The 288,358-nt window shown below is 37.9% G+C and overlaps 3 protein-coding genes and 1 long non-coding RNA gene across 19 annotated transcripts in view; 1 reads left to right on the forward strand and 3 right to left on the reverse strand.

The window, feature by feature from the left end:
• Positions 1–15,519: 15,519 nt before the first annotated feature.
• On the reverse strand, positions 15,520–142,212 carry DNER (delta/notch like EGF repeat containing). The gene is made up of 13 exons (XM_061365243.1): positions 141,822–142,212; positions 92,620–92,916; positions 83,694–83,788; positions 81,142–81,308; positions 66,379–66,524; positions 59,638–59,791; positions 55,766–55,879; positions 45,824–46,048; positions 33,715–33,837; positions 30,302–30,415; positions 29,078–29,209; positions 23,466–23,712; positions 15,520–16,594 (listed from the first exon to the last, which is right to left on the reverse strand). Exons 1-13 carry the CDS (start codon positions 142,077–142,079, stop codon positions 16,483–16,485), a joined length of 2,184 nt encoding a protein of 727 aa, XP_061221227.1. The 5' UTR covers positions 142,080–142,212; the 3' UTR covers positions 15,520–16,482.
• A 15,656-nt stretch (positions 142,213–157,868) lies between these two features.
• Positions 157,869–239,410, reverse strand: TRIP12 (thyroid hormone receptor interactor 12). Of its 13 annotated transcripts, XM_061365235.1 has the most exons (43): positions 239,158–239,394; positions 211,973–212,119; positions 201,322–201,447; positions 199,723–200,384; positions 199,585–199,644; positions 191,856–191,961; positions 190,498–190,634; positions 189,475–189,558; positions 188,000–188,095; positions 186,847–186,995; positions 186,509–186,544; positions 186,323–186,418; positions 185,816–185,908; positions 185,521–185,682; positions 183,761–183,829; positions 183,494–183,659; positions 182,523–182,640; positions 182,224–182,380; positions 181,760–181,913; positions 181,007–181,235; positions 180,172–180,290; positions 179,155–179,362; positions 177,906–178,006; positions 177,607–177,781; positions 177,024–177,165; positions 175,872–176,063; positions 174,757–174,908; positions 173,232–173,404; positions 172,578–172,651; positions 172,275–172,474; positions 171,270–171,397; positions 170,862–171,013; positions 170,267–170,409; positions 169,538–169,694; positions 168,253–168,351; positions 167,613–167,727; positions 167,282–167,436; positions 166,626–166,790; positions 165,237–165,401; positions 161,570–161,683; positions 160,689–160,783; positions 160,388–160,491; positions 157,869–159,271 (listed from the first exon to the last, which is right to left on the reverse strand). In XM_061365235.1, the coding sequence occupies exons 2-43, from the start codon at positions 212,068–212,070 to the stop codon at positions 159,075–159,077; spliced, it is 6,123 nt and encodes a 2,040-aa protein (XP_061221219.1). In that variant the 5' UTR covers positions 212,071–212,119; positions 239,158–239,394; the 3' UTR covers positions 157,869–159,074. The 13 variants fall into 13 exon arrangements, with proteins under 13 accessions (XP_061221219.1, XP_061221212.1, XP_061221218.1 ...); XM_061365228.1 differs by having other exon boundaries at positions 199,585–200,384; XM_061365234.1 differs by having other exon boundaries at positions 173,232–173,389; positions 199,585–200,384; positions 239,158–239,393.
• Positions 239,411–243,650: 4,240 nt separating this feature from the next.
• LOC133218615 (uncharacterized) lies at positions 243,651–264,931 on the forward strand. 3 transcript variants are annotated; one of them, XR_009727215.1, is made up of 3 exons: positions 243,651–244,369; positions 253,948–254,028; positions 263,943–264,931. It is a non-coding gene; the product is annotated as an uncharacterized LOC133218615 (long non-coding RNA). The 3 variants fall into 3 exon arrangements; XR_009727214.1 differs by lacking the exon at positions 263,943–264,931 and adding an exon at positions 259,213–259,831; XR_009727213.1 differs by lacking the exon at positions 263,943–264,931 and having other exon boundaries at positions 253,948–254,030.
• A 15,737-nt stretch (positions 264,932–280,668) lies between these two features.
• SLC16A14 (solute carrier family 16 member 14) overlaps positions 280,669–288,358 on the reverse strand; it is a 14,592-nt gene continuing 6,902 nt past the window's right edge. For both annotated transcript variants that reach the window (XM_061365216.1, XM_061365217.1), the window contains 2 exons: positions 284,556–285,551; positions 280,669–282,873 (listed from right to left, as the gene is read on the reverse strand). In XM_061365216.1, the coding sequence (XP_061221200.1) occupies positions 282,725–282,873; positions 284,556–285,551 (1,145 nt within the window). In that variant the 3' untranslated portion in view covers positions 280,669–282,724. The remainder of the gene's footprint in view (positions 282,874–284,555; positions 285,552–288,358) is intronic.

Genomic DNA, 288,358 nt, shown 5'->3' on the forward strand with positions numbered 1-288,358 from the left:
TAAAGGCAAAACCTCCAGAAGTACCTAAATTATTTGTGTTGCCTGGGACATATTTTAAGACACGGCAGAGCCACATCCCGACTGCCACACACAATGGAGGGAGCAGTGCCAGAAGCACGGTGCAGCCACTGACCCTGAGGGAAGCAGTGGTGTGAGGGCTCTCCCATGGCTCTGCACCAGCGCCCACAAGGACATGCACATGTTCTGCCCCTAGCTTCTGCAGGGACATGCAGGCATTTCTCTCCCCTGTGGAGATCAAAAATGCCACAGAAAAGAGACAGTCTCTGCAGGCTCCTGAACTGCACCAAAGAACACTTTTCCAGGCACAAAAGCCACCCCAGCCCTCCCTGCTGACCCGGGGCTGCCTGAGCAGAGCCTCACGCCCGGCTGCCAGCAATATCTGTTAAAAAAAACAGAGGAGCATGTGTCATGCTTGTCCTGAGCATTAACCACCACACCCCGCAGCCTGCAAGGCCAGGCTCCCAAACCCGCTGTGGGCGCATAAGGGCAAGTGTGATATCATTTCAGTGTTTTAAATAGCAAAGCAAGGCAATATTTAAGGACATCTTCTCAAAAAGCCAGGCATCACGTGCAAAGAAGCCATGACTATTGCACGGCAGCTCTGCCACGTGGCCAGTCTCAAGGACCAACACCCTGAGAGGCATTGCAGGATCCGTGCAAAGCTGCATCCGGTCAGTGAATATCAACTTTAAAACTGTTTTGAGAGAAATTCACCTGTACATCCCTTAGCAGTGGTGGCCTAATTAGAACACTTCAAGTCTTGCAGCTTCATTACTGATGCAACAGCCTCCTATCTCCTGGAAAGAAAGCACTAATACTGCACCAACTCCTGACCAAGACCCACCAGCGCTCTCCCCTTCCCATTCACTGAGCAAACACCATGTCCTTGTCACCCTCTTTGTTTCTTTGACTGATGCTTATATTCCTGCACAAGGGCATTTTCTAAAACCCTTGCTGTTCCTCAAGTGAACTCAATATGTTCAAGATGAACTAACATGAACTAAGATGAACAAGTTCAAGATGAACTAAGATGTTGGTCTTTCCTGTAAGGATAAATCCACCACCCATCGCTGCTTGAACCAGCTGGGAACAGGCACAACCTGGGCTGTCATCTGCAGCTGGGTACAAAGGAAGTTAAGGATCTGGAATTAGCAAAAGGAGACCAGCTCTACAACTGGAGGCGCCTTCTCTCTTAGTTTACATGACTTTTATACAAACCAAAACAATTGGTGGGAAAATCTGCATTTATGGCAAAATGGGTGGTGTGCTATTAGAACAAACAAGCAGAAACAGTCACTTAGCCAATTTCCAAACAGATAGGAAAATGAAGAAAAGGAATGCTATAAGGCTTCAGGCTGAGGCTGCATGACAGGAAGGTAGGAATATGCTCATAGGTGGAGAGGAGCACCTTGATTGCAAATTTCTGAAATCAAACGTTGATTAAAAAGCTCTATAAGCCCCCAAGTGGGATAATCATCTTCCCCAAGCCTTACCCCTTCCCAAGACAGCAAGCAGTACTGTGAGACAAGATAGCTGTAGAACCACTCTGCTCAGGTTTATTTAGTCTCCAGGCGTACTTGAGCATCACAGGGGTTATGCCCATGCCAGGAAATTCAGCCCTGGTTTTGCTCTTTCATACGTGCCCTGCAACACCTCTGAGGGAATCTCTCTTTTCAGCTGGACCAGGCACTGATGGGGTGGCCAGGGCACCAGCCAGAGCCCAGATCAGGAAATGATCAATTAAACTTGGGTGACTTCATGTCAAAATCTCACTACGATGAGGTAATTTTTACCTAGACTTTCTAATATTTTAATCCAAGCATAATTTTTTATTTGGTATCTAAGATGTTCTGCATTAGGTAAATCCTGTTCCCAGCCAGAGATCTTTTGCTTTTGCTTAAATAAATAGTGTGAACTTGTACTTCCAGGATGTACTGCGTTCCAGAATGTGCCTGTAAGAAGATATGCGGTGGGGGGGGGGGTCTATTAATTTTCCTTTTACTGTGCCAAATTGTGGAGTTTCTCTTCTTGTAATGAGTTCATATTAAGACAATTCTTTCCGAAGACTGCAATACATTATGCAGGTTGGTCCCACTTCTCTCAGTCTCCTTCATTTTTGTGCTCACAGCATGGAAATACTGGACCCAAGGGAGTTCTTGCATTTCAAAAGGGAGTATTTGATGCAATAGGACCAATTTCGCTTTTATTCACATAGTAAATTTGAAGTGTTTCCAGTGACTTCAAGATATTTTCTGTCTTTAGTAGCTCCTAGTTATTGAGTTTGTCTTCCTTTTGCACTATCTCATACCCTAATGTAAGGTGGCATGTAAGCAACATTGCTCCTCTGCATTTGGAAAATAAACTACTTTTTCTAACTGTAGACATTGCCTTTTTAATTAACCAAAATTGTCTAATTGCTGCTTCCAATGAATTATTTGGCTTCAAAAGCTACATTTAGATGTGGGGGCACTGTTACTTCTCACTGAAACAAGACTAAAAGAGTCATTCAGTTATTTAAGTGCTGCTTCCTCAAATATTGTGCAGACTCTGCAAGTCCTGTTTCCAAGATCCTCTTTCTGATTACGCAAGTTTACAAAGCATACACAAGTTATTAAACACATCTTTTTTATTCTGTAAGAACTCAGGTTACCTTGGATTTGCTTTTGCAGAGCAAGTTTGCTTAATTAATAAATTAGATGTTCTGTAAAGTGATGTAATTAATAGCATACTTTCAAAATCTAAATACGGTTGTTACTTTATGTCGTCAACTCACTCCAAGCAAATGTACCATATTTGCTTAGATGAAAGACACCAGGTACCAGGTACACTGTCTGAGTTTTCTGATATCTTTCTGAAAAAATGATTTGTGCCTAAGCAACACAAAATACACTATTCAGGTAATTCAAACTGTTTTATTTGACAACTATTGTATCATTCAAGTTAGCAATAAATATATTTTTATGTAGAACTTCATCTCTTGTGGTTGGCAAAGCTAGATAGGATGGCATGATCTCAACTTTATGTCCTATAAACATGGCAGAGTCAATATACAAGTTAAAGATTTCCAGCTCCCATGGCAGGGTGTGTGCTTTGGAGACTTGTGGGGAAGCTGTGGTGTAGGCATTGCGTGGGGAGGACATGGCCAGGCTGAGCCTCCAGCACCACATCTGGCTATGGGATGCAGGCAAGGGGTAGTTAGGGACAGCGTCAGAGCATTGGCAGTTTGCAAATGCTGACAAAAGAGACCTAGATTTTGAGGGGCCTCAGGGATCTGCCGGGTTCAAGGGTACTGAGAAGCATCTTAAATTACAGTTGCATTTAAATGGCAGATAAACGCCCTTGGATAGGTACGGCAGCAACTAAAGTACTAGGTCTATATTCCTTAGCTGGGAGCTACCTAAAGCATGGTTGTAAAAGTAGAAGCAATGCCTTCATTCAAATACTGGCAAAATGCAGGCCACATATCTCCAAAGGTCCTTAATTTCATTTCAGTGTTGTGTTTTGGTAAATTGAAGGGGAAATTTATTTACATACTTGCTTACTGTATAATCCCAGCAGTGCAGTACTGTTATTTAGGTAGTCATTTTTATTCTGATTATGTAGGTGCACTGAGATGAATCTGCAAACACAGGGGTGCAGCTCCACCAAAGATGGTTCAGCTGAGGCTACTTCTGCTTGCAGTGCAACTGGCTATTATCCCCTTCACAAGTATTTTAAAATGGCATCATGAAATGCAATAAACCTGAAGCAATGCAGTGTTAATGATTTGTGAAATTGAGGCAGCAGTAAATATCCCAGGGAAGAGAGATGAGGTAGGTTTGGATATGCCATATTCTCCCACCCATCCAGGCTGAGCTTGCCAAGTATAAAGTAGTACTGATTTCCCATTTGTTTGAGAAGCTTTTGCTGGGGTTTCCATAGTAACCAGGTGTCTTTTATGAGCTGTGTTGGTGCTTAAAAAGGTTATGTTTATTCAGCCGTAACTAACCCACTGCCTTCCCAAGTACCAGGATAGCTACTTCCTCTACCAAAAATAATGTGGAGGATGATTTTGAAGGTGCTTGGATTAAGTAGTGACCTATTTGGCCATATGCATATGATATCTCTTTTGTCTTCTTGCCTTTTGGCTTCATCTTTAGAAAGGCAGATACTTGGTCTCACTTCTTCACGTTGTCACTGTACCAGTCCTACTCACACCAGCAGTGAAAATAAACTACCAAAGCCATGGTAGGTCAACAAGTGCATAAGAGAAGTTGCTGCAAAGGTCTTACATAGACTTAAAAGTCTGCATCAGTTCTGTGCAGAGCGAAATGTATGATAATGAAGGGGCAAGCAAATTTTACTCTTAGTATTTCCATCACCTCTGCTGGGCAGCACCTCCATCGGAGCTGGCAGGAGCCCCCTCTCAGTAAGCAAAGCAGGGGTGTCTGCCTCCCAGCAAACACAGTCACTCTTTTGGGGCTGCCAACCACCTCAGATTAGTACCGACCATGCTCCTTTTTTCTTAACTAGCATCAGGAAAGAAAGGACAAATCTGTGGATTTTGGCAGCAGCCGTGCTGCGGGGGGAGGGCTTGGGGCAGTGGCTGCACCAGCTACCCTGGCGAAGGAGGCCTCCTGGCTCCGTGCCCCAGCAGCCTCACAGCAGCAGGCAGGAAGCACCGGGCTGCAGGGAATTCAGGCCATCTGAATCTGGGCCACGGGAGCAGTGAGAAAAGTGCCTGGAGAAAGCAGGAGGCGGCGGATGGGGCTTGGAAGCTGCAGGCTGGGCACCAGCCTCCAGGCAGGAGACAAGGGGCACACGAGTGTGGGGACGGGGAAAAGGCAGGTCAGGCACTGGGGGTAATTTTGACAGTTACCAGTCTCTATCTGCACTGCTAGGTAAGGCTGAGATATCCAGGGCACAGGGAGTCCAAGTGAGTGCGGGATATGTTCCAAGGGATCCCCACAGACAAAGTGGGACTGGGAGGAGAGAGACAGCAAGGATGTGAAAGGGGGAAAACCCAAGGCTCAGAGCCTGAGGAAGCTAAAGGACAGAGGGGTTTGGGAGTGGTGATGACACACAGGGGGCAGAATAAAGGCCAGGAAGACAGGGCAGGAAGAGAAGTCTTCACCTCCCCAGGGAGTGCTCCCAAGCAAAACCAGTGACACAGCTGGTGACCAGACACTTCTTTGCAGGGACAATAACGTTTCTCAGACAGCCTCTAGCAGCAAATCTTGTATTAGCGTACCCAAAGAAACTCAAGTCCAGCTGTTAATGCACAAGTTATTTCTGTAAGCAGTAAAAACAGAACAGCATAAAATCTTCATGTTAGGACATGCCAGATACTTACGCCTTCATTCTTTCCTGGACCCAGAAGAACTTGAAACAAGACCTGTTAAGACCACTGTCAGCTCTGTACACCTTTGACTGTATTATTTGTGAATTACCCTGATGATTATTAAACTCTTACTTGTCTGTGATAAACAGAAGTGTGTACATCCACAATTCTGTACAGAGATCACAATCATCCTACACCAGTTTTACAACAAGCTAAATCCATGGCACCTTCATAGCTCTTGTCCTGAGTTGCACAGATGAGACTCTGGTTACTTCTGATTTTTAACAAAATAAGCGAGGGGAAAATCATGTATATATATATATATATAGATATAGATAAGCTGGTTTTAGAGAAAGCACTGAAGTCAATCTAATTATAAAAAAGAATGAGGAATCACAAGTGATAAGTAAATGTTTGGGCAATTTTATATGGACTGGATATTCCCTCAGAATAAGAAAATTTACCAAGAGAGGAGACTTTTGAGAGTCTCCAGTCAAAAGTTTTGTTTGCAAAGCATCCCTATAACAAAAAAAAGGTTTGGCAATCTGTCATCTACATTTCACAATTTCCAACTACTCAAGTTTATCCGTTAAAATAGGAAGTTTGCTAGAAGCCACACTTCCTATTTCAGTGACATGTACCCAGTAGTTATTCATAGGCAAAAGGAGACTGGTCAGCTATGTGGCAATCTGGGAGATATTTCTTCTTTCCCCACTTAAGTATGGGGGTGTAAAGAGCCACTATTATAACAACCCAAATTCTCCTGGAAATGCTTGTGCATATAAAGGCTCTTTCTCCGCTAAACCCAGATAATTTTCACATTACACCACTGAAATGTCCATGGCAGAAAGCGTAACAGGATGTATAATGGTAGGAGTTTATGCAGAAGTTAATGCACTCACTGCAATAAACAGCTGGTACTGATAAAACACTAATATCTGAGTATGTTAAAGCACATAAAGAGGCAGAAAATCAAAAGCACTGTAGGGCATGGGGCACATGTTCCCTCCTCTGCAGTGGTTCTAGGCTACAAAAATTCAAGAGACAGGAAATAGAGCAGAGCTCAGGAATGAAACCATGCTCCAAATCACCCAAGTCCTAATTAAGAAAAGGCTGATGGGTAAGTGGTCTGTGGAGGGCCTCTTCTTGGTTCATAACCTGGGCACTGTACTGATTATTGGGAACAATTTTAACACATGTGCTGCTGAGTGGATGTGGGAGTGATTTGCTGGCAAATCATACAGATTTACAAATCATACAGAGAAGCCAAAGAATCAGCCTCTTGTATACCAGAATTTAATGTGTCTCAAGTCCCTTCTAAGCTTTCAGAAACCAGAGTGAATGGAGAGCCTTCACTGAAGGTATAAGGCTGGTGCTATCAACATTTCACATAAGATTTTACCAAGTTTTGCAGCTTAAAGAAGGATTCTATTAACATAAAATGTCTTCAACCCTAGAAGAGGCAAAAATACATAACAGAAAATTAACAAACCTCAGAAGTCCTTCGTTAAACTCATGCTTAAGTTTTGGGATAAGCAGTCCCCAGTACCTCAATGCAGCTGTACTCATATGCTTTGCTCAGAGCCATGGAAGAACTTGTTTCAAGCTAAAAGGAAGAGATTAGTTAAACAGACTGATCTGTGGCAGTCGGAGGAGCTCTTGATGGATCCATCACATAATGGATGTATGTATGCCATGTAGCCAGATCAGTTTTTTACAAGTAACATGACCATGTATAATTATGAGATGGATTATTATTAGGTGGGATTTGGATTTTTCCATTCAAAAAACTTTTTAAACATTGTCTTTTAAAAGAAATTTAAGGGTTGTGTGCCTCTTCCATGTGTAACAAAGAAGAGCACACCCCCATGCTGAGGGAAGGGATTTGCCAACTATAGCTGCAGAATATTACACAGAAAATTGCACTCATAAATCACCCCTGACACTGAAGTTTGAAGAAGGATGTAAATCAGAGATGACACATAAACGGAAAAGAGAGAGACAATGAATTCTGAGAAATCTCAAGGCTGAGCTGCTTTTGGATGAAAGGCACATTTAACTGTTAATCTGAAGTCTGATATTATTTCTCTGCCTGCAATTTCTGCCCTTCTTGTACTGCCAGATGGAGGAAGAGAAGACAACTATATTGCTTATGCAAAATCAGGGCTTCTTGAAAAGCAATTGAAAAAAACATGGGTAATGCCAACCCTGCTGCCTGGGTAGGATAGCAGCTTTGTTGGAAGATTTCAGTTTTCTCTGCAGACAGGCGTCACCTAAAGTGGAGCAAAATTAGATAATATTAACCGATTTGTACAGAAATTTTGTAACATATTGCATGAAACCTAAAAATGTCATCAAAGCATCACCATGTTTACCATTCAGTAGTCTATTCCAAATGAAATCTTTCTAAACTCAGCAACATATATCACTAAGTAAATCACAGCTGTGAGACATTTTGATTTAAACCCAACATGTCTGTCAATACTGATAGCTTACTACCTTATTTTAAATCTTGCATGTATTAAAATATAGTAACTCTTCAAGGCTATCAGGAATTAATTCCCCATAGAATTGTAAAATATTCTCCCTGTGGAAATTAAATATGTGAAAGACAGAGGAAAACTGATAAACTCTGCACCTCATTCAGCACTCTGAAAATCTCCTCCAGTCTTTGTCCTTATCGCATGCAGGACAACACAGGGCACAGGGAAAGAGGGGAAGCTGTGTGCTGAGTACTGGAGATAAAAATAACTGCTCATCATATTTTATACATAGAACAATCTCAATTTCAAATTTATGGCAAGATGAAAGTGGAATGGCGTAATAGGCACATGCAAAAGCAGATCCTTTCTTATTTACATGGTGTTTTCCCAGTTTTGTTTTGACAGACCATTCTAGCAAATTACATATAAAAGGAGAACAACATTCAAATTAATAGGAGGTACTGGTGTAATGTAAAGATTGCAAATAAGATATTATGGACAGCACATCTTAGGTACAAAATCCTTGAAAGAAATTATTTTGCATCATGACAGTTGTTGCTTGGTTGCCTTCTTCACGTTACAGACAACATAATGAGTCAAACAGCCACAGGCTGCTGTGTAGAATAAATATCAATGCCATACAATGGGGTTTGCAAACACAGAGATTTCAGCAAGTTAATACCAATTTCAGCTCTCTGTAACCTATCTGTGTGTTGCACTGTGTTCTTAGAGAATGAATCAGAACAGGAACTTGTACATGCTCTGTCTGTCTCAATGCAGCACAGGAAATAAGCTGACTTCTAAGAGACCAAAGAAAATGTACACTTGAGTGATTATCTCTCAAAAAAAAGAAGCTAAAAGCCAATCTTCTCGGAGGTGGCTGGGGTAAATAAAACTTTGTCATACACAAAATTACCTTCATGGCCCTCATACTCATTACAAAAGAGCCTATAGTAGTCAGATGTGCAGATGAAAAGGAGGAGGAACTGAGGTTCTATGTCTTTGTTCCATAAGTCAAACCCCTGTGGTCTGATTGTCATCGGAAGCACCTTGTGCTGGTATTTTGACATACACATGTCCTATCTTTATTATTATTAAAAGTTGTAGATACTTTCCTCCCAGGAAGAGTTCCAAGTAATCTTGATTTTATGTTTGTATGCCAAACACCCCAAAAGGGGAAAAAATGAGACTATACCAAAACACTGACACTCTGAAACAAGGAAACAATAGGAAGCCATTTGGTTTACATGTCTTGAGGACAAGCAAGGGCATTTGCATAGACTACAGACTACTATCTTTAATAATGCATCATTTAGGTGCTAAACACTACGTTGCTGATTGAGCAATGTCATGGTGAGATATTGTTGTCCTGATACAAGACCAGATGCAGTCTTTCATCTACCAGTGCATTTATGGGAAGGGAGGAAGAAGAGATATACAGAGAATGATGAGTCAAGAGTGTTGTAAGTTCATCCTGGTCTGGCTCGCCAAAGGGATTCACAGCTGAGAACTCTTCATTGACCAGTTTTCAGGTTTGTTTACTTGCATGTCTACATCTATGATGCCAAAGGCTAAATTTCTCCATAAGATGCTAATGCCCTGGAGTGGCAAGGCAAAAGATACAACATAAGCAAAGGAAGAAAGTAAAGGATGGTAGCATACATTACAGCAATGATCATGCTTCAAGCCACTGCAGTTGGAGGTGAGAACTAAGTCTGCTGATAAACTGATTGGAATTGCTGTTGCTACATGCCAAAAATCATCCAAATTGCCTTAAGGTATTTTCTCTTTCCACAGCAGCTACACACATTTTTGTTAACTTGTACAACTTGTACCTGGTTTATAGGCTCATATTCCAGGCAGATTAATGTCAGATTACTTAAAATCCACATACGTGAATAAAAACCTGTGGTGAAGATAAGGACAATCACGTTTTGATTCCTTTGAGCAAAGGTGGACTGACATCCATGTATGATCACATGGATACACACATGAACTTGATCATATAGAAACATGGAGTGCAAAGTTTAAGCCACTGCAAATTCAGGTTATTGTCCATGTGCATACTACTTCCAGGAGGTAGAAGTAGTCACGGTTAGCTTTTTGAGAGATCTCTGTTCTGTTGCAAGGAGCTACCTCTGAAGGGAAGTAGACAAGTCCACAGGAAAAGAAACAGGTCAAAACTCTAGGCTGAAGGACATTTCCTTGAGAAGATTACATTGCTTCCAGAGTAATAAACATGATCTCTCCTGGTTTGTGGGACAGCAAAAAGTTCAGGGTCAGCAAACTAGATCAGATTGCTTCCCTTAGACTCTTCCTCATCTGTTATTGAAGAAAGCACAGCAGACCAGCTTATTTTCCTAAATGATTAACTTTGCTGCCTTTTCTGCTCAGCACATCAGATAAAGAAGTTTATTCAGTTAGCTTATTTATTTACATTCCTTTGCCAAAGATCTCACCAAACAAAGCCTATTTGATGATTTATTCTTTGCTAAAGGGGAAACTTATTTACCATAATCATCTTATCATAAAAGGAGGATTTGAAACTGGAATTCATCATAACAGAGAAATCTTTTTCAGAGAGGTCATTTTTGTTATCCATTTTGCACTGTAGAAGAAATGAAGCCAGCCGAGCCCAGAGAAGTCTGGATGTGGCATAACCACTCTGAAGTTCTGTTTGTTTTCACTGGTTTACCCACTTTCCCTCAGAAGGAATCACCTTCACCTAATTGGAGCTATTCCAAAATATAAAGGGGGAAAGGATTCAGATGATGGGTCCCACAGAGGGTGCTCTGCAGCACAGAAGTTGCACAAGAGGGATTATCTGTAGTGCAAGCAGAAAAGAAAGAGTTAAGAAGTACAAAAAAAATTTCTAAGCAAGGCCTCTCCAGTGACCAGCACATTAGACTGAGAAAGAGCCAGTGGGAGCTGGGAGCACATTGCACTCTGCCCATATTTGTAACAATCCCCAGCTGTTTCAGGTGGTAGCAGTATTCCAGTTGTTCTGATGTCAGACTTGGGCCAGCCCCATCTTCCTGATGAGAGGTTTAAGACAGACATAAAGGTGGCACAGAGTCAAATTTGCCTTATGCCATCCCTGCTGACCCCACACAACTACAGTATTTTGAGAGATGCTCAGCCAAAGTCTCAGGGAATGGAGGACAACCTTACAAAGAAGAGATAAAGCAGACCAGCTCTATCTCTCTCATTCAGCACTGATTAAGTCTTTTGCCCTTCTCTCACTGCTCAACTGCTTGCACAGAGCATTTCACAGGGGTAATAGGCTCCAACAGATAAACAATATTTTAAACAAACAAACCATCGCCCAAACAAAGCACTTTTTTTGTTATAAAGCAAAAGGTGCTTGAAGACCATAACCCGGTAAATCTCTCTTAGTAGCCAACAGATTTGAAGAAAGGGTTTTGGGCACACATTGGACTGCCCTGACATTCCCAGTTCTCATGTTAGGAGCATGTCTGAACTCACTAGCTCTTGATAATACTCAACACTAATTATTTTAGCAGGGAATGGCTTGAGAGATTAAAGCCTCTCCTGAGTTAAGCTGGTTTTCATCTGCCTTCCATGTCCAAACACAAAGAAGAGGTCCATGGAAGGCCCATACTTCCACACCCCTTCTGAGGTCAGGAATAGGAGAACAGAGTAACATACAAATAGCAATCTCAGCCCAGCCAGTACTGAGCAACACGTGAACCTTAGAAACATGGCACTAGGGAAAGAAAAAGAGGTTCCCAAAGCTGGCCAAACAGCAAACAGCTCACACAGAAACTGGTCTGGAGGCACACAAAGGGAGGATGAGTTTTGTTTCCTCAGCTGTAAGGATAGGGCATGGCTCTGTCTCATGGTTTGCTGGTATGCTCTGCAAAATCTGAGTAGTTGTGGGCAAAATGAGAAGGGAATCTTAGAGAAATTTTGGACACAGAGGGATTTAGCCACATGAAGGGTCAAAGGAGTTCCCTGAAGGCATAACTCTGGCAACACAAGGGAGGAGGGGCTGATTAATTCCTTTTAGCCATCCACACAGAGAATAATATACAGAGCTGTTGAATTTATTCCTCATCAGGTGTCTTTTGCTATCAAAAGAGAAACTATAAATCTTCAGAAATGTCATAACTGCTCAGGCATTTCTCAACAAAGCCCTGCTGGAGAAAAGCCAAACCATTTCCAGAAATGAAGCTGAGATAGGATGAAAACATCAATGCTGTGATTAAAGTTTCACCACATGAGACTTCACTGAAGTAAGCAATGTTTACTGTAGCGCTATACACCTTTGGTCAGATGTTTTATGTTTTTTGATGCAGACAGACACCAAACCAGTTTCCCCCCAAAATCCCAAATATCACCTTCAAACTCCCATTGTTTTCAAAAGGATTAACCACTTAAAGAATTCTGCCACTTGAAGATGCACTTTACTGAGCTTAAATCACTTCTCTGTTCTCATTTCCCTCACACCAGTGTGCAGTTAACTACATTGGCAGTGGAGGGAGCAACAACAAAATCAGACCAATGCTTTTGGTGCAGGTTGTTGCCCAGCCTGGATTGACAGCATGCAGGGTTATTCATAGCAGGGGCTGCCTCAGGTCTCATTGCAACTACTCATAGAATGAGCCCCCATAATGGGACACAAGACTTCATCTCTGGCAGGAAACCTTGTCTCCTTCACAAGCTACCTGCACCCCTCAACATAATTTTTCATCATGTATTTGGAAAAAGATCAAGTGTGTTAGAGTTAGGGAGGGTCAAGAGCCAGCTTCTTCCAAAGTGCAAGGTCTGCTAATGAAAGCTGGTCCTGGTGGGGGACCAAGGATCCTTACCAAAAGGTTCAGATATGTGTCACTTCTGGAGCCCACACAGGTGGCATGCTAATTCCAAAAGCACCTCCATAGTGACAAGATGCAAAGAGAGGTCGACACTGGGGCAATAGCCTAATTTTTCTCAGCTAAACATAGCATTATATCTGTGGGTTTTAGTGGGAATAATTTTTATGGTCTTACTCAGCATATGTTTCGTAGTTGTTGTGCTCAACTCTTCCTTTGGGCCTTGTGTTTATCATACTGTAATTAGCCCAAACACAGGGATAGGATCACTGTCTTCATAATTATAAGCTGAGTCCATCAGAATCCATGCAAATCATAACATTTTCCTGTTAGCACATGTATCACAACTCTGAGCTGTAACCGCAAGTTTCAAACAACCCTAAGAAGCATGCATGAATAGATGTCCATGCTGCTAGGGGAAAACCACTCAGGGATGTTCTCCTATTTCCAGAGAGAAGAGGAATCAAAAAGAACCAAACTTGGAGTGTGCCCTAGTACTGAAGGTTAATGACAAGCCCAGAGACTTGTCCCCATCTGCAGGAGGAGCTGGGGGCTGTTAACCCATTTCAGGGGGGAAAAGCACATACAGTCAGCCCTTTCTGCACCTGGATGATTTACAGAACAAAAAAAAATGAATGTGGAGTAGATTAACAGCAGGTGGTATTTGCTATACATCTATATTTGCACCCTATACAGAACAAACCTTCTTGGGTTTGGCAGAAGGATATAGAATATCCAGTGTCCTTTGTCCATATGTCTGTATACCCTCAGAAGGACATGATCTGGCATATAAAGACAGCAATCAACTTGTTCTAGCTGCTTCAGAGCTGGGCTAAAAACACAGGATGGGTTTGCTGCCCCCAGGTCTGAAGGCTGCTCCATCTGGCAGTCAGTGCAGTGCCTCACAAATATCTCAGAAGCACACAGATTCAGGCATAGTGCATGCATAACGTGCCACCAGAGTTCAATAAAATAAATTGAAAGAAGCAGAAGTAATTTTCAAAGCACAATTCACAGGAAGCCTAGGATGATTTACAGAAGCTAGAGGCTGTAAGCTGACAGGAAAATAGCTCCTCACAAATTACTTATCTTTCAGGTCAGTCACTTGAGAGAAATACAGGTTGGTCAAGAATCAGTACCGAGGTTTGATTTGTATGCAGAAGGGCTGCTGATGATTGCAACAACTCTTGTAAAATATGGGCTATGAATATGTGTGTTCCCTGGAACAATAGAGTTGCTGGTTTCCCTACTTTGTATAAATTTTAAGTTCTTCAAAGATAAACCAATATTTTGCAGCTGAAAAATCAAAAAACCTTGCAGAATTAGTCTTTCATTTCTATCTGTTTAACAGCTCTATTATAACAACACTGTATTTGCCCTTGTTCCATAGAAGTTACAAAAATGGCATAGGGTATTGTTTGTTCTTGACCCCTCTTTCCAAGGGGTTCTTAAAACATTCCTAGAAGTCACCATAAACAAAAGTTTCCATACCTAGCATAAAGCAGCAGCAGCAGCAAACTGTACCAAGAAAAAAGCTAGTCTGACAGCCACCTCTTGCAAATGCACAACCTTTATGATAGAAAACAGTGCTTGAAGAATAAAAGAGAGGCTTTAATTTTGTTCCTTTAGGTCTCTTAGTAATTATTGTTAGGGGCCAACATCATCAAAAGTTCATTGTAGCAGATACAGGATGTCAGGAAAGGTATTCTGGATTACTGAGATGTATTTGGCATTTCCATAATTCAAACACAACACAGTGTTACTAATCTGCATATCCACCATCCAGCCCTTCCAAACAGTAAGACAATCCTCTCAGCTTCACTTTAACAGTTAACAGTTCTACTAAAATATATTTTTGTGTGCTTTCCTTTACATTTCAAAGTTGGCCCATATCTGTTGCATTTACTTTATTTTTTGTTTTTTAGTGGTGAGCTAGAATGTAACCTCACAATAAAAATTGCATTTTAGCAACTCTAACAGCTTTATTTGCAATAATTTGTCTGCCTCTTTTCAGCACTAATTATGCAAGATTCAATTACTATGACTGCAACCAGAAGCTGAAATAATAATGAAGTTCAAAATTAAAAGTAACATACCAGATGTACTTTGCTCACCTAAACAAAAGAATTAAAACCAGTGGCAGCTTTTTTATCTTTACAATTCTTAATTACATTTTTCTTCAGTGGCTGATCTGGGGCCTGGAGATGTCAGCAGTTGCAAGGAAAGGGAATGATTGCCTGAGACAACTGCTGTCCTCATACAGAGATGATCAGAGTTCCTGGCAACATCTGTTTTTTCTGTCTGGTAATGTTATTTATGTGAAATATGAAGATTTTGAATGCATTCAAAGATTTCCTAAGATTAAGAGGCCAAGCAGAACTTGGCCTTTCAGCACTTGTCAGCCTGTAACGTAACAGTACTAACTGGATGCAGTACAGCACCATGCAGCAGGATTTATAGGTAGCTACAGTATTATTTCCCTCCATACCATGCAGCCTTGGCTTCCCTGGTAGCAGGCCTCTTTGAAACACAAAGTCAGATCAAGCCTACTCACATAAACAGGTTGCTCTGTGACATAATATCACTCTTGTTATAACTTAGAGCCCAGATTTGCAGTCAGATCCACTCAGAGAACAGGTTGTAGTGCATATGGCCTGGACTGCCTCTTTACTCTGGTTTTGTATTTGTCTAACTTCTGAGAGATTACCTTGATATAAAGGCCATTTTTTTCCTTTTCAAATTAATAGCTGGAATATCTTCTTTGGCATTATTTATAGTACGCTATATGCTCTATGCTCATGTAATTTCAAATTTATAGATAACACTGCACTTTCAAATGAAGAAAAACAAAGAAACAATCTTCACTTGATAACATTTATTCAATATAAGCAAGAATTTTAAGAAGCCCAGAAGCCATCAATTACAGCCACAAAACCCCCATACTGATCCTAAATAAGAAGCACTGTGAGAAATACACAACATTTCATGAAACAATACTGTACATCAACAACCTTTAGGAAACAAACAATTCAAACCATATGATTATTTTACTCACAATATAAAAAACTTTAACCTTTAAAGAAAAATATAGATTCAGTCCAATTGTAGGATCCAATCCCATGCCCACTGAAGTCAATGGAAGTTCTTTCATTGATTCCAATGTTTAAAGGATCGTACCCTTACTTTGCCTCAAGAGGCACTTTAATTATTATACAAGGCCTAGCCTGAATACTATTACAAAATGTCAGACATCAACTAAAGAGTATGTTTCAGCAACTTTCAGGAAATAATGGAGGAATAGGGTATCTATCCATGCATGGAATAAGGCAAAAGCTAATTCATTCAGATTAGGAATAATAATTTTTACTATTTTCTTTTTCACAACACAAACATTTTAGACTTTTTTAAGTAATGGATATATTATATATCATATTATGCTTCACATTTTTCCTACCTCTACTGAGAAAGCTGGCACTGACATGTCATAAAGAACTCCTCATTAATTACTGTTTTCTGTTCTGTAACAACCACAAGAAACTCATCTGGGTTTAGTAATAGTGTCTACCAAGAAAAAAGCACACACTATCATAAGCTTATAATTTATAGAGCTCAAGGTACATTAAAATGTAATTCATGAAGTTCACAACTTCTTTTTTAAAATATTTTTCCAAACTAAAAGCTGCAGAAAATTGGTTCTTAAATATTCTACAGAAAATTCTGAAGCATCTAATGGTTTAAATTACTTATGCTTTCTTCTTAAAAATATTTAAATTAGGTTAGTAGCCCATCCTTTTGAAAAATAATCCAAAAAAGATACACTAGATTACAAATCTTTTGTCTTAATCAGTGTAACCAAAGGTTTGTCATCTGGGCTGTAATCTTCATAAGCAATGGGGGTTGCATCATACATTGCAGGTCGGGATTTCTTGCCAAACCTGGAAACAAAAGAAAGCTTTTGGTGACAAACAGAAGTATGAATGAGTTAATGACAACAACCCACTGAGTTATGGTATGCAGTTTATCAGAGCGCATAGATAAATTTTTAATTGTATTGCAACATGCCAGTAGTACAGAGGCTTAAATATCTGAACTGTCACCTTTTAAATATATGTGTCAAATAATAAAAAAAAAGAAATCTTCTTGCAAACAAGAAACAGATTCTGTATCAAAGGCTACAGGAATTCTGCTGTGGGGTTCAGCAGTATCAGAATATGGGAAGACTGTGGAAGGCAAGAGTGAAACTGATACAGTTTCAGGAAGGCCAGAATTTTATTTTGAAGTCTGCTCTAACAGGCAATATTAAGGTCAGGTCATACATATTTACATAAAGCAAATAATGGACAACTATGCGGTGTCTGCATCTGGAAATGCATATCTGTGCACTGAATTGAGTTAGAAGCTAGAGCAAAAATTTAAGTCTTTTCTTACCTGACATCCACTTGAAAAGCATATTTATATTATCAACATGCTGCTTTATGCAGCACCGGCGAAGTTAATGGTAATTAGGATACTGCAATGCCATATAAACATACCAGTTTAGTAAAGGTTCACAAGCAACAGAATCACATCAGCAGCATTCTCCTCTGGGCAACCATCATTGCTAACAGCCAGGCTGTATCTGCTCATGCAGAGAACCACTGCAGCTGTATGATTGTAGCTGCAGTGCTGGCATATATGGAATTCCTTTAGGTGCTTTTGCACTGCATAGACAGTCTATCACCCTTCTGATAATTTTTTAAGATACAAAAATAGTGCTAAAAATGCAACTTGAAAGTGGAAAAATGACTAAAGCGTTCTTACTACAATTACAGGAGCTTTTAAATAACAAAAAAGGATCACATGGAAATTAGGTAAAAAATGGTCAAGTCTGCTTTCCTTATGAACCTGATGCAGAGAAAATATTAACACAGAAACAGAAATATTTATTTATGTAGTCATCCACTCTTTATGTACCATACCCCCTTCTTATGTACCATATTAAGTCTATAGTAAAGTTGTGCACAATGGAAGATGAGATTCAGAAAATTTAGATTTTGAGGATATTTAGACCAAACCAAAATTAGCTTGATTTTCTTCCAAGTTTCTTATGCAACTTCCTGATTCTTCCAATTTATTTCTTGGCTTTTTCAGTGATCTAGAATTGCTGACAAAACTAAAATAGCTGAAAGTATTATAATCAATATGGCGGAAATTTCATTTTTCAAAATATTTCAGCTGTCAGTAAGGCCACACTACATATGTTTCTATGATAGAATGTCTGCTTTCTTCTATAGCTCTCTTTAATAAATACAGACAGGCCATGTTTGCTCATCAGCGTCATGATGGATAAACCTGGGTTTCTTTAAATGAAATAAAACTCCAATAATTGAAGGAAGGAATTAAATTATGGTATCTTACTAAATCAGAGACAGCAATGAATTCTGAATCACCCTTTTTTTCCATCACTCTCAGGGGTTTAAAGGAAATAAGAGCTTTGCATAAATGCAAATGATGGTGAATATTCTCCAGTGATTTAAGTAAAATTTCCTCATTTCTGACAGGGAGAGAACACATGGCTTGTTGCACACAGTGAAGGAGTACAAAATCCATTCTCTTGTGTAGGTCAGGGTTAACATGTGGCTCTGATTAGAAAATGCTGAAAAAAGACCACAGCACATGTGCTAGTTGTTTGTGGCCTGGTTGAGCCATCTAGCTGGTAAACCACATTGCTTTGATCAAGCAGTTCAGAAGCCAGTCCCTGCTCGTAACAGTCAACAGAGTTAACACAAACCTCAGAGGTCTCAAAACAGAATTGTTAAATGGGGAGTCTTAGTTCAATGAGCGTGTATCTGGTAGGATTGCACAAGGATGCTATTTTATCGTTTAATTGATGACATAAAAGAAAACATAAAACAATTACCAATACAATCTGCAAGACACAACAATTCAAGGGGTAATAAATAGTGAAAAGATTTAGGGCCCTGCTACAGAGTACTGGATCAATTAATAAGCTGCTTACAACAAAAGCACAAACAAATGAATAAAGATTTCTTCAATGCAACCAAATACAGATTATTCACCTAACAAAGAGCATACAGTCCTGGGAAGCACCAAGTCTGGAAAAAGACTGGAGGGACATGATGGATAATCAGTTTAACATTAGCTTTAATACCATGTTATGATGAAAAATTATGTGCTTAGATCAGTAAACAGAATGTATCAGTAGGTCTAGGGAAGTTTTACAGCCTCTACATTTAGCACTGATGCATCCATTCATGAGTGATGATAGTTTTCCAGTGTGAACTTACCAGTGGCATAGGGATCATCTCAAATTAAGTAAATTACAGCGAGAATTAGAAAGTATATTTTGCAATGAAACACTGAATAAGAGTGACCTGTGTAACCTGACAAAGAGAGACTGAGGGTTGTGTGACTGAGGGTTGCCCCTCCGCTTCCTTAGAAGGACATTTCAAAAGATGAGTAACCATAGAGAGTTATGAATCTCAACAATTGCATTTGCATAGAAGACTTTAAAAAACATTGGATGGCTGAACCCTAAGAAAATCGTATCCTCCAAGTTCTGTGGGATAGGCTGCATTTTCAGAGTTTGCCCAGAAGAAAGAAACCATGTGTTGCTACTCTGTTCAAAACCAGCAACTGGTAAAAGGAGCCCACAGATAATGTTTAAACAAGAGAGACCAGAATTTTCGTTTATTATTTTTTTCTCTTAAAGCCTCCACAGGAGGAGACTGAGAATATTGATTTCCTCTGCATTATTCAGAGAAAAGGCCATGTGCACAAGTGTTATCTTGAGTTCCTTATTATAACTGAACTATGATGCTAGAATTCTCACAAAGTTGAGACTCTGGCAGAGGATGTATATAAGCAACTGGTACATGCTGTGGAGAGCAGAGTACTATGCTTGTGATCATACTTTCACAAAGAGGTAGCAAACAAACTTATCACTGAAATCTCTGTCAGGTAATGGTGAGAATCAAGCATGTGCTGAAGCTCATCAGATTCAGGAAGCTCAGGACACTGCAATGTAACACAGTCAATTTGAACACAGGAACATGGAGAATGTGCAGTGGAAAGAACTGTCACCTGTTGTCACCTGTTGTCACCTGAAAGACCTTCTGTCACTTGTTGTGACAAAAATCAGTCTGATGAACCAGACTCCAACCCTCACACAGACAGATCAAGAGCCAGCACATGAAAGTAAAACTTAAAGAAACTACACTGTAAGTAGTGCCTGAAGTCTACTGCTAACACTATCTAGACACACAAAAAGTTATAGAAGTACAGTTCCTGTAACCAAGTATTTTGGGAACGCAGTGTGGATGCTTTTCTAAAGTGAACAATGCAGTTTCAACAGCAGATCCTGGTACCAATTCAACAAAGTCTTACAGCTGCAGCAGCCAGTGGTCAACTATTTCACTACAGTGTGCTCTGCTGGCTTTAAAATATATAGGTTTTAACATTAAAAGAGTGCTTATTTACTGTCTGCATAATGAATACTAAAGAGACCTGTGATTCACCTGGGTAAAAAACTATTTACTTCTAAACTGCTAATCCTTAAGAACATTCACTAGAAGTAGACATTTATTGGCGGTGATCCTTGAGCATATCCATTTTCTCTCACAGCAAGTACCTTGACTAGTAATGTCAAATTATAAAAAATGATTAAGAAAAAGACCTGCTGAGAAACATGAACAAGTAATTTTAACATAATTCACTGGATATGCAACAGGCTTCCACACTCCCTGGACACCTACTGACTTTAACAGAAAACTACATTTAAAGAAAATAGTCTACTCACTATTACTTAGGCCTCCGTTTTCCAAAATTACTAATAAATTTGGTTATTTAACTGGGAAAGGAAATGATTTTCAGAAAATACCAAGAATCTATTATTTGAAAGCATACCTCTTAGATACAGAAATTCTGAAAATTAAGATCTTAGTATTTTTTATATTCAGATGTAAGAGTTTACTCAAAAAATAACTAAAAAAGTTGTGGTCCTTTTCCTGGATTAAAATGACCAAAGCAGTGTTTGATAGCCTTCTGAAACCAAAATAAACACAGTAATCTTAACAGTAGAACTCTGTGAATTATCTGACTTTGCAGCTCTATCTTGGATTTTTATAAACCATCCATTCTGAGAGCCACAGGGAATTATTTGGAATGAAAACATTTCATTTACATTAAGGAGAAACACCCTTCCCAAGATATGTAAGCCCTTTACTGACTGGATGCAATAATGTAATTTTTAATGAGTAGTATGGATCTGAAAAATCATCATGAATATATCCCATTCTAAGAACGTCCTTGAAATGTTGATGAAAATATGCTTTTCTAAATTCTGCCTTCAGTAATAAACAGAGATTAATTCAGAATAATCCAGATGGTAATGATAAAGGCCTCAACTAGCCCAGCTTCCAAGATTTGAAAGGATTCATACAGGAAATCTTTTACCATTTCTATTATCTGCCAGTGAAAGTGTAAAAACTAGGGAAAGCTCAGATTAAGAAGATCTTGCCTTGCTTATATGCTTTTAGTTGGTACTCTTGGATAGAAAGCTGCCTAATTTGCTTTAAGAAACAATTAAGAAAACCCAGGTGCTCCACACTGATCCTCAGGAGACCAGTTCCAGTCCTTGAGGAAATGCAGAGTACCACTTCAGTGAGTAGTAACTGAGAAGGGTTGACACATTCATCACTGCTGCAGTAGTAGGAGGGAGATGTTTAATTTTAACACTATCATTTTGCACCTTGCTCTCCACCCTTGGAGATATGTAGTAGACATTCAGAAGGCCAAATAATATAAAACTATAAAACTTTTTATGGGCCATAAAGTAACACCCTCCTCTCCCAGTACACTACTAAAGGCAAAAGGAGTTCTTGGGGTGTGTATGATGTAGAGATGCTGAGCTTCTTCTGGAAGAGACGTAATGATAAGTAAGTGGCAAAGGAGAATTCAAAAGCAGGCTTAAAAGAACACTGATTTTATTGCTATGTTAAATCAACTATACACACCTTTCTTTTTTAAATATTTACTAATTTTTTTAATATTTACTAATTTTACTATTTTTAAAATTTACTAATATATTATATTTATTGTCAAAGACAATAAACAAATGTTTTATTGCAAATCTAGTCAAAATACTTTAAAGAGATACAGCTTAAAGCTGCAACATGACTGAGTCTGTGGGAACTCTTCATCCATTTCATATAACTTTGATGACTTCAACAGTGGTACAAATTAACCTATTCAAGCTAAAACAGAACTGGAGCATTTAAAAAAACTACTATCAATCACCAACCAAATGCATGCATTTCTGCATGTCAATGAGGAGGAATGTGTCTTCCTCCATTCTTTCAAAAGCATTTTAATGGTAGCATACATGAACCCTCTTGTTGGAATTTGAAGTGATCTTGACAAATTTAAGATATGGGAAAAAGAAATAACAAAAATGAAAGTTCTATCCTATTAAGAGAGATGTCAAATACAGAGTAAACAATATTGGCTAGGAAACAAAATGGGACAGAGGATCTTGGGATGAGGAAAAGGTCTAACAAGTCACAAAACTGAGTCATCAGTTGCTGGTGTAATACAAATTAAAAAAAAATGAATGAAAGAAAAAAGCAAGCAGGTTTTAATTCCAGGTGTCTGAACAGAAATGCTATAAACAAGATGCAGGAAGTGGTAACTGAAGTCATTTGATACAGGTGAAGATTTACCTGGAGAGCTATTTCCAGCTTTAGGAATCACCCTTCAAAAAGAAAAAGAGAGTGTGTCCCAGGGAGACAATAAAGAAGCTGATATGATATCCCTGTCAGTGCTCAAGGCCAGGTTGGACAGTGCCTTGGATGAGGCTGTCCAGTGTGAGGCGCCCCTACCCATGGCAGGGGGGTTGGAAATAAATGACCTTAAGGTCCTTTCCAACCCAAACCATTCTATGATTTTGTGATTCTATGATTCAGAAGGAGATACTGGAAGAATGCATTAGTTTAGTCTAGGGAAGAAGGAGGTTGTTCTGCTTTGCTTGTTTTTATTATAAAAAAGGGGGGTCAGATATGACACCTGCTGTACATAATTACTGTAAAGGGAACAGTGATAGATTATTCTTTGTGACAACCTGAAAAACAGCAAGAAAGAATCAGCTTAATTCACAGAAAAGAAAATTTAGGTTGGATTTTAGAAAAGCCCTTTCTAACTTTATTCAACCCTTTTGAAGGTTTTTAAACACAGTTGTTGGCAGGAATCTAGGTATAATTAATGCTATATCAGTGCAATAGCTATGCTTGAGCTCTTGAATCCCTTCCAGACCTACTTTGTATTATTCTGACACACAATGCCTTGGCGTGCAAGTGCTCCATTTCTAGGAAAGTAAGAAATTTTGAGGCAAACAGGAGCATAAAAATGAGGATTCAAAGTCTTACTAAATAATCTGGTAAATTAGCCACAAAAATCAATGTGCCTTTGCAATGTAATCAAATTACTTATGTGTATCAGTTAAGGAGTATTTACAACACAAAAAGATCTTACAGGCTAAGAACTCTGTATCTGTCTCTCTTCACCAGTTACATCAAATGAATTCAGAATAACTCCCTCTGTTTTTAAGGAGTTATGCTGGATTATCACACTTCAGATGAGAACTGAATAGGGATGAAAAAAATACAATGAGCAATGCCTCAAAAGACAGTGGTCCTGTCTTTTCACGGTGAAGAAGCTCATTCCCTGCCAATGGCAGTTAGAGGCACTGTGCATGGACTGAAATTACATAGTGTAACAGATTTCCTTTAAATTATCATCCCCAGAACAAACCTGGCATGTCGGATAGAAGCAATTGCACTACTGAATTCACTGTCAATGCTTCTACAGTTGTAAAATTCTTCATAGGCTGGTCTGGAAGAGCCTTGATATTCAATGCGGCTGATACGACATATTCCCACAATCAGAATGATCAGCATCAGGACAAACGCCACACAAAGAGCCCCAATTATGATGTAGAGGGAGTGACGAGGCATATTCGTTAGGCTCTCCGCCATATGCCCGGACTTCCACTGCAGATCTGCCGATAAGAAATAAAAGGTTATCATTAATTAGCAATTTATATCCATCCTGCTGAATAGAATTCTTTTATTATATTCATATATTTTATTATATTTATGATATTTCTGTGGAGACTTTTGAAGCTAGGGAGATATGTAATTTGAACCTTCCCAGGCTCTGTTATGGATATGTCACCATGCAACAAATTTGAATAGCACTATCTTGATCCTTCACCCATCTTTTTTCACAAATTTTTAAGATCTCATAGAAACACTTAGTTTCATCTCCTGTATAATCCAAGTCACAGAAAGTCATGCAGTTTAGTCTTGTTTTATGTTATAATACATTATAGGCTCTCTAAAGGCAGGGAGGTTTTACATAAAGGCTTCCAATAATCCACCAATTCTCTGTGCAGTTTGTTCTAGTAGTTGGTGAACCCTTCCACTAAAATGTGGGATTTAATATGTATCAAGCATGCTTGGTTTTTAATTTGAAGCACAGGCTTTTGTTATGCCTATATCCACCAGAACGCAGAGACTTCAAAACCAGCATTTCAAGAACAAAAAGGGCATCTCATAAAATGCTACAGTTCTGAGCTTACTGGAGTCCTCTCTCAAGCATAATTCCTCTAAGAGGCCTCAAAGCAGACCTTAAAATAAAGCAAATCTGGAAGAGGATTCTTGCATTTATGTATTCCAGACCTTTATAAATATTCTTGATGCCCAAACTATTGTCTATCAATTCCAAACAGATTGTCTATCAATTGCTTATGTCCTCAGATCCATTTTTCTCTAGGATAGGTCAGAGTATTTCTATTAACCTGTACTTCCCTCTAGAGTTCATTTTTGGCAGTCTTTTAAGCCTATGGTCTCATACATTATTTCAAACCAGGAACAAGCTTGAATCATTCTGACTACAGAAATCTGACAGATTGCAAAAGTTATTTCTAGCAGGTGACTGTTCCTTTTTCAAGTGGACTTCTGCTTTGCACTGGTATAGAAACTTCCTTTACCTAATAACAGACATTCTGGGAACAGGCCTATCATGCATGTGCTTTGAGAATGCTAAGATATTCTTAGATGCCACTTCTCGGGGATGCTTGATGATGGCAGAGAACTGATTCAAGCACCTGAGCTGCAATCACAAGTTTAGTGGCATCTGTGGATATAATCTCCATCTATGGTAGAAATACAAGGGAATGTATAAGTACAGAAAACATAAAAACAAAACCCAAACCTAAACAAAAAAATCCATCTTAGAGGAAGGTAGGGAGAAAGATTGCAGCTGTTACATGTGGGATTCAGCTGGGCAGAGTTTGAAGAACTGGTTGCTCTTTGTTTACAATACTAAAGATTGTCTCAGAGCACCTCTGAGCTTGGGCTTGCTTAGTCTTATTGCCCACAGATGTGAACTGAGTTTAAAGGACTGACTATTTGTTGGTGTTATCTTCTATCAGTAGAGATTTGATCATTCGGTGCTTTAATGTTTCTGAAGTGATGTTACTGCAATATGCTCAGTTAGGATGTGGAGGAAAGAATATAGCTGTGCTCTGTTCCATTTTGGGATGGGTTTCTATTTCTGTTCTGCAGCACATTTGTCACACATGGTGATTTCTGTCAAGTTGTCAGACTAGGCCAAATTCAGATGTACTTTGCACAGATATATGGTAAGACAGTTCTTATTTAGATTCTGTGTCTTCCAACTCTGGATGATAAAAGGGTAAGAGAAATGTCCTCCTTTCTTCCTCACTAGATAAAAATATGAAGACTAACAGCTTATACTCCAAAGGTCAGAAATAATACATGACAGCTCAAAATCACAGTATTCTCAGGTGTCATAGTAATGTTTGTAAAATTAATTGCAAAATTAGTTTTCAAGGTAATATACACAGTCTGTACCAGAAATTCTTCATAATGTTGGTTTTCAAGTAACCACATGGTTTGGCCTACCTCGGTAACTACATTAATAATTACAAAATTGGCGAAGTTAATGATACTAGCAAATAACCAGCAGGCATTAGAGAATTCATATGAGACATTTTGTAAACATTTTTACAGTGAATGCTCCATTAACTTTTCAGGCAAATGTATTTCATTTTGAAAGGAATACTATCCTCTTTATAATTAAGACCAATTTAATCCTATATAACTGGAATTGCTAACACTGGTAAGGACCATAAAATGATATATTAAATATCACAGTTCATCCAGGGAACATAAATCTTGCATAGTTTCTTGCATATAGTACATTTGAAAATTAAAGAGTACAGTTTTACAAGATAAACCAGAAATCCTGCTAGGGTAGTCATTGGTGAAAAATATGGGGAACCATTAAAATAGTAAATAGAGAGTTGTTCTACAAAAAAAAGACTAAGTTTTAACAACCTCCTTAATGGCTAGTAATAGAAAATCATGAAAGATAAAATGTGATCTATTTAATCAAAAGACTCCTGAACACCAGTTTGTCTCCTTCTTGAGAAACCTGAAGTCTCACTTCATTATGTCATTTTCTAGCATTCAGAGGAACAGTCGAATACAAAGGAAGTCAGTATGCAGTGTTAAAATTTAATTTCCAATACATTATTAACCATTATGTACAAACTGCTGAAACAACTTGATAAATATGACAAGGAGATACGAAAAGATCAACTGCAGCAGACTCAATCTTTACAACTGAACAGGAATCCACTGCACCATTGACTCAACTCCAGTGAGATCAGAAGTGCTGCACCTATTTATAGAAGAGTTGGGTATTGCCTTTCTAGACATGAATAGAATTGGATTTATGTCAGTTGGTCAACCCGTAGCTTAGGGAAAGTCAGTGAGTGCAAAGATATTCCTATGGATACATAGTTCTGTAGAAAAAGTGTGCAGATCTAAATGCTTTTAAATGCTTTCTGCACTGATTTCTTCAAAACTCAATCCGTCTCTGCATAATCCTTTATATACCTGTTAAGATCCAAGTGATTTAGGAAAGTTTCTACAGCTTTGTGTATACACCCCTGCATCAGTTAGCAAGGCTGCATATCCACACTTATATCTGACTACTGTGAAGTATCATGGTGTCCCATAACAACACATCATTTTACTTTGATGCTGTGTAAAAATGACATTTGCAGATGTTAAGCTTATTGAAGAAACTATTGTTAGCCTCCAAATTTTAAGCTTAATTGTACTTTAAAATGTATCTTTATGTGACTACACAAATATTTTCTTTTTCTGTTTTCATTCAAGACCAATCCAAATCAGAATTTTCTAGATTATTTTTATATCTCTTATGTTATTACATATATGCACTCTAGTAGCTATCCTGATTTGTTGAATAAATAAAACCCCAACACAGTAATTTCAGCCTCTTCAGCTAGGAACAATTGCCATGAACTATACTATTTATTCTTCAGATATTGAGATGGAAAGAAAAGATCTAATATTTCTGGTTTAGAATCAGCCTTGCAGTGTTATCAATGCCAGTTAACACTCAGATAATTCTCTGCTTCCTGTCACAGCAGTCAGAAGACAAAAGAACTAAACAGTCAGTAAAAGCAACAAACAGTTGTCAGTAAAAGAATAAATCAATCAGTAAAAGCAACAAAAAAGTGCTGTTGCTTCTTCCCATCATTTTAACTTACACAGTTTGCAAATGCATACTACAAGCAGAAAATCCAAGTTCTTGAGCAGCAGGCAAGGTCACTGCAGTTCAGCTATAAACAGATGCTATGTGTAGAGAAATAAGCACTAAGCAGAGACAATCCCCTTGCTCAAGAGAACACAGTTTAAGCAGATTTTTATCTCTCTCATACACTTGCAAAAGTATACAAGGTTGAAATAAGTTTATATTGACTAACCACAGATGTTGACAGCTTGAACCTGCCTGTCGTATATAGTGCTTAGGGGCATACATCCCTCATAGGAGGAAACAGGAATAATTGAATAGCTAGACAGTAGAAAAAGGTCCTTCCATTATCTGCTCTGCTTCCCTCATTTTTCCATCTATTTATATGCACCACACTGTGTATCTGTGGTGCAAACAACCAAACTCTAAGTAGAGCGTGCCAGCCAAAGGAGAACTCCAGAACAAGCATCACTGAGCCCTGCAGATGGGCTATATGAAATCAGAAAGCACACAAGCTTGTCTGTTTCCCTCTGGCATCTATTCATTCCATAATATAACAGGAATGTGATAGTTACTACATTGAGGTACCCCAGGAAGTATATTTCCAGGATGATTACTGCTTTCTCCAACAACTATACTCACCTCTCTCATCAGCCCACTACTGATTAACTAAGGCAGAGAGAATTACATTGTCTTGGACATCTATGTTTCAGGTATTGCTAGCAATAGCATTGTCAGTAATCGCTCATCTGAACATCTTTTAGCATGAGCAATATGGCATACAGACAGCACTCAACATCACACTCCCAGCATTCCAATGGCTCTGTACTGCACAGGGAAGCGTGTGTGCCATTCACAGAGACAGCTGAATATCAGAGCTGCCACCATTTTTGGATTAGGTAGCAGTGCTCCTCTACAGTATTTGCTTTCAAAAGAAGGCATTGAAACTGAATTCAAAGCAAACAATTACAGGGGGAGGAGGTCATAAGCCTGTCAAGACAAAACTTTTGCATCAGCCCAGGTATGAGCAGAGTTGTCTCCTGGATTAAAGTTCCACAGTTGGGCTTCATACTTTCTTCCTCTCATGGACCCTCTCTTGCTCCATAAGGGTGAATTAACGCTGAAGCTTTTCTCTATTCTAAGAGGCAAGACAACACTGAAGCTATTCCTTCAATAGCTCAACTACCTCCACCAGTAGAACCTGTTTAAATCTTCATAAATGCTTAGGAAACATTTTGTTTTGGAGACCTTTGCCTTTCTAACAGTTTTGGTGGAAATCAGCCTGTGGTTGGAAAAGTTATTCCTGGAAAAGCTGGTAAATGCACGCACATATACATTACAGAACAGTTACACAGGACTTGTTTCCTTAGGTAAGCAAGTTCAAAATTGTTTTGCTGAAACATCACTAGAAGCACAGGTGCTCAAAAGTCAATACAAGCCTGTTAGGACTGCTCTTGGGGTGCTATGGAAGTACACTTTACCCAAGGTAAGTAAGAAAATAAGCTCAGAAACATAAATGTAACTAGAGGCAGGCAATTTAGAGGTTAAAGACTAGACTGCCTAGTGTCCAGCTGTGAGATAGCATCTCTGACAATCTAGTCCAACGTCTTCCAAAGCTGGGTACACAGAAAAATAATTTTCTAACTTTCATAGCCACTTTTGAAATGTTATGGCCTAAAATAAAATTCATTTAACAGAATTTTGGTATCCTACAGATGATTCAGAGTATTTGTGCAGGCATTTATTCAGAGTCAAATACTATTAAAACTTACGTATTTCGCAGTTTGCACCGACCCATCCATGTGGACAATGGCAGGTGTAACCACCAGGCTGATCTATGCAAGTTCCAGCATGGTGACATGGGTTGCTGTCACAATCATTTACATCAATTTCACAATCTTCACCTTATAACAGAAAGAAAAAAAGAAACAAAACAAAAAAAACAAACTTCCGTATAGTGAGTGCCTCATGTAGCAGGTACATTATCAGTCATTTAATTTCTCTCTGGCTGCAAAACATCTTATAGCTTAATAGTATCTTTATTCTCAGAGCTTTGAGTGTTTTATAACTGTTTCAAGAAAAGAATCTCATATAGCCTCTGAGAAGGAAGCACTAGCCTCATTCTTACAGGTAAGGGCTAAGTGACTGTACTAACCTCACCAAGACTGCATGTCTCATTTCTCTAATATAAGCCCCATTCCAAGAAAATGTGGTATAACAATTTAGCACATATATCCTGAAGTGCTATACAATAATCTATCACACTATACAATAATGTATTGCTGAGAAACATCCACTGTACAGTGGAAAGCTAATTCTTTTTTAAAAAATGACCATTAATTAGCATAGATCAAAAAGCATTATTTGATCTGCAAAACAGCTATGACTGGGTTTATCTTTTGCTGTCACATTTGATATTACCTTACATGACTAACAGAGCATCAGGTTGTAAATTACCTTGACAGCAGATATTTGGATTACACCAACCATGTCAGTTTAAATACAAGGCCAGAGGATGAAATGGGCTGCTTACCATAACTCTGTAAGTGTAAACCTATCCATTACGAGCACATTGGCTTTTTAGCGATTGGATATTGAGGTCATGAGTAAGTAGTTTCTTCAGCTCACAGTAATTAAGGTCAATATGAAAACATTTTCCACTTTGAATAGTGTCCAATTAGTATATTGGCTTACCTGGAAGTCTTCAAAAAGTTACGTTTAAAATGGAACCTAGTCTCAAGCAGTAAGGCCATGAGGTATGTTAAATAGTTGTTAGCTTAATGAATTATCTTTATTTTGCTGCAAATTTTTTCAAGTTCAAAGCAGTTGCAAGTAATATCAAGAGCTTTTCATTCTCACTAGCCTGATTACAATTCAGCAAAGCCCAAATTCATTTCTTTCCTTGAAGAAACACAGTCTTACTTGGTATGCATCTTCTCTTGGACACAGTGAACACTGACAACTAGACATTCTGTGTAACGTAACAAATTACTTGCCTGCATATCCAGGTGCACAAATACACGTAGCATTTAGGCCTTCACTGTCACAAGTGCCACCATTCTGACAGTTGATGTTAAGACAAGGATCTTTGTACAATTCACAGTGCCTTCCTGAAAAGGTGAAATTAGTAATTGCTGTTAACATGACCTACACTGACAGCAAAAAATCAGTACATGTGAAAACTTAATTTCACCTGGATGAGCACAGTGGAGTGCAGCCTCCAAACCTGCCCTATTAGGTGAACGCTATAAGGTTAAAGCCATATATTTTATGGTGCTTAAAATTTTTACATACATGCCTCTGTTCTTCCCACACACTGAGGCTTTGGGATAAGAAAGTTAGGACAATTTCTGCTTATAAGAACTGCAGGAGTGCCTATGAAAAAGCAATGGTATAATAAAACATAATCTGATCAGCTATCTAATATTCTTAAATAAAGTGTGAACGATAATACTCTTCAGTAGGAATTGCATGTAATAACTTATTTAATAATACACATAAGCATTCTGATGTCTCTCACTGACTTTTGCAGGAAACTGAGTATAAGAAAGCAATAAAGAGAGAAATTAATTTGTTCAAATGTATAGCTAAAACTAAATAATTGGATGGCTCAACTTCATGCCACTACATTTGCTCTTTCATTCTTAGGTGTAGTCTATGTGATTTAAGTGGTTTTGCCTTTCAGAAGACAGTGCAAGCCATATGTGGCATGCAGAACATAAAGCACAGGAAACTCCCACCTGGAGATGGGGACAGAGGCTCTACTGCCATTGCTACCTGCATCATTTTCTCTGGAACTACTTTTCAGATAAAACCAGAAAAACAAATGCATGACTGACCTGATCAATGCATGAATGGCATTTCATACACAAAACTAAATATACATATGTGACTAATGAATGATCGGTGGGACTTTGTTTATAATGTATTTAGTACAGTGAAATTAGTTGCATTTAACATACCTGATTAAATTAATCCATTAATGTAAGTTTTAAGTCTAAATCTAAGTCTTACTACAATTCTTTGCTTGGGAATGAATCCAAAATGACCACTTAGCTGAAATCTTAAATTGTCTCCCGAGTTTTCCCATTATACTTTTTACACGAATATCAACAAACAGAAGAGCAGGACAGAATTTTAAATGCTTCCATGTGATAGCACTTAAAAATTACAAACACATTTTTCACCTTTTAAGGTGGCTTACATTTCTAAATCCTTACTGGCCTGAAAACTGTAAAGATGCAGTCAACAGAAGCATAAACTCATATTGTTTATTAAGTGTAAAAACTGCAATGCAGCTTTGGCATCAGGAAAATGTTTCTAATCATGAGGTAGTGAATGACAGTGAAGGAATTAGGTTGCTCGGGGAGGTTACAGAAGCTATAATGACGGAGGATGAGAATAGGTTAGACAAATACATGCAAGAAGTAGACATGCATCTGATCCTGCTGTATTCCTGCCCAAACTCTTTCATGAATACATTGTGTTCCACCGGAATTGGGTATTTTGTGAATTTGCATTTTGAGAGTATGAGACACAGAACTATACAGAGGTAAAATTAATGAGAAAATAGTCTTTAGAGAAAAGAATATGAGAAAGAAAATCAATAACAAAAAAGGAAGAAATTGGACACCTCAGACATATGTGTACAAATAATTTATTTTACGAGTGAATGATTAAAAAGAATTAATTCTCTAGCTTTCAACACTGCAGTTATGTACAGCAATGCAAGCTTACTTGAGTTATATTTTTTAAATTATAATTAAGTTAATTGTAGTAATTTAAAAATATATAAAAGTAATTTATTTAAAATGCATGTAGATTTACATATATATATACACACACACGTACTCAATCACTACAGACCTACTTAAATCATTTGGTCAGTCTGTCAGCAGCAAAAAGGCAGAGCACTCTACTTTGAGTATCCTGCAGCTAAGCAGCAGAAGCCAGCAGAGCCAAAAGCACACAGGTACATGCTGGCATACACTTCAGTCCAGAGAAGTGATAACAGCTCTTGTCTATTTGCCAGCCAGGGGGTATGGAGGCAGAAGGGGGTACTGCAGATTGGGGAGCTGGGCTGGTGGTAGCAAAATTGGGGCTTCTAATGGCCCACATATTATCTTGAGCTGAATACCTCAGGTCTATTAGTGCCACTGAATACCTTAAGTGATGGAATGAAGAAAGTTCAATAATCAGCAAAAACTGCTTATGGGACCAGGTCCCCTGCTTTCATTTAAAGCAAAATGTGCTGCACACAGTGCTTTCAGCTGCATGTACAGGTTAGATGAGAAAAGAACATGAAGTCATACCATTATGGTTAAGTGATCTTTAAACTGCCATGAAAAGCTGAGGGTCATTTCCTCACTAAGCCTCTAAAATTATTAATTCTGTATCCATTGTCAAACATCAGTGAATTCACCAACATGAAATACATATTTAGCCTCAAGCAGCTGTTAAGTGAGCATTATTTATCAACATACATAAGGACTGATACACTTAATGAGAAAATGGGGTAATGTTCCTTAAAACAGTCATTGTATCTAAAATATATATATATATAAATACTAGCACCATATAAAATTACATTCAGTATGCTCTCTCAGCATGATTCAAAACACAATACACAAAAAGTATCAGTTTAGCCCTCCACAGAAGGACATATCACAGACAGCTGGTATGTGCTACTCTGAGTAAAGCTGAAATCCACTGCGAGATAACAGATTTTGTGTATCAAAACACATACTTTTCTCCTCTATTTTATAAATTACTTGAGAAATGCCAGAGACCAGTTCCACTTGGGTGTATCTAGGAATAGCTGTAGGTAACATGGGAAAGCAGTCACAAACCTACTATGGTCTCTTGGCTTTATGATCTTCTAAATGGACAATCAACATAAAGCTTTCATTTTCACTCCTTTGTGCTAATCTGTTTCAAATACTAACATTTTATTACTGAGCTTTTTAATTCACTTCACCAGAGAAAATAAATAAAAATGGAATTTTGAAAGACTTCCATCTAATGGCTCCTAACAATAACTGATAAAAAAATGTATTTACAGTAACTGATGAAAAACCGTATTTACCTATTATGTTTTCTTTTAAAAACTCCTCACTTTCTAACATATCTTAAAAACAGCAGAAAAAACAGTACACATAAGAAGAACAGAGAGAAGCCATTTGTCCCCAGACAAGGACATGGATTCCTCACAGACCTGCTAAATCTGAACTACTCATTTGAATAAAGATTACAGGATCAGGATCTACATTGATGTTTCTTTCTGTTAATTTTAGATATGGGATTTATTTCTGCTCAGTGAAGGATATTATATACCTCTGTCTGTAATGGAACCTACTATGAAAAAAATACATAGAACCATTCGAAGAACAAGACACAAACCCCGTCCTACCTTCATATTCAGCAAGGCATGCACACTCATAGCTGTTGACGAGGTCTCTGCAGGTGGCTCCGTTCTGGCAGGGTGCAGAAAGACATTCATTATATTCCTCTTCACAGTAAAGGCCATGGTAACCTAAATCACATGAAGAGGAAATAAAACAAGCTATGAAACACTTCCTAGTAAAAATTAACAATTAGGCAGCTACAGACTCTGGGCAAATGCTTGCTGATTGAAATACACCCCACAGACAAGTACATGTTAAAATACTGATTTTTTGGGTATCTCCCCAAGTGAAAATTACCAAAAAGAAAAAATCCCTGGAAGCACAATGTTCTGAGATAAGCCCCAGTTGTTGCCTCTGCACTAAACCACAGTGAGGCCATGAGCATGGAGACTGGTGACCAAGGCCACTAGAAACAATGAGAATACCCACTCTCTAATTGTAAAAAGGAATAGACTAATATAGACATACCACCTGGCTTTCCTTGATCCTTGCATCAAAGCTGCTTTTCATCAAAGTGTAGATAATTGTATAACAGTAGGTAGAATGAGAATATGTTTGAACTTTAATGATGTAAAATGTCAAAACACTGTAGAAGCACTATGATACTTATTTTTTTGCAGTATTCCTGAGCCATAGGCAGGTATTATGGCCTGGTTATGCAGACATAGAAAATAGGAACACAGGAAAGCTACAAGACCTGTTAACAGCCACTGAGTAATTTGTATCATTAGGTTAAGAAATAAGGAGTTAATCTGCTTAACATAGCGCTTTTCTCATTATTTAGTCTGTCGTATAATCATTAGTCTTAACAGTAGTTGAATGCTTCTAGACATAGTATATCAGGTTGAAGTAGTACCTACTCATATGAATAACAGCATTAATTAGTATAGCACAACAAAGGAAATAAATAGCTGTAATACTAAAACATGTTTGCCTGATAATATTGGTTATTTGGTATTAAATATGAAGAATCATAAGCCTTGTCATTTTGAAGACTATTATATTTGATACCAAGAAGCTTAAATTCCTCTTCAACAGTCCCAAGTATATACTTTTGTTAATCAAAAGCTCCGTCTTTTTTATTGTTACTTTTTTCTTCTTTTCTTTTTTTTTTCTTTCTTAAGGTATCTTTCCATCTTATCTTTCCATCTCGAGAAACAATGTCTAAATTTATAAGCAATTAATACATCAACAATTAAAAAAAGAAAATAGATTGGTCTTACTGCTTAGTAAGTACAAATAATGCTTTTAAATGCAACATGAACACTGCTTTCTTCCTAACATACAATCACAGAATTGTAAAACTGCTAGTGTGTTTGACCAGTGAAAAGAGTACCAGGCAATTTGCTTCAGTCTTTCTAAGTAGTGGTTTCTCCCTCTTTGGGGATACAGAGTGTGCTTCATAATTAGCCCAATTAAATTCTGAACCTTCCCCTAAAGGCAATAGATTAAACAAAATATGTTCTTATATTTTTGAAAGTAAAAATAGTACAAATATTTCTACTAAACCATGCATCTTTCGAAATGTTTACCCCCTTCCTGGAAATTACAGCAAACAACTCAGTGACCAGACTTTTGCATTTTCTGCATCTCTTCAGCTGTTAGCTACTTGCTGTTATTAACCGCAAATCCTAGAATCAAACTGGGGCATCACGCAGGTTACCTCCCTCCCAAGCAAGTCAAAGACCACACAGTTAACATCACCTGAATTGAGTAGATAACTAGAATCATAGAATCATAGAATAGTTAGGGTTGGAAAGGACCTTAAGATCATCTAGGTCCAACCCCCCTGCCATGGGCAGGGGCACCTCACACTAAACCATGCCACCCAAGGCCTCATCCAACCTGGCCTTGAACACTGCCAAGGATGGAGCATTCACAGCCTCCCTGGGTAACCCATTCCAGTGCTTCACCACCCTAACAGGAAAGGATTTCCTCCTTATATCCAATCTAAACCTCCCCTGTTTAAGTTTGAACCCGTTACCCCTTGTCCTGTCACTAGAGTCCATAATTAAAACAAAATTAGTGATTTAGATGTTTTGGGAACTGGTTTGGTTTCATAAAACCACAGCATCATCTCTTCTTTACCCATCCATGGAAAGGTGAAGATGGAAATTCTAGCACATATAACTTTCCATAGGATAACACCAGAGACACTTAATACAAAGCGGCTACTGTACGCTCTTTCCTATTGGGCTGTTGTTTTATATTTGCATTCTACTGACAAAAAAAACCCACAAACCCATAGACTGGAAATTTTTTTATTTGTTTCAAACATCTTGTCTCTATTTGTCAAATTTGCTCAATGTGCTTGAAATTTCATTCTGATGAACAGTTTCAAATATGCTTTCATATTAAAAATACAGGTTTACGAATAATAGACCAAGAAGATACGTCATGTGTGCTAACAGTAGAGAAGGACATTTGTCCCGCCCATACCATGATTAATTTTCTTTAAATCTGTTAAACATTTAACCTTCTTGACTCATCATAGCCAATATTCCCCTTTACGTCCTGCTATTGTGATACTATACACTTAATATGCACTTTTAATCTGTAATATACAGATTAACACACTGGAAAAATACACTGGAACAGTGTCTATATACTTTTAAAAATCTTAATTTACTCATTGCCTATAGCTATAAAACAAATAGGTAAATGAGCATACAATGAATGAAGATGAAATGGGCATGAATAAAGATGCCAAGGAAAAGGCCTATAACACAGATGTAGATTCTGCAGTGTAATTTTACTACTTCAGACAATCGCCAGTTAGTAGCAAAACTTATAGAAATGAAATTAGGATATCTTACATGAACAAAGAACCAAAGTGAGGTGCAGATTCTCAGTAGTAATCTATATTCACTTTCCTGGTCTAAATTTCCCCCCAAATTCTCACAGAACCATTGGAAATACAACAAATGCCACCTCCAGTCACCATTTTCTTCCCCCTTCCCCTCCATTATGTATAATTTAAAATAAAACTGTATGAAAACACACGTTAGTATTGCACAAGATGTATATGCAATTTTACCCATTTGATTCCCCACAAAATTGTCTTTTCATATGAAATAGTTGAATGTAGCTTATTAAGAAACATATCTGAACCACTTTCTCCAAAGCTGTTAGCCAGGCAACACAGAATTAATTATGCTAAATTTTATGGGTATTTTTATTAGCCTATGATGAAGTTTATCTAGCTTCTGATGAGAGGAATTATCCTTATTTAGTGAGAGCTGTAGCCAACATACAAAATCAGAAAACTTAAAAGAAAAACATATGGGAATTCCCTGTGATGAACAGAGATGAAATTGGATATTTTCAGAAGAAAAGTTTTCCACTTCTCACCTTTCAAAGGGAAGAGGAGGAACCGCGTGACTGAACAGTTGTCTGGTTTCCAAAATCAACGTCAACTACCGTATCACCTCCTAATCCTAAAATTAGGACAGACACTGCGCACAGTGAAGTAAAGATACTTTCTCTCTCCACGAGAGGGCAGATCTCGCCCACACACGATTTCACCCTCGTCGTCCTCACCCTGGTGCCAGCAGCTTCCTTCTGCTGTAACTGCTGCGATGGAGAAAGTTCTGCTGTGGGACCAGGCACCAGAGGGAAAGGCGAGTTTCTTCTCATGGAGCTGAGAGGCACCATATCATTCCTAACAAGCATTTCTTTTTGTATTTCTGCTTTTAAATTGTACTGATATATAAATCCTGTATTATACTGGCTTCATACATTTATATTTAAAAAGACTACATAAATAATGTCTTTATTTTTGTTAAAGGATTTAGATGGTAACAGGAGAATTCTTCACAGACAACTTAAAAATAACACATTCTAGTATAGCATCTTCCTCTCTTTCTAGTAACATTATGATTCTGCTGCTTTTATGTCCACAAGCAATGCCAAATAGCGCTGTTTGCATTTTTTGCAGTGCATAACATTTCTGTGGACATATTCATAAAAAAAAGAAATAATACCTACATTAACAACACTTCTGTCTTGGGTTCCAGCTGCTGTTTCCTAAGCAGGGAAAAAAGGCCACTCCAGGCATTGCAGCTTCAAAAAGCATCAAGTGATATTAACAGACATTTTGTTTTCCAGGTCACTAGACATTGGATACGCCTTCAAAAACAGCACCTTCATGAACTCAGGCAGAACTTGCCAGTGATGCTCCTATTCTGATGTGCTCTCTTCAGAGGCTGGGTAATGGACAGGAAACTTAAACAAAAAATCCTTAAAATAAAAGATGTCCCTATGTTACCTCTTCTCCCTCTACATGACTGTTCCTCTTCTGCTGGTCTTTACAAAGCAGAAGCAGATCTGTTGCCACAGTCCTCTGGATTCCTAAATCCTTATTTCTGTTTCTTAAGCAACAGGAAGGCTGCCCTGAAGAGACCAGAACATTTGCCTGATGCTGCCTGGCATGGTCCTCAGATAGCTACATGCTGAGGCGCACTGTCTTTGTACGTGGCAATGTTAAAAACTGAAAGGGGAGAAAATGTGAAAGGGAGTTTATAATCTGTGTCATACAGGCTGATGAGGAGAAGCTATGGGTTTTCTCAAAGCCTTCAAGAGCAGTTGACAGAGCATATAGCAGTCCAACCTCCTGGGAGTATCTGCACTATCAAATTAATGAAAGAGAAAAGGAGAAACTTACTCTCCCCTTTATAAATCAATAAAGAACAAAGTTGAAAGCTTTCAAGGTTTGCTTAGACATTAGCTCCTCAGCAGTGACACCCTGGCTTATCCACACTTAACACCAGCAAATCAAGACAGCAAGAAAAAAACCCCGTCTTTATGGGGATGAAATTCAACGCAAGAGAACTCTATTTTGAACAGCATCAGTTCATATATATGGCCGCTCGCTAACAGAGAATTGCATGTTATAAAGTCAAGAAATAAATGTGTTCACTTAAACTCTGCTTATACAGCAATTACATAAAAGAAAGAGAGAAAAGTTGCTCCAGATGGCAGGAAGGTAGGAAGGAATGTTTACCAGCCATGGCCAGATTGTATGGAAGGTTGTTTCAATGTAGAAGTGGAAGCAAGATAAGGAAACAGAAACAACAAAGGTCTCACAGACAGTCTTGAACTGGGGTTAACCTAAAGTTCCTTCTGCCAGAGCTTGCATTCCTGCCCCAGTTCCAAACTGTGGGAAGGGAAAACACAGAGAAAAAAAAATGGCTACTGCTGCAGAGAAAAGTTGCACCTGCCTCTGCAAAGGCACCAAGATAGATCTATGATCCTATAACCATCTATTAAGCTGCATGAGCCAAAAAATCTCCATAGCACTACTTCTCAAGTTGGCACCATTCTTAATACCTTGTGGGTTTTTTTCCGACACTCCTCTTTTTTCTTTTTTCTTTTATTTTTCCCCCAAAAATGTCCTCTATGTGTTATCATATATATTTTGAAAGTTGGGGGCAGGTGTTAAATGTCTGTACCTGTGTACTGCAGTTTCAAACTGCATACCCCTTGTCTTTAAGAAAGCCAAATGCAAAACTTTTCTGTCACATTTAGTTATTTAATTTCAGGACATATTTCTTTGCTTTTGGCCAGATAAAATTATAAAGAATACATTAAATATGTGAATTTGAAATTGATAACAGCTACTCTATTAAAATAATGGAGTATAAAGAGAAAAAAGGCTTAAGAGGAAAGGTTTAAGAGAAGGAAGAAATTGCACTGGGATTCAGGGACTAAAGAAACAGACACAATGGAGTCCCATAAGCTAGGTTCGAGATGGGAAATACAGCAAATGAGCACAAGAATTTTTATCAGGATTAGTTCTTTAACATGGGCTCAGCACAAAAACACGATACAAACTATGTGTCACTTTGCTGCCTGTAAAGGGACAGGTGATAATTGGGGTGTGGAAGAATATAGAATCATAGAATAGTTAGGGTTGGAAAGGACCTTAAGATCATCAAGTTCCAACCCCCCTGCCGTCGCCAGGGACACCTCGCTCTAAACCATATCACCCAAGGCCTCGTCCAACCTGGTCTTGAACGCTGCCAGGGATGGAGCATTCACAACCTCCCTAGGCAACCTATTCCAGTGCCTCACCACCCTAACAGGAAAGAATTTCCTCCTTATATCCAGTCTAAACTTCCCCTGTTTAAGTTTTAACCCATTACCCCTTGTCGTACCACTACAGTCCCTAATGAAGAGTCCATCCCCAGCATCCCTATATGCCCCCTTCAGATACTGGAAGGCTGCTATGAGGCCTCCACACAGCCTTCTCCAGGCTGAACAGCCCCAACTTTCTCAGCCGATCTTCGATCTTTGTAAGGGAGGTGCTCCAGTCCCCTGATCATCCTCGTGGCCCTCCTCTGGACTTGTTCCAACAGCTCCATGTCCTTTTTATGTTGAGGACACCAGAACTGCACACCTCCAGGTGAGGTCTCACAAGAGCAGAGTAAAGGGGCAGGATCACCTCCTTGGACCTGCTGGTCACGCTCCTTTTGATGCAGCCCAGGATACGGCTGGATTTCTGGGCTGCAAGCGCACACTGCCGGCTCATGTTCATTTCCTCATTGACCAGCACCCCCAAGTCCTTCTCCGCAGGGCTGCTCTGAATCTCTTCTCTGCCCAGCCATTGTGCAATTTAAAAACCATACACATAATACAAAAGTAGGTGTTTAAGTATAAGGTAATAAGTGTATTCAGCTCGGAAGTAGCTTACACATTTCCCCACCATGCTGGAAATAGGAACATTCAGAAGTATTAGACTGCTTTCCAAATTAACTTATACAAATTAGCTTTTCTATACAAGCTGATGATGCAGGTTACCTATAACAATGTCCACAGCGAAAGCCAACACATGAAAAAATCAGTAGTAAATGTCTGGTTGCACATGTTCTGCAAATTGTGCAGATATGCAAGTTTAACTGCTATCATTTATCTTTTTTTGAATCTTAACACTGGCCAAAAAATCATGGAAACCAAACTGCCTACAGAGCAAGGAGATTTTCATAGCCCTTAGGCTAATTGGAACTGTTTAAAATTCCTCTTTTAATTTTTGAGGCAGAAGTAACACAGACGAAAATCTAGCTGACACTATGCATGATGGTAGAAACAGTGCATAAAGGAAGGATGGCATTCAGGTCACACATATGAACAAAACACTGCAGCACTTTGCTTCTCTAATAAGAAATTATATCCCCTGTGAAATACCAAAAAAAAAAAAAAACAAACCAAAAATTCCCAATAAAACCCAACAACCAAACCATTATGGCATCCTAGAGGTGAACACAAAAATAAGTGGCAGGTTCTAAAGTTTTTAAAACAGTATGTTTTAGGTATACTATATAACCAAGTTAGAAGAAAGTTCTAAAACATCATTTTATAAACTTACTGTTAATATATCTGAAAACCAAATAGGAATTCAGTGACATGTCTGAAAGTGAAAGACTCCTGTACAAAGAAGTCAGTAGTCTACGAGCTGGCCCGCCAATGCTGAGAGCCTGCAAGCCAGAAAGCCGCAGGGTCAAGAGGCAGAAATAATATCTTTCCTCCTTGTGTATAGTAATATCTTTCTGTAGTTCAGCAAGTTTGTTATTAACCTATTAATCTTTGATAATGCTACCAAACTGCACAAAAATTTTATTCATCCGCTTTACAAGTAATATAACAGAGACCATCAAAGTCTCTGCAGGCAAAACCGTAAATAGAATCTATCTTTTATATACCCATACGTAACTCACCTACTTTATCAAATTGCTTTTTGATAGCAATACTAGGAATCCCCGAGTTTAATTTCTCTTGTCCACATTACACACAATAAAACAACACTGGCAAAGTGTGCGTTATGATGCATCCTAAATGCTGATCTACACAGAAGTTGACTCCCATTTATCTATTATCCCTTTAACTCAGGGAAATCTCTGAAGATAATTGGTCCAAATCCTACTGGTATGACTTGAAAAAACTGAAAACAAACATAATGGTAACTTCATAACAATTAAAAGGTATAAAAGAAGGAAACAAACTATTCTGACTGGCCCTATCTTGCTAACACTTAGGTTCAGTTCTTTAACAATATTTTGAAACGTTATCCAAGTTTTTAAATTATTGCAGGTTAATGACAAGCTCACACAATTTGGCTTTTTTGTTTCATCTCTATCTGAAACAAGTAATCATATACGTAGAGGGAATTCTTTCTGAAACAAATTGTCATTATTAAAAGTGAAGTTTTCAAGAGTCTACAAAAGGTTTGGAAAGAAATAATATATATATACATATATATTTCCCATTAAACTTCACACATGGAGCAACACAAAAAAGTTCAACTACAGGTGTGTCATATATGGTCTTGGATGCAACTTCTATGGCTTCTCATCTGGCTAGCTTTTAAATACACAAATATTATTTCCGTAAAGGCAAGTTTCCATAACATGAGAGGTCTGTGACTACTTTTAAGCCCTGAGAGACAGAGAATTAGTTTAAACAAATCTATCAACAACTTATAATCAGGCTTATGTGACAAATTTCAGAAAAGAAACCCCAACTTTTATTCTTCCAAGAATATTTAACTTGCTCTGTTTGATTGTTTGAACCAGAGGCAAAGAACAGGGTGAAGATAAAATCCTCCCTGGCTTACTCAGAAAAAAGAAATACCTAGTTTTTCCTACCATGGATCACTTGGGAAAGGGCACTGGTGCTGGACAGCTCCAAATACTCCAGCTAGAAAATCAAGTCCCTTTTTATAACAGAAAGTTGGAAGAAAAAATTCTTGCACTAATTGGGAGATCCAGGTTTCTGATAACTTGAATTATTTTCCCATCCCAAGGTAGAATATCTCTTCTTGTGTTTTGATTTCTACAATTCAACTCATTTAAATTGTGACAAATCTTTTCAGAGCTTCACAAGAGTATACAGGCACAGCACTGGTAGTCTTAAAAATGTGCTTCTTCAGTCCCAGTGTTTTTTTCAGTCAAATGTTGTTGCATTCATATATTAAAAACCACTTAAATATTAAAACATATTGACACACTTTGATCACTTTCCTTGGTGTCCAGAGTGAGCCAGTTCCTCATCTCAGTAGTTTCTCCACCCTCTGTAGAGATTTTTCTTGGCCATGTCTTAAATACTTGTATCATTCAACAGCTAGAAAAACAGCAGTTTTCTGATATGAATACAAACCAGTTAACAAAATACTTGCTATCTAATCAAGTAATAGCTTGATATTACAAGTCACTTTCATAGCCCTACCTACTGACCTCTTTTTTTCTCCACCTTTATGAACGTTTTTATACTTCAAACATTTTTTTTCCTGTTTACTCCCTCTGCTATTTAGTCCTTCTAGCAGCTGCATGAGAAGAATAATACCCAAAATGAAGGGGAAAACATTAAACTATTAAATTCTCAGTTCTAAAAATGAATTTAGGAAAACAGCACCTGGAAATTCCAGCTACCTACAATCAGAAAGATATTTGATCAGACATAGAACTTATTACCAATTAATGAATTCTAGTTTGTGCTCTCAATAAGACAGGACTTGCTAGCTCTATTTAAATATGATTACGTCTGTTGCTCTTCATCTCAATACCAATTGTTTTCACTAAGCATTTCTCTGTTATGCAAATGAGCAGCAAAACATTTAAACACTTCAAAAAGAAAGGCTGAAAATTTGTAATAAAAGAATTATCATCTTCACCTCCTGAAATATATAAAACTAAATACATGTTAGGAAATACTCTTCTGCATTGCATAATGACATTCTCTGCTCAAATGAAAAGTGTCCACAACATTCACAGAAACATCTGGCCTGAAAACGTTTGAGGTCACTTAACTATCAGGACCTATCTTGCCACAAAAATCTACCTACCCACTGGTTTGCAAAAAGTCACAAGCAGAAGAATTGAGGGTGCTTCCTAAAACATTACATAAAATGGGTTGGTTTTTTTGTTGTTGTTAAATAAGTGAATACATCTCAATGATTAAACCTCTTACATGATATTCTTATAATCCTGTAGGGGTTATACTTCTGTTAGACAACAAACGAATTATGATATAACACTACTATGTATTGCTTCCATTTCACCTTCATAACTTTCTCCTTTATAAAAAAGTAATTTAATTATTAATCTGTCAAATCCAAATTATAAATTTTCATTGGTTTCTGTCCACTTGTGAGTACCTCTCCAAAACCAACTTTTAATGGTCCTTTTCATGTCCCTAAATAGCAGTGTTTAATTCTGACACCTTCAAAAGATGCTGCATTGGTATATTTCATTACAAACTCCACAAATCCATAAATACCCGCAAATATGAGATTGGCAGGGTACCTGCACATCCTGCTAACTGAGAAGGAAGGGAAAAGAGCTGAAGAATTGTGGCTGGTTTCCCGCAAGACAAGACAAAGCAGCAGAGAAAAGGTATTGCTCTGAAAGGACCTTTGTAGAACACGCATGTCAGAACATTATGTATATGTAGAGCTACTAACTATCCAATCCCACTCTCTAGTTTATTCCTGGTAAACTGGGAATTTATTTTCCTCTGAACCTCTGCAGTTTTCAAGTTTACAGCTTAAAAAAAAAAAAGTGCCAAAATGATTACAATTATTCACATGAAAACAAACATCATTGGTTTTCACTCTTTAAGCGCTAAAGCAGTAGTGGATATAGAATCATAGAATCATAGAATAGTTAGGGTTGGAAAGGACCTTAAGATCATCAAGTTCCAACCCCCCTGCCATGGGCAGGGACACCTCGCTCTAAACCGTATCACCCAAGGCCTTGTCCAACCTGGCCTTGAACACTGCCAGGGATGGAGCATTCACAACCTCCCTGGGCAACCTATTCCAGTGCCTCACCACCCTAACAGGAAAGAATTTCCTCCTTATATCCAATCTAAACTTCCCCTGTTTAAGTTTTAACCCATTACCCCTTGTCCTATCACTACAGTCCCTAGTGAAGAGTCCCTCCCCAGCATCCCTATAGGCCCCCTTCAGATACTGAAAGGCTGCTATGAGGTCTCCATGCAGCCTTCTCTTCTCCAGGCTGAACAGCCCCAACTTTCTCAGCCTGTCTTCATATGGGAGGTGCTCCAGTCCCCTGACCATCCTCATGGCCCTCCTCTGGACTTGTTCCAACAGTTCCATGTCCTTTTTATGTTGAGGACACCAGAACTGCACACAATACTCCAAGTGAGGTCCCACGAGAGCAGAATAAAGGGGCAGGATCACCTCCTTTGACCTGCTGGTCACGCTCCTCTTGATGCAGCCCAGGATACGGTTGGCTTTCTGAGCTGCAAGCGCACACTGAAGCCAGCTCATGTTCATTTTCTTATTGACCAACACCCCCAAGTCCTTCTCCGCAGGGCTGCTCTGAATCTCTTCTCTGCCCAGCCCGTATCTGTGCCTGGGATTGATCTGACCCAGGTGTAGGGTACATGGTATCATTCATTCTAACTGCTACTTAACCTATTAATTATCATTTCTAAAATGTATAAGGGAAGCTGTAAGTATCCCAATATTCTGTTAATTTGGTACAATTGAGAAAAAAATCCCAAGAGCTAAGCAAAATGCAACCCAGATGCTATGCAATGCTAGGGTATATTGTCAAACAGTTACTAACTGAATCTAGCTAACTCATCTAGATACTGAATCTGTACTAGCTATACTCATCTAAGCTTTATCACTGAAACTCTGAAGAGAGATAATTTATGTAAATACAGATGGCAGAACTGAACCCTTTGCAGTAGCCAGTTTTTTTCCTTCTCTACCTTTGTTCAACTACCTCATTTCCACTCTTTCCACAATGATCAGTGTCATATTTTCCCTGTGACATGGAAACCATGTTTGTAATTACCAATGGCACTGATACCTCGCTTTAAAAAGGTTTATCCTATAGACTGTGGTTTTATAATACAGCTGTAGATATCAACTAAGCCATATGGATCTCAGTGGGTATTTTCAGTGCTCAGTCTGCAATTTTAAATTTTCCAAATGGAATATGTCGATTTGTAACATTGTTTTAAACAGACAGAACATCTGCTCAATGTATTTTATAGACCAAAAAGAAAGAAGTAATTTTAAATTATATATGGAATATGCATTTAAAAATACTAGAAGTTTTACAAAACAGATAACTGTTTGGTACAAACCAGGGATACAGAGGCATCTATAGCTGGTTCCAACACTGCGACAAATGCCATGTGCACAAGGATTCAGAGCACAGAAGTCGATAAGCTGAGCACACGTAGGTCCTGTAAATCCAGGACTACAACTGCAGGAGAAGGCAAGTCTGTCTGCATAGCAGGTTCCATTGTTCTGGCAGGGAGATGACGCACAAGGGTCTATTTTTTCTTCACACAAGGTTCCTAAAAACCCTAAAAGAAATAAATGGTTTTTATAAGTAAGCATTCTGCTATACATACAATTTTAAAAACCAAAGCAAGTTAAAAGTGATTGATATAGCTATATTTCTACTTTTTTACTGCTGTGAAATTATAAAATTACAGACTTCCTATATATATATTAAATGCTGATTTTACCCATTAACATGGTATGATAAAATACCATTTTATCCATTTATACCATTAACCCAGTATGATAAAATGCTTCAGGTAGAATCATACTATCATATGATTAAGGCAGTGAATTGCAAAAATATATGTTAAATCACACAGTGCTTATCCACTTTACAAAGTACATCTGGCTAGAAAAGCAGAAGAGATTTTCTGAAGATCAGGAACAGGCTAGACTGGAAAAAAAACCCAACAAACCAAAAAACAACAACAACAACAAAAAAAAAGCCAAAACTGATCCCTTTGTTTCATTACTGTTAAAGTGTATGTTAAGAATAACAACCTCTAAAACAGCACATGAATTCACTTGAGCTTCAATAATTTAGAAGAGTACCTTTTACCAAAATATCCTTCTCTTTAACAGGAGAGACAATGATTTATTGAAGCAAAAGCATATAAAAATTAGACCTAAGGAAAAGGATATTCTTGCAAAGGAGTATTTTTTTATCAGATGTAGAAAAGAATAATATTTGAACAAGCAACAGTATACTAACTATAGTTTGTATCTACACATACACATACGTCATATATATACATAGCAACATGATGTGTAGTTATTGTACCCAAAAGCTAGTCAGGAGAAGTATATTAAAATTCCAGAACTCTTCTAAATAAAAGAGAAAATTGTCCTTTCAATTCAATTCTAATTTATTTGTTTATAATTATTTGGTCAATTTGCACAGACCATCAGTTTTCAGGCTTAAAGTTTCCTGGAATGTCTTACATTGTAGAACAGTGTTTAACATTACAATACATTAATCACTGGGAATGAGAAATTAGGAGCAAATCAGGCCAGCCTCCACACAAGACACAGCAAGCTAGCTTGAACCAACACTCTATTAAAGTGTAAACCACAGTGTAAAAGGCAAAGGACAGACTACATTGCCACTGCTACCCAGAAGAGTGTAGCAACATTTCAGACACCAAAGAAAATAGGTAAATGCATTAAAAAGTACTCCAGGATTTAAAAAATATCTAATCAGAAACAGGGAAAAAATAAATTTAAACAATCCACACAAAAAAACCCAAAACAACCTCAAAGCAAAAAACCCACACACAGTTTGTCTGATGGAGAAAGAAAGGAGATGGAGGAGATGACTCTTCTAGAGCATCCTGCCAATGACTCAGAGCATGAAGACCATGACAGGTGACACTTTGGATCAACACTCAGTATTGAAATGTTATCCCTGATGAAACAAAGCAAATTTTTGGCCTTATGTGTATAGTTTTTGCATCTCTACAGACTCAAAGATGGATTAAAAGTAGTTGATGTATTAGAAGTGAACACCTATATTGTATAAAGCTTATGATGAATACCAAAAGTGGAACTGAATATCACATACTCAGTGTCCAGCTGGAGACCTGTAACGAGTGGTGTCCCTCAGGGATCGGTGTTGGGACTGGTCTTGTTTAACATCTTCATCACTGACATGGACAGTGGGATTGAGTGCGCCCTCAGCAAGTTTGCTGGTGACACCAAGCTGTGTGGTTCAGTTGATACGCTGGAGGGAAGGAATGCCATCCAGAGGGACCTTGACACGCTTGTGAGGTGGGCTGATGCCAACCTCATGAAGTTTAACCATGACAAGAGCAAGGTCCTACACCTGGGTCGAAGCAATCCCAGGCACAGCTACAGGCTGAGCAGAGAAGTGATTCAGCGCAGCCCTGCGGAGAAGGACTTGGGGGTGCTGGTCGATGAGAAAATGAACATGAGCTGGGTTCAGTGTGCACTTGCAGCCCAGAAAGCCAACCGTATCCTAGGCTGCATCAAAAGGAGTGTAACCAGCAGGTCGAAGGAGGTGATCCTGCCCCTTTATTCTGCTCTCGTGGGACCTCACTTGGAGTATTGTGTGCAGTTCTGGTGTCCTCAACGTAAAAAGGACATGGAGCTGTTGAAACAAGTCCAGAGGAGGGCCATGAGGATGGTCAGGGGACTGGAGCACCTCCCATATGAAGATAGGCTGAGAAAGTTGGGACTGTTCAGCCTGGAGAAGAGAAGACTGTGTGGAGACCTCATAGCAGCCTTTCAGTATCTGAAGGGGGCCTATAGGGATGCTGGGGAGGGACTCTTCACTAGGGACTGTAGTGATAGGACAGGGGGTAATGGGTAAAAGCTTAAACAAGGGAAGTTTAGATTGGGTATAAGGAGGAAATTCTTTCCTGTTAGGGTGGTGAGGCACTGGAATAGGTTGCCTAAGGAGGTTGTGAATGCTCCATCCCTGGCAGCGTTCAAGACCAGGTTGGATGAGGCCTTGGGTGATATGGTTTAGAGCGAGGTGTCCCTGCCGACGGCAGGGGGGTTGGAACTTGATGATCTTAAGGTCCTTTCCAACCCTAACTATTCTATGATTCTATGACTCTATGATTCAATACATAGTTCACGGCATCTCATTGTCTTTTACTGATTCCGTATATATTTTTGTTTCCACATTTCAAGCAAGGTAAAATTCACCAGGAAATAATTTGCAGTTAATTTTGATAGATGTGTTACTTTCAGGGCATTTTGATTTTTTTTCTTTATTTTCTAATTATTCATTATTCACATTCAAGTGAGTTGAATTTTGTTTAACTATAATTCTAGCACAGTAATCGTGGATAGCAAGTCAGGAGTTGACATTTCTGAAAACAAGCACATAAGAAATTCATTTACATTTTAAAGTGCAACAAAAAATACCCCAAACATTTACTAAGAAATTTGAACTGCATAGTTTGTTCTTTATTGATTAATTTGTTTTTGGCCAGAAAGATCTAGTAAACTGGGCATAATCTCTCAACTTGACGGACCTCCAAGACTTGAAGAGTGATGGAGGGCTCAGATAATAAGCCTAAAGACACTAATTTGCCAGCACACAACATAAAGAAAAAAGGAAGACCGGCAATTAATTTAAAATAGCCTGATGGCTTCCTCAAGGAGACACACTCCATGGCATCACAAAAGCTCAGTGAACTGCATCAGAAAGAGGGGGAAATGGATATTAAGCAAAGGTGAGTAACACACACAGTGTATTACAGGGATCTACTCAGAGAATTAACAAAACTAAGTAAAAGATAGAAAGGCCAGAACACCCTGTGAGCTTCAGACAAAACTAGGAGATTCTTGGGCACTGTTGGCAGCAGGATTTTAGAAGCATCCTCAAAATGTTAACTCCTGGGCAAATGACTGAAAAAGCCACATTTCCCTCATATGTTCATAAAACTTACACCAGAACTATGGAATGAAAAACAAAGAAAAAATAATCCAACTAAACAAACCCCCAAAAAAGAGTAATTAACAAACAAGAAAAAAACAAACCACAAAACACCACAAATAAACAACCCTCAAAGATTGAACCTTTAAGACTTTAGTGGTAACTCATTCAGCAACAGACCAGAAGGTCTGGCAAGGCACAGGCAAAGAACCATCAAGAGCTTTCTGCCCTCTCAATTGCTGTCTTATAGCTCAGATTGCATTATGGGCTTTATCAGGACCACCTGTACAGCAGTGCTGAGGAGGGAGAGCTTAAAAACAGATACTGTGGAATGTTATATTAGAGGTCCCTCTGTAGATGATAACTGCACAACCATCAGAAGCTGAAAAGAATGAAAACCCTAAAATCAAGAATCTAATCACAGTAACACTATGCTGGCATATGTAAAAAAAAAAGAAATCCTGGACAGATTAAAAGAAAACTCCAAGGACTTTAAACTATTACCAGGAAGAGATCAGCCAGCAAGTCCAGTGAAATCTCTGCACTAACTCTGAACCCAGATTAAAAAGGATCAAAGAGATCTGAGGTCACACAATCACATTAATGCTGTTTCACTACAACCTTTGCAATTATTTTTGCTACAAAGAGAAGCTTACTGGCAGATGGCTAATGTTTCAAGTGACAAAGCACTTCAAGAACACAGGCAGGTTTAAAATACACTAAAACATGTTGCCCTGATGCTATCTTTGACTGCACTGTGAAATGTGTTTAGTTGATTCCGGAAGTTTAAATCTTGTGTACGAGTTAAATATCCAAAAATACTCAAAGCAGCATCAATTCTAAATCTGAGTTGAAGATCTATTATTCTGGCATTTCTGAATGCACATTTAAATCCATATCAATAAAACTGTTGAAAACAAATAATGCAAATGATAAATTTGGAAACCAAATTCAGAGGTGTATTGATTGAAAACAATAAAATGCTAAATGAAAAAAATCCCAACCCTGCATCTACATCATTACTGGTGCAAGAGGGACATGACTGAAATATAAAGACTACTCGTGATTTGAAAGATCTGAATGCAAAGTTTACTAGAGGAATAACACAGGTGAAGAGGAAAGGCAATATTTGTGCTTACACAGTTCAGATCATTTGGCTAGTTGTCAAGAATAAAAGTATTAAATCAAGTGATATGCTTTATATATCGCTACAGACCTCCTGGGCAGTGATACAAAATTTTTCAGACATAGAAGACCTCTGGATAAAAGTCACTTTTCTCATCATGATGGGATTTTAATTACTTGGCTATTGAAAGCAAAAGAGCTATATATAAATCAAGGAAGTTAAACATTTTCTGAAGATACCATGCAACTGCTTTTTATACAGTCTAGAGCAACAAGCTTGCCTGATTGTTATGTTAAACCTAATACCAAGAATTACACAAACATGAAAAAAATAAGTTTGTGAATTGCTAGGGCTCAGGATTACAAAACTGTTAAATTTTAAATACAAAGAAATGCAAGCAATATATTATTTTCCCTATAGAAAATTGTTTTGTTAGGAAATACAAGATATTTGGTAGTATTTCACAAGAATTCTGTAAATAAGAAAAAAAATACTCATCATAAGGAAGCAAGAAATCATTAAAATGTAATTGTAAGATTTTGATTAAAATTCACAATAGTTAAGACTTTACAGGTAAAGATGAACAGAAGTTCAGACTGTTAAAGCATTAAGAAGTGTATTAAAAATAAGAGCAATTTGGGAAGATGCCAGGTAAAAACTTTACATTAGCAGAAAGTACCAGAAACTAAACAGCCATAACAAATTTTAATTAACAACAAAATGTTCTTCAGGTAAATTAAACTCTCTTATGGTAATATGAAGAATTCTGCATTCTCTAATGACCAGTAACCTTGGGAAACCTTCCATATGCAACATCTGTGTGACCTAGTTTCCTGAAATCAAGATTATAAATAGGTTTATTGTATGTAAACCTAAAGATGTTAGAATCACATCTGCAAGATATAATATAGAAAAAAGGCTCAACAAAGCTCAGAAAAAGTGAAGACCTTGAAACTTCAACTATTCTTAATCTAGGCAAATAACTTCTATTTCCCAATTAAAATTCATGGTGACAAATGTGCATTTTATAGCTGCTACTGCAAATCAGCACATATGAATCACAACTTAGCATCTTCTATAGCTGTCACCCTCGTTCAAACCACAGAAACCACAATAAGAACATTCATAACTTTGCCGCTTTACAGTATTTGCAGAAATACCTGCAGGTATTCAGGTTTTTTCAGTGTGTTGCCTAGCTGTAATTCAGTAATGTTACTGTCAATACAGTGGGACATTATACATGGAAGAAAATCGGAGGAGATATTTAAAAAGTGGCATAGAGTTTTATGGAATCATTCTGAATATAAATTTCAGACATCTGTGTTCAGGTCAACAGATGTTTACTACATATAGATATTTAAAATTTCTAGAAATTTCTTTGCATAATCATTTGAAGGTAATGCTTGCTAAACGTATGTGTATTATCATGAAACTTTAAAGATGATCAAAGATCCCTACCCCATTTTAAGTACAACATCCCAAACATCCTTTTCACAATAATAAAGACTCAAAATTTTTAACGAATTCTTCAGTCCTTAGTGTTTCTTAAGCATCTTCACTATAAATTTGATTATAAAATCCAATTTTCTCTTCAGTACGGGTGACTCAACAACATTAGATAGCAGTTTATTTCTTGACACATTTTGGACATTAAAATTGACAACGCATCCCACAGAAAACTGAATCTGCAAGCATAAAGAAATATTCCTTTCTAAAGGACTCCTAAAAGAGTAAAATTTTCTAAAGACAAATAAATGTTCATAGCCAATCTAGGCTGCTTTTTCTCAGATTTCACCTTCTGTAAGCTATCACATGCTTCTTTCATGAACACATCTCATTTGTAAAGGAAATGCACACTTTCATGATCATTCCTCATTGTCTCCATCTCATTCCCTTATATGCCGTCTTTTCCGTTTGTTAGATACTTTCCCCATCATCTCTTATAATGTTCTGTCTAACCACATTTTATCTCCAGGAGGGTGTTAATCTGGGAAGTTGGAAGCTAGTAACCAAAAAAAAAAAAAACAACACAAACAAAACAAAAACAACCAACCAAACAAAACCAACAACAACAAAAAAGGAGGAAGAGGACAATTAAAAGCAAGGGGCTTCCTTTAAAATCCGACTGAGGCAGCACTGAAATGGATTAGTATGACTGCCTCCAGGAAAAAGCAGCAGGTCATAGTAGTAGGTGACTACTCTGAAGGACACAGAGGCACCCATATGTCAGCCTGACCCAGTCCCAAGGGAGTTGTGTTGCCTACCAGGGGTTCAGATCAGGGATGTTGCAGAGAGGCTGCCTGGTCTAGTAAGCCCCAGTGACACCCACTCGTGGGTGCCAGTGACATAGCAGTAACCTGGTAATCATTAAGGGCTACAGAGCCCTGTGAGAGGTGGTTAGGGGCTCTAGAGCTCAGATGTTTTTTTCATCAATCCTCCAGGTCAAAGGGGAGGACCAAGTCCAGGAAGATCTGGCAGGTTAATAAATGCTTAGAACAGTGGTGCCATAGTCAGGGTCTGGTTATTTAGAGCATGCGACTAAATTTGGGAGGCCAGGTCTACTGGAGGCTGGTGGAGCCGTTTTAGGTAGGAGGTTTGCCAGACTGGTCAAGAAAGCTTTAAGCTAGATGTGTTGGGGGAGGGGGGCATCATTCCATCCCAACACACCCAGTCAGTTGCCAGCACCTATAATAAATGCTTGGAGCGATGCAGAGATATTTCAGGTGCTCCAGCCAATGACCCAGCTTCATTTGGAGCTCGGCTCAGATGCCTCTATACAAACACCCTCAGTATGGGGAATAAATAAAAGGAATTAGAAATGTGTGCATGTTTACTGAGATATGATATCATTGACGTCACGGAAACCTGGTGGATGGCTCCTATGACTGGAGTGTTGGAATGGAAGGTTACAGGCTCTTTAGAAAAGACAGGCCCAGCAGGTGGGGAGGGGGAGTAGCTATTTATGTTAGGGATAGGCTGGAGAGTATGGATCTCTGTCTGGGGACAGGTGAGCAGTTAACAGAGAGTCTGTGGGTCAGGGTTAAAGGGAAAACAGCGATGGGAGACATTACTGTGAGTATCTGTTACAAGCCACCTGATCAGGAGGACTCTAGATGAAGCGCAAGCAAGAGGGACTCTTCATTAGGGACTGTAGTGATAGGACAAGTGGTAATGGGTTAAAACTTAAAGAGGGGAGGTTTAGGTTAGATCTAAGGAAGAAGTTCTTTACTGTGAGGATAGTGAGGCACCGGAATGGGTTGCCCAGGGAAGTTGGGAATGCTCCATCCCTGGTGGTGTTCAAGGCCAGGCTGGACAGAGCCTTGGGTGACATGGTTTAGTGTGTGGTATCATTGCACATGGCAGAGGGGTTGGAACCTGATGATATTAAGGTCCTTTCCAACCCTAACTATTCTATGATTCTTTAATACAGAGATAGTCAAACAGGAGTAAAACCAGAAAAGAGAAGCACAAGCAAGTAACCGGGTTCTCCTGCAGTGGGAAAGCTGCTATCAAAAAGAACACTACATATCAAGCAGTGGCCCACCAGATAACATCTACATTACTCTCTTTGCAGAGAACAGCTCTGGAGGGAGATGAAGGGAAGGTTTTTCTCTCCTGTGCTCCAGGCCTCCCACATGGCACAGAGGAATGGCACAGGGCCTTTGGCACAGCCAGCTAGTGCACTTGCAGGAGCAGTATTGCTGCCCATGGCTATGTCAGGACCTATGGGCCAGGAGGAGCTGGCATCTTGCCCCACTCCCATTCACAGGCTAATTGCAGCTGGCATGAGCTTCCTGAGCATGAGCAGCCTCAACCCCCCACAGCTATCAAGGCATAAATGCCTTTTAGCAGTGCACTCAAGAGCTATGCTACAAGCACCGTGTCCCAGTCGAAGCACCTCAACACACCCGCAGCAGTGGATAGGCGAGGTGACCACCCAGGGACCTCAACCTACCAGTAGCCATGTCCCATGGTCAGCATATCAAATGGCTATAGGAGGGAAGTTGAGACACAACCAGCACATTCATTGATAGGTCATCAGGAGCAAGCAATTAAGGTATGGCACACACAGAAACAAATACAGCAGTTCTAAACCAACCAAAAATCCCAGTAGCTATTTTTCCAAGCATTTATTATTGGAAAGACCCTTTCCTGCAAAGGATTCTTAAAGATCCTTGAACAGATTTCCTAAGAAAAATGAAAATAAAATATTGACCAAGTCTAACATCTAATAATCTTCTCCTTTTTTGCTACTAGTCATAAGGCAAACAATTTTCAGAAGTCTTCCAAACGCAAGACCTGCACTGTTGTCAAAATGTCAGTGTCTGTGTTTCAACACAGCTGTTAAGTGGGTCATTCATTAAAGGATGACACTTCAGAAAAGCAAGGAATCAGCCTAAAGAAATTACAAATAATCTTCAAGCATATGTTACCAGAGCAGTTATCAAAGAATTGTACCCTTAGAGCATACACAAGGTGCTTGCAGAATAAAAACAACTTCCACAGATCAAGAACAGAAATATAATTAGTTCAAGGTTCTAATCTTAATTATAAATAACTAATAGAAGGCTTTATAATTGAGAGCTTTCACTCCTGATAATTTTTTTGTGAGCAATTTAGGCATCTGCCATTTCAGTCAGCAAACTGTTATGAAAGCACGCATTTTAGCATTATGATGTCCTCATTTCACACAGAGTGTTTACCAATGAGAATCACTGAAAGGCTTTCATGTAGAGAAATTAGAAGCCCAAGTAGAAAGGATAATTAATTAAAAATTTGGGTGATTGAAATCATTCCTTCAGTTTTGAATTACTGATCTTACACATATTTTAGCCAACTGATCCATATGCAGAACTATGCAAAGGGAGGCATCTTTTTCTCACACATTTACTGGAAAACATCAAAATCAGACCACATCCTGGGTCTCCTACGATTCACCTTTCTCACAGTGCTGGAGGCTGATTTCTACTTTAGAGGTGCCAGAGAATGAGAACATCTCTGTGCTACATATACACCAAAACATTAAGCTCCTAACATACTTTATATACTAATGACAATTATAGAGCAATTTCTCATCTTTTTTTCAACTGTGGCCTAAAGCACAATTTTACAAATATTTAAATATTCATAGGTGGAAATTTAGACTAAGCACACCCTGCAAAACACCAGTTCTTATGAGGTATGAGACAAGTCTTTGCTGTTTACCTTCCAGGCAATGACAACTGAATCCATTGATGTTGGATGAGCAGGTGCCTCCATTTTGGCATGGTTCCTGGACGCAATGATCGATCTCTGACTGGCACAGCTCTCCTGTATAACCTACAAAACAGCACAGAACATTCAGAAAATATAGCAAAAAATGAGGCTTTATCACTAAATGGTGATAAAGGTAGGTCATTCAAACAGACCATTAGTTTTCTCAGTGTAAAATTAACCAAAGTAAAAAATAGAATCCAGGTCAGTCTTTTAATTTCTTATAAAATGAGATTTTTTTAATTAAAACTTGTACTTCACTGAAGAAACATAAGTAAGTAGTAAAAATCTAGAGATTATATCAATTGTATTTTACCAGCAGCAATATTCTGACAGCAAAATATAATGGAGGTTGGTGCTGGGTCCTCATTAGCACCCATATAACAAAAAACAAACAAACAAGTCATTTTTGAATGGTTTTCAAACACATCTTAAACATAAAGTCAATAATCTTTATCAAGACTCTAAATAAGACTTGACATTATGAATTATTTGTGCATATGCTGAATGACTGTCATTTGCTCCTACTGCTGGGTTTCAAGCAGAGTGTTTATTTTAAGTGGGAACTGTGAAGAACTGATCAGCACAGTTGCAAACTCTTCCAAATAAGCTCTTTTAAGTTCACAAGCTACAGATTGTGTGTACTGTACTATTTGACCATAAGTTTGCTTTGTTCCATATGTCTGATGTCTCTAACATGTCCCAAAAAAATTAAAAAAACTTATACAATCCAAATGATTAAACACTCCAAACAATTTTCTTAACAAATGCTACACATTGCCCTTTTTAATTGTTATTTACCCCAGAGAAACTATCTTGGATGCATGAGTGAAGAAGAAACTACACACTACACACAGAGGCATTTTATTTCTTAAAAGGAACCCTACATAAAATCATAAATACCTTCCATAGAAGCATGTTTAACACAATGGCTAGTGGTAAAGAACAGTAAGCTATGACTAGGTGACGCTGTTAATACAATATATCACTATAAAGAGGTACCTGAGACAAAGACCCCAAAGTAAGACAGAGGACATGACTGAGCTTTGCTACAGGGGTGGGGGAGAATCTTATTTTGATTAACTATTTTAAGGCAATCAAAATTAACATTTAAGTGTCTTTCAGGCAGCCTAATACCTGTTCAATTCTACTGATGTCACCATAAAATAGCTCTCAACGTAGACTGTTATATTTGGAGTGGCTAAAGCACTACAACAGAAAAGGATTTATAAGAGCTTCTTGTATGTGTACTTTACCGCTTTTATATGCTACAGAGAGCTGAATTATGATCTTATTTTCTGCAATGAAAAACCTGGAAAAAGAAACTGTTGTATGTTGTATCTGGATTAATGCTCATAAAGCACCTAAACTAGAGAAAATTAGTGAGGTTGAAAATCAGAACTGTGCTCTCATGAGGTAGCTCCTCCGGACCAAATTGAGGCATTTGGAGGGATGTCAGCCTCACTCTGGGTAACTAGTGATTTTCTGTAATTGGTCTGAATTAACAAAAAATTTACTAAGATAGCAATGAAGTATTATAGAAGACTACATCAACTGATTTCTTTCATCTATAGTCTTCATAGTTTTTCAAGTTCTCACATTCGGCTGATTAATTTTATGTATCATAACACAGAATTGAATATGCTTAACTCATTTAAACATTTTTCTATCTTCAAACTGTTAGCAAGTTTGTGAAAGCTAAGAATTACCCTGGAATTCAATGCGTATCAAAAAGAATGTTGGCACAGAAAGGCAAAAATTATAGTGTTGCTCTGAAGCTTGCTACAAAAACCTGATCTCCTACAATTGTCATTATAGCTTGTGGGAAAACTCAGCAGAGATAATACTTTATGGCAACCTTATGAAAAGAAGTATGTCCCATCTTATTATTATCCCTAGGGCATATTCTGTCCATCTGAAAGAGTAAACAATTTGGGAATTTCCTAGCAAGCATGTTGCAAGTGCTACATATTAAAAGGTGCTAAGCAACCACCATAGTGAAGAAAAAAGCAGTTTTCTGGTGAGATACACTTTAATAATCATTACACTTATTCATTTTGTGCTGACATTTATCTTCATAACGTTTCCTTCAGTCAAGATTTGGTAAACATGGTCCTATACACATACAAATGTTTCTGAAATTTGTATACGGAGACATTGTAATTAAACTCTTATTTACCAATTTATTTAGTATTTTCCATATGCAATGAATTTTTTTTTATAATTTCATAGTTATATGAAATCAGCTAGGTTTTTCCGGCTATTTTTTATCTGAGGGCACAAATTTGGGGAAAAATATTATGGGTAGAGCACAATCCTCAGAAGTTAACAATGATTAAGCCAACATCCAAACAACATTAGACATAAGCTCTTAAAAAATATCAGAAAAATAATTTTAAAAAACTTAAAACTGAAACCTAGACATAATGTGTGGAGGCAATGGAGCACAGCCTTTCAAGTTCCAGAATGCAATACACAAAGTTAACTATGTTTGCCTTACTGAGGATTTACAGAGGGACTTGATCACACTATCATTCAAAGGGAAGCCTTCACATATGGAAACCGAGTAACTTCATTCTATTTATTGCAAGCTTTGTTTTTTACTGTAAGAAGTAGGAGGGGGTTTGTAGAAAGAAACACTCAGAACTTTGATATTACCTTTTTCTCCAGTAGGAGCTAACAATTTTTCTAGAGACAAGGAGAAGAAACTATTATGAAAATAACAAGGCATAAATTATAGAGAAATGGGATTTAAATAGAAATGATAAAAACCAAACTTAAAAGTAAAGACATCAATGGAAATACATCGTATTTCCAAAATATGTAGTATAAATACATTTTCTTCTCAAAAATTGTCATGGTCTTAGTCATTGTTCTCTGGCATCTCATGGCATCAATTTTTCTACAGTTTTGTTAACGCTATGAAGCAAGCAAATTAAATGCCTCCCCCTAATAGTGATTACATCTTTAACTTATAGAAAGCTTTTAAAATATGGAGAGGCCAAATAAAAAAAAACAAAACCATAAATACTTGATGCATATGTCTACTTATCACAATCCAAAAGAATTCTGAATCAAACATATTCAACATGACAGTAGTGGTAGGAGTTGTTCAAACATTCAAAGTTTGTCTCACTCTGCTCTTCTCATATTTAAATCATTATTCAACTGTATTTACATATCATGTTAAAGTGACAGTTGATCCTCTAGTAAATTTATGAAATAGAACAGAGTACACCTTCATAATAACTTCACATCTTAGTTTCAGAGCAATATAAATCCAAGTCATTAGAAAAAATATACAAATATAGATTTCTTTCTGACTGCACTTCTGCTAGTGACTTTAAGCAAAGCAAGAAAAAGTGGGAGTCCTAGAAGCAGAAAAAGTATGAACTAAAGCAAAACATCTTGGCCTTTGGAGAGAGTATAGAGCCCTTAAAAATTTGCCATTGCTGATTTTCTGAACTGCAAAGTTCACAAAACGGTTTGGAGGATAGTACCCGCAAAGTACACAGTTTAGTTTATAAATTTTTAAAACCTTTTCAGGATTTAAGTTAATTCTGAGGAACAATGCAACAACTGCATAGTTAGGAGAAAACTTTCTTCCATTTGAGTGGTGTAACTGAAGCAAAGAGTTTGCTAGTTGGAATGAAAGGATGTTTATTGAAAGTTTAGTTGTAATGTATAATTAAAATCTATACTGATTTGTTGCTGTTATTTTCCTTCTTTCCTAGTATTTGAAGTTGCAGTTCATTTTTCTGCATAAGAGATGCATTAAATGATAAAACAAAAATGCATTATTCAAAGGGTAATACAAAACCTACCAGCCAGGCAGGTGCAGGTGAAATTATTCCTATCATGTTTCTGTGCTACATCAGTGCAGGTTGCGTTGTTCTGACAGGGCTGGCTCTGACAAGCATCAAATTCTTCACACAGGGAACCCCGATAATCATCCTCACATTCACAGTAAAAGGTTGCCTAAAACCAAACAGAATTTGCACTTTACAATAAATTTTCAAATACTATATTTTCATTGAGTACTCCACTGAACAAGGATACGGCTTCATTTTATTGTTCATAACAAGAGTAGTTGCCATAAACACATCAACTGCACAAAGTTACTTTTTGAAATCCTAAACCTGCACCAATTCTTCAGCTAAAACTTGTAATCATGCCAAGTAATTTCATCTAGACAAGGAGGCTGGGATCAGATCCATCATTTAGAAATCACTAAACTTTTTTTCTTCCAAAAATTACATTTATAGAGAGGAATAACTGTCAGAATAAGTAACTCACAACTTTTTCCTGCAACAAAATCCTACTACAAAGATGCACTCTTTACGCATCTTTGTGCCTGTGAAGGGCAGAGCTGAGGTCTCAGAGGCTCACTTCAATGGTACTTCAGTAGTGACACATCCCTTCAATTCTGTTAAAACAGGTCTTCTTATGAGCGCACTTGTTACTTTTTTCAAACCCTCTTACTTAATAAAAGATCGAAAGCATTACACATGTGCTAAAGTTTTAAAATACCTGTAGTAGGCATGATAGGGCACATCTTTGTGAACAATAAGATAATTAAAATTAGATTTTAAAATTCTTTAGAACACAAAGAAATCTCAAGGAATAGAAGCAAGGAAAGCGCTCTCATCTGTAGCATACATTTAATCAAATCTTACTATTTTTGTTCATCAGACACTAGATGGCAATATCACTTATTCTCATACATTTCAAAGCCAGATCACTGGGGCTGAAAAGAAACTGTCCCATGCACAAAGGTAACGCAAAGTACAGAATGTGCATGAAACAAAGAGACAGGGTTGGTATTTTATATTCTATTTTTACTTGTGTTTACTTCATATGAATAATCATCTGTGACCTAAGTAGAAAATAGTCTTCATGCAAATTAAAAAAAAAACTTTATTCAGTAAAATCCGAACTTAGTTCTTCCTTACAAATATTACACTGGTAGTGTTTAAACAAGGATTAATACTCTATAGCTCTAAAACTCAAAGTCATGGGCATGTTAGTTATCAGGTGTGCTAGAAGTTCTTGCTAAGTGCAGTCTATACATGTTTTGGTATTACCCAAGCCTTTTCATAAACCAGCTCTGAATATCTCACACATTAGCAATGATAAGCTTCCAAATAAAGCTGTAGTTTAACAGAAAGGAGAGGCAAGCAAAACAGTCAAAGTTATTAAAAACACATAGAACAGTAACTTAGTCTGAAGAGAATTCACAAGAGCTACATAGGAAAGGGGCTAACAGTGAAACAGATGATCACTTTTATTTAAGAAGTAAACAATTAATCAAATGCACAGTAAGTATTTCCAGATTTCCGTATAGTATTAGTGGAAAACACATCAGCACAGGGATCACTTTGGTCCTCTGTTTCAAAATTAGTGTTGTCCTCAACATCTCATGTCACTGGCGTCGTGCAATACCATTGTGCATACATAGGATCAGGATTCAGGCTGAGTCAGAACAGAGCTGCATCCTTTACACTTGTTCTGACTCTTACTGGTACTAAATATTGACTTAAAGTGCTTGTTATTGTTATTGGAATGGAGTGTTGAGTTTAGGATTAATAAAAAATCAAGGTTGCTGCCTGTTAAAATAACTCACTTGTTCTGGATGAACAAAGTGAAACACCATACTAGGCAAAAAAATGGCTTTTTTTCTTAAAATTGACATAAGTAGAGCATCTGGAAATATACAGGCACTCCACATTGACTTTGTGCCATTCAAAGAGATCAGATCCTTGATCTCATTTAAATGTTACTGGAAATGAGAACAGGCTTATCTACATCTATCTGAAGCTTAAGACATTCCTAAGTACGAGATCCAAGAAATATATCGAAGTTAAGTGCCTGAACAGAGAGGTACTGTGTTTGTTAGGTAGGTTCAGGTTCACAGTTGCTAAATGCTAGATCCAAGATGCAAAGTACATTATCAGCTGAACCATTCATTGGAGAGGAAGAGAATGTACTGTTCACAGACACAAACAGCACAGCTCTACCTGTACTAAAATCTCATTTCAAAGTAATGGAAGCTGATTGTTATAAGTATTAATTTGTTTAAACAGTGCAACAGTCAGTCATTGCCTAAACAATATTAATGAAATAGGAATTTACAAAAAGCTCAGATAATATTGATATCTAAGAGTACAATATAGAGATCTTTACACATGAAGTGTAGTTAAAAAAATGGGTTTTGAAAGCAGCAATTAAAGCATTGTAACACTTCAGATTGAAATGTCAAATGACAGATAACTGTTCTGTAGACGTCATTCTGTAGAGAAGATTTTATGTCATCTTTGCTTTTCCCAAATTACACTATTAATTTTTATCCCGAACAGATGGCATGTGCTAGCATATTTGAGGAAAACTAAGTTAAGAAGCAGCTACACACTAGCATAATACTAGTATTTAAGTCACTAACTAAATTCCAAAACAAGCTACTATCACTAGATTGTTCATCTGGGTATTTTATTTGGTTATGGGAGTGCAAATCAATCATATGTAATTTTAGTGGCAATAAAATACATTCTTTAGAATAATTTGCTATTATCCAGTCTGCAATTATCATATGATAATTATAGTCGGAATATAGTCCTTTTTCCCTATTTTAGGTAAGCCTAGTAATAAAGTGCTTATAAGATTTTAAACTTCAGACTAGAGATACTATAAATGCCATTTATAGTATAGATGCCATTTATAGTATAGATGCCATTTATATTTTTTTAACTATAGTAAAGAAGCTGTTAAGATGACCAGGGCAAAAAGAATGCCCACTCTTCCTCTTGCTGAGAAAGACTTTCAGTATTTATTGCAACTCACAGTGAGCTGCTATAATATTTGAGTAAAACATTGCTGTATGACAGTTATATATTCTGCATTTAGAAATATATTCTATTTAGGAAACTAAGTCCATATGTAGGAGAGCACGCCTTTAGATATAAAGGGGACTCTTTTATAATTGGACTTTCTACAAATATAATTAAGCGGATCTAACCCAAAGCTTCTAACCCACAGAGGTGGCATGGAAATCATTGCTATTCAATTCAAGACATTATTTCTCAGTGCAGTCAGAGGCCAGTTATTTTTGTGTAAATCTCAAGGGTTCTAAATCAAGCAATAACATTTCGCATATACACAGTCAGCTCTTCAGGAGAACCGAAGTTATGGAACAGAGCAATTTGTGAAATAAATCATTTTATCCCCATATGTCAGCAAAACTGTGGCACTTAAATCTAATGGATGGCCAAGTTGTCTTTAAAATTCTACACAGAATTATAAAATCACACCAAACAAATCTCTTTTGGTTAATACCAAAATTTTTCTCTTCCATTCACAGCAAACTGGTTTGAGGACAACTTATTCTGGTGTAAAGCTGAGTACGTGAATGTGAAAGTGGTATTTATATTTGGATCATGCCAAGACCAGTATTCTCCTTCTGACACATTAACACTTCCATTGTGGAAGAACGGCAAGCATGGCAGCAAAGCAGAGGTACAAACTTTGCACGTAGGAAGGAAAAGGCATCACTTTGACTCAACACCACTTCACAGAACTTTGTTCAAAATATTCCTTTCAAAAGCAACAATAACCAAAAAGAATTCCTCCATTAAAAGCTTTCCTCTCCATATTCACACTCCATAAAAAGCACTAGCTGAATAGAAGCTAAGTTATGTATAAGTAATAAACGAATAAAATCTGGATGAGACTTCCAAGTTAGACCAGAATTTGTTTATAGTTTTATGTACTCTGTAGATAACAGTATGCCACTGCACTTACATCACTGCAGATTGTTAATCACATTTAACTTTCGCATTAAGTAGACGTGCTACTACATTCTTTTACATTAAACTAGATTTAGTATAAAATTATGAAGTACATAAAACCACAAAGACAATAATTAATCTTCTTGGCAGTGGAAGCAATCACCACAGCCAGAAGAGCTCTTAGTTTGTTCATGGTATTAGGCCTTTTATGCATTCTTCTAAGGAATTACTCTGCAATCTGCAAGACTAGATTGCGCAAAACAGAATGAATTATAGATAAAAACAAAGAGCAAATCACAAAGGGCACGGTGTAAACCTAGAGAAGATTAATGTTTCAATTCTGCAAAAAGAAGTGCAGAACATGCGTCTTGTGGGAAACTGACACAGAAGTCAGTGCATGTAAATTTGGCAGTTGTTTGCTCCATCATTAGGGAAATCATCAAGATATTTTAAAGCATATCTTACCTAAGATGAGTTGAACAATAACAAAAATATCCTGCTTAATGAATTATGCACCTTCTATTTTGACCTATGTGGCTTATGCTGGGCCTGAATCAGTTTTATTCTCCCTGGAGTTGCAAACTGGACATAAATTATATATATTTCAAAAAAACTGTGTCGGAGTTTTTAGTGAGCTACCCCAGCCCAGCAGGCTACCTCAACCCACTGTTTGAGGGTCACTGATATGTTTTCCTCATTTGTTCAAGTTCTAGAAAATTCAGGAGTGGTTTGTGACAGTGAAAATAAAATAAATTAAATTTCAGAGGTTTCGTTTGAAGATGAGATATTATTATTATTATTAGAATCCTAATGCTAGTTCTCTGACTACCATGAATTGGTAGATGCCTTTTTGTGATCAGATTTCAGCATGATTTTTATGTCCAACATTTTCAGACACAGGTTTGTCAGCCAACTGCAACCTAGCACATACTACATCAAAAACACTAATTAATAATTTTTTCTCTTATCACTCTTATGTTCAGGGAAAACATAGGAGGAAAAGTATGAAAATCCATCAATCTTTCTTTTTTTTTTTCAGGGAAGGCAACACACTTACCTGTGCATAAGGGCAATTCTTTTATCAGTTCTAGTTTTAACACATAAAACTTCCAATGTCAAGAGTACAGGTGAGGACATAGAGGTCCTGGTTTCTTTCTTTTATTTTTGAGTGACATACTAGCTCCTCTTTCTTGCCATGAAGCAAATTGTCTTTCTTTTCAAAAGTGTATTTTATTTTACTTCCCATGTCACAAAGATTTGGAAAACATGGATAATTATTAAAGGCTATATATGCATTTTCATTAATACAGAAAAACACTGGTTTTTCTGCATAGATACAGGAAGGAATTTATTGTTGTTTGTGAGATATGACATGCAATAAGAGAAAGCAATTAAATTCATGAAAATGGACAAATACCACAAAAACATAGAAAACAACTATTTATGAAAGGCTTTAACTCTTATCTGAGAAAAAAATGAAAAAATTAGACATTTTGATATGCTGTTATATACAGTAAATTTGAATGCAAATAAACATTAACCATATTCAAGATACTGAATTTTTAAACTAGAATTGTGAAATATACTAAAGCAGAAAAACTAAACTGGACTATGAAATAAGACATTGTATCTGAATTAGTGGTTGGTTTGCATACCAGCCAGCTGGTATGGTAGAGTAGCACTTACTTCTAAACACATCTTGCAATAATTGTGTTCACACATTACCTCAAGCATTTTAAATTTTCATTTTTGAGACTTTAGATGCTTAATTATTCCAGCTGTTAGCACTTCCATGCATATATGGATTACAGTATCAGTTTTATTATTATTGCTCAAAAGGTCATTTTTCTATCAAACATGCTTATTGAGAATTTACATCAGAAATTGGTAGCAGATGAACTAACAGTGAATTCCCTAAATATGCCAAATTTTCTGTGCTAACGGCAGGCTCACAGCTGTTAATATTTACTCAACAGTTACTACTGCTTTTATCTCCCAAATGAATATTAATAAAACCAAAGATTAACTGTGCATATTTGTGCTGTAAATTACTTTTAATCCATTAAATAAAACAACACATATAGAAAGTAACAAGAGAATACAGGATCTTATTCACAGAAGGCCAGACTGGTTCTGTAAAAGCAGTAATATGGGCTGCAGATCTGACACGTTTAGTTGTTATGTTCTTATGTTACTAGATAGCACAAAAATATCACAGTGGCCAGTGGAATTTTTGTCACTATTGCAATCTCTCAGCGTAGTATCTTGTAAAGGAGAAAATTACACAGGAAAACTTCCAAACATTACCAAATTACTCCATTTTGTTTCCAAGTGAGAAATTATTGAGACATGGAGAGATAAATACTAGATTAAATCAGACCTAAAACTGAAAGAAGTTTGAAGACTGAACAAACTGGAACACACTGTTCTGGAGATTGAGGATCCCAACTGTCCACCATCTCATAAAGATGCTCTTCCTCTCATAAAGGAATATTCTCATATAGTGACAGTAAGATGCAGTACACATTATCTTATACCCAATTTGAAGAATTGTTTTTATTGCCAGGGCATGAATCTTTTTATCTCATCTTAGTTATTTTCTTGCTTTAAGTGCTAGGGTTTTAGGAATGACAAATAAATATACTGTTATCAATCAGTAACATCTGTGAGATTTAGAAGCCTGGTACACAGCAGCAAGGCATGCACACACTCAGAGGACCAAGGAAAGCTTACCTTGTGTTTATATTATTATGGAATTTCCACACTAGAGGAAATTCACCTTACCTCATCTGGTTTGGTGATACATTTTCCTTTCCCCGAACACTGGAAGTAATCTGAATGGCTTCCCACAGGCATGCAGGTACTGACTTTCACTATCACAGTCAAGCGTAGAGCCACAATGCACTTGGTAACTGAATCATTCAGAAAACCTTCGAAAAAAATAAATGCATGAATAAATCTTACTATAGAAGAATATACACCAATACATATTACTGCTGCATCACGAGACAAACAAATAAAACTGAACTCAAAGAAACTGGCAACTAATAACAACATTGCTCGTTTTTCATACACAACTATCTGAACTTAATGCATGCAAATAAAAACAAGAATATAGTTTGGAAACAAGCACTCATCATATTGATTAACAAAGGGAGGTGGGCTGGTGAAATAGATCTACGTCCAAAGGTTTGTTGTCTTTTTCCAGGTCCCAAATAAGCAGATGTTTTTGCTTGCAGCTTTCTGGTAAGTTAAAATATAGTTCTTTAAGATTTTTAATGACAGGGAATATCAAAATCAAATTCAGTAGAGAAAATGTTTAAATGAATTTCTAAAAGTTATGTCAGAGCTAAAAAGTACAACAGATCGCAAACTGCATTACATGGGTAACAGATGGCTATATTTTTTATGAAGTTTGCAAGAACATATATACACAGCTTGACAGCATTTCTTTTTATGCTTGCAATACAAGTACTATTGAATGTCTGATCTGATTATTGTATAAGGTGATATACCAGGTATAGACAAAACATGAAAATGGGAGCATTTGACAAGGAAGAGGAAAATTCATTAATTTCTGGCTAGCACTTCAAATTGCATGGAGTTCAAATATAGTTGGTTAGAAACTATTAAAACACACTGGAGCATAATGACATTCCTATCACCCATATTTCTAACAGATATACCTAGAAAATAAAATAAAAGCCAGCATAATAGACAAGGCACATACAAAGCCCATGACATACACAATTAAGTCAGAGTTCAAATCAAAATACATATCCTGCTCCTATACTTCATTTGTGCTCAAACTGCATTGTTCCACTCAGGTTACAGCCCTTCCCTGTGTGGCATCAGTTGGCTGTTTTGTTCTAGAGGCTTGTAGCAGAATAAATGTGTTGTGACATAAAAATTGTGGGTTTGACATAGTGCATATACTGCATGCAGAATATATGCATTGGGAAAACAAAACAACCAACAAACGAACAGCAGAACAAAGATTGTTTCATAAATTGTCAAACTTTGACTTCACTTTTCTTAATGTGGATAGACTCCTAAGGGTCTAAGGCTGTTTCTAACATCAGAATGGGAAGTTACAGACACAGGACCATTGCAGGATCATACTTTTCTTATAGAAATTAAGAGAGAGAACTTAGTTAAAAACTGTGGGTTTTTTTTATCTAAATATCCTTAATTTTAAAAATAATGACGGTAAATATATGCAGGAATGAATGACATAGAAAGTTTTCTCTAATATTTTTCACTTTGAATTCTAGAATCTATTTATAGCCTAAACCTCAAAAGAAGTTCAAAGATGCAATCTAGCTTCCTGCATTATAGACTGGAAATAGCAATACTTGAATACTTACATAGTCAAGCAGGAAAAAAAATAGTATGAGATAATATTTATAATGAACAGTAATAAACCTATGTTTCATGAAACTCTCTGAATTTCATGTGAATTCTCTTTCCAGAACAGCTGCTAAACATTACTTTGATTTGGCATATCAGAGCATCAAGCATGACTAATTTTACAAATTCCATTAAGAAAATCATATAGAAGATTTCATTCTTTGTTCCTTTCAACAAATAGTGGTTTATGCTAGAAACAATGATCCCTAAACCATATCTTCAAAGAAGGAAAATCTCATGTCCAGTATAGATGTCATCAGCTTGAATATTGCCTCTACAAGCTAGCTAAGTATTCTAAAAGATCAGATTAAAAAAAATTATATATATATATATATATATATGTGTACTGGGTATAGTTCCAAATGTCTAATGGTCTGTTTTGGCTAGTAAACATTACTGTAATCTGCTGACCTCTTCAATGCAAGCCAATTTATTCTGGCCTTAATACACACCCCATTTTTAACCATCTGTTCCAATATGCAGCCAGAATTATTTCCTTTAACAATTGAATGAGATTGTCACTGGCAACCATGCAATTATATGTGAATGCTTGAAAGAATGTGGTATTTAGAAAATGTCTTTGGGTTCACATTTGCTTGTCTGAAGCAGATCGTTACATATTCTTCAGGACAGTTCCCTAAAGGAGTATTAAATCAACCTTCTTTGTACTTTCAATCTTGTTACTATTTTGGTACCAAAAGCCCTTAGGCTGAACACTGGAAAAAAATCATTATTCACACTGGAATGCCACATATTTTCCTGCAATTCCTAATTATTTTGCCTAATTTCCAAAGACTAGGAAAATAAAAACATGGCTATTTATTTTCACTCTATAGAAGTTGCATACAACTTTCTGAGATCTCCAGCTTTTAAGGCTAGAAGAAGCTTGACTGATCACCTATATATGGCATCCTGCTTAACTCGGGTCATAGCATTTCAATTAATTCCTTCTTCAATTCTCATAACGGCAACTGAACTAAAGTGAGTTTTAAGTTCTATTTTTAACTTCCAGGTAGGAGAATAATTTCAGAAGCATTCTTACAGCTCCCTTCATCTCAGGTCTGGGGAAAATCATTACAGCTGTTTATACCAGAAAGTAATTTTGTTCAGTTTAATCTGCCTGGTTTTCTAGAGCTACTTAAAACATAATGACATCAGAGTATTTTAAGCTGAAGAACTGAGGATAGAGCTATTTATAGTAATACTACGGAAACAATTTTAAAGCCTAATAAATCATAATATGATCTGAGAAGTCATTTGGATTGCAGAGGAGGCATTTTTGAGCTTTGTACACACACATTTGATAGTCTGAGAAATGCCTGCATGATTTCATTGGCAGTATGCTTGGTAACATAAACTGCAGCTCATTCCACTCTGGTCGTCTCACCTGCTTACACCTAGGAGCACAAAGTACATATGCTCGTGTTTCTCTCACATCAAGAAACAATGAAAAATAAGGAATAAAGTCAAGATAAAACATGACAGGTGTCATCATGTCTAGGAGCATTCAGCAAGGTCATATCGTGCCATTAAGATTACCACTACTCAAACATTAATTGATTGATTGTAGACTTTCTAGGATACACAAACTGATCTGGTTCCTTTGCAAGTCCCAATTCTGAACAATACCTTCTTTCTATGCACAGCAGGCTGAGGTCAGCAAGCTGGTCCATGGTAGGCTGCCAAAATAAGGAAGAGGAGCTAATAGGCCACCAACTCCAAACATTATCTGATTGCATATTATGTTAATGGAAAGCACAAATTGAAGCTAGCTCTTGGTATGCACCCAATGCTATTACACACTTTTGCCCATTGCAATTGGCTCAAGAGTATTCTACAGAGTAACTATGTGTATTCCAAGATATATTCACCTATGGCTGAAACAATACTATGAGGGTGGTGAGGCACTGGAACACATTGCTCAGAGAAGTTGTGGATTCTCCATCCCTGGAAGTCTTCAAGACCAGACTGGACAGGGGTTTGAGTAACCTGCTCTAATGGAAGGTGCCCCTGCCTGTGGAACTGTATGATTTTAAGGTTCCTTCCAACCTGTCCTGGGTTCAGCAGTAGCAGTCATTTTTCTCCTTCTTAGTAGCTGGTGCAGTGCTGTGTTTTCAACTTCAATCTGAGAACACCGCTGACAACACAGAAATGTTTTAGTTGTTGCTAACTAATGCTTATGCCAATCAAGGACTTTTCAGTCTGTCATGCTCTACCAGTGAGGAGGGGCACAAGAAGCCAGGAAGGAGCAGAGATAAGGACACCTGACTCAAACTAGGGATATCCCACACCACAGTATGTCATGCCCAGTATCTAAACTGGGGGGAGTTACCCAGAAGGGACTGATCACTGCTCATGTCAGGCTGGTATCAGTGGGAGGTGGTGAGCAATTGTATTGTGCATCAGTTGTGTTTATTGTTGGGGTTTTTTCCCCTTCCCTTTTTAAGTTTTATATTCTCTCCCCTTGTTATTTCCCTTATCATTATTGTTAGTAGTAGTTTTGTATTATTCTTTAGTTACTGGACTATTCTTATCTCAACCTCTGAGGCTTACATTCTTTCAATTCTCCTCCCCATTCTGCCAAAAGCAAGGGGGAAGAAAGAGGGAAGTGATTGAGCAGCTGCTTGGTTCTGAGTTACCAGCTGGGCTTAAACTATGACACAACCCAAACCATTTTATGATTCTGTATCTTTACAGCAGAAATACAGTAATAGCTCCCCACATTAAAGTTCCAGTTTATAAAAAATATAACTCTATGAGTCCTCCTAAAGGTTTCTTAGATGAGGGAGTATGACTGCCAAGATGGTTGGACACTCACAATGAAGCATCAGTCCCCAAGTTCTCAACTTATTTTTAGCCTGGTTTCCCAAGGAAATGAGACAGCAGTGAGATGTCTATCAGTTTCCATCTGTTCTGTTTTTCTCTCTTAACACTTTCCCACACCAAAAGCTTTTGGGGTCAGTAGCCAACTTCAACATCTTGCAAAGCAGTGGAGCTCTCAAAGACACTATGTGCCTACAGCTTCCCTGGGATGTATACAGCCTTAGCACTACAGGCGTTTCTAAGTCAAAGTGGGCAGGAAAAGAGTAAGGTCCCCAGAACAAGGTCATCTCATTTCTCCACTCCATTCCCAGTGTACAGTACTTATTCACAATTTGGAAAAAGGAAAATTGGCGTACATACAGTTGTAAGAAAAACAGTATCAGTCCTTCAGGAGCAAAGCGGTGGTATTGGGTGTGTCTGCACCACATCATCAGTTCATGTCATGTAGTAACTTAATGAAGCTATAATACTTCTAGATCTGATTTCAGCTTCTAGAAACAATATGGCTACTGTCAGAACATACTGAACCATAGTTTAGAAGACTTAGTGATCCAGAATAGAAGCTACATAAGTACATCTGCTAGCTCATCTACAGATAATGGAAAGATACAGAATTAGCCTGAAGTGTAAGAGATCAAAGAGGAATTTGCTGTTTGACCACACCTCTCACATCACAGGAGAAAATGTTATCCAGCATAAATAGGAGTGATCAATATGCTCAACCTTTTCTTTTGTAGCCTTTGAAATTTGCAGGCATAAGAATAATGTAAAGAAAGGAAGCTGGAGGAAGGGGATGGATTATAGTACTCTACAAAAAAACTACAAAGGGAAGGAGACTTAAGTTCTAGTCCTTCCTCCTAAAATTTTATGTCCAAATGTTATTCAACGATTATTCCTGTCCATAAGATTTACACTATCCATATATCATATGATATAGCTAACATTCAAGACTATGAAGCCCACCATACAGGTCTATACTAATCACTGCCATGCTTAAGTACCTTTCTGGATCTAAGCATGAAGTAGTAAATTCAGTTTAACTTGCAAACCAATTTCGCTCTCTTACAGCATTGTATATCACAATCTCAAATAGTAGTTATTCATCTAGCAAATCCAGGAGGGCTCAGTCCTTTTTACTCATTCATGGAAGTGATGTTCAACTCATTTTAGAGACCTAACAAATGAAAAAGTGCAGCAAGATGTCTTCATGATACACTTGATTGTGAAAAATTACCTTTACATGTTGAAATAGCAGAGGCATGCTAGTCATTCATCCTTTTTTTTTCCATGACTCTAATGGTCAAGATTATTAAGGCCTATCAAAACTCTCAGGGCACTGACACTAAGAGTGTTCTACAGATTCTGAAAAAACGGGTCAGGAATCCTTTCCTACTTTGCCTTAGGATTATTTTCATACATAAGCAGAAAACAGTAAGTGAGAAACAGGTAGTCAATGACATTAGCAATCTTTGATGCAGTGCTTCTGTGCCATCAGTGCCTTAGGATATTTGTACAGAACATCTGAGATCACTCTGTAATGATACTGCTAGGCAACATAGCATCTGGGAATACAAAAATACAGCTGCAATCACAAAACTGCTATTTTGCTCAGAAATAGCATTTTTGATAAGTGGTACAGCTCTCCCAAATTTCATACAGATCAGAATGCTTACTGTGCTTTGTCAGAGAAGCCTTGGTCAGATACTACTTTTGAAAGTAGATACAGATTTTAGAGAGAATCAGTTCAAGAACTATTTGAAATACATTCTTTTTCAGAAATTCACATGAAACAACAATTCAAATAGTTTTTTATTGTGCTGGAAAGCAACTGTAAAACTTCTCTTGTTTTTTTTTCCTTCTCTAAACTGATGTCATAGTCACATTTAGTTTAAAAATAGATATACTTGCTTCTTTCATTACCAGTACCAAAAACTCATCCTGGGCTCTGAAAAATCAAACATATGCTTTCTTCTTAGACGTAATCACCATTGCAGTGATAAAGGTAAATGTGCTGCTGGACAAGTTATATTCTCAGTAACATTACTGGAATTCTGTCAGGGACAGATCGACAATTACAGTGTTACACAGGTGTAACAGAGAGCAAAAAAAAAATTGGGTATCAGGAAATTATTACCAAAACTTTGGGAAGAAATAGCACACAGCTTGACTTTCAAGCCAGAGCTCAGTTTTGCAGGACTCGCAGTTAAAATACATTTATGAACTAAGCAAACCGGTTGGATTTACTCAGCATAGAGAAATCCCCAGCCACATGTTCCATTACATTTCCTCTAAAACAAATGCCAACTTCTGAATTTCAATGTTACTAAACAACTATCCAACTTAATAGCTTGACTGGATCAAAACCCATGATAGGATTATGAAATAGTCAACTAACAAGAGTATACTTACACTTATGAAACCGCTTGCATACAGCTTATTAAGGAGATGTGACAGTAGCTTAGTGTGACCTTCTGTCATGGCTTCAACGACTCTGCTTACTGTCCAAAATAATGGTGAAAGCCCAGTGAAGGGTGACAAGACTAATCTAATAGATTTCCTGTATCACAATTCCCCCGTTGTGTGCTTATTTATCAGTATCTCAACAAGGTTGCCAAGCTGGGAGCAAAACATTTTGGGCACAAATGTAGACCACCAGAATCTCTGATACCACACTTTCCCAAAGTAGTAAAGTGTGGTGGAATACAAATGGCACAGCTGATGAGGTGAGCTGCGGTAGATGGGATGGCAAGCTTGGCCAGGATTTATCTATAGTGACTGGTTCACCTTAAAGACTTATGAGTAGCTACCCTACTTTCAAATACACCGTTCAGCATGTTACACTACTAGCTGAAGATCTCAAAGCATATTACAAGCATTATTAAAATGTGCCTCACATTTCCCTTTAAATTATGCATTGCCATCCTTATTTTACAAATCTTTAAGCAGTTTGCCCAAGATCTCACAGTGCAAACAACCATGTGACCGACTGGATGTAAATACCTTGAGTGTGAATTGGTCTGAAAAGTCCCATATGAAGAAAGAGAAATCTTAAATAAACAAACAAAAGGTATTTTCCCAAGCATTACATGTTTGAGCAAATGCATTTCCACAGAAAATAATTTCCCACTGTTACTTGCTAGAAGTGGAAGTGAATAAAATTAATCATAATAACATACTAATTCAAGATTACTCTAAAGAGTAAAAATTATTTAGATGCTAGCTTAAAACTTAATAAAATGTATTAAAAAGTAAATAGTCAGATGTTTACATCTGCTTACATGTGAGATGAGGTCCATGTAATTTGATCATGAAGGACTGCACAGTATATTGATTTTTATCATATTTATAAAGATACCCTTTCTTATATAGCCTAACAGCATTCTTCAGAATGATTTGGATATCAGATGAATGCTTAACTTTTTGCCTTACAGGATGATCTTTTAAAAAAGTAACCGAAATTCACACTTGATTGAACTTTTTATGCTCTTCACACTTCTGCTGCTGCTTTTATCAAACGGCCATTTTCTGCAAGGTTAGCTCTCATGTCCAGAACCCCAGGGAAATGTTCACAGTTGAGCACAATACTCAATACTGCCTATAGCAAGGCCCTTCCAAGTAAATTGCACACATACAAATGAAAACCCCATTAACTGGAGCACTTGCCACGGTATTCCCCCAGCAGCAAGGCTGACTTGCACAGAAGTAACTAGTCATACACACGTGTTACTGCACAACAGCAGAGCAGCAGAACTGCATGAACACTCCAGATATGGCATGTGCAAGGTGTTGTGGTTATTGTGACTGCACATATGCCATGGGCTAAGAGTTCACACAGATGCTCAGCTGACACATGGTAACTTGTTAAAGCTAGAGTAACTTGATTGTGTGGCTTTCAGTGAATTCAATTCACACATCTCCTACTATGAAATAAAATTGTCCTATTTTATTTTTTGCTTAAGCAAAAACAATTTCAACATGCAGCAAACTGCTTTCTTTTGATGAAAATATGTCTCTGTTTTAAAAATGTGTAACAACACAACATACAGCATCCAAAAGACAGTTACAACCTGTTTCCTAATCTGAAATTCTATAGCCAGATAAAAAGAGCAAGATCAGACTCAGTTCTGTCAAAATATCTCTCTACATTGTTTTTAATATAGTTTTTTGGACACTAAGTTTCATTTTGCCTATTCAATATGCCTGCAATCATATTAGTGGTGATCTCTTGTTAATGTACGAAGAGACATTGCAAATAGATTCATTAAATAACCCAAGGAGCATCAAGAGAGCAAATAACTGCTCAGAGCAGAGATAACAAAATACTTTGCTGCATTAGAAAGGACAGCATTTTGGAAAGGGAAATATTATCCTTTCTGATCCCATATGTACATATGGTTCACACACTTTTTAAAATGCAACTGATCTCTTGTGCTTGAAGAGCCAAGCATTAATTTGAAAAGTGAATGAAAAGCAGATTAAAATGAAAGCAAAACTTCAGAAAGTCTGTGGAATTCAAGCAAGCTGATAGGTGCTGACATTTGAATAGCATCAGTATTCTTCATAAAGATTCTACAGCATCCATTTCCAAATGTGTTCATAGAGCTACCAAGTTTACTTAAAGAAATACTTTTAAAATACTTTATAATTATGGTTTAAACTGATTAGTTAAATTGTATTGATCTAAAAGGCCAGGCATCTTGCAGAAAACCATGTTACACACCTGGTTTATACCAGTTTTTCTTTGCTGTGATGAAAACAAAGATATTAAAGATTGTACTGGAGCATTTATTTTCTATTCAGGTAAAAACATTCATTCATATTAAATGTTAAATTTTCTGCTTCATTATCTTATCTGAGATATAGCAGAGAGGTCTTATCTGAGAAATAGCAGATTTCTGTGCATATTTATTCTTTTTATAAGTAGATAAAAAAACCCAAAAGTCTAAATGTAGCAATACCTCAAGAAAGCTGCTTTTCAAGCTGCTTCATAGAAGTAATAAATTAAGCACAAAGTCAAAAAGCAAGTAATTTCAAGACATTTACAAGCATTTTTTCAATGTAGGTATACAGGTTTTTCTATCAAATTACCTATGGAGGCAAAATAACAGCACCCAGCTGTTTGATTTACTATTTTTCTGAAACACCTCCCATTATTGCAGCTTCAACAGCAGGCACACCAATGCAGAAAAGCAATTTTTCCAACATTTTATCATGGAAGCTGATAAGAAGCAGGTTATGTCAAAAGAGTTAATATCCTAATAACCATGAAACAGACCTGAAAACATAATTGCATTTCTTTAGTGTTATTGGGAGAAAGGAAAGAAATAGGTTGCATGCACACAATCAGCACTTCCAACTCCATGCTCTACATTACACCCAAAATCTCTAAATAAAGACTATTGAAGCAATAATCGTACAATGTGTAATTTTATTACCTAATTAAAAAAAAAAAAAAAGTTATAATGATTTTAATTAAAGGTTTTAGTATATGTTGGGTTTGGGATTTTTATTATTTTGACAGCAGACTGTGTTTTAGAATAAATGTTCCAGTTTTCAATCAGAGTGTGATTGCATGTTTTAATAAAAAAAGATGCATGCAACAAATCATAGGAGATTTTTGAGACAGTTGCCATACACGTTGAAAATGTTCTTCAAGATCCTTCATCAAGGCCTTCTTATTTTCTAAAAGAAAATATAAATGCATTTTTTTCTCAAGAGATATTATTTATTCAGTTTTGTAAATATTACACACATGCAACGAGTCTATATAGAAAATTTACATGTTCCTGCATATGTTCCCAAACACAGTATATTATTCCATGAAAGAAGTGCTCAGTGTTGAGCGGATTAGATTCTAACCAAAACACTCTTTAGTAATAAGCAGCACTTTCAACTCACCACAGAGATTCTTAGCTGTGACCTATTAACATTCATGAGTACTTGAGTCTGAAAGATATGCACAAACTGACAGGGTATCAGGGCACTCTTACCTTTGTTTTTCAGACTTGAAAAAAGTGTTTAATCTGATTTCAATTTTTCAAGATATTTTGCAATGAAGAGTAGGTGTGCGTGACAGTAACAGGATAACATTTTACAATTATTTTCAAATATTATAGTATTATTATTGCTAACATGATTGTATGAAAATACTGAATTAAAACACATTGATGAGACATTTTATAAATCTTATAAATAATATATGCAAGAATAACTCATTAACTTCAGAGAATATTGGGACAAAACATGAAGCTATAACTCTATTAAAGGCAGACTTTCCATGAATTAATGTTTTAAGGAAATTCCTTAACTGCCATCTCATTAAAAATATGTTAAATTGCCTCCTGCTTCACTTCCCAACTATCTCTTTGGGAAATCTTGACATCCACCCATAGCAATCCAAAGAATACAAGACTTTTTGACTTCTTAATATCAAATAAAGCATTTTTGTTGCAAACCCTGGGCAGAAATCAGCAACTCATCTGTCTTGTGCTACAGATCAACCTCTTAGTGATTGCCTTTGTCTAGTAGTAACTTGACATTAAAAGCCATTAGCACCTTGAGATATGCTCTGTGCTTCACCCTACACGTAATCAGTGGGCGAATCAGTAATTTCAGGGGCTTTTTTATTTCAAAAACTTGAGCCATATTGGTCCTTTTTTCCATTGGCTAATAAGTATACTTTCTAATAAAACATAGTAATTTATTTTAGAAGACTGACATGTCTGTAGAACAAAATCTTAAAAACTCATTACAGAAGGCACAAGCCAGTCTTCAAGTTAGTACTTTTACCCATCTACTGGGGCTTATTCTAATGGGGTAAATGCTGTAATTAACAACATAATCATGATGCATTAATCACAGCATCATAACTCTTTTTCTGCACTACAAATCCTATTTGCAAAAGCAGCAACCATTTTATAAATCACATTATAGAAAGCAGACTGCTCTTTTTTATTTAGTTGTGTTACACTCTTCTCCTTCCCTTAAATCCTTCATTCTCATACAGTGCAGGTACTGTCTCTGAGGCACTACGATCAAGGTGTCTATTTTTAGATCTTAAAGACAGCATTCTTTCCATCCTCTAGACATTATGCCCTGAATCACATGATCAGCAAATCAGTACATTACTGCTGACTTTTCAATCTTGTCTAAACAACTTTAAACTTGTGTCACCATGAGGCAATACAAAACAAACAGTATTTCCCTAAATATTTTAACTTTGACATAGCCATCTTATTCAGAAAGATTTGCAAGAGGTAATTAAAGTACCTTGCTGAGTAACAAAACATGGAGGCAACACAATGAGAAGTGACCAGGGAATGACAGAGCAGTCAGTCTCACATCTGTGCGTGGCAAAATCTTGGAGCAGATTCTCCTAGAAGGCATGCTAAGGCACATGGAAAACAAGGTGCTTGGTGACAGCCAGCATGGCTTCACAAAGGGAAAATCCTGCCTGACTAATTTGGTGGCCTTCTATGATGGGGCTACAGAACCGATGGACAGTGGTAGAGCAGTTGATGTCATCTACTGGACTTGTGTAAAGCGTTCGACACTGTCCCACATGACATCCTTGTCTCTAAATTGGAGAGACATCAATTTGATGGATGGACCACTCGGTGGATAAGGGACTGGCTTTCCTGTTAGGGTGGTGAGGCACTGGAATAGGTTGCCCAGGGAGGCTGTGAATGCTCCATCCCTGGCAGTGCTCAAGACCAGGCTGGACAAGGCGCTGGGTGAGATGGTTTAGTGTGAGGTGTCCCTGCCCATGGCAGGGGGGTTGGAACTTGATGATCTTAAGGTCCTTTCCAACCCTAGCTATTCTGATTTTATGATTTTATGACTCAAATAAGATGCAGATCAAAAGACACACACACAAAAACAAATTCCCATGCTCAATCTATCTTCCCCATTTTTATTTGAGAGGTCTATTTAGAAATTTTTTTAAACATAAAAGAAATGCATTTTACAGAATTCAAAAATTATGAGGAAAACAATCCTTTAAAAACTCATTTGAATAAACAGAAAAATTGTGAGGGGAGAAAGGAGAAAATATAGAAAGTAAATTTATCAGCTGGCATGGTCCACAGGCTTACTGTGTGATTCTGTGCTTACAGCATCCTACACTATCTTGTGGCCCTGTGATTGTTCTACATTAAGTACCTTCAATAGAAGCACATGCTACATTATTGCTCTTTTATATCATATCATCAAATGTGACTCATCGTACCTTAGAATATGTTTCACACATATATTAAAAAGTCATACAGGAAGTGCTGAAACTGCCAGTTTCCCTATTCCTTTAGTATTTCACCCTTCTTCTACTCAAGTGTTTTAATGAAAGTAATTTATTCTGGGAAAAGCTATAACTAAATTAAGGCCACACAGAATAATTTACTCCAGAAAATTGTTGAGTTATCCCATTACTTTTTTATATCATAGTACAGAGTTGCAATGCCGCAGGAGTAAAAGATATGCAGAGGGAATGTTTCATACTCATTTTTCTATGAAAAGAACTACAGATAATCCATCCATTTGCTAAGATAAATAGGATTTCTAAAAATTCAAATGCACTATATCTGCACTCATCTTTTCTAAGCACTCAAATGCTCCTATTCACTAATGCATCACTGTACTATGGGAGTCTCTCTGCTGCTCCATGCATATGCATTTATGATTCATGTTCTTTACATAAATTACACTACAACTGGAAAATTCTACAGTGAATTTCACTATCAGGAAATTAAGAAGAAAGACCTAAGAAACTAAGAAAAAAAAAAAACCAGATGGAAGTAAAATTAGACGTCTGAGAATATTTGTACTCCATGAAAGAAACAAGATCATTAGTACAATTTTAATGAACTAAACCTGAGTTTGTATTAACCAAGGAAAAGATATATTTTCCCCTCATGTTACTTAGAACACGGTAAATTCAAAGTAAAAATCTCAGTGAAAGACAGCTACAGAGAGACAAGTAGGACAAGAAAAGCTGTGAAAGAGTAAGAAAATATTAATTTTAGTTATCTAAATTAGTAGCTTTTGCTTTATGTCATGTCATGTACAGTCAAGTGGAGCCTCCACAGAGCAACTTAAGCCTTCCATCTGGGAGCTTATAGACCAGTTTATGCCTTTAGGTACTTCATTAGGAGCATAAGTCTTAGAAATTACCCTGTCTTCACTAAGTTGTTACTTCCTTTTATCATACATTAACTATCAGAAGGCAAATGCATAAAACAGGGAGTTTTAATTCTCATAATTTAAACAAAAAAATAAAGAAAAATATCTAAAAGTAACTGTCTTGGAAGGAAGTAAAGAATAAAGAAAATGAAAGGAACTGGAATATTATTTTATAAATAAAGAAAACACCACTGATTATAATTGAATTATTATATCAACAACCTTCAAGCAATATCGTCACTTTGTGACAGCTCAAAAAGGAGAGAGCATGGCATTACTTCTGCATTTGTGGGCTGGATTGTTTCTTTCCTGTATCAGCTATACGCTTTGAATTTGGCCCAATGTTTCTGCATCAGGATGCTTTTAATTTTACATTTGTAAGCATGATAGATTGCTGAATAACAATTTGTGACAGTTTACTCTTCATTATAAGATATACAGAACTCAAGAATATTGTAATAAATGCTGTTATCACAATGACTTTGGTTTTGATGTCATTGGTGTAATAATCTATCTGCCCAGAAAGCTCAATTTAATTAAGTCTGTTGTGTCTATGAATAAATAGTGTATTAAATCAGTGTTATTTCCTATATAGTTAAAAATAACATATTAGCCTATTTTCCGTACATCCCTTCTGCAAATATAATTAACATTTATTTGGCCAATGAAACATATATTTCTAAGATTTCATACTCGGAGACAAAACTAGAAGAGAAAAAGTAATGTGAGTAAACACTGTTAGAAGATCAGATTTTCTGTTATATTTTAATATAATTTTTCAAGGTTACTGTGCACAGACTTAAGGTTCTTTACAAAGTATCCCATGATAAAATACCTGAGAAAGAAACCCTGAAACATTCAGAGCTATTTACTGTAGCATTTACCAAAAGCTTTATGGCTGTTTAAAATACAACATATAAAATACCTTGCATTATCTAAAGGTATCAGGCAAAAATTACCATCTAGTTTTTAAACTGAATTGTGACACTTCTTGTGTGCTTTGAATGAACCAAGATCCCAACATCTGGATCTTTCAGCAGCACTTAAATTAAAGAAATTACCTCTTTGTTTCTCTAAATATTGGGTAAACTATCAGCTGTCACATAAAGGTGATAAACAAAACATCAGCATGTTACTCACCAATAAAGTAATTGTTTCCTAATGCAAGCATTTCTTCAGGAAGAACAAGTCCACCCAGTGCCTGGAGAAGAGTAACACTTCTGCCATCAATAAGTGAACACTGTTTAAATCCAGTGGTTGTGACCTTCCATAGCAGGATAAGAGAAGCAGTAGCATCTTGCCTTATTCTGGCAAAAGAAATTATAAGAATAATTTACACTAAGGGAAATCGGTGTTATTAGGAAGTACATCACTGCAGGACAAAAGTTTATCCATAAAGTAGAAAAACTTACATGTAGCACACATGGGATCAAGAAAAGGCCTGAAGGTTTTTAGCATGTCCACAAAATAAAAAAATGCTTCAAGAGTGATTTTAATATTAGAGTCTCAATTTTTAATACTTGAAGGGCATAATCCTAGTGGCCATGAAGAGTTTTACATAACCATTACATAAAAGCATTCCTTCTCAGTTTTTTCTATTTATCCCTTTTTGAATAGTTCCTCCATTCTGTATCTACGTCATTTTCTGCAGCTGAACTACATCCAGCCCTCTTGTTTACTGAAGTACATTAAATATTCGTTCAATACAGGGAGGCAAATCCTGGTAGAAATCCTCATGTTTGACATACCAGATTGAAGGTTCAGAACAGCTTATTCTTGTAAATCAAATGAGTCATGTAATGGTCCCAAGGTCTCTGAGTACACCGTGTGCTCCTAAATACCAACAGACTGGGGAAGTATTCACAACTGCATATGTACTGTCGGCTCCACTAGGGAGCACTGTATCTATGTCAGTGTTTCCTTCATCACAGGATACTTTTTTCCTTACTCAACTCCACAAACAAGAAATGAAATCCTGTCGTGTTTCTGGCAAGTGCCCAAACATTGGCATTAATTTCCTGCAAAGGAACCCCAATATGTTTGAATGATCCTCCAAAAATTCAAATGCAACTGCATTCAACTTCTGAAAACTGGTAATTCTCTCTTGGTGAAAACAGGCCTAGAAATACCCAGAGATGAAATTCTGGTCCACAGTTTCCTGTACTGAAATTGTTTGAATCCTGCTAAAAACACAAGGCAGTTTTTCTCTTGTTACTTCTTATTTACATCTAAAACAAGAAATGAAAAATTTTGTAATCAAGTTTGATACAAGTTGAAAAAAAAAATTCAACCAGACATCATAAGCAGCAAAATTTTGGGCAGCATTTTGAGTCCTCTTTAAGAACAATAGAACAACCCTCATTGCTGCTCCTAAAGCTGACCATCTCACTATGAGAACAGGACAGCAGCCAGTTTTACAGTTTAGGTCATGCCTGACAATCAAAGCAAAATAAGATTATTAAACTGAAATTATTTTCCTTTCAGAGATAGCAGTTGAACTAGTGATGTTACTTGGACCTGTAAAGGAAATAATAGAATGAGCTAAAGATAGATAGTGACCTGCAGTAATCTACCTAGATATAAATCACTGCTAAAGATGTGATTTCACACATATATAGTGTGAAAAAATTACTGCGCACTCTGCAACCTCCTTTAAGATGAGGTCCCTCCAACAAGGGTCCTAAATACAGCTGTAGCATCCAAAACCACCAGCTTATTCCTGATTTCATGAAAAGACACTTGTTTGCTTACAAATTCCACCCAACCAGAGCATCCGTACTTAGAGATCCCTTCCTGACTTAGGCTTAACACTCATGAATGGGCATGATGTGGGAAGAGTAGGACAGCTCCCACGTTTAACAGTTACTGCTCCAAACTGTCTGCAGCTTGTCTGCTTGCATCAGATTGTTTTTTCCTGTGAGCATGGCCTTTTTTAACTGAAAGCTGGGATTCTGAAAGATTAAATGACAGTATGATAAAAGTAGGCTATTTGGGGAAAATGTGAGTCTAAAATTGCAGCAAAGCTGTGAGCCAGAGAACTACGTTGGCAGATTTTTATTTTAAATAAAGTTTGCTATAAGAAAATGTCTCATCCCAGCTGACAGAATCAGATCTTTCCAGGAAATCATGTTCTGCCAATTAAAATAACAAAACAAGTATTCAGTAGAACACGACTGAGTTTGAAAAGTGAACAATATAGAATCAATTAGAATGTTTGAGAAGTGTGTTTGCAGGATGCACACAAAGATTTCACAGCTGATGATGACACCCAGATCAAATGCAAGTGCAAAAAATACATGCATTTAGATAGTCAATAATAATACTTTCTACCAGCAAGTGCTTTTTAAGATTAAAGGGGGAAATAAGCGTTCACTGCATGAAGGAGAAAGGAAAAGTTGTATCTTCCCCAAACTGACATCTTCAACATATGTGCCCTAATTTCTAATGCATTCTGATAGCCCAGAGACAGTTTACATGCTTACATCTTCTAAAACATTAAATATGTGGGAAAAATTATGTCAAGCAAAGAGCTGACATGGCACTGCTAGATGCCTGAAGTCTGTCTGAAGTTCTTTCATACACTTCTAGTCATTTGACAAACCTGCCTATCTGAATAAGCTTTATCTAAAATATGCAGGCAAATTAAATTAAAGGCATTTTTATATTTTATCACATATGGAAAATATTCTTACTTTATCGATGTATTCTGTGGAACTTCAAAGGAGATCAGCCGGCCTCCAGCAGAGTTATTGGAACTGGCATTTCCACAAGCTACATCTGGGGTTATCTGAAAATGAGAATAGTTTTAAGCAACACTAAACCAGAAAATCTGGCCAAAGAAACCGTGACAGATTTTTCAGAAAGTAACACAAGGAGTCCAGCAGTCTTCTTTCAAAATCATCAGGATAAACCAAAACAGTCACTGAGATTTTTATGCTATCAACACATATTCCGAGAATTCACATAACCTTCCTTTAGTTTTTTGTTTTAACAAAAACATCCTGCACATAATTGTGAACTTCTAAAAGCATCTTCCCTTAAAAGGGATCATGCTTAGTGAACTAACAGGCTTCTGTTCTTTTAAAATAATAAATAAAGCTCTAACGTTTGCAACTTCCAAGAAATGTTGTGTCATTAATGTAGGTGATCTTGGAGGATTCATAAAGCAAATAATGATATTGTCTTTCTACTATATTGAAATATATCTTTTTCCAAGCATAGATTAAAAAAATACTGGCCCACTTGCCAATTTTTATTACTTCCAGGTAAAAGTTACGAACGCAGTTGAAAGTGGAAGGATATATTTGCCAAATCTGTGGTGCTTAGTAGGTATTTCATAAAAGCAGCATGAAAACCATTAGCATTACTAGTGACAATTTTACTTCAAATAAGTAATATTTTATGTGGCATAAATGAGTCTATCATCTAAATTACAAGCAATTTTAATTAAGTAGTTTCCAGGTATTTTCCATCAGCTTGCCTGTAAAATATCACACTGTAAAAAAAAAAAATATCAGTTTAAATTGCTAGGCAGTTTTTGCAATGTTATTTTTTCAGTCCTCTAGAATACTCACTGGCAAAGCAAAAATTCAACCTGACGCACTCCCTGAATTAATCAAAGAAAATCGTAAATTTGCAAAATTAAATAAAATACAAACCCGTATTTCAACTTTACTATGAAACGTCTGTGAAAACAGGAACAACAGAAGTCCAGAACACGATGCAAGTAGTAGTTTTTAGAAGGCTCAAAGATGATTTTGACTTAGGCAAGACAAACTCACATTTCCCAAAAATGTCTAGATTACTTGATTCATTGTTAAATTCTCTGTCACATAGAATACACATATAGTTTCAGAAAACTAAGTGAGATGCAATTTTATTGTATTTGTTCAAATATAATTTGGAAAAAGATTGTGGCCATTGCAAATTTTTCAATTTTGGAAGTCAGAATTATGGAGCTAACATTCAAAGCACAATGAATCCAAAATCATTTTGGCTAACACTCTTCCTTTCATATTTGCCAACATTTAAACTTTCATTTTCTTTGTGAATCTATATTCCTACTGGGCCAAAGACCAAAAAAAAGGAAAGAAATCAATATCTCTATTCTCACACAGTCTTATACTACATCTAAAAATACTTTCACTTTTAAAGTATTTGTATAATTTTACAATTTCATGCATCTATTACCCTGGAACACAAGGGGGAACGAAATGTAATTTAAGCCTTTCATTTACCCTAGTATTCAATATCAGAAGTTTGTAAAAGAAATTGATCTCTTTGAAACTAGAATTAAAAATTGACAAAAAAAAAAAATTAAAGAAGACAGAGATGAACACAGTGTCTTCACAACAAGAGCTGAGATTTAACATTTGAAAATGAAAAAAAACCAAACAAACAACAAAAACCCAAACCAAACCCAAACCAGAAAAGTTTTTGTTTGCAAACACATCAGAATTAAGCATTACTCAGCATGAAAAGCACATATGGGCAATATTTTAATTAGAAGACTGAAATGCAAAGTTCATGATTTTGACTTTTCTGTTAAGACATCTGTAATGTTCGATGTCTTTCTCTAGGAACTCCATTTGTAATTGACCCTGATTTCATGCTTCAAGAGTCAATCATCTTAACCAGTATGACACCAAAATAAAATTTTAGACCAGCTTAATTTTTATTTTTTTTATATTAAAAATCCCAGTAGAAAAAAAGCCAAAAATAAAACTAAAGCATCACAGTAAGAATAAGGAATAAAAACCGGTTCTAGCAGTGTCTTATTTCAGACAAATATTAGGGAGACAAAAATTACAGCTTTGACACCTGAATTAGGAAACAAATTGTACTCAGTTTTTCTAGAACTATGGGAAATAGGAATAAGGATTTTAAGTGTGTCTCTTTCCTGTCTGAACAGAGCTCCCTCCAAAATTGACAGATTGAAGAATGAGGGTAAAAACCACCATAGAATTAAAATAAGAAAGAATACTTAGAAGATGAAAACAATCTGCAAGTCTTACTCCCAAAGAAAAAAATAAAAAAAAAATTAGAAATTAATTAAAAAACAAAACAAAACAAAACAAAACAACCTGCCAGAACTGGTAGGAGATATTTAAAACAGAACTCACTGGGAAAATATACTTAAATAATTTTTAAAAGGTAAAATAAAGAGCGTTTCTATCTTATCCTCATGAAGCGCCTCCCATAGAAACTGTGAGTAGTGAGGCACTGGAATTGCCCAGAGAAGCTGTGGATACCCATAGCTGGAAGTCTTTATGGCCAGGTTGGACCCCTATTGCCTTCAGCAACCTGGTCTAGTAGGAGGTGTCCCTGCCCACAGCAGGGGGGGCTGGAACTAGATGGTCTTGAGGTCCTTTCCAACCCAAACCATTCTAAGATTTTATGATTCTAAAAAAAAGCGATAGCGAAATCTCCATAAGAATAAGCTCCCTGGAGCTTAACAAGACAGCAGTGACTCGACTAGGTTACCTTACCAGGCCATAGCAGTAGTGCAGATGAGATTGCAAAAGAAATCAGGTTTTACCTAAGAAAAGAGCAACAGAGTGTTCTTCCATATTACAACTTGTCTGAAAAAAACTGTGTGAATTGTACAGATACTGTCATGCTCTACACACCAAACAGAAAAATGAGATAGACACTCAATTCAACAAGTGCTGAAATGCATACATAAATCCCAAGGCAATATTTTTACATGAGTGCTTTTACTACTTTGATAAATTAAGTTTACTATCCTTTAATTCAATAACGCTAAGAAAAGTAATGTACAAACGCTAAGTCTATATTTATGCTAGGATACACAAACACAACCTCCCACTACTGAAAGTGGTTCTCTGAAGATTTTTATTGTATATGTATATGAAACTTCATAGTATGTTTCTTGGAAAGCTGACTAGACGTGTAACTCTACAAGGCCTTATCAGCATGGGCAGATTAATCCTGTACAGTGCAAAAAAACATTGTTTATGTTAATAAAAGAGTATGAAAGCTATTTCATTTTGAGGAAAAACAAGGCTATGTTCTGGGTGGTCTCCCATGAAAACTGACATGGTCATTAAGAAAGATACTTCATTTCTTCGGTAGGACAGAAACTGCCATAATGAATGCCTTATGAAGGATGCTCTTGCAAATGCCAATTCTTCCAAATATTCTTCTAAGTATTTATTAACTTTCAATTCAACAACACAAGTTCGTAACATGCAATATTGCCTTTTCTGAATATACAACTACCTTTCCATTAGGTTAAGGCCTGCAGGATTTTTTTCTTTTCCAGCCCTGTAAGGGTAGCAAGAGGTATCTACTATTTTCTAAGAAATAAAATATGTTTGTCAGCCTTCCTTATGCAAGGGAAAAATACTACATGAAAGAAAAAAAAAAAACAGGAGACTATAAGATCTTGAACATCTGTCTGCAAAGAATTAAAAAGTAGGAAAATAAAAAGCAATATAATAGAACCACAAGAGAGGGATCGATTACTATCTTCTTGTAGTCAAGACACCAAGCAATAAACGAGGATCATTTCTGGCACAGAAATGCCATTTAGACAGAACAAAATCCTACAAGAAAAAAAAAAAAAGGCAATTCCCTTGCCCTGAAGCATGGAAAAACTACCTAGAGTCACACAGCTTAGCCTCCACGGGAATGAATTTGTTTCAACCCTCCAGTGTTTCATATGGGACAACATTTGAAAGAAATCCAGAACAGAAAGAAAATAAAGGCTTACTTCTAACATATCTCACCAGCGGGAGAGAAAATCAGAAGTGTTTAGAGTAGGAGTAGTGCCTCTCTGAAGAACACCAAGGGAAGACTGACAGACTGCATCCAAAAACAGTATCAAATGAAGAAAGCTTTCCAGTTATTACACCACTGAAATGTGATCTGAGGAAGGCTGCATATCCACCCAGAGAATTCTATAGCTAGCAGTCTGTTTTTCTTGGCTCATGTTAGCAAAAGACACTTTGTGGAGTCAGCAATCAACTTCCATGAGGATCCAGTGCATTCTAGCATTGGCAGTCCTCTAGATGACACTATTAAAACTGTATTTCTGTCACAGGTTAACAATGCCAATATTACACCAAGAGGTAAATGCTTCATCAGGCACAGTAAGTTACCTAAAACAATGATATTTTTTCAGACAGCCTGGATAATCATATAAGCCAGATGCCTTCCTGTCTAAAGCTGGCCAGAAAAATCAATATTAACTTCCTAAAATCTAACAGTCTATATTGGTTTGGGCGGGGATAGAGTTAATTTCTGCACAGAGGTTTCCACGGTGCTATTTTTTGGATTTATGATTAAAACAATGTTAATAATGACTGTTAATGAAACAGTCAGGGCATGTTTTAGCTTTTACTGAAGAGTGTATCAGTGTGTCTGATACTGAACACAGCATCAAGGCCTTTTCTGCTTCTCAGACTGCCTTGCCAGCAAGTACGCTAGGGGTGCACAAGTTTGGGGAACGCAGTGAGACAGGTGACCCCAGCTGACCAAAGGGACATCCCATACCATATGATGTCATTTGCAGCAAGAAAAATAGGATGGAAGTTGACCAGGGCTGCTGTTGCTCGAAGACCGACTGAGCATCAGCTTTTGTTTTGTTTGGGGTTTTGCTTTGTCATTTTCTTTCTCTTTCTTTTTTAAATTATTAAAATGTCTAGCTCAATCCATGAGTTTTCACCATTTTACCCTTCCAGTTCTCTGCCCCATCCCACTAGGTAGGGGAATGAGTAAGTGGCTGTGTGGGGCTCAGCTCCCTACTCCTTGGTTAAACCTCAACAGTCATTCAATAAATATTGCTTCCTTGAACAAATAAAGGTCTTTTCCTCTTCCAGACTCTATGGAGCGGTTCTAAACAATAAAGGTAAACACTGTAGAAACAAGTTCATTGAGCAAAAATTCCACATAGTCAAATCTTTACAAGCAGCATTTGAGTTCAGGTCACGAGAGAATAAGCTAGGACATAAACTTCAACCAAAGCCCATCAAGTCAGCCATAGATACTTCCACACCAAAACACTGAAAGGCAGTAAAGCCATCAGGGTTTGGTTTGGGTTTTGTTTGTGTGGGGGCTTTTTTTTTTTTATTGTTAGGTACTTTGTATTTTGCTTTGTTGATTTTGTTTCATTGTTTGGGGGGTTTGCTTTTGTTTTTTCTCAGACTTCCAAATACTTCAAGACAGGATGATTCCTCACGGAGCAGTTAAAGAATCCAGATACTTGTAAAAGACAGCAACCAAAAGTCCTGAGCGTACCCACTATAATGGATTCAGACAAGCAGGGCTTCAGTATCGAGATAATTGCACTCACTAAACTTTCTATAGCATAATTCTGTCCCTAAAAAGGATACAAGAGTTTTGATTTTTAAGAAAGCTAATACTTATAACAATTCATTAAACATCTTTTAGCAATGGAACATACTGAACTAAGGTTTATGTGAACTTCACATAAGTTTTGTTTGAGCATATTGAGCTTTTAGAGACATTTTGCTTAGTGCTTTGAAAATAAATATGATAAAGGGTATCACCCATCCAGAGGTGCTTACAAGTTTTCTATCAGAATGGCATTTGCACAGTAAATTTCATACACAAATACTGTAGAGGAGAGATTTATGCTAGAAGAAAGATAAGATTATTCTAGCAAAATCAGTTTTCTTCAGTCTCCCTATTTGACTGTATGGTACCTTTTTTAATAAGCAAATGAAAAATAATAGTTTCCAAAACAAATCTTATACACCATTATTAGAACAGCTGTCCTAAGTCAAACCCAAAGTATATATATTCCATCACTTTATTTAACTCCACCAGCAATCATAAGAGGGAATGCCAAACAAATAACATAAGGGCAAGCCTATTTCCTGCAACCTCCGCTTATTTTCATGACAGCTTAGGAAAATCTTTGTCATTTTGAAGGATAGCATTTCTATGTATTTAGCAATCTCAAATGGATTTCTCCACCATGATTCTGTTCAGCCTCCTTCTGCACCTATAGCATACTTTGACAAAAATGTGTAACCATTTAGCAACACACAAAGCAGTCAAAGATTCAAAGGTCTCTGTTTCAGGCCAAATTATTCCTTAAGCACATGCCATTGCTGCAGAGCAGGAGCACTCTCTTTCAGAATTTTCCACCAGATCCAGCCATTCTCCTTGTAAAAGCTCACAGTTTACTAAGAAAACATAAAACAAATGTTTTTCCCATTGCAAGGGGAATTACAAGTTTATTGTAGCCTTTAATCACTAGTTCCAAAAGCTCAAATCCGAATAGTAGTGTTGCAGTGTAAATAAAAGGTTAGACTAGGACTCACATGCTTAGCATTCTAATTCCTGACTGTACACCTGGTAAATCACCTTGCTGCTCTGTACTTCAGCATCTCCATTTGTAAAATGTGAATAATGCTACAGATTTTCTTTGGAAAAAAAAAAAAGAAAAAGAGCTATTAGGCAAAAGTATTATATAAGAGTTCACTACTGCTATTCTTACAGTTAATTTTGTACACAGAAACTTTTGTTTGTTCTGTTAGTTGAGCAGGATTAATAAGATGGCTTCTTTTTCTTCTATTATTGGCTATAAGAAATCTTTTCTACACTAAGACAAAAGAACACTGAACTGGGAAAATGCGGATTGCTAATCATATCTCTTGCAAGTGGAACAAGTTAGTTGCCTCAAGTAGGAAGAAAAGTTCTCTTTCAACAGCTGAGCACACAGATAAATTCCTTAAAGAAACCAACAGACAATATTTTTCTCTCAGTGATCTGTGTTTGTAGACCTTAATCTGCATATCAGGAAAAAAACTCATTTATAGCAAGTGATCTCCAAGTAATGAAACTATCTAAAGGCTTCTCTATGTTGTCTACTGGTGCAGATATTACTGAGAGCACTCAGTCAAGCAAGCACTGGCAAGTATATCCCTAATATTTAAGAAATACAGAAAAAAAAATGTCTGACTGCAATCATACATCATGTCTCTGTTTGCTTTGCTCAGGTGTTCATTTTTTGAGTTCCCAAAACTTCCTGGAAAAGCTTCTGTGGAAACTCCATCTTTGCAAGATACTGAGAGCTTTCATTTGGAGAGATTCTGCAAAATTTCTCTCTGAGCTGACAGGTTAAAGAATATGAAGAACATCAGTTTACTTGCAGTATCAGCATAGAATAACGTGAAACAGACTGACTTGGAAGATTAATAAAAAAATAATAACAGCAGCCTAATTGTTACCCCCAAATCTCAGGGAAGATCAAAACAGTAGAAGTCTTGTATTATAAAACCTAGATATCTAATTTTTTCCCTTTTAAGAGTGCAAGAAAGGATTAAGCTCTGCAAAGCTTTTAAAGCTATGAGAAAAAGTAGTATTTTCCTGCTTAATACTTTTTTAGTCCTGAAACCTCCACCAAAGAGGCTTTGGAATACAGACATTCAGGCAAATCAATTCTCTTTAGTTTAATACAGATCAGAGAAAATGTCTTGAATTAGCAATTGAAATCTTTCTTTTGGATAAGCATCTCATTGGGAATTCTAAAGAGCAGAAGGTCATTATGCTACACTAGAAAGAGTGTGAAAAAGACCCATCACTATATAGTAAAAACATATCAACACAAGTAATTTCATAACAGGGTAACAAGTAATTTCCACATTTATATTAATAATGCAATTGATAACCTATATCTATTTCTCAGGTAACAGAAGACATGCAGAAGGGTGAGTTTCAGCTATTAAAATACCCACTTGCAAATGATCTGCTTGGCCGAAAGGCTTAGTGAATCTACCTAAAACGTAAACCAGGCAGAAATGTTACTTACACTATACCAGAGCACAGATTGAGAAAGACACAAGGGAAATCCAGTACAGAAAAGAACATACCCTTAATTGATCAGGACATATGGAGCACCCATGCAGAGACAACCCTGAGCTGAAACTAAGTAACAAAAGCAGATCATTGTTTCTGCTTCAGTGCTTTCTCCAAACTCTGTATTTTGTGCCCAACATATGTTCTAATGTAAAATAATATGTTTCAGTAAAAACATGAGCAAATTTGGACTAGCAAAGAATTATGAAAAAATATACGTTTTCCAGGATTAAACTCCTTTCACATTATCTGTTGTGTGCAAACACCTCAGAAGAATCACACTCCTTGAAACACTTCATACACAGATACAGCAGATGTTTTGCCTAATTATTCCTGAATAAACTTAAGTGAAATTACTTTACAATGTGTTTTTCCTTAAGAAAAAGGCATCACAAAGATTTTAATTCTTTGCCTACTGAAATTATATTTCTTCAGAACATTAGTTTGGTACTAACTTGATCCAAACAAAAACAAAGACAAAAAAATTTATTTGATATTTGGAGATATGTTGTCATGCAAATGAATAGAAGAATATTATCCCATTCCCAAAAAAAACACCCAATAAAACATGTTGGCCAACTTCAACCTATTGCTCTTAACAAGTATCAAATTTGTTTGCATTTAATTTTACTAGCATATTAACTCAGGCCATGTATCATATCTTCAGTCTCTCATATAGATATCAGTGAAGTCATGCACAAATGACAACCCAACAATGATAACAAAAGTTATTTCCTGTGTATTTTTATTTAGACAGAATGTTCTCACCTCTGTTTCATCCCATTTCAGGTCTACAACTTTTTGTCCGGCTTTTGGCTGCCACGCAGGTAACGTCACAGTTGCTTTTGAATGAGGAAGAATGATGTCAGGTTCCAGCGTGGATGAGACTACTCTGCTGTGTTCTGGTGATGTCAGCTCTGTCCGTTCAGAGACTGGAAGGCTGTGGATTGAGTGTTCACAGTTTGTTCCCTCATAGCCTTCACTACAGAGACAGAGGTAGCCATCACCGCTACTGCTGCAGTTACCATGGTGACAGGGGTTGCTGGCACAAGGATCTGAAACAAACTGGGAAAAACATATGTAGGTCAATTACTGCATATAAAGGATTTATGTCTAACCTTTACAAAGATAATAAAAAGAAGATTCTTTCCCCTCCTATATTTATCTTCTAAATGTATTTACGAACCAAGCTCATCTTTGATGAATTTTCAAGGAAGCAATTTCAAAGGATTAGAGAAGAATATTAATCCATATTATTCACTTTTCTCAGACCATTTAATGCTAATTCACTGTTGACACATCCAAGCAAAGGGATAAGCACAAAGTAAGAACATGGACACTGTTGATAATCGGGAATTTTCAGAAACAGTCTTAAAAGAGTAACCTATCCAGGGAAAACATAAGCATCTAGAAATATAATGCAGTAACAGAGATAAGGATGGGGCACAGAACACCTACAGATCATCAGGTCATGGAGCAGCTCTGCCTTGTCATCATGCAATCTTATTTGTGGACTCACTGTCCATTTTAAAACAGCTTGGCCTTTCACATGCACTTTGTTCAGTGGACATCAGTTTCAGAATCTGATTCATTCTAATGCTGAAAACTTTCTAGGGGAGTTAGGAAGTTGGGGCAAAAATGTGTTTATTTTTAGAACACCATTTGTAATAGCATAGGACAAGACTGAGCTCACTGATGTAGGAAAAATCCTGTCCTAGGCTTGCTTGCCTTCTTCCAATTTCTAGCTTAAATTATTCTACAGCCAGTTTGTACTCAGTTTCTTATGTTATCATTTACTTTCATATTAAATTTTTCCCTCTTTTGTGCTGATGTCTACATCCATAATGTACTTATAGACTACATCTACAAACTTTTCAAGTTTCTTCTCATAGACTAGATATGTCATGCTTTCTCCTTATAGAGGCTAAGCCCACCATTCATGTGCTCATTTTTGCACCCTGAACTCCAAAGTTTAGTACTTAAGATATGTTTGCCTTAGTCAGAGCTAGATCACACTGCTGACTCACTGTCACTATTTGACCACCAAGACAGCCAGGCAGTTTTCTTGATTTGTCTTCACATCGAAGTGAGAACACATAACTGGAAACAGACTTTTTCTCAGTCTTTAAACATAAATTTGACCCAAGCGCTGCACTCCTAAAGGTTACTAGTTCTCCCCTGTACGATATTCCAGTCCTTCCCTTCTTATTATATTTCTCTGGAAAACACAACAGTTTTTTATTATTAAGCATTTGTTTCAATTATCACAGGAACTACATAAGCAAAGGGTCTACACTATGAATTTTACCTTTCCATCAGTTCAAAAGCCTGGTGCCAGTAATATCCAAATCCTAATATTACACTTTCTTATGTAAAACAGTATCATTATTGACCTCAGCCAAAACTCTTTCTTTGGCTGGAATTTTATACAACCCAACCTCTGTAACATTTTTTGACAGAAACAAAGGAAACAGTATTATGAAAGTTAACTTCGGAGACAGTTAATGCCGAATGTCTCTTCCTCCTGCAAATCAGCAGAATATGTAAGTTCTCTAAGAACAATTTCTAAATTGATTCTCTGCAAAATAATGTTTAAATGACACAAAGGAAAATAACTGTTTCTAGGAAGGAACAAACCCCTGTTCTGTTCTGTGGTTTGTCAGTTACATTTTAAGCTTGCTCCCACTGCCAAGCAGCCAAGATTTTGACAGAAATTCTGCCCCTAAAAGTGTTGAAGATAAAAAGTGTTGATGTGTAAACAAAGCCCAGTTTAAAAAATTTTTGCAACGGCTTTTTCATGTTCTTGTTCCTTGGATTAGATCTAGGTTACAAAGACACGCAACTATCCTATCATTGGATAAGCTCTTCATTCACTCTTTCACAATTAATCCAAATTCACATAACTCATTTCTGTTAATGAATCAGCATTTATTCTATTCAGAGGAAATATAATTGTTCTCATCACACCTAAGATGTGGTTATTCTTTTAAAAAATAAAGAGCATTTTTCCCCTTACTAAATACAACCATTCACTTTACAAGCAAGATAATAAAAAGTGTTCTGTGATAACATGTTACTTGCTGTAAACTGTTTAGAGCTCATTTGACTGGAAAAAGATGTGTTTTGTGAAAAGCACTGCTTACTGCTGCCCATGAATCTCCAGAAACCTTCCACACACAGTGGAAGTGAAAATAATTAAGGTTGTTTGGTTTAGATGAAGAATAAAAAAAGATGAGTGCAGATGCAGAACTTCAGTGATGCACTCAGAATTTTGTTTTACGCAATACTTCACAGGATTTAAATTAACATTCCCTTTTCTTAGTTACTATTAGTTCTAAAGCTCATTTTTCTTTCAGCAAGCCTATCAAAACAATGCAATGCCCTTTGTGCATGTAAGTTTTCTGTTGAACTACGGAAAGTTCATTTTAATTAGCAGCTCAAAAGAGACGACAAAATAAAATTGATTAATCTCTGTTGGTTGTGGTTCTTCCAGTCCTCTCCGAGGTGAGATGGAATGGTTAGCAAGGGCTCTGTGAAACATCTTGACAAACATAGTATGTTCATTACTAAAAAATTCTAGACTATATTTAGGTGTAGAATTTCAATAATCTTGATTAAGAAAATATATATAGTATCTAGGTCTCTTGTTTTCATCACCCTGTCTCCGTTTAATAGAGTGTCAGTTTTCCTAATACATTCAGTGACTAAATAGGTACAGTCAGCAGTTTCAGCTGACAAAGCTGAGCTAAAAATCATAAAATATATTTGCATGCAATTACTATTCCAGATGCCTGGACAGTTGTAATCTTTGGAGCATTTTTCCAATAAAATCCTAAAATAGATTCATTCTAAGGTGCCCTTCATATTGCAGTTAACTTTCCAAAGGCAGACTAAATATGGTATAAACACTAGATTTGTTTAAGAATCACACTCACAAACATGGATTGCTTGCCAGCCAGTCCAAATGTTTTTAAATTTTCAGTTTAAGATAAAATATAACAAGATGTAAATCTGCAAGACTTCTGCAAGCAGAAAGACAATCTTTCTACTGGTACTCCCTGTGGTGACACTAATTTGTCATATTTTATGTTCATTCAGCATCTCTTCAGAGTGGTTCTACTTGTTCTACCTGGAGACAGTCCAAATAGATTCCCCCAGAGAGCTTCAAAAAATAGAATGGTAAGCCTAGAGAGAAGGCTGTAGATAAGCTCTTAAAAACTGTGCAAAACCTGTCATCCACCTATGGCTCTCCTCTTAGGTCTGTTAGTACAAAACTAACTTTTGAGTCAGATTTATTGCTGCTGCCTACAGCCACAGACAGCATTATGCCAGCGCGCAACTTTGTTAAAATACAAAAAAAACCCAAACAGAATGAAGCCAGTCCTCATATTAGGAATTCAGCAGTTTGTTTATATCCATTCTACATAGTGAACATCAACCAGTTAACAAAGTGAAGTTTCCTCAAAAATTCTGAAGGCTGGTATTGTACATATGTATGGTACCACTCAAAACCTCTGAAGTAGCCTTCAGACATTAAAAGATGACATAGTCCAAAAGTTTCAAATGGCTCCTCAATGGCTCCCTGAAATAATTTTTCCAGTTACAAGGATAAAATGTTGTGGTTTTCAAATATAGAATCATAGAATAGTTAGGGTTAGAAAGGACCTTAAGATCATCTGTGAAGTGTCTTTAGCTGATTGCCATTTAGGCAACTAGCTCCTTCATGTGTTGTGATAAAAACAGATCATAGGAGAAATTTTAATCAGTAACACTGGCTTTCCACCTACATTGCTGAAGAAATTTCCCAATACAAAAGCAGACAACTGTGATCAAAAGCGTTATCAACAGCAGAGAGAAAGGAGCAGACACAGCAGTTTCAAGTAATGCACAGTACACTAAAAATTATCAACTTCTGAATACTTTAGAAATAAAATAATTAAAATCTACAGTCTAAAATATTACCAGTTTGGTTTTGATACAGTAAGTAGAAAATAAAGTTTTTTCTTATAAGCACATCTGAAATATATTATCTTTGCACATGCATTACTTTATGAAAAAGAGATAGACTTAAATCTTTTACATAGCAATGGCAATAAAGATTATCTAGAAATGTAAGATGGTTTTAACTGTGTTCAAATTATTAAACTCAGCCTTGTTCAATCCCTCACACTGTGAAATTTTAAATCCGATTCATTCACACACTAAGTAATAATGCAAACTAGGAAAGGAAAGACAGGAAAACAAGATGAATTTAAATAGGAAAAAGCAAACAGATGTTCTATAAAGCATCCACAGAAAAAGCACTGAGATGAGTATATGGAATAAATGCATTTTCTTCTATTTTGGGAAAAGACTGTCTTGTGACGCAGTGGGACTTAAGCAACATATGAGGTCCTGGAAACTATGGCAATCAGGGCTTTCTTTTCCATCCCTCAAAATAATCTAAGCAGGACAAAACATTTTTATATTACACAAAACATTCATATGGCAGCTACACGAGTTTCAGTTCTGAGAAACTAACTACAAGCTGCAACACAGAATTGGAATTAATCAAGGTTCAGAGGGTAATGCCAAGAACTGTATTATACCGAAACTACAATGTAAGCAACTTCTTTCTAGAAGTAAACATCTACTATTTTCCTTTAGCAATTCCACTCAATGCCTCCAACCCATCAAAAATGACATCAATAAATCTAATAAAGAAGTGCAACTTTTATCAGATAATTCAGAGCATGATTCTTTGAAACACCATTAACCACAAGTATTTTGGATTTCTTCCATGCTGCTATTCTCACTGTATGAGTTTTGAATAATCAGAGTGATGAAACTGCCAGTGAATGTAATAAATGGATAGAGAGCATTTTCCTTACTTCAGTGAAGCAGCAAAAAAATGCCTAAAGAAATTGTCTGTTTAATTGAGAACCAAAGCATGGCTGCCCAAATGTACTTGAAAAACCAGCAAAAAGAACAATTCAAATTTTGAAAAGCAGGATAGATTTTAAAAACAGAGCTCTGGCAAATGGCTGTTATCCTTGCATAGTAAGTTACCATACATCTGCTTTGCTCTGCCTATCCTCAGGCACATTCTTACCTCAAGGCATACTGAAATAACTACAAAATAAATAGACATCACTTTTCCTTTCCCTCAACAAGAGTTAAATATCTATTTCACACTAACCACAGATTATTGCTATGTATAAGCATGTACATGAATTATTATTGAGAATCACTTTACAGTTTTCTCAGCTTTTCTCATCAGTTTTAGGGGGGTTTATTATTATTATTATTTTCCTTTATCTTGTTGGGAATGGCCATTTAAACTGCTTGCTATTTCTCTAGATAATAGTGGATTTAATATCACATTTCAAGTAGACAAGTCAACTTACTGTGTTTTTCAGCAATACTCGTACTTAGCAAAAATGCTTTTAAAAAACAAAATGAAGTCAGAATATCCATCCTGAAGACAGGTCAAATACTTACCAGAGAGGATCTAAAGATTAGAATTGAGGTTTTTTACCAGAGCATCATCTTATGTTGCTCTCAGCAAGGGCTGGCAACCAACATCACAACTGTTAAATGGGACCCCAGTGGCACTCTGATTACTGCTGGTAAGCTAGGGGATAATTTTGAAGACAAACTATTAAATTTGTTACAGTAACATAATACATCTGTTCAGATCTTATCCTATTATTTCAGTATGAAAATATCACGCAGAGAAAGAATTGCCAATACTGTCTTTATTCTTAATATTGTTTTCCCTTTTTAGAAGTATTTTTTCTTGAGCAGCAGTAGGGTGCACAAAATATTTTTATGATAGGACATTAAGAAATGTAATGATATGAAAGTTCATAATATTTTTATTTCTAGAATGTACTTTCGCTACTTTCTAATACACACTTTTGCAAAGCTGAAATGAAGTAAATATAGCCCCTTATTTTATTCTAGAAGTCATTACCTGATCTAAAAAAATCACAGGTAGCATTCTATTAAAAAGAAAAAAAAAGGCAAATGTTTCAACTCACATGCAAAGTATTCTAAAACCTTTTTAAACAAAAGATTAAGTAACTTTAATGAATTTAAATTTTAAGTTAAGCATTTGGGTCACATTCTGATCCAAGGCTAAAAATATTACTTCAAGATCTTAAAGTTCTGCCATGAATGCTCGATTCATGCATGCTCGATGTGAGATCACGACTCGCCTAGGGAGAAATACAGTTGAAATATCTTTGATTTGAACAAAAAATCTCAAATAATCCACTACTGGGATTTTCTAAACTGACTAAAGAAATTACTTATTCTACTGAAATTAGGAATATTTTGAATTCCTAAGTTTTTATCTGTTTATAAATCAACAGCACACTGTAGCCTCTATTCATGTATACCAAGTATTACACAGTCTGTGTGTCTGTTCGCCCTTACAAATAATGACTGCAGTGAATGAACCATTTGGTATTTTTCTAGAGATCTCAAAAATAACTAAGCTTCTTTCACTTCCATTGCATGAACAAGCAACCAGATAGAGGATCAAGCCTGTATAACTGCTCTAACTGGCAAAAAGACCACAGCAAAGTTCACGCATTATTATATAGCAAGCTAGTGACAAGACAGAGCACTCTTAGAAAAGTTCAACAGCAACAACAGCAACATTTTCACATTCTTTAGCATCAATATCAATCAACCTCAAGACACAAATTCATATAAAATGAGACTTCATTAGTTCAAGTGCTCATGATATTTCTTCATTTAGAAGTCTGAGGCTTCAGATATTTTCTAGATAAGATACAGCAAAACGGACACATAGATCTTGTAACAAGGACTGAATAACTCAGTGAGTTGTGCAATAAAACTATGCAGTTGAACTATCAACACCAAATGAAAACCTGAAAAACTCGATAGATGTGACAATTGGCTACTCTCCTAGCTGTTTTCCCACAAGAGGCTGTGAAAACAGGAAAAGATAATACACACAACCACAAGGTATCTAGACAATATGATATACTCAGCAGACCACTGATGTCACATCTTCCAAATCAAATACCAAAAAAACCACCAGTTAAAGTTTGGGGGGTTTGGAAAGAAGTCATTATAATTTCAAGCCACAGATCATCAGAAAGGAGACTTTTCACCAGCTGAGACATTCAGGAATCAGTAAAATGCTTATGCACCTGGCCAAATAGACAACCGTTACACAGGTCCTCCAGTACTTTCAAATAGTCAGCATTATAACCAACATCACTGCACTCTGTGCAGTACTACTGACACCACAGTAAACCACAGATATGCATACTCCTGATATTTTCTTATTTCTCATACTTAAACATCCTGCCAGATCAACAGTTAAAATATTGGTTAGTTGGAGAAATATTGAAAGATGAAAAAAACTGTGAACACACGAATGCATTCTCTCAGTAGGTCTTCTCTGTATTGCTGTGCTGGATTAAGCTACACCCCACGATCTCTATTTTAAAAACACTTTCCTGTATTTATTAATATATACTTAATTTTAATAATTTAGTCTCGGGATTAGAATTCCAAGACACCTACATTTTTCATATGGTTATTGGGGGTTGCACATCAGGTACTTAACACACGGAGCAGAACTTGACATTTAAAGAGATTCAGTGAAAAGGGATGCCAGTTTGAAGTAGCTGCCTTCATTTCTCTAGTTGTTACAGCAGACAAGGACTCACAGCCTTCCTGCATGGATTAGGAACCTAAACAGATTTCTTGTCACAAATGATTTTTTCTTTTAAGACACAGTCAGAGACAGTATAGAAGCCTTTATCTCATAACAAAGCACCTGCCTGCACATAAAGAGCAATGTCCAAAGAGTTTCAAATCAACATCCAGTTCCTAATCCTGAAGAATATCATTTTACTGCAAGAAATAATTGGATTAAATATTTGAACAATGCTGGAAACAGAGATAAAAGCCCGAATTTTCTCTGCTTCTCCTTGCTTAAACATCATCACTCACTCGCGTTGACACTCATTCCCGTCGTCACGCTCTCTGCCCCTGTGATTTTTGCTCTGTGAAAGCAGTTCAAGCTACGCGTTATCTCACATTTTATGACAGGCTAAGAGCGAACTCAGTTACTTCATGGCAGCTAACACACTAACTTGTTAAGGTATGACAACAGCAACATATGCGTATAACTTGAGAACGAGCCATTCTTCAGATGCATAAAATAGGTTTTCTTATTCAGTGGTTAGAGGCAATTTTTCTCTTAACCTCATCTGAAATAGCTGGTTTGCCCAGTCAGTAGAAAAACCTATAGGGGGCTATCTTTAAAATTTATCTTGTGGCCCAAAAGACCTTCTAAGATTTGTCTTAAAATAACCTGGATGATCATTTTGTCATGTCAGATACAATAACAGTTGTTCAGGGTTTTATCTTTCTAGCTTCTATAAATACAATATTTCTAATATCAAGTTTTGATAATTTTCTTCTAATTTCAGCTTCTCAATCATTTTCACAACTTCTAGTTATATACAGAAACTTTAAATTTCTTTAGTGCAGAGAACTGTGCCTTCAAGATAGGACAATTCAAACAGGAAGATACCTCGAAAATCTCTAGATCTAAGGAAACAGAAAGGTGGTGTTTAACCCGCCTCTCTGAGACACTGGCATGCAGTCTCAACTCTCCTGCACCAAGTTACAGGGAGCCTGTCATTACAAATAGGAGAATTAGTCCTCAGTATGTTTACTATTTTTTTGTATTCTGTCACATCAAAGATAACAGGCAGAAAGTTGTTTATTGTAAGATCTTCTTACTGATGTCTCCAGGATGCCATGTATACTCATTGTTCAACATGATGAAAGGCACATGTAGAAATAAATGGTAAGATTAGTCAACTTTCAGTAAACTAGTGCCCAGCAATAAACTCATCATCTGTAATTTTAAATCTGCCCTAAAGATCACAATTGTTACCAAATGCATTACAACATTAATGAACAGTTCCTGAAATGCATTACAGGATTTCTGCCAGCTCTAGATGAAAGGGTACAAATGAAGGGGCCCTGATCTTTTAGGGCATAAATGATTATAGTGGTATTGCCTAAGTTTCTCTTTCCATTGGCCTAAACACTGGCATTTACAAAATCAGATACAAAACTTCACAGCCCATTTTTCTAGCACTGTAGAAAGTAGGGCTGTGACCTAAATAAGCAATCCTATTAACTGCATAAGGTCAGAGATCGAATGACCTTATCCCTGTCAAAGTACACTGTATGCATGCTGTCATTTTGCTGTCCCATATAAACTCCAGAAATGAGTATTTTTTGAAGCAATACCATTCTACAATTTCTCTCTATCTTACAAATTTCCCTTTTCATGGTTTACCCTCATGAATCAGTCTGTATCTAGAGAATCTGAAGCTTATGTCAGTGGCCATTGCCCATATTTTTTACTTTTCCAAATGTTTTATTACTCTCTTTGAATGACTTTGAATCCACTGTTTTAGCTAATAATTCCAATACTAATTTATCTTTATTGGCCAGGTCCCTTCATGTTTTGATGCTATGAATTAGAGTTAACATTTTCTGAACTCAGCAATATTTCATGGCATCTAAAAAATTCTGTGACAATAACTAAGCTGTAGAATTTCTATGCTGAATGAGGAAATATTCCTTTAACCTGATTTAAATTTTCTGTTCAGTAATTTTATTATGTCCTTACTCCTTATCCTGTGATATACTGTCTTCTTCACATCATTCATGATAATTGAGACTACTGTCACAGCTGTGTTTGGAAAAGAGGTGAATAAGAAAAGTCCTAGACACTAAGTTCTTACCTATGGCTTGTTGTCATTCAGTAATTTTGAGGTGGAGAGAGAGTACTGGAGATGTGGGAATATCTTGGATTTATACACTGGTATAGTGACAATACATGCTTTTTTCTCTGGTCCTTTTATCACACTGATCAAAATATTAAAACCAATTCTTACAATGATCCTCATTTGTTTTGCCACTATATGGCATTTCCTATCTTTATGACACATTACTTTATTCAAGGACAAAATTGATTGCTTTTATTGGTTTAGAGACAGACCCTCTGAGGTTCTGCACGTCTCCTGCACACATGTACAATACACAATGGCAGTTACCCACACAAAGGAGAAGGGTAAAGATTTGCAGATCTGATCACAGTCATGCTGGGAAGCTTTGTATTGAATACAAAGCAATAGCAGCAGAATTCTATTTCCTGCAGACAGCTTCAGCAGCCTTTCATTAGTTAGAGTCCTGTATGCATCCTTGTATATTAAATAATTTTTTATTTTTTTGTAAGACTCCATTAAGTCTTATAACAAAACATTCTTTTTTGGTGACAAACATCAGGGCTTTTGAAAGGTACTCTCCCATACTGATTAGTGATATCATGGGTGGAAAGACACAAGAGTGATAGCACTCCAGAAGTAAGAAGTGTTTATTTGTGGATATTCTTTTCCTCCAGATTATCAGGGTTTTAGAAGCTGAAGCACTTTCCTTCTTTTGAAACAGCTACAAGAATTCAAGGGAATACTTCCTGCTACTATAAAAAAAATCTAGGTTATTTCTGGGGTTAGCATATTGCCTCAAGTCACACGCATTAGTGAGGCACTTGCACAGTGTAGTTCACGGTGCTTAGCTCAGATAATAAGCTACTTTTCCTATTGAAGCTGTGTTGAAAGATGGTGACGCAGGAAACCTTTGAACAGGCAGCCAAACACTTAGTCTACGAATAACAAAACAGTATAGTCCATTTTGCACACAAGTGTATCTCTGGGGACCCATTGCACTCAACATAAAATTCAATTTGTACATGCAGCTATTTACTCAATGTGATTAGATAGTATCTTTTGATAAAACTCGGATATTTTTTAAATTATTGAAAACCACAAAAACACATCTTGCATCAGTATTTTGTCCTTGACCTTCAGCAAATACGCTTATACTAGAACAAACTTCTAAAATAATATAGGAAAAATGGGAGAATAAATATAAGAAATTTAAACCACTGCTATGGACATGCCTTGCAGGAGGTTTCTGGTGATGGACAAAAAAATGGCTCATTAAATCCCTTCTGTGCCATATCCTACATATCTTATTCTGTCAGGTTACATGATATTTTAAGACACTACACAACTGCCATTCCCTCTGAGGATAGAAAGTGCAAGAGAATAGGATAAGATTCTTAATGCTATGTTTGCAAAATGGTAAAACACAACCTCACCTCACTGTGGTATAAATTCTGTCTTTATTCTCTGTTCCTTCACTGTTAGTTGGTTCAAAAATTGTTTTAATTGAGATAAGTAGTTAAAAAGATAACAAAAATATGGACAGTGAAAAGAAAAATGATAAACAATTTTCTCCTCATTTGTCTTGCTTCCGTTTTTTTCCCCTTGTCCATTTTTCTTTCCTTATTCCCAGGAAACCTTTCAGACATACAGTGTTCCTTCAAGACTCCACTGCAAGTCAAGAAAATTTTAAAACCATGACGTGATTAACCAGAATTCTTGGCAAACCTCTTCCCATTCGTATGCCCTTTGCCTTACAGAACTTATAATTATTTTTTACTTAAAGGCACAATTAAAATATTTTTCTGAGTAATAATATTTTAATTAATTTTGATTATAATATAGGAAATAAATACCAGGGGAGAAAGTCTAGAGCAAGATCAAAAGAAGCCAAGAGAAGTCGACCAGGAGAGACAAAAACATATTTTTACAATACAAGTGAAAGAAGTATTAATTAATCAAAACATCTCTTCACAGAATCAGTCGGATTTTATAATATTAAAGATGATGAACCATGGGTTCACAATTCTTTTCTTTATCATAACAAGACATTGAGTTACAGATAAAATAGAGGGGTCATATGACTAGCGCTATAGTGTTCAAGAAATAGATTTGTATTGCAAGGAGACAAGAATGCAAGTATTTTGCATAAGATTATACAAATATTTCCAAAAAATGAGCACTAACCACTTGCTAAACTTGGTACTGTATCTTTAGCCTGAAATCTCTAACTACAGATGTGTTCTTGCAGCATTCAGCTGCAAAATACTCATTGAATCTCAATTGTTTACATTAAAAACAAGCAAAGTACCACAAGCACTACTTTCCAAAATGTTAGCCCAAAGAGACAAAGAGGAAAAACAATTCTCAAGTATTAAAAAAATGTTATTTACCCACATATGCCATATATGCTTTTCATTATTACTTTTACTTACAAGATAAATATGTAGGAAGAATACAAAAAAAACACCTATTGTAGGGCATAGAGCAGAAAGGTTTTAGAACTGTTAAAAACTACAGTTTGCAATAGAAACAATCTGATAACAATATAGTTCCATCTCTCTCCTGTTCTGAAAAAAAATCAGTCTATTGCTTGCCTTCCAAAAAGCTTTCTTAGAAATTCTCCAGCACTACTACTGCTTCTTATCCAAATCTTCCATAAGTTCTCTATGAATGCTAAAATACATATCATAACTACAGTTCCATCATGGGACATCTACTCCAATTACAACCTTAAAGACTACAGATTTTTTAGACCCTCCTGTTTTTATCATTTTTCATCCAACTGATGATCTGACATACATTGGAACAGAACCACTAATGAGCAATGGGCGTTTACTTATATTTGCATCCCTGAGTAAAGGGGTGTAAGATGCAAAATCAAACTGAGCCTCAGAATCAGAGGATAAATAAATATCCTAGAAAATACTGTTACCCTGCCTAATAACTGGGGATTAATCTGCCAACAACTCTGATATCTTCCATACAATTATGATGGATATTCCCAAACATGTTGAACTGCCTGGTTTTCTGTAGCATTTGATTTGCTAGGTCCAGTTTTGATAATGTCTCTCTGAGTTCAAATCCTTGAACACACATTCAAATGCACCCCAAACCTCTCTTGATTCTCCTATTTGAAGGACACCACCATCCAAATGTCCATGCACTTGTTTTAGGAGAAACTCTCTCAAATGTCCTCACTGCCAGCTTCTTTAACTTATGGTTTATTTCTGACAATGAAAGGACAATGGATCAATTAACACTCAGATGCTGAAATTTCATATGTGCACCCACTTTACTAGGTGTAAAGAAAAGATGTGTAGTTGGTTGGAAATACAACATGTGACCAAAATCGCTTTTCCATTGTGCAGGCTACACTAGGATTCTTAGGTTACAAGTCAGTCCTGAAGCATTCTTACTATATTTAGGTTTGCAAAACCCACTCTCCTCCCTAAAAATGGCTGAAGGTAAAGCATCCCTTCTTTCCAACCTTAAAGTCTGCTTTGCAAGTCTACAAAACCCATATAATTTTCTATCCCTGCTCAAACGATCTGCTGTTTAATTACGAGCTCATCAGGAAGGATCAATATCTCTTGGTTGAAACCAACTCATTATCCCAACATTCTGCATTAGACTAAGAGAAACTCCAGAATTATTTTTTTTTTTTTTATTGGTCATGTTTCAAGCATCCTCTTTAAATACCTCCTGGAATTCCACAACCAAATACACACACATTTAAAAAAGTTAAACTAGAAATTGTGAATTTTTGAAGATGGTATGGAAATGGTGCTTAAAACCTCAAGAATGGAGAAATACAGGAGCACATGAAGTTACTTTTATTCTTATGGTCTCCTCTACCAGAATGCTGACTTTCTGCAACAGCAAAACCAAACAGGAGTAAATGAATCATTAAATTCCCACTTTAATCAGATAGACTATTTTGCTCATTACTGCTTTTGCCATATCAAAGGGAACAAAGGAAAAGATGACTAAAAAGCCTAGCAAAAAGCATGCAGTAAAATGTACTGCTTTGAATCAAAGTGCCAACACCTGCATAAATAATCATAGAATCATAGAATAGTTAGGGTTGGAAAGGACCTTAAGATCATCTAGTTCAAACCCCCCTGCCATGGGTCAGGGACATCTCTCACTAAACCTTATCACCCAAGGCTTCGCCCAAACTGGTCTTGAGCGCTGCCAGGGATGGAGCATTCACAACTTCCCTGGGCAACCTATTCCAGTGCCTCACCACCCTAACAGGAAAGAATTTCCTCCTTATATCCAATCTAAACTTCCCCTGTTTAAGTTTGAACCCGTTACCCCTTGTCTTGTCACTACAGTCCCTAATGAAGAGTCCATCCCCAGCATCCTTATAAGTCCTCTTCAGATACTGGAAGGCTGCTATGAGTTCTCCACACAGCCTTCTCTTCTCCAGGCTGAACAGTACCAACTTTCTCAGCTGGTCTTCATATGGGAGGTGCTCCAGTCCCCTGATCATCCTTGTGGCCCTCCTCTGGACTTGTTCCAACAGATTCATGTCCTTTTCATGTTCAGGACACCAGAACTGCACACAATACTCCAAGTGAGGTCTCACGAGAGCAGAATAAAGGGGCAGGATCACCTCCTTCGACCTGCTGGTCACACTCCTTTTGATGCAGCCCAGGATACAGTTGGCTTTCTGGGCTGCAAGCGCACACTGCTGGCTCATGTTCATTTTCTCATCAACCAGAACAAACGTATTTAAAACATGAATATGCAAAACATACTTAATTACACCCAAAGTTGTAATTTCTCCAACAGAGAGCTAGGCCCTCAATGGATTCAGAGTGAAGAGAAGCCTGCAAACTACAAGTCAGAGAAATGTTAAGGAATCACTGCCCTCCTGGGATTGTAGTTTAGTATTAAATTTGGAAAAAGCAAAAGACTGAAAGGTAAGAAAAAGCAGGTTGTTCTTGCACAAGCTTTGCCACATTGCTTTGCCAATATATTTCCAGCTTGATTTGTCACACTTCTGCTACTTTTCTATTAGCCTTTACTAGAACAGACTGAATATTTTATGAAGACATTCAGGAACAACTTCTTGCACACAAAAATGTCAAGGACAAAATAATTAGTAATTTCATTTTAATATATGATCTCAAACAGGAGTTGAATCTTGATAAAACATGGACTAGTTCTCCTAAGAAGGAAAAGAGCAACCTTTAGACTGCCTGAATGAGGGCTTCCTCACATTATGATGTTAAACGTATGTGGAACGTAATGTTATTTATGTTTAAAATACAACAAAATCTGACTATCAATCAACTGAACAACTAACCATGGAAACCTCCTGCACCATAGGCCACTGGAATTACAGCAAGTAATGCTGTAGGTGTGCCTGGAACTCCTTGCTGTGGCATCTACCACATAAAAAAAATAAATAATAAAACCACCATGCAATATTCCACCACAAACATGTACAGAGATCTGCCAGATAAAGAGTTTGAAACTAGAAGGCCTGCATTACAAGCAGATTGAAACACGGCACTCTCTCATCCTAAACTTCATTATACATTCCTTTTGTCTACACTTAGATTGCAAAGTCAGAAAAATAAAATCAAAGCAAAACAGTTTTTAGATGACAAATGATCTGGCAAAAAGCTTAAAATATTTACTCTGTTTCCTTTAGAATAGCTGTCCATACGTAGGTAACTACCCATATTTTCTTGTCCCATGATACAATCAGCTTGGAACTAGAAATGAACTACAGAGCACTGAAATTAGAATTATATTCACAATTTAGAATATTTCCTACTGCAACTGTATTGTTCTTGCATTTAAAGTAGAAAATTGTGCCTGCTGATTTATTATTGTTTTTAAACACCAATACTGATTACATTTCAAATTGCAATGACCTTGCAAAAGAAAGCACTTATCATCATACTGGGGCTGGATTCATCCTTTTTTTGTTTTTCTTTCCATTACTTTTTTTTATTTATTAATAAAAAATACCAGATCTCTTCCACCTATTTAGCCTGCTCTGCTTATTCTAGAAATATTTCCAAAAATAGAATTATCTTTTCTTTTCCATCCCAGTGGACGCATTCTGTATCTTCATTACTCTTGCTATGGCCAAGCTATATTACCCCAGATTAAAAAATTCAGTAAACTGAATGCTTCTTTACTAAGTTTATAACTCCCTGTTCTGCTCACAAAGATGACTGCAACCTTTTCTTCTTGTATTTTTTATTTGTCATAAAGACCTCTTGCCAAGTAGCAAGGGAGGGGAAAAAAATGTGTATTACTCCATATTACATGTAATGAACTATATAATTTATCCTTTCAATGATAACTATTAGATGCACTAACTAGCTTGCCTGGATTTTCCAACTACATCAATGCACCAATATGTATTATTTTATTTACAAGCCACACCTTATTATAAGTATTTTTATATTGAAGGAATACTGAACTAAAATGACTGGTTAAAAATTATGTAAAAAATAAGTCAAGCCCTGAGACAGTATGAGTTTTTCATTAACAAAAGCAATTAAGAAGATAATTAATGATGTGACATGACAGCAGAGTTTGTATTCTTTAAGGAATACTGACACCCTTCAACTGAAGCATTGCATGACACCTACATTCTTAACATACAAGCATCTGTATAACTAGATAATATAAATTCTCTTGATTTAGCATCAAAAGTCTTTTCTCCACCACTTTTTCGTAAAAAATAACAAGTTTGGGGTGAAAACTTTGAAAAAACTTTAATTAATTACTTTAATTTATTCATACATACGTACACAAGAATGTTCAAACAGCAGCTATTAATTAGATTGCCTAGCTCTTTCTCTCAGTTTTATTACTTTTAATATGGCAGTCTAAACACTTCTGACACGAACAGACCATTAGTACATACTCAGAAATACAGCAGTGTTTCAGAAGCATCAATAACATGATAAGATACACCCCCTAGCAGCTAGCAGTACAGAAATGACATAACGCAAGCACCTCCCCCAAGGCTGTGAAAACTCCTAGTAAATTCATTTCACGTTCTTTAAATACAGTTAACGGTCTCACAGAATTGATATGAAAAAGTCAAACACCTAATAAATCACAGAATCACAGAAATTTTCATTTAAAATGTATTGGTTTACACACTACTTAGCTAATACTATAGATTCTCTAGTCCCTGCAGTGAAAAACTGAATCAAACAGGACATCATCCTCAATTTTTCTTACAATCAATATTTACCCACAGGCAATAGCCAAGCACCAGATGATAGTGTGCATAGGCATCATGAAATAGCATTAGGGATGGAAGGGCTAAGAGTAAGCAAACTGAAAGATGATGGCTATGGGTTTTTTTCAAAAATATAGGAGAGGAAAAAGCAAAATTTGAAACAGCAAAAAATAAGAATTATTTGTATAAATACCAAACACTTGAATAGCCTAGTTAGAACCAAAAAGTTTGCACTTTCTACCAAAGAAACTATTCCATAGATCACTTTGTTCACTGTTTATTACTGTCATCTGCCTTAAAAATTGGAAGCATTTTCAAAATTGCATCAGGAATTTCTCTGCTTTTTCATACACATTTTTGTTATTTCTTATGGCAATGTATTTTAGTCACAGAACCACCATTCCAATTAATTTCTGTCATAATAACACAGGATATAGCAAGTTTGGGTTTTCCTTTTTTAAATTAGAGAATAGCTTATGTTTGTTCAATGGTGCAAGAGCCCCTCTGCTTTATATAACACAAAATAAAAAAATCTTCTCTTTATATACATAGCATTCAAAAAAAGAACTCCTCAACCTGAGACTGTCAGAAATGGACCACATTTCTATGATTTAGAGTGTAGGTGCACTCTATAAAGGCTATCACACACTTACAGTGGAAACCTGTTTAACTGTTTCAGAAATGCAGATTTATCCTCATGCAAGAGGGGAGTGAATCACGTAAATGTCAGATATACTTTCTCTACTGATCCAGGGTCAAGAGTAGGTGAGACTTGTCTTCAGGATGAGGTGCCTCTGTCTTGCAGATGGCCTTTTACTGCATCTGCTCCATTTATTGTTCCAGCACCTCTCTTCTTTAGTTGCATTCACAGTCCTTTCCCACCTTGATCTAATGGGAGAAGGTCACATTTCACTCCCGTGCTTGTTTAACTAACTAGGATTACTCCATTCACAGTCCTTTGATATCAGTGTAATACATTTTAGCGTGCCTTGGTAATGAGGGAACAGGTCACTCTTAGGCAAAGGCTTCTGTAACTCATTCTTAAATTCATAAATTTGCACTTCAGACAGCTTCCACTGGCAGCTCACTGTACAAATGTATTTGAGTCAAAGACAAAAACTCCCCACTTTCCTCCTCCACTGCCACCCAAAGCTAAAATCTTTAAGTAGTAGCAGAAACACGTACTTTTCTACACACTTGCTACACAAACTCCGCAACTAAATATTGACAAATTTTGATTGTGTATAACATCATTTAGACACAATTTTACTTCATCATGTTAATTCTTGAAATGTAAAGCTTACATTCATCTTTTTTCTTTTAAGGAAAATGCAGCCTAAATTTTATGAGCATTATCTTAGAGATAAAATGGAGCAGTAGTATATCCTACTGTTTAAGACAATTATAATCGAGGCTTTACTAATCAAACTTTGGGAATATAAAAGTTTAACACAAGTAGTTCCCTGTTAAAATATATAGTTACTGAATTTTCACATTTTCTTTTATCTGATTTCTTCTCTTGTGTCCTTCTGGTGACCTATATAAAATGGCAAAGTCTCATTAACAGAATTTCGCAGCACCCAGAACTAGCTGTAATTGATGAACTGAAGTCATAGCCATAGCAAGAACCTGTAGTTCTAAAGCCAAGCAGGAAATCTTTACTTTGAAATAAAACAGAAATGGTTGTCCTCACCAGGGCTTTGAAAACAGGGGTTGGTAAAAATGTGAAGTTCTCTTATACAGAAATAAGGAGGATTTGGGGGGACGTGGGAGAAATCTCAAATTGGTGCTTTTATCCTCCTAACCACTGCTGCCCATACAAATGTGGAAAAATCATTAAAATCCCATCAGTCTTTCAAGGGCACCATTCCTCACAGAAGTCACATGCTTACAAAGGAGGGAAGGGGGAGAGGTAACTTCTGTTCACATTGTTTGTGAATACAGAAGGGGATACATCCTACAATATATAAAAACATTAATGAGTAAGTCTAGGCATGGAAAATCCATGGAATTCCCAGAATTCTAGAAAGGACAATGCACAGACATCATCAAAAAAATAGCTAAGAAAGTATCTTACTTCACGTATCCTCTAACAAGATGTTATATTCTAATGGCCCGACATTGATCAGCAGAACAAGGAAAGCACAGCACATGAAAGCACAAAAAAATTGTGAGCATTACTTTCATCTTACTAATGGAATGAAAGGTGGGAGAACAGTAGTTCAGTCATCCTGTCTCATTCTCTTGAAATCTGAAGTACCCTTGGGACCTGCAGTGTGCATAAACCATTTGCTTGGATGCATCTAACACATTGATCTTCAAGAGTTTATGACACCACAACCACCCAGCCTTGGTGCCTACATATTTCTCTCCATCCAGACAGAACTTCTACATAAACAGTTCTCTAACAGGCCACTCTGAAAATAATTTTCCTCCATGTACAATTCAGTGAAGGAAGCTCAACTTCTAGGAAGTTCCTAGAACTTCAAGTTCTTAGGAACTTATTCCACTCTACTCATCACTGGTCCCCATTATACAAAAAAGCTGTGGACAAGCTGGAGATGGTCCAGAGAAGGGCCACATGAAGAAAGGCTTACAGAACTGGATTTGTTCAGCCTTGAGAAAAGGCAGCTCCGGGGAGACCCATTCACTATGTTCCAGTATTTAAAGGGTGACTCCCTTCTTACAGGGAGTCACATGGAAAAGACAAGGGGTAATGGGCATGGTTACTCCCAGGGATATTCCAACTAGACACAAGAGGAAAATTTTTCACAACTAGATCAATCAGCCGTTGGGAATAATCTCCCCACAGAAGTGGTGGATTCCCCAATACTGGAGACTGTAAACATTCAGTTGGACAGGGCACTGGGACGTACTGTCCAAGTCATGCTTTTGCCAAGAAAGGTTGGACCAGGTGATCCTTGAGGTCCCTTCCAACATGCTATTTTATGATTTTATGATTGATTGATTTTGATGAAACCTCTCCAAACTTCTTGTTTTTAAGCATGCCTGAGGCAAAGATAAACGGATCAATACATGTCTTCCTACTCTTATTTCCAATTTATTTGGTTTAGCCCTACCTCAGTTTAAGGAATACTTAGCTTTCAATATTAATTTCTCTTCAAATTTGAAGTTCTAGGCTGAGCTTTGTGTAAAAGACACTATAAATTGCACTTCTCTGACAGCTCTAGGGTAAATGAAACAATATCCCCTACATACTTCCTGGTACTTTTGTGTTAATATGGGAACAGTAACACGACTTTACCACAGAAACAAATATCACAGCTTTAAGATATTTTTTCAGTCTCTTTTTTAACTGATTTTTGCAGTTTTGAAGTCTGTGTACTCCTAGCAATGCTAGTGGACCCCCAGGGCTTTGGTTAGCTACAGCAGTGACCAATTTGTCAGAATTTCTTAGATTACCTACCATTATTTTAACTGTCTACACACATGAGACTTATGCGTGCATCGTATGAATTGACCACACCAGCAAACAAAATCTCCAGCTACATGCATCTTCATGCAGAAATCATCACAAAGCTCTCCCATGTCAAAACACATGGGTTTATCAGTAAGTAAAGTAAAATAGCAGGATTTTTGAGAGGTAGAACTCTTAGCCTTATCTATAATCTATGCTTAAGGACCACATTACAGCTTATAGAAGCATATGAAATATGTGGTTCATATCTTTGCCATTCTTTCTAAATAATATCTAAGAAAATAACAGGCTAAAAGAAACAAAAATTCCTTGAAGGCTATTTTAATATGTTAACTGTTTCAGAACAAAACGTAAGTGACAGCAACACCCTCAAAATATCAAACTTCAGTCAAAACAGGCACATGACATATATTGCTTCATAGCCTTACACCATATAATACAAATGTCATCTACATGTGTGCTGTCGTAAAACATTCAAAATCAAGCTTTTGTGCCTCAAAAAAAATACATCAGATTAATTTTAACTATATTTTACCACTTAAAACCTGTTTTTTTATAAAATATTAATAGACTGACCTACAGAACAAAATGTGATCAGTTCAAATTGCATGTCATGTGGAAGGAAAGGTTTCATAACATGCTCTCTGATTTTTTTCTAGAAAGAAAATCCTAGAATTGTTCTAGATATAAACAACACTTGTAACTGACAGACATAAAAATTTGGTCTAGAAAAATGGCTTTCCAAAGATTTCATCTTAACTACGCAATATAATTTTTACACTGTGATCAAGAAGTGATTTTTTCCTTAATAATGTTCTTCAAAGTATAAAACCCTTCAAACAATTTGGACTACAATGACTCAGGAGTTCCAGAGTAAGAAAAGAAGGCTTAAACAAGACAGTGGTATCTCTGCATCTAATTAGCAAATATCTAAGAGCTATAAATATTCTTAAAGAGCATACCACAATCTACTTGGTCAGCATCCCAGATTTCAGCATTTAACTTTGGCTAATTCATTAACTTGATCCAAAAATCTGTTTATTCCTTACTGTTGCTGCAATCACAACAAAAGCACCAGTCATAACCCTACTGTTTAAAAAAAGATGTAAAATAAATAAATAAATAAATAAATAAATAAATAAATAAATAAATGTAGAAATAAATGGAAATTGTGTAGGAAGAATCTTTCCTTGCTCCTTAGAGCAAATGTATCCATACACTTACAAAACTAATCATAGGACAGGATATGTATGTTTTATAAATACTGTAATTAGAGCTGTGACCCTTCTGTCTCTGTATATAATTCTCAGAAATACGTCATTTCTTGAAGAAAGATACTTGCCAATATATTTATACACCATTGTCTCCAAGTTCATCTGCAGACATAAAAGTATAATATGTAAATGTAATGGAAAAAACTTTTTCAGGACTGGAGCATGCACCACCAGTACACCCACACCACCACCACCTTTTTTTGTTTGTTTTTTTTTTGGGTTGGGGTTTGGGTTGGGGATTTTTTTTCCAATTCAAAATGGCCTGTTTAGCAACAATCATCAAAGCCCTAATTCAGGACAGAAATTGCACGCACCTTCTTTTGATACACGTTCCAGTTACACTGATTTCAATAGTAAATACATTCATGGCTACTTTTTCTAACAAGGCCTAAACCATCTTCCAACAGAAATTGTTGTATCCTTAGAAGTCATTCAAACATATTCTTGTTTTCCAGATATGAACTGCTCATTTCCATGTTGCCTTGTAATATAATATTGAACATGAGGCTATCTTGTATTATAAACATGAACTACTTATAAATGCTTATCATGAGAAATTAATATTCCTAAAATTTAATGAGCAATACTGGTGTTTGCATGCAGTTCATTAGGTTCCCATGTGGAAAGTGGAAAACACAACCACTCAAAATCAAAAACAGTGGTTGTAAATTCGTTCTTTTACTCCTCCTCATCTTTTAACTGACAGTGGGAAACAGATGTGAGACAGCAGATGCTCTAAATTCAGTTCATTTCTGTCAACCATGCTTTATTTCCCAACCTTACTGACAGCATGCTGATTGATTCCTACTCTGTAAGCCATATTCCTCTAGATGCATTTGGATTTGAACAAAGATTTTCTCTGCCATATTTCAAGAATTTTAATATTTTTTATTTTTTCTCCCATTTTCTCGTGTTCGTGGTATAGTTTGGAGATCATTTGTCTCAATATACTCTCATACAGTGATAGAACAAAAATCATTAGTAATCTTAATTGTACTGCGTCTCATCTCCAAAGCAGAAAAAATATATTTCACACTGGAAGAGTGGTGTGCCAAGAGTACTGCACTTCCCAGAAAAGACATACATTAGCTTGAGAACAGCTGCCATAACAAAGGTGCTATCATGATCCAAAACCAGGAATGATTTGCACCAAGAGTGTGTGTAAGGAGTAAAGATGAGAAAAGCACTCAAGTTACAAAAGGTGAGCAGTATGAAAAGAGTTCTACAAACTACAAAATTCAAACTACAGTTGCCCTCTTTAGCAAACAACTTATTTTCCGTAACACGTGAAAGTTTGGGCCATTTAAAAATAATTTCCCTAAAATTTACTGAAAAATTTATGAAAGTTTACCAAGTTAATAACATCTTCTATTACATAGGGAAGTTGGGGGGGGGGGGGGTAAGAATGGATTCCAGGTTTTTATCTTTAAGATTTACACTCCTAGAGCAGAAATAAGTCTGCCTTGGCATATTCTGAGGCTATGTAATTTGCTTCCTTACCTCTTGTCCCCATAAGACTTTACATATATCTGAATCGCTAACTAACCAATGCAGTCGTACCTCTCTACACTTTGTAAAAGCAGAGAAGAAAAATCATACAGGTGTTTTAAAATAACGCAGGTATTTCAACTGAAGTTTTTAATCAGGTGCTTTCAAAAGGTTTCATTTGAGGATACATACTGAAGGGAAGAATGAAGGAAAGAATAAGAAAATAATGAAAGAGGATGCCCATTTACAGTGGGCTGGCTACTTTGCCCTGTATTTTACAAGTCAAAACATGGACAACAATGCCAATAAATGCATTTACATAAAAACTTTGAGGTACACAACTTTTGATGTAGTCACACTTGAAGGAAGCAATTCAAGGGAACTACAAAATAAATGACCAAACAGCAAGAAATGAAACTCTCGTAAACCTTAAGACAAGCGCTCATTTAAAATTTGATTAGTGGTCTATACCAACTTGGATTAACCTTGTCAATTAAGAGGTTATTCTACCTGTAAAAAGTTCTTTTTCCCCATACAATGTCTCCAGTGCTTTAAATAAAGAATTGTGTTCAGTACCAGCTGTATTTCTGCAACCCATTCAGGGCTGCAAATAAGATAGCTCTGCATCATACTCATATTACTAGCTGAAGTACTATGTATTCAGAAAAAGAGACTGCACTCTTCCTGAAGCACAAGATCCCATGACTCTGGGTACAGTATACATACAACGACCCAAAAAATCCTTCCTTGACAGCTGAAAGCAGACTTTTATGTCTTTTTCTCCCTGGATAGCAACAGGTTTTTCCCTTCACAAACTTGGATCAGTCTTCACATCATAACATAAAAAGTGGGATTGTAAGGCTAAATTGCATATAGTTAGAGCAGTATACAGTAGATGAACTTTTAATAACTTTGGCATTAAATAACTTTTAATAATTGTTATTAAGATAGCTAATCTAACGTATTGTATTGTACATGTAAAGTATGGACCAAAAACCTCTCCAACAAGGAAAACAAGTAGAAAATAATGCTGATTGACAATGAAAAGCCTCCCTCTGTCATGCTATCTTAACACACAATCACACATTCACTCTTGCATTTTAGTAATTGTCCTGGGTTCAACAGTAAGAGTCATTTTTCTCCTTTTTAGTAGCTGGTGCAGTGCTGTGTTTCTGACTTTCAGCCTGGGAACAGCACTGATAACACCAATGTTTTTAGTTGTTGCTCAGTAATGTTTAGTCTGACCAAGGACTTTCTGAGTCTCATGCTCTGCCAGGGAGGAGGGGAAGCCAGGAGGAAGCAGAGACAGGACACCTGGCCCAAACTAGCCAAAGAGATATTCCATACCACAGCACATCATGCCCACTATATAAACTGGGGGGGCTAGATCACTGCTTGGGTCAGGCTGGGTATCGATTAGAGGGTGGTGAGCGGTTGTATTCTCTTTCCTTGTTATTTCCCTTATCATTATTATTATTATTAGTGGTCGCAGCAGTGGTCTGTGTTATACCTTAGTTACTGGACTGTTCTTCTCTCAACCCATGGGAATTACATTCTTTCAATTCTCCTCCTCATCACTCCGGGAGCACGGGGTGGGAGGAATGGTGGGGGAGTGAGTGAGCGGATGTGTGGTTCTGGATTGCCGGCTGGGCTTAAACCACAACAGTAATAAATCAGACTGTTATTCTTTTGGAAGAATGCAGATTAAACAGGCCACTTGGGACACTGCATCCTTTGAGTCTTCTTTAGGATAAATTATAGATTCCAAATAAAACCTGGAATATATCAAGTACTATGTATCTGGGAAAATATAGAATCATAGAATCATTAGGTTGGAAAAAAGCCCTAAAGATCAAGTCCAGCCATTTACCTAACACCGCCAAGTCCACCATTAAACCATATCTCTAAGTGCCACGTCTACACATCATCCCCCAGGGATGGTGACTCTACCCCTTCCCTGGGTATCCTGTTCCAATGTTTTTCCAATGCTTGACAACCCTGTCAGTGAAGACATTTTTCCCAATATCCAAACTAAATCTCCCCTGTTGCAGCTTGAGGCTGTTTACTCTCATCCTATCAACCTGGGAGAAGAAAACAACACCCACCTCACAGCAAACCTCTTGGGGTAGTTATTGAAAGGTAGTGTTGTAGGTCAGGCATCAGATAAGGCAATAAAGAGCAGACACGGAGGAAGTAAGAGTCACACTTAAATTAATAAGTGGAATAAATTTAGCAACCAAGTCCTATTTCACTTCAATAAAAGGGTAAGAAGAGAAAGCACCAGCAAAGGGCTCCTGCACACACCTATGTATGTCAGACAGGAATAAACATAAGCCTCAGTGTTTAGCAAGACCAAAACCAGCAACTTGAACTCTAGGAACCTGAGTAACAAAACTACACAAACTACAAAACAATGTTTGGACAGCAACCATGAATCATTGACACAAGATCAGCAGAATGCATTAAATTCTCACGGACTATGGTTATTGGCCATACTCAGAAGTGATGTCAGGTTAACTGAAATAGGTTTTGTTAAACTAATACATCCTTTGTGCATGGACACTTCAAATATTTCAACAGGTTTTCAAATAGCTATTTCCACTTAAATTGCACCTGCAAAGTTGTGCCATTCTCGTTGTACAAGAATTCTACTAAAGCCTACTAAAGAGAACTTTTGGTTTCAAATTCCTATGGTTTTATTACTGGGAGAAGACAGGGAGAGTGAAGATAGTGCAAGAGGATTATTAGACTGGACACAGTTTAATTTTGGAAATCAGCCCAAAATATTTCATGTTCATGTCATGTTAACAAAGCTTTTAATTGTGGTTTTTTCTCCTCTGTCATGATAAACCAGCCTTGAAGCAAACATTGCTAGGTCTCCTTGTCACGCCATTTTTTTCTTTTGTGACAAACTGGAATCACACAAGAATCATTCTTCTGTGTTTATAGAAGTACAGCAAAATCCTTGTTCATGCCTTATTTTCTGGATGCTACAACAACATGTATGACTATTACATGACTATTATATGCAGAATTACCAGCAAATTATGGTTTTGGATGATACCATGGCTACAAGTCAGAATCATTTTGGGGAGGTTATTGCAGTGAGCTTACATGACCCAATTTTGACAGGCTATGCAAACTCCATCCCCCTTCACAATATGAATCAGCTTGAACAACTCTCAACATGAGCATGAGTTTTAGAGCATATTTTATATTGTCTGACTAAAACTATCTGGGCCAAGAAGGATATACTTCACTGATAAGGGTTATCTGGAAGAGAGTCTGCATCCAAAATAAACCGTTTAATAATTCAAAAGTTGTACCTGAAGGTAACTTAGGAAAAATAACATTTTGCTTTTCAGCTATTATACCTGAGAGTATCTACCATTAAAAAGCCTAAATGCAAGAGCTTTTTATGTTACCTCACATGCTTAAAGACTGCTAAAAATTTAACGAGGTGGAATCCAAAACATGTGACCCTAAATCGAGAAGCTGTTAAATAAAACATGTAGGAACAGGCTCAAAGCTTTCATTTGGAATTCTATTGTGGCCATTCTATATTTGGAGCTTAAATGTCTCAAGGAGTACCTCAGGTAACCTATGAAAAATCTGCAGGAGAAAAACAAAATAGTCAGTGGCTTAGGAGGCAAAAGGAAAATAAATCTTATTTTGAAATCATATATTCTTGCAGCCTACATGAAAATGCATGCTTTGATACAGCCAATAGTTTACCTAAATTTATTTTTCTTATTACATCAACGGTGTTTAACTGTTAAATAGATAACCAGAATTAACAGCCAACTGACAGAAAGAGACAGAGATGAATATAAATGTGTAGGGGGAAAAAACATCCAGAAGTTTTGCTATCACATTTAGTTCTTATACATAAAAACTTATGCTTCCCCTTTTAGAGGGATGAAAATTCACAAAATAACCCCTCCTTTTACTACTTTTCAACTACTATGATGTAACAAGACAACTCTAGCCAACATTAGCTAGAGGACTTTGTTTTCCATGATTAGACCATTCAGTTAACTAGTAGATTCAGATATATGAACCCATACATGTAGGAGAAATCAAATCCTGATAGTCTGATAGAGGGAGTAACTGAAGACAGGCTTTTCCTAGTGGAATCTGCAAGCTCTGTGAGCAGGAACAAAACAACACTGCATTTAACAGCCCCTGGCCATGAGCTTACCAGCTCCAGAAACTTCTCATTAACTTTCCCCTCTGGTAAAACTTAGTTCTTCAAAAAATATGCAATGTTACAATTTGCAGAAAATATGCAATGTTTATTCAATTTAGAAAGAAATAAAATGTTCATACACCTTCTGAAGCAATAAAAATGAAAATTAATTCGTTATGACAGCATATAACAAGATTTTGGAAAACAATATCTTCTAGAGATTTTTCATATAAATAATTCCTCTCAGCTTCTTCAGTCCTGTCCCACACTGGTCTGCAGTATCAATACTGTGTTCCACTCCTAGTCTAACATTTGACATTGAAAATCACCACAATGTTGATTACATTTTCTCAGTTTAATTTTCACCAGTCCAAAATCAGTACATTATTTGTAAGCTGCTTGGTGTTTTATAGGGTTTATCCATTAAAGCAAATAATTCTTCTCAGTGCCACTTGCTTGAGTTGGAATCAGGACACTATTTACAGTTCCTACCCCAAAAAAGGTTGCATAAAAGGTTACTTTAGAAGTTGTTTTAACAGTTGTGGAACTATGTGCAAAAAGCAACAAAAGTAATATAAAAATCATTGGGTGAAAGTGGGTTTAGTTTCTTGCTGGGAGATTATGATTTATAGAATAAAAATGTTTGAGAACTATCTTTCTATATGTACTTGTTTTCACACTCTATCAAGCACAGATCTTCTAGTAAACAGAGCAATTCAGAAGGTTGCCTTTTTAAATCATTTATTAAAATTACCATCCCATGAGGTTTTCTTAGAAATATAGGCCCCACACCAAAGATTCAAAAAAATTATACAACTTATGTTATACAGCATTTATTATGAATTCTCCAATAGACCTACACTGAAATTTTCCCATCAATGTAAACCAGTATGTCATCTACAGGATGACAGTCAAATCAAGGAACAAAAAAATGAATCTGAATTTTCTCATTTACATCCTAACAATAAAATTATTTCTCTTTTTGCTAGTTCACACAACTTTGTCTATTCAGCTTCTATTATTTTATGCAAAGTAAACATTTGTTGGTTTTTAAGAGTATGAAAAAATGTATGAAATCTGGATAATTTCAATGACAATGTAAAACAATGCTCATTGGTAAAAAATACCATTGAAGAGGAAAAAAATCATCCAACATGCAATATTTGTGTCAGCACAAAGTTTCTTTTTGGTAATAAGATCTCAATCAGATTGGCATGAAAAAGTAGAGAGTTTTTTCTTCTTTTTTTCTTTAACTACAAATAATTAAGGGTAACTACTTACAGTTTACTGAACAAAGTACAAGCCAGTCATGATTGACATACATTTGGAGTAATTTTCTCCATAATGCATAATGACAGACTTCTCTATTTCTATTCAAATTACAACCCATAACTGAGCATTCATTATCTATTGAATGTTATGTGTAGGATCATTTACTTTTTAATGAAGTACCAAATTACCAAAACAAAATTCCACAACAGAAAATGTTCCCTAGCTTACAAACATACCTTCATTAAGCTTCCACTTTTAATTAGAAATATGATATTAAAATCAGGCAAGATCTGAAATCACATGTAAATATCTTGTTAAAAAGTTATTAATGGCATTTGTTACTATCTTATTAATTTCTGTGCTTGTCAAACTTGTCTATTAAAGAATATTCATATTTATGCCTACCTGTTAAAAAGCAAAAAGAAAAATGTAGGATTAATGTAATTACTAAAAGTCTGAAGCAATCAGGACACTGATAGTCATCCAGAATGGGAGGCAGAGAAAGTGAGAAGATAAGGAGGTAGTAAAAATTGCCTTTTTGAGGCATGTGTTGCAAAATGGAGAGTCTAATACTTCTGTGGGCAGAAAGATGAGTAGAATACTATACTTCCAGAATTACGAGAAGTACCATTATTAATATGAAGCAAGGAATGTTTCTTGGCATTTTTTTATTTGCTACATAACATAGAGTGAGACTGAGAAGTATTATTTAAGTGGATAAGGAAATCCACAAATAAACTGAGATCAAACAGGAATTACCACCAAACAGCATCTTAGACATGGAAAACACAAAATCTCAAATATCATTCAAGGTAGGAGATATCAGAGGTGACAATAACACTCTGCTACCACACTGGCACAAAAGAGACAGAACTTCCTTTGACTTTAACATCTTGAAACAACAACACAACTCCTTCCTGCTCCCCCTTCTCACCCCCCATCTTCCTATGTTTATGTCATTTCTTAATTGATGCTATTTATTATTATTTATTATTAAGAATAATTTCTCATCTGAACTGTGCTTCATCCCACTTCAGAATGCCTCATCCATGTTCAGTGAGTAAAGTTCAAAAAAGTTACTGCTCAGCCTTCCAGTCATGAGGTAAGGGGACCAAAGAGCACATAGCTGCCAGATGGGCAAACAAGAACTCTCCACAGAGCTGATGTTAAAGGAGGTATAAATCATTTAAATTTAAGAAAGAGCACAGTAGTACATACACTTTTGGCAGCAGTTAAAAGTAAAGCTGTAAGTTGCCAACTAAGTAAAGGTTGAAATCCTTAATTAGACTTCAAGATAGAAGAGCACATTTCAGGACTAGAAAAACCTTAACACTAGGTTTCAAAATCAGAAAAATTGGCTTTCCTGTAACTCAGGGAGGGTGGGGGAAAGAGTTATTTGCTTTTAAAAACATAATCCTGTTCCATATAGGTGTAAAACCTTTAAAATACGTATAAACCTGTTTCATATGAAATGGAATGGAATAGGAAAGAAATTGTGTCACTGTGTATGTTGCTGACAATTCCATCTATTATTTTTTTTATCACACAAGTCATTAAGCACTGCAGCTTTCAGGCCAAAAGCAACCTTGAATTTTTACTTACAACTCTGGAAAACTTCAAATGTTTCATATTTTTGGAAATGTCTGGGGAACACATGCTTAGTTTATTACAACATCAATGAACCAATTCACTGACATACCTGTATCTGAGCAAGACCAAGCATTCCTGAAAGAAGTGCAAGCCAGAAAACTTATCTCCTGATAACGGACACTATAACCCAGCATGATTGACAATTTTCAACACAAACTACCACTATTACTTGAAATTGTGCAATCCAGCAAAATATCTCGCACTTATCAGCAGCAGAGAATCCAGGCAACATAGCAGTGACACTGGACAGCTAACCTAGCATTCTAGCCCAAAGCAGACTCTGGTGCCCATTTGCCAAAATTGTTTACTTTATTTCATATTCAAGTCTGAATATAAAGTCATAAACAGCTTTTACCCTGTCTGAAGAAGGATGCAGAGACACATGCAAGCTACTGTTGCATAATTAACGGTTTGAGGTTTAGCATCTAATTTGACTGTTATCATCCATTGCAGTAATACTATGGTAAGTAAAGTAAGCTCTTCATGGAAGCGAACTTCCTTCTCTCTTACTCCTTCCATTTCACCTTCCTTTCTCTATTGCGAGATCACGAGATGCATCAAAGATTGAAACAAACTATCTCTGTGCAGAATTAAGCATAAACCAAGAACTTCTGCCATCGCTGAAATCAGCAGATTGAACATTAAATGGTTAAAGATTTGAAATCTCAATCATTCACCCATTTGTAAAAGGAAATATTTTTTTCTTTCCCTTCATCCAGCAATATCAGAATGGCCTATTGATACTGTTTTTACAACTAAATATATTTGGCAAAACACACTTCTTTCCTCCTACTCATAACCAGACAAGTTAGAAAACCCCCAGGTCTAACTCCGCATTTCCCAAGTTTATATACATTTTTACATTTTAGTATAACATAAGGGGTCACATTAAATTTGCTTTGCTAGTTGTACACACCACAAACCACTGTAAAATACAAATAACATGGCAGGGAGATTTCAAGAGAAAAGAAAGGATGCAGATGGCATTGCTATGAGATGAGAATTTGTGTCTACAGATGAAAATACTTCCTAGAGTGAAACCTTCTGCTAATCATTGAATTATTACAATCAGTGAGGTATTTTTATCTCCACTGATTCTCCAGCTCCCCCGGGACAGTCGCTGTGTAGCAGCAGCAGCAGGCAGCCAAGGTTAGAGGACTTCACCCACCGTAGCTTAGCAACGAGCAGCCTTGCCTGGGCGGAAGGACGCAAGGAGCAGAGCAGGGCAGCCCTGCTGCCCTCAGAACCCACCATAGGTGCAGAATCCAGAGTGCTCTTAATGTCCTAATCCTCTCCTGATGACGGGAAAGGTTCATTTTCCAGCTATTATAGGTGGGATTTTTGTCATGAATCCTCTTTGCTGACACATAACAGATTCAACCATGGAAATGACTTTGCTTTTGAAGCAACTACAGGTCCATTGCTAATCAGCCTGGTAAGTTTTACTTCACAGAGCTTAGGCAGGACTCATGCTCCTGCCATACCACAGGAGCATCAAGGACCACAACCTAACTAAATTTTGAGTAAAGATGATAAAGTGATAGGAGACAGTATTATTAGTAGTACTTAGTACTTAGCGCTTATCTTATGCAATACCAAGAGATCTGTGTACAGTTTGGGAATCCCTCTTTCTAAATTATGTTCCACATTATTGTCTTTTCATTATAGGTTCTCTATTATTAGACTTTACTATTTTAAGTGCTTCTGTGGATCTTACAACAAAGCTGTATAAGCAGACTTCATGCTGATAGCATTTAATTGCTTTGCATGCGCATCAGTTAATGCATGGATGATTCAAACAATTAAGACCTAGAGGTGCTGATTCATTTCCATTCATTCAGAACCCAGGAAAATCTACTGAAATAAAGTAATGGTTCTCAGCTGCACTCATGCGGTTTGAAATCATGCAATCTGTCTTCTGAAATAAAGAAAGCATGTAAAACTTAATTTTTAACATTCCTTTGATCTGAGGTTTAAAATACATTTACAAACAAGGTTTCACATTTATACTTTTGGACTATCAATATGAAATTAATGCTTTTTATAGCATATTCTAATATGGCAAGAACAGTTACTTTATGGATGGCTATATAAGCAGTAATTCTTCCAAATGATGGATTACAACCAAGAAAGTTTATTTCATTCTTAAAAAATAAAAATCAACTAAGCATTCAATCACTCAGTTGAGACAGTGCCAATAATTTCCCCAAAGAAAACCAGTGTAAGTCAAGAAAATACAGTGTCCATTATTTATTTGTCTAGTGCAGACAGATTTCTTTGGAAAAATCCAATCAGCTCTGTCGTTTCTTATCATCAGATAGATCTATTTCAAACAACAAAAGAAATACTTCATTTTCAGAACTACATATACACACAAAATGGATAAAACAGTACACTTATTACAGGAATAAGATGATTCTGAATTTCTAAGAGTTGAAGCATGATTCAAGAAAAACCGAACAATGCTTGTCATTCAGTGTCTTTCACTGTGATGCAAGTACAGTTTTATTTAACACTGTCATTTAAATTTTAGAAGCTAGATAAACAGAAGTACTTGTAAATAAATGTCTACTCATACTCAGAGTGAATCCTGATTTTTTAGATTCATTTTAAGGATACAGAGACTTTTAATAAGTAGGGCATTCTTTAACACAAGCTCACAGACTTAAAGTTACTGAAATGTGAGGGTAATTTTGCAAGATAGACACCTAAAAGTTAAAAGAAAACAACAAAAAAAAGTGACAACAAAATTAAAAAAAATAATAAAATAAGCAAAAAGTGGTTTTACTAGGGACTTTTTTTTACTGAGCACTTTTACGGGCCTTACCAGTGGGACAAAGGACTGAACTCACACAGAAAGTGAAGCAGAACTCACTGTCGAAGTAGTCTAAGACACATTGCCATGACAGTGACTGATGTATAAAAAGACATCAACTGCAAGACTCTACAATTACGAAACCATTTTTGAAATGTGCTGACTTGCATTTTTAACTTCAAGATTCAATATGTTTTCACAAAGAATTTATTACTGCAGTATATACATCAAGTTCGAAACCTTTGTTTATCAAGGCAGGCCCATTATACCTACACAAAGTTGTTTGTCTAAGAAGTTACATCTTACATATCCATATTCTGATTCCTTAAGTCTGCATGTTTTGCTTAAATGTTGTTGACTAATGTTAAGATACACTTTGTGAATCTACATGATAGCATTCATGGATCATTCGAATTTCTTGTTCCAAAATACTTCAACAATCCAGACGCCTGCAGTAAGTTTAATTGCAGAGGAATGGAGAATTGAGCAAAGTCTACTTTTTCCACAAACACTGTGTTTCTCATCCACCAACAGTGAAGCTCTTAGAGCAGACATACACCAACACTGACTTCTTTTCAGAAGATGCACAGGTGACCCCTAAGGAGATTCCCCTAGAGAAGGTTCATTCTGCGTAGCAGACCAGGTTACAGAAGTCAGTGACTACATGGGATCCAGGGGGACAAAAAGACACAAATACGGATTCTTACTTCCAAAAATGCCATTTACCCAACTACAAAGAAAAAATTCCTTACTTCAGCCAAGTCCAGAAATGGTGTTTTGCTAACAATCAAATATTGACTTCAGTAAACAATCAGCTGGGAGAAAGCTGGATGCGCATCAAACTTTATAGTCAGCTGACTTGGCAGGCAGGGTACAATGAGCAGAAAAAGATTTCTGCATCTGTAAGCTACTTTAATTAGGAAAGAGCATTCTGTGAAATATTACAGAACACAAAATTAGAACTGGTTCATATTCATACAAAATACAGTAATTATATGTTGACAATTTGATGACTACATTCAGCTTTCAGTTTTAGCAGATTTTTCATCATGGAAAATAAGCAGACTACAGTTGGGGAAAATACTGGAGCTGGCTCAGCAGGGTTAATTCTGGCATGATGCTGCATTACAAGTCAGCTGCAGTGCCTCAGCACCGCACTCCAGGGACCACAGTAATTGGGTACGGAGCTGGCAGGGAGTCAGAAACATTGTTAGCTCCTGATCAGCATTAACCATTCTAAATAAAGCTCAACTCTACAGACAAATGTAGGTGATTCCACATGATCCTCATCAGTATCCAGGAGTTATCTTCCATGAGAAATATGCTATTTCCCCTATAATAAAAATAATGGAAAGTGATTACTACCAGAAGAAACATTTTCTCCAAAGATGTCCCATTCCAGTTTCATTCCTTCTGTACACACTTCCCTTTTCCCAGAACACATACAAGCAAAGGAGGTTAAACAAAATAACATGCAGAAGAAAGCAGACCCTTTGCATTGTTGCAGGTGCACAAGTAAAAACCCATGATAAAATAAAAATTAAAATGTGCATTTGGTGTGCTTGTTCCTACAGAGAGAAAATGTTTCATTATAATGAGAAGAGCTTTAAACATTACTGAGTATTCCAGAAGTTTCTAGTCTACACAAGAGAATGTTTCCAGAGGCACAGAACCACTCTGCAGAAATTAAGACAAACTAGATGAACAGTTCACTAGACTAACATCCTGCAACAATATAAATTGGGAAAAGCAAAAATAAAAGGGAGATCAAATTAGGACCTAAACTAAATACAAGACCAAAATTGACCAGGTCACTTGAACATATACTAAAAACCTTCAAGAATAAATATGAAGTGAAAGCAAATTGGTTTCAGCAGGTGAAAAACTACAGAACTTATCAGCTCTGAAGAGCATCTCTGAGTTCTAAAAGGCCACCATACTGTTAGACTCTACAAGAAAGTTTGTACTACATTTGAAATAAAAATTTTGTGAAGATTTTGTGAAGATCTACATTTTCCTCATAAAATCAAGAGATTTACAGGGCGAAGAGGGAATGTTTTGGGTTAGGTTGTGGGTTTTTTCCAACATTATAAAAATATATAAACTTTTAGCATTGAAGATATTTTTTTAGAAAATTTCTAGGGACAGATTATAAATCAAGGCCTTTAATACCAAGTTTCTAAACTTTTTAGATCAAAAAGACAATGTTAACAGATCAGGCAGAAGACAAGGAAGAAAAAGAAGGGCAGGGGCATGATTTTTTCCTACATCTATCAATTACTTGTGGCCAGCATTATTTTATATTCATTGACCAATCATGCAGATATTGATCACTACTGCAGACTACTGACCCAGTACACAGTAGCTGAAAGCAGTGGAAAACAGTCTTTATTATGAATTGTCTGCAGAATTATGAATATGTCTGCAGAACAGATTCATTTCTTTCTTCACTCATTCATCTTGACTCATATAAAATCTTCTATCTTCACATAGAATCAGACATAGAACCCACCCTATATGCACAGTGAAAACATAGAAGACAAGGGTATCTAGGACAAACTGTGCTTACCACATTTGTACAGTATGGAAAATGACTCAAGGTTTCAGAGCAAGGCATCTGAGCTGCACTGCTGAAATCACTTAATTTCAGAATACCTGAACAATCTGGACATTAACTGATTGTTAATGAGAAATAAGCTTCTTTTACAATGTCACAGCACCACTACCCACTGTCAAAACAATTAAATTCAGTTCACTCACCATTTTTAGTGCATTTGTATATACAGTATCGTTGTAGATAACTACTTAAAATATTGCTAGGAAAAAAGTTACACTTACACAGCTTCAACAACAGATTATTCAAAATCTATTTCAAAAAACATACAAAAATTGCACCTCAGATTTTACTTGCACTACCAAGGTGCACTGAGGTATCTCATGCAAATAGAAGAAAGTTGCTATATGGTCTAGTTGGTTAAAGCAGAGCAAGAGGCAGAATTGTGACACTAGTAAAAGATGCACAGTACATTTTTCATCTGATTTTTTTCTCTGAACTATCTGCTTCTCATGTATTCCGATTCATATTCTGAAACCAAAAATGAGTTCTTACTATTTCTATTCTCGTGAAATCCTACAGCAGATGTCTAACTATGTCTGCTTCTGTATTATATGGCAATGCTGTTTTAAGAGAAAGTAAAATTTAGAAACCCATACAGATGACTAAAAATAATTTGGGTTGATGAATCCAATTGAACAGTGGTACATAACATAATAGGAATACAGAAACTCGTAATCCTTTCATACCCTGAGTGTCAGAAAGACATCTGGAACACTATGCAGCATCATTAATGCATTTATTCGGACCTGGAATACAGGCAGGTACTGAAGAAAAAGCCAAGTCAAATGCTCTGAGATACATTACATGAATTCACCTATCTGAGACATAGAAAATTCAAACCAGCTATCATTTTGCTTAATCCTAAAGAACTGTCAATAATGAAGTGAAAATTCCACATCCCCATTGAAATGCAATTCAAGAAAGAAAAGAAGCCATCAGGCCTTTTCAGCATCTGAACCCTCTTTTTCTAAAAAGAAAATAAAAATTATATTTAGAAGTTAACTTTATTTATGTAACTCAGAGTTAAAAGGCATCAACAGAAGCTATAGAAATCACACCCCTGCAACTACAGTGAAAAAATCAGAGGCACTGAACAGATGCCTAAGCATCAAATAAACTGGGAATTGAACAGATGTTTTTCTTATAAAAGTGGAACAAAACCAGGAAAACACAGATTGCTTTCTAATGGTCGCTTGTTGTATCCATTTACTCACCTAGCTACTATTTTCAAAATTATTCCAACACTGCAAAGGTTAAAGGCAAGGGCAGCTTGGTGGTTCAGGAGCAGCACTGCTGTAGCTGTGAATGACAGACTAGGACCCCGGCCCAGTTCTTCTTTTCCAAACTAGCAAACACAGCAATGCACACATCCCTTGCCCTGAGTATATTTTGTACATTAAATCAAAGCTTCTATAACTGCCAAATTCCAGAACACAAGCCACAGGTGCTCTGTGATAAAGCCTGAATGTATTGATTTTCTCATTCTATTATGAATATCCATGGTAAATATTTCAGTTTATCTGTTATACAAGCTTAATATTTAACCCATAGTTTAACTTCTGTCCTTTTCTCTTGATGCTGCCTATATTTCTGGCCTTAAGAAACACAAACATACAATATCATGTTCTATACTCTTCATCCCACTTATTTCAGGAGAATTTATTATTCTACTCATCCCACAAGTCAATGACTGCAACCAAACCAGTTTCTGCACTGAAGCGTCCTTACATCAGCTTTTCTTTCCTCTTGGTTTGACATTATTGTCTTTAGAAAGAAAGCAAATTATCCTAAAGTGAGGCATACATGCTCCATCAGCAACTTTCCCATGAGACTTTTCTTGTTAATACACTGGGAAGACTAAAAAAATTGAGAAGAGTGAAGGTCAGTAATGGAAAACCAGCTGAATTACGAAGGTAGCTTGAGATTTATAGGGCAAAGAGTTTGGTGCAACAAAAAGGGGAGATGCTTTGGATACAGAGAAAGTACGGAAAAAGTTAACTAAATATTTTATTTAGCAATGTAAACCACAGGTTGTAGCATGAGAAATGCACAAAATCTACATCATCTCAGCTCTGCCAAAAAGACGATTTTTTTGTTCATACCACTTCCAACTGGCAGAATTTTCAGATCTTAGTTATTAGTTTCATTGATGTTTATTTCCATAAATAAACAGGCAAGTTACTACAAGATAAAACAGGAGATGAGCTTCCCTGCATCAGTTACTTCAAGACAAATACTTATGTGCACATACTTGCGTAGTTGTGGCCTACAGGAAACAAACATACACCATCTCAATCCATCTTTAGTTAGTGTAGCATTAATACTAATAGCATAAACGTAATGATACAGGTAGCAAACTTGCACACAGATCTTTGAAATCTTGCTGTCGTGCATCCATATATTAACGTTTTCCAAAATCAGCCTAACACCTTTAAAATCCCCTTGAAAAACATCAAAAGTCTCATCTGTGTTATTTTAAAAAGAGAAAAATCAACTGTGTGGATCAACAACTGATGCTCTGAAGTTTTACAATTTTCTCAAAAATTAGATTAGGTAATGGCAACTTCAACATCTAAATCAACACACACTCAGGATCTTTTTCCATTAGATACCACTGTACCACACTTCTTACAGTTAGTAGAAACTTCTGGGTGAACACAGAGGTTGTCAGAAAGTGACAACTCATTGAATAAAGAGAGGTTTGTGCTGACATCTCTGATAAGGAGGCCAAATCACAGATATGTCTCTGATGGAAGCTTTCTGGTGAAGCCACACTCTCTGCTGTAGCACTAGTGCTCTGGTCAAAGATCTGGGAACACAGCACCTTGAAGCCCTGAGCTGCAGCCCTGCTCTCAAATCTAAAGAGGAGAAAGTCAAAGCCATAAGATTGCCAAGGTAATTTAAATTCTTAGCTTTACAGAACTTCCCTGCTTACTGTCAGGGAGCTTGGAAGAGCTTCTACCAGCCAGCAGCTCTCACGTCTCAATAGCTGCCTGCATTAAAGGCCCAACCTCTGAGTGGAGTCTACTGTCACTCCCTAACCAAGGAGCTCGGAAAATCTGAGAATACAGAGTAGAAATGGGTGCAAGCCTATTTTGAAAAGAAAAAATTACATTCTTAAAACTAGAAATCCCAAGTTGGAAGCTGCTGCAGTACTGATTACAAAGTGAAAAGCATATACATCATGTAGAAATCAACGAAGATGATTTGTGTTTGTTCTAAGTCATTTACGCAATAAGGTTTGCTAGCATATTTGTCATTCCAGAGTATCCTTCAATTGACTTATATAAACATTACAAAAAAAAACAAGCTTAAGTCTCTCACTAATGTGTTATAGTAACAGAAATTCCCCCGTATTCTCAAACCAAATATAGTGAGGTTTTGGTCCACACCCCAGTTTGCTAAATGCTTCTACTAGCAGGACTTGATGACCAGAGGGTATACCTGTAACTGATACATCTATCATGCTGTTCTTAAGCAGGCCTTTGTGAAAAGGCGTATCTATGGCACAGCTATAAAAGGCATAACTATTATTGTGTCCTTTCTCACTCACCTGCAGAAAGAGTTAAAAATTGGTGTTGCAAGGGAAGTTGTTTAACTGGGGAGAAAGATGTTTTAGAAGCAAGTGGCACAGCTGGCTTTGCTCCCGCATTCATTCATCTTAGAGAGTTTCTTTGCTACATATCAGGAGCACCAAGAAACCCAAGCTCAAATGGTTACTCAAATGTAAGTTCAGGAGTAGTTATTTATTATTTTTAGAAACAAAGAAATGACTGAGTTTACTTCACCTTGAAGAGATATCAGTTTCCCACAGCTCTTTAAAGATATTCAACATATTTGGCATGCTCTATTCAAGCCAGATCCCCCTGACCCTTAGACAGATTATCAAGAATTTCTGTAACATCAACTCAATACCTTTCCATTTCTTTTAAGAGGCAATAGTTCCAAATTTTAACATTAGAATCCTATTACAGTTATGTAAATTAAGTCAATTTGTCCTTCCTTCAATTAAACATGTTAATTTCCCAGAGGACCCAACACCATTTTCTTCAGTTGTCACACATGCCACCAGCACACAGTAGTATGCTGTAGACTTAAAGAGAATTTATCAAGTATCTGATCTTGCAGAACCTACCTAAACCTCATGTAACTCAACTCACTGAGATTGAAAGGTATTCTCAAATGAGAAAGTTGCTCAGATCTGTACATATAAGAACACGACCTTTGTATTCCATAGTGACAGCACACACAAGAAAACAATTCTCCTGCAACCAGACAGCAGAATTAGCACTCTCAACACAAAAAGCACTTTAGCCCATAAATAGTTCAACTTCTGCATGGCCACCTCTGCTTCCGTCTGTTCAACAATGTCATTATATTTGCCTGAAGATTAGATTACAATAGAATTACACTTATATAGTCAATCACAAGTTATTAATGACTGTCCAGTCTATAAGAAAACAAAGCCATATATTTTGGTTTGCCATTAATGAGATTCATTCATTAATTTGATTTTGATAAAAGGTATTTAGCAATTTGCCCAATTTCTTCAGCAGAAGAAACCATATATATGTTAAAAGTTTAAGAACAAAAATACAAATAAAATTCACATGATTTGCTGAATTAAAAGCACAAATCATTAGGGCTGAAAAAGAAGCATAAGAATTGCCATATAATTCATGTTGAGAGTTGTTCTTATTAACAAATGCCCCTACCAAATACTTCAAATGGAGATCAAAACAGCACACCAAGTCTGGAAAATTACAGAAAATTGTCCATATATTTTTTCCTTAGCCACATTGATTGATTATTAGCTGATGTCCACAAGAATTTAGCTGTCTCATTCCTTTTGTTTGTTAGGCTTATTTTAAAACACTGTCCTTCTTACAAGATTACCTTTATTCAGACTCTTCTTGTTTGTCTCTGTGTAAAAGTGAATAAGTTGCTTCTCCCATGTTACTCAAATCTTTCCACATCTGCTAATCACTTCTGATGTCCTTTCTGTAGGCTATATCTAATTTCTGCCCTCACTATCTTGTAAGTAAAGTTACCTCAACTTGATTTCAGTGGATTAGGTACTACTTATTCATAGGTGGGAACAGAATTCTAAAACAGCTTCTGTTCTCTTGTGATATTATCTGCATATCTTTAAATTATTTGCACTTTCAGTACTCAGGCTCAATGAGGATTATTCAACATATTACCACCAGAACATATGGGTCCTCCTCCCAGATAATTACAGCGTACTTAGAATATGCATGGTTAGCTGAAATTATTCCTTCACTTGTGCATTTGTCAACAACAAGCTCCAGTTTTATTAGGTCCAGTACAAAGGACCACGTAAGAGCAACCTAGGCTGAAAATGAGGCTTGTTGTGAAGAAAAGGATTCGTATCTTGTTACTCTTTTTATAGCTACTGTTCCTGAAGATACTCAAACCAACAATATGGTTGCTGTTGTAACTAATACATGAAGTACAACAAAGTTCCTAAAAACATTAACATTGAGTGACATTATCTCAGTATAACAAACCTACTTTCACTGTCAAATTGCATCGTGTTCTTACCTTATTCAAGAGTACCTTGCTCACAAGCACCTTTGTTTCTGAAGTCTTTGAAATACTAAGCATTGATCTATTGCCCCCGCTTTCAGTGGGAAAGAACATTATAAAACTAATCTGTAGACTGCTAGCCTGAATATTTGGCAGACAAAGAAATAGTGTAAATGATTGATCTTTGTGTGTATCTATATTTTTTTTTTATAAGAAGGCTTTTTTCTGTTCAATTTAAATATATTCTGATAGGCCACTGACATATAATTCAGACTCTGCCATTGTAATACTATGCTTCCTTATAAAGTGCTTTTCACTCTACATTCTTAAAGCCTTCATACGCATTTACAAATTAACCTTTTGAACACCCAGAATTACTTGAGTTTATAGAGGAGAAATATAAGGAAGAAAGTGGTAAGAGTTTTGCCCAGAGTGACTCAGCAAAGCAGTGAGAATCCTAAGCACCAAGCCCTGATATTCCTATTCCTAGTCACAATGTATCGCTTTCAGACTTTTCTAGAGAGTTTACAGCTTTTGTTTTTTTCCAGGTTTACAGCAGAATATAATACTAAGTAATACAGGGTAATCGTTACACTCACTACAGCCTGTACAGTTGTAAAACAAACCTAGGCAAACTTGAAAATTAATATAGGATGGCAATATGTGTTACTGAAATCAAACAGGTTACATATGTGGCATACAAATCAGCTTTTGAACACAGGAGTGCTTTTTTCTAAGACAGCACATGCAACCAGGAGAGCAAAGCAGAGTTTTTTTATCAAGCAAACATCATTTTCCTCTACGCGTATCTCCATGTGCATTTCCGCTGTTAAAAAATTGTTGGAAAATTGCAACAATTGTATTGCAGTTCAAGATGCTTTTCCTAATTAACAAAAAACATATAATTTGTTTTGCGTAGCTCACATTGATGATTGACAATTTTCTCTCCAGAGAACATCAATTTCAGCGTTTTAACACTATTCTCCTAAAACATAAATTGACAAAAACCTCCAGAAACAGAGTTAAACAAATAATTTTTATTTAAAAATCAGAGACCTAATTAAAGATTCTTACAAATTATGATCTACATCAAATACATATACTAGACTACTTTTGCCACTAAGAAATTTTTAATTACATTAGCCTTACTCTTGCCAACCACCATGCTTTCAATTGACATGGATGCACTTTAAATATGGATGCTTTCATTTGGGAATCACCGCACCGCAATCAGACACCTCTAGGGAGGTTTCTGAGCTCTGTTCACCAAAATTTACAAACAAAAAAATATAAAAATAAAAATAAATTCCCTCTAATACAGTTGTCAAAAAACAGGTAACCTCTCAATATACATAAAAATTGTGATTTGACACTGGACAAAACAGACTGTGTTATATTAACTAGCAACCAACAGGAATACTGTTATTAGCTCAATCTATTCAGCTCAGAAAGAATGCTGAAGAGAAGAAAAATATTCAGTACATGCACAGGGAGGGAAGACTGGAATAACTCACTTTTAAAAGGGGAAAAAATACAACGGGGAAATTCAATTAAATTGAAAGACAGAAGATAATAACTAATAAAATTGTGTTTTCCATGCAATTAATCTGTTGGATTAATTGGAACACAAATGTATCACAGCCAAAAAGAGCTGATATGAATAAATGAGGGACTTGATATTTAACAAGAACAGAGTGAGCTATGAGAGCAAGTACCAGAAAAAGAAAACCCGCCAACCTATGTTTAGGATCAAGTGGACACTATTTCCAGCAGGCTCATGCCTGCCTATTAAAATGAAATTCCTTGCATCATCTAAGATTTCTGGTCTCATGATCCCACAATTAAGCTGAAATCCTGCTACATGCCACCTCTAAAATTATTGATCTCAAGCAATAATTGCCTTCTCAGAAAGGCAATAAGTTGAACATGCTACGGGAGCCCTCAAAAAGAGGGGAGCATTTTGATCTCTTTTAAGATGGGATAAAGTTATATAACTTCAGTATATGACACATATATCTCTTTTCCCATCCATTTTCTGTTGTTTCTTCTCTTGTGTTCAAAGTAAGGTATTCTCCTAGTATATTGGGAACCTGCTCCAATAAAGAGGATTTCCAAAGCTACATAATATCAAGTTAAATATTTCAAAGGAAAGTAAAACAACATTGTTTTCTAAACAGGTATATTGCTACATGATTTCTTGGATCAAAGAACATATACTGCAATGCAAAATGACTTATGTGAAAGGTGAAGCATCTTAGTATAGCATATCTTCTACTATTATTCAGCTACTTTATACCTGATCCATCTCTCAGCAGTCTTTAACCACACAAAAATATATTAAAACCAACACTTGAAACTTTTGGTTATATGATGGAATTTTTCAGAACCAAATTATTTGCACTATGTAATGACCTGACAAGCATTTAAAAACAACTATTTTGACCAGATTTAAAGGGACTATTTCAAGACATTGAGAGGGAGAATACAAAGATTCACAAAGGTTAGTGTGCAGACAATACCATGATAATAACCACTTACATAACAGAGACAATTTGGGCTATTAAATTATTCCAGTTTTATTCTACAGAAATGTATAATACATTTGTTTAAAGCACATATCAACAATCACAGCACAATTCTTTATTGATTGCTTTGGAAATTGCTTAATTGTAGTTCTCTTGCACACATATTTTCACATGATATGCTTCAAGGCAAGGTGCTAATTTGAAAAGCTTAATTTTCTGACTTGAAATATATTTCTACCACATTTAGAGAAAACAGATGTTATAACAGCTAAAATAAATTGCATGGAGAAATTATTTTTCACATTCATTTATTCTGTCGTAACGTTCCCCATATTCAATACCTTACATCGCCACACTGCAGAACTTCATCAGTTCCATGGCAACCATAGAGATCAAAGTTCATGAGGTACCTGAACAACACTTCACTTACAGATCAGAAGAATTCACAGAAAACAAATAATATCCGTCAGTCCTGTGTGACATACAACTGTTGCTTGAAGAAAAAGCTCAGGAATGATTATGAAACATGAGTATACTCATCTGTGACTAAAGGAGCTTTAAACTAAGTGGCTTGAAATTAACAGTAAAGATTTTTCGTATAGCTAATAGTGAATACTGCCATCTTTGAACTCCTTCTTGAACACAAGTTTGTCACCTTCCAGGTACAGTCTAGACTTGATATAAAACATGTATGTATAACAACATGGAAAAAATTTCAATATCCAGCAAAGGGGAGGCAGGAACAGGACAAAAGTAGTAGGAAAATGTAAAATCAGGAGGGTAAATAGAGGTGTGTACATATACAGAATCACAGAACAGAATCATACAATGGTTTAGGCTGGAAGGGAATTGAGGAAGTTCTCTTGTTTAGCCTGTGCTCAAGCCAAGGCTAATAGGCTGAGGTGCTTGAGACCCAAATCTCCAAGGATGGAGCTACCATAACTGTTGTGCCTGTCCCAGTGTTTCACCACCATTATTTTGAGGAGTGATGGTAGAATTTTTTCCTTAGATTTAATAGGAACTTCACCTACTGTATGTCACCTCTTGTCCTTTCACTGACCATGTCTGAGAAACGTCTTGCTCCGTCTTTATGACCATCCATTAGGTAGCTGAGAATGGCACTTAGTTCCTCCTTAGCCTTCTCTAAGAAAAACAAACCAAGCTCTCCCAACCTCTTCTCACACACAGTATATGCATCAATGCAAATATTTAAATTCTGCAACTTGAAAGCAGTGCAAGGGTTAGCAGAGTTAGTCAGCAAGAAATTACATGGTACGTCAGAAGTCAAGCTAAACTACATTCAAATAATCCAAGAAAACTCCAGGGCATCTAACAACTATGCAATTTACTCATGTCCAAGATAAAAAAGTCAACCAAATGGCCACATAACAAAACACGTGCATCACAATAACCACATTATTTAAGTATATACCCTTCATTAATGAGTTGGGGGGGGAGCATTTTAAATTCAAGGGTTATTTAGAGAACTTTCAGGAGGGATGTCATTACTTAATAAAAAACAGGATCTTGCAAAAAAAAAAAATCAATCAGGATACAGACATGAAGGCAATTTAGCAGTGAGATTAAAGGATATCCTTTTACACAGCACTATCCAATCAACCTGAAATAACCTGGCCAATGAAATTTTGTACCACTTATTCTGAAGTATTAGACCACTAAGTCAAGAAACGATAATCCTTCTTTCTGCAGCAATTTGCTAACCCTGGGTTTCTGCATTCAACATTAAACAGCACATGATCACCAGTGTACTGAGAACAGAAACAAATTCAAAGAAAAATAAACAAAAACCCTACACAGGATAAAAATAGTAGGGGCACAGAGAAGAAAAATAATAAAAATCACTGTAGTGTAGTCTATGAACATTCAAAGACAAGGATAAGTTCACCTGGCATTCAAAAGTATGAAAAAAGGGATAGAATTAAGAAAAACAGAATCAGGAAGAAAGGCAGGAGGGAAAATAAATAAATCAGTTAGCTTTTAAATTTAGTTCTTAGGATGATTTATCTTAAAGTCTCTCAGTGTAAAGCTCAGAATTAGTCAATTTCAAATTCCTGCATAAGGGAAGTTAAATTTACTATAATTTTGTATTGTTTCCGTTGGAATACACATGACTTCTTTGCCCAGATTAAAATTCAAGATACTTCAACACATAGAAATCTGGTAAAGAGAAGTGAGGCAAAAATTCACATCCATGAAAAGAAATTGAGTTAAAGCAATGCCCCACAATGTGAAACAATCCATAACAAAACAAACATGAAGTTTGCAAAAGAAAGTACATTCAAACTATAAGTAATGTGAGAAACATACACATACATAATTCATGGGAATGGCATGGGAATATTAAGAGGACCTGTAATTTCTGTTGTTAAATAAATAATGAGTTACTAGAGCAATTATAAGACCATGCAGTTGGCTTAAGTCCAAGTTAAACTCGTTACTTGGGAATAGGAAAGCTGTGGACTTTTAGAAGCATCTCGTGTATGTGATGTCAATTTCTTTCTTTTCCCACACCAGCACCAGCACCATCGAGTCCATCAAACCCAGTTACACTAAATCTTCAGTAACAAAATCTGTGGGAAACGTCCAACTCTGACTGTTAGCAGTCCTTCTACATTATCAACTTCACTGTGCCCAGCTGACTTGAAGGCACATTTAGTACACATTTTTCTTCATTCTACGTCTCAAAACATCTGAGCAGAATGGGCAAAATGTTGCCTTCACTACAGGAAGTAACCTGAAAGTAGTTCTACATTTTTAGTGAAGTGAGGTTCTCAAACATCTCCAGTCCCATCAAAAATTACAAAAATGCAAACTTACCTTCTATGATTTTGGTATGTAAGCATAATATTCCTGTTCTTTTTCTCCCCCCTCTTGGCATTCCCCTCTGTGAGTCCAAGTGTTCAATAACAACCCCAGCAGCAAGATGAATGTCCCCTGTCTAAATATATCTTAATGGTCCCCTGATTTAGCCCACAGGTGAAAAAATCATCATTATTTTAAAATCCTTATAGCTATTTACTGTCACTGAATTAGCAAACATGACTGAGTTTACATTTCTGTGTAGAAGTTTAAGCTGTTAGGCATCTGTTAAGCTGTTAGGCATCTGAACAAAAAAGCAATACAAGAATTCATTCATTTGTACAATACTTATTTCCTACTACTATAAAATGAGGAAAAAATCAACTGTGGATATATTGTGTTTATATGACCCCTTTAAAAATAAAATAAAAAAAAAAATCCAACCCAACTGTCTGTTTTCTGCTTAATTAAAGTTACATTTCAAAACCATATTAACTTTTTATAGGTAACTGGCACCCATACTTCCACTGCTGACACAGTCGCTCAAAGTAGCATTCATTTGCTTCTCAGTTTTCCTTGTAAGGGTCATTGCTTACTATTTTATGAAAAGAAACACAATGTGCAACACTTTAAGCCTCCTCTTATTAGTTAATAAAAAGCATAACTGCTATGAAAATATTGCCTTTCTATTTTATTAGAAACACAGTTAAATCCAGTTCCCCAGGTGCAACACTTCACAGGAGGTATGGTGCCTCCCGCATTACATTTTACTAAGTCAGTAAAAGGGTCGTCAATCTTTTAGTTATGGATCTCGGACTTTTAAGTCTAACAGCAACAAGCAGAAGCAAACACCCAGCGCTCTCCTGTTGATAGAAAGATAGTAAATGCTTAAAACAACAACACCCACAATTAGCCAGAAAGAAGTCTATTTAATCCACTTTCATCTCTCTGGTTTCACAGAATCTCATTAGAGTAAATATTTTTGCTTTCATTGTTAGGCTGAATCAGCTGAGACATTTCAAGGCAAGCACGGAACTCTGTGCATAGTGCTCCTACTTTACAAAGACTTTTAAACTCACCTACACACTAAGTCTTCAGTGAATGCATTATCCCTTTCATCTATTCAACTGTGCAGCTCGGATACTATGCAACCAAGAAAAATTTAAGAAAGGAAACAAAAATATAAAAACCAGACTGAATTTACTCGAATTCGTTTGCTTCTGTGTCAAATCCACTTAAAACAGAGAGCACTGGTGAGAAATGTTAGCCAGGCCATAGAACCTTTTGTACACTGCTGTCACAGAAAGTAACCCATGATATACATATATGCAGAAAACAAACCTCTTTGTCCCTGCGCCTACTTTCCCTTATCTAAAGATATGAAAGATTATGTTTATGTGAATTTCTGAACATGACAACAAGGATTTCCATCCTTAACACTAAAGACAAGAACAAAAATATCTTCACGTGACAAAAACTAAATTCAATTATATTATTACATCAACTCCCCGTACTACCAAGTATGTTAGAAAGATTCTGCCTACTGCCTCTCCATATTTTAGATCCTTATCCCTACTCTGAGCATTTTGACCTTCCAGAATTCAAAACCAATCCAAGAAGCTTCCAAAACGTGCGAGAAAGCGCTTCTAGCCTATGAAAATGACAACTGGAGCTGCGATTTAACAATTCGTTTTCAGCGCAATACAGTATCCTCTTTCAAAGAGCATACTTTTCACCTTAAAATAAGCCAGTACTAAGTAAATTGCCAGGACCGGACAGCGGGGACTGACAACAGTGTTGAGATTAACCTGGAAGGCGCTGGCCGAGCTCAGCCCCATCCTCATTCACCTCTAACAGAGCCCTACAAGCCGCCTGTCCGGTCCTTGCCCGGGGCAGTTCGCTCGGCTCCGAACGCGCTGCTCGCAGCACCGGCACCAGCTTTACGCGTCCACCTGCACGAAGCGCCGCCGGTCCCCGGAAAGCCCGGGAGAGACCAGGGCTGCCCGCGGCGGCCGTTAACGGCACTGGCGGCTACCGCGCCAGGAGCCAGCGAGAGGGAGCGGCCGCTGGCGGGGAAGGGACCGCGGCCCCAGGGGAACTGGCACCGGCCGCCGTTCCCGGCAAGCAGGTACCGCAACGGGTCAGTGCGGAGCGGAGCGGGGCAAGGACGCCCGCAGACGAGGTAGGGGCGAGGCGGACCGAGAACGGGAGGGAGCCAGCCGCAGACCGAGCGGGGACACCCAAGGGCAGGGACGAGCACAAGGACGCAGGGAGGGAGGAAGGGAGGTGCCGAGGCGGGGGCACGCAGGGCGCTCTGGGCGCGCCCCTTACCTGGCAGAAGGTGCCGGTGACCCCCGAGGGGCAGGCGCAGCTGTAGGCGGCCGGAGGCTGGGGAAGGAGCAGCTGAAGGCGGCGGGTAGCGGCGGGGCTCCGGGCCGGCACCGGCGAGCAGGTGCCGTTGTTGCGGCAGGGCTGGCTGAGGCAGGGGTCCCGGTCGGGGGGCGCGGCGGTGGCTGGCCCGGGAAGGCAGGCACGGCGCTGGGTCAGAGCGAGCAGCAGCAGCAGGAGGAGCGGAGCGGCTCGGGACATGGCGGCGGGGCGTGCTGGTGCGGGTGCCGCTCCGCTGCGGGCACCAGCGGGGAGGGAAGAGAGAGAAGGAGAGGATGGAGGCAGCGGCTGCCCGGCTGCTCCCTACCCCCGTTCCCAGGGCAACGGGCGGGCGGGGACTGGGCGGGGACGAGCCGGCAGCCGCGCCGTCGTGTACCCAGCAGGGGGCAGCAGCGCGCCCGCCCGTAGCGAGTCTGGGCTCCGGCTCCGGCCCCGGCAGGCGGCGGTGAGCGGCGCTGGGCGGCCCTGCCCCGCGTGCGGTACCGGGGCGCACAGCCCGGCGTTATTTCGTCCCTACGGCCAAGGCGGAGCTCGGCTCGGGCCGGACTGGTCTGAGCCCGCGCCCCATGTGCCGTGGGCGGGCTGCGCCAGGCTGCTGGTGCCCGGGTACCGGCGCTGCGCGCCCAGCCCGCTGGTTTACCACGGGATCACCGCGCTAATAAACCGCCCGATAGGAATTGCTGGTCTGCCACTGCCTCCAGTTGGCGTGGCGGGTGTGAACGGTAGCGCACCGGGACCGAGCCCTGTCCCGGGATAGGCAAACCCCTGGAAGGGAAACTCCATGTTCAGGACCATTCACTGTTTGCTTCTCATTTACTGTTTCATAAGTGTAATCTGTGGACAGTTACTTTGAAGTTCCTTTAAAACCCAAGCAGGGGGAGACGGAAAGCATAAAATGAATCCTGTCATTTCCCATACTGCAGAAAAGCTGTGGCTTTCATTCATTTTACAGCTGAATTTTAAAAATCGATTTGTATTTTGCTAGGCATTTGGATTCTTTTTTTTTGCTGCCTCTGGTTATAACCAAGATACATGGTCTGTAAATCAGGTAACAGTAGAAATATAATCCACATTCTGGCCTTCATTTGCTTCTGCTAAAATGAAGTATTTAAATCTCTCATAACTAATGAATTCTTATATATCTGTCATACAAAGCAAGGGGATTGCTGGCAGCAACGTGCTGCAGCTTTCATAAACCCCCACACTTCACATACAGCTGAAATCCATATCCCGTGTAGAAACAACAGGTGATGCTAATTGAACTGAGAGTTCATCAGGGGTTTCATCAGCCTGACTGTGTACTCTGTCCCCATGGGGCTGACTCTGCTGCTGTCCTGCCAGACCCCTTGTCCCTCTGGTTCCTCCCTTCATCCCTCCCGGTGCCACCGCCACCCTCCTGGAACAACTCCTTAGTTCAATCGGATCCAACTGTCTTCCCCCTATTCCCAACACGGGGGGGTTCCAATGTTGACTACAGAGTATAGGCACGGTGGTAATACAAATAAAAACCAGTTATATATGTTGAATTAAGTTGTTTGCTTATTTTACAACCCTCTTCTGCTTAAGGTTGCTTTTTCTACCCCTCCTTGCTCACCAGAGCCCATCACATGCTGTGACCAAACAAACCTGCTGTACCCACCAGACCAGTTCATTTCTTTACTGATCATTATCAAATGGCATACCTCAGTGGAACAGGGGAACATGGAAGACATCCTTAAAATTTGAAACTAGAGTACTACTCCCTGTTCTTCAAACACTTTTTTTCCCCCCAGCCAATAAATATTCTTACTAATTTGCTCAGCTTGTGCCTAAAAATATCGCTGAAAGCAATGCCAAAGGCTTTGGCCCTGTCAAATTATAATAACCATTGTATTCCACTCACAAAATTTGTGGCCTTGCTCTACAAGAAAATAATTTGGTTTGACAGGATCTGTTCTTGATAAGTTCACAGAGGCTGCAACTTGTCTCCCTGTTATCTTCCAAACGTTCTGAAATAACTTGTATATATATCCCAGGGTGCTGTGGCAGCTGCTGTCAAAGCAGCTGGGCTGTAATCCCGTCCCCCTCAATAGAAACGTTTGTCCTTTTCCAATCTCTTAGGGCTTCACCCTTCCACACAGGCTGTCAAAGACAGTCGTTAATAACTAGCTTCAGCCAGTTCGCTAAACATCTTTTAGAGCACATCATTAAAACCAGCCCGTTTGAAAGTTGTTCTACTCCCTAACCTGACCAAGCTCTCCTTTTGCTCAAGCTCTTCTCCTGGCTGATGCTAACCATGCTGACTAGCTGAGAGACCTTCATAAGAAACAGGATGCCTAAAGAGGCTGTAGTGCCCCTATTTTTTAGTTGTTCTTGGTATCTCAAAAGTGTTCAGTAATTCTGGTGAAAGGCTGGTCTGTATCTGAGCCTTTTAGGAGTAAGACAATATAGGTAAGTATTGATAAAGATGTTTTCAAGGCTGAGAGTTGGATAATGAATTCTGTTGATGTAATAGCATGTCATTTGCAGAAGAGAACAACTTTAAAAATAAGCTAGCAAACCAACAGGGCAGTATATAACATGGTGTTCTGAGTCAGACGGGACATAACTGTATAACATGAGTGTCCTTAGCATTTTACAGAATATATAAGCAATGTTTGCGTTACAGTTGCCATTTTTATAAGGCAATATTAAACTATACAACAGAAAATATTATGCTTAGTTAGCAAATGATTTTCCAAAATGTTGTCTTTTCATGCACATTAATGTTCCAATAAGCATAGTTTAAATAGTTTTATAGGCAGCTTTCCATAAACAAACTACTAATCTTAGTATTCAGTAAGGATTCGAGCTGCCTGCCTCAGTTACACTTGCTAGAATTTGAATTGTATTATCAGTCTAATAGCTTGTTAGTGTGGCTTAGATAAGCTACATTACAGCTTAACTCTTTATTTTGATGGAGAAGTACTCATCCTCTAGTGGCTTGGAGATTTTTATTTTTTTATCTCTTCTGATTAAATATTTAGTAAGGAACAAAAATCTCTGTGATTTCCTGAGAGGAATGTGTACACTTTAATGTCTCCCACAACAACAATGATCTTTTTTGATTAATTATTTTAAAATCACAATTAGTTACATTTTTCTTTATTATAGGAGTTAATTTAGATGAGACTGTTACTGTGCTGAGCCTCTTCTGAGCAGTGGTCTGTGATTCTTTTCTGTTTCGTGCTTTGGGTCAATGCAATCATGTCTTTATGATATTGTTTGCAGAGTGCAGAACTGATGTTTTCCTCATCTCTCCCTCAGCTTGTGCCTGCTTTAAAGTACCTCAGGAGTTTCACTGTCTACCAAAAGGACTAGGATCTTGATTTCATTTGAGAAACTTCAGAAGGGTCCCATTCATGCAACTGGAGGCAAATGTCCAAAATTGCTCGTGGTGTTCCTAATCTCATATCCAACATCTGCCAAAACTAAAGTTATAGCCATTTGAAAGTCATTGCTGTAATCACTGGAACTATTACTGTTGAACATTAAAATGCATTTATTCAAAAGGTTTTGTACATGTATTTATCTTTCTTTTTCCAAGCACATAGTTTCTGCTGCAGCAAACTCTGTTAATATAACTGCCTGAACCATCCACATCCGAGTTTATCAAAATATTGAAGTACACTTTTAAACATGTAATTAGCCCACAGAATTCAGTTAGAATACTCACCTCAAAATAAGGATGTTCAGGTGTTTCATATTGGAACTTTTTGCCTGATATTTGTGGGTTTGTGAAGGAAGGTTTTGGCCACAGGAAGTTACTTCAAGGCTCTGGCCAAAGTTTTAAAACTTATAGTTCACTGCTACAGGTGGATGAGAGGGAAATGTTGCTTTATTTTCATACGCACCTGAATAATTGGTATTGTATTTTTGTCTTGACACAGACTGGCAAACATCCTGCTCCCTGACAATGTGCAGGGATTTATCTGCTTTCCTCCCTAGCTCTTGTATTTCTATTAACTTTATTTTTCTCCACTTTATTAAGCTGTTTGAAAATTGCATATTTTCTTCCTTTTGTTCACTGTCTTTGACACAGGAAATTGGTGGCAATCATGCTGATTTTTTTACTGCTGCCAACAGTGAAAGGATATGTTGTTAGTTAATGTCTGCTGTTCAGATGATCTGCAGTACAAGAGGAGGTGCTGATACAGCTAGCATTAAGAGAGAGCTGCCAGCCCGGGTACAGAAACATTCTTCATTGTGCAAATCATAAAATCTTAAGAATCATAAATCATGTTTTAAGACAAAATCCATAGAGAAGTTAAACTCCAGTTAAACATCAGGGAGCACAAAACCAGTTTGCTGTGAAAATTGTGATGCCTGTTTTATCAGTGGCAGACAGACAATGCAGGAGCAGCAGTATTTCCCACATCTCCACCTGCTTGTTTGGCTCACAGGAACTTCTATCAGATTCTTAGAACAATAAAATCAATCCATACCTCTACATAGAATAGATGTTAAACAAACAAAATGACTGCTGCATATTTGAGAAAGATCTTTCTCTGAGAGCTGCCTGAAAATTTGTCTCAATAGCTACTGCACCCGTCAGTAAAGAGCTGTACACATAATTTGAAAAGAGACGCTTCTGCAGCAAAGATGTACTTTCAACACTGATAATGTTTTCTTTCACTATGCCATGTGACACTACAGCAAATATTACTGTACTTCATGAAATGAGAAATCAATCTTATTGAAAGATTGATCAGAACCCACCGTTACACAAATAAAACAATACTGGGTAAAATCCTGCATATCTATGCCAAGGAGCTTGTTTGAAAATCTCTCAGAAAGTAGCACTACAAAACAGATGTTGCAACTGACACAGCTGTAGCTTGAGGTATTTAAATCCTATTTTGTAGATACAATGACATAATTCAGAAATAGCATAGGTTTTGCCATTTGCAATCTTCTGCTCTATTCTTAAGACATAACCTAGATTTTCAAACAACAACCTGATGATCAAATAATGATTATAGTATTTTCTTTTACATTAATACTTTCTAATTCAGTAAAAAAAAAAAAAAAGTAGAATGTGCCATTCATACAGACAGTAATTTTTAGTCAAAGAAACAGAGCAAGTATAAAGCACAGAATCTTCAATAATGTCAGAATTGTCTTTAAACTTTGTCTTAGAATTTACATAGCTATTTTGGTAATTCAAATGATGTGCTTAATACGACAGCTATCAGAACAATTATGTGACAATGAGAACTTGGAGGAAGTACTGTATCTGAAGAAGAGCTATTTTTGTATCCAGTAAGTGACTTCACATGTCTATGAATTTCAAGGTGCAAGCGGCAGAGAACATGATGTCTATATTTTGGTTGGCTGGAAAACCTTACACATTAGAAGCTGTACAGAGGAGAAGGATGAATAAACTTCCGTAATTCTGCAGCAGCCAGCAGTAAAAAAATCCTAAGCAGAGAACTGCATTTATTGTTTTAATTTCAACACAGAATTTCACAGCAAATACAGACCCAATTTTGTTTCGTTTCTGTTGTTGTGCGTTGTCTTTTTCCCCTCATGCCGTTACTCTTTAAAACCTTTTTCAGCTCTTCATTTCTCTTCAAGCTTTTCAATTTACTGTTGCTCAGTGATATCACCCTCCCTAGATTTAAAATTTATAGATAAATGCATCCTTTTTTATATCCGTGTTCTCTTACACCTCCTTCACAAGTAGCAAGTTATGGCTGATATGAAGACGGCAAGCGATGAATGCTCTAGGTATATTTTCCTCAAGAATTTAAATGATAATTTGAATTAATCTGGTTTTATCAGTCACCCACTGGATCTACTTTTACAGTTTTCTCACAGACTAAGAAGCTACATGCTAGCAGAGTCATTTACATAGCATTTTTACTTCTGTAGGTGATTCTACAGGAAGATCAAGCTATTTGTAAACATGTTTTTAGATGAACTGAATATCTTTTGGTCAACTATTTATCAAGACTAAGGTGCTATAGCTCACACGGACATGTAATGGCAATAGAAGTTGAACAATCACCATTTTTCCTTGTATAACCACTGCAAATACACATTCTTCATGCAGTTATCTCCCGTTAACAGCTATTGGCTTCCGAGGAAACAGGCAATATGTTTAGCTTACTGTGGGCCTGTAAATGCTTCATAAGGAATAGGCTAGAAATTACATGGGCTTTTCCTTATACCATAAAAGTCTTCAGAAATCGCTGCCAAATGGCACATGTATACAAGTTACAATAAACAAATACAATACCTGATGTGAAATGTATTATTAATACATAAATTATTAATATAAAGATTTTTAATTGCTCTCAGTAATTGTAGCAGGATGGATACCGTCTGGTAAGTGTTCACTAGGTCAGTGGCAGTATTATGTCAACATGGGTGTATCACTTAAGCTCTGAATGTCTTTTGGAACTTAAAGAACACGAAATATAGACATCCTTAATCTGTCCCTTAGTGCTAGAATTATTTAGTCTTTGAGATGATCAGAAAGAAAGTTATTTAGGTTGCATCATACCTCAGCTCAAAAAAATCTGAGGAAGTGACTTGAATATGCCAACCCAGCTTTGTCAGGCTGATCCTATGTAACACACTAGGGAGTGGAATTTGTACTTTTAGCTCTGGGTGAATTACTATTTTGTTCCTAAAACTACTACAAAATTATAGAAACCTACAGTACTAAAAGCATTAAAGAGTTTACTATCATCTTTATGACTACACCCAGACACAGTGTGTCACCAAGTAGCAACAACTACTTGTGCTATCCCACAGTCTAGTATAAAAACAGAGCAAAAGCAAATTGTTTCTTTTTTCTTAACTTCTTGCTTAGCTCTGTAAGTGGCTACAAAGGTCATGTTCCTGCATGGTTTGACAAGTCAAAATAGGACACACAGGATCGCTTATATTCCAGATTCAGCATGGCCTCCTTTTTCTTTTGATTTAACGTGCTTATGTGTCTCTTACCTTCAAGGAAAGAAAGCATTTTTGCAGGGCTCTCCAGAGTGAACGGGCCTTAGCACAGAGGGGTTTGTACAAGTAATGAGAAACCAAAGTCATAAGGAGTTGGCATGCTACCTCAAAAGATATATATCTAGTTTCCTCAATATCCAGCACACACTCCTTTAGTGTGTGCTACAGTGTTATAAACGACCTTTATCAGACAGGTAGGTCTTTTCACATTGAGTGGTGCCTCTGCAAAATAAGCTCTTGGGACAATGGGATGGCTGATTTTGCAGAAGACAGTGTCAAGGTGTTAATCACTTTAATGCAAACTGTTCTGTGCCTTTCATCAGAGATGATCAATTCTGGGGAAATAAAATGAAAAAACGACAAACAAAACCAGAGGAACAAAGTTACTGATACTAGCAAGTTTACTAAGGATTTTTAAATGAAGATGCATAAACTGTGAATTTGAAAACCAAAGTGCTATCTTTAGCTGCATATAGAGGAAGGGATAAATCTCATGGTGCCTGGTTTTCCACTGTCACATGAATTTTCTTCCACACCCCATAGTGAAAAAAAAAGATACTAAGTGCTTATTACAAAAAAAAGCTTGTGGCAGAAATAATCTGTGTCACCTATATGACAGCTTCAGCTACATGCATAGGTGACATTGCTCAGTCTCTCTGGTAAATGACACAGAAAAAGCAGCAACGCAGCACGCATCCATGCTGTGTACCATCTAGCAACTGGAAAATATTTGATCCCTGTTGCTCTGAAGGGGAAAGTCATACACTCAAACAAAGCTCCATACAAATATGTAAAGGGTGAGTGTCAGGATGATGGAGCTAGGTTTTTTTCAGTGATGTCCAGTGATAGGACAAGGGGCATTGGCTGTAAACTGTGTGAGGTACTCTAGGTTACCCTGCTGTTGCAGGGGGTTGGACCAGATGATCTCTTGAGGTCCCTTCCAACCCTTGGCATTCTTTGATTCTGTGAAATGAAAAAAAAAAAAAAAAAAAAAGTAAACTCTGTAGAAGGGTGCTTAACTTGAATTTTCCAGTAAATTTCATAAATGGCATTGGGCAAGTAAAAAGACTACATTGCACCAAGAGTGATTTTACTGAATGAAAGGTGTGGAATTGCCCTTTCGAAAGCTGTTTTTGCTGATATTGTGTAACACAAAGCAAATATAGTCAAGATTCCTTAACACCTCTTAAAGCTATATGAGGTGTAAAAGACATTGTTACATAAAATATATATTATTCTGATCTCCACATTGATTCAGGTGTGAACAGATGCATTTTCACGATTAAGAATCGAATAGGTAGGATCCCTAGAAGGGATAACAGAAAGAGCCATAATACCTTTGATAAAAATATTTATATTGACCATTGACTAGAACTGCCTAATTCCACTTGGAAATGATTACTATTGCTATTAGAGTATTTCTTTTGGGTAACAATTAAACTGAAGTTCAATAATTAGATTTTTTTTTCTCTCACAAAAGATTAAAAAGGAAATCCTTCGCAGCTGGTAATTTTTTGCTTCTATTTCCAAGTTGAGTAATAGTTCTGAGATACTCCACTTGCAAGCACGTTCTGTTTGATGCTGTAGATAGAAAGGACAAAAAAAGCTTCCCACTGCAGAAAACTTAGCATGAAAGCACAAGACGGGGCAAAGCCAGGCATTACAGAAATACAACGCAGCATGAAGGACACAATGAGACAACACCAACCATCACAACAAGCCATAAACATAAATAGCGATTGTCACTTAGCATGACTGTGGCAAAGAACACATGCAAGATGAAGAACAGGAGAGAGAGCAAAGGTTCTTTTTTTGAGCATTGAAAGACAAGGACTTTATATTTAATGTGGTGGAAAGGACTTATTAAGCAGAAAGCTCCAGCATATTCAGATCCAGTATGGATGCAAGAATTCATTTTTGAGGCCAAACTGACAGGAAGGATTAAGAGTTAAATAAATAAAAGTAAAGATCTTGGAAGGATGATTAAATATATTAAATATGTGGATATCAGTAGTGTTACGTCAAGACTATCAACTGTCAAGACTGGATTTTTTGTCAGAAATAGTCAGCCCCAGCATAGAAGGATAAAACCTTTAAATCACTCGTATGAAGGTAGCAGGTGAACATGTCCGAGTGCAAGATTACTGAAGCAGAAAAAACAAGAAACCAAGAACTGGGACAGTAATTGTAACATACAATGTACGCAGCAACAAGAACAGCAGAAGACACAAATAATGTATCTTACATTTATATATAGAAAGTTGGTACTTTCTATAGTAAGTACAGTCTCCCCCATTTTATTTCTAATGCCACTTCCAGATTCAAGTTGAAGGATTTGTTGTAAAATTTGTTGTAAAGCTGTCTACTCTGCCCACATAATGCAACTTCTCTTGTACATTACTGTAACTTTACTTTTGAAAGAGGCAGATATATCTAACAGATCAATACTGCTGGAGAAGAGGCAGATAGCTATTGAATTAGCATCAACTTTGTCAGGTCATGAAGCACGTATATTCCTCCTGTAGCACGCTGTCTTTCTAGCTTTAACTCCTATTGTTGTTTTTTCATTGTCATTCTTAAGACAAATACTTTTCTATGAAACAGCATTAACAAAGACTGCTTGGTGAATCCAAAAATACCTCTAATCAAATAATTGATACACAAAAAGAGATCCTTTTTGATCTCAACTAATTGGTAGCTTCTTGCTACACCTTTTTCTGTTCACATTGCTATGGATATGCAGGATTTATGACAACTTAAAATCAGGCATCCCACAGGTCTCAAAAGCAGTAACAAATTTTACTGTACAGTAGTCTCAAAACCAGGCATCTGATATCAAGCAGCATCTTATTCTCTGTTCCTTTGCCCATATGTACTGTGTATACTTACACACATATTGTGTGCAGTTCTGATGTCTTCAACATAAAAAGGACATGGAGCTGTTGGAGCAAGTCCAGAGGAGGGCAACAAGAACCGATCAGAGGACTGGAGCACCTCCTGTATGAAGACAGGCTGAGAAAGTTGTGGCTGTTCAGCCTGGAGAAGGCTGCGTGGAGACCTCATAGCAGCCTTGCAGTATCTGAAGGGGCAGATAGCGATGCTGGGGAGGGACTCTTCATTAGGGACTGTAGTGACAGGACAAGGGGTAACGGGTTAAAACTTAAAGAGGGGAAGTTTAGATTGGGTATAAGGAAGAAGTTCTTTACTGTAAGAGTGGTGAGGCACTGGAACAGGCTGCTCAACGAAGCAGTAAATGCTCCATCCTTCATGGTGCTCAAGGCTGGGTTGGACAGAGCCTTGGTCAACATGGTCTAGTGGGAGTCATCGCTACCCATGGCAGAGGGGTTGGAACTAGATGATCTTAAGATCCTTTCTAACCCAAACCATTCTATGATTTCACAGGATCAAGGATAAATTAATCTGTTCGTAAACTGCACAGGGAGCTTTTGGTAGACCACATATCTTGCAGGTATGCATCAGTGAATATTTGCAAGAACAGAATAAGGCAGAATTATATAACATGATCATAAATATCTTGAGCAATTGAGATTTTCCCTGTTTTTTTGCATTTGACATTCCTAATTCTACCTAACCTTTCAATTTTCAGGCAGTTTCCAGGATGTTATAAAAAATAATATCTGCTCTTTCTAGAAAACCCTGTACATGGAATTATGGCATCTCTCCGTAATTCCTGTCAAATCATGTTAACTTCTTACTCTGGAAAAAATCAGAAACAAAAAGCTATCTCCTGGCATAGAAGTGAACACAGAAATATAGCAGCTCCTGAACACAGGGAAATGCTACTTCTCTCAATATTAAAACCAGAAATAGGATGCCAGAAAAACTTTTTAAAGTTGAAACCCTCTTAAGAAAAGCAGAAGTAGTTAAGGCCTGTAATTTTCAGTCAGTTGAAGCAGAGTTCTCTGAAGTGGAGATTACTCACCATCTGCAGCTGCAACAATGGCCCTGGTAATTTCCATTCATTTTGTAGGATGATTTAGAAACCTTTCTCTCTGCATATACATTTCTCCAATTGAATTTAAATTAATAGGACTGATATAGCACAGACCAGTGCAAGACTATTCAAGATGCATACCAACTTTTTTTGATTCCAAGTCATCTGTAAGTGCCTGCATGCAGTTTTGATTTTAAATTCTAAAGATAGCTGATTTTAGAATTGGAACGTATTCTAGTACAACAAACAGATTTAGACAGTTAGGTCTTGAAAAAACCAGAGAGACTGCACCACCTTTCCTCTGGGGAGATGAAGCAAATGGAATTAATGCCTTCCCTCAATCTCCCAGCTCTGCTCCTGGTAATGCAGCATGGGATGCTGTTGCCATCCATTTCTGCCATGCTGCACTGCTGACATGCGCTCAGCCCTTTCCAGCAGAGCTGCTCTCAAAGTCAGTTTCTCCCTTTACCTCCAATTCCTGGTCTAGCAGAAGTAGCTCATACTGCCGGTGTTCAAGACGGAAAACACCAACCTTAGAATGTTATTAAATGTGAAACCATTTTGCTTTTTAGTAACCATTTTAATGAAACTTTTCCCTCCCTTTTTGAATAGCATTTACACATTAAGTGACCCAGAACAAGGCTTGCACCTTTGCTTACCAAAGGTATCAAAACTGTGGGAAACCTTTCTGAGCTATTAGTAACATCAATACTTCCACAGTAAATTAAGCATACCAGGCTACAAGGTCAAGGCATAAAGATTAAATACTGCCATTTGTTTGGGAAGCCTTGCACAGATTGTGGGGAACAGTGGCCTCAAGGGAAAAAAGAAAATACCCAGTAAGAAATTTTCATTGTTTGGCCAATGTCTCAACAACTTCAATAGGTGAAAATAATAACCTGCGAAAAAAGGTTGGAAGAAAAGGCTGGGAGATAAAGCGCCAGCTCCTAGACTAGCGCACTATTTCTGGATCACTTCTTCAATCACCTGCCAGCCAGAGGCCTTTGCATACACAAAGTCCTAAGGACAGAACTGTATACCTCAGATAGTAGCTAAAGTGAGAATAAAGCCACATATGTGATATTTGCCCTAAATAAGCTATTTCCCATCAAGTAGTTTTGGGACTCGTAAACTAGGCAGAATTTCACTAAATTCTGTTTTTAGTCTGATGACCCATTTCACTAACACACTACAAAGCATGAGCTGAGGTTGCTTTCTTCCCTGAAAGCACAGGATCTACTCTAACAAAGATCTATGAAATACACCCCGATTCTATCAGAAATGATTAGACTAAATATTCTCCCTCTCAATATTTAACCTCATCCACCGTATGAAACAGACAAGAGACCATAGGAACAGAGGGAAATCAAGGAATGGGAGGACAGGTACAACAATGAAGCAGGAATCAACCATGCCTAGCTTGAGTTAAATGCCACAAAAACAGCTGAATACAATTAGCCATTTGCCACAACTGCTGCTGCTGTTCTGTTGTAGTTTTTCCTCCTGAGGCAAAGGTCTAAAAAAGTCCTTGGTTTTCTTTTCTTGCAGGATCCCACCATCCTTGATAGTTAAAAGAAGGTAGCAGCTACGAGTACTCTATAGACAGTTCATGAAATTTCACCTTTTCTGTCTACCTTTCAGTTGAATACTTGGGAAATAACGCAGGAAACAGCTATTGAGATATAGTAATTACATTAAGTATCTCCATATATTCACCTGACTTGGCTTTCAGTGTGTAAGAACATATTGTTTCAGCTTACCCTTACAAAAAGAATACTCCTTCCACCTCTTTCTGCTCCCAGACATTTTCTCCTAAGCTTATCTACACCTTTCTTGAATGGGGACTTAGTGACAGCCACAGCCCAAGAGTAAAGGGAGACTGGGGGGGGGTAACAGAACAGAGACAGATGACATAACTAAAAAAAACCCAAACCCCAACCCAAAACCTTACAACACCCTTGTTGCTTCACCCCAACATGCTGTTTATGGACTGAATTGGGCAGTTTCCTTCCTGACTACAGGAAGAAGTCACAGGAGTTAGGAATTCCAGCCTCTGTGTGTGTGAGGGAGGGAGGGAAGTGCACTTTCACCTCTGTTACTCCTTTTAGGGTTCTTCGGGGGTTTTGGGTTTGTTCATGTGATTTTATTTTCCTGTTTGATTCAAGTTTCCAGATGCTGCTGCCAAAACCAAACCTAGAGCTATCAGGAATTTCAATCGAGTGCCTTGAAGATACTGGATCTATCTTCACTGTTTCCCCTCCACTTAGTTCTGTTTACAGGTCAAGATTTCATGATTCCCCTGATATACACAGCAAGGGAAAGAGGCTCATATCCTTGTCCCCCTGGACCTCCAAAGCAACTTGATGACCGATCAATGCAAGCACATTTCAGTACCAGGAAACAAGATTATAATAATCCCATCTTCTACCCCAGTCCACTGAAGCAGTTTTTCCTTGAGCCATTCGCTGTTAGGCTATGATGGAATTTGTTTCCTATCTGCTGTACAAACCCGCGTTAATTTTCTGTTCAAATACATGTGACAGTGCAGTTTATGCTGGTGCCCTAGCGTGGGATGACTCCTACTCCTGGGGCTACCAACTACAGTCATCTGAGAAAAGCTATTAAAAACACAACGCAGTAGGAGAGACACAGCAAGTCAAGAGCACACAGCTGTGAAATTCCTGCAAAAATCACAGGAAGAGATCACATGGCAGAGGTTTTCCAGTTCAAGCTATCAAGAGACTAGGAACATAAAGTACAAGAAAAACAGGACAAGTCCTGAAAAGGCACAACTTCAAGGAAGATTTTGCCCCCCTTCCGAATGTTTTTTTTTGTAATCCATCTTAGCCAAGCTTTTTATTTCTCTCCATTCTGCCAACAGTTTTAGCTATAGAGCAGCATTTTGGCTAGGGGGAGGCAGGTTCACACTAAAGGCATTATCCCTGAGGTCAGGTAGACTAACATCTTGTTAAAGCCCTCTACAGAGGCACAGGTTTATCTTACAATGAGAACTTTAATACCAGTATATTTGAAGACAGGTTGATGAAACAGGTGGGACAGGGCCCAGAAACTCTACAGATGACAGTCCCACCTGCAGCAGTGGCCAGAGGGCACATGTGATACAGGCCTCTGGAATTTCATCTGTCACTGCCCTTAGGCACCCATCTTCTCAGCAGAGGATTGCTCAGTAAGGGAAATGAGAGAGAAAAAAAAAATATCACCACCAAGCCATAACGCTGAAGGGAAAGGAGGAAGAACCTTGGCAATTCAATCATGCAAACAGCCTGCATATGAAAACTGAAATAGCCAGTTAGAAGCATGGCAATGGGTATGGGGATTTCACACAGAATTAATTCTTGGACATCTTCCTACAGAAGAAGCACTACAAATTACTAATTTATGTCAGAAGTGTTCCCGATACAGAAGATTCCTTTATAAAACAAAACCCTAAAAAAATCACTGCACAAATTCAGTAGCAGCTCTCAGTGCTTAGATGGCAGTTCTTTCCACAATTTTCTGCTGCTCTTGTTAATTTAGAAGGACATAAAACCAAAATAGTAACTGATGGCTGGTGTTCTCTAAAACTGGGTGAACTTACCATGTTAAAATAAACCTCTATTTTCAAAAATAGGACTTCCTGTACCTTTGTATACTTTATAAGGTATAATAAAAGTAGTTCAGTGCTAAGACAACTTTACATTCTTCTGAAAGCTACAGAGTCTTGAACAGGCATCTGCACACACCCATGATGGGTTTTAATAAGATTTTCCCTTAATCCAAAGTTTCTGAAAAAGAGGAATTCCCAAGGTCTTGCCCCACCCCTCCACCTGTTCTCAACTACTCTTAGATACCACATTTCTGGTTTTAGTGAAAGTACTGCAGTCATGTGAACTGCAGCTCTTCAATTTATTCTTACTATTACTTTTTAAGACAGACTGCTCTTCTAATACATTAAAAGCTTGGTAAGAAAAAAAAACAAAGTGCCACCTAAAAGGGTTTCACTCACTTTTCAGGCCAACTACATCCTTAGTCTGTGCTTAGTATGACAGCCAGCACAGCAAAAATTGTCACCACACCACAAATTGCTTTTTCCTTCCTTTTTAAACAGGCAACCAGCAACTTAATTTTCCCACTGGACCAGTTACACAATGTCTCTATACCAAATTTGAAAGCTCCTCAAAATTTCAAAGTCGATCAAAGCCAGATTCTAGAGGGAGACAACATGGGTAAAAAAAATATCAATACACGATATTTTAATACAAAATATTAGCTTTTTTCTTTTCTTTTTTTACACAAGTCAGGTTTTCTTTAAAATATAGAACCTTAAAAATGAACAAATTGCTATCCACACACTATAAACACTTTTTTGTGCTCAGTTTGATCAAGTTATCAGAACAATTTAAACACCAGTCCATAGTTTAAACACTGCCTTGAAGTTTTATGAAAACTATGCCGCACTGTGCACTACCATTATTGTATGTACAGTGTGAAGCGCCTTCTTTCAGTTTTAATACGGTAGTAGAGACTGTTCAGTTATCAGATTCTTTGTGCAAGGATTTCACATTCTACTCATGCTCACGACAGGTTTGCATTACATTTCAGTGGCACTGGTACAAGCAACCACATGTAATTCTGTGAACGTTCTCTGGAAGAATGTCCATTACATATTCTGGAAGTTCAAGTTCTTCAGCTAGATAAAAGAAAACTTGTTAGTTTAGGGGAAATACTAGCCTGATTTGCCAGAGTTTAACAATTTCTAAGCACTGACATGAATTTTGATTTCTCAAAGTTGAATAAAAGTAATTAACTATCATATTTTCACAGAGATTAACTAGACACGGTACATCTCAGGAATATTTGTAATAGCCTGTTTTTTGAACCCATAGAAAGGAAAAAATTTCCCTCTGAGTTGGAGGTCTTAAAAGGTTTTGTTTTAGTAGTAAATCATCCACAAGTTGCAGGCTGTTAGCCAAGTAGATTTAGGATGATTTACTTGCATTACAGTAATTTACACAATTGAACTTTATGCATACAGTACAAAACTATGAACAAAAAGGTGAAGCAAACTTTTTTATTTATATTCAGGTAAAAACATTAACCTGATGAAGTAAATTATTGCAGATTTGAGAAATCAGCACATAAAACAATTGGACAGAGAATTGCTTACAGGTGCTTTATCTGTGTCAAAAGACAAAGGCTGAACTGTTTGTTCCAAGCTAGCATGGGGGGGGAAACAAACAAAAAAAAAAAAGGGAAAAAAGAAAGAAAAAAAAAAAACCTACAAAAGTAACCAGGAACTTGGATCAAGAACAAGAAAACTGTTTACTCAAAGGGGGAATGAAACAACTAATCTGTCTTTTAAAAAACTTTACATCAATTCGAAATGCTCTGGCCTTTACCACAATACACACTGTCCAGCCCAAGCTGTTGGACTTAACTACACAAAAGAAATAATTCTTCCTAGCCTCTAGTAAGAGGCTTTTGCTGCCCGAATCACTGTGTAAACAGCTCTAGAGTGTCAACTCATAAAGACTGTTGCCATTATATCCTACCACTACAGTAAAACTATGCTATAAGAAAGGTTCTACCTAGTTACAAAGGCTGAATTATATTGACAATATATATTTGATTTCAGTAAAATTTAAATTATCTTAATCAGAGAAAGAGGCATGGAGCAGTTGAATGCCCATGCTAACCAAAACATAACAATTGTAGAACGTTGCACACAAAAAGAACCAAGTGAATTGCACATCAGACAATACATGAGGATGGGCAAAATTAGAGGCAGGTGAGGATACACAGAACTAGTCTACTAAACTAGATTCATCAAATACATGGTGTTTTTAATTTCTGTACTTATGTACAAAAGTTGTCTTTGGAGAAAAAACTTCAGACTTAGCTAGATGGATACACACAGCCCAGTATTAAACTGCACAGCGACATTTATTGTTCCAGCCTGGAAAAACATCCCTTTTTAAATTTCACACAGCAAAGCAAGTTAAAAACTTCACTCATCAAATAAATGATAATTTAAACAAGAACTTGCTAAAGAAACCTTGTCACAACAACTTTTAGGGCCGGATCACTTTAAGTCCATAGGGGCCTTTAATGAATATCAACCAAGTGTCTTTGCTTATAATCTGCAAGCCGTTTTTCTACAACAAGAAGGCGTAACACGTTTCCTTGACTCAGGTGATATATTTAGAAAAGAATCATGAGTTTTTCTTTTGCTGTAACAGGCAGACATTGTATTTTTATTGTGATCAGGAAAGATGGAATGACTGCTGCCCTTCTCTTGCAGCTATCAAGAGTTTTTCACGCATTATCTCAATAGTTGAATAGTCCGGCAATTTGAGATAGTTCACACAAGTCATTACTGAGGGTAAGAAATCATCTGGATTCTCTGTAGACTCAAATGTCTTGCGTACAATTGTCAATGGAGGATTCAAACTTCGAAAGCCTGTCAATGAGAAAAGACAGTCAGAGTAAGGTTCCTCCTGTTGTATACAGAAACACTGTATACATCTACCAGTGACAGAAGCATGCATCTCATAACTGACAGCTCCATTTTTCAAGTTCAGAATATGGCTTTATGAGGCCATGTAGAAAGGTAAAAAAAATACCTAAAGTCCTGCCTGCAGACTAGTTTTCCAAGATGAATTAAAAATACCCCAAACAAATCAGCGAGGTTTTTACTCTTGTGTTCTGTACGTGTAAAAAACCCTATTCTAAACAGCTGCCTTTTTAAAAGTTTGTTGGATTCAATCTATGACTGGTACCTTATTTATTTTACTCCAGACCCTCAGCTCTGTCTGCACCATGTCTCCCCTACTCCAAAAGAAAAAAAATTTATAATTTTTTTTCAGCTTTTTCTCCCAAACCCCAAGGAACACAAGTAGTGGATCATATGCATAAATTCTGGGTTTACTTGCAAAGTATTTAGCTGAGCTTACAGCAAAATGTGTATTCTATAATGGTCCCTAGCAAAGATAGGAAATTCCTCAGCTTTCCTCACTTCATTTCACCTAATTTCTGAAATTCAAAAGGGAGAGAAATTAGAAGTTTATCATTACACTAGTATAGTCTCCTTTCTAGAAAGGAGCTTGTTTCTGGGTAGCAATGAAACATTTTGTTTGTTGTCATAATTTGATGCACCTCTAGCCAATGAATACCATATTACAACCCCTTGTCTCACAGGGTTGGTTTTTTGTTTGTGGTTTTTGTTTTGTTTAGGTTTTGGGGGGGAAGAGGAGGAAGGGGTTGGGTTTTGTTTTGCTGTTGTTTGGTTGGGTTTTTTTTTAACTTTGAACTATGTTTTGCCCTTCAGTAGGTTATATGGTAACATAAATTAACCTGAACAGTCAAATGAATGAAGCATCATACGAATAATGCAAAGTTGATGAGAATTCTATCTGAATTATACCCAACCACTTCTGAAACTAGAAATGTCAAGCAAATATGAACATCTAGAATATACAAGTAGTTTTTTTCCTATACTAAAATAATCCACTTATTCTGAAATGCATTAATAGTACTTATTTCATATATATAGTAGTATGTAATAAGCAAAACTTACCTCCTACAGGCAGTCTGGGGCTACCTGTCACAAACTGAAGAAACAGTCTCTGCTGCTCACTATCAAAGCTACTCAGAATTTCAAAGAGATACTTCACTGCTCGACTAAAGAGGAGAAAAAAGTAAGCTATTATTATTTTGTTTATGGTGAAGATAATTGCATCAGATTAATATTCATTGCAGAATGAGTATTTTCAAATGAATGTAATTCCTTTAGCCTGAATAACAGTATATCAGTATTATTTAAATATGTATTATCTATTGCTAATACTTCTGTTTTAACAAGATCAACACCATATTACCTGTCATGTGTATAACCGTGATCTGGCCTGCAACATTCCATTAAGGTCTTTGCATCCCAGGTGTCTGTTTTACTGCCACACAGAAGCTGCTCCAACTATAAAGTTAAAAAACATGAAATTAAGTTTTCCTTTTTAGAACTTGAGGCAGAAAAAGTACTGTCTGACTACTAGTACGGCATTCTGCTTTCTGGAATCACCTACTGCAAAATAACCTTAGTCACCCCACCCAATCCTCTCAAATTCTTTTGAATGCAATCGCTTCATCCCAGTAACAACCTCATTTGCTGAATTTCCTTTGCATATACATTTAGCATCTCATGTGGTAGAGCAATGACAAATATTTATCAAGGAAAAGATAAAAATATCTCATGCTGCTCCTATGCCTAAATTCTGATTAACCACATTAGCAGATTAGCAATAGACCAGTGTCCATACTTTTAGATTTCCAAGTAGAAGCAAGCATTAAATCATACCAAACAACGAGTTGACAGAAAAATAGCACCACTGTCCTGGGTTTGTTTGGGTTTGTTTTGTTTTGGATTTTTCAATAGCTATTAAGAAGTACTGCAAAACAAGGAATTAAAGTATCTGTACCAATATGAAGAACCTGAATACATACGTTTCCGCACTTTGCTCAGAAAAGCTGAATACACTCAATTTTAAAGAAAATGGAGCTGTTCATAATAAAAGCATCAGACAAATGACCACCACTGAAAACTTTAAGTATGTGATTTAAAGGACACCAACATTTTGGTAACGTGTATCAGAAATGTTATGTAATCGGACTCTGTCACAAATGCATTGCATCCAGTACACACCTAGGTTCAGACTGTCCATACACATAAGGTTATAAAAGCATCAGTGAAGACACATCTACCAACCTCCTCAGGATAGAAGTACTGAAGATGACTGAGGGGAAAGACTGATTCAAATCCATCTCTGAATGAGTCAAACTGTCTGGCAACACCTTCATTTAGTGCCCAAAATATAACCAACTGCAGGGAAAGGGAAAAAAATAGTCATTTTAATGAAGTGTGTAATGATCACTACTGTTGAAAAGACTACAGCTGCAAAAGTAAACTAGATCTATAGAAGCCCACCCATATGCTCACTGTAGTTATGGAAGAGTTTGAACTTTGATTCATGGAGGTGTTCTATGGCATTGCCTCATTCTGCCTTAATTCATAACCTCATACTACTGTGTGCAAGTGCTGTGCTGCTGCAATGCAACAGACATAGAATTTGCTGAGTTTTTTCTTTTCAAATTTCTCATGTAGTTATTACAACTTTCTCACTGAAAATTAGTACAACATATTTAGAATACCCTAAGCATACAATTAATGAAGAATTTAAACAACATATTTGTCTTGATTTCTGACACACCAAGGTTAATACATGGAGTTCAGAATAGCTGGTTAAACTGAACCTATTTATCAAGATATTTTAAAACAAATCCAAACATTTAATAGATATTTTTAGAAGCCTAAGCTAGATGTTCTTTCTGTACACAGATACTTATTTGAAATTCAGCAACAGAAATCCTTATAGCATCATTGGCAGTATTATTATTAGTTTCCCCCATAGAAACATATAGGTCCCTTTTCTAATATATAGTTACAAAAACTAACTTTAGACTTTTTGCTTTACTAAGCAGCTTAATATAGGGGGGGACTAAATAACTTCATTTCATGTTTCTAGGATTTGGTTAAGAATCCTAATGCAAAACAGTAGTTTAGACTTTCTGTGGGGGACTTCTTGTTTTGGTTTTGTTCTACCCCCTCAGGACCAAATTCACCTTCCAAAGTGGACAGTACACACTGAAACATTAATCGCTGCAGGTGTGAGGAGGGAGGAAGGGGACATGACAAAAACAAGACCAAATTTCTTTTAGAACTCCTGCAGCCAGTATTTCTCCACTAAATTAAGAAATATATTATCTATGGCAAATGCATCTTGTCAGTTAGTGCTACTGATAATTACACGTGGCTTGAATACCCTCAACTCTGGCAAGAAACTAATGCTGATGTATTGTCAACACATGACTAGTAGTTTTTAAATGTATTAAAAGCTCTTTTCAGCATTCCAAGTTAGGATTCTATGATTTCTAAGGAAGCATCTGAGTATGATTAAAAACCTCACTGATGCCAAATTCCTGAAGCAAGTCTTTAACCCTGCCCCAATAACTGAAGGGTTAATTGTTCCAGAAAGCTCTGTGTTTGGAAAGCCTATTAGGATCCGTTGACAACCTTTCCTAGAAAAAGGGTCAGGCACTGAATTTCAGGTAAAGTACATACCCCTACTTTCACACATCAGGTTGTAACACTGAAAAGGAAGCTAGTAAGAACCAGCAGCACAGAAGGCTGTTCTGTAGCATAGAATATTCTATGGCTATTGTAACAGCAGAGTTGCTTACTTCAGATTGTGATTACTTTTTATGACCAGGAGCATGTGCATAATTAAGCTGCACCGTATTCTTGTGGATTCAAAGAGGAGATCAAATTTACTAGGCAAAAAGCTGCACTCCAGAAACTTTTTGTCCACAAATTCAGAACATGCAAGTTGGCCTCTTTCTTTACAGTACAGGGGAAAAACAGCAGGGGGAGATGGTATGTGTGAGGAATAAAGTCTTTCACTATACTGGTAGCTGAAGTAGTTCTACTTTCTGATAAAGGCAGCTCCTGTGGGAACTGTCCTTGGGGCAGTGAGGGGCAGTAAGGGAAGTGGAAGGTAGAATGACACGACTGCAGGAGAGGCATGAAGTACCAGTAGGATATTCTAACTTCTTAAACTACTTTCAGTGGTAACCCACACACAAGAATTTAATGAAAATGGTATTTTCAAGAGCAGGGCAGCTAACCCACAGGGAACTGTACAGGCTAGCTGATACATTAAATACACTGTTTCTAAATCACAATTTATCATACCTATGAGACAGATGACACTTATTTTCTCTCTGAAATCTTTTCTATTTCCTTGACATCAAGTCTGTAGTGCTAATTACTGGGATCTGTATTCCTCTATAAGGTAGAATATAAAGATGAAAAACCTCACAAGTGTCCTTTCAAGCAAATAGCTCCTAAAGTTGTTTAGAAAGAAGCAGAGAGCAAATTTTCTGTAGTGATCTGCTTTTCCTTTAAAATGCTAAAGGTCTGTGATAGGACAACTAAAGGACACCAAAGACGTCTGCAAGCCTTTCCCTGGATATCAGATATGGGATATATGTTACCTAGAAGAAAAAAATGCCCTGATTTTCATACAGCTTGCTCTCAGACCCGAAAGCAACCTTGGTCAGCTTTCCCCAGACTGCAAATGCTGTTTCTAACAAGCTATGGTCATTAGCACTGCCCTTCTGCAAATATGCAAATAGCTTTATACCCAAATATGTTTAATCAAGTAATTCTGGACTAGCAGAATTTGCATTCAACAAATAAAAGATATGAAAACTGAGTATGTGGCGTATGGAAGATCAACTGTAACTGCTGAATTTCCAGTTGTAAGGACTATGGAATAATTTTGCAAAGATCTCAGTTTATATGCAGGAGCATATATGCCCCTTAATGATTCATTTCTACCAAAGCATCAGATCTGTGTCTTATCAGTACTTGAAAATCTTAACAGTCCTCAGAATGACATTGGCAGCAGACTAACTTGTCAGAAAATGCATTACTTAGGATTTGGAATAATGGGTTTTTCATGATGCAATCAATCATTCTTACCTCTACCCCACTCCAACTCCATGTGATAATACTGAATTCTTCCCGACTTTCCCCATCTCTCTTCCAGGCTGTTTTTTTACCTATTCCCTTTAACACTTCATTATGCAGAAACAGTTTCCTACCTCAGTCCAGCAGTATCACCCTTCTCCTTTTCGATGTTTTATGTCCCTTCTAACATCTGAAGATATCAATACGCATGTGTACTGTCAACTTACTATAGCACCGTTTTGTTAACTGCTCCTTTTTTTTTCTTTAATGGTTTGGGGTTTTGTGTGTGGGGTTTGTGTTGTGTTTCGGTTTAAAAAACAAAACAAAACAAGAACAAACAAAAACAAACTACTGCTCTTTGTCTCACAACCAAGCTGATGCTTTCTAGCACCAACAAATTTCAGTATAACAGTTCAAAGCCCACTGAAGCATGAGTAGCAGGTGCTAAATCACTATTGCAAACACATTCATTATCATACCCAGATGTGGCAACTTGTTAAAAGATTCTGAAAGTCCAAAGCACACAGCTCAAATTACTCCAGTTACTACAACGCTTTTTATCCACAATAAACCCCAAAAGCACCATCCAGCCTTCTGATTACTTACTTCATCATGTATATACCAACTTTTTTGTACTATAAAATTTTCAAGTCACATGCACTGACTAGGATTCAAACATTTTTTTCCATAATAATAAACTAGTACAGAAGAGAAGGAGTCAGTAAGAAGACTATTGCTGCACCCAGCTCACGAGAATGAACTGAAATACAGATGGAAACAAACTACTGGGGAGCAGTGCGAGGAAGAATAAAGAAATTTTAGTCCTAGCTTTGCTGTAACGTACTCTGAGATACTCCTCTAAATTGTGGATGGTGACAGGTGTATCTTTTCCCCCTTTCTTCAGTTCTATATTAGGGAACCCAGGTAGTGTGAAGTCCAGCCCTAGATCTTCCACCGAGCAGCCGTTCATAGTCAGAGCCTCCAATGCATACTGTAGACTTTCTTTGGTCTAAGAAATTGGAAATGAAAACCAGTGAGAACAATTCATTCACATTGACTTTTTCAAAAGTTATGACTTTTTAAGCAGTTTGGATTAAGTAAAAATTTCAATTAAAAAAATTACTATTATTTTTTTTTTTACTGTTACAGTACTCCTTGCTTTTCTTCTACGTTTTTCATACCAGTAAACCAAGACAAACTATCTTAATGGATAAAGTTGAAAGAATGTAAGAGTACACATTTTTCCTTTCAGAATTACTTCTTGCATATTGCCGATTTAGAAAACTACTGCAAGAGAAGATGTGTGATACACTAAGGCTTTTGGCTGTGTTTTTAATTTAGAGTAGTTAATTGCATTCATATTTGGCATGCATACTGACATTTTTTAGCTTTCATCCACCGGGTTTCAGGTTTTTCAAACTCTTGTTGGGAAATTAAAAGGGATGACCAACTAGAAAGAGACAGTGAGATAAAGAGGAACAAGGGTCTACACACTTGCAATTGCTTCACTAGTAACAAAGATGTGTTAAGAGTATAAATCAGGTTATTGCTACCTACTGTTTATTAACGGATCACAGCAGGAACATGCATGCCAAAGACCTTTTATCACTACTCTGCAACAGTCAGCAATGTTATTCAAAGCTATGAGTGAAACCTTGAAAAATTAAGACTTCTCTGTATCTATAAAACAACCTGCACGCTCACATATGAAATCAGTTTTGTATCAGTTCTGCATACAGCTCTTCAGTGGGGGTGAAGGTTAGGTGGGTGGGGAAAAAAAAACACAGCACAAAAGCCACTTTTAAGAATACCTGGAAGTTTGTCTAAACCAACTAATAAAAAAGTTAAACCTTTCAAACGTAAAAAAAATAAAAATAAAAAAGAAATCAAGGATAGATTCTTTCCTCTGATCAGTTTGGTTAGCTTTTCAAAGTGAACCAAAAAGAAGTTACCTTCAGCAAACATCTGGCAGTTTTAGACATTTCTAGCCTGTGTTTAATCACACAGAAGAATCTCATAATAAGTTCCCACTGTTAGAGTCTACATTACAAAAAGACAATATTGTAATTACTAACCAATGATTTAATAACATTAAAACTACTCCTTTATTAGAATAAAGTCATTATCACTTATTATCAGTATTAAGCACTATTGCACACTTAATTATGGCTACTTTATAAAATCCAAATGTGTGTGTAGAAATACTCATCCATTTTTAGGGTTACTTTCCCACCTGTGTTTTATCCTGTTCAAGTCTTTTCTTTTGTCTTACTATATCTTCAAGGTGATATATTGATTTGGCTACTACTGGATCAATACTGAACAAGTCATGTGATGTCAACGAAGTTTCCTGTCGTAGCATCCATTTATAAAAAGGGAGTCCGAGAGGAAGGTCCACCTGGAAATTCAAATGTAAACACAGTTTAGAAATGAACTGTTTTCCAAAACTCTGTCTTTAGCTATTTTATCTCTTGACTAGGTCTAGAATTTATTTACCAATTCATAGTTCTGGCACACAACAGAAACACATGTCTGAGTGTTTTTACCCGAGAAATTTGCAGTCGAGAAAACCCTAGTGCATATACCTTAGACCACCAAGTAAGCTAGCAGCCAGAATATTATGTCCAAGACAATCTTGAAAGAAGATTGGAGAAAGATTACAACACATGGCAGGCAATGGTTCTTTCCTTTTTCACTATGGTTTCATAAGCCACTGTAACAAATCTTCAGCATGTACTACCTTTTCCCCTCAAAACTTCAGCTGCATTCCCCCTCTCCCCCAAGCTGCTACAGTCAAAAATAACTCCATGCCCATCTTAATGTTTTTTTTCCTTAGACCTAGCATTTTCATTTAACTCTTCAGAAACACGTTTTCCATTTTATTCTCACCAGTCTAAAATCCATGATTGCCTTGGCCATTAGTTTCCCCAGAAAGCGGAACTTCATTTTAACTTTTGCAATGTGAGCTGGCTTGGCTGTTCTACCAAAAGGAAGCGCAAAAAGGCCTTGAAGGTTATGGATGTACTTGGTACCTTCCTGGCTTCCTGTTGAGGAAGAAATGAAAAAAGTTCAATACATACACAAAGATAATTAAACACTGTCATGAGGTGTATTACCTGACCACAAATTGCTCTTTCAAAGCCATTCACATAATTAAAGTCAACTTAAAATCAGTTCAGTATTAGATCACTATCGATAGTTTTGGTAGTAAAACATTTACCTTTTGGATTGGCTAAAGTCACTTCTTCTCCCCTCCAAAGGCCTAAGTCTGCTCTCTGTAGTTCCTGAGATACAAGTGCATAGAACTCTAGTGTGGGGCCTAGGCCTGTGCCAACCTTCAGGGGGAAGGAGAATGGATGTGGGGAAGAGGAGAGGGAATGAGATAAATAAAGAGTCCATTAGGTCAATTTGAATTATCAAAATCTTTACTCAGTCTGAGAAATACAATACAATATTGGCTATTAAGAAGATCGCTAAAAGCATCTAGAGAACTTAATTATGCCAGCATTTACAATATGACTGAGACAACCTGGAAATACCACATAAGAGAGGGATTAATAGTGGAATAAAAAGTATTAACCACCTAATGATCGTATTATAGAGGAAATGCACAAAAAAAAAAGGAAAAAAAATCTCTTCTGCAGAATAAGACAGACTGTGAAATTTAGATCAAAAAGAGCTTCTCCTATCAACTAAAAATCACAACCAAGTGAATTAGGGGTAATTAATAGACAAAACTTTGTGGCACCAGAAATTTGAAGAACCAAGTGTCTGACCAAGACATCCTAGGAAAGATGTAGCATTTTTCTATTAATCTTCAGCAAAAGGGACTTAAATTAGACTGCACTGATATTACTTACTTCATTCTCATACTGGATTTCCAACATGGCTCTTGAACTGCCCAGATCTTGCATCACAGATTCTGCCTGTTTCAACAGCTCATCTCTGTTCACAGTGCGCTACACATTAGAAAAGTTTTAAGTAGTGAAATTATGTCTGTAAGCTCCCAAGGCAGTTACAACAGGAAAAAAAATCAGTTATGCAAGTTTCTCCACCTGTGCTAACAGTTCCACAAACTGCAAGCTTATACTTTGATAAAATAATTCTTGCTTCTGTATGAAAACATGATAGAATTAGAATGTTCAATACAAAAAAAAAACCCCAATGCTTTATATTTGTATAACTATTAGGTACTACTCTTGCCAAGAATCTGGCAGTAGGACTGTAACACATAGCACATAACAGATTAGTGTTACCATGTGATGTTACATACTGTACATGGAAATGAAAACACAGATTAAAGATGCCAAACTTCAGCAACCTAAAGGAATATTCTTATACCCTGCCCTTGCAGATTCTCTAGTAGGGAAAATGGCAGGTTTCAAAAACACCAAAACAAATACCCCCCAATGCACCCAAAAGAAAAAAAACCTGCAGACCAAACCTAAACACACACATGCAAAAAACTCACAGTAGCACTGGGATTCCTTCATGTTGGAAGCTATATTCTAGCTGAATTAGATTCTCATGTCTCCTGTCTTCCCCTATCTCCCCCCAAGGTATTCAAGACTATGCAGCAGATTTTAGTTTAAGGTAACATCTCTCCAAATTCCAAGCAGACACCCGAGACTCCCTCAATTTAAAACAGTCACAGCTTAGTTTTATTATGTTGTGTCAGGAGGTTTAATACTCTTCCAGAAGACAAGAACAATGGTTTTGTTTATTCAGGTAACACTTAATGGTATAAATCCTATTACTTCAATTCCTCTGAAACTCTAAAAGCAAAACACATTTACAAGAAAATATGTGGATATTTTATTAATATTACCTAAAGCTTAGAAGTTCATTCTCTGAATATAGTTTCAGAAATTATGTAAAGACTCCAATCCAAAATTAAGCAGACTATGAGAAAGCAGTGTAGTACATTCTTTAGCCCCTTCTGCCACCTTGTGGCAGACACCTAGAAGACAACGTGCTTTCTACTCCCAGGCTTTTAAATAAAAACAAACCTCCATCAGTATACTACCAAAACCTGAGTATTCATTATGTTCAAGTTTCACATGAATCTTCCTCACAGTTATATTCTTAAAGACAAAACAAAAATAAACAGATCATTCATTCAGTTTTTAAACAAGATATACCTACTTTTTTCCTGTCCAGTCGCGGTGCCACTCTGCTATCCTGAGAATCTGATTGATTGATTTCTGGATTAGTATCCAGTAGTCTTTGCATGGCTCGATCACGATCAAAAGCAGTTACATAAAACAGCATTTGACGGGTATCAAATGGAAAGAAAAATGGGCTGTAAAGACCATTGGATTAGTTAGCTAGGTTCCAACTTCCATCTGTGACTATAGTTTAGCTTAAACAAAGCAGAAATGTAGTATGCCCAAAATTAATGTTTTATTAAACAGTGGTGAAAGCAGCCTCCAAAGTAAGACTTTCAGAACACATTTTCATTTAGTTACAATGCTTATAAGCAGAGTCTAGAGATGAAATTTAAGGTAAGAAGAAACCACAAAAAAAAATCCAGACCAAAATGCCATTAAGAAGTTTAAGGGGGGGGGGGGATATAAAAAATTGAGTAATCAAGTAGGATTTCAATGAGGAAACCTCAAATTTCTCAGAAACTCCTTTAAGAAGCAAACCAAACTTTGTATCTAGTCTATCCCTTCATATTTTGCTTAGGGTATGCAATATATGTGTAAACATTCATTCAGGTGTTACTATGTAACTTACCAAGACTTCTGCGACTACATTTTAATCTTCCCCTAGCGCTTTCAAAAGCCTGAGAGCCTATGATGCACCTGAGCTGCATAGCCAGGAGGCCCACTGAACTCAAATTAGAAATACCATACAGTAAGCCATTCATACCATGTTTTCCCAAGTTCTGTCAGCCACGTTGGTATGTTTCCTGTCATAATTACCAAAGGATCCTGAAGCTGCCTGTTTGCTTTTGCTGTCAGTTTACTGTTGATAAACTCTGAGGTTGGAATTATCTCCTTGCAGATTGCATTCTGTATTATTACATAAAAACAATGTATTTCTAGTTAAACAAATGCTGGAAGAAATAACAAGTCTTTGTTAAGAGGGGTTTCTTAATGCTTCTAATTTGCTTATAACAAGAGAAAGAAACTAGCATTGTCAATTTGGCCAGAGTCTAAGCCTTGAAAGAAAGACTTGAGTAGATTTTTTACTATTTGCTTTCCTGGAATAATGCTGCCCTTTGAACTTAAAGAAGTAAAAAGCATGGAAAATTTGTTTAACACACTACAGAGGAAACATGATTGACTAGAAGAGTTAATAGCGTTCAGCTTACCAGAAGTTAGAGAAATAGGAAAAGATACAAGTACTTGCATTATTCTGTCTTGGTGGGGGCAGTAGACAGGGGAAGAAAGCTATTTTTAAGGTATTTCAGGACAGAGTTGTCTATCAATTATGAAAATTATTTTAAAAGTGTTCTACTCACATCATACAAGTAATACCAGTATCGACTGATAGCATGTAAAACTCTCAAAAGAAGAATAACATCTAATGAGGGATCTTCAAACGTTATGTTTTCAGGTGGAGTAGATATGAGGTAAACTTCAAGGGGATTTAATACCGAGGGGCATACACCATCTAGTAGGAAATGAAAAAAAGAGGAGTATTTTATCAAAACAAATCAACTAGAAGTCTTCCCAAGATTTAATTATCAAGAGCCTAGGTAGTAATAGCATTCACTCAACTACTACACCTTAAACAATTCAAGTTAAGTATCTTTTTAGCTTTAATACACATTAGATAGATAGATATGCTTACTTTTCTTACACTGTGATTGCTTTAAAAGAAACACTAACATCTCTAAACATTCCTTCTCCCCATCCAACACACTCACCATGCCACAATTCATCATGTTTTTTAGAATTTCTAGGGGAGGTTTTTGTGGGAGCAGTCTGTGCTCTTCCTCTTTTACCACCAACACAGTCCTTATTTCCATCTTCATCCTCCCGCACAGGTTTATACCTAAAAAGTAATTAAAAGTTAAAAACATATTTGTGAAATACTCACATGGAAAAAAAAAGCAGTTATAAAAGTGTTAGTTCTTTTATTACCAGATTTTTACTTGAATGACAGTTAAAAGCAGAAAGACAAGAACAATGCATTTAGGTATGATCCAGCCTTTGCCCTCAGAAGCAAAGCATGTCATGGGGGAGAAAAAATGGGGACCCTCCGGCTCCATGAACTGGAAGAGAAGCAGAAGGTATAGAGAAGAAAAAAAAAAAAAGAAAAAAAAGTGGTTTGTTCTTGGTTTTGCTTTTGAATAACACATTTAAATATTAGCAAGAAAGAGACACTGCTGGAACGTTAAAACATTTGGCCCAGTCATAGGTCATCAATACTGATCCTTCCAAAATATGGTCACAGAATGCACAGCAATCAACTACAAAAACGAGTATGAAGTTTACCACTATTTGTTAGACTGCAGACAATGTCTCTATGGTTTGTAGTTAGTTACCTAACACTAAAACCAATTTGCCTTCATCTAGCAGGTGCCATTTAAAACTCGTCATTTCTTGTTCACCAGCTTCACTCATGAGCTAGAAAGAACATCAGTAGCTAGAAATGAATCCTTACTAAGATTCAAGTATCTCAAGCACATCAGGAAACTCAAAGCTACAGTGTGGTGGCTTGTTGGTTGGGGGGGGGGTGTATTTGTTGTTGGGTTTTTTTGTTTGGTTGGTTGTTTTTTTGTTTATTTCGGGAGTTTTTTGGAGTTGTTTTGTGAGGTTTTTTTTACCCAGGGGGCAGAGGCAGGGAGACAGCTATATTCCAATTTCCTTTAGATACGCACATCTAGGGAACTAGAGAAGTTGCCCCCTGATTTCTCTAGCCAACTTACCAAATAGTATGTGTTTTTGTCCAAATCCCAGCTCTTCCTAATGGGTTGCTTTCATCATCTGTAGACTCTCTCTCCTCCTCAGCTTGCAAACTGTACTGCCTCACTGCTTGATACACAGTCATATTGTATGGCAACAAGTGATCTCCAATGTAAAATTGCAGTCTGTGTCTCACATTCCCTGAATTTAAGAATTGAGCAGCCTGAATAAAAAAAAGCCATACTAGTTAGGAAACTCGTTGCCAGCTTTTCTTTAATCCTCTCCTCACACTGTTCCCACCTCTTACACTCACAGCAAAAGCTTACCAAAGATTCATCTATTTCTTCATCTGATCCATCATCGTCACTATCTTCATCATCTTCTCTTACTCTTCCATAGCCTGAGACGAGAGGAGAAAAATATCCTCATCTGTTTTCACATAAAATGTAGCAACACTTCTGTACTTTGAATTTTATAAACTCCACTGTTTCATACAGTTCCAAAACACATCAGTAAAAAAAAAAAAAATTTCAGATGTGTTAGTACAAATTTCAGTATCTGGCATCAAAAATGGCAAGTTATAGCCAATCTGACAAAACCTGATAATACTTCTGTTAGTATTTACATTGAAATGTTTACAACAGGAAAAAAGTTTGGATCATAAAAGGGAAGATTCTTATCTCCCCTTCTGTGAGCAAGATACACTTAAAGGCATCTCCCATGTGTCTTCAGTAGAATCCTCACAGTTTTTTTTTGTTTGGGGGCTTTTGTTTTTTTCTTTTTTTTTTTTGGTTGGGATTTGGTTTTGTTTGTTTTTGTGGTTTTTGTTGTTGTCTGTTTTGTTGTGGTTTTTTTTGTTTGTGTTGTTTTTTTTTAAACAGACTCTACACTACTGACAGTACTGACTTTCCCAAGAAGCAAAACACATGCGACTGGAGGGGAAAAAAAAAATAATTATATATATATATAAGTATATATACCTCTAACTACAAGGTATCTTTCAATGGCTTGTACCAAAGCCAGAGGATCAATCTTCACAGGTCCACCTTTCCACTGTTTCACATTAGCACAGTCTGGATGTCTTTGCAGTTGGCATTTTAACTGGTGTGTATTGAAGAACTTTAAAGCCTGCGATCCTCTGTTGAGAGAAAAACTCAAAATAATTTGTGAAAAAAGTTGCTACACAAAGAATCTAACAAAAATGCATTAATAGGCTTACATGTGCGTTGGCAAATTCACTTGCTCAGATTATGATCATTTCTCAGTCTATTTCTTTAAGATTTGGATAAACAGATTGAAATTTTTATTCTAACAGGACCACCAGAACCCAAGTTGGACAAAATCCGATTTCCAATTGAAACTACATGGATTAAGAGAAAATTTAGTCTGAGATCTGAATACAGTATGGCCTATACTGACCATCTTTGAGGTCTGATGAGATTTACAGCTGTGACTATGTGCAGTGCAATAAGGATCAGAATCAGGGGTGGAAAATGCAAGTATCTGTTCATATGCATTTTTAATAAAGACAATGCAAAAGCTCCTATTTTTTCTTACAAGTATAGTTTACACATGTTCCATCTCACTAATCAATACTCAAGATGGCTACTTTTATACACAAATGCCTTATCTTAGGCTGCTTCTATTTCCAGGTGCTAGTGAAAGACTACCAGATCTTAACACCTCAAAATCCTCATTGACATAACCTACAGTAAAACTAGCAGTCTAAATATTGTGGCATTTCAAACTTTAAAAAATATTTTTCAAAACCTCTTTTTAATGCTCCTTCTCTCCTAATTTCTAAGCAGTCATAAAAATGTCTACAGTCAAATTCAGCTTTTAGCCAGCACCATGAAGTACTTTCAAAGCTTACTGCTACATACTGAATGAAAAATAGAGTTGATTTATTAAAGAGGAGTACGGAAAACAGATTGTAGAAATAGTCTTCAGTCACCCAAATTTGTTACTTAAAATGCAAGTAACATACTCGATTCCAAATTTAATCTATTTTAAGACACAGGGCAGGTCTACAGTTAAACTATGTTGACAGCCAAGTTACCACTCAATCCACTATCATCCCAGAGAATAGAACCAACCTGAGTAACAAAATAGAGCACTATAATAGTAGTAAGTAGTTTACTTCCTTCCATAATAAATTAAAAAAAAACAAAAAAACAAAAAAACAACAACAGTGCATTTGTTGCAAAGATGTTACTTTTTCCCAGTGTTTGTTACATGGAGGCAAAGACAACATTTTAATTTTTAACACCTGAATTTAGATTGCATTTAAAACTACACTCCACCCCCAACTGAAGTGAGAGAAGGTTCAGGATGGTAAGCAAACATTTAATTAAATATTCTATATTACACTGAATTTAAAAAATTGCAAACTGTGTAACTGCTTTTGTCTTTAATAGGTTGTAAGTTTCCATTACCTCTTGGAACATTTAGGGTTTGAAAAACAAAAGCTTCCAACAAAACTGTTACCTGAGCATTAATCCTTACCTGCTCCCTGTTCCATTTCCACTAGGGAAGTCATGCACTTTGACAGGAAACTGTTCCATCTGACTGAGGCAATTGTTCATTTTATGGACTAACGCCAACAAAGGTGCATTTTCTAATGGCTCTAATCTTCCAAGGGGTTCTTCTCCTGGAAGCTGAAATATATTTCAGTCTTTTAGTCATGTGCTTAAATTAAGCCATCTTAAACAATTCACACCACAAGTCATTAAAAAAAAAAAAAAAAAACAAAAAAAAAAAAAAAAAACAAAACAAAACCAAAGAAAATTAAGATTCACTACTCTCAGTTAAAGTAGCAGCAGTACCAGGATGGCCTGATGACAAATTTATGTCATTAACAGATGACCTGTTTCAAAGAATGCACTTTTCTCTCCTGGTTTCTACTGAATAGCCCTAGAGACTTTAAACATTTACCCTTAACCTTAAGCTACAGTTATCTACTTCCCTCCCTTCCACTTTAAATTTCTTCCTTTAAAAACAGGACAATCTGGTTTGTTGCAGTACTTAGGACTAAGGGAGCAAGTGGCAAGATTACTATCTCAACTTCCTCTGTATCAACTTCTTACAAGGCAGAAACAATTTCCAAGTTGTTCAAAGATTCACACAATTGGCCCTTCTGGAATTTATTTTCACTGCTGTGTGGAATCTCCTGTATTTTAAACTTAAAAAGGGGAAGTTTGGGTTAGATATAAGGAAGAAATTCTTACTGCTGGGGTGATGCACTGGAACAGGTGGTCCAAAGAAGTGGTAAATGCTCTACCCTGGCAATGTCCAGGGCCAGGTTGTACACGGCCTTGGAGAACAGGGTGAGGCATCCCTGCCCATTGCAGAGGGGTTGGAACTAGATGATCTCAAGGTCTTTTCCAACCCTAACCACTGTATGATTCTGTGATTCTAATTAGAGGTTATTCTAGAGTTTATAACCTATAAAGACACAGGGCCATGTGAATATCATAGTGTTACACAGCTTAGGCATAAAAAAATCCTCCCATACTCCATCTTTAAGTCAAGGAAACTGCCAATCCTCTCAGATGGTCAGATAAGTACTATGTGAAAGAAAAACTATTAAGAATGACAAAATACAAATCAAGAAAACTTACTGGAGAAGAAAAAAATACATGAAGAAATCTTTTCAATCTGATATCCCTGCTGACAGCATCTTTCTCACATTTAGATGTCAAATAATGCAGCAGTTGTTTAACAAACCCACTATGCTGGATTTCAAATGAGGAGACGTCAGACTCCGAGACAATGCTACGGATTTCTACAAGGCACTCTGTTCCACCATCCACCTGGAAAGTATGAAGATAGTATTTTACCACCCAGGTATTAATGGCTATTTTTCCTCCTACTGTACAGAACAGCTTAAAAGGGAGGGATAAAAAGGGAAAATCTGGAGCGTACAGTAACTCAATACAAGCAATGACAAGGCAAATAATCAAGGATAAACAATTTCTCTACTCAGAAAGAGAAGTTACAGGCAACATCCTTATTTCCCCCCTTTTAAGAGAAATGCAAGGTCCCATTTCTGCCTCATGCAGCATAAAAATGAGCTCCAAACAGAGGGGTCATTTTTTTTAATAAAAAATAAATTAAAAAAAATAAATTTTAAAAGCCAAAACAAAACAGAAAACATACAACTCAAGATTGGCATGTATTTTACATGGCATCTGTGTGGGAGAAAGGAAGAGAAGTTTCATATTTTAACAACTGCTCAGATCAAAGCACAGAACGTAACTCAGCTGTTTAGCTATTTTAGATGTTACAGGTTTAGACCCCCTATCAAGTATTACAACTGTCTGAGAAGCAAGCCTCAAGTTCTTCAAATGCTAGTAGATTCTGTCCAATCTGTATTTCTTTTATTACAGCAAAATACTACTTCTCTCTTGCTCTCCCCCGTCCTCAAACTTACTACAAACTGTGTTCTTATTGTAAGTCCCTAATATTTAAAATGCTAACTGACATACTGCTAGGAATCAATAATACCCTTATTAATGCTAGTAAATTATCATGAGCTCTCGCTCACATTTGTCATTAGTGACCTGTGTCAGACTTTATATGCTAAAAAAAAGGCAAAAAACCCCAAACCCATAGCAAGCATCACTGTAATGTAGCATCATTTAAGATAATGGAAAAACTATGCTTAAAATATTGGCCATCTGTCCAAAATGGTCAGCACTTCTCTAGTTTCTTCCTAATATTTCTACTGCTTCCGTTCCCACCCCCATTGCAAGCAATTTGCCATTTCTAACCTGGAGGTTGAGTTGTTCGGTTGCAGTGCAAAGTCTCTGTAATACATTTAGTGCAGGATTGCTTCCATCCATATTTTCAGAACTAAAATAACGTTCTACAAATTTATGGGCTTGCTCCTTAATCCAGCCCTTAATTTTTTCTCTGTAAAGAAGCACAAAAAAGGCATTTGGCTACTTTTAGCATTTGAGTACTCCAATACTACAAGTAAACACAGCCAGAGTATCATCTTCGTCATGCTTAATAGCCATCAGACCCCTTCCCCTCTTGCTCCAACATACCCCCTCCAAAAAAAACCCTTCCCCTCTTCCTCCAACATAGTAAAAGTCCATATTCTCTACAGATTACTACTTGCACTGTTTTTCCCAATTCTCCATTTTTTCTCCATCACGCTACTTTACACCATTAAGAGGTTATTTTCTCTACCTTAATCTCTTGATTCTTCTTCCAGTTATTTTAACAGTGGTTAAACTCAAGCTTCTTTGATATATGCTACATAATCACCAGATACTTTACCATAAGAAAGTAGCTGCACCTCAAAGTCAACACCATATTTACAAGTATTTTGATGTTTTTTGTGTGTACCTGTTATTGGAAATGGTATCCTTGGAAGCAGCCCTTGCAAGACCGCTTACTCCTGCTGTTCGTGCTGGTTCAATATTATTACTGTTGGACTGTGTGCTTAATCTTCCCCATGTTTTAGGATTTAAGCTTGCCAAGAAAGAAGATTTAGGAGACTGAGTGGTTGTAGGGCTTTTAGCTGGAGGAGGCACAGACAAAATTAACAGAATTAACAACTGTATTACAGCTAGCACTTTTGACATGTTATAAGCTTCCTTTCATATATAAAAGTGATAAAGTAGCATATTTTAAGATTTATTTACCTTGATTGTCTACTTTATCATCATCTCTTGGAGGAGAGTATTTTGGTCTCCGGGGCCCTCGTTTTGGCAGTCTTTTTCTTTTTAGAACATCACTCAGTCGTCTGTCAAATTTAAAAATAAAGTAGCATGCTTCTATCCACCATATTCATATTCACAACCATCCATCTGTTTAAGATGCATCTGCCACCTATTTGCTCAAGAATTAGAGAAAGCTTCCATCCCGTAACAAGGAGGGCTCTAGGGAAGAACGAGCTCTGGGGGGGAGGGGCCTCAATTCTGTTTCAACTGGAAAGACAAAGTAACTATCTAGAAAACACAGGTTTTGCTTGCTGTCACCTCTCTACTACAAGGAGCCAAATACAGCAAGTGCCACTAAATAAAATGTTTCACATTATTTTCATACTTCTATTTGTATAACAATATGGTTATACATTTATTTTAACACACTTTAAAAAGAAATCCACAAATGTGTACTGAACAAACACCAAGAGACACTGGAGAGTTGACCTGTTTCCCCTGAAAAAAAAAATAAAGCCCAGAAAACAGTTTTTCAGTAATTTACAGTTTGTTCTTAGCAAGCCCTACACTTTCCAAGTTCGTCTATTTCAATTATGATTTGAAGTGAGCTTCCTTATTATACCAACACATTTCGACAAATATTCTACCTTTAAAATAAATGCAAACTGTGTAACTCTGAAGTAATTCATTACCACAAAAGATTTTAATTCTAAAAAGTGTTCAAAATGATTGTATTCCAATAACTTAAGGAGGGCTTCTTTTTTATCCTGTTTCCAGCAGAAAGGAACCATGCACCATAGCTGTCATTTCTCTGAAAGATTCACTACATGACAGTACAGCTGTTGCTGTTGGCATTCTCCAACCTATCCCAAACAGCAGATTGTTACATAGCATTACATCATAATTATCAGATCAGTACGTCTTTTTTTTTCCTTAACACTTCATATAAAATGAGTAATAACTGCCCACTGACAGCTTCAATACCACTCCATTTCAGCTCCTTAGAGGCAACTACCATAGCAAAATGCAAATGATACTGTTGCAGCCTCAATGAGACAAGACTTGTAAAAAAACGCAAAACACACTCAAAAACAAAAACACCCAAAAAACACCCCACACCAAACACCACCACCACCCCAAACAAAAACAAACAAACAAAAAAATCCAAACCACAAAACACCAGAACAACCATCCCAACAGACTGCCTTTCCACAACAAAAAGTGCACTTACCCTTGTGGGCTCAGATCCAAAGAATCCTCCCTGCTGTGTTGTAAGCTAGGAGAGCCCAAATCTGCAGCTGCATTACTGGCAGCAGTGGCTGTTCCAGTACTTATTGTTGTAGTGGTACTCAGTGTTCCTGATCCATTAGTGCATACTTTCGGTGGGCTTGTTAGCAAAGCCTCAGACTCTGCCAAGTTTTTCACTTGGTGCATCACCCCTTTGCAAAAGAAATGTTTGTTTTGTGGGTTAGTTGTGGGGGTTTTGGCTGGTTAGTTGCTTGGGGCTTGCTTGGTTAGGTTTTGGTATTTGTTTGGGGGTTTTTTGGGGGGGTTGGTTTTTGTTTTGGGGAGGAAGGTGTGCATCAGCAGGGACAAAGGTGTTTGGAAAGGCAGAAGTCAGTTACTCAAACCTCTGTTTTGACTATGGCAGCAGGGGCTCACCCCACCCATCAATACTAAGTTTTAAAAGCAGTTCAGTCGTTTATTAAAAAAGTTAACCCGCAAAGTTTCATTAAAAAAAACAAACCCACAAAACCAAAAACCTACAAACAACCCAAAAACCACAAATCTACCAAAACTAAAAACAAACACAAACATAAAAAAAACCCAAACCCAAACAAAAATCCCAAACCCACACATGACAGCGGCACAAACAGTAGCTAAAGAAACCCAAAAAACCGCAGTAGATTAGGGTAAACACTTTCTGCCAGAGATTTGTCCATTTTGTCCAGTACAACTACCCATGTAATTTCAGCTAGCCATATTCCACTCATTTAGGAAGCTTGTACAAACTTGCTTCAGATTCAGAAAAAACTCAAGCTTGCCTCCTTCAGAATCTTGGTCAGCTCCTCCCTAGTCATATAAGGATAGCTTGCATGTATTTGCCTTTATTACTGAAATACAATATTAATGTTTTACAGCTTGGGGGGGGGGGGGGAATAGAGCAGTAGATTAAGGATACAGATTCTACACACACATGCTTTTAAAATAGCAACAAAGTGGGAAGAGGGGAAAAAGACAAATTTACCTTCTCTTCTGAAGTAAACACTAAAAATGTCAGGTAACTTTTGCATTAAAATCTCTGCCATCTGCAGGGCTCCAACTACTATCTTAAGGTCTTGACTTGACAGCATGGAGGCAATATGACTAAAACAAACAATTTATTAGAATTAGATTGGTCTTTTCATTTTTTTGCCCTTTTTTTTTAAATCAAGTCTGTTATTCTTGCACACATAGTAATGGAAACTGAATATAAACACATTTCATCGCGCTTTTGTAAAAGCTATAAATAAAACTTCAAAAGTCCTCTTCCTGCCTAAATCACCTTTGCTAGGTTTTACATGTGACATAAAGGTGAGTTTACTTCCTGTAAAGTACATGGTGTTATGGAACTCAGTACTTAAATTAGTTTATTTTCTATCTGCATCCTTTTATCTAAATCCCCAATTTTACAGTTTAACATGTAGAAGAGGTTTCATGAACAGAACTTACCAGCTGAATGCCATGAGAGTCTGTTACTGTTCACATTCTATTACCTCAAAAGTCATCTCGCTCATAGAGAAGTTTATAGTCAAGTTTTAGAAATCAGGAAAACAGTCAATGGTAAAGTTAGACATTGCTAATACATACAACCATATGATTTAAGTTGCTAATAATTATGCCTCAAGTCAGAACCTACTGAAAAGTCTAAGATGCAAAATATTCCATAATAAAGAGCTGGCAGCCTCAGCTTTTGGAAAACACAGAAGAATTTAAAAGTATGATTTTCCTTGAAATAAAAACAAAAAAGTTCAAAAATAGTAAGCACAAGTTTGAGTTGTAAATTCAGAATTAGTTTCATTCTCAATGGTTAATGAACCAACCTTGAAACAGCATGGTTTTTCAGCACATCCTTCAGAAGTTCAGCATCAGCAAAATAAATTATCCTAAGAATTGCTCTAAGGCACTTGTGTCTAACAGCAGGTCCAGCTGAAGAACTATATACTTCATAAAGAACACCAAACAGTGTTTTGATAAAGGATTTTGCCAGTTCTGGGTCTTCTTTCATTAGCTGTGCTCGGGCATCATCCTTCTTCATTTCTGAATGTCCACCTGTAAGAAATTGTGCAACAAATCATTGTGTGGTTCTTTGCATCTCTGCTCTGAAGATTACTGTCTTTTGTTAAAGCCGAATTTGTTCAGCTCTTGACTTGAAAATATATAATTTAGGAATCAGAAGTCAAACTGATGGCAAGAATGCAGGTACAAATCATCCTCTTTCAAGGAGTCAATTTTTTTTCTTCAATCTTCTTGCATGTTTCTGTACAAAAGTAAGAAGTCCTCACACAGTCTTTGTGAAATAAAAGAACTGTATGTACTAAACTTTCAGAAAAATGCCAAAACCCAGCTCCCCCCACAATTTAATGCATTTTCAGTTCCCAGGAAAGGAGTTTACATCTTAAAAAGAATACATTTCAATAGTTGTTTTGTTGTAAAGATGTCTTCAACCGTGTAAATAAGAACAGTTTGATTTTCCACAGAAACCATAAGAAATACATGTGAAATAGTAGACTGCTGCATAACCCAGCATAAATTAACCATAGCTATACCCCAGGTGTCTCCAAAGCTGTACTTACTAGTGTTTGTATTGGCTAAAGGGTTTGGTTTTCGCTGAATGGCACGTGCTGTTCCAGTATCTTCATTTATTTGCTGCATAGAATTAAAATCAATAGTGTAGACACGCCCAAGTGTAGATAGGCTTATCTCATCCTCACCAACCTGATGAGCTGCCTAAAATTAAGGAAGAGTTTAAAGTTAAAAAAAAAAACCAACAAATAGGAACCTATATGAAAAGCGAAGAGAGGGGCAACATAGGAAAAACAATGTCTCACAAAAATACAAGAACAGTGATTAAGTTATTCAGGTTTTACTGAATGCTGAAATACTGCCATATTACAACAGGATGTTTGAAGAAACTTGTGTTTCTTACTCAGAAAGAACAAGCCTGATATTTTCAGAACCATAAAAAGTGTACTCCATTCCCTATACAACCACATGCATATTCTGAAAACGTTATCACGAAAGTGTGTGGAATTATTACCTCTATTATTCGACTATCAATCCTGTTATAGGGATGCCAGAGACCCCTGTCATCTCGCCACTGCCATATTGCACCATCTGTATTTTGTGCATTTCCTTTCTTCAGCATAGTATCAACAGCAAAGATGCCCTCTTTTGGCAGGCAAGGCATCAGTTCACTGCAAAGAACATTAAAACAGTATTTTACTAGAAGTATATAATAAGTCCACCTAAACTGAAACCTGTTTATCTACATTTCAGAAAACCTAGGGATTTTAACATACCAAAACCAGACCCAAAACCCAGGGCTGCATAACTTACCAGATAAGAGAAGTAAGCTCATAAAGTTCTTGAGGACTTCGTGGAACAAGGTCTATTTGTTCTTGACAACTCCCATTCGAGGCTCCACAAAGGAGGAAATGAAGCGTTTCTGCAATATCTATGGAAATTATTATTCATGAGATTGCCCATATCAGAATATAGGCTCCATTTTGTGCTGGACACTGTGAAGTCACAGTGAAGAGATAGACACTGCCCGAAGCAAACAAACAGTAGGACAAAAGCCATCTGTTTGAATGTTAAGAGGGGTGTTTGTTTTCAGGTCTGGGGTATGTGGGGTTTTGTTTTGTTGGTTGCTCTGGGCTTTGTTTGGTGTTGTGGGGGGTTTTGGGGGGGGTTCTGCTGTTGGTTTTTTTGGGGGGGGAAGGGGTTTGGTTTGTGGTTTGGTTTTTTTTGCTTTGTTGTTTGCTGGGGATTTGTTCAGTTGTTCGCTTTCCTTTAAGGGACATCTAAGAAGGAAATACCACTCAATATACAGGGCACTGAAGAAAACAGAGGAACTTATATGGCAGTTGAAGTGACAAGTCAAAATTTATGACTTTAAAAGAAGAAAATGAATGAGAACTAAGACAGCTACACAACAGTTACTTTTCTTAATGTTTTCTCTTAGAAAAAAGTTCTTTAAAGTCACATTTCGCCCACCTGGTAAAGACTACAAAAAGAATTATTCAACTTGTGTTGGAAGGAGAGTAAATTGTACAGCTAAGGCTGAAAGTTAAGCAAACACTCCACTGACAACAGCTAGAGACAAGAAAGGGGAGAAAAAACCCTTACAAATAAAAAAAAAAGAAAAATTCAATGAGATTAACTGATTTTTTTATCCCAGGGAGGCATAGTCAAAGTGAAGAATACTAAGAATACAACATTTGTCTAATCAAGTGTACAGGGTTTCATATTGGCTGTAGACATTAACTTAAATAGGTCCCCAAGAATATGAAAGAGTAAGAACTCACTTTGCTTCATAAGTTGGACTGCAAGTGTAGGGCAATTGGAGCACATTAAGGAAAACATGCGCACCACCATGATGAACATTCCTGAGCTCAGGATAGGAGGCGTCACTACCAAGAGTTGCTGGATATTTGTTAACAAGTCCTTGGAAGCAACCTGCTGGAGCAAATTCTTCAGGAGGGAACAGAAAATTGAAAACATTAGTATTTGAAAGGTAAGCCCTTAGGAGAAACTGAAGGAGGGAAGAAGGAAACAAAAATCCACACCCTTACCTCCTCATGCTGGAAGTTGTCCACTAGCCTTGCAAAACACAGACAAGTGCTTTCAACAGACTTTTTGTCCTATTATAAAAAATACATACATATATATGTTTGTTCAAATTAGAATGTTTGAATTTCCATCAGATTACTCTGTCATTTTGAGGCATTCATAAAATTTTTCCAAAAAGGTCAGCTGAATCCCATTTTACAGAATATTATGGCTCTGAATCTTAAATTCATTGACAGTCTAAACTGACCTGCCCGTGCTCTGCACAAACCCTGGAAACACCTCACACTTGCAATACAAATACCCTTAGGGACCTTTAGAGATGAATAAATGGATTTATAATATCATTTTTGGATTCTACGAGGAGGAAACAAAACAGAAGAGAACTACAAAGCCAAAGCAACAGGAAATAGAGATAAATGAATTATGGCTTAACTTCACAAACAAAGCAGGAGTAATATAACGAGCAGGAGTGAAGCAGAAGTGACAATAAGCATAATAAGCAGGAGTGAAGGCTAGTGTTCTACAGACTACATGAAGCCTTATTTTTATAAACATGAGGTGCAGCCAAGACAGCAAAAACAACTACACCAAGATAGCAAACATTCCTCTAAAAATAGTTCTAATTAAAAGTTCACTGAAACTATCAATAAAAGTCCCCCAGAACATAATAAAGCACTTTTACTGTAAGGGTGGCTGCATTCTGGAAGAGGGTACCTGGAAAGGTTAAGTCAACTGAAAGTGCTCCTGGGCACTCTGCTCTAGTTGACCATGCTTAAGCAGATAACTGAGAGATCCTTTCCAACCTCATTTATCCTTTTAAGAGCTAACTCAAGATTACATTTTTCCTGCCAGAAAAATTCTACTTCAAAATTTCTTGACATCTTACTTTTGTAGGCTGTAGCTTCTCTTCAGAGAGCAGGAGTCAGTACTTGTCGCTACTACTGTTGAGAATGGTGCTTCCTGTTTCCAAAGCACCATCTAAAGCCAACATTTGACTTCTGTGAAGATGCCTCAAAGACTCAAGTAGTCTCTCAGCAAACAGATGTTGGCAAAATTAAGAACAGCACAAGAATACATAAAAACATTACCTGGAATCTTCCATTTAGTTGGATTTGTAAAGGAACAAAATATTTTCTCCTTTTTCCCATTTTTAACAGGGATCTGTTAACCAAGGAGTATGTCCAAAGCTCTTTTGGTGCAACAGTCATTGTGAGTGCTCATTTATGAATGTAGCAGCACTGCAGGACAGGTAGATCTTAGGAGCCCCATGATTTAAGATTCATCACTTAGAACTGTTGTGCAAGAGTAGGAACTTCCTTTTTGTAAAAGCCATAAACTTTCCCAAAAAGTCATCTGAGTGAAGGGGAAGGGCGTGTGAAAGGATTGGAACTGAAGCTTTTATGAGTTTGAACAGGAAGGGAACCTTGTAATCCATTTGTTAAAGAAACAGAACAGTTAACACTACTGGATTTCCTCTTACAGGGCAACAAGGATAACAAATCCGTTATTATTCATGCCCTAAACTAATTTATCTCATTTTTCAAAATTTATAGGGACGTCATGAATCCTTACAGTACATTTACAAAACACAGAAGGTTCATATGAATGTTAGAATATCACAACTTGACAGCATAGAAACTCTAAAGACAATTACCACATTGCAAAGCAAAATGATACCCAGCAAAGAACTAGGTATTGGTAAGCAACTTTATACTACTTTCAGGTCAAAATCACAACTTTTCAGTTTATAATAGATTCTTACCTGATGGGTTAGCCTTTGTGTAAGCAGTGGCAAAGAGTCTGCCACAAAGTGAAACTCATCAGGTGTTATACTCTGGCAGCAGTTGGCAGCAATAGCTAGTGCATTCCTCTGTGCATTTATACTGAAGAATTCCAGATACAGCAAACAGTCTGCCAACCCACCCTATAATCAAACAAACAAACATTATTACTCTCAGTATTGCTAAAAAAATCACAGAAATTGTTTTCCTATTTCATCTTCACAGAAGATCAACAAGATGTAGATAGAGGTAAAAGTGCTTTCTTTTTTTACTTACTGCCTGCAGAATGGCTTTACTATGCCTGCGTGATAACATCTCCAAAGCTGTAAGCGCCTGCTCTGCCACATCAATGCACTGAATAACTTGCAGCTACAACAAAACAAGAAAGCTTGTAGATCAATTTCTACACCAGTATGTAAGAATAACAATCTTCATTAACACATGGACAATTAGCCTGTACTAAGACACATATGCTAATGCAGCTGCACTACTGGATGTAATCAAGCTAGCCAATGTAAAGCTAGATTAACAATATAGCTACTCAAAGAGTTACCAGTTTTTATAATTACACAGTATCTTTGTGATATCAGACAAAAGTTCTCAGAGAATCGGATTTGTTTACTCTTAACACCCTCACTGAAAAGCACTGTTTTTAAAAGCTTCTCATGCATTATGTATTATCTTGTAAGCTATGGAGACATTTTCCTAATGGTATATGCTAAAGCTAAAACAAAAGCTAAAATCCCCTCAGGTAAGTTTAACACTGTTTTGATTTCATTTTACCTTTTCCAAGAAGACAGGAATTGCATCTACCACTACAGCAGATGACCTGGGAAGTGCTTCCATCATGTACGTTAAGGCCCGACATGCATGGTTCATCTATTAAGCATACAGATATTTGGTTTAAAATACAGATGGTACTCTTTTGTATTAAAGAAAAAAATCTCTTAAATATTACAGATCACTTACAATGTCAAAGTTGTGCTCCATCTGCAATAATGTTATCTGTTAAAAAAAAAAATAAAAAGAATTTAGTTTTGTAAAAAGTACCTAAACATCTACATAAGAAGAGCACAAATCAGCATTGTAACTTTTGACTCAGGACTTGGGATTTTCAAAAGATCTAGTACCACTTCTTGAGCCAGAGTGAATTGAGAAGAATTTATAGGAGTATCAAAATTTAGCAACACATGCCCTCAAAAACCAGATAAGATACACATACAATTGAGAATACATAATAAATAATATTTAAGCAAGGTATTGAGTAAAATATATCCTCCAACAGAAATATGATAATTAATTTTTACCAAAGCTGGGACAACACTCTTGACTGGAAATCCTCCTAATGTTTCTTCATTTCCCATTACCAACAGCTGGCACATCTCAATCACTGCCTGGAGTTGCTGACTTTCATCAGTGGCTTGGAGACCTTGTAAAAGCTGTTGGGCTTTAGAACCTAGACAGCCAGAAAAAAAAAAAAAAAAAAAAAAGAGTAGGAAAGAAAATATTAGAAAACATAAGTGTTCAAGGGAATTGTTATACTTCTGCCAGAGTGGAAGACCAGAGACAGTTTGTTTTCCTCTGTACTTGTAGTTTCACTTCCTTTCCCTGTCATAAGAAGGGGGGATAGGAAAGGGAGGCAAAAATCTCACTCTTGGCTGTCTTTCCAGTGCAGACTGATCAGCACAAGGAGTCCACCACACTGCTCACCATAGCCATCTTGCCAACCTATAGCAGGTACCAGAACTCACACCACTCCACCTTCATTAAAGGAAAGGACTTCTCAACACACCCCCTGGATATTAAAGCACATGCAGTATCCGTGAGACCCCATCCTCCTCTTGGCAGGCAGTGTAACAGGCCGCCTTCGGCTCTCCTGAGAAGCCAGACTTGAACTAGAAGGTACAAATCCACCTGCATAATGCAGGTGTGGTGGAACAAGACTAAGGACCCATGTTTTCTCACTGACTTGCCTGGAGTCAGTTATTTGTCTGAAACTTAAAAGACGCTTTTGAAACTACGAACAAGATACCTTAGAACTGACATCTGCTAGAAGTTTACGCTAAATTAAACATTTGTTTAAAGTAGCAAAAAACCCAAGGTTACTGGACAGATCTTTTGTTAAGCAGCCCATCATGCAAAAGAAAAACCTAAGGGAGGGGTGAAAAGACAAGAATCCTCCCTTCCCCACCTAGAAAGGAACATTAAGATGCTCCCCCCTCCCAAAACAAAAAAAAAAAAGGAAAGAAATATAGCTAATGCAAATTCCTCTTCCTTATAGGAAGACAAGCAAATTAATACTGTTGACCAGAGGTCTAGCACTAACATAACATACACATGTCCAACACGTAAAATACGTTAAACTATGAAGCTAATACAAATATTAGCATTTACTAGTGTCTGAATTCTACTAGTCTGGAAGTGGAAAGAATTAAGTCAAATTAGACAAACTTTGCTTACTAGCTCCACTTCCAATTGTCCTGTGGAAGAGCTGCGACATCCGAGGACCAAGAGGGCCAAACAGGTGAGGAGGAAGACCCCTAGCCTCTAATAGAGCTAAAAGCAAACAGAGGATAACAGCCATTGTCAAAGCTTCTATGTATATTTTTAAAAGCTTAAATTCCATGATGTTATAATTTAAGACTACCAGAATTTTGATACTTTAAGAGTTAGAATTAGATGACTGCAGCTATGTCGATTTCTTAAAAACGTCAAATAGATGACCTTTAGGGAACAAATGACTTTTGTATGCATCAGAGCATGAAGGCCCTTTAAGAAGTCACCCACTTGAGTTTCCAGTCATACATATAACACAACAAACCTGGTCTATTAGATCATTATAAGTCTAGATCTAAGTCTAGCAAGTACACCAGACTAATTTCAAATCTGAGCTACACAAACAGGTTAAGCATCTAGCCACATTTTCAGGACCTGAATGGCACTGTAAGTCTGGAAAAAAGTGACACTGAAAAAACCCTTTACTTGCTGATAAGCAGAAGAGGGGAAAAACTCTGCTAGATATTAGGGTTTTCTGCTTTTGTTCTTGGACACTTTCCAGTAGTGTTGCTTAGAGGTAGACTAGACTGAGTGATTCTGATTTTTAATGTAGCAACCATGACTACTGCTGATCAATACAATAATGAGCAATGGTATAAAACAATTTAGATCAGTATTCCCAATGCATACCTATGCTTACTGAGGATTACAAGCAAGTGAACTAGTAGTGACACAGCACTCATTTCTCCTTAAGTGCCCAGATTAACTGAAACCTGTCATTTGCAAGACAAATCCTGACTTCAGAACTCCTTGCAAGGTAGTGGCAAAATCATTTAAAACAGTTGCAAACTGGACATGCAAACTGAATTTATACCTGTCTCTACTCTCAGGTTTTGAGACACCTCAATCCTTTAGCTCAAGCACAAAAGCAAGCGTTTTAAGAACATTTATATTTTGTCTGGTCAAAGCTTACAGCAACATGGGTATCAATGACAAGCACAAAAAAATGTTATCCAGAAGCAGGCAGAGTTAACAGTAGGCCTAACCTGGACTGTCAACTTAAAACGTTCTTGCAAAGACTTATTTTCATGTTTGAGCTCACACACTTAATAGGACTGAGTTCAGTTCTCTCCCCCACCTCCTCTTGAAAAGTCATAAATAGTGTAATACACCATGTAAGTGAAGGACACTTTGCTACCCCCTCCAGACATCATTTCCAAATTCTTGTATCTTCAGAAAATTAAGGCTTGTAAGCCCATACTTCAGAACTACCATAAGCAAAGCAACGTTCACGGACGAAGAAACAAAATACAGCCCTTTCATTACATATAATACAGAAATTTCCTCACTACATATACTACAGATTTTTGGGTACGTATCGCTATTTATAGGCTGCAAAGAAAATAAACAAAAGAATAGTAAATTAGCAACTTTTATACCTTGTAGTCTTCCCATCTCAGAATCATCTGACTCACTTTCTCCAGAGGTTGTCATACCTACAGCTCCAGCAACAGAACTAGAAGCTAAAGAAAGAAAAAGATTAATCCAAGTTACATTGCCTTTAAAGCTACAAAATCCGTATCAATTCCACCATCAGACGAGCGCTCTGCATTTAATACGGCCACCATCATACTTCTGTACAATTGTCACTTTAATAGATCAGTCCACAGGTCTTATACTTCCCAAAGGCTGAAGAGAGAGGTTATATCAACACAAGAAAATGGAAAAAAGAAAAGTACAGCTAGATCAGCAAATTGTCTTTCAAAGACATTTACATGTATCCTTAGTAAATCTACACTTTTCTTACTTGAGTGCAATGTTCCACTTAGTTTACAGTAATTCTAAGGGTTTGTACTGCTGTAGCTAGCTTTAAGCAAGAGCACATTTGAGATATTCTACAGTCCAGCATAACTGCTGGAAAGTAACTTCGAACTAGCTACTGATTAGGACCAGATGATAAAATTAAGTACCACGCAATCGGACCATGTAAGTAATAATATTTAACTTGGTTACAAATTTCTCCAGTACAGACACGCCTGCAATTTCAGCAGAAAACTTGCAGAAAATTTATGAGTGTAAATGAAGAGCTTTTACAGGTAAATGCATGCTTTCTGTATTCTGAGCAGTTTAGTGTCTCTTCAGTTGGCAGTACAGTGATTTATTTAGCACCAGTTGAAGTTACTTTTAAGAAAAACCAACTTTAGATGCTGAAAACTAAAGTGTAGTTTATCAGATGTAGTCTGAAGATAACAAAAAAACCGTAACTGAAACATGTGCCAGATATCCAAGAAAACAGATTCAAAATAAAGGCCCCTCTCAAAAACCTTCAAGAATTATTTACCAGCTGTACCAGCTGAAAGAATTTCTATCCACAATTTAATCCATTTAGCTATTTTTTAAAGTGATAAAAAGTTTCTATCAGCATCTGGACTAGAAGTGCTTCAGTTGGAATTTCTTCTTACCTGCAGCACCCTGGGGAGCCTCATCTGTACGTGCAGCTGAAGAGTTAACTCCATCCTGGTTGTTGTCAGGATCAGCCATCTTCTCCTGTCGGCGAGCTTCAGCTGCTCCTCTTTTGCCCAGGCCAGAGCCTCGCCGACTAAAGATTCAAAAAAAAAAAACAAATTTTCAGACCTTATTAAGTAAGACAAGAGATGTATTAATGTGAGACTACTCAGAACCACGTAACATTTATGTAGACCACTACCACAAAGCTGCACAAAACATCAGGTTTACATATGAATCAGTCTTCACAAAATTATCCATCTTTTCTTTACCCTCACTGCCCTGCTCCATGGTGTTGATTTGTTTATATCCATTACAGCTAGGACCTTACATTATACCCTTCAAGACAAGGCAGTCTACTAGAATATAACTGTAAAAATGAGCAAGGATTAAAATGATGGCTAATTACAAATCACATACACATTTAGGTCTGATGACAGAGTGACTACCTTTAAAGGAAGTTCTGAACTATTGAAAGCACGAAGAACTGTGCTGATAAACCTGGTTTTCAGCGCCAGAAAAAGTTTGAGGGAGCAAGCCCTTTTAAATTTATGTTTTTTTTAAACACTACTGTCATCATCACTACAAATATATACGCCTACAAAGTAGACAGTCAAATTCAAATGAACACTTGACAACAGAATCAGACTTCGGAGCCTTTTTTTATGTCATGGAAAAGGAAAAAGTTGTGCAGAGATTACCAAATGCAGTTTAGGCTTAAGAAAAAAAAGCTTGTTAAGGCTTCATGAGTCTAGCTTCACAATATATGCAACAAGAATTTTTTGCATCAGAGGACACATTTACTTTCCCCTCCAATTTCATCTACCAGCTGTTTAAAATTATTAATTCAGAGCTAATTTTCCCCTGCATCAGAAAGTATTTTTAGTACTTAAGACATTTGTAGTGTTGCTCAGATACAATTGCTGACAAGCTTAGTCAGCTTAACTATGTACACTATTGAAACAGACTCCTGCACGGTACTATGAAATCTTTGATTTTTCAGAATAGTCATGTATTTTATTATCCATGATGGACAGTATTTGGGCACTCCATGTTTACTGTCTTTTTAAAAACACCTCCCTAAGAAAGGATTACTTAAATCTGTGGTACTGTCTCTGGATGTTTCCTAGCCTCCACCCTACCAACTGAGGTGATGGCTCTCCATGACACTGCTGTACAGAGTAACCCAGAAGGCCTGAAAAAGCTACAGCTACTTCTACAATAGCAAAGAGACAGACAGGCCTGTTTTCATGCCTGAAACTGACATTAATATCAACCCACTGCAGACATCACATTTCATTATCTAAAGTTTTACCTGGTGCTAGCACAGGAGCCCGTGGTCTTTTGCCGTGTGCTCCGCCGCAAACTGGGGAGCTCAGCAGGTGGTGATTCACTGCGCTTCTTTGTAGATTTTCTCAGACCTATGTAATATGTAAAAGAATTGAGAGTAAATCAGTCTTTCAATACACAGCAGTTCTACAAAGAAATGAAACTTCTGTGTACAGGAAACTTTAATGCAGAAGAACAGCTTCTACATAAGAAGCACAATATGCCCATCAGCTTTTAGTTGCCTTACACCAAGCTGCTCTACCAGTAAAAGAAAGGTTCAGATATTTATTTTTACTCCTTAAGTAATATTAGACATACTGAACTCAAACTGGTTACCTAGACACCTTTTCCTAACCTACACATTATAGTTACAGAAGAGCTTCTAAGTTTCTCATGATACACAGTTTTCACATTATGAAACACAAGTTTATTATTCCCACACGTCAATTGTCAAAACGCTTAAAATAATATGCATTACTTTTATCTACAGAAAGGATTAAAAAAAAAAAATACACTGCAGGAGAAGGCAGCTGTGGTTGCGTCTGTTTTCCCCCACCACAAAGTAAGTCTGTGCACATAAACTCACCACTAGCTGAATCATATTATCTTAAGTCAGTTTTATTCAAATTAGTATGGCTTTACTATAACTGCCTTAACCCAAAACCATGCTCCCCTCCAGGACTCAAGCACTGCCAGTGCTGAGATCTGTCACGTGTAGTATTTGCATTATTCTTTCACCTACATCCCTTCAGCCCCTATCACTGTCATAAGGTCTTCCTTGATGCAAATAATCAAGCATATCTTCACAGCTTTGGAAAAGGAGTTCTCAAGTTTTTTATTTTGGAAGTATTTGCATTGTTGAAGACTGACTTAACTGTTATTAATTTACTCTAGGTTATGAAGCCATTTTTCTGATTACATCCTACTGCAGAACCAGGTAAACCTTAAACACAATAAACCTACACAGTACATTTTCAGATGATGAACAAGATTACTATCAGGCTGAAATATCCTGTAACATCTTCTGAACTAGAAAGTTGATAATCAAAGTGTCAAAAAAATTAAAATCCTTGAGGCTCAGCTTGACATTTTAGTCATGTCTCCCCACCCCACATCTGCAGTAAATAAATAAAGTGAGAACCCCATAGCATTCAATTTACGCATACTATTACTAGAACAGATGTAATGCATTTCAAGAAGATGAGAAAGTTGCGTCACTGCTCCCTCTTCTGACAACAATTCAGAAATAAAACCTATTTAAATGGGAAATGGTTTTGAGGACAGTACATATCAAACTGGCTCCTGTCTATCTCCTTAATCCTAAAGCATTCCAGGAATGCTGAGTTGTGATACCAACGGATGATATGGTAACTATGCAGCTTCTGACTGGATATTTAACAGAAAAAAGGGAAAGCGATCTGAAAAGCCATTACTGACTGTCCTGGGTTCAGCAGTAGCAGTCATTTTTTCTCCTTCTTGGTAGCTGGTGCAGCATGGTGTTTTTGACTTTCGGCCTGGGAACAGAGCTGATAACACTGATGTTTTTAGTTATTGTCAAATGTCTGGTCTGGCCAAGGAGTTCCTGAGCCTTATGCTCTGCCAGGGAGGAGGGGAAGCTGGGAGGAAGCAGAGACAGGACACCTGACCCAAACTGACCAAAGAGGTATTCCATACCACAGCGCATCACACCCAGGACGTAACAGAGATTTACCCGGAAGGGCTAGGGACTGCAGGGCTGGACTAGGTATCGGTCGGTGCTCGGTCGGGCTCACAGGGCTTGAGTTATAGGTCAGCTGGTCCTGAGGTGTTGTATTCTCTTCCCTTGTTATTTCCTTTATCATAATTATTATTGGTGGTAGCAGCAGTGGTTTGTGTTATACCTTAGTTACTGAATTGTTCTTATCTCAACCCATGGGAGTTATATTCTTTTGATTCTCCTCTCTGTCCCTCCGGGAGCAGGAAGCAGTGGGGGGGGGGGGGGGAAGGGAAAAAAGAGGGGAGGGGGAATAGAAACTGTGTGGCTGACTGGCTTTAAACCACGACACTGACCTAGCCATTAGTCTGTCCTTTCAAACACAATACTGTACTTGACCCAGTAACACAATGCTGCACGCAGCTAAGCTCCATGCAGGTAAAGGTTAATCTGATATTCATGCATTTACTACACACCTGGCTTACTAACTCAAGAAATTTGGCAACCTTAAGAAAACATGGTTCTGTACTTAATAGCCACCAAGCAATGAAGCAAAGCAGACCAACCAGTCGAATTTTCAGATGGTCTGTCCATATGGAAGAAAATACATAACTTTTTCAAATAATCAAAAAAACAGCAGCATTTTTACTACATATGTTTTCAAACCAAAAAATTCAAGTTGAAGTTTCTACAACATATGACCCCAACCCTATTTACATACAGTAAGATACTTGCGGGGGGGCGGGGGGGGGAGGGAAGGAGTGCGTCATAAAGTATATACAAAACAAGTCTGAAACAGCTGCAGCAGTATTTCATGCCATAAGCCTTCGAAGTACAACAAGATACAACAGAACACCCCTCTTAGCTGGTTGTATTCCACACGAGAAAGCACATGCTTTAACTCGCACTGGGTACAGCAGCACTGTTTCACTCCACCGGTAACATGTTACCACTCTGAGTTCACGTTACATACATGGAAAAAGTAAGCTACCCAAAACCTGTAACAGCATGGTGAAATTCTAAGTGAGATGCACTTTAGCTTGACATTTAGAATAATAAGTTTATCACCCTACTGTAGTAGAGTTCACTGGAAAAATACACAAACGTTTTAATTCTTTATGTCAGCACACACCTTACTACTTTGAATCTGTGAGTACTCATTTTCAAGTAGTTAGACATAAATATTAAATAACTCCATATCAGCTTAGTGATAGTGTATCAATGAGACACCACACAACCACTCAAATGAAGTAAGACTGCCTTAACTTGTATCAAAATCAGATTTCTCTTAAGGGCAAAGGTTTCACAAAACAGCAGAGCTTACTGTTGTTTAACAGTATGATACACTCACTCATGACTTACTGACCCCAAACCAATCCTAAAATGCACAAAGTGCACACCTGATACACACTTTCCTGTTCCATAAATATTCTGTCAGTTTGGTGAGCTGAGCTTGCTTAACACAGGTCAGATGAGAACAGATACCATGAACCAGTAAGGCAATGAAGCTGTGAAATGGGCTGTCCTTTTCTTTAAATCATCAAGTTAGCCGAGCCATCTCTTCAAACTGAACTCACAGAATTATGGAATGGTTTGGGCTGAAAAGGACATCATCCAGTTCCAACCCCCCTGCCACAGGCAGGGACACTTTCCACTAGACCAAGCTGCTCAAAGCCCCATTCAACCTGGCCTTGAACACTCCCAGGGATGGGGCAGCCACAGCTTCTTTGGGTAACCTCTGCCAGTGCCTCACCACTCTCAAGGTAAAGAATTACCTCAGTAAGAAGGTTTTAGAGAATTTAGAGATGCCCATTTACACCTTGGTGGACAAACTGCATAATACATCACAGCTTGAGCACCAAGAAAAGTCGATCTCATTTTCTCATGCTGCTCAGAAGAACGTTCTGCTTGTCAGATCTTTTTGCACATTTCTCTTTTCCCAAGTCTTCACTTCTCTACCTCTGCATATGCCCTAACATCATCCTATTTGCATGCTAAGCACTCACATTAATGACTCAGATGGAAAACAGACCCAAACAGGCTAAACCTGAAACAGTGCAACCTAACAAAAATCCAACAACAACAAAAAGTCTTAAAAACATATTCATACTTAAGTGTGTTTACTGGTCAGCTTCTTTCTTTAAAGGCATTTTTTGCCTGTGTGAGAAGACCAAGTTCTGAATGCAGTCATACTGCATTCACTTACTTCAAGTATTACCCAAGCCAAAACAAAGTTGATCAAACTGTTACAAGTCCATAACCTGGAAAGCCCTTTATTTGCAGTTCAAAAAGATAATCAGTAGAGATGAACTTGCTAGGACTGGAAGGTTAGACTACAGATAGTCAGCACTGTGCCACTCTCCTCCTCATGCAATAAAGATGGTGAAAATAGCTGCAGCAGGGGAAGGCAAGACAGTTTCCTGTTATTTTAATGCTCCACTATTCCCCTCCCTCAGTACCAGCCCAGACATCCCCAGCTCTTGATTATAGCCCTACAGAGCCCATCACTGCAATTAAACCAAGTATCTCCAAGCTAGTAATCTATTTCCTCCACCCTAAGTCCACAATTCTAAGGCTCAAACTACCATCACGCAGACAGTACTCTTGCCCACAGTCCCAAATAGACTAATTTAGAGCTATTTTCAGATTCTTTTCTCCCTCACCTCTGCCAAATCCCTTTAAGCCAGAAGTTACACACCATTCCTGCTCTGTGTTCACCTTCATGTGGCATTTCTGTGTATCCCAATAACCTTTCCTGTCCCCCCCAGATCTTGAAGTGTTAGGTAGAGGCTTCTCAGTCAGAAGCAGCTACCCTAAGCTACACTGCTCTCAGCACTGTCTCAGCCATCACTGTCAGCTTCTTTCCACTTAAGGGCCACAAGAAACTACACAAAGGGCAGCAGAGATTTCCCTAATCAAGGTTGGGGTTTTATTGTTACATAATCAGTAAGATGACCTGATTTGCAATATTTTAAAAGCCCCTACAAAATACAGGGCTTGAAAGGGATAAAAAAAATAGTGACATCAAGAGAGCAAAACAAGAAACTTGTTTCCTCCCCATCCCTGTCAAGAAATACTCAGCTACAAAAACAACAAAAAAAAAAACAAACAAACAAAGAAAAAAAACGACAACTTTGGTCTAGTCTGTTTTTATTCTTCCAACAAATTCTATAACTGGTTTTCAGTGATGTCACTGCTCAGACTGCTGTGTAGCTGAGGACTCCCAAGAGTCACCTTGGCTGCGTACAACACCTATTAATTATCTAGTGAGGACTGCATAAGAAACCTCAGGGTATACCCCTACAACATTTGAGGCAACCACATCTCTCCTCATTCTTCTCATCAGCAGAGCAAGCCAGCTCAGCTCTTCAAGTTCTTCCTTCAAAGATCACAGCTACTAATTCCTCTTGTACTTCCTGAAGTGCAATACCCAAAAGTGAACAGTATTGTATTTCTATATATAAGTCTAGTGGAAAGTGCCCCTACCAATTGCAGGGGAGTTGGAACTACATGATCTTTAAGGTTCCTTCCAATCCAAACCATTCTATGATTCTATGTTCATCAGAATCATCTTCCCTCTTCTCCCACTTTCCTTCCTAGAAACACTCTCACACACAAATTTTTTCCCAAAGTTTTTTACAGCTCCTTATAGAACGATGTTTGCATGTTTATTTATCTTTCACTAATTCTATATTTCAAACTTCTTCAAACATCTCTTTCATACTATACCACTACACAAGCCTACAAGTTTTACCTTTCACCTTCTACACTAGATTACTATGATTTCTAAGGACATTTCCAGGCAGAGGGGTGTACACCTCAGCAATTTAATCTAGACCACTGTTTCCCTTATTACTTCAGAAAGCCTCAGTGTGTTAATACTTGTGTGAAAAATCACCTACTTCTGCTCCCTAATCCTCTAAGGGTACTAGTGTGCTACAGAAAATAAATTTTAACTTACTCATTCTTCCTTAAAAACCTACCCTGGGCATATTTTCTTGACAGTTCTCAGTGTTATCTGAAATCGTTACAGTATTTCAAATTTCTCTCAGTATTTTTGAGTTAGTGACACTGCATGGCAGACAAGTGTTTTGTTTTGTTTGTTTTTTAAAAGGGCTAGAGCTAACAATAGTCACTGTTAATCCCAAAATCACTTCAATCTGATGTCACAGAGCTCTAGTGCACTATTTGAAAGGCTGACACTATCTTAAAATATCAGTTTAACACTCTTCTACTCCAAGTTCTTACTCTTACTGATATTCAGTACAATCACTTACTCTGATCTATGATTTTCAATATAAATAACCACTGGAATAACTTTTGCTGTAATTTACAGTAAAATAAAGAGACAGACATTTTAGGCATCTCAGCGTCACACCTGTTAGTACCTCCCTCCCCAAACTGGGATGCCAGCTGAAATAACTTTAACCTCTACCAGGTCTGAAAATGTCTCACACCACGCTTTGTGCCCCTTACCAGGGACACATATACATACACACACTCCCATTCAGATCCATAACATCTTGGTTATGTGACATATACTCAAATGTATTAGTTCAACTCAAGTTTACCTTTTATCAAAAGATGACTTTCAGGTCCTGGAAGAGCTAAAGCTAGTCAGGCTGGCTTTCTCAGTACATTCTTTGTAGAGACAGATTAGGCTCGTATTCCCAACGCTGTTTTTTAAACTACTTAACACACACCCCTTACATTATGCTATCCCACCCTTCCCCTTCTCACCCCTTGGTGAAGTTTTGTAACTTGTCAAAAATTACTCTGCCTTCACCTTCTTGCTGTTCACCTGTAAGAAGCAAATTTTCTCTCCTCCCTGTTGTTTTTCATGATTGCCAAGAAGTTGCCTATAACAAGGACAGACCCAGATAATAACTTGCTGGTCAATACCATTCTTGTGTGATTCCTTCCCACTTCCCCCTCAGTCCATCCTATGCCAGTTCAGTGGGCTTTTGTCTGAAATTCATCACCCAAAAAGTCCTGAACCATGGAGCAAGCAGATAAAACCTTATAAAGAAACTTCTTTCCCCTTCCCCAATGCCATTCTTCATCAATTGTGTTAGATCATTACAGAATGTATACTCCAGTCCATAACAAGCCTGTTAGGTCAATTAAACTTATTTTGATTATACAGGAAGGCATCCAGTTGCTCTTGTTTATTTCCTGCATTAGTACTTGCTATAGACACGCCCCAGTTGGGAGAGGCTACTCCTGATCACGTCTGGTTAAAGGAAAAACCATAAGCAAACTTAGGAATCCAACTTCTTAAATGAAGTTTTAGAGAATACATGCTATAAATAAATCACAGTACACAAACGCAGCATAACTATTTCAAAAAAATTTTGTTCAAGGCAATATTGCTACAAGCGTATCTGCACACTACAAAGCAAATGCTCTGGTTGGAAGCAGCCTGTACTTAGTGACAATGTCCAAGAACTACACCTGCTATTCAAATACAGCATCAGAGGACGTATTTGGTAAGAACAATTTAAAAGATAAATTTACTAACATTCCAGGCACTAGGTACACTAGGTTTCGAAGACTGCTATTCTTAAAGTAAAATCACAAGAGATTCTCACAGTAAGGAAAAACTAGAAAAGTGGACTTGAAACAAGAAACCACATTATCTGCTTGTTTTCCAGCATTTATCATTCCCACTTCATGACAGAAAGCTTAAGAAAATAAGAAAAAGAAAAATCTAACAGAAAGAATACAATCAAGAAAGTTGTACAATGCGTGTCCCCACCACAACACACAATTACTTTGCATGCTTTTTAATTGATTTGCAAGACAGAGAAACAACTTGAACTTACAGAACACTAACTGTATTATAGTAATTTTCTTTAGCTGTGAATAGTTTCAGTCACAGCTTTACTTAAAAACTCAGCAGAACACACAGTTTGAGTTTCTCTAGGAAGATGTCAAGAAGCCCAAAAAGAATAGAAATATTTGTTCAGAAGACTTGGGTTTAAAACATACGTACTTATTCTTTTACAGAAGATCAACTTACTTGCTAGCTTTGCCTGTAGTCCTGAAGGTCCAGGTTTTGATGTCTCTGACTTGGAAGAGCCTGGCAGAGACAGTTTTGTTTTAGGGAGACTGACTTTTGGGCTGAATCGAGCAGCCCAGTCAAACTTTGAAGAGCCACCTGTTTTACTCTGTTCTTTCTCCCTGCTACTCCTTCTTGGACTGGGGCTGGATGCAGAACGGGAACGTCTAGCTTTATTCTGGTCCTTTCCCTGTTTCACTCTGGCACCCTGAGGAACAGTAGAAGAAGCAGAGGCCACAGCAGAAGAGGAGGAGGATGTGGAAGCTGAAGAAGAAGAATCAGTGATGGTGCTACACCCAGCTTTGGCTGAGGTCACCGATTTTGAAGCCAGCTTGGAGAGTTTTGCTGACTTCTCTTCAGCACCAGTTGATTCAACTGCTGAACCACTCTTTATACAAGACAGATCCTCTGTCCTTTTCCTTTTCTGACTTCGGGAGCTACCAGCAGCTCCACCCTTCCTGGTGTGAGCCTTGCTTGTTGATGGCAATTGTGCAGACTTTGGCTGTTCTTGGTCTAAGTGCCTTCTCTTAGATTTAGTATGTGGCTTGTTCGTTTCCAAGGAAGTTTCACTGTGCTGAAGTGCTTTGGGTTTTTTAGCAGAGCTAGGAGAATTGGTCCTCCTGTAATCTGGACTAGCACTGCGTTTAACTCCTCGAGAATTGTCTTTCTTAGGCACTTGCCCCGTTTTTTGTTTTTCTGAAGTACTGACTCTCTCCGGATCTTCTTCTTGTGGTATTAGGCCAGCAGATGAACTACAGCCTCTGTAGAAGTAAGGAGGAACAGTGTTAGTGTTGAACTCAAAAAACACTCACAGTAGCAACAGTTTTGCAAGATAATGTTAACACTCTCTAATAATCAAGGAAAGCACAGATAAGAAACACTGTTGATTAAACTTACACTGAAACAAAAAACCCCAGACCATGCTTATAAAGAACAGCCATACTGCAAATCTTTGCTAGCATGAGAACTAAAATAAACTGCAACATAAAAAACACAGAAAGGTATGAGGTAACTTGGACAGATTTTACTATCTGCTTTTATTTTTATAGATATGTCAAACAGATTAGAAAGAAAAAATAAATGCCATGAAGCTATTAGCTGAAAGTTTGAGAACACAAGTTCCACAAGAGAGTCAGGAGCATTCAGTAATGCATAACTAGTCATAACTATTCTAGTTCAAGAAGTCTCTTAATGAAAGGATAGTTTCTCATCAATCTTGAAATTGAGGTAATGAATCGCACAGAAAAATGGCAAAATTCTCTTTGATAGAAAACTATTCCAGTGTGTATACAGACGTGCACTAAGAGTGTACAAAGCACAACCGAGTTGATTACCCTGAACATAGGCATACTTCTGGTTATCCTATGTTTCAATTTGTATTGGACATTGCTCAAATTCCTTAAGCAATCTTCTCCAACATGAAGCAGGAAAAGGGGAGAAAGACCTTGAAAGTATTCCAAGACTAGTTATGCAGAAATTGTTTCCTCCCCATCACTGATGGAATGCTTAGTTGGTGAATAAGAAAACCAAAGCACAAACAATGTGAAACACTGAAACATATCCACTGAACGCAATACCTAAATTAGGTAAAAGCTATTAGTCATACATTTTCCAAGAACTCTGTATGACTAGATATATTATGCACAGTAGTGAAGCACAAGTAACACTGGTTAATATACGAATATGAAGCACAATTACCTTTTAGAAAAGTGTCCCTTGGACTGCTCAGAAGGAGTGTTAGACTGCACTTTGGGTGTCTTTGAAATAGATTTTCTACTCTCAGGAGGGCTATGTGCCTTATGTTTTGCCTGCCCTAAATGTGACCTGTCAGCAGAAAGTCAAAACAGAAATCTATCAGGATTCCAAGATACAGATACAAACCTGCAGGTGGAATTATTTATTTTTCTGGACTACTTAAAAATGTTAGCTTACAGCTTCAACCCCTTTCCATATCAACCCCTAAAATTAAAGACAATTCAAAATAATCCCCTGGTGCAGTTACAAATCACTACCAGTGCAACTGTTTTGTAAAGCACACAATTATTTAGTCGTTTTAAATCAATAAAAAACCATCTCACACCCAACCTGTGTAGATAAATCTGACATTTTCTGGTGTGCAAGATTACCAAATTACTCACTTGAGCATTAAGTTAGCACAATAAGGCACAAGACTAGAGCACCTGTCAAAGACCTCTTCTCAGAAACACTCATCCATCTCAAGATTACATACATCAAAACTATCCAGTGAGTGTTTACAAGTATCTCTTGGTTTTTCAGTTTAAGAAAGTCAAATGCTCAGAATAGGAATGCAACCTTTTACTCAGTAGGAAAGCTCAACCCTGCCAGTTATTTTCTGGCTGCAGATTCACTAGTTCAAAAGATAAAGAGCTATTCCATAACACAGGAATGAAGAGGAATGAAGAAAGGCATTCAACCAATGAAGGCAGTCAGATGAGAGGAAACCTGTCATGTCAGAGAAAGGAATGACTTTCATACAGGTAAGCTACAAAAGGTCTTCCAAGCAGCTTTCAGCTGTATGCAAAAAAATGGTTTATTGCATAGCTGTTACTGGAGGACAAAGATCATAATATATACCATAGATAAAATTTCAGACTTAAGTTACATCTTTACATATTCCACCTCTACTTTCAAAACCAATCAGAATTACCACCTGCACGACTCAGAAGAGACAGCTCTCATCAGCATTTGAAACAGCACAGTATAAAGAATTGCTAAGGCAAAAACCATGTCATTTGCACTTCCCCAGATAAAACACACTTTTGACTCAGCTGTCCCCAGGAAAACTCTAATGCTTATACCCCACTAACCTTCATAAGACATCCAACCAACCTAGTATTAATGCTGAAAGAAGCAATATTTCAAAAAAATGTTGCTTATATGCTATTAACCTAGGATATACAGTCCTTTGAGTTAGGCTATGCAAGTATCTTTGAATAATATAGGAGGAGAGGAGAAATGCGGACTTCAGATTTAATTGTCTTCTCCAACCTATTCCCCCTAACATCAAAAAGTTACAAGAGTACAGCTTTACAGGAAGATGCAAATTGTCACAAGCTTTCAATACCTTCTTCCAACCAAATGACAAACCTAGCAGCAAAGACAGAGCTAAGCCTGTTACTGGCCAGAAAGTTTCACCATCCTCTTAAGGATTTTAACACAAACTTTAGTAGGAAAAAAGTACCACATCTAATCTAAGTGACAACCACGTGATAATATCCTTAAGAGTCAAAATAGTAAAAGTTCAGTAATATGACTGGTTTTTTTTACATCTTTCCTTCCTCTGTTTTCTTTCAAAGTATTCTTTAGTCAGTTGCTCAAAGATACAAATGCACCTGGACAAGGTGCTTTCCTGGTTTCAGCTGGGATAGTTAATTTTCTCCCTAGTAGCTGGTACAGTGCTGTATTTTGGCTTTAGTCTAAGAATAATGCTGATAACACGCCTACATTTTAGTTGCAGCTCAGCAGCACTTACCCTGATCAAGGACTCTCACGCTCTGCCAGTGAGGAAGGGCACAAGAAAGCAGGAAGGAGCACAGCCAGACCCAGACTAGCCAAAGAGAGATTCCAAACCACACAGCACTATTCCCAGTATATAAACTCGGGGGACTTACTCAGAAAGCCCAGATCACTACTCAGATCAGGTTAGGTATCAGTCCGCAGGCGCTAAGCAATTGTACCGTGCATCACTTGTGTATATTGGGTTGACATTTTCTCCCTCCTTTCCCATTTTAGTTTTATATTCTCCCCCCTTGTTATTTCCCTTATCATTATTATTAGTAGTAATAGGTTTGTACTTCAGTTATTAAGCTGTTATCTCAGCCCACAGGTTTTACATTTTTACAGTTCTCCACATCCCACCCAGGGAAAGGGTGTGAGCGATCGCCTGCGTGATTCTGAGTTACCAGCTGGGCCGGTAACTATGAAAAAATAAATCTAAGAGCATAACAGTCTGAAAAAATTAACAGCATCTTCTGCAAATTACCCCAGTAATTTGTTTTTATTTCTTATAATAGAAGAAATCATTTTTACTATCAAAAGCAAGGGAAACAAAACAAATCTCTAGCTCATAATAGCAAACTCCAAGGTAACCTTGGGAACCTTTCACCTAATCCTGAGTGTTTGGATTTCCTTTTTCCCAACAAAAGATTAAGGCGTGAAATTTAATTTTCCCCCTGAAATGTTTTTATTATGGGAGTAACAGAAATTGTTACATAATTTACATTTGGCAGGAACTTCATTTTTCACAAAAGCTAATCGATCAGGGTTCGTTTATTCTGAAGTATATTTTTAAAGATTATTTTCACTTAAAGATATTTTGTTTGCTTTAATTAGAACTATATTCAACTTTGTGCTTTAAGCATTCACACAATTTAAGATCTTTTCAACTAAAGTATGGCTAAAGGAATACATCAAAACATCAGCTATTTGAATCATGCACTGAAGAGTTTCCACTTGCTCCAGGCCTTCCCCCTTCCACCTTTATTACCTTCAGGGTGTTACAAGCTTTAGAAACATGATTTCACACCATTGTCCAATTTATGCAGACCAAGACAGCTACAACCATACCCTAGGGACTGCAAATACTGCATCATGCAGGCTGTTTGCATTTGCTTTATTTTATTTATCCATCAAACCAACCATAGAAATAACACTCATAGCCAGAGCAGAAAGGTTACACTAGAAATATAACAGGGAGTCAAAAGTGATACGTATTTTTTTCATCGTATTATTAAAAACCTATTGTGCTCTCACTTCTCTTTAGTTTAATGATTCACTTGCATGCGTTGCAAAAAGAAGATATAAAAGACAACAGCAACTCTGCACACAGTAGCGCATCAGTTAAAAGGAGCATGACATCAACTCCCCTTCTCCAAGATTTACATGCCCGACAGCAAGCAAACTGACAATTTGGAGAGACTGCAGGACTAAGTTAAAAGAACTTTAACCAGTATCATTGTCTCAATTTATATTAAGGCTATGACAGCTTGCCTAAAGTTTTGTTAAAAGTTAACTTATATGCAAAAGTATATTGGAATATTTGAGCGAGAAACAAAAAGAGTAACACTTAGAGAACTGCTGTGGAAAGGTACAAGGGCAGTTAGAAGACTGATTCTTGTTAAAGGTTGTAATGTACTTTTGGCCATAATTCGAGACTTTTACATTGTAACTTACCTAGTTACAAGCTCTTTATTTTTTCTATTAATGTATCATTCATTCAGAAGCTTCACTTGAACCAATATTCCAACACCAAGCATTTTGAGAGGCTGCTCCTCGTTAATGATGAAAAATGATAAGTATTTATGAGCTTGAGTTTGTCCATTTCAACTTGCAGTGGCAGGTCCAGGAAGACTCAGCACTTACTGCACCTTCACTTGTTGCCTTGAGGTTTCCTGGTTTAGGTTTTGGGTGGGTTTTTTTGCCCTCTTTATTTCCTCCCACCCGCCTTTTCTTTATGCTTTGGTTTGGTTGTTTTGCTTGGGGTTTTTTCCCCCCCAACTTAAACATTTTCATAACCCACCCCAAGGCTTCACTCAACCAGGCAAAGCTGTCTACTGACATACAATTTAATTCGCAGTCAGTTTAGAATAACATACACATAGGTAAGTTGACAAGTGATCCACCATTTAGTTTGCAGTGTTTATATAAACAGCCCTTAGGCTTCCTTAGCAAAACCATAATAAAGAACCAACTAGAACCTGTCCTCAAAGAGTTACTCAATGCATATAAAAAAACATGCCCTTTGAAGTTAGTTAATAAACAAAGTGTTTCATCTAAGTCATGTTCCTCAGCAGTTGAGGTATTAAATATTTCCAAACATGAAGTCTACAAAACTAAACACCCTTTACTTCTGTCAAAAGATGATTAAAAAAATACACCAATACACTGAAACACTGCTCCCAACTGAAGAGAGTAGTCAAATGCATCTCTTTCAGAAAAGAATTTACTGTGTGCCTCACAAGACAGCTTCCAAATTGTTCCCATTCAAAGTAAATACTATGACATCACTGGGAACTTAAACCACAAAGGCAACAATTCTTCAGCGAACATGGTGACAATGTAGACAGTTAAGAAAGTGACAGCAAGTACCTTCCACCCCCTCCTCCTGCCCCCATGAAAAGGGTGCTCTCATTAATGCATCTGCTTCCCACTCCTCTTTGGTTTACTGCTGCAAAGGGAAGCTTTAGCATCATTACTGCTTCCTTACAAACCTGCAGTCATCCTTCAGTGGGAAGTGCTGGAAGATAGTTCAGACAAGAGTTTATAGAACCATAGAATAGTTAGGGTTGGAAAGGACCTTAAGATCATCAAGTTCCAAGCCCCCTGCCATGTGCAGGGACACCTCGCTCTAAACCATATCACCCAAGGCCTCATCCAATCTGGTCTTGAACACTGCCAGGGATGGAGCAATTCACAACCTCCCTGAGCAACCTATTCCAGTGCCTCACCACCTTAACAGGAAAGAATTTCCTCCTTATATCCAATCTAAACTTCCCCTGTTTAAGTTTGAACCCATTACCCCTTGTCCTATCACTACAGTCCCTAATGACGAGTACCTCCCCATCATCCCTATAAGCCCCCTTCAGATACTGGAAGGCTGCTATGAGGTCACCACGCAGCCTTCTCTTCTCCAGGCTGAACAGTCTCAACTTTCTCAGCCTATCTTCATATGGGAGGTGCTCCAGTCCCCTGATCATCCTCGTGGCCCTCCTCTGGACTTGTTCCAACAGTTCCATGTCCTTTTTATGTTGAGGACACCAGAACTGCACACAATACTCCAAGTGAGGTCTCACGAGAGCAGAATAAAGGGGCAGGATCACCTCCTTCGACCTGCTGGTCACACTCCTTTTGATGCAGCCCAGGATACAATTGCCTTTCTGGGCTGCAAGCGCACACTGCTGGCTCATGTTCATTTCCTCATCGACCAGCACCCCCAAGTCCTTCTCCGCAGGGCTGCTCTGAATCTCTTCTCTGCCCAGCCTGTAGCTGTGCCTGGGATTGCTCTGACCCAGGTGTAGGACCTTGCACTTGGCATGGTTAAACTTCATGAGTTTAAACTTCATCAGCCCACCTCACAAGCGTGTCAAGGTCCCTCTGGATGGCATTCCTTCCCTCCAGCGTATCAACTGAACCACACAGCTTGGTGCCGTCGGCAAACTTGCTGAAGGCGCACTCAATCCCACTGTCCATGTCAGCGATGAAGATGCTAAACAAGAGCAGTCCCAACACCGATCCCTGAGGGACACCACTCATTACTGGTCTCCAGCCGGACATTGAGCCATTGACCACAACTCTTTGTGTGCGGCCATCCAGCCAGTTCTTTATCCACCAAGTGGTCCATCCATCAAATTGATGTCTCTCCAATTTAGAGACAAGGATGTCGTGTGGGACAGTGTCGACCGCTTTACACAAATCCAGGTAGATGACATCCACTGCTTTACCACTGTCCATCAGTTCTGTAGCCCCATCATAGAAGGCCACCAAATTGGTTAGGCAGGATTTCCCCTTAGTGAAGCCATGCTGGCTGTCACCAAGCACCTTGTTGTTTTTCATGTGCCTTAGCATGCCTTCCAGGAGAATCTGCTCGAAGATTTTGTCAGGCACAGAGGTGAGACTGACTGCTCTGTAATTCCCCGGGTCATCCGTTTTCCCCTTCTTGAAAATGGGGGTTATATTTCCCTTTTTCCAGTCATCGGGAACTTCACCACTTATGCTGTAGTTAGGAAGGTGCCATCATAACTGTAGTTGCAATTAGAATGGTAACACTGACCATTTTGCAATGTTTGTACTGCCATTAAAAATTATAATATCCACAAGAGCAGAAAGTCATCCAAAGCACAAAGTTATTTCAACGTCAGTACTGACAACAGGAAGAATCACATTAGTCCAACTTTACTAAGGCCAGTTTGGTTACAGAATCATAGAATGGTTAGGGTTGGAAAGGACCTTAAGATCATCAACTTCCAACCCCCCTGCCATGGGCAGGGACAACTCACACTAAACCATGTCACCCAAGGCTCTGTCCAACCTGGCTTTGAACACCGCCAGGGATGAAGCATTCACAACTTCCTTGGGAAACCCATTCCAGTGCCTCACCACCCTTACAGTAAAGCACTTCTTCCTTATACCCAATCTAAACTTCCCCTTTTTCAGTTTTAACCCATTACCCCTTGTCCTATCACTACAGTCTCTAACAAAGAGTCCCTTCCCAACATCCTTATAGGTCCCCTTCAGATACTGGAAGGCTGCTATAAGGTCTCCACACCACCTTCTCTTCTGCAGGCTGAACAGCCCCAACTTTCTCAGCCTATCTTCATATGTGAGTATGTGCATATATGGGGAAGAAAACAGTTCATCAGTTATAAGTCTGTCTTCAAATACATCCTCTGCTTCCACTAGAGGAAAGCACACATCACAGATGCCAAGCTCCCTTACAATTTGTGCTGCAACAATCATCTTACACTACCTGTGATAACTGTGTTGAGTGTTAAATTGCTGGTAAAAACTCCAGCAGAAAACACACCATGGGTTTCCCCCACTCATTTTTACTGCAAGTATTGACATTACTAGGGTGACAGCAAACAAGCCCAGTCTAGACAAAAAATGGTTTGCACTGTTGCTTCCAGGTTAAGCCAAATCTGCCAGTATAATATGTCACAGGAGGAAGATTAAAAACATTTATGCTTTACATACTGGACCAGAGAGGAGTTTGGAGTTTCCCAAGTCCTCAGGCAAGAGAACAGTAGCTGTTCAGCAAGTTAAACTGATGAAGTTTTAACAGAAGACCTTTAAGCAGCAAAAAGGTGAAAGACTATATACAGAAGGACATTCATTAGCATTTCAGCTTGGAAGCGATGATACCATTCTCCAGCCTCTCTCCTTACTTTTTAACACCTTACACAACCCAAGCCTATTGTAGTGTTCACTCCATTCGGAGCATAAGAGACAGAGGCAAAGCTAAGGCTATTGCAAAGCCATTTGGCTATACAGCCACACACTGTCATTCAAATAGCTGATTTCACACTGAAGTCTGAAATTACAGTACAAGTGACAAACTGCACAAATACTCTGAGTTTTTGTCACTTATTTTGTATTTTGAAAGTATGTATGTGCACCTTAGCCACAAGAAAGCTTTAAGAAAAAAGCATTTCCAGCATTTAGAAAGCTATTTATGCAAAGAAAAAAATGTAATCAAGTACGCAAGTTCAGACAGTATTGAAACTTGTCCTTGCTCGAAGGGGTATGACTGCATATCTATGACCAAAGTGAGGTAACCTTCGACACTTCAGAAGGTGTGGCCCTTAAGTTTGCTTATAAACTTTGTGGCTAATTTTTGGCATGAAGCAACAACCCCCTACAGACTCACATTACTGCTTAATTCCCTATACAGTACTAAGTTCTGGGGGGGGGGTTTGTAGGGTTGGGTGTTTTTCTGTTTTGGTGTTGTTTTGTTTGGGGTTTTTTTTTGCATTTGAGCATTGGTTTTGGTTTGGGTTAAGAAACACATGGATCGAGTAAAGTGACTGAATAAAATCTCATACTGTCTGTACAACTACATTAATAAGTAGTGCGGATCAACAGACAACACAATAAAGCAAGACAGCTGCCATTAAAGACCAACGTCCAACAGTTAATGCGTTTCAATAATTTCTACTTCAAAGGAGAGCAGACTACAACCACAGGTGACCAGGAGGCAAGAGATGCTTTCACAGAGCACAGCTTCCAGTCTGCCTTGATCCAGAAAGATTCCAATTCAAAGTGCTCCAAGACTATCTTCACTATGTTAGCCAAAACACAGCAGGTAAGGATGACAGATTTGCTTCAAAAGGACATTCTCAACTCCAGCTAAAATACTAACATGCATCCTAAGTCCATAAGTTTTTTTGCACAATATAGGCATATCATTGAAGCTGTGCTTTCCACAGTTTATTTAAATGAATTTGCAGCTGAAATTGGAGAGCTGCATTTTATGGATGACAAATGTCAAAAAGACTAGAAGTTAGTGTCCCAAGTGTAAAAAAAAAAAAAAAAAAAAAACCCAAAAAAAAACACAACAAACCAAACAAACCAAAGAAAAACCACAAACAACTAATGTACAAAAAGGTGTGTTTGGTTGCAGGGGAGGGAGGAAAAAGGGGGGCACTGGGTTGGTGGGTTTGTTTGTTTTGGGGGTAGTCCCCTTTTTTTAAAAAATATAGAAGCCAAAGTAGTATGTATTGCCAGGGTACAGAACGGCTTAATGAAGAAGGTACATCAAGCTGTGAACTCTAAACCCTCCTATGTACTGTTCAATAGCAGAACTAAAAGATACTATGCCACCTCATGCGTGGAAGAATTAGTCCTGAAGTTTGTGTCTAAAGCCAGGGACAGAGCGACTGTTATCAAGAGCCTGTGTCTCCATTTAATCTATAAAATTTTCAAGGACCTGATAGATTTGTCTTGCATTGTTCCTTGCACAATAGCCTTTTCTGCCCAGCAGCTTACTAAAGAGGAAACACAGAAGACAGTAAAAGAAATCAAGTTCATTATAAAGTTTATATTAACCAGAATGCTTTATGCAAGCCTTTTATATTCTTTGCCAGCCAGAAATGCTTGTTCAGAGATAGAAAGTCAGGGCAGGTCCTGTTCTACAGAGCCTGTATTTTAAAAGAGACTTGTAAGCTTTCATCCTCTTCACTTAAGCAAAGAGTTTTGGTTCTGATAAAGGTCATAGTTCAGGAGTACAATACACTCTTGCTCATGGAAGTCTGATACACACACATTTTAGGAGGTCCAGTCATTTAAGATAAGCTGCATCTTGAACCATTGTGTGATAGCTTAAGTAACAGATCACAATAAAAAAACACCAGATGAGTAACTTGCTTGCAAGGAAAAAGTGCTACCCCTAAAATTCTTCAATTTATCTGACTCACTGTAGAAGTCTCCTTGCATTCTGCTACAAAATCTGAATAAACAGTAGATATATGAAAAATCCCCACCCCATGCCCAAATAACTGGGCTCTAGTCTTTTACCCCAGGAAGAGGATTATTAATTCCAGGTCAAAGTCAGTGTAAAAGGAAAGAGCTCGTAGGGCAATATTCAACTTAAACACGCATTCAGATGTAGAGATAATACAGAATGGACAGAATGGAATGAAGGGTTCACCATGTCAACATGTCTCAGTTAAAGGAGTATTCTATACAGGCAGTTCTAGCTTGCAAAATAATCAGCTACAAAGGGCAGCAACTTCCTCATTATGCTACAGAAGCCCAGGAGAGAAGCCTCGTGTTTATCACCTGGTTTTCCACTTGTGCAGTAGGTAAGTTTAGAAAAAGTGAAGCTGCCTTTTGCAGACCTGCAAGGTTCTTTGGAAGAACAGCTAGCTTCCTTCACCCATTCCACAGTGACCTCATTCTCAGACTTTGTATTAGTAAGAAATACACCTTATATTCATTTTCATTATAGCCTGATTTCTTAATAGCAAAAAAAAAAAAAAAACAAACCAAAAAACAACTTCACCCTATTTTGTGCCACTGACCTGCAGTACTTTAATACTCTTATAACGCGCTCCCCAAAAAAAAGCCCAAGATGCACATATTCAAACAACTGCACCAGTAACACCTCTGAAGAAGCAGAATACAAACAGATGCTTCCTACCATGGTACTAGAACCATTTTTCATTAGATTAATAATGTAGCAAAATTAAAGGAGGACCTATCCATATGAGCTCCAGTCAGATGAAGACTCTTAATTCTTTAAAGAACACAACAGTAATTATACAGTCAGCTTCCACAGAAAAGTTTCAAGGATCATCTTTGTTCTGCATTGTAGAGGCATTGCTTACAGAAAACATACAATTTGGTCCACTTGGTCACTAGGACAAGTATATTAAAAGGATGGCAAACCTTTTGTTCCTGAATTATTCTAAAGCTGCCCTGGATTAATATAAAGTGCAAGGGAACAGAGAGGTGGCAGTTATTCAGTCTTCGCTAACAAGGACACAACTTTTTTCTTCTCAGATGACACATATCAGACTTTCACCTCCCCCCCCCTTTATTTTTTTGTTATCAGGAAAGGAAGAGGAGAAAGGAATTTACTACTCCCTGTGATCTGTGGAATGTAGCTCAGTTACACTTTTTCTCCGTAGATCTGCTACTGCTATTCTAGCTAAACTTGCATGATTTAAAGTTTATTATGTCTTCAACTCATGCAATGACAGTACAGATAGCATTTCAAGGGCAAGAAGTTTTTAAACAAGTTTCAGTGCTTGGAATAGAGGATAGAAAACATTCTCTAATTAAATCACATCAACCTTCCTTTTACACATTAACACACAGACAATAGCCATACCTTCCTCCTACTGCGTCGTCTTGTGGCTGGGCCCCAGCAGTGTTCCTCTGTGAACGTCGCAGTGACCCCCCTGGATTGTTATTAGGCCGGTTGGACATTGGCACCTCTCTCCTGAAGGGACATACCCTTTCTAGACACTATCATTCACTGAAAGACAAGAGAGAGATAATCATAAAAGACATGGCATGAAGCTCACAGCCACGCCTCAAGAGGCAAATGTAAAATGCTATTCAGACCAAAAAAAAAAAAAAAAAACAAACTTTGAACGATTTTTAATTAAAAGACACATCCAAGATCCTTCTCAAGAATCTTCAGACCCTTAATACAGAGCAACCAGTTCTCAATATATATACACCATACAGATGACCCATTGGATTAGATGACCTTTAAAGGTCCCTTGCAACCCAAGGTATTCTATAATGACATGCTTATTTTCTGGCAGGCTTTTATATTTGAAGGAAACAAGACAAATGCAATTTAAGATCACCTGTATTTGTCAACACTAAGTAAAAAACACATCAAGTAGTAAAACTCAATGCCTGACAGAAAACAATAGTATTTAAGCATTTTATTGTGGGAGATTACAATGCCAGTTTTGAGAATAAACAGCAGTATGCAGAAGATAACACAAGTAACTTCACTAATTTGCTTTTAAAGCAGCTTCTTTCTCTAGGCAGATTTATGCAACTTCCATTTGTGTAAAAATATATAGTTAAATTCAGGAAAAGAGACCTAGCTATACAAGCAAGTTCTTGCTCATCAGAGCTTAGTTAGTGCGAAGAGGTATTTGAGACAGAAGAATTAATGAGTGAACATATTTAAAAATAATAAAAAAAAAATCCATGTGATGGCTTTGCATTGCTAATTGTGCAATTGCTTTGTGACTGCTACGCATCTACACATTATTTTGGTAGTTATTTGTAGAAGACTACCATAATACCAAACTGCACGCCTCAGAAACAGGTCTTTCAGGATCACACCTCACTTAGATCTTCAGTGGAAAGATAACTTTTGTATCCTATTCTAAATTGCAGTTTCTATACAGAGAGCATAGCAACAGGACCACACAATTGTCTATATGCTGATTCATTTTATCTGTAGCACAGTAAACAAGGAGTCTGCCAGGAAAAAGTTTAAAACATTTCAGCTGCAGGTAACTACAGCTCAGTTCAAATTTAAATGCCTCCAATAAAACAATTCTGAAGATCTGGCATTGTCAGGAAAGCCAGACAACACTTCACTATATTTATTCCTCTCAAAAAGCCTTATGGAATTGAACATAAGGGAGTGGTGGGAGAGGAGAGGCATCCTAAATTAGTCTGGTTTACTGTAGGCCATAAGAAATCAGGACATAAATTGGTAATACACAAAACATTACCCCACATACCTAGTACGATGCCAAAAGGAACATACATACAATCAAGACACCTGCACAGCACACATGGTTAGTAATCAGGATTCTGCTAGCTAGATCCAGTCTTGTTACACTGTAATGATGCAGCCCCCTACTGAAAGTTCCCAGTTAGCATGCCAGAATTATTTTAAATAAACTCCATGAATCAAAGAACAGAACTTAGGCAGAATTGCTCCCCATCCTAATCCCAGGAGTCAAAAGCATCTTTTGACAGTTCTTATATTCTTCCTATTAAGAGGTCCAACACAGAAGCAGATAGCAAAAGCCAGAAGTAGAACTAGTTAAGCAAAAATCACTGTATTTACCTTACGCTTAGAAGCTTGAAAGAATGTAAGAGGAGCACAAAATACACAATCCCACGAAACACAGTTGTTCAATGAACCTCACAACTAAAAAGTCTTGATGACTGGGAAGCTGAGAAAGCTGTAAACGCTACTCTCCAAAAGCTGAGCTTTCCCTCTTCACAACTATTTTTCTTATTGTAGCTCCTAACTCCTAGCAAATATTCCCACCAGCTTTCCAATAACACAACACCTTCAGTCTACAACTTCTGATGCTTTAGAGCACAAAGATTTACAGCATAACAGAAAAAGCCTCCTATACCTGGAAATTATGACAGCTTGCTGGTGCAGGCAGATCAGTCAGGCTGAGGAAAGCACTAATAGTGGCATTCTCTTCAGAGTATGCTACAGATGGCAAGACAAGAAGCCTAGCATTAACCAGACTGAAAGCTGACCAAGGTTCCAACACTACCTAAGGGGTCTAGCTGAAGTCAGTCACAGACACTATCAAATGCTACTATGCATTCTCTAGTCGTTTATATTCAAACACAAAAGGAAAAAAAAACAAACAAAAAAAACACCCTCCCCCCCCAAAAAACCAAACCAACAAACCATCTCTTCATAAGCATCAGCACGCAGGCACATTCTGTGCATTTTCTGAAACAAGGGAGTAGTGTCTTCTACAAAGGCCAACTGAAGCTGGGGTACTCTTATCAAACTTTGGAACGGTTGCCATTACCTATTGTATAACCTTGTATTGACTGTAGGAATGTGCATTCCAGCAGGTTTCATTCTGCAGAAGAATCAGCTCTCACTCTGCAGCTCTGCTAGATCAGCCACATGCCTTTCTACCTAGGGCCAGTACAGGGACTCCTCCACCAAACAAGAGTTAGGCTGAAGAAAACATCACACAAGCAACCCTGGTGCTGTCTAAAGAAGCTTCAGTTTAATGTTTATCTCTGCGTCATACAGCCATTTTAAGTGTTCTGTGCTTAGAAGTTATTCAGCACAGTGTGTTGTCATATTTTCAGCTGTGTAGAAGAATGGCAACTTGGTTTATCCTGTAAGGCATCAGTCAAGTCAAGATGATGCCCAGAGTTACCTTCTTTATTGAAACCTCTCAACTCTGCTTCTTATTGTGCAGTGTGTAACCATGACTCCCAGTTTGCCTTTCAATATAATGCTGCTTCATGATTCAGCTATGACCTTTAACATCAAAATATTAACTGAAGTCTCACTGCAAGTATATAAAGCCATACAATACCATGTGTCCAGTTAGTCTAGTAGGAAAAACATCTTTTCAGTGGGTCACAACTGTTTTACACATTCTACAAGAGCTCCAAGGATCCTGAATTTGAGCTGTTCTCTTTCAGACCTGTCCCTCCATCTATAGGCCTTACTACCAGCTCCTGGCTTATTCTTCCCCCTCTTTAGATACCTCAGTTCAAAGTAGATGCACAACCCAGTAGATTAGCTGAACGTGCCAGTGAAGTCCTGTCACATTTTAAGACAATTTCTTCAACTACAGTGAGCATTTTCCCCACTCCCCCAACAAAAAAAAGCGCTACAACTGTACATCAGACCTCCATGCTTCAGTTGACAGACTCTGCAGTTTGCAAATTTTAAGTTCAGGTCCTCTTCTAGCATGAAGTTTTGTAAGCAAGCCATTTAAGTTAATGTTTCACAACTCCATAGCCCCAGCTGTAATGGTGATAAAGCACTGGCCCAGAGATGCTCTCTTCATAAGCAGACTCTTTAGATTGAGGATAAATTCTAAAAGCCAGCATTTCAAATAAATACACATCTTCTGAAGATATCTAACAGCACTGGCATGTAATTGTTAATCTGTTGTATAGTATTCTTGAGTTTTAATAAATGCTTCAACTACCATTAACAGTGCCCTTTGCTACTGTACAGGAAAGGAACTAGAGCTCCTTTCTGTAGACCTATTACAAACACTATAGCCAATGTATAGCTAACATTACTTAGAGAGGTACCACAGGAACACAAAATACAAAAACCACCTGACAACTTGCCATGAAGCCTTTACCTTTCTTCTCCAGGGAAAGCCAATACAAAAAACCTGACACTTTTCCACACCATTAAAGAGAAAAGATGAACTAGACAACTACAGAACAAGCCTGTATTGGCTTTTACTTAACTGAAATTGCTACCGTTCACAGAGAATTCCTTCAAGGGAAGGTAGCCTGTTGCTACGTAGGCTACAGAGAGGAAAAGAGTGAGCAAACTGAAGCACTCCAATAGGCTCTAGGGCCACTAACAGTGTAACAAGGCACACCAGTAACACCCCTGTAAAAATGGAATTGAAACTTTTCATAAGAAAGGGCATTCCTCATCCTCTACATTGATGAGCTCTAGAATTTTGTTTGGAGGGTGTGTTTGGAAGGGTTTTTTAAGTTCTTAGCAAGAGCCTTGGTAGCACAGGAAACATTTAGGCATTTACACTTCAATTTCCTGTATGTTTAAGGATATGCCTAGAACCTCTGCCTGTAACACTTCTTAATACCCATTAGCACCTTAGAGCTGACCTAAGTGCACTAGTCAGTATACTTCTCTTTTGTATCCTGGCCCCAAAACCAGTGCCTTACTTTATGCTGCTGCAGTAATCCAGCTTCTCAAAATTGCAAAGACTTACTACCCTACAGTCAGTATTAGGCAAAAGGGAGGGAGAAGGAAAAGATGAGGATGTTTATATGCCTTGTAAGTTCAGATCATTTTCTTCCAGCAAGTTGCACACCTTGTCAGTCAGAACCCAGAGCTTAGCATACTTACCAGAAAACATTAAGACTTCAAACTTATATTCCTTCAATATAAACAACAGTTATCTACTTGATCAACTCTATCTGTAACAAACCTAGTCAGTTCAGGTAGAAGCAGCATTCTAAATACATAAACATACAATGCATTTGAGACTATAATTGCAACTGAACAACTTAGTGAATATGGTTTAGTAACTATTGAATTGGTTTGGACCCATATTACTTAATTTTAAATTGATCTCATAGCTACACCTCATTTTTGCTCACTGCTCACAAGGTTCTCCTCATTTACCTGCAAACATATACACTTATTTTCCTGCCTTGCAAGCAAGCACTTGCAACCATTCAATTACTTCTACTACTCTACCTTGACTCAAATATTAGGATGACTTTTTAGACCAGTTAGTTGCTCTAAACCCAGTCTCATGCAGCCGGCTTTGACACAACAGTCTTCCTCACTGTACTCTCCAAATTCAGCAGTTATTCACCTGCCCACTTCTACCACTGCAGTCCTCATCCCCAAACATAAATTTCATGTCAAAGCTTCATGCAGGCAGAAGCCTGTATTTTCAGTGCAGCTACCTCATGCCCCTTCTGCTTGTAGAAACAGTTCATGGAATAATTTAGGGTAGAACAACATACTGAAGATTTCTGAGAAAACTTTCCTGCGACATCTCCCAAATTATCATCCCTCCCTTCTTACTGACAGCAAATTCCTACACACAGACAAGGGGAAAAGGTATTGTCCCATGAGCTGCAAGGCGCTGTACAGTAAAATGTATGGATTTTGGCTGTGTTCATGCAAATCCTGGATTACTCGGCTGAATGAAAGCATTGAGCCTTAAGGAATTACAAGTGCTTCTTCAAAAACAAACACACACAACAACAACAGAAAAAAAAAAAAACTCAACACAACACACCAACCAAACCATAGAGACACAAATACATGCACAGACTAACTAACTAGAACAAATTCAATACATATAGAAAGTCTTCAGGACAAGTAAGATTTTACAGCCTTCTAGTATTCCAACATTACCTTACTGCTGGGAAGACAGACAAGTATCAAGGAAGCTTCTTAAAACAAGCATGTCAAGTGCTAAGGAAACAGATTCCTGTATCTTTTGCAGCACGAACTTAAAACAATTCTAACTGCACCACATTTGTCAGTTCTCTTAGAAGACATTAGTAAGATATTGATAAGACAACAAGCAGAAATTAACAGTGTATAGAGGCAAACTCCTCTTCAGATCAGATGCCTTCTTGATTCAGGGTTCAACTGGAGTACAGGAGTTAAAATCGTTAAAAAAGCCATGGCTGGAAAGGATCTCGAGATCATCTGGTCCAACCTCTTGTTGAAAGTAGAACTCAGATTACTTTAAAGATCTTTCATTCTGCTGAGAAATTACAATTTCCAACCATGATGACAAGATATACTGAGTTCTGAGCAAGAGCAGAAAGGCAAAAGGTGAATCATGAGAGATATCATGAAGAAAGGGGAAAGGAAAAAAAAACCCTATTAAAAAAAATTAAGTAAGATATCGAAACATCATGCCAGGTACAAAGGCATGCAAAGAAGACACTAACAGACTATCAGAAAACAGTATTTTCAACAAACATCTGGTAAGTAGTTATGCAATAGTTACCAGTTAAAATAACCAAATATCTCAGATCTGTGTAGATCTAAAGGTGTGCAAGGACACATTCCCCATCACTCCCAAGGACAACCTTTCTGAGAGGAAAAGAAACACTCTAAAAAACTGCTATACCATATAGCTCAGAAAGCACTCCCTCCCCTTCAGTTCCTCAAAAATACAATCCAGTAACCTGGACCAAGGTGAGGAAGTGAGCAAAATGGGGATGTAAGCTGTAAATATCAACACGTCCAGTCACTGAAGACATTACAGACTCAGGGCTAGCTCACATGTCCATTTTTACACTGTGTAACTTCACACCAAAAACAAAAAAAACCCTCACAAAAAAACCCACAGTAAAACAAACAAAAAACTAACACACACCACCAAACTTTAGCACAATGGAAGCTCTTTTTAATTTGCTACTCTGAATCATTAGAGCGGAAGCATTTCTTAACCATTTCAGAAACACCCTGTATATTAAAAGAGGTATGGATAATGGATACTGCAGACAACTACTTCTCAATTACCAGTAAGGCTATAAATACACTCAAGCTATGAGCTCCACAGGGGGCAGAGGAAGGGGGAGATTATGAGGACAGGAATCACAGAATCAACTATGTTGGAAAAGACCCTTAAGACCATCAGGTCAAATCATTACCCCAGGACTGCCAACTCCATCACGCAATCATGCTTGCTTCAGCTCTGCTTTTTTATTGTTTACAACACTTCTAGGGACTGTGATTCCACCACTTCCCTAGGAAGTGGTAAATTGGTAAAGGAACAGCCATTACCCCCTATTCAACTCACTGACTTTACAACAGTCATCAGAAAATTATGGCAACTTTTGGGCCTTGCATTAGGAAGAAGTCAACTTTCCTTTGCAGTCTTTCAAGAGCTTAGACCTTACCCAGACTTCTAGCTGAGAGTGGCAATGCAGAAGGCTGCCTTCACAGAATCGGTAAAACCAATGGGTAGGAACTTGAAAGGATATAAGCGCCATGTTAAGGTTCTCAAGATTGCATCTATACATAAATGTCTACAATAACAAAGAATGGGAAGAGAAAGTTCTGGCATGGAAGAGAAAAAGGAAAGAGATAAAAATATCTTCATTTGTGATCTCATGGTTCAGAATTAGGGGAAGCTACACTGCAAACTGGCAGATTATCACTGCCTCAAACTGAAGATTCACAAGTTCTCACAGTATATTCTCAAATTGAAAATGCCTCTTTAAAGATGCACAACACTGCTCACTAGAAGAATGCCCAGGTTAGGACTCTGTGATTCAACAGGTTATACATGCCATGACCTCAAGCCAGCAAAACAGCACCCTTACCTACTGACTTCTACCTGGTGAAAGGACTGTAAAATAGTTGTGCAAAAGATACCATACCTTGAGAACACATAGTCAGGGGAAGTCAGAGGTCAAGTACTGTTCAAGGAAAAAAAAATCTAAACACATGCTATCACATGCTCCACTGTTGGTAAGAACAGATTTGTGACAGTGGGAAGACATTCTGAGTTGCAAAAGCTTAAGAGCCTCCCCTGCTTCAAGGAGGACAGTTGAAGTCTGAGACTGGAGAGACTTTTTGCTGGGCCTGATATGGAAAAGCAAACTGAAGACTTATTCTGCAACCTGGAGAAGCTTAAAGCCTTGCTCCATAATGATTACCAAGACCTGGAACCCATCACTGTTTTAGAAAGAAAATGGTGGATTGGTCTACACACCACAGCCAGAATCCCAGCAAATCCTTCTGGACTGTATCAAAAAATTAAATATCATAAACAGCACTATTTCAAACTACAGAGAAGAACAGGCACCACTGGCAGACAGCTTTATAACCAGCTACCAGTACAACTGACTGTATGAGAATCTAAGCATCTCAAGAACCAAGAAAAACTGGGGGGGGGAGGGGGGGCACAAATCAGCTAAAAAAATAAAATGCACCTGGCATAAGTTACACAGCAAAATATTCCTGTTCATCTCGACAGCCTAAAGGAACAAAAAAAACCCCACAAAAACAAAACAAACAAAAAACAAAAACAAAAAAAACCCAAAAACAACCCACTGATCATGGTGTGTTTTGCATATAGTTATACAGAATTCAAAGTTGAGCTCAGGTGTCTCAGGTCTGTTTGCATGACCAGTGCACCCAGCTCAGAAATCCATAGTTTTCATTACTGAAGAAAGAATCACCTTTTTAGTGCACTGAGAAATTAAACCAGGATTAAAGTTTAACTGAACCCTTGAGAGCTGGTAAAGGGGCCTACCTAACATTAAAACTGTAAAAGCCTTTACCTCCTACACTCCTTTCCTCTGGAAGACCTGAAGCCGCAGTTTGAGAAAAAAAAGCAGTTGCATGGAATAAATAAAATATAACTTTGTTTTGAGAGCACCCCCCTGCAGTTCTGCCACCACACTGTGTTTGGTTGGGTTTCTTTGTTTTTCTTCTTACATTCATCAAGGACAGAAATATTACAAGTTGTGCCACTTTCAAACTGCATTTTGGTTCACAGAAGTACAGAAGTGTCACTCAGATCCTCATACAAAAGAGAAGAAACACAGAAAGCAGCTCATCCCTGGAGACTTAAGACCAGACTAGATTGTGGTTCTGAGCAACCTGATCTAGTTGAAGATGCTCCTGCTCATTGTAGAGGGGTTGGACTAGATGACCTCTGAATGTCCCTTCCAACCCATCTCTTTAGGATTCTGTAACTTTGGAAATAAATGTGTTGTCAACAGCAACTATCCCTCTTATTTTTGAGAGCCTTAGCAATGGAGGTTATAAGACAAAACAATCTCATAGTACGTTTATTTACAAGGATACATCACAACTTAAATCAAAGAATCTACCCTTGTCAAAAATTTAAAGAATTAAAGTTGATCTTCTCTAAGTAAACAAAGTTTGTTACCTTTTCATGTCATTGTAACATGCTCAAACTAGTTCAGTATAAGTTTTCCATCAATGTATGGTTTGACTTAAATTCATTAATAAAGAGAGAGAATGCTCTCTTGGTGGCAGAACGCCATAATTCAATCATTGAAGAATATATTTTCATGTTTACAACACCTGTAGTTTCTTAGTCTTCACTGCTCTGTTTTGGTTAGGTTTCTTAACCAGCCAAGTATTAAATTCTGTTACAGTACAGGCAAATCTGCAGCAGTTACATTTTTTTAGCACCCAAATATAAAGACTACAAAAAGTCTAAAACCCAGAAACTTCTGAATCAATCTATATTCATTAAGAGAATAATCTGAACTGGATAGCTGCAAGTCAGCCAGTGACAGCTCAGCTTAAGAAGCAGCCCAGAAATATTTAAGCCATCTCAGTAACACAAAAGATTTGTTACACCACATAGAGAACTAGCACACATAAACATAGCAAACATTAGCTGCCACCTTTTGCTTCTGTTGACAGCTCCTTTTCCCTTTTAGCACAGCAATGGTAAAGGGAAGGGAAGAGTGCAAAAAAGAGCAAAATTTCTCTGCCAAATCAGACTCTCTAGCAAGAGCTTGACTTCACTTCTACAAGAACTTTAAGATTACTGTTACTGACAGACTGCTAGATGAACAAATTTACACTAGGAGAGTCTCACGTAACTCTCCTAACTGTTGCTAATACAATTGTGGTTCCAACAGAAATAATATTTTTTCCCTTTTTAAATTAAACAAAAGCAACTGGTATCTCTTCAAGGGAAAGGGCAAGTTCTGAACAAAATTCTATTTGTAGTGAATGCTCCAGTGAATTGATGAGAGTTCTTTTGTTTTAGCAGACTCCCAACAAAAGACATCACAAGCAGTACAAGTAAAAATCTCCTCTGTCCTTTCTTTTCAGCTTCACTAGAAACTTTGATTTAGTAGGAGACAAAATTCACTATCTGTGCAATAGTGGCTTAAGCTTTCACTAACGGCATAAAAACCAAACATGCCACCTTGGCAAGTGCAAGGGAGAACATTTTCTTCAGAACAGGGGAAAAAACTTGAATGAGGAGCTTTTACCTTCTGCGAGAAAACACAAATGAGAACAGAACTCTTCATGCAGTACACATGGATGAAACCACCAGGAACAAAGACAGTAAGGTGTAAGTAGATGGTCAAATTACGACCAAGTAAACAGGTATGGCAAAGCTGGGGCAGGGGGCATTTATTACCAGTGAAGAAAAAAAGTGTTGAGCAGTGAGTGAAAATTTCAATTTAGAAGCTCAATTTCAGTATTGGCATGCTCGTGAACAGAGAAGTACCCAAAATCATCACCTGCTCCAAGTCTGCCCTGCCCAATGCTTAATGCCCAGCTGCTTTTGAGCTGCATAGCTCCATTTACTTCAGCATTATGAGTCTGAATGCAGAATCTATTGCTACAACACCAAGCCTCTTCCCCATTCTAACCCCGCACACAAGATGGTGTCTTAGCTGCAGCTTGCTGTTCACCTGTATCTGGCACACACAGCCCTTAAGTAAAACCAAAGTGCAATAGCATAAGACAAACACTGATACGGTACGTACCCATGTCCTACCTGCAGAGCCTGTTAGACAATACATGCCCCACGTTGCAGCCAAGTTCCTCATCGACTTCTGCCAAGCTGTCTTATATTACAGAGAGAACTAGTGAGCTCAGTGACTAGTAAAACACAGTTTGGCCACTCAACATCTAAATCAGCATAAAATTATCTCTGCAATCTTCTAGACAACTAAAAGGAGAGAGGCTTTAAAAAAATAAAACAACCCACACTCAAAACCATTTTAATTAGCCACTAGAACTACAAAATTCAGAGACCAGACCTTACAGAAGTTACTGGATTAGACAAGTACCACAGACAAACCCAAGATTATAGGGCATTATGTCAATGCACCCTGAAAACAAGGTAGAGGGAAGAGATTGAGTCTTCATTTTTATAATGTTCATCTTCAGCTTGAAGCTAGTTTACATACAGAAATGCCCAAAGTGGAGAAGCTCAATCACTCATACTAGCATGGCTTAAAGAGAAACACTTTAAAGATAAAAACAAATTTAATAAAAAAATAAAACAATCCTATGTTTCCAGGGGAAGGAGGGGGGAACGCATCTCTTTTCAGCTGTACTAGAACAGATGTCAAGTTTTTGTACCTTCAGAGTATCATTTAGAAGTCTGGACAAATAAGGAGGATCTCAGGAGTTTCTCTTGTTTTTTTTAATCACTTGTATTTAGCACTGACTCAAACTGATGTCTGTAAGGCTTCCTTTCCTACAGTGTCTCAAGCATGTTATGCTATCCTGAATGAAGTCTTCATCCAAAAAAGGTCATAGGCCTAATGCATAACAAGATTCCTATGCCACATGATACAATCTGGGAAACAGTTTAATTGTAGCTGTTGAGGAAGAAATCCAATTAAAACTGGTTAAGTTTCCGGCTTCCTTAGCAGTACATCTACATACAGATCTTTAACTATCACAAGGATACTGCAACACCAAACAAAGGGATTAAATCATATTTAAGGTTTCTAAACTGGGTAGGTGCTCAATTCCAAAATGCCACTGGCTCATGTGCCACAGGTGCATCTTCTCGATCTAAGAAAACTTTAGACATTGACATTATACCTTGCACTGATGTAATAAGAGCAAGCTCCGACACACATACCAAACCACTGACACAGGCACAAAGACATTTACCTTGTATGAAAACACGTACCAAACCACCTACCAAATATCAGTTTAAAGAAACAGAAGTTCTCTGTAAAGCTGAATAAAGGAAGTCACACTGAAAGAAGCACCTGTTAAACACTAAGGATTAATCTGTCTTTAAGCTGATCCTATCATTGATAGGATCAGAACTCGCACAGTGCTCAGAGCTATTGTTTCATGGTAACCACACAGAACATACAATATTGGCCTCCAGAACTGCACTTCAGGAAGGTTCCAATCCTTACAGTCATGGAAGAAGCTATCAAAAGCCAGAATATTCCAAGCTTTATGAAGGAATTAAACTTTATGGTATACTTTATTGAGGAGATTGTCTACTACACACATACGCATGTTTTCAGTACTCTACAAATAAAAGAAGTCTGTAGGAATGAGGCACTGCACATGAAGATTAATAAGTATGTGATCAGCAAATCAATGCTCCAAGAACCTGAATGCAGAGCATTAAGATACTGAACTTAAGCAAATTTAAGTATTAGAGGTCTTTCAAATGCTTTTTAGAAGGATACCAGACTTAGCTTTAATTTTAAGCTAGACAAGAACTCGCCATCACAAAACCTTAGTACCGACAAAAAAAGCATCTATTACAAGCTCCTCTTTCCCTTCCCACATGTGCAAGTACCACTAGCCCTTTCCTCACCCTTACCTCACCAATGATTTTTACCTCTTCTCTCCCAAGCTACCCACACATTTTCTTTACATAGGGAACAACTGTAACTATACACATATTTTATAGTTCATTATAGATGAACATATTTACACTAATAAGGTACTTTTCCTCAGGGTCACAGCATGGCCCAGTTGTCCTAAAGCCTTTGCTGATGTCAATCACTTCAGACTGAAAGAAAGGCTACTTACTTCCTGGCAAGATGCTCCAACAGATGCTGCCTAAATTTGTTACCTCCCAGCTGAACTGCTGCTCCTTAATACACTGTAAGGATTCACAGACTACCAGTAATTCAGAAAACTAATCAGAAGAACAAAGTTTTGCCACAGTTCCAAGATACTTGTAAAGAACAAGCAGAGCTTGAAGCTTTCTACAACTTGACCTTAGGACCAAAATTATTATTTAATAACTAGATATTATAACAGCTGATTTGATAAGCCTTTGCTCTTGCAATTTGCTCTGTGATCCAATCAGAATACTCAAAGGTTGCCTCCTATAAAAGTGACCTTTTATCCTACAATAATGCGTAACTGTGCCTTACAAGTAAACCTACAACCTACTGCCCCCAAACAACACATACTGATTCTGGCCTTGCCTAGGATTGGAACAGAACATGACAAGGAACAGGGAAAAGGGGAAGAGTTTCTTTTAGGTGCTTCGTGCAAAAATCAGCAACAGTATACCCTGGAGCAAGGCTATGCATCCATCTTGCTACACTCCTGAAAGCAAATTTTTGCAAAAAAGAAAACAATCCCATACCATCAAGACAAAATAGAATTGGAAGTAAACTTCACTTAACTCCCATGCAAGACATCATCTTGTCTTTCTGGTGTTTGGGGTTTGGGGGGGGGGGGGGGTGTTTGGTTTGTTTTTTTCTCTCTAAAAAATATCCACAAGGCTTTCGTGTATCTTCAGAACTATTCCAGATGGTATCCTCATTACTATGTCTTTTAAGCCATTTAATAAAATGCACGAGTAAAAGAGACAAGAGAAACAAAAGAATATTTAACTGCAAAAGGCATATTCATCATGATGCAAGATAGAACAACTCACTTTATAACACTTCAGTAAAAACCACACAGGGAATGGAGTGGCTTGAAGGAAAGATTAAGGAAAGAATATGACACAGACAGGCTTGTGAAGGAAGATGAAAAATAACTGTAGGCCCATAAATGAGCACAGTTTCTTCCTTCCCTCCCCTCTGCACAGTATCTTATACTAAACGCAAAATGTAGGTACTTCAGAAAAACTGAAGCCTCTCTTAATCCTACATCTGTTTTGCTAATGAAAGATACTCAGCTAGGAGCATGCACATCCCCACCCCACATAGGATTAATGAGCAATGAAGTGTTCTAGTAGTATCTTTACTATTTCTATTTCCTCACGTCAGGTCTTTGACAACTTTTCTCCCATCAATTATTTCCTACCACCTCCAACCTCTATCAGCTACCAAAAATGCCAAATTAATTATACTAACCTTGGGTCTTTCTTCTATGCTTTTCAATCTTTATTAGTATGTTTTCTTTGTATTTAAAGGCTCCTCTGGCAGAACAGTTTTGGGACAGATACTGCGTACTGCAATTTGAAAACAGCCTGATCTGTCCCGCAATTTCCTCCACAGATCTGAATGGTAATGAAACCACTGCTCACCAAACTGGCACTAACTATTAAGAAATAGCCTCAACTATTTCCTATTAAATGTCTATTTTGACTAATTAGAGAGGACAAAGCTTCTAACATTGGACTTTCAAATGAACAGTCTCACCCTACCAAGTACAGCATGTGCCAGTGGCATATACTAATATAAAAATATTTATTGCATTGAATGGCTGCATGATTAGAGTCTACAAGTTTCAGTGGTGCTTTTTTCACTTTCAAGAAAAACATTCTGGATGCAGTATAGTATTGTGCATTTCATAATGGATACTTTTCTAATTAAAAAGTCAGCATAAATATCCTGCACATATTCAAGTATGACAGACATTGAGCCAAACACTTTTTTTGTATAACTCCATTATTTCTAAAAGCTTAATAGTGATTACACTTCCTTTTACTCTTCGACAGGATTTAACTTGCACTACAGTTACAGTGCAGACTAAGGACAGAAAACCTAAACAAGACAGACTTCAAGGCATTAGAGCTATTAGCCTGCACTACACAGTTTCTCAGCTGAACTCTACCCTATCTTTCAAAGAGTGCCACAACACTGATGTAAGCTAAAAACCCAACTACATTTCTTGGGAGACTTCCTAGTGAGTGTGGTCATCTAAATAAATTAGAAAGGAAATTTAGTTCCTCTAATCCATAAACTAAGTAGAAATCTTGTGCACTTCATAGAAGGTAGCTTCCAACTACTATACATATTTACGCAAAGTTCCTACCTTTGAGTATGTCATTATTTCAAATCCCTCTACTTACACAAAAACCTCAGAGAGTACAGGAATAGAGTACAATTCTTAGTTTTACTCTAATGCCTGGGCAGACCATTTTTGCTTAAGTCAGCACACTGAACATCATGAGTTAGTAAAAAAAAAAACCATTGATTGTACCTGTACAAGTTTATATAGACAATTTAAAACCTGATACTTTAAGCTACCACTGTCACCAGTAAAAGCCTTCAAATTCTGCTGAAGCAACCAGAAATTACATCAGCTTCTCCACCACAAATGATAATCTCATCTATGCAAATATGAAGAACGCAGCTTAGACGACAGCCAGCAAGTCACAAATAACGTATTTTTAAATTATTCCCACCTCAAAGCTGGGCCACCAACCTTCCCAGCAACACAGCAAACACACCAAAAGTACACACAACTCTAGTTTGTAGCAATAACCTGGAATCCTGTTAAGTAATTACAAACTACCTCGATTCAGGATGCACCTTAACTAAACTGAGATATTTAAACCACTACATCCTGCTATAGGTTAGGCTTCGGCTTCTAGCTGGCACAGGTCTGGATTTCCACTTGTTACCTTCTTATTTTGATATTGTTAACAGAAAGACCAAACCCTTCTGAAGTAAGCTTTTTAAACAAGTTAAATAATATACATAAAGCAAATGCAGTGGCTTACAAGCCCCAACTCAGCTATGTTTTACACAAGCTATCTGAAAATCAGAGGAAATACAGTAGTTTCTCATCTTCTGTACTTGTCACACTCTTATTTCTGAACAGCTTTCATGACTCAGTGGGCACAAAACTCCAGGTCCTTAAATTCCTTGCCTGAGCTGCTCTAAGCTTAAGCAGCAGGTTAACAACTTTAGAACACCTTCATTTAAGAGAACTAAGTACAGAGATCCCAAGGGGAACAACCACCTTTCATGGTATAGCTACAACCTTCATGACAAAACAGCTAGAGTCAGTGGTATAAAACCTTCTACATACCTTCAAGCTTTGTTTTTTCTCCTCCTGTTAGCCTTTAGCTAGCAACCACATATTTTGGGCTAAAAGCCTGGCATTTAAAGGACTCCAATCTAAAATGACCCAAAAACACAGTAAGGAACCACTGTCCCTCTGCTTTACAAAAAACCCCAAACAATTAAAAAACAAACTACTATTTAAAAAAAGAGATCCCATTAGTGCTGACAGCATTTCCAGGAGTATGTCCTTTCCTGACAAACTAATATTAAAGACTGCTTCTTTCAAACACTTCTCACAGGACAACCTGCTTTCTTTCACCATGTCAATAGTGCCATGAAATTGTATTTGTTTACTTTATGAACTTCTGTACATAGATATTCTCATTGAACTGGAGTTTCACAAAAGAACACAAGTACTCTGATGAGGACTACTAAACTACAGCCTCCTACCTGTCAGTTTCAAAACTGTGTTACAGCAAACAACTACAACAAGAATATTTTTGTCTAAGTACTTCTATCTTTTATACATAGCTGGACTTAAAATATACACAGCTACAGTGAATGTGCAATCAGAGGCCCGATGTTGAGAAAAATGGATGGAAATGACAGTTTTGTAAGCTACGGGCACTTAACCCATATACATTTGTAACACCTGAAGACAGGCAATACTAAATTTGTGATGGAATTAAATCTTGAAATCCTCATTCAGTAAATAACAGGACACCAGTACAGGACAGCAAAACTAGACACTTGGGTACTACTTCCAGGATTACAGAAAAGAAGGAACTCATTATTTGGTTTCTGTTTTGTTAAATCCAAAACCACTTAACCAACTTCTGTTAAGTAGCATTCAAATAGAATACATCATTGTATGAGTGTAGCAAACAGTATTTATAATGATAAACAGACTGCTATCCATAGGAGGAAACTATGAAATTTATTGTTGTTACAGCTTTATTGTTTATTACAGCCTTGCTTATTTCAATATAACTACACAGGTAATATGGTTACCTAAAGCCAGAGCTGTTCCCTCAAAATTCCCAGTTTTTTTCCCAAAACTATCAAAACTTGCAAGTTACCTTTCCTCTCCTCCTTCCCTCCCCCAACATAAAAAAAAAAAAAGCGTTCAAAATACAGAACAGTGAATTATTCCAATGAGACACTTGCAATGCTATAAAGTACAATAACACCAAGCACCATGGAAATCCTATCCATCAGCACTAAATCCGAGTTTTACTATAAGCCAAGCTTGTGACCTGACATACGCATTAGTGACTACATGCTCCAGTTACTCACAGAATGATACTGGATGGGAAGGGGGCAGGGGAGGGTGAAGTGAGGGGAAGTGGAAGAGGAACCAATGCTCATGTAGATGTACCATTTACAGAGTAAATGAGAATTCCCCAGTGCTTTTGTACAAAAAGCATTTATCTGGAATACTCTACCCCATCACAGTTGGCCTTGGTCAAGAGAGATGAATTCCAGTTTAAAGTACGTAAGAGTGCTCTTACAGGAGATAACAACAAAACCTGTATTATTTAGCCTGGCAACAAGGTTATAAATGCTTTAAGTGCCAAGAATAAAATACCAAGAAAAGTACTTCAAATAAGAGGATAGCCTTGATACAGTTAACAGGCAAAACAGTTATGACAAACTTTCAGGCTGGAAATTAGATTATCCCAAATTTCCAGAAACAACATGCTGAAAATATCTCAGGAGGACTGAAGAATCAAAACGCAAGTATGAAACTAAAACCAATGCATGCACTTAGTTGCTTTTTAGACAGCTGCAAGTTAGATATATCAAGGGATATACCAGCAATATTAACAAGATTACACTTTTGAAATTATAAGGTCTCTTACTAAGCTTATTCCTAGACAGTAGTTCTTCACTGTCCTCACAGAGAACCAACAAAGAACAAGTTCTGTTGTTCTACTAGGCCAGTCCCAGAGATGAGATGCTCATGACTGAGACACCCGAGTATGAAAAGTATTTAAATGCTCAGCTGCTAGAAAAAGCAAGTACATCCACTTTGTTCTTTTCGAAAAGGAAGTAACCAGAACACCATTCTTACTATCATAACACCCATTCTTTCCCAGAAGGTAAACTCAGACAAAACACTGCAAAGAAGCAAACCAGTATTATCTGCAGTTTGTTAAACTGTTCTTATCCTGTCCCATGGTACCTACCACTGAAACTTTACTGTGACTAAGGAAACAAAACTTGTCCCCACACATTCTGCTGAGGAGGAGGAGTGGAGGCAGAAGATAGCTCTCCTTAAAGCAAGTTATTGCAATACACAGTAAGTTCTAGGATTTAAAAATAAGAAACCACAAACCACACACCACTCTTTTGGACAGTGTTATTCTATGCAGAGGTTGTTTATCCAGCTTGATCCTCTCTTGCTGTGTCACTCTGTCTCCATATGTTCACGTTTGATATCTCACGGGGGGGGGGGGATATCCAGAGTTAATACATTCAGGAAACCAAACCAGTTACTCCTTTTTTTTTTTTTTTTTTTTATTAATAGCTCCATGTAGAAATAGTGAACAAAACACAGGAATTCTACAAAAGAACAACACAAGAGATTCTATAATTGAGTTATTAACAACTTTCAAAGATGCATTACAGAACATAGGAAGTCAAAATACTACTCTATGTTGTTAGGTCAACTAATAATACCACCTGCTATCAAGTTTTGATGTACCATCTTACCAAGCAGACTTTACAAACAGCCCAACATAACTTTGCCGAATAAAAAAAACCCACTGAAAAATCTAAAAAACTCTAAGGAAGAAACCACTTCCTAGATGAAGGCTTACAGCTTTTAGAAGCAAACACATATGCAATTCTGTGATGCACAGCAGCCTACTACTTGGCTTACTTCTGAGCAAGTTTTTTAAAATGCTCCCACACCACTAAAAAGAAAAATAAAATGATGAATTTAACTGCATTAGTAGTACAAGTGAGATCTAAGCTGCCTTGAAATAGCAACAACGAAACAGATCACAAACAATAGGTTAGAACAGAGGGCTGAAGAACAGGTTGAAGGAGTTGACAAAGTATTTCTGGTGACACTACAGCTGTTGACAGCAGGAAGCAGAGTTAGAATTTAAATGCAAGATCTCAATCCAATAGAGATCTCAGTCACACAGAAACTCAGACTTCACCTGAACATTTATATATAGAGTTTTGAAAAACAGATAATAGAACTACATCACATTTTTTCTACTGACATTAAGTTACCCAACAGGAATCTATTTAAAACCACAATAAGAGTTTTCAGGTTTTGACTAAGTCTGTGACAGAAAAAAACCTGATACTCCCAGGGAATTTACTTTACTCTAGACAACCTCTGGGAGCAATGAAGTATAGCAAGAAGTGTGTTCATTGCTTTGTATTTTTAAAGTGACAGATTGAGATTACTTTGAAAGTCACTTCAGTGAAGTCTCGTAGGCAACTTTACATTTACTTTAAGTGTGCTCTCAAAAATTAACTCATCACTACATTTGTATTTACCTCAAGTTTCCAAACACAGTTCTCAGGATCTATCTTACTTAAGTTCCTCTGCATACAGCACAGTTAAATCAAAATCTTCAGTGCCCTTTCTGTTCTGACTCCAGTTTAATTTTGGGAGTATTTCATAAACCCCTAAACTACTAAGAAAAAAAAAAAAACCAACAACTTTAACACTGTGACCATAGTGCTCAAGAACTTAAACATTAGTGGAAGGCATTTTAGTTTGGATATAATGAGGAAGTTCTTTACTGTAAGGGTGGTGAGGAACAGGTTTCCCAAGGAAGTTGTGAATGCTCCATCCCTGACAGTGTTCAAGGCCACGTTGGACAGAGCCTTGGGTGACATGGTTTAGTGTGAGGTGTCCCTGCCCATGGCAGGGGGGTTGGAACTAGATGATCTTAAGGCCTTTTCCAACCCTAACTATTCTATGATTCTATGATTTAAGCAGCACTGTTTCTTCACACACTAAATTCCACAAAACCCATCTTTCTTCTTCACAGTTAACCTGAAGAACACTCAGTTTCCACTCTCACCATGAAGTACTTCAACATGCAGACTGAGGCAGGCAACAGCATTTCTCGTAACAAATGCTTCTTCCAATCGTAGTTACAAAGTGCTGATGAAAGTTTTGAGCTGGCGTCCTGTTGACAGTCTAGTATAAAACATAGCTACATTCAGTTGCAAGACTACAAACATGCAGCAGAACTGTATCAACTTAAAAGCTGTCATATAGGAAATTTGAAGAAAGCTTATTTTCTATGTTTATTTTTTACAAAGAAACACATCTGTTCTTCTGCCAGGCTTTTTGTAACTGAGTGTGGGAATGAAACTTCTTTAATCCATAATCTTATGGCATAATGCAGGTCTTCATTTTTATTAACAGTGTTTTATTGCAGAAAGTTATCCACTAAATAAATCAGGCAGAACAGCATCAGAGAAAAATGTGGCAGCATGTACTGTTATTACATAAACACAAAAAACATTGTTGGATAGACTAAGCACAACTTAACCCTTGGAATCCTGGTTTAAAGTTAGCCAAAGTTATGCTGTTTCCATCACTGTCCAAGGTTCAGTTGAAATGATATTTTCTCCAGAAACTTTTTTACTAACTTCAGCTGAAGTTGCATTTTTACATATACCAACAGTGTTCTTGCACTTTCCATTACCTGAACTCATTTATTTTGATTACTGGTATTACCTTAAAGATATGAAACCTACCTACAAGAGCTTCTTCTCAGGTGCTATTCACTCAGGCTTAATTCACACAGACCAAGACTGTCTGAGTGCTGTAATTCAAGTTATCAATTTCCCACCTTCCCCTAAACCTTACGATGAATTCATCAAGCTATTATACCTGAAACAACTGCAGAAGTCAAAACACATGAAGTTTTGAAGAGAAATTACAGCTCCCAGTCAGTTACTTCATTAAAACTAAGTATATCCTCAAAATAAAGAGGAAAACATTCACTCTCTAATGAAGGCAGAGTTCCAAGTCCGCATTCAGTATACAGCTTATTAATATGCACCTTCAGTTACTTTCTTCATTAGTTCTCTTTAAATGCATAGCCACATCTCACCTGTGATCAGACGGTTCAGTTACACTGTACACACCTTCCAGGAAGGGACACTTTCTATACTAAATAAACTAATTTCATAATGGGTTTGACGTTAGAAGACACAGAACATTATTAACATGGATATCTATTTTTGGACAAGATGATTTTTTTTAAGATGTGGTTAACATCAGGGCTAGAAGAAGACATCTACCACAGATTCATAACCCACAAAGATATATAAACGTAAAAACAGCTTCTTCTCACTAACTCCAGAAGTTACAGCAAGCATCAAGGACATTGAATTAAAGTTCCCTTATAGTTGGTGGTGGGCCACGTGTGTGCAGTTTTTCTCTTCTTTTGAAGGGGGCGGAGAAGAGAGAGAGGGGGTATGGAGAATGTTGAAGTCCACCATCATCAGTGTTACAATGCATTGTTTAGATCATTCCTTTGTTGGTGCCTCAACTCATTCATATTGCTCCTAAACAAAAATAATTTAAGAGTGGTTTTTTGATTTCCGTATTTATTTACCTGTACTTCTACTTTTACATGTAAGCAGTCCTGGACCAAGGCAGGAGGTACAGAACAGACTTTAAGCACATAAGCCCTGCAGTACAAAGGGATCATTTCATCTACTCAGGAGTGGGTAAGACAAACCACAACAAGCTTGTAGGAAGGCAAAGAAGGCAGAAGTCAGACATGGAGAAATATGAGGGAGAACAAGACAGCACACATGTTTTCTAAAAGCAATAATAGCATAAGACAGGACCTAGCCATCTTGGGAAGTATGTACTAGATGACCTGTGACAGTTTGTCCCAGGCCTCTTTTTCCTAGTGGTTTTGCCCTTGGGAGCTACCCCTAAAATCAAAGTAAAAATTCTTCATTGCAGTTATTGCTCTGCGTTAATAACAATTGATATTAACCATGCTTTACACATCAGTCACAAATATGAAGGAGATGCACATTGCTAACATTGAGCCTAAGCCCCTTTCACTACTCAACAATCTTCTGAAAGTTTAACAACTTTGCCCCCAAATAACACATACATCAGAAAACAAACATCTGTAGTCTTTCATTTCCACCTTTACAACAGTCTATCAAGTAGCTGCCCTTCTTTACACTAAGTTTATTTATCTGGACGTTATGCAATAAAAGGCTTGTCAGTAACAAGTTACTCTGAAAGCAGAATAAACATGAAACATATCTTTTCTGTCTGATCTTAAAGAAGCCTTCTTGTTCAACAAGTACCAGGGACCTCAGCTTCCATTTTGAAACCAAACTGCTCCTTACAACTCTAGGTTCACATTCCAGGAGATGACTCAGAACCTTTTATACCTTTTAAGAAGGTCAAATCTTGGCAGTTCAGCATGCACACTTTATTGTGGACACCATCACAAAGCAGACCAATCCATCCAGAACAGTGAATTCCCCCAGCTTCTTGAGACAGCATTGTACTGCTACACATTGTAGAATCCTTCCAGTTTCCTCTCCATACACATCCACATACCTTTTCATGTTTGTTGTCGCCTTTTTTTTGGTGGTGGTTTTGCTTTGGGGTTCTTTTGTTTTTTTTGGTGTTGGGTTTGGGGTTTTTTTGTTGGTTTGGGTTTTGGTTGTTTTTTTTTTTTCCTTTATTATTGCTCAAGCGGATGAAGCCATTTTATCAGTTCAGTAATCAATGAAAGACTACTTAAGAGTGGACAAAGTCAAATAGTGAACGGGGCCACATGACCTCCAGGGTCCTTTCTAAACCAGCTTACTCTATGAATCACAATAACAATGGCTTTTTTTGAGTAACTGAAGGCAACTATGGCTTGAACACCATTGCTAGTACTTCTCAAACTTATTCAGTATTGAAGTCCAGTAACAGATCATTGTGATTAACACTTTTGATATACACCTAACTTTTTCAGTTTTCCAATACAAGTCTTAACTTCAAAAGTTGGTTATCTACTGCTGTTACACATGGCAGTTTTCTACCATATTTCTGAGTATGCTCATGAGTCAAGTAAGACTGGCAACAGTCAGTATATTGCAAGACAAACCTTACTATAAACAGTGAGAGTAAACAGATTGGTTATATGTGTGCTCTAACCCTGGCTGCCAGGCAGAATTGAAGGAGAATAACACCACATATTTACACAGTTAGTTTCTACCAACTTGATGAAAAACATTTTATCATGTGGCAGGATTAGGAGAACAATTGCTCCTCAAAACTAACCTTCACACTGAAGCAATCATCACTGGTATCTGAAAGCATGCAGTGAGAAGCTAGTTGACTTACCACTATCTTTCACTGACTGTACACTTGATACCATGTGTAGCTAGAAATCTTTTATTTACAGAACTTAATTCATGTTTTAAACTTCATCATAAAAAAAACCAAGACATCCTGAAACCAGCAGCTACATACAAGCTTTTGCCATGCTTGATAACCAGTGAGAAGTCTGAAAATAGGTTTGCTTCTTGAGAAACACAGTTTTCCTCCTGCTATTTTTTCTAATTACGTAAAATAAAGTTAATATGACTTAGTTTTGCAGTTATCAACCTCATGTTCTGAATTAAATATTTGCTATGAAAACACTCTGCAAGAAGTTTATTCATATACTGCCATAATATTGCTATGATACTATATATAGATTAAAGTATTAAGAGCAGTTTCAAAGCATTACTTCAGAAAAAAAAAAAACAAACCCAAAAAAAAGCCAACCAAAACCAACTCACTGACTCAAAGGTAATCTGTTGCCCTACCAAAAATTCAGATGTACTGCTTTCTTCAGTCAGTACTGAGCAGTGTAGTGACAGCTTTACGAAAAGTTTCCCCTATTAGGAGTGTCATAGAGTCCACAAAGCACTTTATAGAGAAAGTTATTAATTTGACAGGTGATAAACAAGACACAGACCATCCAACAGGGCAATGGGAGATCCCAGAAACATTCGGGTTTCAGTTTTTGACAACATGATAGTACACCATGTTGTACAACTTCAGGATTTGATTGTACTCTGTCAAAATAATTTAGTCTCAGTGTGACAGAAGACAGACCTGTGATCAGAAGTGTTCTACATGATGCTTACTAATTAGCTTGTTAGAAAATACAGCATGGCCTATAAGATTAACACAGACAGTTCTGAGATTTGCTTATGCTGCAAATTAGGAATAAACATGTAGGTTAGTCAAACAACAACTTTCCTACTCATGCTCCAGTTTCATTGCTTAGGAACAAAAGGAAGTCAGGTTATCCTCATGGATTGTCTCTAAGTAACTGTACTTATCAGTGATGCAAAGACACACAAAAATTCAGATATTTTTTCATTATATTAAAGTCAACTGCATTACATTTTTGCTAAGCTGCTGCAGAAGGAATAGTCGTTGTTGCCTGTAGCTCTGAGCCTCAAGTTTACAAATGATTTATTAAAACAAGTTCTGATCATAATTTTCCTATAACATTTACATTCTGAGTTTGAAGTCAAAAATCAATATAAAATAGGAAATAATAAAAATTAATTTATGCATCATTCCCAACTGAAAATGACAGTTCTGATTATTCATTTACTGGGAAGATACAGGTTGTTTCCCTAATGGTCACTTTGGCCTAAAGAACTTTTGCAACACATCAAAAGACTCCATTTTCATAAGCCTCTTACTCAACAGGTCGGCACTCCTACTGAATTAGATCTGCTATATTAGTAAGTAGTAATGTCACACTGTGGGTGACCTACAATTTTTCTACTAACAGCTAAGACCTGGTTAGGCTTCTACCTATGGAGCCATCTGGAGACTGAAGAACATTCAAACTTAAAAATTATCAATTCAAGCTTAGTATTCCCAAGTTTTTTAGACATCCTCAGAGCAAGCAGCAGGGGGGAACCCCACACATTACCTGTAATTCTAACACAGCAACCAGATACACCAAACAGCAAAAAAATAAAAATACCCTTCCATTTCAAGATCAAAATCAGTGTATATGCAGAGCCAAGCCATTCACAATCAGCTACATTTTACAGATTTAGAAACTATTACAAATCTAAAACACATGCCTGAAAACCTGAAGTATTCACAGTATTTAGTCACCAAAACACTGCTTTTAAACACCTTAGTTTAAATACAACATTGTTAAAACTATTACCTTCAAGAACTGAAATACTAGTATTTTCACAAATATATTTCATTCCTATCAATACTTAGTAAATAAGCTACCAAACAATAAAAAGGTACATATAGCTATTTTTTCAAATACTTCTTCCATGTTAGTTATGCATATTTTTAAATGTAGAAAAAAATATGTTAAAACTAGTATCTCAATGAACAAAAAAAAATTAAAATTCAGAAATCTGAGCAGAAATCAAATACCAAAACCAGACTTGTACAATCAGAAGTCTAGACTTGGTGGGGGTGAGAGAGGAGAGAGAACTGGAAAGAATATATCAGAGATAAACACGAGTAATCACAGCAATTGTTGCTTTTAGGGTCTTACAAATTAAGTATACCTTCAGTGACAGTTCCCTAGACAAAGCTTTGTGACACTAATTTAAGTGTTCAGAATAACTCTTCTTGTTACAAAGGATGTACTTCATATTTGTCAGGTGGTAACTACTCAACTCCTCTTTCTGACTGCCTTTAAAGCACCAGGAAACTCGAATTTGTAATACACACAATACATACACTGTGGAAGTTACCCTGTTTGAGTAAAGTTTTGTGTTACTGTGTTAGAACCTCTGGATCAGTATTATTTTCCCTGAACAAGGCAGGAATTAAAAAAAAAAAATCTTTTGGAAAAAATTAAAAATTATTGGATTGCTACACATAATAAAAACGCCCTCAAAACAAACCACACACACTCTAAAAATGTTCCCGAGTTGCATGCCAGACTTACAGAATAAATTTAGGCCAGTACCAAGCACTCATTTCTTCCCCATGTGTAAATGCGACACAATCAGGCCTCACATGCAGGCCTCTCTCTCCAATACAGGCAGGACCTTTGTTCGATACGTCGATGTTTTTCCCCCAAAGCCCTTGACATAACTTTCCATTCTTTCCCCTATTATTTTCCGGTTCACAGTCTAGACTTTCGGACTCCCGTTCTGTGAAAACCCCTGGCTGTCGAGAAAGCCAGTGCACTCGGAAGGGGGGGGAAGGGGGAACAATAAAAAAGTTGAACAGCAGGAAGACAGGCCTACAGGTCTGGCGAAAGCCCCGGTATCGGTTTGTTTCCTAGCCCCAGAGAACCAGAGCAGTTACCAGGAGGCGGCTGGCGTCGGTATTAACGGCACCTCAAAACTTCTCGCGCTCCCCAGCCCCCCCGGTGAAGGGGGAAGGAGGAAGAGCCAGGCAGGAAAGGCAGAACCCAGCGTTTGATCAGCCTCCAAGTACGACGCATTATGCAAGCAAACGCGAGGACCAGGCAACTTGCTTTTTGACGAAAAGCAACAAAAACATCAGTTCTAAAACGTTAACGGCGAAAACAACCGCTTTCGTGGGCAGCCCACACTGTAACTACAACCCCACAGGCGCCTCCATTCTCTTCCCACCTTCTTCCTCCGCCCCCCCCCCCCCACCAAATGCTTGTGAAATATGGACGTCGGCCGATTATTTGGCATTTTTATCGAGCTGGGCAGGGGGGAAGGAAAGAGAAGTTGCTATTTATTTTGCTTTCTTTAAGATATTCGACAGCTCCTTCGCGAAAAAAAAGAAAAACACACACCCCACACCCACCCCCCAACCCCCCCAAAAAAAACCATTAGGGAAAAGGGGGCCAGGCGGAGTGGGAGAGAGAGGAGACGGGGAAGGGCATACAAATCGGTACAGCAGTGTCAACATCGACACTGCCCTTTTGTATCAGCAGCTATACAGGGCCTCGAGCGGGGAGGCCGCGCTCCCCCACCACCAAGCAGCCCAAGCGAGGCGATGCGGTGAGCAGGAGCTCTGCCCGGCGCCTGGGGGAAACGGGATGTCCCTCGAACGGCCCTCGGTGACTGCCTGGCCATTTTGTCAGCACCGTTTCCACCCCTTCCCTTCTCCTCGAGAGCACCCTCCCCTCGCCCCATTACACACCCCAGGCCCCCCCACACACACACACTCACCAGCGCGGCGTTGTGTCGTCCCCGTCTCCCTCCCACCCCCCCATCCGCAACAATGCTCCGGGATGGCGCTACTCCCCTCCCCCTGCCCCAAGCCGCCGGGAAGGGCAGCTCGGCTAATGCCGGGGATGACACAACAGGCCCGGCCCAGAGGCTGCCAAGGAACCCAGCACCACATCACCCCCACAACGCCCCCTGAAACAACAGACAGGCCCCAAGTACCTAGTTTGTCCCGATACGGCCTCCGCAGACTCGCTCTGCCGTGCCTCCCCTCCTCCCGACAGCAACCGCCTCTCTTCCCTTCAATTATCAGCTGAAGCCGAAGCACCGAGGAGCGCCGCCTCCGCCGCCGAACCCCTTCCAACGGAGCGAGGGGGAGGCTAGGGGACTACTTTTTCCCAGCGCTGGGGCCCCACCGGGGCCAGAGAGCCCTCTGACCCGGCGGGCGGTCCAACCCCAGCTGCCCCCCCCCCACGTAGCCCCCGCTGCGGCCGCGTGCGAGCCCCGCTCCCTGCGTCCGGCGGAGTCGGTGCTCAGTGGTTAGTATCCCTCCGCCGGGGTCGTCACCCCTGGGTCCGCGCGTGTGCCTCCTCTCGGGTAAGGGCGGGGGGCGCGGGTAGAGGGCGGAGCCGGCGGCGGAGCGAGGCTCTGCCGATGGCGGGGCCGAAGACCCTGCCAGGCCACCGTGATACTACCGGCCCTGCGCCTTTAAGAGGGGGCTGGGCTCCCGGTGACCCCGCGTGATGTCCGCCTCTTCCTGGTTGCTATAGATACCGCTTTCCAGCGTCCCAAAATGGCGTCGGTGCTAGGAGAGGAAGTGTTCGGGACGCTCGGACGGGCCTCAGTCCTCTCATCAACTCGTTCGTCATCTGTATTGGGCTGGTGGGGAGCGTTCTCTGCCCCGCCGGTCTCCTCACCTTATGGTTGCCGCTTCTTCTCTACCTGGGAAAGAAGGAAGTTGGGCCCTGCCGCCGTTGGGCTCCTGAAGCAGCAGTGGCTTTAGTAAGGGCCTGTCCTTGGGGAAGGACTGGCGAGGAGTGAAGGGGCTCGTACCTCCATGGTGGGGGAAGGCGGGGTCACTTCTTAGTGCCACCAGGTAACGACCTGAGAGGTATAATCAGTGAGTGCTGCTGATTTGGCCTATCCAGGGCTGAGAACGCCTTGCTGCTGCCTTCTGATGTGGTGTTGGTAAGTACCTGGGGAAGAGTAAGGGCTTGCTACTGAAAAGGTTGTTTCCTAGCATAGGTGAAAGTATATGTGGGCTAGGAGGTTCTCTGTGTGGGAGATTCCTTCTACCTAGAGTATCCCAAGCCTGTGGGGAGGGGCTCTGGGTGAGGACCAGAGGAAGGGGAGGGGACGAAGATCTTTCAAAATGGTGAGATTGTAGTCTTGCAGAGAAGTATATATACATCTGTGATTTTGTAACCTTAATGCAAATTTAAGTCTAGTCTCAGAAATACCTCATAAATAAGTGGTACTAACATTTAAAGTAAATATAAGTAACAAATCCATAAGTAACAACACTTGTCTTTATGTCTCATAAAGACAAGTTTAGCTGCACTTTCAGAGTAACTAGACTTAAGTCAGGGGGAAACAATAGCCAAACATCTCATTCAAGAAAAATAAAATTAAACTGCCTAACTAGGAATGGGAAGACTGTGTATATCTTCCATATGGTACCTGAAGATGTTTAGGTGACCTGCCTTTTGCCTGTGTAGATGACTGGTTTTCCAGTCAATGAAAGAAACACTGCTAAAACATCCTGTAAGAAAGGGGAATTTTTTAAACTTTTAAAAAATATTTTGTGAAATTGCTGTATGGAATGTTTGACAGTAAATGAATGAATTTTAACAAACCTGATTATGAGTTATGAAATAATAATGAAAATCTATTCTTTTTATTTCAACCTATTTTTGACTGGGTTGACTTTATATGTCTAAGATACAAAATCAAAAGAAATTTCCAGTAAAGTTTTTAAGATGTCTCACTGGAACAAAAAAACCCCACATTTTGAAACTGGAGGAAAGGTTTGGTTTTGTTTTCCAAGAGTAAACCAAAACAGCGAACATATTTTCTTCTAGGGGTGGGAGAACTGTCAAGTTTGTAATTGAGAAATTAGAGGGAGGAAGAGCTGATAAACTGAAGTTCAGCTGCAATTCTGAATGATCTGTGCTCTGTGTGTTACATGCTCCTTTTGTCTGCCTGGTGCCAAGACTTTAACTTTTTAAATCACCTGTTCCCAAAGGAGTTTTGGTTTCATTTTTCCTCAGAATCATTTTTTTAAGGTAGAACCGAGTTCCACCAAAGCTGAAAGTAATTACAGTGCTGCACATTAGCTGAGAAATACATGCTTTTCTGTAGCTGAAGTCTTGTAATGAGCCTGTCCCATTGACCTTATGGGAATCGTGCAAAGTTTGTTCATGGAATATGTAATTGTTACATGGGGGTTTACCACTCATTTTTGCACCCAAATAATAAAAATATGATGCTTTTTTAATTATCTTCAGATTTTTGGTTCTTGTATTAGTTTCATGTCAAACACATCCTTAAAACAAACCAAGCTGAGTAACAAAAACTGTGCAAAAGCTTTGTAGCTGTCAGTGGAAGTAAGTTAAAACTATTTGTAAATGTTTATTGTACATTACTAGGAAGTTGGTGTCATTGAAAAAGATACGGTTTTAGTTATTTGGAAAACTTTGCTTTGATTTTATGATGGTAAGATCATTTGAGTATGATGTGGTGAACATATGTATTTGTATATATCACTGTATCTTCTGAAGCCGATGTATCCAATTCCAGCAAAACTTTCCACTTCAATCACATTTAAATTCACTATTGCTGAAAACAGCTAACTTCACTTAAATAAGCTTTGCAGTTTTAACTGCTGTACATGTAGAACTTCTGGGTGCTAGTTAGCCTTTCTGCAGGTTATGGAATCTCCTGAGATATCAAAAATGGTAACTGAAGGTATATGTATCACTGACGTGCCAAGTTATGTATCATGTAAAATAAATTTAGCCATACTGTGTTAGCATCTAGGAGGCCCAGTTGTTGATTCATGTTCCTAGTATGCTTGTTTGCAGTCTCCTAATAAATACTAGTCATTACCTGAAAGACCTTAGTCTAAGCCTCCAACCATGCAGGTAGTTACATGAATGCTGAAATTTGCTACTTTGAATAGTCCTGTTCTTCGAAGTCTGTGGTTTCAGAACAGTCCATTGTTTTTCTTTAAAAACAAAAAGGGAATTAGTGGCTGTATCACAGAATCACAGAATCCCAAGGGTTGGAAGGGACCTCAAGAGATCATCTGGTCCAACCCCCCTGCAAGAGCAGGGTAACCTAGAGTACATCACACAGGAACTTGTCCAGGCGGGCCTTGAATATCTCCAATGTGGGAGACTCCACAACCCCCCTGGGCAACCTGTTCCAGTGCTCTGTCACTCTCACAGTAAAGAAATTCTTCCTGATGTTAACGTGGAACCTTCTATGCTCCAGTTTACACCCACTGCCCCTTGTCCTATCACTGGATATCACTGAAAAAAGCCTAGCTCCATCATCCTGACACCCACCCGTTACATATTTGTAAACACTGATGAGGTCACCCCTGGATTTGTATGAAGGCTACCATATTTCTGTGACTGTTGCTTACTTTGAATGCTCTACTTGGGCTTTACATGAGCAGTACATTCAACTCCTTCAGGATCAAGTTAATTTATGGGGCATGTATTATACAGTTCCAGAGTGTGTGTACCTGTGGTCATAGCTAGGATTTCCAGTTATCAGCTGACTATTGAGTCAAACTGTCATAGAACCAGAAATCCTGTACAAATACAAGTCTTAAGAACGTGTTAGGGCAAGAAATTTCGTTGGACAAGGAGGCCATATCTAGGAGAGAAAAGCAAATCCATGGCAACAGGCTTTATATTCAAACAAGTCACGTAAAAAGTCCGTGGCTTTTTTTTAGGTTTTTTCCCTGCGTACTAGGGAACTGGCATCTATCTTCCATCATGTAGCCTGATATGTTAGCGATGTTGTCCAGGAAGTGTTTCAAAGTCTGATACTGCCTCAAGATCAGGACAGTAGGCCCAAGCTATTGTATATTATTGTCGTGGTTTAAACCCAGTCAGCCATAAATCAGCCTCACAGTTTCTCTCTCACTCCCCTGCTTCTTGCCCTCCCCCTACTCCCGGGGGGATGGGGAGGAGAATCAAAAAGAATGTAACTCCCACGGGTTGAGACAGGAACAGTCCAGTAACTAAGGTATAACACAAATTACTACTGCTACCACCAATAAGAATAATAATAATGATAAGGGAAATAACAAGGGAAGAGAACACAGCACCTCACCACCTGCCGACCGATAACTTGCCCCCCACCAGCCCAACTGAGCACCGACCGATACCTAGTCCAACCTTGCAGTACACTAGCCCTTACGGATAATTCTCAGTTACATCCTGGGCATGATGTGCATGGTATGGAATACTTCTTTGGTCAGTTTGGGTCAGCTGTCCTGTCTCTGCTTCCTCCCGGATTCCTCTCCTCCCTGGCAGAGCATGAGGCTCAGAAAGTCCTTGATCAGACTAAACATTTGAACAGTAACCAAAAACATTAGTGTTATCAGCTCTGTTCCCAGGCCGAAAATCAAAACCACAGCACTGCACCAGCTACGGAGAAGGAGAAAAATGACTGCTACTGCTGAACCCAAAACAATTATACAACTTAAAATAAATAAATTGGAATTGCCAAAAAGTGAAAGAAGGGACGTTTATGAGAGCAGAGTTAAACATACACTAGGAAGTTTGAAGCTAACTATGTCTGAAAGAGGACAAGACATCAAAAAAGAGTATCCACAGTGTGATTACACAGGAGCACACATTCTCAGCTGTAAGCATGTGAATTATTTTATTACTGCATTAATGAATTGGAAAACATTTATTGCTTTCAATATTGTCAATTGTGATAATAGCAAGGTGTACTTAAGCATGCTTGTTTGTATTTAACTTGAATCTACAGAAACCAGGACACCTGGAAAAAGGAAGCAGGGCCTGCTGTGGGCAAGTAAGGTATTGAAAGGAGACAAAAGCAGAGGCTACTTTGAGCATTTCTAACCAACCAAATACAGTGGGGGTGGGGAGGGCGGAGGGAGGGGAAGAGTTAGAAAGACACCCACTTGTCTGTGTGGGTCTGTTTGTGTCCAAAATGGGACAGGGGGACCCTGATGGTCACTTCCTGTTTTGCAGGGAAGGACAGTTTCCATCCCAGCTACAAATTCAATTTCCATTTTATTTCAAAATTAGAGCCATTAATCAGGGCTCCATAAACAATGGTATTGATTACTCAGTAGCAAACGTGCAATTCCTTTGAAAAGTTAAGGAGGGAAGATTAACAACTATTTCCTACATAAGCTACTTCAAGAAGGAAGCATAAGCAGAATGTGAGAGCCATGTAACTTACTGCAAACAACTCTTCTAAAAGTAGAGGTACAGATGCATAACTGAATATTCACAGAATACAGTTCAACCAGTGGGATTGTGTAGAAGGAATCATCAGTGAATTACTGCACTCAGAACTTTACAAACACAGGGAAACTATCCCACATATTTCCCTTGCGTGGACATTTACCAGTCCCACTGCAGAAATATAAGACTGAAAGAGATGACTTCAGGTCGTCAAGGTCTAGTCCCCGCTGTTTTTTCCTGCCACATAATAGATCTTCATATCATATATGGGACTTGATGTCTTCCAAAGGTAGTGAGCTTTTTTTTCCGTGCTACTTAATGCAGAGCAACTGCTCCAGATCATCATTTCTCTGATGGTTAGAAATGCAGTTATACAGAGTAATTTACAGCTTATTTTGTGTGTGGATATGTTGTACCTTGAATACTGCCTTCTGTGTATGTAACAATGTTATATATGTTTGTATACGTGTGTATGTATAGAATGTTACATATTTAATAAATATGCCCTCTTGATAGGGTTTGTTTTGTTTTTTTCTGTCTCCACTTGATAAACAGAGTCTCTGCTTCCTGGTCACATAAGTATTTTTTTGCTGCATTTCGTCCTACTAGAATCTTTGTTCTTCATAAGTATTACAAGTGCCATGTGCTATTGTTACTGCCTTGCATCTCCTGGAAAATTGTGTGATTTATATTTTAGGTTTATATTTAACTGTTTCTACCAAAATCAGGTTAGTGAAGTTGATCACCCTCTGGTAAGTTACTATTCCAATGTCTTTCTCCTCTGTCAACCTTCAATTTATAACTTTTTGGTTTATGACAGAAATTATTTCTAAATTAATTACTTTGCTGCTTGTACTTTTCAATTTCTCTTTTTTCCTTTTTCAATTTTTCTTTCTCTTTTCAACTTTTCTTCTTTTTTCAATTTTTTTTTCTCTCTCTTCAGGAGTGCTTTCAGTTGTTATAAGGAGAAGTTAATGTACATGTCAGGATAATCATACTAAGTAGAAAAACATGCTTGCCATAAAATGTTTGCTAGGAATCCTGTTAAAATTCATGGAAACAATGGCTAGTATTGTTTTGTGTGACTGATTCTAATATTGCATAGAATGGGAGAACATTTTGTGTCTGAAGACTGACATCAAGGATGGCAACTTGTTTAACATATGCATTTACCTTTCTCTGTACATGTTTTTCAAGCACTCTTGAAATACTAAATTAGTGTTTGATATGCCAGGTATAATTTGGCAAGCTTTGTCACAGCAGCAGTAGACATTATCTGTTTGTACAAAGTAAGCAATAAATCATATGGCTTCCAACAGTTAATATAAGATTACTTGAGATAGCCACACAAATAACCTAGCTAAATATTTTTTTTTAATAAATTGTGTAACAAACAATAAGTACAGGTTTTGAAAAGTACCAGGGAGGAATCCAGATGGTGGGGTAGTATAGAAAAGGTCAGTCACTCATTTTAGTCAAATAAGGAATATAGACACACCCCAAAAAAAAAGGCCTGGTGCTTAATCTGGGTATAGGATAGGCTGATAACTAGAAAGAGGAGGCTGGTAACAAAAGAATATAATGGGAAAATGATCTACTCAACATGTAATTAATACTAGCATCTGTCACCATTTAATGAATTCTGCACTAATCAGAGGATTTTGTCATGCTAGTAAAATGTTTAGCTACTTATCTGTAAAAAGCAGGCATCATATGTATACAGAACTCATGCTGTTCTGTGCAATATTTCACATATGATCTGTTCATATAATAGGACAAAGAATTTTATCAAATACATAACTGCAGAATTGCATGTTTAGTCAGAGATTGGCAACTAGATCCTCTTAACACATGTAACAGGACATCTAGATGAACAAATAGTGTAACTAGGCAAACAGTTCTGGTGACTGTTCTTGTTCTTTACACATCATTGTTCCTATTGTTTAGTGTACACTTCTACATCTTCAATCAGTCGTTGATTAAATCAATTTATACTGGTTGCAGGGTATTTTTTGAATACTGAGAACTACAGTATTTTCTTAAAAGTTCCTGTAGCTGTTTTAATTGTTTTAATTAAAAAAAAAAAAAAATAAAAAAGGGCAAACCCGCCCTTTCAATAAACTACCAAATTCCATGTCAGATCACTATAAACCCTAATTAAACCCCCCACACACACACACACACAAAAAAAAAACAACTTAACAGTTTCAATAAAATTTCAATTTTAGGAGACGATAGTAAGTTACTGTTTTATTGTCTGTAAGCTGGTTGGTTTTCAGTTGTGAGTACCTTCAGGCTCTACTGAAACCTGCAAGGATAGTTACTCCATTTTGAAAAATGGTATTATACATTTAACTAAGTGTTGCCTTTGTATCTTGATCTTGTTTTCAAGTCTTAATAATAACACTTGATATATAACCTATTTGATTGACAGAAGATGTCATTTGAAGTGCATAAGCCAGATGGATGGGGGGAGGGGAAATTAACAGATATTATAGTAATCAAGCTGAAATTAACTTCATGTTTTAAGAAACAATTTTTTGCAACATAAGTCTGATTTTAAGTAAAGATCTGTGGGAGATGAACCTTTTCCAAAGTCATACACTTTTATTTGCATTTGAAACTTGAAGGGATGCCGTAACAGTTATTGCCTAGCTGGACCAATTCTTTTCAAGTCTCTTCTTTGACATGTCAAAAGGTTTGAGTTCTGAACAAAGAAGAGTGTAGAAATTTCACTAGCAGGGGTTTTAAAATGATAGTTTTGTTGTGAGCTATTTGTATAAAGAACTTTAATTGCATAAAATTAGCAACTTTTTGTTGTCTTAAATTAATATCATTTTAAACATAGTTTGATCACTTCAGGAGAAGGAAGCCGTTTTGTTCCAGCTCAAGAAATTATCTATGCTGAAAAAGTGTATTTCCAAAATAACTGAACACTTTCATGGTAATGATATCACACAGTATTAAGCAATTATTATCATGAGGATGTTTGTTAAGCCTAAAATATACAGAGAAATCTCCTTTGCTTTTTTGCTGCCTTTAGTTCAGATATATAAGTAAACAGTAGGCCTGCTTGGAAAATAGAAACCGTTTCTCTGGGGAAATAATGCTGTATTGGAAAAACATGAATATTATTGTCAAGTGTTTCTGTGCAAAGCTAAAATATGTTGGCTTAGCAATGTTGTGATACTGTGTTATAGTTTGGAGGTATGATGGTGTATCTCACTTCTTCCATAATGCACCACCACTGGATGCATGCAGTTGCTAGATCTGATTTATACATAAGGTTTTGGGGAAGATTTGGGAATTATTTGGTCATGCTGCAATATTGAAGTTGTAATCCAGAACCAGAACCCAATTGACAGTGGAAAATTTGGACTTTTAAAAACTGAAGTACAATTTTTTTATGTGTTGTAGTAGCAATGATGGTATTTCAGGGCTTTCATTATTGGTGGATCAAGGTTTCCCTACAGAAGACATCAGATAAAGCAACGTAAGTGGTTGGGTTTCTTCTTCCCCAGAGAATTTCCTTGGGTTTTGGGTTGCTGGGTTGTTTGGGGGTTTTTTCCTTATGAACATTACTAAGTGCTTAACCGTGTGAAACATTCATTTATTAATTTGAATTTGAAGATATAATTTATATTGACCCCTCAAGTGGTTATTACTTGTGAGGTTCAGTACGTACAGGCTTATAAATTTCGTTTTTCAATAGTGGTTGAGCTGTTACTTAAAGATGCAATGGAGTATTTTCATATCAATTTCAACTGAGGTATGTTAAAGATAATTTTAGGTAAATCTCTGTTACCATTGTTTGCTATTATTTCTGTATCACTGGTAGCCTACAGATAATTTTTTCTTTTGTTTAGGCTGTTTTTTGCTTACTTATAACTAGTCTTTAGTATACATACAGCAGTATCACACTGAATTGTAATGTTTAATCTATTTTAAGTTTTATGGATGGCTTTATTGTTTTGGCTTTCTTCAAATGTGTCATGCTCAATCTAGTTCTGCATGGCAAGAATGATTTTCAGGTCATGAAGGTGTAATAGTTTATTAAGGTAAGCAATCACCACTATCTTCTGCTTAATGAAGTAGATGTTTGTACTATACCTGAGTATGTTCATTATTGTCATAGAAAGGTTTAGTTATATTCTCTACTTACCTTATTTTAGGTAGTACATCCCTTATCCCTGTTGTGCTTTGTCTTGGGAAACCTCAGGAATAATTCTACTTTTCTGTTACCAAAAGTATGTTTGTGTTTCTGTCTGGTGTCTTGTTTCTATTCTTATGTCGTGTTTTCTATTGCCCTTATTAACCAAGAGCAATTTTCCTTATTTCATTTTTGACATACCCAGCAGCATTTATCATGAAAAACCACCAGGTATACTTACTTGACTAGGTGTACCGTATGTTTCTACTTTGTTCATTTATCAAAAATCAATTATGTGCACTCAGTAATGTGTTCAAGAGAAGGAAAAAGGAAAGAAGGGTAGAAGGCAAAGCTAAAAAAGGATAAGGATTTTTATATTAAGGTGTGCTAGACTATGAAATGTCTTATCTAAAGATGTTCCGGTGTACTTTAAAATTTGTTTTTATACAACCTTGCTAAAGCTGGTCTAAACTGCTCTATGGATACTTAAAGATTTACTTGATTTTGATTGGGTATAAGCTACATCAATTTGTGTTAAACTGAAATAACTGTAAATTAAACCAAAGTAAAAGTGCCTGCAGCTTTTGGAAGGACTCCACTAAATTAGATTAAAATTGTGCACTTGGGTGCAACCAGTGTAAATGTCATTTGTTGGATGAAACATGAATTAGACAAATTATCTGGAGAAGTGTAGTAACTAGAAGAAATAATGCTAGTGCACTGTAAAATAAGAAAAATCACTTGTCAAAGAAGGCAAAATGATAGAAGCAGAAGCCCGGGAGAGTGTCTGAAGCTGGAGTTCTAAATAACATAATAGGATGATGGTGAACAATAGAGTGAAAGGAATGATAGCAGATGGGGATTGTAGGCAAGAGAAGCTGTGTGACTGGAAAGCATCAAAAGAGCAGGCAGATACTTTTGATGGAAAATGCAATGTATGTTTTTAATATACATGCACATCAAATTATCCTGACAGCTGATAATGGAAGGATAGATTTCAGCATTTGCTAAGTTGGTGCTGCAGCTGAATTGTGCAGTTGTTCCCTCCTGTGCAGTTTACAACGAGACCGAAACCTACAGGTAATGAGTGTTAAGTTTAATGTAGAACAAGTAACTAAAGTTGGACTGGAACAAACAATGTTTGAAGAAACAGAAAGGAAAAAGTCTTTTCAGAGAGCATGTTACCTGTAGTACTGAGTTGATAACTGATTAAAGAAAAGGCGTACTTGTTACCATGGCTTTTTCTGGAAACTGGAGAGATGGGTAGAAGTCGAGTATATCTGAATGCCTGGACAATGTGATGGATTCTTTAGTATTCCTGTAATTTGATCAGGTAGAATTAAAGCTCTAAATATGGCAAGGGAACTTTGAAAAACACACTGAGATTATTAGTCTGGTTTTTTAAAGTGTGATGAGGTTTAGGGGCCAGTGCAATAGATGTTTTTTAAAATTGTTGTGGTTTAAATCCAGTCAGCCACACAGTTTCTACCCCACCGGGACAAAAATTTAGAGTAAGAGATGAAGGTGAGCTGACCACAAAGGAATATAGGAAAGCAGTTTTCAACTGGTATTAGGTTAGACTGGTTGCAGATACATGCAAATCAGGATGATAAGTATCCAAGAAGAAAGCAGTGGATCATTGAACTAAGATTCATTTTAAGGATTCATCAAGGATTGCCAGTTACGTGCACATACCCTGCTAAAGGAGATTTAAGGCATAAACTAGACCTGAAATTGTGACAAGGAGACCTTGAAACTGAAGTGGACAATACTGAAAGAAATGGTTTTAAATAAAATGCGTCAGTGTCTTATCTGTCTAGAAAGGAATGTGTGTCTTGCACTTAGCTAGCATCCTTTGTTCTGTTAAACACTGGAATAATCTCTTTGTGGCAGTCATATCTAGGTCTGTCTGTTTAATCACATTAATAAATGGCAAGTATCATGCTCATAATTGAAGACTCTGATCCTCAAGAGCAATTTCTTTATTCCGTCTGATAGTGTTGCTTTTCCCTCAGCACATACCCCCTTCCCTTCTGCATTGTCTCTCACTCTTACGCTCTTGTATTGTTTCCTCTGTTCTTGTGCATAAGCCTGTATAAAAGTTAGCCTCCAAAGCACCTGTGCTGTAAGCATCTGTGAGTAAGATCTTTAGCTTTTTTTGTTTGCTTGTTTTTGCTTATTTTCATGCTTTCTTTTTTTTTCCTTTTTTTCCCATAAGCTCTGAGGAAAGACACAAAGACAGAAATAAACCAGGTATTAACTGAGAGAAAGGGGAGAGTCCATGGTAAGGCAGCTCAACCATAACTGCTGCACTCCCCAAGGGAAAAGATAATTATTTTTCCCAAGCTTTTTAGTCCACCTTCCTTCTGTATTTTACTAAAATGGTTTTTAGATAAGTGAAGCCTTTGGTATTCATGCACACACATGCATGCAGAGCTGATCCCTTAGCTTAAATGGACTGATGTTTCTGAGTAAGAGTGAAATGTGGAAAAAATTAACAGCTTCATACTTGCTATGTATGAAATTTTGAAATTTCTCTTTTTCTCCATGCACTTGAAATATGAACAGTTTGCATTGATGCCAGGAAGTCATTTTTCTTTCCATATGCCATTGTCTTTACAGTTGTACCCTACTGCATTCACTGTTTTATTTTTGTTTGCTAACGAATGTGTAATGACTATTGTGATCCTGTGAAAAATCTATATAAACTTTTAAGTACATACTATTGTCCAAAACTTTAACCTGATGTTCTGAGAGAACTTTTTTCTTTCTTGTAGAACAGCTTCTTTGCACAGCATATGAGGTTTTGCTCTTTAGACTCTTTAGTTACCTGAACTGGACATCCAATAGAAAGATTGAAAAATTGACTGTGTCTAATAAGTACCAGAGACCCTGATGTTTTTTTCCATCATAAATGCACAGAAGAAGAAAAAACCTGTCCTGTACAGATGTGATCCTGTCCACGTAGACAAAATAGTAATTTGTATAACTTTCTGTACTGTAGCAAATGCAAACATAGGATTTCATAGCAATTGTCAAATGAAGCACAGGTGTTATAAGCCCTACTTTAAATATGAATAAACATAATAATTTGCCAAAAGAAGAGCAAAAAGCTTCAGATTTCACAGACACAGCATGCAGCAGCTAGTACCTATTTGATTTCACATTGTGCATGCCAGAAATGTGGAATGACATCAGTGCATGGGTAGTATAATTTCCATTTGATGAACTCTTCCACTGTTCTTCCACCCAGATGTAGTTTGGTTTTTGTTCCTGCTCCTAGGAAGTTTTTTTTCAAAGACTTCTGGGAACCCAAAATAACTGCAGCCTGTTGATAATTCATTTTACTATTCATTTTACACAATGAAGCAGCTCAAAACCTGCCAGCCACTTAGAGGTACACAAGTACTATTTCACACATATACACTCCCAGCCCAAACACAGTATAGTTCCTTTGGCCAGACTACATTTGCTGGTGAACATTGTTCACATTCTTGCTCATTAACTAGATCAAGACTCAAAATAATTTCCTTTGGCCAAACACAGAAAAGAAACATGTTTTAGTTAGAAATGTTCAAAATCAAGCAGAAAAATAAAATCTTTATTCAAAAAGGGGAAAAAAAGAAAGGTCAAAGCAATCGTGACAATCAACTCTGATTTCTTCTGTACTTCTGTCTCTCTGATTAAAAACTTCAAAGCAAATTCAAACCCTTCCTGAATCCCTCTTTCTCCAAGAAAGTAGGAAATATGCTATCTATTGTTGTAGTTATGAAATAGTTTGTGGAGTTTGTAATTAAGGCCACTGGATGTTGTTAAAACAGTTAAAATGGAAGTAGCATTGCTGGCTTGTTACATTTGCTATAAAGGCTATAGAGGCATTATTGCATTCTAAATATTTCCAAAGAAACATGCAGGTCTGCAGTTCATACATGTACTTTAACAGCATTGCAGGACTATTCCTCACTGCCTTGAGATTTACTCTAAAAGTAATTTAAGTAGGTCTTAAGTTTTAAGTGCATTATAAATGTTCTAATTTTAACTTGCATGTATTCTGTATACTTCAGTAAACTGAAGAGTTTTATTACATATGAATTTTAATATATCAAGAAGAAGAAATAATGGTGAACTGTGAAGGCATTATCTTAATACAGATAAACCAGTCTTCTCTTTAAATTGCTGATAGTTTACAGGAACCATTTTTCTTATGCACATATTAACATCCATATTTATGTACACATGTGTTTATTGATTACTATCCAAAACTTTAGAGAGCTGATTTCTCTTTTTTTATGTTTTTATATTATATATCTATATAATATATAGATATATAAACCTGTTATAAATAGCAGGGAGCACAAATATATAAAAGTAGCAGTACTGATACTACTTAATTAGTCAGAGGACAGGTGGGACATTGGCCCTAAGCAGCCCATCAGAAAGTAAAAGAATGTTTAAGAAGTGACTGTGTAGCAGCAATAAAAGCTTGCCCACATGCTAGCCTTAGCACAGTTGGAGACCTGCTGTAACTGGTGAACGTATTAAGTCTTTCCGTTGATGTAGTTTAATTAGGAAGGAGAGTGGTCTTGATGGTTAGGTTGTTTAGCTTCACTTACAATTATTTACACAGCACTGTTCATTGGGAAAAGCAGTGTTAAATATTACTGTATCAATTTACTCTTCTTCATAGTGTCCTTCTACCTGTCTCATACAGTACTGGGGTTTTTTCTCTGATTATCCTACAAGACTCACCAATATATCCATTCATTTTATAAATGCTGAAATAGAAGGACGATCAGGTTAAGGAGATCGATCTAAAGCCACAATATGTTACAAGGAGTCTTCTATTCTGTTTTTCATTGGTAAATTAACATTATTTGATCAGATATGAGTGTTAATCATTTTTGTGATAGTACTGGTGAAGTTGTATGATACGGAGCTAATAGTTTAGTGCAAACAGTAATTATTGCTCTATGTAAAATGTTTAGATAATTATTTTAGCAGTAGTTTTGGAGTGTTTTGTCTTCTATTGAGCTATTCATGTTTATGATCTTAAAGCCCAATTGTAAAATTAAGCTGGTTTTCAGTTCTTTAGAAGATAAAGATGGAAGATACCCATTTTCAATAGCAATGAGTGGTCACAACTGCTTTTCAGCTTTGATGTTTATTGCAGCAACCCAAAATCCCCAAAATAAAACAGAGTGAAAAATATACAGAGTTTTGTTTGAGTTTTGTTTTTAAAATCTCACTCTTGCATGGAATAGGGAAGTTGGAAATAACTTTCTCTGTATGAATCGTTTTTTACAATCTAGGTCAAGCTAAACCCTGTGAGGTAATGATGCTGTGCAGTAGGCCATCCATGATCATTCTCTGCTGGCTTTTCTCCATATTCTTATATTTTCGAAGGACTGAAATAGCCAGCTGAGCATTTACCTTATATCAATACGTATTATAAAAGCATGATTGGGCAAAAGTTCATATTTTCAGGTGACTGTCCTCAGGTAATCATACTTGCCAAAAAGTTCTGTACAACATAAATCAAGAAGGCCACAAAAGAGAAATCTCAGTGTTCAGAGATTGCGATGCTAATGGAATAGCATAAAACTGACTAACGATGCCTCTTTGATGGCAGGACTTAGGTCCTCCTACCAAAAAAAAAAATAAAGGAAACTTACTGCATGCAATGGATATGAAAGAGCTTAATTTTTGCCAGATTTTTGTGTAGCCATAATTAGCTGACTTAAACATAAGAGTAACTGCTATTTTCTTTTACAGAGAGATTGTGGGGAAATTATTAGAAAAAAGTCGCTATGTAACTCTGCCAAGATCATGGTATAAATATTGGGTAATATTTGTTACATGTCCTCTGTAACTATCAATTTCTCTGTTTCACAACATTTCGTGACATAAATATTTGTTGCTTGTTATGCTCTGTGAAGGCACAGTGGAAATAATTCTTTAAACAAAGGGTATCTTTTCACACTGGTTTTGGAGGCGGAAGAAAAACCAAAACAGACTTAGCAGATTCTTCTGTGCCATAATATCTCCATTCGCCCTTCTAAATTAATCAAAATATGCCTTTAGTAGCCTAACATGAAACAATTGACCATGTTACAGTTCTTCAACAACTTATCCCACAGGGATCAAAATAGCTCTTGCTTTAGTTGCACTGGTATCAATGCATAATGATAGCCTCACTCTAGCTCTTTATAAAGTTATTTAACATTTTGGTTTTTTCTTTTGCAAATGCCTGTGCATTGTTGGTGCTACTTGATTCCAATTTTTAGATTGATTCCAGTACTTTAGATACAATACATGGTTGCCTCTTCGTGAAAAGTGAGTAAAATTTTAAGGTACCTCTTTTCCATTTTTTAAAGTGATGTAGACGCCTAAGCTTCATTCACTTGCAAAATGAGCATAGCTCTGTCAAAGCCTGAAGATTTCTATTGTCATCTATTCAGAGTCTCCTATATTACTTATGCAGTCAAAGCTGTAGTATGGCTGTAGCTGCAACTACGTGAAAAAACTTTACAGTACTACAGTATCCACTTCTCAATTAGATGTGGCTATGTTAGAATAAGAATAGAAAAGTCTATGACAGTAGGAGTGCTTTTTCATAAGTAAAATTGCATGTACACTAATACGAACTGGAAATGTGACGGAAGCAGGTAAGCTGTGCTAATTTCAGAATTTAAAAAAATATATGGTGAAGGTATTTGACCTTAGATTTGAGCTTAGGTTTTCAAGCTCTTAGGCAACAGATGAGCTGATACTGGCTTAAGAAACAAAATAACTAAAAGATATTTAGGTATACAAATCGTAGCTTTGGAAACCTCTATCTTTTAGTTATCTCCTTGAAGATGTTTCAGAAATGCTGGTATTTATTTTACTTTTATTTTGTAAAGATTTCTGTGAGGGTAAAATGGGGTGATTTCTATACTGAGGTGCGTGAAAAGGCCATGCTTTAAAATAATAGATTTATAGAACCATAGAATAGTTAGGGTTGGAAAGGACCTTAAGATCATCAAGTTCCAACCCCCCTGCCATGGGCAGGGACACCTCGCTCTAAACCATATCACCCAAGGCCTCGTCCAGCCTGGCCTTGAACACTGCCAGGGATGGAGCATTCACAACCTCCCTGGGCAACCTATTCCAGTGCCTCACCACCCTAACAGGAAGGAATTTCCTCCTTATATCCAATCTAAACTTCCCCTGTTTAAGTTTGAACCCATTACCCCTATCACTATAGTCCTATCACTACAGTCCCTAATGAAGAGTACCTCCCCATCATCCCTATAAGCCCCCTTCAGATACTGGAAGGCTGCTATGAGGTCACCACGCAGCCTTCTCTTCTCCAGGCTGAACAGTACCAACTTTCTCAGCCTATCTTCATATGGGAGGTTCTCCAGTCCCCTGATCATCCTCGTGGCCCTCCCCTGGACTTGTTCCAACAGTTCCATGTCCTTTTTATGTTGAGGACACCAGAACTGCACACAATACTCCAACTGAGGTCTCACGAGAGCAGAATGAAGGGGCAGGATCTCCTCCTTCGACCTGCTGGTCACATTCCTTTTGATGCAGCCCAGGATACAGTTGGCTTTCTGGGCTGCAAGCGCACACTGCTGGCTCATGTTCATTTTCTCATCAACCAGCACCCCCAAGTCCTTCTCTGCAGGGCCGCTCTGAATCTCTTCTCTGCCCATCCTGTAGCTGTGCCTGGGATTGTTCCGACCCAGGTGTAGGACCTTGCACATGGCATGGTTAAACTTCATGAGGTTGGCATCAGCCCACCTCACAAGCTTGTTAAGGTCCCTCTGGATGGCATTCCTTCCCTCCAGCGTATCAACCGAACCACACAGCTTGGTGTCATCGGCAAACTTGCTGAGGGCGCACTCAATCCCACTGTCCATGTCAGCGACAAAGATGCTAAACAAGACTGGTCCCAACACCGATCCCTGAGGGACACCACTCGTTACTGTTCTCCAGCCGGGCATTGAGCCATTGACCACAACTCTTTGTGTGCGGCCATCCAGCCAGTTCTTTATCCACCGAGTGGTCCATCCATCAAATTGATGTCTCTATCTGAAATTGCAGAAAAAATGCAACAATATTCTGCAAGAGAAAATGATATAAAATGAGGACAGAAGCATTCGGATACTCTAATTTTGAAATCAAATAGTAAGGCAACATAATTTTTTATGGTCTCCTCCAACCCACAAAACCAAGGCAAAAGCAGATTTTTATTATTTTTTTTAATCTGTTGAAAAGTAATAAAATATGGGATAAAACAAAATGGAAGAAGAAATTTAGTACAGGTAAAGTCACTGAGACTAGCAGAGAATGTGACCGCTTTTCTCAGTGGAAGACAAAATGGCTCCTTTGCTGCACACAGGAATGGGAGCTTGTACTGCAGTAACAAACCCAAGGTCAAAAAGAAAGACTGTCAGTTTCGGCTGTTCACCTGGGACAGAGGAAAACATTTGAATTGAGATCTCCTAAATCTTAGCAAGTACTATTTTCTAAACTCTGGAGTTGCCCTCCTCCTTCAGTGAATGTTGAACTACTTAAAGAACAATTTAAGAGAAAACCAGGGAAAATTACTCTCCAAATAACCTGTAATCTGAGAAATTATGTTCTGAGTTACTAATTTTAAGCAAGGCAGAAAGCTGAGTCTGGAGAAGTTTGAAATCCTAAAAATGTGTATTGGAGGAGGAAACAGTTTCTCATATGTGCATTTCTAACAGGGCTTGGAAATTCACATCATCTTTTTTCAGCTTCCCCTGGAGGTTTCTCGTTATACGGTATGAGTTTGTCATGTGAAACGTGTCTGTAGTTCTATAACTTCCAAAATAGATTAAATTAAGGGAAGGCTGAGCCCAGCGTCCTCAAAAGGTGGCTCACCATGACAAACTTCAAATATTCTTTTATCTTAAAATGTAATTAGTACTATGCTTCTGGTAAGCTACAGTTCAGAACATTTTTTACAATAAATACTAAACTAAATAATGTTTTTGTTCTTAATTTTCACTTAAATATTTTAGTTGTTTAACCAATGCTATGACTTTTAGTTGTTTAACCAATTGCTATGACTTCTTATCTGAAGCCATGGCCACTTGCTGCTGTTCTGCTCATCCTTTTCTCTTTATTTTTTTCATGAAGAAATGACAATGGAGTAAGCAATGTAGTAGGGGATTGCTTTAACTCTTGAACCTCCAAGTAACATTGAGAATGAAATATGTCCATGGTAATCGGGATGCACTTACAGTACTTTCCATTCTTCTGCAAAAAGTATAAAAGGTATGCATATATTTTTCTTGGAAATAACCACATGAAAAAAAATCAACAAGGTAACTGTAGTTTGTCCTGGGTATTTGTACATAAGGAAGTATTTAAATGGAATAGTGTTATTGTCAGTTTTCCACAGTAAATCAAAGAATAATCTCTAGAAAATACACAATGGAGTGGTGTTTAATGGAGTTACTTGGATATTTTACTCTTCCTGTGCCTCTGCCCGTTGGCCTGATGTTCCCGTTCTGGCAGATAGCTCTGGGCACTGTGCTTCCTAGTGTAACAATTAAGAAAAGGAAAGATTATTGAAATACATACATCTGTAATTTTAAGTTTTTTGAGTTGGTATTAAAATGCCTTGGCATTTATAATTGTACAATACCACAACAGTGCAAGAATTTTTATAACCATGTTAAAACATTTATTGTAATTTCTTTAAAAATAGGACAGAGGTATTTGATTTGTAGGCTACTGACTTAGTGTTTCATTTTAGGGTTAATTGGAATGTATAAAGGTAAAATCTTATTCTGTATACACATATGCGCACTCTGTTTGAATTAAATACCTACACCCATGTATACATAAACTTACAGATAAATACAGTCATACCCACAAAATACTAAAGAAAAATGTATAGAATTCTTACTATGAAAAGTTCATCTTGATTACACCAGTACAGAATTTGGGCAAGCATCTGCTCTTTACACTTACTTTTACTGTACTGTATATCCTACACTGAAAAGTATATATTAATGTAATTTGTAATAGATCACAACACATTGCAATTCGTTGTGCAACATAGTTCTGCTTTTTTTAAGAGTTGGACTTCTAGATTTGTGTATAGTTAAATCTGTAAGATTATGCAGAATATTGATCTGAAGATTAGTTAGCTGTTAGACATTGAAATTAGTTAGCTGTTAGGCATTAAAGTTCAGAAGTTGAAAAGCAAAGCAACAGTCATCATTAATTTTTGGCAAGTGGTTTTGGGGTCAGGTGGCTGTTTCCTTTTTCAGTTATACTTGGGATTTCCATGCTGAGAAATGCAGGGTTTTCCTGGTAGTTTTGTGGAGGGTTTGTTTGGTTTGGGTTTTTTTTTGGTTTGGTTTGTTGGTTGTTTTTTTTTTTGTGTTGTTCTTTTTGTTGTTGTTGGTTTGTGGCATTTAAGAAATGGCACTTCCAACAGAGACATGAGAAGGCTGAGAGCATATTAACCATGTTTCTTTTCTCCTTTAACAATGATTTTTTTCCCCTACAATATACTATATTCTTGCATACCATTTTGGAGGGTATGCAGCCTGAGGACCATGTAGAAATATGTCTTTTCTTTCACCATTTGCATATCAGTTTTGTTCTGACCTTATTCTCACCTCTTGTTTCCCACAGATAAGAATGGAAGTAACCTTATATGCTGATTCTCCCTACATTGCTAGAGATAAAAAGAACTTTCAGATGTACAGTACAGTGCAGCATTCACTGTCCTGTTATCCCTGTAGTGGGTTGCAAACGTACTACTTCTAAAGCTCTCCCACATAGGAAGATTGTCCCTGAAACAGAATGACAAGTGGTTTATAACCTCTTTTGCATTGAATCCTTATATTACCAGTGGTGTTATTTTAGCAACATCGCAGTGTATACTCTGTGTGTACATTACAGAAATGTTCATTCTGTTATTATAAAATGTTTCAGTGGTGTAATTTACTTTTCATATATTAAATTCTAGAATGCAGATTAGAGGAATGTGGGGTTTTTTGCTTTTAGAGAGGCAACTGCTTCACTGCAAAGGAATAAAGATTGTGTATGTCACTGTAATACAGGATGAACTTGCACAACTGAGTAGGATGGGTTTCCTTTTAGTCACATAATAAGGGTAATTTCCAGAGTATTGTGGATATGTTTGAGAGTTAAAGCTATTTTGTATGTGTGCTATCAGAAATATGATTTAGTAATTCCAATTGCACCCTATAATGATATATTAGCAACAATAAACATCAAAATGATATAATTTGGTTTGCTATAATTGACATTCAAATGTAGCCTTTATTCAAACTTACTTACTGTTACTGCTACTTATTTACTGTATATGAGATATCACCAGTATACAAACAAGACTTGAAAAAATATAGAACTGATTGGTGTGGGCCTGCATTAGGCTGTCTGGAATCTGAGCTTTAATTTGAAAATCAATTATGAAAGTGAATGCAACTCACTGGGAGTTACAATTCATAGAATCATAGAATAGTTAGGGTTGGAAAGGACCTTAAAATCATCTAGTTCCAATCCCCCTGTCATGGGCAGGGACATCTCCCACTAAACCATGTCTCCCAAGCCTCTGTCCAACCTCACCTTGAACACTGCCAGGGATGGAGTATTTGCCACTTCTTTGGGCAGCCTGTTCCAGTGCCTCACCACCTTTACAGTAAAGAACTTCCTCCTTATATCCAATCTAAACTTCCCCTGTTTAAGTTTTAACCCATTACCTCTTGTCTTATTGCCAGAGTCCCTGGTGAAGAGTCCCTCTCCGACATCCTTGTAGGGCCTGTTCAGGTACTGGAAGGCTGCTATGAGGTCTCCACGCAGCCTTTTCTTCTCCAGGTCGAACAGCCCCAACTTTCTTAGCTTGTCTTCCAATGGGAGGTGCTCCAGGCCCCTCATCATCCTCTCAAATCTAAAATATATATTTAGACATAAAAATACTGGAGAGATGTAAAGTGAAACTCATGTTCAGCTATGTAAACCGCTGTTGTCAGATCTAAGATTTGTAATAGTAACTTTAAGTGTCTGTTGTTCAGCCAGTATATGCAAGTAGTCTTCTGTGGCTTATTGACAGTTAACTCAAGGCTTCTTTTTCATTTTCCTTCTCTACATGCCAGTAGAAAAAATAAGACTCTGTGGAGTGTAATTTTTTATATACACTTGTGTTTATAAATGTACTAATCTCATTTGTCAGTTTTATCAGTGTGTCAGGAATCTTCCTATACATGTAACAATGTAAAATCCTCACTTTTCTCAATGAAATGGCAGATTAATATTACTAAAATTACAAAATTGTTTTTTCAACGTTGCCAACAACAGCAAATGAATCCTGCTTTTGGCTTGAAGTGTTATCTTTGCTAACAACTTCTGTGAAGGAAGAGACATGATTATGACTTCACTGTCCTGTAGACCCAGCTGTGACGGCAACAAAATGAAAGTCACTATTAAAAGATGACACATTGTTCAAGCACAGATTTAAGAGAAGTCTGAGAAAATGACTGAAAGGCAGTGCCACTTGTTCTCCATCATTTCATAGCTACATAATTTATTGTTCATATAAAGCATTTGTTTCAGTTGCATGCTTTGTAACACAGGCTTTCTTTTCCTGACTCTGAAAATGTGAGTTGAATGCGTAATTCTGGAGAGCCTTTTCCAGAGTTTTCAGGCAGTCTAAGTGCTGAGCTTTGAACTGTCCTATAAATTTTGATTTTAACAAAATGATAAAATAACAGTTTAACTTCTAATAGGGCCACTTCTGAATACCTGAGCTGTTAAATGGGTATTTCTACTTGAACACGTAATTCCTGATGAGCTGCATTTCTGTGACTAACTGAAAAAAAACAAAAGAGAATGTTTATGGATATTCTCGTGGTTAAAACCCAGCCCGTTCACTCACTCCCCCCCTTCTTTCCCTCCCTGTACTCCCAGAGGGACAGAGAGGAGAATCGAAAAGAATGCAACTCCCACGGGTTGAGATAAGAACAGCCAGTAACGGAGGTATAACACACATCACTACTGCTACCACCAATAATAATGATAAAGGAAATAACAAGGGAAGACAATACAACACCTCAGCACCAGCCAACCAATAACTCACCCCTCCCAGCCCAACCAAGCACCAACTGATGCCTCCTCCAACTTTGCAGTCTCCTAGCCCTTCCGGGTAACTCCCAGTTACATCCTGGGCATGACGTGCTGTGGTATGGAATACCTCTTTGGTCAGTTTGGGTCAGGTGTCCTGTCTCTGCTTCCTCCTGGCTTCCCTACTCCCCGGCAGAGCATGAGGCTCACAAAGTCCTTGGCCAAACCAAAACATCATTTTTATCAGCTCTGTTCCCAGGTCGAAAGTCAAAACACAGCACTGCACCAGCTACCATGAAGGAGAAAAATGACTGCTACTGCTGAACCCAGGTCACATCATGCTCAGATCCCACATTTTCAATATGCCATCACTCTGATCTCAGTGCACTTCTATCTTAGTGCATGGACTAGTCCCTATAAAGCTGCTGAGTCCATCTGGTCCACGATGTCAGGCTCCATCTCTTGTAACAGTCTTTCAGAGCAGGAGAGGCTGTGTTCACACACATGAATAACCTGGGCAATAGTGTCCATTGATAAGTCCACCCCTCGATCATGAGTCCATCTCTATGTTGCATCTCTGCTCTGATGGCCTTAAGGGTCATGGGCCCACCAGGCTCAAAATAATTCACCATCCCCTTCAGCAGTTTCTGCAGCTTGTTGCTGGGGACTCCATACAGCTGCTTTCCATCTCCACCGCTTCCAAAGCACTGGAGGGTCCCACTGACCTAGATACTTGCCCATACTATCCCACACATCCTGCCACTCATGACTGTCCAGCCTCGGAGAAAATCTGTATGGTCCTCCTGTATCGTCGTTTAACCCCAGACAAGACCCAAACCTGACTCTGCTTAACTTTTGAAAACAGACAAAATGGTCGTGGGCAAAATAATACTCTGTATGTGTGCCAACATGGTGTTCCCCATCACAATCAGCAAACAAGTCTCAACAGCATTAAAAGGCCATTCAAAAACTTCAAAACTCTCAAATGATGCTGTAAATGGCCTGGGGGGAACTGGGAGGGTAGAAGAATGTCTCCTTCACAGGTTGACCACCCAAGAAGAAGAAAAAAGATGTGTAATTCCTAAGCACGTTTATTATATACCTCCCAGAGTATAAAGGTGGTGACCATACTGGGAACATAAGCCAGGTCAGTTTCATGATCAATGATTCTATTGTATTACAAGTCATTACCATAAAATACAATGAGACAAAAACCTTAGCCCAAGGCCCACACTTGAAAAACACTAATACAGCAAATACCGGCTGGAAGTAAGGTACGATATACTGAAACTGTGAGATCAAGAGGAACAACTTTGAGAGCCAATAAATCAGTGTTGTGACGAGGGACTATTAATCCAGTGAGATCTGTTGTTTTCTCAACCCCTTGTGCCCCACGTTGGGCGCCAAAATGAACTGTCGTGGTTTAAACCCAGCCAGACAGCTTGTGCACTCACTCCCAGTGAGTGGTGCCGGGCTGGAAACAGTCGAGGCCCACATCCCCCCCGCCCTGGGAGCTCCCCCCCTTCCCTGCTCCTGGAGGGATGGGGAGGAGAATAGGGGTTGAGATAAGAACAGTCCAGAAACCAATGTACAACGCATATCCCACCGCTGCCACCAACGACAACAATGATAAGAGAAAATAGCAAGGGAAAAGAGTACACTACCATCCGCCGAACAACGAGTCCGACCCAGAAGACCCCGTGTCCTTCCGGGTAACTCCCAGTTACATCCTGGGCATGACGTGCTGTGGGATGGAATAGCTCTTTGGTCAGTCTGGGTCAGGTGTCCTATCTCTGCTTCCTCCCAGCTTCCCCTCCTCCCTGGCAGAGCATGAGGCTCACAAAGTCCTTGGCCAAACCAAAACATCATTGTTATCAGCTTTGTTCCCAGGCTGAAAGTCAAAACACAGCACTGCACCAGCTACCAAGAAGGAGAAAAAATGACTGCTGCTGCTAAACCCAGGACAGGTATGCAGGTTGAAGTATCATTAAACATGCTTTAATTTCCATCAGCAATTTGCACACAGGGGTTGGGAACATTTTCTTAGTATGTAAAAACATTTCACATTTGTCTAGGTGCATTATGGGATGCTTATTGTTTTTTGAAGCATGTATTAAGGCCACTGGTAATGTAACCATTGTCTGATCTCTTATGATAACTTTGTTTTGGGAATGTAGTAATATTTACACAACTGGAGTCCTGAATCTTAGCCATGTATTTGTCTCATGGTATTTGATATTAATTTCTTTTTCATTTTTTAATTCTTCCACAATTGTCAGTAAAAAAGGTGGAAAATCTCACTTAGGAATGAATTTAGTGAATTAAGACCTGGAGAAATTAAAGAATCCCAGGAGGACTTTTTGGATGATTCATCTCTTCATAGTAAGATGACAATAGTAATTACATATTTGCTATGGCACATAATAGAATAATCTAGCAATATTGATCTCTAATAACTTTCATGAAAGATATGATTGCTTTGCTAATAGTCACTTTTTTTGTATGAATTTACTAATATAAATTAACATATGAATACTGGAAAAACAAAAAGACATGACAGTAAATGTAGGATAAATCCCAGCAGCATTGAGAGTTTCATTATAAGACAGGGACAGAGGTATTAGCAACAAAAATAAGACAGTAGTATTTTTATTGCTAATAACTCAGTTCTTAAAATGCTCTGAACCAGCACATTTGTTTTTATGGCCATGTCATGTGTCACCTGGATTCCCAATCTAATTCAACATGACACTAAGTGCAGCAGATACTTGGGATTACAGAAGTGCAACATGACTGTAGCAGCATACAGCCAGAAAAAGAAAGTCATTAGGGACACCACTAAAAAAAAAACCCTGAAAATGGGGATTTATAGAGCTGGTTTCCAACCTGTTCCTGAAAGACTGGCCACTGAGAGCATCTGAAATAGTTATGCTTTTACCCTTTCCCCAAAGTTCCATGAGGCAATGTATCACAAGTAGTTACTGCTCTGCATTTTATAGTCTTTATAGGGTTAGTTTTAAGAGATTTCATGTCACAAGGTATGGTTGGTTGTGGCTCACAGAGGAAACAGTCTCCTGAAAATAATAAGCCAAAGACACATTCATTCAGCGGCTGCAGTGAATAACTGAGGTCTGAGCTATGACCTCTCTGAAATGGAGAACATCATAAATGCACCTGCAGGGACTGGATTGAGACCTGAAGCTTTTGTCACCCAAAAGAGTAGGTAGCACTCAAGACACCTTGCATTGGTGAGATTTTCTTTTTTTTTTTTTTTAAGTAAGCTGCTCTTGTATTCTAATAATGTACAGACATAAAAAAAATAATTACAGATGTGACTTCATATTTATCCTATTTTTATTATGAACTTGAAAGATGTAATTTCTAATTGAAGTCCTGTTTCCTTTATCAACAGCTCTGGTAGACACCATTTTATTTACACCTAGGCAGAGGTCTGCTTTCCCAAGAAGTGTATGAATCTCAGGTGACAGGGGAGAGGGTAAAACTTTCCTCAAGGGTATATACATGTTTTCAAAAGTAAACATCATTTAGGGTCAGAAATAAGACCAACACGTGTTTCCTATGCTTCACGTATTAAAATCTAGCACTTCCTACAGCACAATCAAGAGATTTTTAGTTAATATGGTTTGCACCTCTACATTTATCCTTGTGTTTCTGATCCCTATTCTAACTTTTGTAACAGACCAATTTCAAGTGAATTTGATTGAAATAAAACTTCTTAGGCAGCTGGGTGGAGAGCTGCTGTTAGTGCTCTGTCAGTGGAAAGATTGCACATTCTCAGCTCTGGTGACTGGATTTATGCACAAACCGTGGGAAAAGTTTCAATCAGCACTCAGAGTCCATAAAAAAAACAAATCTTTAATTCAAAGATATTACTACTTGTTTTGACTAAAAGGGGTTAGCTTGGGGAGTTTTCCTTATTACTTATACGGTAAGAGTTTCCTGTGGCATTTGCTACTAATATCATCATCATGGCTTGACTTCGCGAACGAAGATTTGGGAAGGGCATTTACCCACGCTTACTACAAGCGCGCTGATGACTAAGAAGGCCAATGTGGGATAGGCAAATCCGGCTACAAAAAACACAGCAGAAGGTCTCCTTGGGTGGAACAGGTGGGACACGATTCTTCCTGCGTTGTCTTTTCTCCTCGAGACTAGTTCTTCGTGAACTCTCAAAGGAGTCAGCGGCATTATGTATGGTGTGCCTCCAAGTCTCCCGATTGGAGGCCAAGGTGGACCACTGATGGTAGTCAATATGGCCAAGGCTAAGGTATTGTTTCAGGGAGTCCTTGTATCTCTTTCTTTGGGGCACCTCTCTTGCGGCTACCAGTGGCAAGTTCACCGTAAAACACGATCTTGGGGAGGCGGTGATCCTTCATCCTAGAGACGTGCCCTGCCCAGCGCAGCTGCAGTTTCAGCAATGTGGCCTCGATGCTGGTGACCCCTGCCTGTTCGAGGACAGTGACATTAGACACATAGTCAGTCCAATGGATGTTTAGAATTGTACGGAGGCAGCGCTGATGAAAGCGTTCCAGGAGTCGCAGGTGATGACGGTAGATGACCCATGATTCAGACCCATATAAAAGAGTAGACAATACAATGGCTCTGTAGACACTGATCTTTGTACTTTTCTTCAGGTGTTTATTACACCAGACTCTTTTATGAAGTTTTCCAAAGGCTCTATATGCCTTTGCTATTCTGTTGTCTATCTCTCTGTCGATCGTGGCGTCCGAGGAAATGATGCTTCCCAGATAGCTGAACTGCTGAACTGTCTTAAGCTCTGACTCGCCGATGGTAATATGGGGATGGTGATAATCTTCTTGCGGTGCAGGTTGGTAGAGGACTACTGTCTTCTTCAAACTGACTTCCAGCCCAAAAACCTCAGCCGCCTCCGCAAAGCAAGATGTTAAACGCTGCAGAGCTGCTTCTGTGTGGGCAACAAGGGCAGCATCATCAGCAAAGAGCAGTTCACGGACAAGATGGTTTAGGGTCTTAGTGTGGGCCTTCAGTCGCCTTAGATTGAATAGGCTACCATCGGTACGATATCGAATATAAATGCCGTCTTGTTCGTCGAGGTCTGCTGTAGCCCTTTGGAGCATCATGCTAAAGAAGATTGTGAATAAGGTCGGTGCGAGAACGCAACCTCGTTTCACACCATTGGTTATTGGGAAAGGCTCAGAGAGTGCATCACCATACCTGACTTGGCCTTGCTGATCCTCATGTAACAGAATAATCATTTTCAGGAACTTGGGGGGACAACCTAATCGTTCTAAGATCAGCCACAAGCCTTTCCTGCTCACAGTGTCAAAAGCTTTGGTGAGGTCAACGAAAGTTACGTATAACCCCTTATTCTGTTCTCTACACTTTTCTTGCAATTGTCTGAGAACAAATACCATGTCTGTGGTACTTCTATTAGCCCTGAAACCACACTGACTTTCAGGTAGAAGTTCTTCTGCGATGGCAGGTACTAGTCTGTTCAATAGTATTCTTGGAGGAATTTTACCAGCAATGGAGAGCAGAGTTATACCACGGTAGTTTGAGCAGTCTGACTTGACACCTTTTTTCTTATACAGAGTGACGATGATTGCATCACGAAAGTCTGACGGTATTTTACCTTGTTCCCAACAGCACACAACTAGCTCATGAAATTTAGCGTGGAGTGCTTGGCCTACATGCTTCCATATTTCAGGTGGGACTCCGTCAACCCCAGCTGCCTTGCCAGTTTTCACCTGCTGTATGGCCTTAAGAGTCTCTCCCATGGTAGGGGCCAAATCCAATTCGTTTTTCACCGGATGTTGCAGAATGTGCTGGATTCCTTCACCTTGGACTACACGATTAGTACTAAAGAGGGTTTGAAAATGTTCAGACCAACGATTCAGGATGGAGATTTTATCTGTAAGAAGCGTTTGGCCATCTGCACCAAGTAAGGGGCTTTGAACCTGGAATGTGGGTCCATACACTGCCTTCAGAGCCTCATAGAATCCTCTGTGGTCACCCAAATCTGCACATAGTTGAGTCTTTTCTGCTAGGTTGACCCACCACTTGTTCTGGATGTCTCTAAGTTTCTGTTGGAGTTTGCTACATGCAAGACGAAAGGCTGCTTTTCTTACATGGCAGAGTGGCTGAGCGAGGTGTGCTTGATGAGCAGATCTCTTTTTTGTCAGCAATTCCTGGACCTCCTGGTTGCTGTCGTCAAACCAGTCTTTGTTTTTCTTTGAGGAGAACCCAATGGATTCTACGGAGGACTGAAGGATGCTGTTTTTGATATGTTGCCAAAGCGCTTCAGGAGAAGAATCTGTAAGTTGGTCTTCAAGCCTAGTTTGAAGGTTAGCCTGAAAGCTGTCCCTCACTGCAGCTATTTGAAGATTATCAACATTGAGCCTCCTCCTTGGAATGCCGCCCCTCTTAGGTTTGGGCTTGAAGTGGAAATTAAGTTTGCAACGCACAAGGCGGTGATCTGTTTGGCATTCTGCACTAGGCATCACTCTGGTCTGGCAGACATCACGAATATTTCTCTGGCGCACTAAAACATAATCAATAAGGTGCCAATGTTTAGATCGTGGATGCATCCAGGTTGTCTTCCAGCTAGCTGACTTTCATCATAAGACAGGGACAGAGGTATTAGCAACAAAAATAAGACAGTAGTATTTTTATTGCTAATAACTCAGTTCTTAAAATGCTCTGAACCAGCACATTTGTTTTTATGGCCATGTCATGTGTCACCTGGATTCCCAATCTAATTCAACATGACACTAAGTGCAGCAGATACTTGGGATTACAGAAGTGCAACATGACTGTAGCAGCATACAGCCAGAAAAAGAAAGTCATTAGGGACACCACTAAAAAAAAAACCCTGAAAATGGGGATTTATAGAGCTGGTTTCCAACCTGTTCCTGAAAGACTGGCCACTGAGAGCATCTGAAATAGTTATGCTTTTACCCTTTCCCCAAAGTTCCATGAGGCAATGTATCACAAGTAGTTACTGCTCTGCATTTTATAGTCTTTATAGGGTTAGTTTTAAGAGATTTCATGTCACAAGGTATGGTTGGTTGTGGCTCACAGAGGAAACAGTCTCCTGAAAATAATAAGCCAAAGACACATTCATTCAGCGGCTGCAGTGAATAACTGAGGTCTGAGCTATGACCTCTCTGAAATGGAGAACATCATAAATGCACCTGCAGGGACTGGATTGAGACCTGAAGCTTTTGTCACCCAAAAGAGTAGGTAGCACTCAAGACACCTTGCATTGGTGAGATTTTCTTTTTTTTTTTTTTTAAGTAAGCTGCTCTTGTATTCTAATAATGTACAGACATAAAAAAAATAATTACAGATGTGACTTCATATTTATCCTATTTTTATTATGAACTTGAAAGATGTAATTTCTAATTGAAGTCCTGTTTCCTTTATCAACAGCTCTGGTAGACACCATTTTATTTACACCTAGGCAGAGGTCTGCTTTCCCAAGAAGTGTATGAATCTCAGGTGACAGGGGAGAGGGTAAAACTTTCCTCAAGGGTATATACCTGTTTTCAAAAGTAAACATCATTTAGGGTCAGAAATAAGACCAACACGTGTTTCCTATGCTTCACTTATTAAAATCTAGCACTTCCTACAGCACAATCGAGAGATTTTTAGTGAATATGGTCTGCACCTCTACATTTATCCTTGTGTTTCTGATCCCTATTCTAACTTTTGTAACAGACCAATTTCAAGTGAATTTGATTGAAATAAAACTTCTTAGGCAGCTGGGTGGAGAGCTGCTGTTAGTGCTCTGTTGGTGGAAAGATTGCACGTTCTCAGCTCTGGTGACTGGATTTATGCACAAACCTTGGGAAAAGTTTCAATCAGCACTCAGAGTCCATAAAAAAACAAATCTTTAATTCAAAGATATTACTACTTGTTTTGACTAAAAGGGGTTAGCTTGGGGAGTTTTCCTTATTACTTATACGGTAAGAGTTTCCTGTGGCATTTGCTACTAATATAATGTCACAATAAAACATCTGGTTTATATTACCTGAGTGCAATGATTCAAATAGTTAAATAATTGTTAGCATACAGTTCTTTACTAGTACCCTGTGTATTTTCAATACATTACAAATAAGATCTGCCTGCTTTATCTTGAAAAGTGTTACTGCTGGCTCAGTTTTCCTATCCCGTAGGAAGTATTAAAAGCCACAGTTGCCATTCTTCCCCAGCATTTAGTCATTTCTTCCTCCTAAAATTATCTTTAAAATTATACATGGGGTTTTCCCTTTGGTTTTTAGAAAAATCTTAATATAAAAGTGGTTTGTTTTCAGAAAAAATGCTAGCATAAATAGAAGCATTACAACTATAAAACACTGTGTTTGTGAGAAGTTGTACTGTTATATTGATATTATTTCTGTCCATAGCTCTTGCTGTTCCACACAATCAGATGTTTTTACACCTCCTTCTCACCTCCTGTTAAGAGAAGCTTTGCTGCTGTTCTCATAAGTATTCACAGATTTATTTTTTTCTATAAATATATATATATATATGTATATATACACACACTGCAATGATTTTCTAGTTGTCCTTACTGAATTTTTTGGCAAATGAGGGTTCAGACAAAAGACTCTTCACTAGACCCATGGTTAGCTGCTAAATATTTGGCACACCCCATCAGCAAAATGTTTATCTGTTGTTAAGTATTAATGTTTCCTGTCGTTATCTCCTAGTTCTCATTCCTGAGATTTTATCTGTTTTCACCTGGTCTGGTCGGAGACTTTTAGAGAAAATTTGGGGGGTTTATTAAAAAAAAAAAAAAAGGAAAAAAAGAGGGGGGCTAGATTATTTCCAGTGGGCATAGGGAAAATTAGTCCCCCTGCAGATGAAATGTTTTATCAATATGCCATACAGGTTTTTGAAGCATCCAGTAAAAAGCTGAAAAAGTTTTATAATAAAAATTATCAATTTATTGCATTTATATGAACTACCATAAAGCCATGAAGATCTGTGTTTGTTTTGAGAACTTTTTTTTTTTGGACAGTGAAGTAAAGTATTGTTAGTTTCTTTTCATAATCTTGATAGAGCAAAGACAGAAAAGCAAGACTTTATATATGGTTAGATTTTTGTTATGGTTTTCTAAAGATGGAAAATTAATTGATGGTAGTATAAGGCAAGAGAGGTCTATTTCAGTTTTCAGATGAATGAACAGGCAGTCATCAAGTAGTATCCAGCACTCATAGGATGAATACTTCACAGGAAACCTGAAGTTCAGTATACTTTCAAAGTTAGTTCATCATAAGCTGCAGATACATCTATAAAGCAAGATAAATACAGATAAATATATTTTTAAATGGCCAAACCAGGTCACATTATTATTTCTAGAAATAATTTTCAAGGAAAACTCAAGCTACAAATATTCGTGTAGTAACCTGCTTAATCATTCAACATTAAATAGATGCACGCTACAGACATTATAATTGTCATTCTTAGTATGTGAAGATTTGGATCATTCTGATGTATCAGCTTGAATTAGATCAGGCAGACAGTTTTAGTTGACTGTGTGGATCATTTTTGTTCTTGCATAAGGAGTTTGAGAAAAATTACTATATTGAACTGAGATGGCATGGAAAGTAAAAAGGTAAATAAAAACCAACAGCAAATTGTTTGCACTTGCAGTATGATATAGCAACAGAAAAGAAAACTTGAACACTATTGGGCCATCTACCCAAAGACATGAAGGAAGATAAGGTTATAGCTTCCTTCTACATAATTACCTTAGATATTTGGAACAAAAAGAGAAGAAAAAAGTCTTAATATCTTAACTGTAAAATCTCATTGTTTGGAAAGCTCTTTCAAATGTTTCACATAAGCTTGAGATTTGTAGCTAATCTTACAATATATCTTGGAAGGAAATTTGCTGCATCAAAATTGGATGCACATACTGCCTATAGTCAGTATAGTTTCAACTTTCAAGATTCTGATTCTCCTTTTATGACTTTAACATACATGAGAAGATAGACTCCAGTTAGTTAAAAAGAAACAAAAAACAGTAATTCTGCTTTAAATTTAAAATCTGATCCCCACTGTGTCCTTGTACGAGGAAAAAAGGAAAAAAGTCCTTTACAAATCTGGATGACATCATGCAGCTCCAAAATTTACCACTGATCATTCGTTAGAAGTGTAGCAAATAGAATTCAGGATCACATTCTATAATGAACTAGTGTTTTTTATTAGAGCACTTTAATAAAATGGATAAATGATCTGAAAAAACAGTGGTAAATTCGAAAGACCAGGTTGGACACTGAAGCAGAAATAATTGACTGTATGAATGTAAAATCAGAAGCAGCTCACTTAAGTAGATCTATAGAGAAAAAATTGAAATTGTATTGGATCACAAAGTGAATGAGTCAAAAAATGTCATATCACTGCAGAAGATAACTGCCTTCAGTTACATTTTACAGGTTTGACTGTACCTCCATGAGATAAGAAGCAGAACTGCAGCGACTCTTAATGTCAGAGCCACCATTATTTTCCCAAAACATACAACAGAGGTATTTTATTACGGTTGTTTTACTAACCTCCTCCTAAGTAAATAGCACACTATGTAGATAAATGTATGTATATGTGAAAAAGTGGACAAAATGGACCTGGACAAGTTTCAGTTCAGCTTTGCTTCTCTTTTAATGTTCTTGAGCTGAGACTAGTTTTTTCTGTACACTGGACAATGTACAGTCTTTTAAGTAAAGCCCTGTTTTACTGCACAGGCTTCCTTGATGCCACTAGCAGCTCTTAAGATGAATTGGGATACTATGTATTACTAATGTTCAATATAAGATGTTATTTTCTCTAGAAAACATAAATTCTGATTTTTGTAAGATCTGGTTTTTGTAATATCTGAACAATCTGGGATTATTGTCAAGAAATGTCAGGCTTTTAAAATCTGTTGTCCCTCGGGTTTCTTTGTGGGTTGTTGTTTGTTTTATCACAGTTCAGGTTGCCATAGTGTTTGGTGCCAAAGTTCTGGAACATGTCCTCAATCTCTGCTGAGGTAACTGACTTCTTGGAACAGCTTCCTGTCCCAATCCTCCTGTAACATCATTTCTTTTCTGGAGCTTGAACATATTGCCAGGCTTTTCAAATTGTTAGCTCTTCTGTGCAGCATGGTGGGTTTGATTCATCTCATGTTAAATGTAATCATCCATAGGTCTGCTTTATTTAAAGTTTGAGACAATAAATTGATCATCTGTATACAAACAAGTGAATGGGTGTAGTGAAAACTAGAAAGGCAATTAGAGAGACTGTGCAAAATTTTATTGCATATAATAACGCAGTGATCCAGGTAATTCAGTTATAACCCATTGTTCTGGGGTTAGCACTAGCAGTCATTTTTTCCCACAACAGCCCCACAACAGAAGGATCCTCTGAGAGACCAGGCAAGGTGGACAGCTGCTCAGTTTCCTCTGTCTCCAAAGCACCAATACCAAAAGCCCATCGGTACCCTTTTCGGTCTTTGAAGTACCCTCTCCTGAGGTAGTCTATGCCAAGGATGCATGGAGTAAATGGGATGCACTAATTACACAATGAGCTCGAATAGGAAATCCCAGTCATCCAGGCATTCTAGAAGTCATCATGGACTGGACAGAGAGCAAAGATTTTGGAATGTCACCAGAGGAGGAGGTGATGTGTGCTGAAGAGGCCCCACCATATAATCAGCTGTCAGAAAGTGAAAAGCAATATGCCTTGTTTACTGATGTGTCCTGCCGTATTGTGGGAAAACATCGGAGATGGAAGGCAGCTGTATGGAGTCCTCGATGACAAGTTGCAGAAACTGCTTAAGGAGAGGGTGAATCGAGTCAGTTTGCTGAGGTGAAAGCCATCCAGCTGGCCTTGGACATTGCTGAACGAGAAAAGTGGCCAGTACTTTATCTCTATACTGACTCATGGATGGTGGCAAATGCCCTGTGGGGTGGTTGCAGCAATGGAAGCAGAGCAACTGGCAACGTAGAGGTAAACCTATCTGGGCTGCTGCACTGTGGAAAGATATTGCTGCCCGGGTGCAAAACCTGGTGGTGAAGGTACGTCATGTAGATGCCCATGTACCCAAGAGTCGGGCCACTGAGGAACACCAGAACAACCAACAAGTGGATAAAGTTGCTAAGATTGAAGTGGCTCAGATGGACTTAGATTGGCAACATAAAAGTGAATTATTTTTGGCCCGGTGGGCCCATGACACTTCAGGCCATCAGGGCAGAGATGCAACATATAGATGGGCCCGTGATGGAGGGGTGGACTTAACAATGGACACTATTGCCCAGGTTATTCATGAGTGTGAAACATGCTGCAATTAAACAAGCCAAACGGTTAAAACTTCTTTGGTATGGAGGACGATGGCTGAAGTATAAATATGGGGAGGCCTGGCAGATTGACTATATCACACTGCCACCAACCCGCCAAGGTAAGCGCCATGTGCTTACCATGGTGGAAGCAACCACCGAATGGCTGGAAACGTACACTGTGCCCCACGCCACTGCCCGGAACACTATCCTGGGCCTTGAGAAACACATTTTGTGGCGACACGGCACCCCAGAGAGAATTGAGTCAGACAATGGGACTCATTTCCGGAATAGCCTTATGGACACTTGGGCTAAAAAGCATGGCATTGAGTGGGTATATCACATCCCCTACCATGCACCAGCCTCTGGGAAAATCAAAGGGTACAATGGGCTGTTAAAAACTACACTGAAAGCAATGGGTGGGGGAACTTTCAAGCATTGGGATACACACTTACCAAAGGCCACCTGGTTGGTCAACACTAGGGGATCTGCCAACAGGGCTGGCCCAGCCCAATCAGAACTTTCACATATTGTAGAAGGGGACAAAGTTCCTGTGGTGCATATGAAGAATTTGCTGGGGAAGACAGTCTGGGTTATTCCTGCATCAGGTAAAGGCAAACCCACTCGTGGGATTGCTTTTGCTCAGGGACCTGGATACACTTGGTGGGTAATGCGGGAAGATGGGGAATTCCGATGTATACCTCAAGGGAATTTAATTTTAGGGGAAAACAGCCAATGAACTTAATTGTATGTTGTTGCCTGCTGTGTAATACTTTAATAGCCCATCAACCAGATGTCTTCAGGCCACCAGCGACTAGCCCTGACTTCCCTTCAACCATCATCCTAACAGAGACTGAACTTTGACAGAACCAGACAAGCTCTACAGTAAGGGAACAATCAGCATCAGCAGGCAACGACCCAATACTGCACGCACCCTCTCCTGTTCTGAAAGACTGTTACAAGAGATGGAGCCTGACATCATGGACCAGATGGAATCAGCAGCTTTATAGGGACTAGTCCATGCACTAAGATAGAAGTGCACTGAGATCACAGTGATGGTATATTGAAAATGTAGGATCTGAGCATGACGTGAATGGTATGGAATAAGGGGTGGATACTGTCCTGGGTTCAGCAGTAGCAGTCACTTTTTCTCTTTCTTGGTAGCTGGTGCGGTGCTGTGTTTTGACTTTCGGGCTGGGAACAAAGCTGATAAAAATGATGTTTTGGTTTGGCCAAGGACTTTGTGAGCCTCGTGCTCTGCCAGGGAGGAGGGAAGCCGGGAGGAAGCAGAGACAGGACACCTGACCCAAACTGACCAAAGAGGTATTCCATACCACAGCACGTCATGCCCAGGGGGGAACTGGGAGTTACCCGAAAGGACAGAGGGTCGGCTGGGTCGGACTTGTTGTTCGGCGGATGGTATTGTACTCTTTTCCCTTGCTATTATCTCTTATCATTGTTGTTAGTGGTGGTAGCGGTGGTGATTTGTGTTGTACATTGGTTGCTGGACTGTTCTTATCTCAGCCCATGGGAGTTACATTCTTTCGATTCTCCTCCCCATCCCTCTGGGAGCGGGGAAGGGGGGGGCAGCCCCTGGGGAGGGCGGTGGGAGGACGTGGGCCTCGATTGCTTCCAGCCTGGCACCACTCACTGGGAGTGAGTGCACAAGCTGTCTGGCTGGGGTTAAACCATGACACCCATGGTTGGGTGGTATTCACTACTTCCAGGATTAAGTATTTGAAATGTAGTATCTATGGTTTGCATTATGATTTGTATCACTGTGATGTCCAGAATCTTCAACCACAGACCAAGATCCCCTTATGCTAGAGTCACTAACAAATAAAAAATCATTGCCATTCCTGGAGAGTTTGTATTTTAAGTATTTTACAAAAGACAGGAGCACAAGGAAAGAGATTTTTCCAAGGGTTTTTAGATCTCACAGCGAGAAACTGTAAGAAACACAGGAGGCTGATTGGAGCTAAGGGCAGCTTTTCAGTACTCAATGAGGGGTAAAAAAACAGGAGGGATAGCCAGGAAGTCCCAGGAGAATGAGGGCCAGTCTGTTGGTGCAAAAAGAGAAAAGTCATAGGATAGCTTAGGCTGTGTTGGAAATACCATCTATTCCAGCTTCCTAGTCTGTGCAGGGTCAGGTAATCAGAAGGATGGTAAGACAGTATGGTCAAAGCTGTGATCTAGAAAGTTAATTTTTGTGGGGCTGAATACCTCAAAATTGTATTTTCTGTCCCACTCAGCGCCTGACAAAAGGCTGGTGCAGTAGTTCTGGTGGGGGGAGAAAAGGGTTTTAACTTATGAAAATAGGAAGAGAAGCATACTAAAGAGTAAAATAACTTGATTTTTGTCCCCAGGGCTGCTGTAGGAGCCTAGAATGAAGCCTGTCAAGTTATGGGTTGTATGGTTACTGAAAACATAAGTAATGGTGAGACCTCAGGAGGAAGATAAAAACAGGTTTAGTCATCTTCAGTCTGATTTGACAGCTAGATGCTCTATGAAAGACTTCAAAGAGACAGATTAACCTGTTATGTTGGAGAACAGGACATGTTCTGGTACAGACTGCATCTCCAAATTGTCTCAGGATGAGATTACTCGCAGGGTTTGTATTATTTTGAGGCCATGTAGCCCAATATTTCAAGAAAAGTTCTTTGGAGGACTGCTGACAGTTCAAGAGGACATGCCTGTACTGTTCCTGTGGCATAGCTATAAAGACATTACAGATGCTTTAGGGAGAGCAAGTTCAAGTAAGCACAGTCAATAGGAGACGGTGCAAAGAAAGCACAGGAGAAAATGGCAAGATAGCAAAATAGTGCATATTCTGAAGTTAGAGACGAAGGGCGGATAGAAGCAGATAAACTGAGTTCTGGGCTTTATTTCAGTTTGAAGATAAAACAGTTGATATTGTGACTGGGAAACAATTGGTAGAGGCTGAGAGAATAAAAACAACTAAAGGAGAGGAAGAGAATGAATAGGAGACCAGGAAATGATTTATTAGTGTATTTGAAAGCAATCTGTCATTTGTAGAGTGCAAGCTCCATAGGATGAGGTACTGTGGAAGGCAGTAAACCTTCCATCATTTTAGCACAAAGCCTTGGATATTCTGGAATCTAAGGAAGTTCTAGAAAGAATTAGTTGCATAATGAAAAAGATAAGGTTTTAGCACAGTGAAATAACCAATTGCAACTAGTAATGCCATATTCTTTTTCTCTCATTTCAGCATATTTTAAGGAATTAAAAATTTGCCCCAATACTGTAAGTTTTCATTTCTAGATTAATTGACATGTAGGCCAGAATAATGCTCTCTGTGGAGTTACAGCATATTCAGATTTTCAAATAGGGAAAAATAGAACTGTTTCTGCAGTCAGGATTGAAAAGAGACGTGTGAGAGGCTCTGTACACACATCTTTTGCAATGCATCTCTCATACTCTGAACTAAAGGGGTATCTCCATTTGTTATCCAAAGCATGGCATTTCTCTGACTGTGTAGTTCTGAACATAAAGGCTGCTTTCCAGAGTATTCTGATGCTTTCAATATGCATCTCAGAGTACTTACGATTGTTGCTAGGTGCTATTTTTAAGAGTTGTAAAAGAAGCTCCATCTCAAAAGAAAGCACAGAAGTCCTAATGCAGACACCACCGTTCGAGCACTACGTGCCCTTTCCAGACATTTTTCCAGCTAACTGCTGTCCTGCGATGTGTCCCAGTACAAGCTCGGGGTTAGGTTTTGTTCAGCTAGCCAGGGTAAGCAGAACGCCGGCTCTGCCCGAGCTCAGGATGCGCCTTCCGCCAGAGGGAGCCGGGCGCGCAGCGCTCGGCCAGAGCCGCAGTTTGCTCCAGTTCGAGGAAGGGAAGTTCTCATTGTTATTACGCAATCCAGAAGCCGCTGGCAGAGAAAGAGAACCGCAGTAATGATAGTCATCATGGCTTTTTTTCCTTTTTTTTTCTTTTTGTATATATTTTTTTTTTTACCAGAGCACTGTATTTGGAAGTCTAAATCCATGACACTGAATCCCAGTCTCTGCTATTTTTAACTTAATGGTGTCCATTTTTCATAGGAGCAACAGGATGGTGAGACAGAGAATGCGCAGAAATGTAACAAAAACTTTAAAAATGCATATATTATCATTTCAGGCCTTCTACAGCAATCTTTCCCCAATAATTCCAGCTTTTCCTTTGCTAAAATATGCTAGCATGTTGTGCGTGCTTGCAGTCTGATCACTCTCCCAATTCAAGAACAATAGTACCACACATAGCGTGATACAGCTTTGCTGTAGTTAAGTGAATACAGTAGTTTAAGGTATCCAGCCACATCAGCAGTATGTAACAGAAGTTATACCTGGACTTTTGCTTGACTCTTTATGTTACTACTCGTGATGGACAGACCAGCCACTTGCGTTGCAGTAATCCAGTATGACTCCTTGCAATGACACATTTAGAAAAGTGGAATGTTTGGGGGAAGAATCAATGTTATTAGGCTCTGGTATAACAAAATAGGGAGATAATATACAATTACACAGTATCTTCCTAATTATTTTTTATGAAGGTTGTGTCACCTAACAAATTGCATGACTTTTTCTTCCTGTTTATAATGTAGTACTTCCACCCGATTCTGTTATGGAGTCATTCTGAAAGAGGAAGGTATTGCCTGAGAAACAGTCTTAATACTACATTGTTTTGGAAATCTTCCTAGGATTGCATTTCCAGTGTAAGTCCAAAGGCAATTTGGTGCTTTTACTTACCTTGAAAACAGATTTGTGATTGTGATGTGATTTCTAAACCCTGACAAGTTCTTTGGCATAATCATACACAGCTTCATTGATTCAGTATGAATTACATGCAAGGAGAGTATGTTCGTTACAGCTCCTTTAGTGTGGCAGAAAGGCCTTTGGTACCATACGAAAAGAAGCTTCTCAGATTTTCCACAGAACATGTGGTGTCTTGCACTGGCAAAACTTCCACTGATGTCATTGTGAGTTTTAACTAATACTGTGTCTTTCAAGATAGGTGGTCAGTTTGCACTGCAAGTGACCTTCATACAAGGCACCTGTGTTGCCTAAACACTTTTTGTGTAGTGAAATAATCAGCAGTGAGTAAGCCACTCAGCAATGATTTTAAGCCTCTACTTTTAAGCCAAATTGTGATTCCAAGTCTCTTAGTAGAGATTTGAAACAGTAATGCATTCTGGGAAAAATACGGTGGGGAACTTGTGTAGCACAACTGCACCTGAAATGAAAGAACTTGCACAGGAAATGGCCTGGAATCGATTCTTCATGGTCTTGAGCTACAGCTGCAGCTTAGAAGGAGGAGGCAGAAACAAAACACTCAGAACAAAAAACAACTGAATAAAGACCCAAGTATTAAAACCAGTGATTGCAGTATTTGGTTATACTAGCATAATGTTCAAAGATTGTATTATACCTACAATTTTTGAACATGGCAAGCATTAAACTTGAATTTTATAAACTGATTAAAAACTATGAATACAGGGTTCTTAAACTGTTGTTTCTTTATAAAGTGTTATTTTAATCCTTCGACAATATTTGCTAATTTAGATTAAGAATGTTTTGTTCTACAACTATATACCAATATTCTTGAAGCATTTGGTGACAAGATCTTTAGATAGAAGATCTTTCCTCTTTGTGACTATTTCCTTTCAGAACAATGACATAAATATCATGATGTGCATAAAATACTGTATTCATAAAATTTCTGTTCTGTTTAATAAAACACTGTAAAATCTAATTTTCCTTTAGAGAGGTGGTTTTAAGAACTATAGTATGTGAGCAGAGCTACTAAACAACAGACCCTCTTTTCTCACTTTCTGTCAATTTACCAGCAAGTAATTTTTTCTTAGTTTGTGCTTTCATAACAGATGTAGGGAGTTTCAGGTTAGGAAACTAGAACCCATGGAGTCAATATGGACTGACTGAATATTAGCTTTAAATCCTAATTTAACTTGATTTTGACAGGTGTCCTGGGTTTAGCAGTGGCAGTCATTTTTCTCTTTCTTGGTAGCTGGTGCAGGGCTGTGTTTTGACTTTCAGCTGGGAACAGAGCTGAAAAACACTGATGTTTTGGTTTGGCCAAGGACTTTGTGGGCCTCATGCTCTGCCAGGGAGGAGGGGAGCCGGGAGGAAGCAGAGACAGGACACCTGACCCAAAGTGACCAAAGAGGTATTCCATACCACAGCACGTCATGCCCAGGATGTAACTGGGAGTGAGCCGGAAGGGCTGGGTGGACTGCAGGGTTGGAGGAAGTATGAGTCGGTGCTTGATCGGGCTGTGAAGGGGCAAGTTATCGGTCACCTGGTGATGGGGTGTTGTATTCTCTTCCCTTGTTATTTCTTTTATCATTACTATTACTGGTGGCAGCAGTAGTGATTTGTGTTATACCTTAGTTACTAAACTGTTCTTATCTCAACCCGTGGGAGTTGCATTCTTTCTGATTCTCCTCTCCGTCCCTCCGAGAGTAGGGGGAGGGCAAGAAAGGGGGGGAGTGAGTGAGTGAAAGCTGTCTGGTTGAGGTTTAAACCACGACACAGGCCACCTTCTCTTCTCCTTGATCAGCCATGTACCTGTCCCTTTTGCTAGAAGAAATAAGAATTATTTTCCAGGAAAATCTTAATTTTTAAGTTAAAAAAAATAAACTTGATTACTAAATGAACAGAAAGTGAAATTTTGGGTAATGTCAGTTTATTCCATTGTATGGCCCAGTAAGGACTTCTATAGAAAGGTATACTGCAGCTATCATAAATGAACAACACATTATGCATTACAGTAATATGCAAATAAAGTTGGTCTTGACAAAAGACAAAGTGAAGATCTAAGTATAAAGGGTACATATCTTCCAAAAAAGGAAAAAAAAAAAAGGAAATTGGGGGAAATAATCACTTCAATATATATTACACCAATATAAGATAGCTCAGTTAAAATAAGCCAGCAGCAGCATTCACACCAAGAAGACATTAAACCTGTAACAAAAGAACTGATGTGAAAGTGTAGTTTACATGACCATTTCCTCCAACAAAAAGGCTGATTTTAAGACATTGCTGACTGTACGTTCACACCATGTGTTGCAGTTTGCTGTCACCTCAGTTGTTTTAACATCAGTTTTAAAGGCCATACATAACTATCCTGTATGATTGAACGGATCTAAGTCTTAAAGTAGTTTGGGGGTTTCCTAAGGTTTTCTTTTTTAATTTGGCTCATTTCAGTGACACATTTTAAAGTATGACCCTGCCAACAGTTTTACAAGTGTGAAACTATGAAGCAGGTGGATTGCAGTATAGAACACTACAAAATATGTTTCAGAACTTTTTGTTAACCAACCTTGCAGCTATGAAAAAGATTTGTATAATGATATTGTTACATACTAAACTGTTTCCCAATATTTGTTCAATATAATTGAATAGTATCAATCGCTCCTAAAGATTTCCAGCAGCATGTATCAGTGTTAAACTATGAACTTGATTTGTCACAATAAGCTTTCAAAAAGCTAGCAGGGAAAAAACCCACAGTGACCTTTATTTAATAGGAAAGTTAACACCAGACTCAGCTCTCAAAGCTGAAAAAATTGTGTCCTGCACCACCATACAAAACATTCTGCATTGACTAGCAGATATTTCATGTTAAAAATATTAATTTTGAATATTTTAAATGGTCTTTAGCTCTGCCATGCTCTACATTATCTAATTTTCTAGTGAATAAACATCTCAAAGGTGATCAGTCTTAGCTCATGGTGTGCATTATAAGCAGCAATACAACTTTCATAATGTAACAGGTTTTGTTATTAATCTTATTGCAACAAAATTTAGTGTGTTGTAGTCCTGTTCTTTCTTGAAAGTATATTTGGCCAATTTTGCCTAGCTCTCTTTCTTTAGTAGTTTACATGACAAGTTCCATGGGAGGAGTCAATTGCAACGTTATGAAGTTCTACAATACCTCTAATTTGGTAAAGCAACCAGAAACTTCCAACTGTTTCTGGAAACATTTTCCACTCTGCGAATAACAGTAGTATTTTTCATGTGTTACCTGTTTCTGCTTTTATGTTTTACTTCAGCAGCATTAAGTGTTACAGCATTTATAATGCAGCCTATGTATTGAGGATGGCTACTTTATTATGCAGCTGATAATTTAAAAATCCTTGAAGAAGAGACTAATTTCAGAAAAAATATAAGTACTTTCCTTCAGTTTTGCATCACAGAAATAGTAACTTCAGTGCACTGAATTAATTGAATTATTGTACTAGCATTTCAACAGTACTTGACTAGCCAGGTAAGAAATATAGTCATTTTCTCATACTCAGTAACTAATCTTTTATCAGACAGAATACATAGTAAGAAGGGCTTTTAGAAATCATTCATATTGTGATCAAATTCTCTTATAAGACCAGTGTAGAACAGAAGTAACTGCACTGCAGTCAATGGAGTTTCACCGGTGGATAGTGGTGAGCAGTAAAAAGAGAAGCAAGGGTAAAGGCTTCTAGAATTGTTTCAAGTTTAAAAGCCTAGCAGGGTGCTTTCAATCACTTATTTGTTAGTTCTAAAGTAAAATATCTTAACTCACTTAAAAAACATGTTTCTAATAATTTATTAGCATTTTGGTGCACATTTGCTTTTCACTGATGTATACTTCAATGTGGTTGGTTCCATAAAAAAAACAGCTTCATAATGTCATACAATAGAAATGTGAAAACAAAGAAAATTCTGTAAAAAAACCTTCTGGAATTTGTTCTATACTTGTGCTTCTTCCGTAGGTTTTTCTTTTGGTTGTTTCCTTTGAATACAAGGTTGTATAAGTAAAAATACTATTCCCACCATGTATAGCAAGCCAGATATGTAAAAAGAGTAGTCATATTTCTGTGTGATGTCATAGATCCAACCTGCAAAATAAGGACAAAGCATGTTTGTTACAAACAACAAGGAATGTTGCATGGGAAAACATGAAAAATACTGCACATTTCTTTCATGACATTTCTGTCAAATCTATAGAGGGGTTTTGTGGAAAAAAAAAGAGGTAGCAACTGTCTCCTCCTCTAGATGCTACAAATGGAAATGTATTTACAAAATCCCTTGTTCATTCACCAGAACCCCAAACCAGGGCAAACCCTATTCCCTTCATTTAAGTATCATGGAAGACTTAAAATGGGACTCTAGCAATGTGCCATCCTTAGAAGCCAAGCAGTCTTCTCTCTAAAACTGTACATTTTTCAACCAAGTTGTCACAAGTCTGACTTTAAAATAGACGTTTTGGAATCCCAAACCAATTAGTTCTTCCACCATGCTACTGTTTCTGTAAAATGCCCAGTACTGCAGTTCAAATGCTGTGCTTTGTGCAAGCAAATGCATTCCCAATAGCTTTCTCAAAGACTTATATACCGATAAAAGACTTTTCAAGAGATACAATCTCCATACTCCCATGCCAACTTTAATTCCTCTGCAAAAATACATTAAAGTTACTCCAAAAAGGTTTGAGGGCCCAACTAGCAAAATTCCCTCATCTCATGCTGGCTGCATTGCAATGTAGCCTCAAGTTCAGAAGCTTTTTTTACACCAACTAATTTGCTTTGTTACTAATGACCAAATACGAAGACATTTTCAGCACAGATAGAGAGGTGCTGAAAGAATATATGGTAGAAAAAGTGCTGCTTTTTAATAGGACTGAGTGAGCTTTCTTATAAATCATGTCAGTTCACTCAGGTGGAGAGAGAAGGTGAGAGCATTCTTGCTTTTCTTGGTTGTCTGTGTTTCTAATAGCTTCAGTTCAGCCTCCTGCCATCCCTGGTCTAGCATGGCCATTACTCACAAGGTCTCTTACTGCTTTCTTCTGATTTGCATCTCTGTAAAAGATAGCTGAAGTCTGGCTATAGTATTGACAATCAGTACCTGCATTCTCTTCTGTACTTCTCCGCCTCTTTCTATGAGAAAATTTAAGAATGTTTGTTTAAGCCTAAGAAACTTAATGGACAACACATATACACTTCTACCCTCTGCTGTGCATGGCAGTAAAGAGATTATGAGCAACACCATCCCCAAAGTAGATTATTTCTGGATGAAGGAAGGCAAAGCTAAAATTTAGTTAGATCAACACATCCATTGGCAGCATAGAGTGGTGACACCCAAACACACTTTATAGTTCTTATGGGTAATACTATGGTACACACCTGCCTGCCTTGAAAACCATTCATCATTTTTTCATCTAGATAGAGGCATGAGTATGTACAGTGCCTACACAGCACAAAACGCATTTAAATAGGTTGAACGTTTCTCATTGTAAAGAAGGTGTATGATAATATTTTAAGGAAACATACCATTGAAAACATAGATTGTAATAGATTTGAGGTTATTTGCAAGGACTGTAATTTGTACTATGTGAATAGTGAGATGGTACCCAGCAGATATGACCTGTACATCTGCGCAATATAAAGCTGGATGTTGCCACCCATTCTGGAGTAGCTGTAATTCTGTTAACTACACATGCTCACAACATATGAAAGCCTAGTAATATAATGAGTCACATGGTGGTTATACAAACATCTGTTGGTCAGCAGTTTGAACTTTTTACCTGCAAAGGGTGGTCCAAACAATGCAGATATTCCATTGGCACAAATGATGATGCCGTAAGCATTTGCAAGGTGTTTAGTTCCAACTAAATCTTCAGTCACAACAGGCATTAGAGAAAAATAGCCACTAGAGAATCCTATTAGAGCACAAACCACAGCCAGGCTAACATACGTTTGCATTAGTGGCAAAGTAAGAATGCAAGTGACCAGGGTAAAGTTAGCCATGAGGAAGACATTCCATGTGCTCACGCACGGGAGATCAGAGATGATTCCAAGGATCACTTTACCAAAAATATGAACAATGGCTATAATGGATGTCAAAGGAAATATATTGTTCTGACTAGACAAGCTGTACTGCTTAACTATTTCTGGAAGATGAATAAAGGGAATGACAAAGCTGCTATAGGCAAACAAAGCCCAAATTATAAAGGCCACAAATACTCTATTTGTAAACAGTGATGCAGCTCCAAAGTAGCTGGAGTACCATATTGCAAAGCCCTTCCTGACGGTAACTGTCAGCTGGCTCACTGTCTTAAGAATGCGCAGTCCATACATTCTCCTTCCGTCTCTGGATTTACCTCCAGATTCTATGTGCTGAATACTGTCAAGCACTTCTTCATTTGTTGCCTCTTCTTTTTTTTCCGGTTCTTCACCGAGGACTCCATTAGATTTTATAGTCTCTGCAGAATGGGACAGAGCTTTTGCCTTGTTATCTTCACTGTTACTTCTCACAACATACTTTTCACTAACAATGTCTTTGGGAAAGAGTGGTCTCATGAGCGCCCCGCAGACACAAAGGTTCAGGGAGATGGCACCCTGGATGAACATGGCGTTCCTCCACCCAAACTCGATGCAGAGGTACTTCAGTAACACAGTCATTAGGAAAGCTCCAAACCCCGTTCCTGTGGTACTGAGTCCTTGTGCAAGCGCTCTTCTCTTCTGAAAATACTGCCCTACCATGACCACTGCAGGCAGATAAACCATGCCACTTCCAAAGCCTACGGAAACAAAACCCAAATCAATCTGAATTGTTTGCTAACAGGATAAAAGGCAGTGAAAAACACGTCAGTTTTATTCCTAACTTGTGCACAAGCACAGTGGTGAAAGTGAGAATAAATATTCAATTATCATGTTAGCTTTCATTTCCCTCTTACAATATTTTCCAAAGTCTGCAATAGTCATGCCAATGAGAACACAATACTGCTATTTAACTGCTGGAAAAACTGAAACAGATGGAAAATAAAACCTTTACCTCAGGTCAGCATTACACCGCTGGAAAGTCCCAAACATCCCACAATAAGTCAGTGACAGTTAATGTGGGGGACAAACATAAAACCCTATTCTGAAGTACCTGTACTTGTAACACCTGCATCTGGCTGTTATCAGCAACCAGAAATTGCTTAGTGAGCACATCTTATGCTTTTGCCTAGGTTCACCAGCAATGAAGACCCAAACTGAGTTTTTGTTCTTGCCTTGTAACTGTGGAGCCACAGTGACCATGAGGTGTTTCAGGAGTAGGCACAGGGGGGTTAGCTCAGTGCTGGGACCTTGGGTGGCTTCAGGGTTTCTCTTTTGGCACTCCAGGGAAGTCCAGGCAAGGGCCACGCAGTAGCTACACAGGCATATTCTTAAAAGGCAGATCTCTACTTCTGCAGAAAATCCCTCACTTGTAGTTTAAACCAGGATATTGATAGTACTCATTTCAAGCGGACAGTGTTGAGAGTTGTGCAAATACATCATTAAAGGTAAGAGTTGCCCAGTTTTTCTCACAGCAAACTCCTGACAGAGAGGATTTGGACATGAAGAGGTGGTGTGCAAAAGGATTTGGACTAGAAGAGGTGTATGCAGAAGATGCTTCCAAAATCACTGTGATCATAATTTAGAAGAGTGTTTGGGGTCTGGAAGTTTCCCTAAAATAGCTGGTAACATAGCTGTGTGCATCTACATTGGAGAAAGAGCAGTTTATTCCAGCAAAGCCTGAAAAAAACCCACCTCAACATCACAGCAGTGTACCATGGTCAGAGCTGACCTGTTTTGCCTGTTAGAAGTATGTACTTCTTTGCTATGTATATAAAATAAGCCATTTTTTAAATTACCTTTTCATTCTGTGGACTACAAAGCAGAACATACTCTTACTCCATTCAAAGACATGCCCTCTCCACAGGTAGACACAGGGCCACAGGCCTCCCCTCTCCTTTTCCTCCCAGATTCGTGACCCTTCATCATCATGGCAGCTGCACGACCAGCTCTGCTCTCCCTGCCTTTCCCCATACAGGGTCTCAGTGGACATTTTGCCCCCCATTCCACAGGGATTCCCTGCTGCCAGGTGCTCCAGCACCCAGCCGGGGGCTCCCCTGGAAGGGTAAGGGGGAAGAAGACTCCTCTGCCCTACTGCTGCTGCAGGGAAGTAAGCCAATGGAGCTAGACGAAGCAGTTGACCAGCAGGTAAAGGGACAAGGCTGTGAGGAGATGGGGGTGGAAAGCCACAATGATGTGAGGGGCACATTGGGAATGGGAGCTGAGGCAGCAGGATGGCTGCCATCAGGAGACAAGGCTAGGCTCATAGGGACATACTGTGTGAGGGCATCTGGCACAGTGTGTCACCACCAGGGAGAACAGGAGCCATGAGTAAGCCCAAGAGCACCTCCATAGAGACCCAGAAATAATGGAAGCAGGAGGTGGCCACCATAAGTGAAGAGCAGCCTTACATCTAGCAACCAGAAGAACACGAAAGACACTTCCCTGAGGTGGTGGTGAGTTAGGTGACCGTGAGCAAGGGGATGGGAGTGAGTGGGCAGGGACTAAGACAATGAGTGAGCGAGGAGATCATGAGTGCAGGGATGACGAGTGAGGGGATTGAAAGTGAGGATGTGGTAAATGGAGGTCTCCTGGAGCTGGAAGAAACATCTCAGGCATCTCTACACTGGTTTTATTCCTGCAGCAGCATCTCACATCTACACCTCATCAAAAAATTTGCTTCCACTTTTTTCTGAAAATGAGGTTTTCACCCCTCTTTAAGTCCACTGTACAATCTCTGCCTTTTTGTCTGGTATTTTGTGTATGATCCTTCTGAAAAGCAGCAAGGCCTGACAGAAAGAGTGTGTAGATTCCTGTCTGCTTGATTATATCCTATATATATGGAAGCAGAAACTGCAGAAAGGGCAGAACCCTGCCTGTAATTATTGTTCTTTGCTCAGGAATTTACATTACTGAAATCCCTGGTACGGTGGTATGAAATGTCACCAGGACAATGCTTGCTAGCTTCATTTTATTTTTTTCCTTTTCCATCCAGAGAGCTAGATAAAAAATTATGTAAAGAAATTCTGCAGATACCTATGAAATTCTGTGAAAGGATAGTCTGAGGGAGTGGAGGGTCTGAAGCTATTATTAGTATTGCAAACAAATTGCTTTTTACATCATGCATCTGTGCGTCACATACAACATAGATAAAATGCTTCATTTGCAAACATAACTGGCCATGTTATATGTGGAGTAAAGAGTATCTCAAAGCCCCTTAAACGGCTCTGTGTTGCTCATATTACAATCAAAGGCCAAATTTTGTATTTCTTACTTGGATCACTTTAACATTTTTCTTTTCTATTAACAGTGTAACTTTCCAGTAATGAACAGCGAGTAAAATTGTGTTTTAAGTAGATAATACTGGGTTCCTCTACATGCCCTGCCAGTGACTGGGCTGGGGTCCACAAGAAGCTGGGAGGGGACACAGCTGGGACAGCTGACCTCAACTGAAGGGACTGCAGGGATATCCCGTACCAGATGGTGTCATGCTTAGCAATAAAACTGG

The sequence above is a fragment of the Neopsephotus bourkii genome, unplaced genomic scaffold, assembly GCF_033783945.1.
Source record: "Neopsephotus bourkii isolate Nb327-2 ecotype Australia unplaced genomic scaffold, CSIRO-AGI_Nbou_v1 NB_1279, whole genome shotgun sequence".
Taxonomy (NCBI): Eukaryota; Metazoa; Chordata; class Aves; order Psittaciformes; family Psittacidae; genus Neopsephotus; species Neopsephotus bourkii.

Coding starts and splice junctions, on each gene's coding strand:
- DNER (XM_061365243.1), bottom strand. CDS start 142,079: ATGTCCCGAGCCGCTCCGCTCCTCCTGCTGCTGCTGCTCGCTCTGACC. Junction 81,309..83,693: donor CCACAGAATACATCGATAAA/GTAAGAATATTT, acceptor TTCTTTTGCCAG/AATAAGGCAAGATGCTACTG. Junction 30,416..33,714: donor ATGCCTTGCTGAATATGAAG/GTAGGACGGGGT, acceptor TCACCTTTTCAG/GAAGGCACTGTGAATTGTAC.
- TRIP12 (XM_061365228.1), bottom strand. CDS start 212,070: ATGTCCAACCGGCCTAATAACAATCCAGGGGGGTCACTGCGACGTTCA. Junction 171,398..172,274: donor ACAAAAACACATACTATTTG/GTAAGTTGGCTA, acceptor ATTACTTTTTAG/GTATAAACCTGTGCGGGAGG. Junction 159,272..160,387: donor CCCCAGACTGCCTGTAGGAG/GTAAGTTTTGCT, acceptor TCTCATTGACAG/GCTTTCGAAGTTTGAATCCT.